This window comes from Condylostylus longicornis, unplaced genomic scaffold (genome assembly GCF_029603195.1).
Source record: "Condylostylus longicornis isolate FDR11 unplaced genomic scaffold, ASM2960319v2 ptg000009l, whole genome shotgun sequence".
Lineage (NCBI taxonomy): Eukaryota > Metazoa > Arthropoda > Insecta > Diptera > Dolichopodidae > Condylostylus > Condylostylus longicornis.
Window position 1 is genome coordinate 3,834,405 of NW_026577978.1, and position 243,793 is coordinate 4,078,197.

Sequence of the window (243,793 nt, forward strand, 5' to 3'; positions counted from 1 at the left end):
AAATAAAAATATGATTGGAGTGAAATATAAGCATAGCTAGTATAGCTAGTATATACGATTCTAATATTATATATGCTCTTTCAAAAATTTTAATGGATTTTGAATAAAAATGTATAATATAAAATTAAAATTAAAATTGCATTACTTTAATAAATAGAATGAATTACATTAGAATTTTATTTAATAAAATGCACTTGAGAATTTTTTATTTTAAAATATATATATTCATATACATATGTGTATAATCACATTATAATTAGTTAAAATTAAAATAAGCGTATATGCAAGTAAGCAATCAAACAATAATTCAATCAAACATGTTGCATATTGTTGCACATTTTTCCAATATTAAAGTACACTCTTTAAAATTAAAAAAATTATTGTTTTGAAGGCTACAAATAAAGACGTTGGAATCAAATATGAGAATCTATTTACTTAAAACCATTTTGTTGCTTAAAATTTTTTTTATAAAATCGGTGTATCATACTCATACAAAATATTTGTATGATATCAATTGAGTACTCTTGTAACATCTTGTTTGTTATGCTCAGTTTCTTTATAAGTAGCAGTGATAAATTATGCGACGATAATATTTTTAAGTTCTTGTATAACTCAAAAATTGAAAGTTGTTATTAATAAAGTTTATATTAAAAAGATTATTCTTTTAAGTTTTATAAGATGACAATAAATGAGGTTACAGATGAATACTAGACATGTTGTTAGACAAATATTATAACAAGATGTTTTGATGTTTTTAATGTTTAAACAGGTTTATCGTTTTATTTTTTCTATACGTAGTATTTTCTCTGTTTTTAAAATGCTCTCTTCTGACATCAAAAACAGAAACTAAACAAATAATAATTAACAAAAAAAAATTGAAAATTTAATGAATTCAAAATCGTAGATAAAAATATTTAAAAAATATTAAAGATTGTGTATTTTGCTTCTCTATAATCTTAATTGCACGTAATCATTAAATATTTAATTTTTAATCAGTTTCAGAAAAAAATAAAAATAAAAGAAAATATTTTACATGCGCTTGCATCTAAAATATTAGCAATATTAAAAATCGTTGAAGGTTAATCCTTGATTTTAAATTCTATAGAATATTTGGAAGAAGATAAGAAATCTAATTAAGTGTATATGTACATAATATGCATTATGCATTTTACCTTCGACATAAAACTCTATAAATACCTTTAAAAGTTCCAAAACATCATTATATTTTGGCAGTGATTTGTGAGTGCTATACATTTTTTAACAACAATGTTCTTTTGATTTTCTCTATTATTTGTACATTTATTTTGTATATTATTTTATAGTCTCTATGACTAATAACAAACTCAATTCTCTATATTATAAAATTGTATACAAATAATCTCAATTCTCAAATTAACAATTGCACTTTTTTTTTTCTTCTTGTTTTATATTCATTTTGTTATTGTTTTTATTATTTCTGTTATTGCCGACAGCATTGCATACAATAAGGAGGAAGGTCATGTTATAGTACCAAATTTCGGATGTTAAGTTTTCAATGGGATCGTACTATTCTAAGATAGGGAAACGACCACTATACTTGTTTTGTTGGTCTGTCTGCAGCTGTATGCACGAGTTTATCTAGAAGTTCGGCTAAAATAAACTCACATATGAAATTTTGATAAAATGAAATATCAGAATTGATCAACTTTTGGAATAAATCGGAAACTGGACTTGCATTATTACACATTCAAATAGAAATAATTAACCAATTTATTCTTTCTTTTCCAACTTTATATTTGAATTCGGGGAGTTTAAACAATAAACTTATAAATTGTTTTTGTATGATTAGGGCTCGAAACCTGAACTTGTGGCCGATAATTGATGAAATTTCTTGAGTTTTAATATTTTGATGTCTGGTTGTTACCGAATTTCACTGGTGAGCTTTTCATTGAATTCAGTTAGGCCAAAGCGAAACTCTACTAAGTGTCAAATCTTAACTATCTTCCTTAAAGTGGGAAAGAAAATTTTTAAAAGAAATTTTCATAACACTTTCTTCAACTCAAATCTTCTCTAACACTTTCCGCTAAACTACACATTGCAGTCAGTTATGTGCTGACCACATCATATTTTTCTGTTTTTGTTTTGTTTTCCTTTTATTATTGTTTCTGTTATTGTTATACTATTATCATTATTATATTCTTGTATTGTTGCATTATAATTCGCGTTATAATAATGAAAAAAAAAAATAAATATAAAAACAGTTATTAAAGTGCTTATTACAACAACATTTACCATTTTTCAGTCATGTTTGAATCACCAAAAAAAAAAAAGCAAAAACAAAAGAATAATCGCACGTAAATCTCATTTCATCTCATACATTCTTATGTATTTTACAATGCAACATGCATATTAGTATACATATATAATATAACATTATATAACAAGTAAAATTACCATTATGATCACAATTCTTAATGATTCTATTATAATCCGTTTACAGTTTTACCATTATCCTTTTTATGGTAAATATACACAATAAGAACATCTATACTTATACTTATAATATAATATACTCTCTCTATATATTCATGTATAATGATGTGCATCAGTCTGTAATACAAATGAGGTATTGGAATTGTCATCAACACTTTATACTATACTTGGCTTTATGTTTAGCTCTTGTCGTCGTCATTGTCCTCATTTTTTATTTTTATTTTATTGTTTTTACATTGTGGTTGATTATAGAACAAATAATATAATACAAATAAAGAAAATTTTATAAAAAAAATTTGAATTCATTTGAGTATACCTTCATTGCGTCAATGAAGCTCTGTACATTTTATAAATTTAAAAATTAAAGTATTGTATAACAGAAATACTGAAGAAGCGTACTGATATCTTTTTAAAAATAATATTGTAGAATAATATTGTAAAAATATATTTTTTTATTTTCTAAAATGGAATTTATTGCAAGTACACCTACTTACCTAACTATTATAATAATAATTGTTATGTATGTAAAATGTAAATTCTGAATGTAATCATCGCATTTTTCAATGAATGAAAAATTTTGCTTGTCATTTATTTTTTTTAGAATTTAATCGGATCTAGACTAAACACTTCAATTTAAATAAATTTTGTCAATTTAAGATTTCTAAATTGCTACGAGATCAGATTTTTTGTTTGAGATTATATTTTGAAAAATTATTTTTTGTCTTATTTTGTCTATCTTGATTTTAGGATTTATAAAATGTCTGTTGCGTGTACAGAAGCTTTTGGATTACGGAGATTTGAGATGTGTCCTTAAATATTGCATAATTTGGGGTTATTCACATTTAAGTATACATCGAACCAAAAAAAAAAAAATATGTCATTTATATTAAGACGAATCCTATTATAGCAAGAGCTTTGACGTAAATGGCGCAAATAATATTATATATTTGGAGTTTTCGGAGTCGAACAAGAATTGAATTTAAAAGCTAGGATCAACTTTATAAATAATGTAGTTAACCATTTCACGATTCTAAAGAGAACGGAAATTCACTATTTGTTTATCTGACTGGTTTTGTTTTGCCTGCTTTTGATTTGACTTACAAATACTAAACGAAAATTTGTTCTATAACAGTAGAAATTATTAAGTATTGGCTACTTCCTTTATTAGGTATCCTTCCTGATTTATGCATCCAGTACAGAATGAATATTTTGCACATAATCGCCCAAACTCGTACCGCATTCTATAAAATTACTACACATATTTTTATTTTTTTAATTAGAGGAATTTTGTTCCCTCTGCCTATCTTACATCGATTATACTTGTGTGTTCTAGCTTGTTTTACATGAGTGATGAACCTAATTTCTTGATCTCTAATGAAATTTAGTCTTGTATACAAAGTAATTTCCTTAATCTCTTTGTCTAAGACGAACTATCACCTCGCATTTAGATATAGCACTGCCACCTCGCTTTCCTATATCTATTAATCCGCCAATTCTAATGAAATGAATATTGAAGAGGTAATGTTCAATGAATATACACACCCCATATAATTAATTTACTCAAATATAGGTGAAGAATAATCGAATAAACTTTATTATAATAGTTTAAGCAGTATATAATTATAATAATTCCTTTGATATAACAATTGTTCAGAACTCTATTGCCTTTGAAGTATCAATTCAGTACAAATTATATAGTTTTAAATATGCCTTCAGCGACTTCATAATACAATTGTTCTTTGTAAATTTTCTTTTCTATAATAATGGTTACTGTGTATAAAGATTATTTTGTTAAAAAGAAATTTTTTAAAAAATTTACTTTTAATTTAAAATTTTCATATTATTATTTATCGACATTAAAAGTATAAAATAATAATGAGTACATATATGCATAAATTCCTACACACAATTATATACATATAGGTATGTTAATGCATTTGCAAGAATATAGCAATGGTATATATACAAGGTAGCGGTAGCTAATAATCATATCAGGAGCGCATTTAATTTTCTTTTTCTTGTTTGTTTGTTTTTTTTTTTTTGCATTTTCTTATAAGGAGTATTTTTACAACGTATGTGTATATGTATATTAAGATATTAGACTTTGATAAGAGAGGGTTGTATATATACTATATTGTATTTATAGAATATTTTTCTGACAAGGTAACAATTTGATAGAAAATTTATCGCGTGAAGAAAACAGATTATATTCGACTCCTATGCATATATACTTAGTCCTGTATGCACTCTTAAATACACACGTATATTGAACGTGTACATATACATTATTAAATGTTTCAAAGGAAAATTCTTATATACGTGGTTATACATATAAATTCATTCATTGAAGCGTTTATTATAGAAGCACACGTCTATATAATCATAATATAATAAAAAATATATATAATATTGTCTGGAAACTTAATCAAAGGTAAAGATATTATTATAATACAATAATAATAATAATGATAATAATAAAATAAGAGATGATAATGATGATGATGTGATGATAATGGGGAAAAATGGTATTTTAAGTTAAAAATACAAAAAAAAAAATCTTTAAGAAAATTCCAACAACATTTAAAAAATTTCAACTGTTCATCTTGTATGTTCTCCTATATGACATTGTTTCATTCTAACTATAGATCCATACTCTTGACGTCTTTCTTTGTTAGAATAGAAGACAAGAAAAACACAAGGAAAATATAAAATAATTTTGATGGAATGATAAATGAATTCGCCAACACCATATTCTCTTCGTTGATTGGACATAAAAAAAAAAACAAAAAAAGAAAGTGTAATGTAAACGCGCTTATTTAAATCCTGTGAGAAGATATATACGAGTACGTACATAATATATAATAAAAACAAAATAAAAATAATGAAAAAAAATATATGAAATCCTGATGAATTTTTTATGCCCACAAAATGTTCTTCACGTGCTCCAAAGAATGAATTATCTTTGTTAAAGTTTTGTTATTTTGATTTTTTTACTCTTAAAGCAGAAGGTTCCCTTCACCTTAAGGGGATTTGTTTTTTTTTTTTTTTATATTTATGGTATGAGTATATAATATGAATTACAATTATATGCACAATCTTAAATAATATAAATTAGAGAATGAAGATGTATAGATAAAGATGTAGAAATAAAAAGGTAAGAAGTAGAAAGAACAAATGAGTGTTGGTAGCTCATATGCAAGTCTACTATTCCATTGTAATGAAATAAAATGAATATGGGAGTAAGAAATTGAGTAGAAGAGTAGAATGAAGAGTAGAGAGTATTTATTTTTTTGTTTCTGTTAATGTTAAATGAATTGATAGTGATGATGACAGCACAATCTTTATATAAGAAAAATTATTTATTAGGATTTTAAAAAACAAGGAGAACCATATTAAAAATAAATCTAATCTAATCATATTAGAATTGATTCTATACAAAATTAATATGAATGGAATATAAAATATATCAGCAGTTTATTGGTTGGTTGGGATGGCCGATGCAACACGCTCACCGCGCCCCAATTAACACAAATGGGCTGTTTTTCTACCACTACCCCATGATCATCAGGCCGTCATTGGGCGTAGGATGATACGTACTGGACTTTCAGAGTCAGAAATTCACAAAGATATTTAAAAATAGTTTCCTTCTAGTACATTTCCCGATAGCTGCGACACGTCGTATTAAAGGAGAATCCCAGCCTAACCTTATGCTCCCCCCAATGGTGTTGTGTGTAGAATGCCGTTAGGCAGACAATAGTACCCGAAACATGGCTAGGAGTCCCTTCGGTTTCCTAACCTCGTGGCTACATTTTTCTTGCCGCCCCGTATGTAGATAAACCTGTGATCGGCGCATGATACATAACGCCTGTATATATATTCATTTTTAATGTGTTGATGGGAGTAAAAATCCGTTCCGGTCTGGAAATGTCCCTTATTGAGTCATACCTAACCAGTTCTTCGCTATATTATGGCGGCCCGGAAATCAAAGAAATGAGATACTATGTCGCAAACCTCCACCAACTCGTAAGAGGTGACGACCGTATGCATATTTTGTTACGGATTGCCGGAATAAATGATTCAACACTAGCGCTATTCAATCAACACTCACAATTGAATTACAAAACCGTTTTTGAAATGCCTCAGACTCTAGCAAGTTTCATATTCACCGTCTCATATTCATATAGTAAGCGAATTTCTATCCCATCTACTTTTACTTATAGAGAGAATTTGATAAACATTGTAGATTTCATTCATTTTTTTTTGGAAGTGAGTTAAGTGAAAATCAATTTTTTACATTTAATAACAAATTTAGATTAACGTCATAAGTTGTATCATTTCACTGCAATCCGTATAATATAAAAGACGACCTTGTAAAAATTTCCACACATTTTGTGGATTCCAAAAATTTTAGGTGGAATAGCAGCAAGATATGAAATTGAATAAATATTAAGCAAGTTAACCGTACGCAATTGGTTCCTTTTCGTTCTTGATTTTTCTTAATGTTATCAAATCCAAGTCTTCTCTTAATACAATCAATCAAAAGGAAAAAATTTAAGGAAACCATTTTTTTTTTCAAATTACTTTTTAAATTTTGTATACTTAAATGACATGACAAGTCAATTTGTGTTAGAAAAACTGATTAATGTAAGAATAAATGATGATTCCATGTTTCTTTTTATAAGAACACGAAAATAATTTCCGGTCAAACACAAAAAATTTAACAAACAAAAAGTAATTTTGCATATGCATTTTATTTAACCGAAAAAATTTTTTACGTCATTTCCGCATTAGGAGTGTTTGCAAAAACAAAAAAATTCATCAAAAATTTAAATTGCAAATAATGAGGAAATTTTCAAGTTCTGCTTAATGCAATTCAAGTATAAGAAACTTTAAAATCATAAAATAATATTTTGAACTTCTTAAGAAATTATGTTTTAATAAAATTTAATAAATTTAAGCATGTCACTGAACCTCATCGAATTTATAAATACTTGAGAGCACTATAATGCTCTCGCAATGTAAGAATTTTTCGGTAATTGAAGTGAAATTGTCTTGAATTAATTTAGTCAATTATTCTTGCATAAAAGGTTCACAAATTATTAAGTAAAATATAAGTGATATTTGAGATTTGAGAGATTCCTTCCCATGATTATTAGTTCCACCGGTGCTAGTAAGTAAATCCTCAAATTCAGAAATTAAAAGAATTACACTTCACTTAATACATACTAAACCATAAAATGACATATAAATTTTAAAATAATTCTCTTGGTCAAGGCTTACACATAGAGCAATCTGGAACTTGGTAATGGAAATGGAAATTATTCTTCATCAATTTATAATAAATTTGAAATTCTTATTACGAAAACAATTTTAGAAAATGTGCAACAGGTTATTTGTATGAGTTCCTTTTGCAAATATAGTAACAGTATTGGAATACTAAAAATAAATACTAAGACATTGTAGTATTTATTTAGTAACACAATAAAGAAATATCGTTACGCTCAATGAAACAGAATTGAACACCTTCAGAATTTTTCGGAATCAATTTCCACATAATCTTTTACTAAATTTATTAAGTTATCAAATTGCTATTATTGACAAAACTCATTGCAGCATGAATAATGTAATGTTAATGATCTGTAACAAAAAGATGCCTCCGAATATAAACTAGATGTTGCAGGAAAGTAACTTAAGTAACAGTATTATTCCAAGTTATTTCTTCCAAATACACTGAAATATATTGAATACCGTGATTGTCTTCTTCTTTCATTTTGTTCTTTAATTGTTTTTTGAGGACCCATTAACGTATCGCGCATCACTAGACATCATGTCAAGTTATTAATTGGAACAAATTTTCTAGATTGTCAGCTTACAAAGTAAAAGTAAAACAAAAAGGGTAAAATATACCATAATATTAAATTGAGCACCGTTGAAAGTGAGAGACGGAAAAAAATTAATATATGCGAAGAAAACAAAAGTTGAATTTCAAGTCAATAAATCGTGATTAGAAGTGAAAGGGGAAGAAAAAAAAAATATAAACATGTGTTTTTAGGCTTTGTCTTACAATCACAACTCTGGTTTATTGTTTTACAACTTTTTTTATTTTTCTTATTCCTACTCTTCCCGGTTCAAATGCTTAAAAATATCATGAAATCAATTTAATCGTAATTTGATACATTTTGTCTTTTTTTTTTAAATATGTTAAGAGTAAAATTATGTTAATAACTGAATTTGATATTTCGTCGGTCGATGACGTTTTTGTGTGCCATACAGTGCATGCGTAACGATTTTAACCGAAATGCAACCGAAATTATATTAGGACTCTTAAAGTTACCCAGAATTGTGGAAAGTTGAACGGATATTGCCTTAGTCCGTTTTGTAGGATTTTGTATTTAAAATGAAAGGCTAATTTTGCTCTTCTATTAAATATATAATTGGTTATTTTAATTAAAAATTTTTCGGAGTAAACATAAGGAAATAAGGGCATTTCCGAAAATTCCTTCTGACCTTTATTTGACCTTCTGACCTTTATTTGACAGTTCATTTAAAAATTATTATTACGGACACTTGACTTTAACAATAAATTAATTTCAGTTTGATAATAATGGTTATACTGAATAGTCATTCATTCTTATGCAATGCCCCTGCCTAAACTTTTTTTTCGCATCTGATTAGCTCTCAGCTTAATATAGTCAAATGCAATATAATTATTCTTTTTCAAAATTCGATATGAAACGTTCAAAGCTTAATATCGGACTCAAGCTGATTTTTCTGAATTCCTAAAAAGTTTTAGCAGAAAACATCAAGTATCTCGACCCCAAGCACTCCCATAATATTTTACAAGCTAAAATTTATTGATATAATCAAAATCTACGTTAAGTACTTAATTAATTTATTTGTTTTTGAAATCTTTGAATAATATTAAAATTTATAGAATAATAAATTCTAGTCATTGGTTATCAATGGGTTAATGAAATCCAATTAAAAAATTTTTCTTACAATATGAATTTTTTTTTTGTAAAAATTTGAAAATTTTTTATCAATGGAAATTAATAAATTTTACGCTTTTTTCTTATATTTTTCTGTTGTACTACAGTTGTAGTATACTCAAATCAATTTATAATTTTCTATTAAATTATATTATTCATTACTATGTATATATATACATAGGCATAAGTGCTCATGGATGTATTGGATGTAAATTATTTGTGTGGGAGGCAAACTATAAATCTTGTAATTATATTGAAATTTAATTGAAAATAATAGTAATAAGGAAAAATTTTCTTAAATAAAAATTGAAAAAAAATATTGAAATACAAAGAGGAACGTAAATTAATTTAAATTGGAAAAAATTTTTTATACATTGAGAATTTGTTTCATATAGAGTTTTTTAATTAGACATTATTAAAATTCAATTGGGCCGATCATTAGCTCAGATTTATTAATTGAAATTAGACTTTAGCAATTTATTGTTTTTAGATGAAAATGATCGAAATGACCAAAAAATATAGATGTGAATTCTCACTGGAGACTTGTTGTAGGCTATAGTAACATATCAAAAAGCCAAGATTATAGAGAAGTACGAAAAACTCTAGTATACCCTTCAATATAATGACTAGCACGATATGCCTCAAAACGAATCGTTATTTAAATGTTCACCCTTTCTTCACTCTATTCGGAGTTTTTGTCGATCAACTTTTAAAAATAGCCCTCACGGTGGCCGAAAAGAATTCTTCTTCTTCTTCGAACTTACTCCCTTATATTATTCACTTCACAGAAAAAAAAGAGTAGAACATTTAGCTAAAACAATAGTATAAATCACCTAATGAAATGCTTGATTTTCAGCCTCCTAAACTATTTAGCTACATTGCCTAATTTAAATTAGCTGAATTTACTTTTTAATAATTAGGAAAATTAACCAAATAAATTTGCTGATTTATCTACAATATTAGCTAAAATACCTAAAAATTTAGGTGGATTAGAACTAAGCAAATAGTCGGTTCACCTAATCATTTAGTTGATTTATTTTAAAACCTTTTTGAAATTTAACTAAAGAAATAGGAATTTCACCTAAATAAATAGTTAAAAAATATTCTCAACAATAGATAATATACCTAATTATTTAGTTAGAAAATAGAAAATATAACTATTTTTTAGTTAATTATAATAGGGTTTTTACCTATTATATTAGAAAAAGTATCTAAATAAATTAGGCTCGTTTCTAAATTTATTTAGGTTTAATCCTGAAAATAAAAAGGTACTATAAATTAAAAATTAAGTTTTGTTTCGTTTAATTTTATTTTATCCAATATTTTTTCAGTTAATGTCACATTATGTTAAATGTAAAAACACGAAAGTTAACAACAATGATGATGGGTTTTGTATTTTTAAAATTATTGACAAGTTAATATTCCTCCTTTATAACATTGAGTTGTAATTTGATGAACAATGTGTGCTTAAAATATTTTATAAATTTTAATATCGTTAATAAAAAAATAGAGTAAAAAAAAATTTAAAGTATTGTAATACCGTAAGGTGTAATGCAAAACATCTAAATTTGAAGGTTTCCATTGTTTTTTTCGCCACATGTAAGACTTTATGGTTTGTGGTTTCTGAAATTTATATTTTAATTATATAATTACGATTTATTCAGGATTAATATTATTTTTGAGCCAAATTACATTGCTTTAAGTTTCAGTCTCCTTTTTCTTAAACTGGGAATTAAAACTTGAAATTAATATTAAAGTTATAATAATTATTATAAAATTTATATAAAATTAAAATTACCTACAGGCTGCAAATGTAATGATTGACTTTTCAAAACTTCTACATCATACTAGAACTATATCTTCGAAAGTAAGAACCTGTTTTTATTACTCTTAACACGATTATCACTTTTTTTATTTAGTCCAATATGTAAATTTTTTGAATATTATTTTTAATTTTTTTTTTAAATAATAATAATTATTTTTAAGTTAATTTTAATCACGAAAAATTTATTTTACAATAATAAAACTAAGCTTATTTACTACGCCAATATTCAACATGTACTAATTTCTGTTCAAAAACTTCAAAAATTAGAATACAAAAAAAGTAGCGGTATTTTGAATTTTTTCTTGATAAAACAAGTGTTTTTTTCTAAATTTAGCTAATTTTTTCGATATTTCAACTAGTGTTTTAGTTAATTCTTTTTTGAGTGAAATAAAGTGGCTGAATTAACTAAGGTAATAGTTAAAATATCTAGAAAAGTAGTCATTGAAGAAAAAAGTAACGGTATTTATTTCTAAGTAAAATATTTGATCTTTTGATAACTCAACCAATGTTTTCAGTAGTTCAACTAATGTTTTAGTCAATTTTTGGCAATAAAATGAAATAGCTGAACCAACTAAAGTTGTAGTCAAAATATTTAAAAATGTAGTCATTGATAAGAATTTACATAAAAACTGTAAACTTATTTTTTTGTTTTCTTTTCTAAAATAACTAAATGTTTAGATGAAATATCTAATTAAATTAGTTGAACTTTTTCAACTATTTATTTTAGATAATACATCTAAATGAGTAGACAAATCACCTAATCTTTTAAATATTGCATTCAACTAATTCCAAATAGTTGAGCCAGCTAATAGTGAATTTTAAAACAGCTAAAGAAGTTGTCAATACTTCTAATTATTTATATAAAACACCTAATTTGAAACCAGCTAATTACGATTAGTTGAAAAATCTAATTCATTTTTTTCTGTGTTGGATATATAATTGCTTTCATAATTGACTTCATTCAAATACATACTAAGTAATAGACCGTAGTTGGATCAATGTTATTTAAAACACTTACAAACTATTCATTCTATTCTACAAAAAATTATTGTACACACTTACGTCTCATTGCATCTTTTCATCGTTTTAATTGTGGCTTACCGAAACAACAAACAAAAATGAAAAATTTTCTTTCAATTGAAATCTCAGAATCAACTTATACTGGTCGTAGTATCCGCAATTATAAGGAAAATTTCAAAAAAAATTTTTCAATTTGAAATGAAAATTTTCTCTTTGCAAAAGTATTTATGTAGCAAACAACAACAAAACGAATAAATTAAAAAAATAACATTACAGGATAAATAGAATCAGGTTGTATATGGTTTTCAATAAAGGATCATACCTTTATTTTTGATGTGTGATGGTCAGTAAAATATTTTATGAAACAGAAGCTGTTTGCTTCATTTAATATAGCAATAATAAAAGGACCGAAAGGAAGGATAAACAAATCTTGGAAAACTTGAAAATTTTTCATTCAAAAAAAAAAAAACTTTGAAATATTAAAGAATTCTTAAATTTCAATGAATTTCCTGTAATGTAAGAGATGAAATAAAATTCTTGTTAAATGAATCCAGAATAAGAATTTTATATTATAGCTAGAGATACATGTTTGCTACATATTTACTTAATTATCTTTTTGTAAAAATTTTATTAAGTGTTGGGCTTTGATGATTCACTTATTTACCTATAAATGTATGTGTGGTCGAGTTATCACTATAAGATATAGGACAGGTAATTAAAAAATTACCCCCAATGAATGATCTTTACCCATATGGTTTCGTTATTACCTAATCCTTAACACGCTTCGATAATAAATTGAAAAATATCTTGAATAATTAAAAGTGTACGTTGTTGTTACAGAAATCCACACAATTGCATTAAGAGCATAAACAGTTAATTAAATAATCGCGGATGTAGAACATTATTTTAGTTATAAATTTATAATCCAGTATAATCCTAAAGTATATTAAGACTAGATTCAGAAACTCTTTAGTTTTATTGGGAAGACTACGCTTTATGGAGAATTGAGAAAAGAATATGAGGGAAATTCGCCAGATTATTACAACAATGATCTTGATGAACGATCATGATTACATATGCCTTAAGAAAATTAGAAAATTATATACGAAAGAACATGATCAAAAAGCACAATGGTTCGAACAGCTCTGGACGGTGGGAATAGAGAACGGTGGATATTATAAATTCCGTGGGAAAGTAAAGACCTTAATACACTTTAATTGTTAAGCACATATTTTTTCTGTTTCTGAACGATTATGAAATTACTCGAGCGGCAGTGCCGTTTGTCAAATCGATCTCTGCCAGTTTCTTTACTTACTTTGCAATTTTTCTTAATTTTTCATTTGATGTCCATACATGATGTCCGCTGATTACTGTCTGAATTCAGTAAGAAGAAGTAGGAAGATGTTAACATAAACTTATATTTTAGCAATTTCCTTCTTTATATTTCCGTATTATTAATTAAATTATGCAAATTTTTCAATTAATGAAATGTGTTATAGATATTATAAACGTGCTTTGACAACCTTGTGTTCATTCAACATCGATACGTTTTAACTTTCAGTTTGACATACTGTGCGGAAAATATTTAATAAAATTTTTATTAACTTATACAATAATACTCACCTTAATACTTTATAACAGATAACATACATTTATGTAAATTATGAAAACCAATGAACCCACAACAGGAAAATACAGACATATAGACGTATTAGTGAAAAACTGCAAAATATAAAGAATCTTAAATTTCCAAATTGTAAAACCGCATTAAACCAAAAAATTTTGGAATTCTTAAAATTGCAACAAAAATAAGTGTTATACTACTTACTTCCTTTTACATCTGTTTTTAATGTTTTTCTATTATACAAAGTTGAATTTTGTGTGGAAATCATATTTCATTACCGCCTTATTAATGTTATATTTATGAATTTTATTTTTTTTTGTGTTTTGTTCTTGAATAACACAATTTTATTCTCGAATTTCTATTTACTTACATCTATGTATATATGTATATGTATAAGTGTACTTTCTAAATGTAAATGCCCGAATTTTAGAACAAAATTTATTAAGTAAATGAATAAATAAGGTAGTTGACCACATTTTCAAATTGAAAAATTGGAGGTGACCAGCTTCACATCCCAAAAAATAATTTTAATTTCAAAATTTATTTAATTATATAACTATAATATTGCAAATGAAATAGAGAAAATACACTCAAAATGAAAAATTTCAAGTGGTTAAAAACAAGTTGAATTTTCTATTTTTAAAAATTTTTCAAAATTTCATTTGATTTTATCATAATCCATTACGTAATATTTAAAATTCAAATTGCACAAAAAATTAATATCTTTGTTCTACATTATTCTAATCTACTAATTGTATAAACTAGAATGTATATACGCGTACGCACATGGAAGAGGATGCTATACAATAGCATTGGTGTAATTGTACGATAAGCTCAAGTGCATTCTTCAAATTTGTAACAAAAATGCAACAACAAAACGAAAAAGAAAAGAAACTATTACAATCGTAATGATTATGTAAATTTCAATTAAAATTTAAAATATTAGAAATAAGTACTTGAAAATTTAAAAAAAAAAAATAGAGTAGCACACGACTCTTATAAAGTTTCCAATTATAAAGATAGCATATACATATAAGTATTTATATTCTCTATTAGAGATTATAATCGGTGAGCTCTTTTAGAATAGTTCATGCCAGATTTTTAGAACTTTTTATTTTATTATTGCTTTGTTTTACTTACCATTAAGTTTTGTGTTAACGTGCGATGTTACGAAATTTTATTAAAATTCATAAATTATAAGCGGTGCAGAGAATATGGCAATTTAATTGATATTGTAAATTGAACTTTACATTTGTTATAAAAAATTTTCCATGAACTGCTGTTGAGAAATTCTAGTATTTAACCAAAGAAAATTCTCCATACAAAAGAAATGGCAGATGAGATGAATGACGTATACACCCAAAGTAACGATTTAAAGCAAAAGAACATTTTGATCCTCAAACTAAATTTGAATCAGTGAACTACCGTTTTCTACGCGAACGATTTACCATCTCAACTATAGAGGTAAAAACAAATTACCGTAAAATTGTTCTCCTTATTGTTTTCTATCGTAATTGTCATGATCACATGGAATATTTTTATGGAATATTAAGTTTAAAATTTCTAAATTATTTCGATTATATGAAGCTTAATGAATTGGATATTATAGCATCCTGTGAAATATTTCGCGTTCTTGAAAATTCACATTACAATATTCATGATTTGCGATTGTAACATTGCACAGAATTTTCTCTTTGACAAGAATTTTTGAATAAAATTTTGGAACTTCCATCCATTATTAGACTTATTATATCAAATTATTTTTACATATTCTTATATTGGAGAGAATAACAACACAACTCGTAAATTTAACTAGGGCTTCCGGAATTTAAAGTATTTATGGACGAATGTAAATTACTGTGGTAGGCTAAAAAATGTTGTTTTTTTATAATTATTAAAGTAAGCATTTGAGCCAAAGGTAGCATGAAATAATTTTGGTTACTAAGTAGAACCTTTTCTTCTATTTGCCTTTCTCATGCTCAAGTAAATAATTGCCTCCTCAAATGTTTGTTGAAATTCTACAGGCGTTCAAAATAAAGTAAAAAATTTTGTGTCGCTATTTTTAACTTATTTTACAATTCTAAAATTTATTTATTTAAACTATGATCCATATACCGATTCTCTTTGTATCTATATGTATAAATAATCTAGAAGGAAACCCTTCATACCTATAAAATTACTTAATTTATTTATATTAACAACTTTTTAATTTAAAATCTAAAAAAAAAAGTTTTATCAACTAATTTATTAATTATCTAATTTCTCTTATTTTTTTCTTTTATCTTTACAGGTAAGAATAACAATATCCTTTCTATTACATAATATGAAATAATAAAAAAATATCGTATTTCACTGTACATACAAGAAAAAAACCAAGAGGTGAGCTCTTAATGACTTTATATTAAAGAAATGTGTGTACTAAATGCACAAAAATAAAAAAAAAATGAGGAGATTGAGATCAAAAATAAAATCCCCGAGGATAAATTTACCAACTTTTAACTTTTTATTATTTTTAGATTTTGGATGTCTGTACACGAATATTCATATAAAAATAAAAGTATCAATAACATAAGTTATTAAATTAAATTAAAATCAGTTCAAAGTAATTTTTTTATCTTGATCTTTGGACACACAATTCCAAATATAACAATGTTAATCTTTAATTTTTACATTTAAATCAGTTGTTTGTTATATTACGGTAAAAGTATTTTAAAAACGAGAAAAAATAGAGTTGACAGTGTCAACTCTGTGATACCCGTACGAATTTGTTATCCTACGTGCCAACAAATATGCCATAACTGACTATGGGACAGACTAATGACTTTATGTTGCCGTATTACCATATTAATATATAAATTTCAATTCTATGCAAAAATTTCAATTCTATGTTTTCAATACTTTCTAAGATATGGCGAAACTACTATTGAAGTTGTGTGACAGCTACCACAAAGAGTCAAAAAATTTCAACAATATTTTTGTCAAATACATTGGCCCTACTAATAAATTTGCTTGAGCGAAATTTCAATATCACAGGTTTTATATTATTTTCTGAGATATAGCCAAATAACTTTTGAATCATTTGTAAAAAAATTGGTGAATTTAGCTCAGTTATAGTTATTAAGTTATCGTTGGGAAGGACGAACGGACGGGCTGACAAAGTTAAACCGAGTTAGAATTCGACGCTGATCAAAAACTTATACTTGAGTCTATATCTCAGATCATTATTTCTTAGCGTTACGAACGGTAAAGCAAATTTAGTATACCCTTCGAACATACGTTCGCACGTGTATTATTAATAAGGAGTGTATACAATTTCATTTAGGTATTCTATGAAGAAGGGTGATAATTATCGTTCTCTCCTATAGCATAATTATAATGATTTCGGGCCATTTCTTTGAAGACATTACCGATTTTGTATGGTTTCGAAGCAATCAAATTAATTAAATAGAAATTTGAAAAATTCGTGTAATTATCAACTATAGTGACTATACTTCCTAATTCGAAAACAATGATTAGACGAATATGAGTCATATGAGGCATATTTCATCAACTTCAACTTAATAGTTTTTGTATAGTACCCAAATCATTTGCAGGCTCCTATAATCACAAGTTAATGCAACATGCTAGCAACTACTCATCAGGTTATGCTGCATGTGATTATTTTGATTTAAACACCTTGTACTAACTAACTATCTATGTATATTAAATACAAGTACAATAATTAATTTTCTTGTGTATGGGAGATTTTTATTATATAAAATTATAGAAATTAAATTTACTGTCATTACCACTATTAAAGAAATATTTTATTTAAAAAAAAAAATGAAATATGACCATCAGCTATAATTTTGTACTCGAATATCCATCTGCATATTATCTAATTTTATTTATGTATATTTGTACCTACATGTTATTTTATTATATAAACAAATATTAAATTACAATATTTATTATTATATTATAATATAACACACAAAATCTATACAAATATAATAGAAATACATTAGATTCACAAATAAAATGTGAGATATTTAGAAGAGAAAAAACAAAACATATCCTGAAGTTATCATTAGATCTGATACACGAGTTTTAGTTGTTGGTAAAATTGTGTAGAATCGGGTTAAATATTACCTGAATAAACTAAAATTTAAATATCATAATTCGATAGTATTGTTGTATAAATGAATAACAACATTATTAAATTCTGTTAAAAAATATAACATTTCTTATATATAGAGAATAATATTTAAATAATAAGAAGGTTATCTCATATACCCAAAATTATAACTGAATTCTTTCCTGAATATGCCAACTCTGGGGTATTTTTACCCCTACCTGGTATATTTCGTTAAATAAAAATATTCAATGATTTGATTTCAGAAATTAATTGTTGAATATTAAATGATACCCTATTTGTATAGAATACATTTGAAAATTTAATTTGACCAGGAGGTTCCTTCGATAATTTAAGTTAATCGTGCACTAGAAAAAGATTATTTATCATTGTTAGCTAATTTTTATTCATATAGAATTAGCTTTTCGAAAAAACCTCTCAAAAAAGAATCCAATTGAGTTAGAACAATTCTAAAGCTGAAATACAATATTCGGAACGGGATTGTTACATTCCATGTAGTAAAGATTGAATTCACGTTTGCAGTTCTGATTGCGAGAGATCTTATTGATTAAAACTGCATTGCAGTAGAACTATACTAAAGCAACGCTACTAACAAAAATCTAATGTTATCTCAGTAATATTTCTCTACTCTTTTAATAATAAATTCTCTACTAATGGTGATTATGAATATAAAAACAGAAAAATAATTTTATGCTGCCGAATTGACCGAAGATCTATTGCAGTTCTAATAACAAAAAACGAAATGCTTTTTGCAGTAAACTACTACTATAATAAGGTACTGCCATTGAAAATATTTGTTAGAACTGCAAAATTGAATTCAATCAATGTTGAAAATTTTGATTTTCGTATGACAGCCTGAAACTTGCTTCTATCAACAACGTTATTAACGCAACAATAATTTAATAATGCCGTACAAAACAACAAAAAATATTTAAAACCAAAAAATTTTTAAACTATGAGTGTTTTGTATGTATGTATGTATGTATCTATTTATAAGGTACATTATGTATTTTGTTAATTGATTTTGTGATAGCTTAAAGCAATATTATTCCTCTAACTTTATTATCTGGTGTGCATGCGGTTGAGAGAATTAATTAAACTTCAATAACTACAATACAACAACAGAGATGCAGAGAAAAGAAGAGTGGAGAAGATGCCAAACGTATTGTATAGTATAGTACAGTAATTTTGTATGGTATGGTTCAATGTGATACTTATAGTTTTCTCTTAATATAATTGTTGCATATAAGAGCTACATGTATCATGATACACAGCTAATAATGTAATTAGAATAATGTGCATTAGAATTAAAAGAATTCTTTATAATGATTAGAAAATTAAATTTTACTTATTTTATAGTTTCTTGTTTTTAAGAAAACAATTCTTTCGAGTGAGAATTTTAACAATTTCTAAAACAAAGAAAAAATTATACGAGTATGGTAACACATAATAAAATTGGACCACACAATTTGAATACAAAATTAAATAAAAAATATTCTAAGAAAATATTTTATATTAAAAGATTTGGGAGCGAAACGTGCTATGAATTCAATTTTAATTTAAAATTTTATTACTTTCACCTTAGAAATCTCATTCATTGTACTTAAATTGGTATGAAATTCTTAATAATTCGAAATTTTTCAATACAATTAGTTTTAACCTATAACCAAACACCTTTAATGCTGCACAAAGGGAGTACTTATAAATGAATTTCACTTCTACAACACAACAATCGACCATATTATTATTATTAGAACTTATTGACCATGAAAATAATAATTTATTCTAATGAATTTTTTTTAATTTTTTTCTAATAAAATTCTCTTAGAACGTGTCTTTGAATTTTTTTTGGAATACCAAAATTATTATAACCATTATGACGATAATTATTATTAATGTCACTTCATTAATTTTAAAAGATTTCAATATATGGTTGTAACCTTAAAAATACTTTAATTATTTAAGAACAACCACCTGAGAATTTATTAACTAAATAGGTGTATATTGTACGGCTTGTAGGATTTTCTTTATTATAAATAAATTCAAAAAATTACGTTCCATTGTGTCTGGAATATTAAAGGAGTTCATTCGTTAGACACGTGATGTGTTTGAATTCATTTTTTTAAATAGTTTTTCAATATTGCCTCGTAAATCCAATTATAGAATTAATGTTCTAATTTTATTGTTTTTGAAATCATGATATTTACTTTCTAATAAAAATATTGTCAATAAAATAACTATACGTACTGGCAGCTATTATATTTTAATTATATTTATTAAAAATTAAATTATTCATAATTAACTGGGTAATTTTAAGTAAACGGTATAAAATTAACTAACATAGAACAGACAATACTCAAAACAAAAAAAAAAAAAAATTGGAAAAATGAAAAACTTTTTTTAATTCAATTTTTTATTTATATAAGGAATTTGTAAATTTTGTGTATAAAGTTTGGTAAAGTTCTAAAAAATAGGGTCAAGATTTTTGATTTTATATTTTAATATTATAGTTATTGAGGATATAAAATTAGATTGAGGTTATAATGGAATTTATTTTTGGGAAAATTCGATGTAGTTTTAAAATACCTCACTTATTTTTTTAGAAAAGAGTAGAACACATATCGAGTCTGCGGGGTTCTGCAGTGAACGAAATTGAGTAAAATAAAGTTGGATCAAACCAATGGTTTGTAATTTAACAATTTTCCCTCCAACAAGTGAAAATACTGCTTTTAAGAAGAATCAGCTATGTACTATATTATTAAAATTACTTTCATTCATATTCGAATGTATTTCAATAATTGCATAAGTTTAGGATAACAATGTTGAATACATTGCAATAAACCAAAAAAAAAATTAAAAAAGGCGATAAAATAATGCTTGAACTCAAGGGTTAATTGCGTGAGATAAAAAAAAATAATTATGTTTTTTAAAACCAAGGCATTTACAGTTAGCTTTTTGCATTTATAGAAATTCGGAAAAGCTTACGGTTTCGTAAATATAAGGTCCCGAAAATTCGAATTTTACATATTTCGAAAAGTGATAACTTGTGAAGAGATGGAGGTGAAAAAAAATTTTCTTCTATCGGAAGGAACAATTTATTAATATCTAAGAGTTGCTAATATTTCAGCTCCGTAAATTTTTTGGTCTAGTAAAAAAACGACATTAAAAATTTGCTAAAAACTGGTTTAAGGTAACGGCCATTTTGTTTTTTTTTTAAGTTTATGTATGGTATGGTATGGGGAAATTTGAAAAATGCTTATGGTTTCGCTGTAATAAATAGTTGAAAAATGGCATTTTTAGGGGTTCTACGGAAATAAGTTTTTAGTGAAGTTCTATGTACGTATAAAATTTCAACTTTCTATCTTCAAAGGTGTATAAAATTGAGTGATCGCTATTAGAATGATGTACTTTTTTACAAAATTTCTAATTTTTTATTATTTAATTCGGCATGAGACCTGCTGCTCTGAAAAAAAATTCAATTTAATTACTAGTTGCTTAAATTTGTGTAGAAATTGAAGTTAAGAAATTCTAAATTTAAGCCACCGTTTTCGATTTACAGTTGTTATAAACTCTTGGTGCAACAAGATCTGTTCGAAATCTAAATCTCGGCAACATAAATTCCGAATTTCGAATTTCCCCATTTATTCAAATTTAGTGCAAATATTTTTATTTTTCTTATTATTTTTCTTTTTTTTTTTAAACCAAATTATTATTTCTTCTTTGTCGCGTGAGTTGCTTTTTCCAGTTATTTATTTGGAAGCAGCCTAAAATTCAATTATTCGGAACTTTAAAATTTTAGTCTGCATTTTTATAATAAAAACAAAAAAGGAAAAAGATAAAAAATTTTATTTAGGGAAAGAGAGAGAGAATAAAGTTTGGTTAGAGAATACAAAACCAAAGATGAACTTTATTTTATGAAGAGTTGCGGGAGGAAATTTAAGAAAACGTTCTTTCGTACTTTTTCAAAAAAAAAAAAATAAATATAGAAGAACCGAAAATGGGAAGCAAATAAACTGTGAAAAAAAAGGAAAACAAAAATAACATTGAAAGAAATTCTTTTGTTTGCCACGATACGCTTTGAATTTTAAAAAAGTCAATGTTAACTTTTTACGTTTTTTATCGCACTCATCATTTGGCAGGCAGGCAGGCAAGCAGGCACAGATGATTTTTTATTTGTGTTTAATATTTTGGGTACGTAGCCCTAATAAAAACGAAAATTTAAAAGTTTTTCATTTTTCCAGTTTTCATTTTTTTTTTTTTTTGGTTCTGACACGTTAGGTGGTAAATTTACAGTTTGAATATAATTAGAGAGGATGAAAATAATTTTGAAACTTAATGTTCTCTTAAATCGAATTTGGTTTTTTCTCTTCGGTTTTCGTTTTTTATTCAACTCTATAAATATTGAAGAAAATAGGCGAGAGAAAAGTAAAGGAACCCTTCAATCATTATCTAGGATTAAAGGAATTTCCGTTTTTTTTTTTGTTTTTCTTCTTCTGTTTGTTTGGTTATCTTTTTGATAATTAAATTTAAAATTTCTTAACTTTTAGCTGTTGAAGTAAAAATAATTTAGAAAAGGGAATTTACCCTTTTTTTTTTTAAGATTTAAAATTAATTTTGAGGTGATTTTGTTAACTTAATTTTATTTTTCAATAATTTAAAAGTTTAATGTGTGGGTCTTCATAAAGTTTTGAGACAATATTTTAGGGTAAATATTCAGATTGGAAACTATTTTATTGTAGTATGAGCTTAATATTTTTATTTGTCATATCCATGGTATTAGAACTGTCAGACTTACCAGGAAATTTGAATTAAATACCTTAATTCTTAGTTTTAAGTTATCGTAGTTTGAATAAATTGTTCTGTTGTTGGAATTTTCTCTTTCAAACATCTGTTCATCAAGAAAATCATATAATGTCTACAGAAAATGCATTTTCTAAATTCTTCCGCCCATTTCCTCAATGAGAAATCAGGTTTTCTAAAAGAGAACTAAACAGTAAGGGTAATAATCCAAACAATTTTCTTTATCTTTCTCTAGTCCCCTAGGGAACATAGGGTTCCCACATATCCTCGCCACAATTCTCTCTATTTTGCATTATTCTTTTAACTTCGGACGACGTGTTGCCTTTTCGCTGTATTAATTTAATAACAGTTAACTTTTATCAAAAAATTTCTTCTCTAAGAACGAAAATAACATTGATTTATCCTACATTTTAAGAAATAACTTGGACCAAATTTTAATTAAACTAGTTCGAAATCTAAATCAAACTTGTTCGAAATGTGATTTAAACATGTTCGAACCGAATTATTTTTATAAAATTACCGTGTTATTGTTATCAAAAAATTTTTCTTGAGAATTTATTTCCCTTTTTTTTGTATTTGTTTGTAAAGTAAATAAATTAGCTGCAATGAATGGACGTCACCAATGTACAAGGAATAAAAGTTATTTTTTTTTTATCAAAAAGCCCTTCGCCTTTCATTTTCAAATAGCCATTTATTAATTTCTTTTAAAGTCTAATAAGTAATTTTTTTAAGTAATCAATAAAACTAAATAAAAAAGTTTAAGGAAGAAAATTGAAATGAAATGCAAAAATTAAAGCTTGAATCGCTTCCTCCATACACTCACGCACACATAAAATTGATTTCAAAATGAATATATTCAGAGCAGAAAAGAAGTGAGGGCGGAATCTCAATATAAACACCAAGTCTGATAAAATTTATGTAAATGTTAACATTACACTTAATTCTTTACACATATCTTTATTTATACAAATGTATAGGTATGTATGATAAACGCATTTTAAGAATATGGGTGGGTATATGACAAAATATTTTCTTGACAGTTTTATTAGCCATCAATTTTCAAAGAAACTTCACTTTTGTATAAAAGAATTTACTTGTTTTTTTTTTTTGTTTTTCTAATTTTGCAAGTATAACATAATATATTACAATATTTTGCCTTCCCATATTACCAGTATGTGGATGATATGGGTAAATTATGGTAAGACAAGTAAATGTAAAGAAAAAATTGCCTTCCTTATATATTTTTGCAAAAGTTTTTCGAAATAAAAATGAAAACAAATAAAAAAATAAATTTTAAACCAATGTAAGTTTAATATCCTTTTGTATAAGGATATGTCAACAGGATTCGATACAGTTTTTAAAATTAATGTATCCACAGATAATATAAAATATTGTATAAGGGGTTCCGTAATTCAAAAGAATTTTGTACTTAAAGAGGAAAATGAAAGAACCTTGAAGCTAGATATGAGATTTTATAAGAATATTTATTTTGGAGTAGGCGATTTGGAATATTAAAAAACCAAACGGCAATTAGTGTAGATGCGTGCTCCATACTGGATTTTTGGGCTACATACTGGTTTATGAAATCAAATTCAATTGTAAAATTTCGATTTATATCGCATTTTTCAAAAAAAAAAAAAATGCGCAAAATTCCTTTCAAACATGTTTGATCTCCATATCGAACTAGTTTGATAGTGACTCCGAACAAGTTTGATTGGATTTTCGATTAAATTCAGTTTTGAAATTTACACAATTTTCAATTGCAAACAAGAAATAAATTTACGAACAACTTAAGACGAAACATATTATACTTGTCATTCCCATTTCTCGTTCAAGCAGTAACAAATGGGCAATGAGGAATTACAAGAGTTTAGCTGGTATGTAAAACAAAAAAACACAATAAAAAAAACTAAATATAATAGTAAACTGTAAAATCGAAACCTCAATTTTTTTTTTTTTAATGTTTAGGGGTTAAAAGTGAAGGAGGGATTCTTTCTCTTCTCTTTTATTTTTTCCTGTTACTTTGTGACAAATTACATTATACGTTGTTGTTGCTTTATTTTATTGTTTTTGTTAGCTGTTGTTTCTTTCGTTTTGTTTTTTCTTCTTCAATATTTTTCTTACTGACATTTCATGTTCTTATAATCTTGTACTTTATTTTTTGTCTTCCACTATAGTATATTACTAAAAGTAATACGTAAAGCCAAGGATATGTACTTGTATATAGAGTTGTTATCCTACAAAAACTAATTTTAAAATTCAATTTGGTAGAAAAGTGTATTACATACATTATTATTATATTCCCTCACCTTAATTTTAAATAAGGTATTAAGGTGAGGATATTAGAAGGAGCCTTATTATTTTAAAAGAAAGAGAGAAGAGGGGATTTTGGTTTTACTCTTGTAACATGAATTTAAATATTTTATCAAAATTATGATAGAAATAAAGATAAAGATTTGAAAAAAGTTTTAAAGTAAAAAAAATTTGTAGAAATTGTACTGCAAAAAAAAAAGGATAATTTTAATAAATTTTGTGTTTTTGGTATTATTTTTGTTTTTTGTTGTTTTTTATGTGGTGTTTTCCTTTTATTTTTCTGTGTGTGTATCATCTGGTAATAATAACGACAATGAAGATGACGATGTTGATTGTTGGTGGTTATGATGATAATGACGATTATGTTAGTTCTATAATGTTTGCAATATTAAGGGGTAGATGAAAATGATTTGGATGATATGGGCATTGACCGCAAGGATTTATTTGTTTTTTGTTTATTTTTTTTCTATTCTGTTTTAATATTTATGGTTTTGGTTATGGGGTTTTGTTTTTTCTTATGGTTTCTAGAAAATTTTTTTGGTTTAGTGGCTGTTTCTTTAATTTTGTTTCACATTTTGTTCTTTATAAAATATTTTGTATTTTTTATAGTGTTTTTGCATAATATATTATGCTAATCTTATGTGATTTAATGGAGTTGGGTTAGACAGTTCAATACATTTATATAGTATTTCTTGATTATTTTAATTTTTTATTGAAGTTCGAAGCTATGATATAAGTAGAATAAAAAAAATAAACAGATAATATGCGTGGTGGGGTCTATATATACATATTGAAGAATGTGAGAAAAGTTAATTTTATGGTTTAGGTTTTTTCTAGAATTAATAACATATCTTTGGTTTCGTAGTATTATGAATGGTAAAATTTAATAAAAAATTTACTTTGGATATTATGAAAATTTTTTAACCGCAAAATTTAGTATGAAATAATTTAATTTAAATAAATTTTGTAAATTGTTTTTTAAAAAATTGGTAAGAAGGATAATAGGAGACCCACATTTTATTTAGGTTCCCTTTTTAATTTTCATAATTTTCTAGCTTTGATGCGGGGAATTTAAGAATATTAAGTTGTAATTGGTGAATATTGTATAAATAGATAGAATATTTTCTGTATAATTTAAATTAAGAACACAATGGTAATTTCGAGAGAATTTTGGATATACTTAATATTTTAGATACATTTTTGAAGTTTTACATGAATCGTTTAGAAAATTTTAGAAACGTTTTACGGCTAAACTAGAAGTGATAGAACGATTCTGAATATTTTATGAGATTATTGAATGTTTTATGGATTCAGATCGATTTTTCCAAAACCGGAAAAGCACCAATAACCGCCTGACACAGTTGAAAATTGATTTTGAAATTTCAACTTTTTTAAGAAAAATTAAATTTTAAAAAATAATTTTTTAAATCTTGTAGGTTCACAAAAGGGAGAATTACCTTGCTAATACTAAAAACTTTTCGTAGAAATTTATTGTTGAAATTATTTAATTAAAAAATTTTCCGTTTTTATATAGTTCACTTTACTATTTAATATAACTCTTATGTTAATATAATATTTGTATATTATGCAATTTCTAAACCGTTTGAACTTGTAAGCAGCGCTCATATTCATTATATTTATGAATATAGTATTTAAAACCAGAATAATATCATTAACAAACTTAACATTTAAAAAAAAATATTTCTTAATAAAAATTTTCGAAATCTTCAAATTCATTTCATAATTGTAGAGTAGTGGACTCAAATCTGTAACAATGACTTCAATTTCTTATTGATATTAGCATCATTGTTCCAATTTTTCAAGAAGAAGCTCCTTTATATAATCCACTCCTTTGTGCCTCTCTAATATATAATCCACTCCTTTGTGCTTCTCAACTACTATTTTTTTATTAAAATTATAATCTATAAGATTATAATTTTCATAAAAAAAATATTATATTTTTTTTATTATCTTAAATGTTTTCTATTAAAATGACACAGAAAACTTATTGACCGCACCTAGTCCCAATTCTCTATTATATATTTGATTTTTTTATTTATTTTAATTATGCAAATTATTTCAGTTTCCAGTTTTTGTACATATACTCTTAGAATTTATGTATAGTTCAGAAACAGTGTTTGTCACTTCAATGTGTTATACTACATTTATAGTTTTCTGTTCAGTTGTTTAATTTTTAAATGTCACAAAGAAATTGTATAACAATTTCTCATCAAAAAAAAAAAAAATACAAAATTGAAATTGAGAAAAAAAAAGAATATAAACTAAAAACACTTTAAAGATTAATTTTAATCAATAAAAGAATCGATAAAGTAAAAGAGTGAGTTAGTTGTAGAACATAAACTCGAATGTTTTAAGAATTTCGCAGAACAGATTCTCTTGACAATTTTTATATTTATGAGCAGTTGTGGTCTTATATATTGATATTTGGTGAAAATGAGTGCTAAACATTCCAGTTACTACAGTGAAAATTAATATAAAAGTATTCTATATAAAAGGCACGGAAGTGCTCTTTAGCTTTAGACTAAATCGAGAGGCCTTGATATTTACATGCTGTTCCAAACGTGTCGTATACTTCATGGCACAGTTCCTTATTTCCTCAGTTACTTGTTGGACACCCAGATCCCTATGAATTACCCACATACCAGGTTATCACGAACAATCTTGTTCAGGAAAATTTGTATTTGTTTGATGTGCGTTTGATGGGCTTAATCATTTAGTTTTACAAATATCAACACCTTATTGCTGGCAATCTGTATTTTTTTACAATAACTTGCAAGAGAACTTTTTCTCTTAATTTCTGAATTGTGCCGAAAAGAAGCTATCTTAATTATCCAACATCTTCCAAAGATTTTAACATCTTTTTAAAGAAAATTTTACAAAAATTGAGTAAAAAATTTAGAGAATTTTGTTTTTCGATATTTTCGCAGTATACTTTCGATCATTTGTACCATGACCCCACACATCCAATTTATAGTTTGATTTACTGCTAAATCGTGTATCAAAAAAATTTTGTACATATTGTATATTGTGGTGACTCTTTCATTTATATTTTTTTTTTTATAATTTATTATTGATGACTCTGTCAATCGAGACATCATACTTGTTTTTTTTTTCTCTTCCACAATAATAAAACTACTACCATCATCATCATCAACATCATTTTCATCATCGTCAATATTCATGAATCAATTATAAATTGTTTGGTCCACTTTTCATTCATTTATCACTGCGATGAAGTTTATGAGAAAAAAAAATTATTTTCCGATTTTATTTTTGCTTTTTTTTTTTCTAAAAATGAATTTAAATTAGGTCGAGTCGCCGGTAGTATTGGCATCGATAATTCTTATTATTATTGTTATTTTTTTTGTTATTTTTCATAATTTATTTCATAAAAATTGGCGCAAAGCCATTTTTAGAACGTGAGTATTTTAAAGTCTGTGGGTTTATTTGTTTTGAATTAAATAATTACTTTCTTTCAAATATTTTAATAATTATTGACAAGGCAAACGGGCTTGTTGATTTTCTATAGTATTCAATCAAAGGAATATTGCAAGTTTTTATGTGGGAAAGGAGGGAGTGGGGAGAAAAATTGCGAAATGAAAATTAAAAGTATTTTTTGTTTGTATACTTGTATTTGCGTATAACATAAATTTCTTTTGTATTAAGAGCATACAGACGTGATGTACACACATTTTTATTACTTGTTAGAAAATAGAAAAGATTTTCCCATCTGGATATAGAAAGTTGTTAATTAAATTAGAATTTTTTCTCATTAGCTTTTAAATGTTGTTTTTTTTTTTTTGTTTTTGTTTCAATTTAGTTTTGCAAATTGGTTTGCTGGAATTTTAATTAGAAAAAATTTAATTAGAGTTTCAATTGAATTTCCAATTAAAAAATATTAAATGTACTTATAGGTATATATGGAAAAAACATGGTCAATCTTATGATTTCGAAAGGCATTGTCCCAAAAATAAATTTTTTACTAGATTTTTAAGAATTTATTTAGCAGACTAGTGTACTTTCAGCTTGTAAATCAAAGCGGAAATATAATATAAAACACTTTCTGTTTTGAAGCATTTTGAGTTCGTGATAATTAATATATTTTGGCCAATTTATCCGAAATAAAAAATAATTAACGATTTTGGTAATTCGGCAAAAGAGTTTCATGAATCGAATAAATCTGATCAAATTTGTTTAGATATAATTATATATTGCAATTTTGTCGGAATCACTTTAAAACTGAAGTACAATATAATTATTGTTTGAAATAGAATTTAAAGTTTTTGCCCAAATTCGTTCCACATGTTATATAGCTCTTTAGGCACTATGTATTAACTCGAAATTCTATAATAATTGATAATTATTAAAAATGGTTTGGGTAGTGATAGGAGATATCAAATGCAATGTTTAATTATTCAACAATAAACACTGCTTTACTTTGGCTATATAGTACTTTACAAAATTTGAAAGATAGCAAGAAAATTTGATAATTATAGTAGACGAACTACTTCATTTTCAAATTGATCTACAATTCTATTGTTTTGTATACTCCTTTTGACTGCATCTACGTCAATAAGGAAAGCTAATTTACCCTAAAACCACTTTTTATTATAATTTTCCCAATCTTTATATTTTAATTTTCACACTTACAATTTTATTTACTTATGTTATATATGTCTGCATGTACGTTGTTTTTTCTAATTAAATTTGCAATTCAAAATTAAAGTCAACATTTTCATATTCTGTTTTAAATCATCATTAATGTATAGCATAAATTATTGCATACATACACCCAAACAAAAGTACTAAAAAATAAAAATTTATGCAAAACTACAAAATATGAACAAAAGAAAAAAACATTGTTATCACACTAACTTTTATTATGATAGATGTAGTCTGGTCACAATAATAAACAAAAAACAACTTTAAAGAGAGAGAGAGAGAGAGAGAGAGTGAGAGATAAAATGTACAAAATAATAGAGACAAAAAAAATGGAACTAAGTAAATAAAATGTCAGAGTTTAAAATAATAAAAAACATTTCTTATTTTTTTCATATTACACCTTGCACCTTACACCTTACCTAGTCTTTAATATTTTTTTTTGCATCTTCATCATTATTATAACCATCATATGGTTTCACATCTTAGGTCACCATGAATATTAAAGAAAAGAACCAAAAACTTAGAAATTAAGAAGAATTCAAAGAATGAAAATATAAGAGAAGGTAAAAAAATACCCTGGTGTATACTCTTTCGAAAAAAAAAAAAATTAAAAATCACTCCATTTCTTTCATGCATTTCTGCTCTTCTTGTGTCATGCCAGTGGTAACAACGTAGACAATATTTTCTTAGTAAAGTATTAAAAATAACATATAGGTACCTTAAAAAAACCACAGGAAATGCAACTTAAATAAAGAAGGCAAAAAAAAAGGAAAAAGTAAACATTAAATCAAGAACCTAAAAAGGATAACACAGCCATAAACAAAAAAAAAAAAACAACAAACGAGGGAAAGAGAAACTAAAAAAAAAATAAACAAAAGTTCCTGAAAAAAAATTACTTTTACAGTTTTTTTTTTTCTGATTGTGTTTAGTTCCTTTTTCCTTCTTTACATAGTTTTTGTTAGGTTGTCGCGCGTTAATAAAATCACCACAGTAAAATGCTCCCCAGGTGTGTTAAAAAATAACAACGTTTTTTCATTATCTTTTCGTCTCCCCTTTTCTCTTGTGTTTTGTTTTTCTCTCTACGCTTATTTTGTTTTCATTTTTCTATTCAATTCACCGTTAGTTTTATTATGCAAGTAGTTATACAATGTCGTCCATTTTCGTCATCGAATTTATGTAAAAGCATTACCAAGAATATTACCGTTTTAAATGAATTTAAGGTTAGTGGGAATCTTGTTTTATTATTTGGACTTTTTAAATATAGAAAAATTAAAGTGACCATATAATCTGTTTTTGAAATTTGAAATGAAAAATTGGATTAGAATTATATTGTGTTCAGAATCATAGTAAACATATTAAAGTTCATTTTCCAGGACAATGTAAATTGTCGGGTAAATTATGCTGGATGCAATATGAAACTGAACTGATTAATTTATTACACAATATTTTCCGAAAATTCCTTAAAAGAAAATTTAATGCTAACATTTTTCACTCAACTATTCTAAAATTCTGTTACTTAAGTTTTTTGTACTTGAATTGCGAACATATTGTAATTTTTGTGACATAATTGAAAATTATTTTTGAATTGGAATGGCAGCTTATATGACAACAGTCAAATATTACTGGAATAGTGGCATTATCATTCAACTATAAAATTTTGTGAACTATTAACTTTCTAATTTTCGAGATATGACCAAATTATTTATGAACTTGTATGGCAAGTACATATGCAAGCACAAACATATTTCGATGGAATACTCCATTCCTTTAAAAATCTTATAAAAAAATAAGTATATCGAAATTATTTTGAAGAATTGGTGTTACTCCTATTTGAACTTCTGCTTCGATTGAACACAAATTAAATAGGGTATTGTAGATTTTCTCCATGTAATTGGTGAAAATTTAGTTTGCCTAATTTAATGGGATTCCGAGTTAACGCTATGACTGCCAGACGGGCAATCATACTGACATGAACTCAGAATCAACTCAGAATTCGCTGACCAAAAACATAATATATTTGGATCTTACATACATTCCTTTATATAGGAAACTTGTCCCCCATTGAATAGCTGGATAACATGGTATCACTTATAAAATTTCGTATACCTAGCATTAAAATGGTTAAGGATATTTAGCAATAAAACAAAGTACAATTATTTTAAGTTATTTACATTTTTTTCTTTTGCTTTTGTTTTCTTTTCATTTTAGCTCCTTTACTATCTTTATATGCTTATGTGCATTTCTCTACTCACATCACTTTTTTTTTTTTAAAGATTTATTTGTGACCATGCAAGCATAATGTTTACTTTTAACCTCCTTCAAATTTTCCAAGTATAAACAAAGGTGTACACATACTTCCATAGAATAAAAACGAATATTTATTTTTTGCTGACTCTCTTTACTTACTGTTATAATAAAAAAAAATTTCAATATTGAAACGATAGCAAATATTCGGAAATTTCGATTCAAAACTTGTTTAATATTAAGGGAAGCATTCAGGATCAGGAAGGTAGGAGTAGGAACCAAAAATAATAAAGTAAAAATACGTTTCTGTTATTTTAAGTTCTAACAGCGTTCTATATACAGAAAGTAACTTAGATTAATCATTTGTTGACTTTAATACTTTTGTTTTTATTTCTAATATTTTCATGGTGATGGTGATGGTGGTGGTGATGTAGAATAAAATTTGCAACAGGAATAATGAATGATTATGCAATTTTTTCGTTAAAATTTTCTTGTTTACTTTTCCTTATATACATTTTATATATTTTTTGAATGAATGAAAGTGATTATTGGTATGCAAGTGCTTGATAGTAAATATTATTATTAAAGAAATTTTGTTATCAAGGTATGCAGAATATTGTCCATATACGAGTATATAGGATATATAGGAGAATTTCTAATATTTTAAGAACAATTAATAAATATTCTACTCTTATAAAACCAAATTATCGCAATTCTGACACGATCAGAATTAATGCTTAGGTAGGTACTATTTATTACCAGAATTATGGTATTTAAGTCTTTTGCCAGTAAAATTATTAATTATATTCGTAGGATGACGTTAATATATCTAGAGGAACAGTTTGAAATAAGGAGTATTAATATCATAAATTATTTTCGAATATATTGTATGCTATTGTGACCAACACCATTACAAGAATTCTAAATATCTATAAAAATTTCTTCTTACAATTGTAGTAGAATGCTGGCTTGCCAAAAGAATAATTGATTATATAAATACAAAATAGAGTAGATATTGTAGCCTTAAGGATAAAAAGACAACCATTTTTTTTGTAGATCTGGAATTTTATTTGAAAATGATTAATAATAAGAAGAAATATCGAAAAATTTCAATATTTTCAAAATTATAACAAAATTTCGACATTATTAAAAATAAATTTTCTGAATTAATTGCAATTATTTTATGAATTTTTTCACAATTTTCCTAAAATTATAAGTCCAATCTCATCATATCTTAAAAATTTTCAAATTTATTTAACAAATTCGGAAGAGGTTAAATCAAATTTCCTCTTAATAAAATTATTAAATTTTTATTTCATTCATAAAATCCACAGAAATTTTTAAATTAAATTATTGAACTACTCTTTTAAACTTTGCTTATTCATGGAGAGAGAAAATATTCTTTTTATAACTATTTAAAGTGTATAATATGTAGTGTCGTATAGTACATTAAGGCGCGATACCATCATTCATAGGAAATGAAGTTAAGTTTTCATTTTATTCTTTTTTTGTGATGAAAATGAAAATTTTATTTATGTTTTTCAGATTTATTCTAATTTCACAGTATTCATTCATTTTGTCATCATATCAGTTACAGTTGTACAGTCAAATTCAAATGGAATATGTATTCACTTACATACAATCACACCGCACCAATTCGTTACCGCTCATAGTTTAAGTAGTCACTGTGAAACAAAATAAAAAATCTGATGTGGTCAACATATAACCGGCTGTAATTCCGTCTAGTTTTTGATTACTTCCCATTATAAATGCAAAGATATAAATTCGGACCGCAATAGGGTAAAGTCCCAAGGCTGATATATCCCAAAAACGATCAAATCAAGCTATAGCAAAAAATTAATTAACATATGAAATTTCATCAAAATTGGTTTAGTCGAACTTGAAATATTCACAGGCACACACAGCCACTCAGAAATACAAACACACACACAGACAAGCAGTTCGACATCTTTTAATAAAATAGTTTATTTAAGCTTCCTTACTATGGAAAAGTGCGTTTCGAACGAGAACTCAATATTCAAAACTTGGCGCCATCACATAATTTCGTTTATTTTATGCAATCTGGTCAGTAAAAATAGTAGTGATTTTTTTATGAACAAATTTCAGTTCAGATTTTTTTCGAAATTTTTTATTTCATTTTGGATTTTTTTATTGCAATTTTTATGGCCTGCAACATCAACATTGGCGACAATCTTGGCGACTTATGATGAGTTAATTTTTATTTTTTGTTTTTTTTTTTTTGGTTTGCTTCAGAATTCAAAAAATCTGAAAATGAAACAGTGATGAAATTATGAATCGCATGTTTTATAGTCTGATTTTTTAATTTTGTTTTTTTGTTAGGTTTTAAAGTCACGATATAATCTTTCAATGGAAATGTGGGACCTAATCCAAACTAATGTGCATAATATGTACATTTATATTTAATATTTTAGTATACTCGTAGGGACTAAAAATGTGAGGATTTTTTTTCAATGATGAATTTATGTTTCATGGTTTTGTACACATACATAGTTCTTTAGTTCTTTAGGTATGATGATAGCATTTTAATTTACTCATGTGTGCAAACGTGCGACTCCGAATGTTAGGCATTAAGAGTTAAAATTTAATTTTATATTAAAACAAAATTATTATTTTGTGGTATATTTGCCTTGTGTAAGGAATAATTTTCATAGATTTTAGTATTAATTTATGAAATGAAAAATTTTAATTCAAAATTACTAAAAATTAATTTATTTAGTTGCGATAAATTGCTTTTCCTTAAGAATTAACCAATTTAGTATAAAGAAAAATTTTAAAATTCAAAGTGGAAACTCATTTTATAACTCATTCACATTATAACTTTCTCATAACTCATTGAATTATTTCATATAATCTGTGAGAGCAAAAAACTAAACGAGTATAATGCATTTTATGAGCGTGAAAGAAGCAAGAGAGAGTGACTGCACTGAAAATATTTTAAGGTAAAAATAAAGGTAATAAATTATAGGTCAGTCAGCAATTTTAGGTCATAGTTTACGAAATTCATTCACTTCTTTAAAAATAGTGACACTCTGATAGTATAACACTAATAATTTTATTATATTGAGCAATAATTAATAGTATTTATTTTATTAAATTGAGAAAATATGAGAGCATTTAAATTAATAAAGTGAGAACTCTGTGATTCGATATTTTTGCTCATTTTTTCTGTTCGCTGAGTAAAAAGTAAAATACAATAATTATGCGCTCTTAATTTTTGATATATTCAATTAAAATGGCTTAAATCACTGTTTTAAATATGGATTAGTAATGCGGACACTGTTAGAGTTAAGAATCTAGACATTAATCATCTCTTGTCGGGTTTATTGCTGTGTTAATATGCGTTTCTGTATAGAGCACAAGGCTCATAACTTGAAAATGTTCTAAGCTATAACATTAAAATGTTTACATTTTTACATACATAAGTAATTTTATGCTTTAATTTTATAAAAATTGTTATTTTTTTTTTAAATTGGTTTGTTTTTTAATACTTTTCTTTTGATGATTAAATTAATGGTTATATCACACGATGTTGTTAATTTTTATAAGTTGTAAGCCGATCTGATTAGGAATTTTAAGAATTCATAGTTACATAACATGTTTTACTGTACATATCTACATGTAGGTAAGAAAAACATTCAACAAATACGCGTATAGTATAGTTCCCGCGTGTAAAGCATATAAAAATAATCAGATTTATTTTTTTTTTGTTATTATTAAAAAGTTCTTAAAATTCTTTAGAAGATTTTTAATATGGGTACAATTTACTTACTCCACCTGATCATGTTATGGAATTTTTTTTCCTATATACTATATACATGGGTTTTGTTTTCTCTAAAGGTAAAATGTTAAAGGTGGTTTCCGGTTTATTAAGAAGTTTTACAAAAACAAAAAAATTCTTAAACTGTGAGTCGCAAAATTTAAAAAGAAAAATAACTTTTTTTTTGTGATGCTTTTCTTAATGTACTGACAGAAAATACTTTTTCGTAATTAGTATGATAAATGATTCATTCATAAATTTTATTTTTTTTTTGCTTAATTTTTAAAGAATTTTTTATTTTTTGTAAGTAGTTGAAAAAAAAATTAAATGTATATTTTGATTTTATGTAACTTAATGACTTATAAATTAGCGAGATTTAAAATTATTATATGAGTGGCGTGTGTAGCTTGGATATCTAGATTAAAAAAAATTACATTGAAGAATTTAATATTAATTTGATAATTTTAAGAATTGTTTTTAAGAAATTACGATAATACTAATAATTTTGGTATAAATTATAAATTTCGTCGGCTTGAAGTAGGTTTAAGAAATCAAAATATGAATTGTCATGAATCTGCTAATTCATATGATATAAATTTTCATTCAGTATACTTAAGGGATTTTAACTACACAGATTTTTAGTAAAATACTAGTACTAAGCCGGCTTCTCCAATTATTTAAGTAAAAATCTATAATTACTGAAAATCTATAATTAATTTCTCAAAAATTCAAAAATGTATTCATATTTTTATTATGGTTATTAGCAAAATTTTAATAGTATGGCAAATTTTAGAAAAAATTATGTTAGTTTAGAATGTAAAGTGAATTTGAGATCATAAACAGTAAGTATAAGAAATGTATATAAATTTTATATTTTTTAAAGAAATTTCTTATCAAATGGAGTTTTATTTAAATTTTTGTTTAATGTGACAGTCTGTTTTGAGGAATCTGCTTAAATAATTAGTATACTATACTATTTTGGGTATAATATGTGGAGTGGGTAGACGTCATCTATTCTGTTACTAACAAAATAATAATAAACTTGAATATTTTTAAATTAATAATGGCTACTGTTAGTATTGAATGCTTATCTAATTATTTTATTATTAAATATTATTAGAAACTATTGTGCAAACTAAAATACAACTTATATACAATATTTAATTTTTAGTTATATACTATATTTGCAACTCAAACAATATTCATGAATTTTAATTATTTTAAAAGAAAGTTGCTATCTAATTCTCATGAAACAAAATACGCATGAATAATGTTTTTGATGCCCTTAAATTACATATATCGTAAATTTGGAAAATATTAAAATGACGACCTAAACACCTATTAAATGTTGTATAATTCTATACATCTAATTATTTACTCTAGAATTATAGAATTTATTAACTATATTATTAAGCAATGATAGTATTCATTCTGTAGAAATTAAATATTTTAGTGCAGTAAGCCTTAGTCGATTTTTCTATAGGTGTTGGATTCTTATTAATTAGAATAATTTTAAAATATTGCTTCTATTTTCATTCAAATATAATTAATTCGATAAATTTTTAAAAGGTACAAATTTTATATTCATGCATTGTGTGGCAACACTCTTTTTTAATTTATTTTTAATTTATGCACAAATTTTGTCATTATTTTCCATATTTTTCAATATATAAATCATATATAGTACGTATGTATGAATAATAATACTATATAAGTATAAAATCGTCCCAGTTTTCTTAAATATGTTTTAGAAATCATAACCTTTCTTGGTATTCTATATATTTTTTTTTTTAATTTTGTTCTGATTTTTTTTGCATTATGCATAAATTTAAACTGTTATATTACTTATATATATAATGTTTAAGATTTGTTGTTGCAACAAACACAACAGCTATTAAAATTTATTGGTATGACACCGAAAAATTTGCGTATATTTGCAACAATATTTTCTTTTATTATACTATACAAATACTGTCATGAATAGAGAATTGTTAGTATGTATATACTATAACCTATTAGTATATACAAGAAGAGTGTGTTATAGAAAGAGAAAAACATATAAGCAAATAACAAAATTTTATTTACATTTAAATGCATTATTTGTGCAACAAATGCATTTCATAACTTTAAACTTACATGCTATTAAGTAAACAAAATTTTCCATATATTTAAATAGAAATTTTTTTTTTAGAAATTTTCTTATAATTCTTTTACAATATGGTAATAAAAAATAATGTAAGTAAGTGAATGAATTCTTCTAGATCACTAGTCTCATATTTGGTATCTTTTGCTCCTAATAACATTAGTTTTCAGCAAAACTTTAAGCCATAGATGTGCGTATAGAAGAAATTATTTTCCAATAGTTTTTTGAAATACATAAAAGAATGCTTGAGCCTATATAGAAAATTTTCTAATGTATATAGATTTGGAAGAAATAATTATTGTTAGATGAAATTTACAATAATATTCACAATATTGTATAGGCATATTTTTATATTATGTGTGTACTGGTATGTGTTTTTATTACTTTTAAAGAAAATCTTGTAAAACATAAAGTTATTATAGTAATTTTTGTTTTGGATAAATGATGCTGCAGAGCATAGAATTATACTTATAATATACGCTATAATAAAATTATAATCTTTAAACTATTTCGTAATCGACTTTGAATTTCTGAATATTTATAAAAGATGCTAGCAATATGAATTTCCAAATATAACAAATTCCTAATGGAAGAATCAAATTTTTTTTTAAATATTTTCCAGTGAGTTTCCAAAGAGTGAATTCCAAAATATTTCCAAAGAGTGAAAAAAATTATTAAATTAATTAATTTATTTGCCAATTAATTTATTTAACCGTGTGATCTTATGGGAAAGCCCAGCAAAGCATAAAAATATAATATATAAAAGCCGTTTATAAAAATAATAAGCATTTAGGGTTTAATCGCTCACTTTTCTGTTTTACTCGCCAAGTGAGAAGATAGTGAGATGACTGGAAAAAAAAATGCAAAAATCCAAATAGTGTAGTCTTGTCGAATAAATGAATTATCTAATAGAAGAAAGGCGAATTCTGATTTGAAAACGAATAAAATGTGAGATAAAAAAGTTTTATACACGATCAGGGTGTTAAATATATAGGAGAATGATGCATTGAAATCACAATATGCAAATGGAATCCATTATAATCAAAAGATTGGTTTTGTACTCATTTGCCTTACTGGAATGTTGCAATTTTTTTGCATATTACAGAATATTACAGAAAATAATTAAAATGGGCTTTTATTGAATATTTCATTAAGAATCTTAAAGCATGAGTACATTTTTCATGTTTTCGCATCGAAAATATAGGTCATTTATGAAATTGCATTATTACCCAAGACGACGTCATGCATGAATCGACGCTTTATCCATATTTGCTCTAATCCTATAATGTTAGACGGCTATTTTGTTTGTGATTTGAAAAAATTTTCTCGGAACAAAATTTTCAATCACTTTTATTAATAAAATTGTTCAGAACTCTCTGTGCTTATACTACACAGTATTGAACTAATAATAGGCTATATAGTGTAATACCCTAATAGAAGTGGAATACTCTTGAGTAATTCAGTAATTTTTACAAAAAAGAACAAAATAGCTATTCCAATAGAACACCATATAAAAATTCAAAATTCAATGCAACCTTCATAATATTTTTTTGCAATTATTGCATTTTCTATATTAATTATGTGAAAAACGTTCAACAATACTATTAAATTTGTTGCATATTTATAATAATAATTAGGAAAATTTTGATGAATCATATTCCAATTTATAATTAATTTGATTGTAAGTAGTACCTATATATCCATATTACTTCCTCCATATAATGATCTTTTATTAAAACTCAAAAAAAAATAAAATTAGCATTTTAAAATGCATTTAGAATTTCTTATTAACTTGTAAGAAATTTTGTAACCTTACTTTAATTAAAATCAAGGCAATTTTCTCATTTTACTTATATACTTAAAATATTTTTAATAAAAATATTTAAGTATGTACCCACATATGCATATTTGTATGTAAGGGAATAATAAACTCAAATTTCATATCACGTTTACTATATATGAATTTCAATACTTCAAAGCAAAACATACAAAAAAAAAAAAAACCAAAACAGTATAACAGAAAAAAAATCTCGGTTACACCCAACATTCAACACGAGAACAGAAAAAAAATTCAACATCAAAAATTTAATTTATTATTCATTTCTTTTGAAGTGTGTAAGTTCAGGTGAACAACAAGAAGTCAAGAACCTTTTTAAAATGAGAGAAGAATTTTTTTTTTCTTTTCAATGTTAAAAGAATGACAAGAAAAGAATCTAATTTCGTTTATATACATAGTTACATACATGTAAACTATAAGATTTTTGTTAAATATTTGCACATAATAAAATTTAAAAAAAGATTTCTTTAAATTAACAGTTAAGTATATTGTATTTGGAAATGGTGCTAGTATAACACATAATACACAGTAATATTTTATATTTTTAGAAAATTTTGTTTTATCAAAGGATTAATGTGCCGATGCTGCCATTATGATTCACTTATATTGAAATTTGTAATATCTTTTTTTTAAATCAACAGAAAATCTCTTGGTTCAACAACATTTTCCTTATTTTGTCGTAAATTAATTGTTAAGATTTTGTTTAAATGTTCGGAAGAATGCTTATTTGGAATAAATACGCGAGAATGGTCTTCTGATTTTATGATAGAATTGCCAGAATATTTTTGCAATAAATTAGAAACAAATTAAATTATCCTATTAATTTTCGGTGATTCCAGTAAACCCAACCAGTAAATCCTTGTATATTTCAATAATAAAGAATTGTTTCTTAATAAAATGCTATTATAAACTTATTTTCAACCTTATATTTTGCGTATATTTTTAAAAATTTTTCATAAATTTCATATATAATAAAATATTTATTAAGAAAAAAACAGAATAAGCATAAAAAATTCAATTCAAAAACTCTTCATTTCTTTCTAATTATCATAATTTCGAGGTCAAATAATCACTTTTCTTATTATAATGCTTTTCCAAGATAAGATTATGAATAAAGTATACGCTTGACACGCATTTTTCTCATAATATTTTATTCAGTATTTTTGCATACATACATACAAGTATAGTTAATGATATAAAGTACACACTTATTTTACTAATACAATACACGGTATATATAAATGCATGGTATGTATGAATGTAAAGTGTGAATAAAATTAAGAACGAAGCACTTGTGTATTATTTTGCAAATATATAAAAATTTTTTTATTTTGTGTACACATGAAATGTAGGTTTTACACATAGTTTTTATATTGCTTCATGCATGCTTCAACCATGTTTCTTCGCCTCCTATGGCCACTCATGTAATATTTACATACATTTTTGTAAGTATATATAATATATAGAATCTTTATTAGTAATCATATGTATATAGATTCGCTCATACGATACGGTATGCAAAGACAGTATTACGTTTATTTTGTAGAATTCTTTCAAAAACAATTATTGTTATTATTATGCCTATTAACATTATGCCATGTTTATTTTTAAGTGTATTTTGAAAAAACAAAAAAAAAAAAATTGGTAACGTAATGCAAATTCTGCTGTTGTTCTTTTTTTTTGTTTTGTAAAAAATTCAATAAACCCTTCATTAGCAAGTCTAAAGTCGTGATTTAAAATGAATGAATCTATAAAATTTTACAGTAAAAAGTGTTGCCGTTTTGTGATTCTATCAAATAATTAAGTGTTGCTGTTAAAATGGTTTGGGGAGCTCAATATAGTAAAATTTAGTTTCAGTATAATAAAAACTTTTGTAAACAGTGATGATCTTGACAACAAAAAATATTTCCTACCAATAACTTGTGGTTCAAATATTTTTCAATTTGATTTCGGAATATCAATGTTATCGTTAAATATTAAACAACTCTTTTACTTCGGTATGGGATCTACATTTTATTTACATAAAATTTTATTATATTTACAAACATTAATTATTTTCTATTTGCTAAACTTATCAATCCTCTTCCCTTTCAGAATTCTAAAAGTATATGAGTTAATAGTGACTTTTCATTGATTCACCCATTACAATGCGCTCATTGATGCACTCATTGTTTGAACATGCTGATATCTCGATTGAGCAAATAACGAAATTTTTATGGCAGCTCAGATTATTATAGTTCATATAGAATTTAATAAGATTTTTTCAGAATATTTTTACCAAAGTGCCATCTAACGTTGTGCAATTTAAAATTAAACCATATACTCGTATCCTTGATACAAACAGGCGCAAAACTCAAATTTCCTTGTAATATTGCTTTTCCATTCATAAAATCTGCTAAACAACTGAGATTGTTGAGAAATGAAATAGAATGTAAGTTTTACTCTCACAAATTCATGTAGTAAATTTACTCGTGCTTCGAATAACGATAACATTGAGCCCTATACTAAACATTTAATACCATTAATAAAAAAAAAAAAATTCTCGTTTCCCCACGCGCTATAGCCCTTTTTTTTCCTATTCTTATTATAATTATTTTTGCTTTAGCTAAAATATTCTTTTGTTATACTCGAAAATTATGCTCATTATTAACATAAGCGTACATATGTTTGTATGAGCATAATGATAGAATCAAAAATTATGAATAGAAATGTGATGTCATTTTTAAAATAGTTTCTTTCCATATTTTATCAGTGCACGTTAGGTTTCATTTATGTGAGTACTAATATACATACTAAGTAGAATTGAAAATGGTACTTAGTATGTGCAATAAACTTTGATTACTTTTTAACATTTTATCATTTTTTTATGAATGATAATGATTTTGATAATAATTGCAAATTCATAACCAACTATAAAATTGTGATTACGCGCAAAAACGTCCCATGCATAAAATTTTCGTATATGGAGACCAAAAAAAAAAAATTTAGATATCTCTAAGCATAATATTATAATAAGTGAAAAGTATGTAATAAGATAAAAAGGATATTCTTTACATACACAATACAATATTGAATAAATAGGAGAGGAAAAGGAGATATTTGCATGACTATCCATAAGTATGTTATGAGTATGAAAGCATAAAATTTTTAATTTTCTGCAAAAATTATTCCATGTATAAAATAAGTAAATAGTGGGTCATATTGAGAATTAGAAAATTTGGCGTATAGAACGAAAATTTTTTTTTAAACAATTAGTAAAATGAAAATTTTATACGTTTGTGTACAATTAGAGTGTATATTAAAGCACATTAAAATAAAATTAAATACTCACAAACAAGTATAGAGCATAAATTTTTAAAAGAGAGCAATAAGTTTAAAACGTAAGAGAAATAAGATAAAATTATGGTCAGTGTTGCCGATTATTACACAAATTTTGATTCTATACATTTGTGTAGGCAGCAACATACTTTTACAAAATATTTTTACTAACAAATTGCAATTTCTTTAAAGTTATTTGGTATTGATTCCAAAATTCGAAATCTTCTTGTTCTGCGTATCCACTACTGGATGTTTGCGACTACATTCCTGTATGTCTCCCTGTTTTGCGCAACATGTACCATCTCGTTTACTGTTCGTATGTCAGTCCATTGCCTGACGTTTCTGAGTCAAGATATCTGTTTTCTTCCCACACGCCTTCGTCGTTCAATTTTACCTTGTAAAAACAGCTATAGAATGAAATATATTTTTCGTTCCGCATCAAATGGCCGAAAAATGTTGTTTTTCGAAATGTTGTGATTAAAAACAAAGGAAATTTATTGAAAATTATAATGGATTTTTTTATACCTATTAATTTAGCAAAAAAAATTTCACAGCTTCTAATTATATTTTAGAGTAATACAATCAAGATTTCCATGCTTACAACTCACACTCTTAAAATTTCGAAAAATTAAGTAATACACATGTAAATAACATCACACAAAAGGAGCAGCATTTTGTTCCATATATCTTACATTTGCTAAATTATATGACGTTGGATAGACACTTACTTTAAATCGACACCAAGTAAGACAAAAAAACAAATTTTGTTTATAGTATTTTTTGTCTTATCATTTAGAAATCCGCTACTAAATTACGTTCTTAGAATATTATATAATATTATAAACATATTTGTAATTCTTAATAATTAAAACATAAATAATCGGATCATATTACGCTTGAATTTATTTTATTTAATAAAAAATTTAAAAATCAAGCCACCCACAATGCTATATGATTTTCTTTTACATTCTAACTTCGAATTCGTTCTGCATATTATTATTATTAGAATAAATAATAATATTTTTATTGTATTCAAGTTCAAAACTATCTATATATAGGTGATAGGTAAAACATAAAAAATGTTATCGAATTTGACATTGACATTTCGTAGCTCCATTAAAAATTTTATGCTATCGTAATCGAGTTTTACACAAAACATATTTAATTAATATTTTCTATAGCATAAAAATAAATACTACTTCAATATTATTTGCTATGCCAGCAATATTATGACATTATTGAACTTGACCTTCTATGTAACAAAATCAAGAATAAGATGAATGTATTTTATGTTATACGGGAAATAATATTATTTTTTATGCTTCATACAATCCAAGATATTACAAAGTACTTTAGTTCAGAAATATTTAAGTATGCATTTACGTATTATCATTATATAAGAACATAATAATGCAGAAAATGCAAAATTTCAATTCAACAGAATCTGTTATACTCTTTCTAATAGTTAATAGAGAAATTGATTGAATTGATATTTCTACAATATCAAGAATTCCATTTCCCAATTAAATAAAATTCACAATTTAAAGATAGAAAAAACTGGAAAATAATGTTAACAGAGCAATGATCGGAATTTACCCTCATAAAGTTAAAGAACCCATATGTACTAATTATTATACTTAAATTAATTTTAAAATGAATATTTATATGAAATTGGATTGCGTGCAAATCATGTGCTATTTCTCACAGCTAAATGACATTTCTCATCATAAAACATGTATATTTACGGCAAACTGTAATAATAATATAATATGTGTAATACGAGTATATGTAAGTGATGAAAATATTCACAATGATATGATGAATTTTTAATAGCGTGAAATAACAAAAAATTTTAATTATTTTAATTACACCATTAAATATCATAAATAAAACATTACAAGACTGTCAACAAAACGCGTACACCTATGAACTGTGTTGGAATTTGATGGAAAAATTGAAAAATCATGAAAATTATTTCATTAATTTAAGATTTTTTCATATGAAATCGTGTATATAACAAAAATGAAAATTTTCAAATTTTTACGAATTTTTAATAAAAATTACTTAATTTTTTAATTGTAAATGAAAATATTTTTGAATTAAAATGAAAAATAGAATAATTTTTGCAATAATTTCCAATTCATTGTCTATTTATTATTAAGTAGTTGTATGTGTACACCAAACTTCTATTGAAATTACCGAATAGAGGTCACATATAGCGTTCTTGCATCGCATGCAATATGATGTATGCATGATGCAGTCAGTATTTCATATTCTATTTTAGCAGAGAATATTCGAGATTTGCACTACTAGTATGATGTCATTTTTAACATAAATAATTTTTTTTTTCTGATCAATCATGAGCGTATGTTTTTATCGCAAAAATCAGTTAAGTATATCAATGCTGAACAAATTTAAATTGCAAAAGTACTAAATCTAGTAGTTTTTCTAAAATATTTATGACACAATTAGATCTCATTAATCATATGAAAACACTATTATGCCAGTATTTTGAGAGAAAAATTGTGTAAAACATTTCCATTGTTTCAATCATTTAATAAAGTAGTTATTAAATAAAGTAGTAATTATCAATAATCATCAGAAAATCTAGATCTTCTAACACCGATTAATATTTTTCGGTGTAATTCTATAGCAATCAAAAATTATTGTTATAGATTTTCTTTTCTTGTTATAATATGGCCATTTATAAATAGAAATTTAAATTTAAAAGTTTTACATGCTATACTGATTATAATAAGTGAATATGTTAAGAGTTTCTGAAACTGATAGATAGTAGTATACGGGGCTGATTCGAAAATTATGCAAAGCCAATATTGCTCCAACTCTTACAGTTTTTTTTTTAATCTAAAATTTGCAAATTGAATTTCTAACTCTGAAGAACTCTGAATAATCTTTAAAAGTAATTTTTATGAATTTTTATGATTTTAACAATTTGCTCCAGCCCAGCAGTTAAAGAACGTTGCTTGCAGTGGTTTCAAATATATGACGTCGATTTCTAAACTCTTTCTTCAAAATTTAATTAGGATTAAAGGAAATTTCTCTTAAATTGTTTCTGAAAATTTGCTTGTAGTTTTAGCTTTGGCTTATTGTTCGACATAATTGAGATGACCATCATGTGGAATTTTGGGAAATTTAATTTTAAAATCAATAATTTTTCATAATTCTCAAATACAATAAATTAGATTTTTCTTATAATCCAAGACATCTACAGCTAAATTTAGTCAAATTTCACAAATATTTTTTTTTTATTTTTTTTATCCTTTGTTCACTCCTAGTAGGAGCATAGGGCTAGTGCATGATTTCTCATGCAATAGTTTCATAGCGTAATAGAGTTTAACTAGGTAGGTGACTAGCCTGCCGTAGTTTTATTTATATAAATTATTTAAGGTTATTAATATTTACTGTTTATTTTTCTTAGTTTTTTTAATATCGAATATTATGAACATTTGAAAATTACTTGTATAATATTTATTAGTATTGTATATTAAGTTATAATAATATTGAATATAATTTTTATAGTGACCTGACCGGGGTTTGAACCCGAGACCCTTCGGTTAAAGGACCGGTGCCATAACCACTGCACCAATGGCCAGATAATTTCACAAATATAGGTAGTACAAATTTATTTCACAAAAATACATACACCATTGTTGGTTTATCTTCAAATTACTATACGACAGCTATACTTGTTTAACCAAATCATTGGTTTAAAATTTTACAACTTTAAAAATAAGATGAAAATTTCGTTTCATTTTAAATCCTTTTATTCAAAAACAAAAAATCTACCAAAATTTATTTTTCCTAAATTTTTGAATAAAATTATAGCAGATACAAAATATTGTGCTGTTAGACTTAATTAAAATAATTTCTAAAATTTTTTTCAACAATTTTTTTGCCACTGATTCACTAAAATGTATAAAATGGCTACGAGGATACTATACATTTTAATATTCTGGAAAGGTTTACCTTCGAGCTAAAAAATGGAAAAAAAATATATATGTATATAATTTTTAGAATGTTTTTATTTAATTAAAATTATATCCGAAAAACACACCAATTTCATCCAACCATAAGGATGGAAATTATATTATGAAATCAAGTAAATTATTCATAAATATTTAAAAAAATTATGTTTCAAATTTTTTTTTTTAAAAGAATGTTTAATTTTTTGTATACAAATTAAAAATTAAATATCCCAAAAAAAAAAAAAAATATGGTAACAAATAAAAAATGAATTCAAAACAAAATTATTGATCTGGAATAATGCTAAAAAAAAGGGAATACAGTTAGTCTTTCCAACTTTTAAATTATTAAACAAAATTGACCATTTATTTTCTACTCATTCTATTATTTCCCAAAAACCCATTTATTGTTGTTGTTTACAAAGAAACCGTGCTCAGTGCTCACTCAATTCTATAAAAACTCATAAAAAATGTGAACGAGAATTTATTGGGAATTTTCATATGATCATCAAAACACAGTGCTATTTTGAAATAAATTCACAAATCATACAAATATATCATGCGAAACTTTCAAATCAAACACGTTCGAAATACACGTATTGTATAACAACAATATATTGTTTTAGTACCTTGTTGAAGAAATGACAACTACAACAAAAACTAATTCTAAATCTTATATATTAATATTTTAGACACTGAATTTGTGATCAATATAAATTTCAAAAATATTCAAATGTCCAATTTCATTCAACTGGATATTTATCAAAAAACCAGTCAATAAACATTAATTTTATAATAAAAATATTTTGAAAATTACAACATATCAAAACTATTGTATACTATCATAATAAAATTCAACAGATTAGATGGACCGAGAAACCGAAAATATATTAGAGTGTAATAAATTATATTCAAAAAATTTTATTTCAACTAATCACTTATACTTAATTATTATTATATTGTAAAATGGTGCATAATTTTATGTCATTCAAATATTTTGAATTTTCATTAAAAAATCTGCATTTGTAATTTATTTTGGATTTATATATTTTTTGTGTGATTATTATGCCATGATAAAAATTTAATAAAGTCCAAATTCTATAAACAAATACAAGTGTATAGCATATAATTATAATATTATATAATTTTGTTAGTGTAACAATCATACAAATTGCGTGCTCGTATACATGTATAATATAAAAAAAATGAAAAAGTATTTTGAGGTAAAAAGCATACAGGTATTTAAAATTTTATTAAAATTTCATTATTAAATATTAATTATTGCAGGTAATCAGAACTAATAATAATAATGAAATTAAAAAACAAAATAATATAAAAAATATACTTATGTGACCAAAAAGTAACTAAATTTTGCGGTCAAATATTTTACAATGCGTTTACTCTATAAATACTTTTTAAATAAATAATTCTTATACAACATATATAGAACAAACTGAGCAAAGGGTGGGCCATTTATTTATTCCTTTTGTTTTTGAGTTATCCAAAATGATATTGACTTTATTTGTGGGACAAATATAATTACAACCATCTTATATTTTGTTTAATAGACTCAAAACTTTCATTCATTTTACGAGTAAACTTAGTTTGATCTCAAAGTTTGTTGCAGTTGTCAGACGGGCGTGCAATTTTTAGTTTTAAAATTACTGTTTGATTGCAGAATGGTTGCGCGCACATTTAAGCAGCTAAACCTTTACGTCAATTTAAATCGATTGGGTTAATTAAAAATTGCAATTAATTTGTATAAAATTACAAAATGTTTGATTGCTGAATTGTATGCGATCATACTTGCTTGAATATAAACTTATGGAATACAAATAAGCAATCAAACAGTTGCAAAACTAAAAGTTGTATGGCGTTCTGAGCTCTTACTAGGCAATTCAAACAAATGCAATTTCTAAAACATTACAATTGGCCGTTTCTTATTTTTCGTCGTGGTATGTAGATATTAATTTGACAAGTATATAGTAATAAAAATCATACAAGTTTGATTTATAGACGAAAATCTTGTTATAGCAACTTAGTATACAGAGTATTTTCGAGAATTTCGGAATGATATGAGTATTTCAAAACATCTTTTTCGAAAATTGATAGAAATCTTAAAAACAAGCTTAAAAATTTTTTAACAAGAGGTTCTTAGGTACGACAACTCGCAATATAAAATAATAATATGAAATAAATTTGGTACTGTACAAAGACTCAGTCAAGAATATTATGTCCATATCTTAACTAAATTTAAGGGCTTTTCTTAAGTATACGCTGAATATACAATGAACGTAGTATAAGCTTAATTTTTCTTTATGTTGTCAAAACCGTTTTTATGTGCCACCCAATATGTGTGTATTGTTGTACTCATGTTGTACTCATAATTTATTTATAAATTTATAATAATTATGAATGTATTTTTGTATAATATTATAATGATAATGAACTGTAAAATGTCTGTAAAGTAACTTTATAATTTTATATATAACAAATTTTAAAATCAATATTTAATTGACTTTTATTATATTTATTTATGGTAAATGATAATACCATTCGGTAATTCTTTATATTATAATAACTATCTACACCATACACACAAATACGATACAAATATATTTATACACAAAAGGACAATGTTCATTTATGCTCATTTTAAAGTAAATTTTAATTTAAATTTTATAAAATATTTATTATATAAGTCTGTATACATAATTATATCTATGTGTTTATTGTAAATATTTTTCCAAAAATTTCATAAAATATTTATTCATAAATGTAATTAAAAATTTGGTTTTCAATATTTTGGTTTATTTAAATTGGTAAGAGAAGTTATTAATTTTGTGTATAGCAAAACAAAAATAAAATGATTTGATATATTATGGGTCTGAGGTAAAATGAAAACGTGACATAGTTAAATTAAACTGGTTTTATGTATAGATATTTCTATATAGATGGAGTATAGTTTGGGTCATTTTCTATTTATTAACGGGATCATTCACCCACCGATACATTATAGTATAACAATGAAGTCCTTGTTAGAAAATTGCAGCATTATAAATTCCAATTACTATACAAACTCATAGGTCCCCGTTTCTAGAAAATTTGTTACCATAATTTAAGGGTATCTTTTTTTAGTAAGAGTTTAAAATAGAGTACTAAATTTAAGAAATAGGCAGTTTATGGGAACACAGAATTATGGGACGAAATAAATTTTTTGTTTTTTTCCAAAAACAAAGGCATTCAATCGTCATCGTTTCAAAAACGGGTTCAAATTGGGTTTCAATTGTAAGAAATTAGGAGTGAAAACTCAAAGTATGTAAGACGAGATGTATAAGTATTTTAATTCCGTTTAAGCGACAAACCTTGAACTAAGAAGAATAGAACCTTAAAATAAAAAATGTTTGTCAAACGTCGGTTTAGAATTAAAGCCATGGTGTATTGCTTAATTTTGTGACTTAAACCATTCTCTTGTAACATCACAAATGAAATGACAATAACATTAACGAAACAATTTAATTTTTGAAGCCATATTGACCTTATTAACTCATTAAACCTTAAAGTAGTTATTTATTAAAGAAGAAGAAATAATTACCCTAATACCCTAATGTTACAGAGTCCTATTAAATTCGATTAAGTATAATTTTTTTTTTTATTTTTAGTTTTCATATTTTTCTTATTTGCGTATCGATAATTATTTTCCAATTAAAATGTCAGAGAAAAGAACTCAAAAATTTATTGTATTTATTAAAGTGTTGCGAAGAGGGGAGAGGGGAGAGGGTAGTATAATATAAAAACCATAGCATATTTTTGTTATAAGACCAATAAAGGAAAATACAAAAAATTTTCTGTTTGAATAAATTGAAAATCAATAACTAGTTAATATTAGTTTATGATCTTTTAAATGATGTTAAACAGTTCAAAAGTTATTTATAAATTTTTTGTTACAGAAAATATAGAATAGAAAGCAAAAGAAACACTATACAATCCTTATGTGGAATATATGAAAATATTGTAATATATTGCATATATTGAGGCGTACATTATTTTCGCTTATAGTTGGGGGGGTATTGGAAATATTCTACAAGCATGGTAGTTACATTACAGTATTCTCTTTTATTTTTAAGTATATTAATAGGCAACAGTACCTAATTAGGATAATTACTTAATTTTATACGAGCACAGGACCTAAGAAAAAGCAAGTAAACAAAAATAAAGATAACTGATTTAGATTTCAGCTTGTGCATCATGTCGTATCTATTAAACATTTTTATATTGTTTAATAATTTCCATAATTTCATGATTTTATTTATTAAAAATTCAATATAATTTTTAAGCGCTTTTAATTATATATGACTAAATTATCATTTCCCTCTTGTTTTTTACACAGTACGATAACGTCAATTCGTGTTTGAGTGTATTACGTCAACATTCTGTTGGTGGACTTGATAATGTAACAACAAATGATATATGTTCTGGTCGATTAAAAGCAGTATTAGCATTATTTTTTGCTTTAAGTCGATTTAAACAACAATCAAAACAACAACAAAGAGCTTTAACTAGTTTAGCATTGACAACAACCAAACATTCGGATAATAATAAATCACAACAGAATTTAAGTTCACAACAACAATCATCAAATCAACAACAATCACAACAACAACAGCAAGTACAACAACCGATTGCGGCGAATTTAGAAAATGGAAATCCAGATGCAATGATTACAAACAGGTATGTTGATGAAATTTATTGTTGATTGATGAAATAATAATGTTTAAAATAATCTAATGGTGTATTATAAGAAAATAATTATAGTAATGGTTTGTGACTTTGGTTATTAAAATTTTGTAGCAATAATTAGGTTCAAAATTTAATTTTATTGAAATAATATGAAAAAATTTCCATTTTTTAAGTGTCTCAACTCTCGTGATATTATATTGTGAATCCAGAACTCATCTATTTCTATTATTAGTTAAGAACTATTATTACATCTGAATAATAAAGTAAAACACTACTCTAACTGTTCTGTACCTTTAAACACTTAGTCTTGTTGTTTATATAGAAAAACACAAGTATATGCAATTTAAATTTCATTAATATTTTCAAAAATTTTTCTTTAAGATTGCCTATATTAGTATTATATTGAATCACGGCACCTGTAATTACAATTTAATAATCAAAAGACTTCCTAAACCTCCCACATCTTATTAAATGCAAATTATAAAAATTCCCAATATCAGTTCTCAAGACAACGTACAAAATATAATTATGTTTACAAGCATTCTGTTTAAATCAAAAGCAGCCTCCCCTTCAACAAAAAAACCTGTAACAAAATGCAACATAGCTAAGTAATAAAACGACTAACGTACCTTATATTAGCAGGGAAAATAACAAGAAAAAACAATCAAGAGAAAAGCAAATTGATGCAGGAAACATCATGCTAATCGAGCTCGAAAAAATTTGATATTTATTCGACCTGTCATTTACAGACTGTTTCCGTCTATCATACTTGAAATTCAATTTTCCTTTTTATTATTTTTTCTTGTAACGTTACATTACAAGCTCCTTAATTATTGCCCATAAAACGCATATAACGCATATATATACCTAATAATGTTTTAATTCTTTCGCTCCGCCATGACCAGCTTTCCTTACAGTATGTACGTATATACGTTGCCAAAATAAAATGTTATTTTCCCTTTTAAAAAAAAATTCAGCATTTCAAATTTAATGTAAAATTTGTAAATTTTTGTTATTTGGTTGTTATTTTTTTTTTTGGGAAATAATAAAAAATTGTTGCCTTTTTGAAAAAAAAAATGAGAAATTAAATATCCTTTGACGCTTATACGGGGACAATTTTTTTGTATATAATAATTTTTCCTTATATAATTTTGTATTCTCATATTATTCGTAATGTATAAGAGATTTTGGGTGTTCGTTTATAACTCTCAATGAGTTAAACTGAAAAATATGTCTTATTTACCAAATTCAACCGCAGTAGACGCAAATTGGCACCAATTTTTAAATTACATAGTGCAATAGCTTTGTAAAAATTTGTTGTTGAATCAATCTTAATATCCTAGTTTCTCTTATGTTATACTCAGAACTAATGAGCTCCTTGTTACAAAAATATAACGAAACTCTCTTTTCTTCCAGTCCTTATAGCTCTTAGTATTCCCTATAACTTTATTTTCTTAAAACTATTGAATAAATGTTCCGCATACGCAAAATTTCTCCATTTCGAACTTATTCCAAAATCAATCGGATTATTTGAGTTACGGAAGTTCTACTTAATTCAACAATTGAAATTCTAAAAAAAAATTTAGTTTTTTGAAATGAAATTCTTTTATAATCTTATTTAAATTTGTCATTCATGTTGTCATTCCTGTTAGTGTTATTGATTAAAAATTATTATACTTTTTATCGTAGTAAGTGTAGTAACTCATGTTGTTCTCTCAACTACCTTCATAGCACTTAATTGCCAAAATAATTTTAAAAATTATTTAAAATAAGTGATGGGACTCAAATTAGAATGTCATTTGCAATAATATTATAGTTTTGAATTACAAGTAGGCAAAAATTACTCATTATCATAACGTAAACGCTCACCTGTTAACGTTATGGTACTTAAAAACCCCTCCGTCCAATAAAATTAAAGAATTTATTTGATTCTGGTACTTCTATAAGACTTTCTTAAGTTATATTCAAAACTACATGCACTAGCTGTTATGCTACGCTTGTGCCTTATAGTTTCTTTCAAAAAATACAACAAAATTTTAAAAAAATAAAATAATGGTCTTTATTTCCTTATGTAAACGAATATAACGATTGTTAAAGTTAAATCAGTTTTCAGTGTTGACTTTATTTTCACTTCTTGCCTTTTTTTTATTTTTTTTTTAACTTCTCACACTTTTTATATTCTTTAAATTGTAACTACTTTATATTCATTACTTTCTCATCATCATCATCGCCATAGTCACTATGAAATTTTCCGTTCTTTTGAATCGCCTTCATTTATATTCTACCACCCACTATTTAAAGTTGATAATATAGCAATATAATTAGCAGAAAATATCCTTAACAAAATATACAATATCGTATATATTATAGAGGTATATATAGAGCCCATGTATATATGTATGTGCAGTAAAATATCTCAGTTTATGTATAAATATCTGCCACTGATAAAAATTATATCCTAGTTTTTTTTTGTTGTTGGCGGACCCCCTCAATACAACATCCTTTAATGTTATAAAAATGAAAATTTCTCTGAATATCCTTTTTTCTCAATAAATTTTTTTGCGCTGCTAAAATTATTTTGCATATTAAAACGCAAATATAAAAACTAGAGAGTTGGCAAAAAAAGTTATATAGCGAAGAGAACGAAAATATTGCAAACAGATTTTTTAACTGTTCTATTCTTCTTGTTATTTTCTTGTACATATTTTTTTTACAATATTGTTATTGTATTGCATAAAATCAACATTATATACATATATAAATACGTATACACAAATATAATAATTTTTAATATGCATTAAAGAATTTTCATTAAAAAGGACTCATAAAAAGTATGAACGTATATAAGTACCTATATACTATATAATATTATACTCTTGTATCCTTTAGCAACTACACTGTAAATGTATACATGCATATTTGTATTCGTATAACAATGTATAATATATAAATTTTATATACGCAGTTACTAAATCATTATTATTTGTACATACAGTATGCTACCATTTTTGGTTAATGTAAGTTTTCCTCTTCCATCTCTTTTCTCTCCTATTCAACACTCTACTGTTATACTGTTATAAATTACATATTAATTCAATGTTACCCATACAATTTATGCATATATACACAATAATGTTATACACATGCACAATATTATAATAGTATAATAAAGGTAATATAATATTATTATATTTATATGCATATTTACATACACGTATACAAAACCTATGTCTAAATGGTTGTATATACATACATAAAACATGTAAAATATTTTTTCGTATTATTTTTCAATTTTTGTTGCTATTTTGTCTAGCATTGAGACAAAACGCAATCATAGAATATTTTGTCTCGCCAGCCATATAGACTCCTATTGTCGTTTTTAAACTAGAGATGTAACTAACAACATGGTGTAACAATGTTTGAAATAGTATTATAAAATGAAAAAAGAGAGAATAAAAATATAATGTAATAAGAAAATACAATAATATCATAAACATGTATCTCTAAATAATAATTATTAAACTGCAAGTGACGTAATAATAATAGATATGCGACATTATTTTTTTCTTTTCTGCTCTTCATTTTATTTTATTTTATTTTATTTTATAAGTTGTTCTTCTTATTACGTTGTTCTTCTGTGTAGTTTATTCCTGTTGCGTTTCTTTACAAAATTGTGTAGTATAATTTATGCAAAGAGACGAAACGAGAGTTCTTGTCGCATCGCATACTTAGCAGCGATATTTTGAAGTAAGAGAGAATTTAAAAATTGAGCGATTAGAGAATGAAACTACAATTAGGAATATTGTAAGTTGCTGCAATAATATTGAAAATTAAATTGAAATGTTGAGAAATAATTAGAATGAGGAAAATATTGCTAAACATTTGTTTCAAATATAAAGTATGTACTAGTAATTTTTAAAAAATTGTTTATATGTGTACGTATATATACTCGTAAGATTTAAGAAACACATTCTAAAGAAAAAATTTATTTAAAATTAGCTTACCACCATTGTATTATGGTGCTAGTCGGAAAAAAATTTTTAATTTCAAAATTTGAGTAGCATATGTGAATTACTCACGAAAAGGGTAAACTAGTTGGAATTTTTTTTTAAATCAATTTTAATTTAGAGATCGTAATTTACTCGAATCAAATATTTTCTACTTAGTAAAGTATTTCTCAATTTAAAACAATAATTTCTAATTATCTAATAATATTCTATAAGACAACATTTTAATCATATTTAAAAAATCAAAGTAATAATAGAAATAATTAATATAATAACGGTAATTTTTACTACAAGTCCTTTTATGTAGACTATTCTCTAGCGTTAATGTTTCTCAACGTTGTTCCTCTATATTGTTCCTGAATTCTACTGCTATGTATTTTTACAAAAATATTATTTTATTTTCCTTACTTCGAGAATTAATAATTGAATACCAAAATTTTTAATTATTATAACAGTAATTGTCATAATAGTAAATATTATTATCACCATTCTCTCATTCTCTCCAAAAATATTTACTGTCATGAAGTTAACGATTGATAGAAATGCATTCATCCTTGCATTTAGAAATGCACATAATCATATCGTAAATATTGTATTTCTTCTTTATACTAGTATGTATTTGTGAAAATTGAATTGAATTTGAAAAAAAATAAAAAAGAGAGAGAGAGTTTAATGACCATGCAATAATATAATAGTAAACACAACACTATCGGCATTGTTTTTGTTATTGTTTGTAATTTTTTCCGGTTATTTTAATTTCTTTTTTATTTTTCTGTTTTTCGTTTTTGTTTTTATTTTTATTTTGTTTTGATATTCAGTTTTCTTCTTGTTTTTTTAGTTTATTTTCTTTTGCTTCATTAGATTCATTATTTTATTTTATAAATAATATTGAAATGAAATCCGTTTGCTCTCAAAGTTGTTGCTCAGATAGTTTAGTTTATTTTGAGCAATCGGATGTCTCGTTTACGTGCAGAGTATGCGGCGGTTTGAAGTTGTTTTTTTTTTGGTTATTGATGTGGTTCATTGAATTTTTCGTAAACCAATATGAATAATATGCAGGAATATATGCGATTACTTATTGGAGAATTTTCTGTTTTATTTTTTCTTAATCGAGATTAATATACTTAGTGAGCTTCTGCTGACCTAAAAAGATTAATATAAGAGAAGAACAAAAAAAAATTATATAGCACAGTATTACGGTTTTCCTTTCATTTTGAAGGGAATGAGTACAAAAAAAAAAATTAAACGTAATAAAATGAATAAATAAAGAAAATGAAAAAAAAAAAATAAACTCGCGTGTTAAGAACGTGTTTAAGATTGATTTCGTGTATTAAACAAAAAAAAAAATAAAATACTAACGGTGTATTTTGATTTAATATAGTGAAAAAAGAGTAAGAAAAAATTCCGACAGGATATTATTACCAGCTGAGTCGTGCGCAATTTGATTTTCTGTCACGATATTGAATTGAAAAAAATATGTAACGATTACGAAAAATAATATTTTGATCCAGATTAACGGTAAAAGATTTATTAGTTTCCTAGTTCTAAATTTAATGATCAACTGCGAGAGAAACCATAATTTACGTATTCTCATATTTTAACAGTTATTGGATATAATATTGAATATTCGTTGTGTTCAATTCATTGAACTTAATATGCAATCGGCAGCCGTATGTTCTATGTATGTTCATGAGTGTATGCATATTTGTGTGTGTATATACAACGCCTGAGTATACAATAATTATTATGCAAAACAAATAATTTAGTGAATTTTATTTTTTTTCAAATAAATTTTAAATATTAATGTTCAAAAATTAATAAAAATCACGGAGAAAAAAAAATTGTTATAAATTGCAAAAAATTTTGTTATAAAACAAACAAACAAATAAATTTTAAAATATTTCAAAAGGATATTAATATTAAAGATGATTTAAGGATACTTGACAGTATATTGAACATCAAACGTAAATGAAAATTTTTCTCTTTCTTGTTCCTGCTGGTATTCTAGTATGCAATTATTTACTTAGGCGAGGGTTCGTTTTTTTTTTCCCCAGTGCATTTTTTATTCAAATCGCTAAAGGGTTTTGTAAATATCCGCTGATTGAAAAAAAAAATTCTAATTGAAATATTATAATGGTTTACTTAAATGTAGTGGCTTCTGAAAGAAAAAATATGGTAATATTTGAGTCCGTTCAATGACTGTTATATAACAAACTTGCATTAAATATGCCTATATTAAATTTTATGTAATATGAGAACTGTAGAAACGATTTATCTTTTACTTTACATTTTATTCCTAATTCAGCTTATAGAAGGTAACAAGAAACTCAAAATAGTTACGAAAATTTGGTTTAAGGTTAATGGTCGCTATTATAGCCGAAAATAGAGAAAATCCAATAAGAATCATATAACAGCAATTGACGTTACAATGTCAACATTGACAAAATATAAGCGTATACTTTTACTTCTTGAATTTATATAAAAAAATCGACTTAAGTAAATATATATGATCCTCATATATCACCTTGTAGACCCTTATCTTCGCCTTTATAGTGAAAGCGGGGATAAGAATGGCATATTTAATGTGGCTTTGAAGAAGAGAGCGTTTAATTAATTATGAAGAACATAATATACATTGCATTTCCAAACACAAATATCCAGGCGTAAATTATTTTAACTCTTAAATCTAGTCATCCTCTCTCCTTCTGCCATATACTCATTTACGTCAATAAATTAAATTCAATAAAACCAGTGCCGGATTGACCATATATGCAAACTAGGCATTTGAAATGGGCGCCGGAAATCAGAGGCGTCATTGAAAACTTACAAAATAAAAATTTTTTTAAAGTTTTTCCATTACGTGGGTTCTAAAAGATTTTTTTTTCTATTTATAGCGAAATTAATTTGATAACATTTTACAAACATACCCTATGCGCGAACATTGCAAAACAACAAGTTGAAATTTTAATTCCAGGCTTCAATTCTATGACTAATCTCGCTTTCAGCATAATAAAACTACAAAAAAAGATTTATTATGCGCAATGTTTGAATTGCATATTGTTAATTACTTTGAAAGAGAGGGGGGGAGCGTGGGGCGTATTCCTTGCAGATCGCGTAGGGCGCTCAAACAAGTTAGAACCATGCATGAATAAAGTAATAAATTTTTAAAAATATCAAGTTTGTCTTATATTTTACTTCATGCATCTGTAGCATAAATCTTATAGAAATAGATAATAAATATCTATAATGGTCTGCAATTTTTGTTATATTTTATTTACATTAGAGTAATTAAAAATTTAGTTGCATTTTAATAATCATTATGAAAATAATTATATATGTAAATTTGTATATTTTACAACTTTTCATATACAAGTACAATGCAAATAAAAGGAATTTAATCCAAAAAATTTTTACTTTTTTATTGATAAAAAATTTGTTTGCATATGTTTAAGTTCCCTATATTTTATTTGTCATATATCAGATGTTCTGTGTATGTATGTAAAAATGTGTTAGAGTAAATAAAATATTTACATATATGAATATAAGTATATGTATACTTATAATTCTTTGTTTGGATTGTAGTGATTCATTTTCGTTTTTTTTGAAAATTATTTCAATCAAAAATTTAGGGAGAGAAAATATTTCAAATTATTTTTTTGATTGCATGAAATTTTCTTATAATATTTTTTATTTTTTTTTTTTTTTTGTAAAATTAATATTGTGTACCCTAACTATGATAGATAAACAGTTATAGATAAGAATATTGGATTGGATAAATTCAAAATTATCCCTTTGTTCATGTTACATAAAAAATTTATGAACAAAAAGTTGTGAAAAATTTTAAAAGAATTTGTTCTCCTATAGCTCAATATTCATTAAAGTGACTGATACGTTAGCTATGAATAACATTACGAATGACTAAGCTCAAGAACTGACCCATGGGCAGAATAAATTTCTAAAATTAACTTAAAATTCAGAATAAGTTTTAGAATTTCAAACAAATTAATGAAATAATTTGATTTAAACACAGAAAATAACAAAACTTTGCACCAAATGCAAAACTTTGCAAATTTGAGTTATTAAAGTTATGCTCAATAATACTCAAGGACAATTGAGCCTTATTCCAAGAGGCGTATCGAATTCCGAGTGATAATGATATAGCAATCACAAATAATTTCACTGTTTTTTTTTTCAATTTATCACACTTTTGACAATTGCACAATTTTTAATATATATAAATTATTACTAAATCTCATCAACGTGGCAGTCTATTGTTACAGTCGGACTTCAGGAATAAAGTGACAGAAGTCATGACTTTCAATTGAGTTTTTTTAATCATATTTTAAGTGAATGTCAGAATAAACCCGAATAGGTCAAAATTATTAAAATATAAGACAGAATCCAGAGAGTCCTTATAATATCAAATTTTAATTAATTTTCTTCTTTCTCAAGACACTGCCGATGTTTTGATGGTGAGCGTCTTAAGAGAATATTCATCATTATATTATTATGCATTTCTTGAGTAGAATGTGTTCAATATCATCACACTTTTATAAAAGAACCACCAACTTAACTAAATTATTATATAGTTTAATTCAAATTTCCATATTCATTTTAAAATTATTCCCATAAAATTTTTCAATTCAAATTCTATATTATACTCATAATGGATTTGGCATATCTGCGACAAGTAATAAATTAAAAAAATTTTATATAATTTATATTTGATTTGGCAGAGGTTAATAATTGCACTCAAGCAATTAGTACCACATCATTTACCTTTATAAAATAATTTCATATGAATAAATTCATATCATATGTACAAACACACCTTACACTCTGTGCTATTTTCATTCCCATTATAATAATGCAATTTTCTTTAAATTTCACAACAAAATAAAATAAAGAAGAAAATCAAAGTCTTAGTGTCATTCTAAAATTAAAATGATCTCTTCCTTATTTTCTCCAGTTCATATATGAGTTCGTTTCAATCACAACATAAGAAAAAATATTGAAAATTGCAAATTAAAAGCAAAAAAAAAAAAAGGAAAAAAAAATTTTCCCTTATAGTTCAACGCCTTTCTTTCATGAAGAAGAAGAAAATGCAAATTTGAGCCTTTTATAACATGTTGCATATGCAATTTTATTATTCACATGTTGCAGTAGCTACATCATTCGTAATCATGTCTTTTAAAATATATATATGAGTGCATCTTGTGCTAAAACATATTTGGTATCAATATTATTTTCCATAATATTTTGCTTTTCATTTTATATTTTAATGTCTAGTTGAATGAATTTGGCATTTATACAATTAGATTTTCAAAGGGTATTCCTTCTATATTTTCCTTCTCTTCCATAATGTGTACTTACTTATGTATGTGCATATGAGTACAAATATTCATTCGTTTATTTATTTTGCTTTCATTTCTTTGCCAAAATTAAAATAAAAGCAAAAAAGTTAACGAAAATGAAAAGTAAGCGCTAAAATATTGAAAAGATTCTGGAGAATGATTTTTTTGCTTGCACTTTAATTTTTCATCTCTTTTTTTTTTTCGTGTAATAATCTTAGTGTCTATCATCAATATTTTTGTATACAAGTAGTAAAGGGAAAACAAAAAAAAAAATTACATTCAAAAAACAAAAAGTAAATTTCCATTAAAGTTAATAAACGAACGATAGAAGGAAATTATGCAATTGCCATATTGGCGTAATTTTCTCGGAATAAAATTCGGCATGTAACGTTTATTTCGTTGGAAAATTCAACTAATACACAATCCGTCAGTGTATACCATATCTTTATATCGGCTAACAAAAAGGACTTTTAGAGATTACTCAAAATGAAACAGTAAACTACACTTTTCTCTTTATTCAGCTCTCTTCAGATTTTGTTTGAACGAAAAAAAGGATGCCATCCAGCTCTTCTCAAGCAAAATCCATGAACAATACTTAGTGTCTAAAATCAGCTGTAATCAATTATTTGCAAATCAGTCTAAAATCGTAAATTGTATGTTTTAATTTTGTAAAACGCAGTTATAATATAGTCTAACATCGAAATTGTAATGATACCGTATCGATACATAATTCAGCAATTGGCATTTATAGGCTATATTCTGCCTTAATGCAGTATTAAATATCTGCAATGTTATATTTTCTAGATTTGCAAAACATTACTTGTCTTACAGGATTACAGCGATACTGTTTTGACACACAATAATAACACTTAATCTGAATTGCACTAATAATTATTTCGCAGCATAGTAATTATAGCTATAAATTTAATTAGGAAATTTCTTGAAGTTTTGGCTTTGTTAAACAAATTTCCATCTATTTTCGACTCAGAAGCTGTAAGCCATACTCATTCATTTTTATATGTAAGTCGGGAAATAAAAAAAAAAGAGTCAAATACAGTAGAATTTCTCATTTAAGTTTTACGTAAAATGCTTTTCTTCTAAAATCTCGGCAAGCTAAAAAGCAGAAAAAAAAAATAGGAGAAACACAAGCAAAAGAAGTGAGCAACCAAAACAAGAGAAAAATATTCAAATATAAAATTTCTTCAATTATGGATAATGTTAAAGCATTAACATAAATGACGCAACAGTAGAAGAAACTGTGTGATACGATGATAATGATTATGATGATGATGGTGATGGTGACTGTGATGCTCATGGTTCTCTTATGATTACGATGATGATATTATTTGTTGAATTATATCATACATTATTTGAATATTATTAACATAAACGTTATTGTAGTATCAACAGTGTTTTATATTATTTTTTCTCTTTCTGATTTTTTGATTATACAAATGTTAAAAAAAAACATAGAAAATGGAACTTTGTTTGCTTACTATAGCATATCAAAATCACAACGCATTTTTTTCTTTTTTTTTTGTAATAATATAGAAGATTTTTGTCATTTCATTTACTATTTTAGCTATTTTTAACGTTTATGTCGCATAAATATACTTACATACATACAATATTATTTTCTCTATTTAATAATATTATATACGTAGCTGTAGCTGTGTATCATTTTCAAAATATTCTTGTATAATATATTTAAGGAAGAGAAGATCACAGTTCCAATGTGACTCTTATATGCTTGTGTTCTCCCAAAGGTAATTAATTTTGTTAAATTATTATATGTGCTTAGAGATGATGAGCGCAAAGGTTTTTTTCTTTTTAAAATCACATTAATAATATTATACTAAATTTAAATTCAGTGTTACCGTTTTGAGATTTTAAGAGAAATTTGTAAAACGGTTAAGTGTTGTACATTCTTATAGAAAGAAATAATTCAAAATTATTAGAAAGATCATAATATATAGAATCTACGATCTTAATTCTCAGTGATTACTGAGTGGTACAGCAGCATTTCTCGTAAAAATCTGAAAATTTTTGCTACTTAACATGAATTTTACGATAAAAAATTTACGATAAAAATTTACGATAAAAAATTTGAGATCGTAATTTAATTGAAAAATGATTATACTACTTATAAATGTTCGCATTATAAATCTAAAATCAAGAAATCATTGTACCATTTAAAATTGCATATTTTCAGGCGTTCGAATTAATTTTTTACCAAACCTTATAATTTTGTGTAATACTATGAACGATAACACTTAAAATTTTAAATTATAAATAACTTTTTGGTATCAGAATGTTCTGAGTTAAAACTATATTTACAACAACTCATTAAATGATGTTAAATAAAGTCTAGCATATTGTTTAATTAAGATGGAATACAAAAAACCAAAAAAAAAAAAAAATAATGGAATGAATTACAAAGTTCTGAAATTTACTTTTGCTTTGTTATAACACAAGATAAAAACTTGTTATACTTTGATTAAATTCATAATAAGAAAATATTGTGACAAAAAAAAAAGAAAAACTAAAATTTCATACAAAAACTCAAATAATAACAAAAAAAGTTCCTTTATTTTTTTGCATAACATTCAAAAGCAGTTAATCAAAGTTTGAATTGAAAACATGGAATATAAAATTTAATAAAATTTTTATTTTTATGTATAAAAAATAAAAGGAAACAAAAGATGAGCTATAAAAATCCTTTCAATACAAAACAAATAAAAATATCGAAAAAAAAAGTCATAATATAATTTTTTTTTTTATTTTATTATTTTATATTTTAAAAATCAGAATTTTATTATTTTAAAATATTTTATTAAATATAATAAAATTATAATGTTTTTTTATGAAATTTTGAATATGTTAAGGATGTATATGTATAACAGAATATTTCATACGTAAAACACTTCATACAATACATAACCAAAATGTTCGAAACAACCATTTTATACGCATTGAAATATTATCAAAGATCAAAATAAAAAAAATAAATTTTTTCTAAATTTAATTTAAAAATTTATTTATTTAAGATTTTTTACTTTAAAAGATTAAAGTAATATTACAAATAAAATTTTATGCTTATTGTTTCAAACAGAGTTTTCATAAAAAAATCAAACACATGCAAGTATTATCATACAAAGGTATGTATGATAATAATAATATTCCTGATTTATTGTCAATGTGTTTTAAATATACCAAATTGTGTTATGAATTTTAAAAATTTTGGAATAGTATTAATTTTCTTAAAATATATCAAATTTCAATACAACAACAAACTATTAAAATTTAGTTGAATTAATATCATTTCAAACAACAAATTTTGTATGATGATAAAAGTAAGAACATGTATGATGATGTATGATTATATTGTATTTCAACCATTAAGTTGTTTAACTACGTAAGACCATTTTAGTAATATAAATTATTAACAAAAAAATCATTAGAGTGACCTATTAAAATTGTTTTGTTGGAATCAAACACTTATAAATAGCCTGTTGGAAATTTTGTTATTCACTGAATACTATTAACATTTAAAATTAAATAGTTGAAATAGTTGACACTAATTTAATTAAAACTAATAATTTATCAATATATTCGAGTTATTTCAAAAATTTATTAAAAAATCCAAATAATATTTTGTAAACCATTTAAGTAGAGCTATTTAAGTACTGTTATTTTCAATTGATTTTTCATTAGAGTAACTATTGTAAGTAAATTTCAATTTTGAATTCTGTAAATTTGCAAAAAGTTTTTCAAATTTGTGTACCGGAATCATAATTTTACTAATGTGTTTCATAAACGATAAAGGAGTAAGTATTTTCTTGTGATTAACTCTTCTGACAAGAAAAAAAGTTCTTCCCTGAATTAAGTACCAAAAAAAAAAGAACTCTGGTTCCATATTAAAATTAATAAACTACTATAAAAATTTTTTATTCAATTATATAGTTGTTTCTATTTTTTTTTAATATATCCCATCCTTGAGCTAAAAGTGGCGAAGAACCTTAAAAAAATTGCAATATCCCAGATTTCAGGAAAGTTAAGAATAACTTTAAATATAATTACTAAATAGCTTCCAAAAGCGTGTTAAAATATGTTGAAAATTTGTTCATTTTACAAAGAATATTGATTTAGATTTTCCATTATGCTTTACATTTTGTTATTTGATAAAGGCTTTCTAATGTTTCCAAGAATTACCCTTTTTCGAGTTGAATAATATGGTTATACATTTTTTGTCACTTGAGTATGAGGTATAATATTTTGTATGAATTGAAATTGGTCTATAAAATCTTTTCACTTGAAATAATTTCTAATCATATTATTTATGAAAAATTAAAAGTTCTATAGTCATACAAGTTCTTCTATGGACATTTTCAATTTAACACTATGATTTTTTTAATAAAATTTATTATTTTATTTTTAATGTGGTCAAATACTTTATTCTTTGTTGTATAACAAACACTTTACTTTATTTATAATTCAAGTGTATGAAATATAATTTTCAAATTAAGAATTTTTTTTTTTTTTTTTTGTGGAAAAATTTAATTTTCATAATTTTTTTTTTCAAATATCTCAAAAATTTTTATAAAGTTTAGAGACATTTTTCAATTTATTTATTTTATAATCCTCATAAATATTTAATTAAAATATTTTTATAATTTTTATAATTTTTATTCATATATACTATAGACTAGACTATAAGAGCCAGAGCCATTTGAATATACCCAAAAGGACCCTTCAACTCTATATGATACGAAAAGGAGAAGAGTTTTTAAAACTTTGTTTGGTTTTTATATTTCCATATCCTTTGAAATTAAAGTGCTCAGAAAAAGAAAAGGATTTTATTTTTTTTTTTTATTAAAAAATTAAAAAATTGAGAAACAAAAATATTCTTAAAAGTCAACTTAATAATAAATCGATTACTAATTCAAGTGTATATGCAGAAGTTTTAAAGAGCTCTAATGATGACCGATTATAGAAAAAATATATTTTATATTGTAAATTGTTTAAGTGTATACAGTGCTTAGAGTATCCACTATAACGAAATACTTTGTATTGTATTTCTGAAGTTTACAAAAATAAAAAAGTTTCAATAATAAAAATATTTTTGAGGAAGCAGGATACTTAAAAAAAAAAATATAATTAAAAAACTGTCAATTACAGAGAGTGTAATTGAGAATATGGAGAAAATATAATATTCAGTTATTCTCTTGTATAATAATGAAAATACCTGAACAAATTTTGACATATGAAATGAGATCAATGTATACTCAAAAGTTTTCAATTTCTATTGGAATGTTGAAGAAAAAACGTTAACTCTTACTCTTCTTATTGAAAAAAAATTTTATATGAGTTAGAGAAAGAGATAAAAATTTGGATTGAAAGTTTTATTCTCTTAAATGAAAATTAAACGTAATGACTAATATTTTAGTTTCCTAATTCAGTAATATTTTTATGATATTTTGGTAATTGCAAATTAGAAAAAATTTCTTCGGAATTTTAAGGTTTCATAATATGCAAGTCAATCGTAAATAAATCGTATTAATAATATTAACTCTTATAATAATATTAAATGGAATGGCATTTTGCTAGGGGGGCATTTTAAAAATTGCAAACAATATGAGGCGCTGTAGAATTAAAAAAGTTTTGAAAGGAAATGCTTTTAATAATTAGTTTTTACAATGTTCACAAAAGCTGTAATGTGTTAAATGAAGCTCTCGATTTATTAAAGTATATTATTGGAAATTTTGTATTAAAAATTTTGAACTCCCTATATATTAATAAGTAGTTATGTAGTAGTTATAAATAATTCTTAAATTCGTTATGTTTTTTTTTTAATTTGTTCACTAATGTTTTTCGAATTAAAGATGGTCACCCTTATTGTCAAATATTAGTTGTTGCATTGAAATTTTGAGAAATTACGAATTTCATATTGTGAATTCGGAAGTATTAGAATTGTATTCCGAAATTCGTAATAGAGTAATTATAAATCACACTCGTAATGAATGTGATGTCAAAATTGTACTAAATGAAATTAACAAACATAAAAATCCAGTATTCAAGAGTGTTCTGGTAAATTTTTTTAAGTTCGGGTTTAATATTGTTCTAAAGTCACTACAGTAAAGGAAAATGAATTCAATTTAATTAAACTTTTTTTGATTGTCTATTATTTTTTGAAATTTCTATTATTTTTTTAAATGTCTACTATGAAATTCGAAAAATTGAAATCTTGGCACTTGATAACTGTCAGAAAATATCGATTTTGACACTCTAAAAAATAATGTTGCCATTATTCATATCTGTACGAATAAGATTTATAATTACTCAAAAGTATACTTAATTTCTACGTTAAGACCTGCGCGCGTAATTTGTAGAATTCTACATGTGAGATTCACAATAAGGGTGAGTATAGTTTTATACAACTTTTCTAACAATTAAGACAATTGGAAGTGCAATGCTTCATAAAAATTATTGCTTACATTTCACTGTTTCTCAAGTTGTTCAAATTGCTCAGACTCACAAAATTTCTTTAATTTCTCAAATTTTTTATAAATATTGTATTGAACTGAACACTCTATACATAATATGCAATATTACAATATACTCTGGAATTGCACATACTATGGAACCCAAAGAAATTATAAAAATTATGATATACACACATATTTATATATACATACAAATACATCTCTTGAAATTGAAATTAAAATACAAATTGAACATTTTTAAGAGTTCAATAATTAAAAATAGAAAAAAAGGATATTTTTTAACAAAAAAAAAACACAAAAAAGGGACGAAAATCATTACTAAAAATTATTTTTTTTTATATTTTATTAAAACTTTTTTAATTGATTTTAAATACTTTGCATATACATAGAAATTTTCAATGATAATTTCGAGTATATTTTAAAATTTGATTTAAAAATCTTATTGCAGAGAAAATAATTGAAAAATAAATTATACAAAATAAGGACTTTTATGTACTAGAATTAATTTTGTCTGTTTTCTAAATTTTATCTCAGAATAAATGCATTAAAATAAAATTTATTTTGGTCATATATTACTCTTTTATAAAATACATATATGAAATTTAATATCAATTGGGAGTAAAAATATATTTGAGAATTAAGGATAAATTTAAGGATAAATTTTGTTATATTAAATTGAATAAAAATTTTATTGTATTTCAAAATAATTAATATAGTATCTATATGAAATATAAGAGCTCTTAATTGTTATCCTTTTGAATTTTTTTAGAAATTAGATCGAATTTTAAAATAAAATAATTTGTATAAGAGAAAATTATAAAAATTTTGAGTTGTAAAATTTTGTAATTGAATTTAATTTGTTATTTGACCTTTCCAGAGTACAAAGCACTTTAAATTCATGATTTTACTTCAGCAGTTTAAAGAACAGAACAATTTTTAGCAAGATTAGCTTTCAAAAATGTTTTAAAATCTTATGGCTTCTTAATGAAATAAGTAAATAATTTCCCAAATATTATTAATATCGTAAACTTTGCGGGAATAAAGTGTAAAGAACAAGACAACAATTTGCATAGTAAAAAAATTACAAGTAACAATTAAATTATTTTTAATATTTTAAATACACATTCCATTAGTAATTAAATATGGGCCGCATTATTACTTATAAAATTGCTAATTCTTGCGGTTTCAAACGTTTTTTGAATTATTTAATACAAATAATATTATGTTAAGATAGTTATGAAATATTCATTTACTGTCCTAAGAGTAAAATTCACTTTTATAATATAAACAAAATTATTATTTTAGAATTGGGAGCACGAGCTATCAAGATCTTATTACATACACGCATTCTTAAAGTGGATAAATGCAAAATAAAGCAAATGATTTGAATTTAATTAGCATTTTTTTTAAATAATTCCATAATAATTACTGTCACTATTTGTTTTTGAACTAGTTCGAAATTCAAATATTATACTTGATTAGTTCGTGAAAATAATATTAAAGAAATAATCAATTCGAAGTAAGTGTTTAAATAATTAATTAATTAAAGCTTATACGTAGAAAATAATTATGTAAATTTCATTTGTGTATGCAAAGTATTTGATTAAATATAATTTCCTTTTATATATTTATAATAATTCTTTGTATACGAGGGTCACTATTTATATTTCGGGTCCTGGCAATACTAGTGCTGCCAGGTGCAATCTGACACTTCCATTGGAAAGTTTGACATTTTTTAGGACAACTTCACTCAGAACGTTTTGTCATTCGAGCGCGAATTGTTTTGTTTACAGTGACTTGAAAAATTCATCTCGGTCAAAAAATGGAATTGTCCCGTGAAAATTGTCGTGCGATGATTTTTTACGATTTTCGGCGCGGATTATCGAGACAAGAGTGTCTCGATCAACTTGTTTCGACTTTTGGTGATGAAGCACCATCAAAAACCACTGTAAATCGCTGGTACCAAGAGTTTGGTTTCGGACGCCGTTCGCTCCAGGATGAATTTCGTGAAGGTCGGCCAATTTCGGTCGTTTTGCCGGAAACCATCGATGCTGTGCGCGAAATGATAATGATGGACCGGCATGTGACATACTGTGAGATTGAGGCATCCTTGGGCATTAGTTCCACCAGCGTACATAAGATATTGCATGAACATCTTGCCGTGAAAAAGGTGTGTTGTCGATGGATCCCAAAAAATTTGACGATTGCACAAAAGAAGGCTCGTGTCGATTGGAGCAAAGAAATGTTGAAAAAATTCAATCGCGGTGCGTCAAAAGACGTTTATAAGATAGTCACAGGTGATGAATCATGGATCTATGCATATGAGCCCGAAACGAAACAGCAATCGACCGTATGGGTGTTCCAAGACGAGCCAAATCCAACAAAAGTTGTTCGTGGAAGAAGCACATCGAAGCAAATGATCGCGTTTTTTTTTGGTATAACCGGTCATGTGGCCACAGTACCTTTAGTGGAACGTAGGAATAAAATATTTAACGTAACAGAATAAAATATTTTCATTTTTAATTTAATTCCATAACAATATTTGGAAAACCATAGCTTTTCTTGGGTTTTGTCTATCACTCTCTGTAAGTGTCTTAAGTAATAATTGCAATTTTTTGTAGTAAATCACCGATAATTACTCAGACTTACCATTGTCTCCTGTTACTACCTGATTCCTGAAAGAAATATTAAATTTTAATATAATTTTTATTTTCAATCAACTATTTTCAATCATGGTTCCCCATATTACTTATTTGGGATTAAGATATTTTATAAACCTAGAATATTTTCAGTATTCTATGTTATATTACACTCTACGTAAAATAGTCGCTAATATTATTATTTTATATACTTTATTGTTATAATTATCTATTAATTATTAAATTTGTACGTTTCTTGCATCTTTTCCCATACTTTTTCTTTAATAAACATTAGCATAATACAACAGAGTTGAAAATTTACTAATAATAAATTTTTGCATTAACCCTTTATGTCCTACATTCATTGATTGTGCAGATGCTCTTTTGAAATATTAAGAATTTCAGTTGGGTTAAACAAGAATATTTAAATTTTTCTGTTCCTCTCAAAAAGAACTACTGTAATTTAAAATTTGAAGAGTCTTCAAATGAAGCAGACTTCAAAATTTTCTCGATCCAATAAATTTTGTCTTGAATATCAAATTTTATTTTCTCTTTAAATTCGACATTTACAAGTTCAATTTTAATTTATACCCGGAATTCAATTAATTTATGAACAAATTTTAAATTATCCGGACACAGAGTGGTTAAAATTTATAAGATTCCACAAATAACATTCTCTAATATTATAATTATTTCATCTTAAGTCATAAATTATTCTTATATATATACATAATAAAACAAAAATATGTATTATGTAAACAAAATATTCATAAATTCCCAAAACATTAATTTAATATAAAAACCATATAAAATATTTAATAAGCATAGATAGATAGATCAACTGAATTCTATATTCATTTACATTTGTGCATAATATTTTATCTCAATCCAATTCAATTTGCCAAATAATAAATTTATAAATTTATATAATAAATATTTTTTTTGGAATTGTATAAAAAAGCAAATAAATAAACAAAAATATAAAAATTATTTATTATTGCTTATGTGCATTGGATTCTTTAGTCCTTTTGTGCTTAACTTACTATATTTTCCCATATGTTTGAGAACAATTAACTTTATTCTACTTGTGTATAATACATATGTGTGTGTATTATTATTGTAATAAATCTTTTTATTAAAACCGCTATCAAGATAAGAATATATCATACGAAAATTTTGTATAATAAGGATTATATTAAGGATATATGTATGTAAATATAATTTTTACCAATTGGGTGAATATTTTGAAAATGCAGTGCATAAATAAGTCGGTATATTCCAATATATATAAACAATAATTTTATTAACATTATATTATATTGGACTTATTCTATATATAAATTTAATTTTCCCTATGAACATACCTTGAATGTTGCGCGTAAAATATAGCCAGAGCTGTATTTCAAACAGGCCTTAGGCTGATATTAAGCGAAAATATTTGCTGGGTAGCAATTCCAAGTATTTGGTTGCAAAATTTTTGAATCCAGTCAAAAAGTGCCATTTAAAAGTGGCAGTTTCACTATTCAGAGAGCACTCTTCATTTATGAATTTTAAATCAAATTTATCATTAATAATTAGGTAAACAAATAATGTTCTAAATTAATTGAAAGCCTCCATTGCGCGTATAAATTCAAATAGCGCAACGCCAATTCCAAATTTTAATTTGATTTTAAGCCGATTTGTGCGATATTCTCAAGTAGCTTCCGGATATTTTGTAAGAAAGATCGATTATTGAACTGAATTATATAATGACGGGTTGCCGGTCAATTGAAAGGAAGGAAAGGACACCATTTCTTGGAATTGAAAAAAAAAACTGTTTACTCAATGGGTTACTCAATAGCCTGTGATAACAATATTTTCCAAAATTTTTTAATAATTTTCAAAAAATATTTAATTTTATTATGAAGAAAATTTCGAATTATTTCGACATTTAATTTTTGTGGCGTCTTGATAAACGGGGAGCTGAGGTTAAACCGGCTCTGGAATTTTGAGTATTTTTCTCTATAAATAAATTATTTTTGTGCATCGGAATTTTATTACTCACCTCTATCTAAATAATAATTCAACTTCTAAAAATTTCTCATTTATACTTAAACTTCAATCCCTTATTGTCCTCACTATTCCTCCATAGTTTATGACTAATAGCTATACATTTTATATACATATATATGAAAATTGATATTTAATAGATAATATTGTATAAAAGGTAGATTAAGATTGCATGACTGCATGATTGCATGAAAATTTCCTTGTCCTTTTCTTTTTATCTTATACTTATATAAATTTTCTTGTTTTTTTGGTTTTGGTTTAAGGTTTCAATAATAACGTAGTGAAATACTTAATTGGGGGCAAACAACATCCTTATTGTACCATAATATAATTTAGTTAATAACAATGATCTTATTGCCCCCTTCTATTATCTAAAATACTTAAGTATAGAATATAAATTTCGTGAAGAAATCCTTTGAAAATTGTTTAAAGATAATTTTATTGCAAAATTAGCTCATAATAAAATTTAATAAACCATAAAATATATATATATATTTTTTTTTTGAAATAATCAAAATTTTCTTCCTATGAATGTACAAAATTCTTTCCCCCTTTCTTTGAAAATTATAAAATAATTGTATATTTTGTTACCTTTGAGACAACAATTTGTATAATTATATTTGGAATTTCAATCGGCTAAGTAGTTAAATCGTGTGGATAAATTTTCTAAAATTTTGAAGTTTAAGAAAACTATGGTGTAAATTTATGTTGTATATTTATCCTGTATTATAGTGTTATGTATAAGGTATTTAATGTTAATTATATAATTTATGTGTATATGTACAATGTCATTCAATTGAAGCACAATAACTACTCAGGATTCAAATTCCAAATATAATCCTTTGGTTTTATATTGCAATAAATGAAATTAACCTAATTAGGATAAAACGAACAACAAAAATTAGAAATCGGAGACAAGTACGAAAATTTCTGAAAATTTTATTGCAATAATATTGAACCGAAATTATTTTACACAGTCTTCTCTACATGTGTACTCATAAATCGTTTTAAATCCTTCTTTTACTCGTATGTTACGAAATTTTTGCCTATAATAACCTGGGTTGGTGCAAAGGAATTGCTAGATATTCTTAAGGTGAATTTCGTTTATTCCGAGAGAACTTGTTCAACGAAAATATTGTAGGAATTTATTATTAAATCAGCTCTAAGTATTGCATTTTTTATGTCTGTTGCTTGTTGTATTGCATTGGAACCACAAAGTGCAAGTGGAAAACTCATCTAAGGTATAAAATTGATGTACATGGCTTACTCAATAGTCTTATGTAATAATGGCCCTTATTATGAAAAAAATATATCGTACGATACACGATATTTCTAATAACAATACTATCAAAAATATCGTGTATCGTACGATATAATTTTTTCATAATAAGGGCCAATATCTTCCAAATTTTTTTAATAATTTTCGAAAAATCGAACTCCAATCATATAGTTTATAGTGAATAACCCTCTTATGTTAAAAATATTTTATATTACAATTTATTGCATTCAAAATTTCAATTGCAATTGTATATATGAGATGAGGGTGTACAAAATTGAATAATGTACTGTAATAATATTTTAAATACTTCCAATACATCTTTTAAGATCACATTTCCCCCATGTTTATATATATAGTGCTCTTATTCTATATAATATACCTTTTCTTGTTTCTGACAATTTACCACTTAAAAATGACAAAGTTGTGCATGTTCTTTCTAATACTTTAACTTATATAACTTATCTTTATATTTTTTTTTTTGTTGCATAATTTAAATATATTATAGTTATTTCTTATTACTTTACTTATTACTATTATTGTTATTACCATTGTTATTAATTTGAAAACTGGTATACATTTACATGATATACCATTATTTTACTTTGATGGTCATAAATTCATCTATATTGCAGCTGCTTCTATATTTTGTACTATAATAATATGTATACAAATTTTGATTGATGTTTCTTAAGAGACAATAGTCACGTGTCTGATAAATTTTCTCGGTAATTTTATTGTTAAAGATTGAATTGTTTATAATATATGGAATGAGATTTCTGCATCTTTTAAATACAATGGGGTTGTAAAAAAAATTTAAGTGGAGCTGATAGGAAATAACACATAGTTAGAGTGAAAAGAAGAATAATTGTGAAGAATGAGTGGGGGATGGGGGGAGGGATAGGTAGTTTTTATTGTAAAATAGATTTTTTTGTATTTATATAGGTAATGTGGTATTTTTATGGTATACAAAATTGAAAAAAAAATTCTTCTCATTCCAACAATAAAAATTGTTTTTCAATTTTGTACGTATTTTAACAAGGATTCATCTATTTTTGTGTTGCTTATTTTTTTTTTCGTTTATATTTTTTTGATGTTTACACAAAAATTGCAAAAACATTAAAAGAAAATTGAAGAAAACCAAAAAAGATTAAAAAAGGGAGCAAATCAAAAGAAATAGCAGAGAAAAGAAAAGAAAAAAAAAACAAAATAAATAATAAAAGAAAACAGAAATAAGGATAACAAAACAAGCATCCTGAATTATTCAATATATCAAAAATTTAACTTGCGTACTTACGTTTTTTCGGGATTTTTTTTTTTTTTAGAATTTCCTTATTTATTTACTTTGATTGCGTTGAATATGACTAAAGCTGCACTACAAGATGATTCATATAGGCTTCTAAATCAAATTTTTATTGATTAATTGTCAGTATTTGTGGCACGTGCAACTTTAATATTTTCATTCAAACAGAATTTGAGTTTAAAATTGCAGTAATACGATATTAATACAATTCAGCTTATAAGTTATGATTGCTGAATTGTTCAGGAACACAGTATTACTGCAATTTTGAAGTCAGCAAGGGTCTGCTGTACAGAATTTTCCAAATTTTCTTTGTTGTAAGAATTTATCGTTATCAAATTTGATAAAACAATTGAATCTTACAAAAGTGTAATGTGTTTAATTTATTGCGCCTAGTAGTATGCAACGGTAAATTATATTATGCTATACTTTATAAATAACATTATATCAGACGTGTATATATCACATATATGTGTACATAAATCGAATTTTTCAATTTTAATTTGAAAGATTTACTCACGATCATTGATTTGAGATGATAAATAACACAATCTCGGACGCCAAATTTTATTGCCTTCAAAGGTAGGATGTTTAAAAGCTGTAACTTTTATATTACTTATCCAATCTCATTGCAGCTAATTTTGGATAAAATCTGCATGAAACATGTTGTACGCTATAAAATTTATGTTACACTATTTTGATATATGAAATATTGTTCTGTATTTATTCTGTTCTGTTTTACGCTTTTTTATATAAGATGGTAAGAAATGAGGCATAAAAAATAAAACAAAAAATTTTTTTTTTCTTTATAACGAAAAATAATTTTTTTTTTTTTCGTTACGTTTTCTGAAGAATTTTTTTCAATCTTGAAAGGTATCATTCAATATATATACGTTCTTTGAAGGCTTATGTAGGGAAAACAAGTTTTTCTCTAATATTTATATGTACAGAAATTTAAGGTGCCTTGAAATAATTCCATATTATGTAGGTTATGTAAAATAATTTCAATATTTTCATTATTTTATATATGTTATATGGGGGTTCGTTTCTTTATAAAATTGTGTGACTTGAAGAATTAATTTTGATTTCATTTGAAATCAAATATTTATTAAATATTTTTAATCCGGGATCCGAGGAGTAACATGCTTATGTAGAATTATTAAAAATTACATTGCAAATTCAGTAAATTTTATTAGATACAAAATTTTATAATTTTTAAATAATTAATAATAACTTTAGTTAGTCTTTTTTGTTAATGATTCAAAAGAGCTTATTATAAATATAAGCTTATGAATATTCCATCAAACTAAATCGGATCTTCTGAACAAAATATTAATTAATTTTATTGCAAAAATAAAGAGAGTATATAGTATACCAGATATTAAGTCTTGGACAATCAAAACTTATTCCCTAACTATTCGTCCCTCATAATTTGTTTGCCACTTCAGATATTGCATGTGTGATACAATATAGGAACTAAACATGTTCTTCATCATGTTCTCTTATATACACAGTTCATTGAATTCTATTTTCCTGATATTTATGTTGTGTATTTATCAATATTGAATCAATTTGTCAAAAATGATGAAAAAAAAAAATTGAAAAATTTCCTTTGTATTTTGTTTTTCTCTTGAAAGATTTCATTTCTTCTTGTAGCGTTTTATGACAAAACATAGGTTAAAATTTTTAAATTTTAAGGTAAGAAAAACATAAGACGGCAACAAAAATCTAAAGTAAATTTGAAAATTCAATATAGAAAAAACAAAGAACGAGAAACATTTTTTTTTTCATATAAAATTTATGCCAAAGCTTAAAGGAAATTTTCTTTCATTTCAGTTCTGTTTTTTAACACAATAAGGTTCATTTACAAAATATTAAGAGAAATTGGAAAAAAAAGGAGATGATTTTTCCTTTATGTTTTTTTTTCTCATTCATATTATTGAGTTAATATTTAATTTTATAAAAAAAAAATATTTTCACACACTTATATATTTCTGGTTTTTTAAAAAAAAATTCTCATTTTCGATGAAAAGAGAAAGGATATTGAGGTTGGTGAAAAAAAGGAAATTATATTTTTCTTTTTTTTTTCAAAAATAAAATTTTTTTTTCCACAAAATTAGCTGAAAATTGAAAATATTATGAAGATCGAACACATATGATTCAGGTTGTGTTACCATATAAAATCATTAAAAAATGGCGCTATTAACTATTACGAAAATTGTTTAAAATTTGGCGTTCTTGCACTAAATTAAATGTACTCACTTTGCGGTTAGTATTTAAGGCTTGTATACGATTTTCTTTCATTCTAGGATAGATCTATTAGCATAGAGTATCAAAAATTTCGAATAATTCCGCCTCTAATCATAAAGGACATAAATTCGAACTAAATGAAAATACAAAATGTAAAATATATGTAGTTTAAAATCAAATTATGTGGTTGATTTAGATATCAGCAACAATAACTCTTACTCTCGAGAGTCTTCAGTTGAGCAACAATCTATTTCTGTATGGTGGGCGAAGAGAGTACCTTAAGAATTTTTTTTGAAATGCTTTCAATCTATTAATATGATCACGTTATTAAGGAGACCAAATCTGATTACAATACTCAAGATGTGGCCGAACCAAAACAAGATGTTGCAACAAACAAGATATTTATGACATAGAGATCATTAAAAAACTCTTTTGTAAAACGCTTAATGAAATTCAAAACAGAATTAGCTTTACTATTTATGGCATCTTAATATGGAATTAAAATTAAGAATTTAAAGTAGAATTAGAATTTAAAGTCCTAGATTTATACGAAATTTATTTAAAATCAAGCTTTACTTTAAAAAATTGGGAATGGTTTCGTTTTTACTTTTAGTAATTAGAATATGTCTGTAGAATGTATTGAGTCTACCGGCTTGTGAACTCAATGTACTCATTTATACGAGTAAGACCGTTGAGGAGATGAATTTAGCAATATTTTTCAAATTCAACTACCTCTTTTTATCTATAAAGTTGGACAAATTTTTTTTTGGTTGATTTTTACCTTTACAATTTATTATGAAATTTAATTAGTCCTCATGGAATATTGTTGGTCTACAAATTTTTTACATTAAACTAAAAAAATTCGTGTAAAATTAATTTAAATTAAAAATTTTGGGATTTGTTTTAAAGGATGAGGTATTTGAAATCTCTTATTCTCGTAATTTATATTGTTGAATTAAAATAATAGCTAACAATTTCCAATAATATTTATTATCAGAGAATGCACCAAATTTATTTTCAACTCAATAAATAAACGATAATCTAAAATAATAAATTAATTTATATATAAAATTTTAATCTAATAAAAATTAAATTTTTAAATAAAAATAATTAAAAAAATTTTAAATTTTATCATTCATCAAAATGATTACATTCGGTTGAGCTTAGGTTCCAGTGATGTATAACAGATCAAAGCATTTATTTTATACAAAAAAGTATGACAACATCATTAATAAATTTTCACTGAAAATCAATTTTTCTCTTATGTATATTTGTTAAGCCGCCCTAAATTATGCTAACAAATTATTTGCTTATTTTATTATACATTTTATTCAATTTATTACTAAATTTATTATTTTTTTTTCGTAAATGACTAATTTTTCATGAAAAATCTCATAAAGATTATCACAATTTAATGGTATATGCATGATTGCTTGAGTGTTCTCCTATATATTACATACCGTAAGGCGTAAATATAACAAGTGAATGCTATACTCTATATGCCAAATCAAAATTAATTTTTAAGGGATTTTATTCATTACTATGTTGGATGTCGTTTGATATTTTGCGTTATTTTATGTATTTACTTTTTTAGCCCATTTTATATTGAAATAGCATGCAATAATTTTGAAAAGTTTGTGCGTTCAAATGAATTTACTATGAGAATATTGTTATTTAGATATTAAAATGTATTAATGCATGTAGGTGCCTATTCCTAAATATATATTATTGTCCAAAATTAAAATGAAATTAAGCAACGTCATTATTATGAAAGAAGTATTATTCTCAGTTTGATATATCATTCACATTATGACAAATGCTATATTCTTAATTTTGTGTAATGACACTTCCAATTCATGTCAGCTGTTATAATAATTGCTGAATTTTGTAATGATGTTGACAATTCATATTCTTCAACTGTTATATTAATTGCTGAGCTGTTGAATAACGCTTAGAATTTTTATCCTACAAACATAATTCAATTTATATGTGCAATTTACTGAATTGTGTCATGATACAATATTATTGCAATTCAATGATTGTAAAATATATCAGCGTTATAAACTATGAGTTTGATATGTTTGATATTGAATGATTTCTAAATACTATAATCAGATTGAATATAAATATAGCATACAAGCATAAATTTCTAAATTAAATTTAATAACTTTAAAAAATATTGTAAAATTTCATAATGTTAAAATTATTCTTTTATACAAGTTCGAATTTGTAATTAAAATTTCTGATTCATTCAATATTAAAAATTATAAAATCCGAAATAAAATCAAAAAATTACTAATTATTAATGAGCAAGAAATTAATAACGTTAAACCTATGGGGGTCTTTCCCATTCCCATATTTCCTTGTTCCGTATAAATGTATATTAGCTGCAATTTCTTAAACTATATTGGCACGTATACTGCGGCAACATATCGTTTTGGATATTGAATAAGCAATTATTAAATTATAAATTGAGAAATGAAATAAACAATTATTTAGAAAATATTATCAAGCTTAATTAAAACCGGACAATACAAATAAAATCAAACTGAAACAATAAAGAAGTTGTGTTGAGTATAAAGCATTAAGGTCTTATTAATTTTTGCATTCACACTTTATTTAAATCAAATTACGAATTAAGATCTTAAAATCATGTTGCTTGAGCAACATATGACACAATTTCAAACTTTTCAACAGTACCCTGTGCAAAACTTCTCATTATAAAAGTCTGATTTACTTATTCATACCTCAAAGTTAGTAGGATCAATTTTGAAATATTTTCTTTTCTTGTTTTTATAATTAAATTTTATTAGGACAATGAAAATTTCAAAAAAAAAAAAAAAAATTAATTAAATTTTAAATAAAATAAATTTGATCGTTGAGTGTAAACTCACTTTGCACCATGCGCAGTCTTTGTTATATTGCTGTGTTGTATGGTGCACAGCTACATGGATTTGTAATTATTTTTAGACTCTGAATTTTTTTTTTAAAAAAATTGCTACTTTGTTGCATTTAAAATCTAAGACTATTTCTTATAACGTTTTTGACCGAAAATTTATTGCATTTACAAAAACAAAACAAAAAATTAAATTTTATTTTTTTTTAAATAATTTTTTTTTTATTTAATTTTATTGTGAAATTTTTCCATTTTAATTTTTTTATTTATTTTTATTTCTTTTCTTTTTTTTCATAGATTAATTTTCAACGACATCATTTTAATTTATTGCATATTCGTGTATTATGTTACACAGTATGCCGTGCTAAACGCACTTTATGTATTTGAATGTCTATAACAAAAAAACAAGAAGCGAAATGATGGGTGACCCAGGCCCCTTTACAATTCCCTTAAAATGAAAATCATTTCACTTTTATGAAAATTTTTGCTTTTGTTTTACTCGTTTTTTTTTTTTTTTGTATTTAATTCTTTAGGGCTTTTAATTTTATGATCATTTATATTTGCGCTATCAACACCACCTACATAATTAAAAAATTTTCGTCAAAAATTTATTTTATTATAAGCATGTTAAAAAAAATAAATCTGATGTGTTCGGCACATAACCCAATGATGTATTGTCTAATTTAGCGAATATTTTTTAATAAGATTATTGAAATAAATTCAAATATTTCTTTCGAATTTTAAGGAGCCTATATAGTAAGTTTTTATTTAGCATCTCTAGAAAATCATCTCCAATAAAAACACAGATATAAATTTGGTGAAAATCCAGCCAAATTTGGTGAAAATCGGTCCATCCGAACTTGAGATAGTGATCTGCACAGACAGATTGCCAGACAAATGGACACACAGACAGATTGACAGACAAACAGACAGATGGACAGACAAACATTCAGACAGATTGACAAACAGGCAGACATCTTTATTAAAAATAGTTTAATTACGCTTCCCTAGAATTCATGGAAAAGAACACATTATGGAAAAGACCGTATTCCCGCCGAAAACTCGACATGTGAAATTTGATGCCATCACATCACCTCTATTATAGTATGCAATGCGGTCACTTAGAAAAAAAAAATTGAAAGTTTTGGTTGCATTCTTCTTTTACCATTAGTGCGATGTGATGCGGTACGGTGCGGTACGGTACGGTGCGAAGACTATGATAAAAAATGAACAATATAATTTGATTCTTATTTTGTTTTTCTTTTTGAGGAATTTTAAAATTAAAAAGAAAAATAATAATAAATAAATGACGGTGTTAAGGAAATGGCCTTGTTTCTTTTTCTTCTTAATTTTGTTTATTAATTCTCTTTTGTAATTTTGTAATTTAAAACTTTTATGGTATGTGTCAGTTTAATAAAATAAGAGTGAATAAAATTTTACTCTAATAATAAAAAAGTTAAAAATTTTGTAATTAAAAAAATTTTGGAAATTTTTTTTTTTTTTAAATAATAAAAATTTTTTTAATGTGAAAATTAAGAATAAGTTCAATGATGCTGTTTTTCTGCCTGTCTGAAATTTTAAAATGTCTGAAATTTTGCAATGATTTTCAGCTGTTATAAATAGTATCTCCGTGAATTTGTGAAAATTACTAATAACGTAGCTCCCACGACTTACGAAATGTAGAGTATATTTCCAAAATTTCCAAAATTAAATAATTATATTCTAATTATTAACATTATTTTTGGGGAAGAGAGGTTTAATTTGGATTCCAAAATGTTACTTTAGAAAATAATTTAAGACTGAAGCTGATCTAGACTTTTTTTTTCAAAAATCAAGCAAAATTATGAAATAATTCAAGGACAAAGAAGCACTGGTTAGAGCTAATAAGTATTTATTAATTGAATTCGCTAAATATTGATGCCGAAACAAATCTTTGGATCAGCAAATTCTTAGGCCAATAAAATTCAAATACGCTTACATTATATTGAGAAACACTAATAAATTGTAATTCTAAATTTTGTATACTTTGAATTAAATACTCATTTTTTTTAAATCAAAAAATTTTATTGTTAAATCAAAATAATTTTGATAAAATTTGAAAAACTGCGTGAAAATTATTAATGAATATTATTCAGATTTAAATTTCTAATTTAAATTTTCAAAAATTGTTTGTTTCCTCTTCCTATATAAAAACATTCTCAATAACAATTTCTCATTCTCCGTATATAACTTTATCAAGGCTCTAGTTATATACTCGTATAATCCAATTGTGAATATGAACTACATATATAGAGACTCATATAAGGTCACAATAAATAATTTTAAATGAATTTATTATAGCATAAACTAATAAACATAATAAATATTTCATGTGTCTCTAATTTGATTAAAAATAACAACAACAATATTTGTATACTTATGATATACACAAATTATGTATATACCTACTATGTATATTAGAGTTAATTTGCATATCATTATAAATTTTCTATTATTCTTGAATATATTTTAAATTTTTTCCCATACTAAAAAAAAAACTGAAATTGCTTGAGGACTAAAACCGCATTATTAGATAGATAGGTAGGTAGATAGGTCGGTAGGTTCCTATATATACTAAAATACGTTTAAGATGCAAGTTCATTGATCTTTTTTTTTTTTTCAAATTTAATTCCACCCACAAAAATCTATTATCTTATATAATGAATAACAATTTTTCTTAAACTATATTAGAAAAAAATAATTGTGTTTAATTTCTTTTAATTTCACATTAAAAAAAAAATAAATTCTCCTTTAACGTTTGTACCGACCGCATTGCATACAAAATAAGGAAGGTTATGTGATGGCAGCGAATTTCGGATGGCGAGTTTTCGGTGGGAACGCACTTCTTCGTTGTTCCTCTGTCGGTCTATGTGTGCATGCTTTTATCTCAACTTCTGAAGTGATTTTAATGAAATTTTATATGTGGGTTTTATTTCGGCTATGGCATGGATTGACTGACTTTTGGGATATATCCGACATAGACGTCCTTTGAAAATTTACAGACCTTTTTGCAGGTCGATTTCTGCAATTTAATATTAAATTTCCTCGAAATCTAATATTTAAATTCGTGGTGCTAAAATAATGAATCTATTCATTTTTGGGAAATATTAATGCTCGAAAACCGAACGGGGGACCGATTTGATATTTCCTACCATATCTAAGGAACGGATTGATTGAATCTACTCAAAATTAATATTTGAGTTCTAGTTCTTACCGAAACTAACTGATGAACTGGAATTCAAGTGGCCCAAAGCGAAATTATACTAAAAGCCCAATTTACATTTTTTTAGAAATGTTAACTGGAATCTTACTCACTTTCTTAAGATTGAAATTAAGTGTTGAAAAGTCATTTTCATTATTTTTTGCAATACTTTCACTAAGATAAGACGTACACATTACGGTCGGTTATGTGCTGATCACATCAAATTTTTTATTTTATATAGAAGAATGCAGAAAAAAAGTCTAAGCGTCTTAGTTGAATGAAAAAAAAATCTTTATATTTTTCTCAATATTTTTTATTTTATTATAGATTTTGCTTTATCTCTGTACTTAAATATGTACATATTATATTAAAAATTGTCTCTGTATACAAAGATAACTATAATATACAAGAAAATTAACTTAAAGGCTTAACTTTAACTCCAAATTTTAATTGGATTCCCATTAATGATAATAAAAATGAAGAAAACAAAATTTTTTTTATTGCAAAATAAATAAATTTTCTCTCTTTTATTAAGTTCACATTCAACTTATTTATATTATTATCTTTATATATATATATATTATTTATGTACTTGCTTCTGTATAGACGAACACAATATCTCTAGATATACATGAGCGCATTAATGAAGTACAGTATTCATTCGTTTCGAAGGAATAAAATTAAAAAATAAACAAACAATAACAATCGCAATACAATAATTAAGGAGATAAAATTTTCTTTATTATTAAAAGATGCACATTTTATTGGATAACAATATTATATATTATTAAATAAATACATGTTAGGGTCTTGTTAGAATGTGTGTTGTGTACAAAAGTAAGTGATCAGGTTGAGTTTATTAATATGGTTACTTTAATAAATTCATGAAAGCAAGCTTTCGGCTGAACATATTACGACTCCGTTAATGTCAATTTGGTGGCCTCGATTTAGCTCTTCATTATATGAGCTTATCTACATGAAACTTATTATTAAAATCAATAAACAAATCTGATCATAGAAGTGTTACATTTCATGACAATTGCCCTATATGCTCAAAATAGCTCCATACTCATCGACTCTGGAATCCGACCCTGGAATAATGTGACTCTTTTTGTAAAATTATTAAATAAATTAATGAAAATGGTATTGAAACATTGACTGGAGATTATAGAAAATTTGTTTTATCGCATCATTACTCTGGAATAATATATCTTAATTATAGCACCTACCCAATCGTAATCTTCTCATATTATAATGTAATATTTCTAACTATACAACAGAGTCGCGTAGTGATATCTTGTAATTACTCAATGAGCGCTAAAAATTTTTTTAGCCAAAATTATCTAGCTATAATGGTAAACTGTGTTTAAAAAATAATTGCCTATAGTTAATTACAAGGAAATTTCAAAGAAGTTCTATTGAAATTGTATTAGAGTGATTAATTTTTCAACGGATTTAATTTGTGACACAAATATCGCAGTAAAATATTAAATATTTCCAAAGTCAACTCCATTTATCTACACACAATATAATTTCGATCACAAATATTAGTTCAACATTATATGCCAAATTGAAGTGTATACACCATATGGAATCACCTACTTAATAAAATATTAAATTTTATAAGAAATTAGAAGACAATAAATAAACATTTCTTATACAATTTCTGTATTTTTTTTTTGTATTCATTTGTAATGATAACAATAATATAAAAATTATTAAATAAATTTACTATGAAAGAGTACATACACACACACACTATACAAACTTAAATTATTCCATTATCCATATATGTTTTATACATAAAACAAAATTTTCATACTGCTGCTGCTGCTGCTGCTACAACTCCTTTATCTTTTATTAACTATACGGGATATTTTTAATGATTATGAATTAATAGAATATCATCCCACGTTATATTGTTATTAATTTTAAATATATAGAAAAAAATGATATTGATATTGATGAATGCGAGTTGATGTCGAAGAAAAACAAATGATAATTTTGATGAAGAAGATGACTGTAAACATAGATAGTCCTATAACATAATGAAATATCTATATGGAATAAAATTTCTTCTTCCCAGGAAACAGTTGTTCTTTTGTGGTATTGTTCACATCCGTAAAATATATTATTATGTATATTTGATTAGTTAAAACTGAAAACTGTTCAAATGAATAATGGTGCTAAGACAAGAGTCCATATAATATGAAAATTATTATAATTGTAATTGCCATTTTTATAATTTTGGTTAAATTATTTTGATTAGGAGTTTTGTTGGCTTGATAATGACTTCTTATCGTATTTGTATTATAACAAAAGTTCTATATTTTATTGAAGTATGATAATGTTTTGAGAAATAGAGTATCTCTTCTGCGTAAATAGAAGTTAAAAAATGGGGAAATGCCGAACGATCTCTGTCATTAACAATTTTTATGGCTCAAATTGAAAAATCTTTATTAAAATCTTTTTCAAGCACTCTGCGAACTGATTCCTTAAAAAAAATTTGATTCTTTATTGGGAGTGTTGGTCTCCTCCTTCGCGAGCAGCTCAGCCTTCATGTTATGTTTCAGTCTAAATTTCCTTACCATCCAATATTACATAATTGACCACTCAGAATATTTGATTTTAAATGAGATTTTTGAATCAACGGCTTGGATTTTATGGTATGTGAATCCCATCACATATATTAGGGACACAATTCTTCAATGAATTCTAACATATAGCTGATCTTGATGAAATTTTTATTGAAACTGTATTATATTACTCTTTATTTTGTAGTATCTCACAAGGCGAAGGAGGAGGAGTCCCGCTGAAAATTTATTTCGGTTTCTATCTGTTAATTACCTAGATGGATTAAAATTCTAGCATGATTAAGTTAAGTAATTCTAAAATTAGATTTTTAACGGGGCGACGCAAAATTAAAGAAATTCATTGGGGAATACATTTATACATTATATTTGAAAAAAAATAGTTACGTAATGCATATTGGGTTACATAATGTTTGGTTTTGTGTCCGTAGTCCTTAAGAATATTTGTTTAATTTTTAGTTCTGTCTTTAACGTAGATATTTTCGGTATTTCCTTTTTTACGTTTTGTTATTTTTTGTTATTTATTTTGATGAAAAAACTCTTAAACAAACTTATTTGTAATATCTGTTTTCTTTTTTTGTTTTCTTGTTTTTCATTGGGGAAGACTCTCCCTATATGATTGAATAATATTATAACAAAACTAACGTTCTTATGTTTATGTCATGTTCAACTACTTGACGTACATAAACGACCGAACAAAAACTTGTCATTTTATTTTTACTTCGGATGATTTGTTGTTTTCAACTCCAACCAGATGAAATTCTCGAAAATATTCTGTATCTTCTTCTTCTCGCTGCCTCTCTTTCCATGCACATTTTATGTACATATAATATTACTACATCCTTGATTGTTTGTATGTATGGACTAAAGTTGTCATCAATATAATTGAATTGGAATTTGGAAACAATAATAATGATGATGATAATAGTGTTATTCCTGTTGATGATAATGATTGTGATGATTATATATGACGGTGATATTGACGGTGATATTAAAAATTCCACTTTATATTTTTGTCGTATAAAATTAAGTGTTGATTTTTGTTCACGAATCAAATTACAAGAGCAAACAAAAAAATTTTTATTTTTTTATCAAGTAGCTCTTACATTTTTATATTTTTATTTTATTGATATTTAACTGCAATTAATAAAAATCAATGAATTTTATAAAAAAAATCTTGGACCCATACAAGGTTTATTAAAGAAATATAAGATTTTACTGTATTGAGATTAATTTAAAATTAATATTTAAATTTTTAATTAATTAACGATCTTACACTACTGTATGAGGTTTAATAAAATTATTTAATGGGTTATTAAAACGCCATAAGAATGTTGCTGGCAAAATTGCACAGTTTTTTTTATTTTTTTTTTTAAATTTTTATTTTATTTTAGTAACACAAAATGGGTTAGAGAAAATTAAAATTAATATTAAATATTTTGGACTCTCATAGTGCTCATACATAACTTGTAATTTAAGTAATAAAAGGGTTCTTGCATTTTGCTTATGTGTAGTCTAATAAAATTTATTAATTAAGCATTCTACCACTTTTTCATATTCCTTGCATTTTGCGGTTCTTTTATTTAAATTTTTAAAAGTTTCTTTAAAAACGCTTTCTACCTCGATAAATTTCAAGAGTTTTTTGAAAAATTTTTCAAATGATCACAAGAACATTCAGAATTGCTCTTTTAGTTTAGTCAGAAAACAAATTTAAAGATTTTTAATAATTTACTTGATATATCTAGTTGGACTTTCCTTATGTCAGACCTTATAATTTGTATTAAATTCAGAAAAAAATCAAGAGTCTTCTGTATTTTATGCTGGGGAGGATATTAAGGGTATTTAATGAAGCGTAAAGAGTCTTTTTCGAGTAAAATTTGTACCAGGCCCTGCCAAATAATTTATTAAAATGTCATAGTTTCTTAAGAAAATTAATTTCTTTTAAAAACTCAGAAATATTGTTGTGACATATTTTCGCTTTCACTCTTAAAGTCTTGAATATTGTAAATTTGGCTCACTTGCTTCCCTTAATTTCACATTCTGCTGTTATTATTAAATGTTTGCTATTTTGTATACTCAATGATTCTTCGTTCCCGGAATTTTTAATTGCCTTGTTTATTAATTATCCATAATCTGTGTTAACAAAAGAGTAAGTCATATCTGTTGGTTCTTCAATTGATTTTTTTTGCTAAATCATCCAATTCCTCATTTTCATACGCATATTCTATAATTGGGTGATTTGTACAATACTTTTTTAATTCCTTGAATTGCACTAAGAGAATCAGTTTAATATGCACTGAGAATATTATTTTTCTTATTGTTTTTAATAGCATATTCAACAGTTTTTATATATTGCATATAATTCGGCTGAATACATATTATGCTTAAATAATTTGCAGTGTGGAATTTTTCGATTGAAGTGTTTATATTTAAAAGCAGAACTAGTTTGTACGCCTACGTTTGTTGGTAATGTTATTTTTTTTTTTGCCAAATAAAATAACAAATAGTATCAAATTCAATATTTTTGTTCACTGCCAGTTTTTAGAAAATAAATCAAGTATCCTTAAACATAATCATTAAAATTATAGAAATTAATTTGAAATATTTTATTATTTTCTGTTCATTGAATATTAAAAATTGCTAATTATCAACACAAGATCTAGTTGTTTACAATTTTTTTTTTTGTGTATTTCAAATAGAAGAAATTTCTTCATACCATTGTAGCTCAGTTGGTAGAGCGTCCGCCTAGAAAACGGTAGATTGCTAATTCGAGTCCAGTTGGCCGAGAAAAAGTTTTTAATAAATTTTTCTGCCTTGACGTTATCCATCTGTTCTGCAGCTGTATGAAGAAATTTTCATAAGTTTTTCTTGTAAGAATATTACAAATTTTTTAATATATTAAATCAAAATATTTAGTTAAAAAATCTAGTGCCATAAATACTTAACCAAGTTAAGATTTGAGTAAATATTGTACTAAATTACTAAAAATATTATTGTCATATTATTTTGCATAAATGTGGAAGTGAAAATTTAACAAAAGAAAATTAAAATGTTTAAATAAAGTGCTAAAAATAATAGTGAATTTTATATAATTAAAATTCAATATCACTATAACATTAAAATTACTATGTAATTTTGTACGAAAATTTTTAACAATATGGGTAATTCATCTTCTTCAAATAATGGCGGAAATAAAAATAATCGAAAATGTCGAAGTTTACCAAATTCACCAGATGTAAAAAGGTAATAAAATTTATGCACATATTATAAAATTTTAATGTAAAAATATTTTGAACGGTAATGAAAATTAAATTTTTGTTAACTAAATACAGGAATACCAATCAAGTTTATTTTAATGAAGACTTAGGAAAAGAACAGTTTAAAAAGATTATGTTCTAAAAATTTTTTCGAACTGGTGCGAAATTAATAAGCGAGCCTGCTTTTCTTCCTCCATTATGAGTTATTGAGAATGGGCTTCTTATGTTATTATGCCTTCTTTATCCTTTCCGTACTACATATGGTTTGCAATTAATGTCGCATGTTTCTGTTTTAAGTCTTAATTTAAAACTTCATCAACAAGTACTTCACAAGACAGTTGAATTTATTATTGTTTACATTTCAAAAATAAATCAGTACCGAGTAATTATAAAAGTCTTATCAGTATAAGAAAAAAATATAAAAGCCTCAAAGTGAATATTTTCATTAAATAAAATGTGGGAACAAAACAACCAACACAAAAAATATTTCGAACTTTGTACTCATTACAAAATAATTTTCTCTGTTTTGTTCTCAATTTAATTTATGACACTGATTGACTTGTAGTAAATCAAGTACTTATCAACAATATTCAAAGTTTCATAATATTTCTTAGAAAGTCTAGAGTATACCTATATACATACCCCAACATATTATTATGAAAGATCATATTTTTGTTTTCAATTTCAATATCTTTTAAAAATCCTTATCAGAGAATTAAAAAAGAAATTTAATCATTATTATACAATATTCAACAGAAGAATGTGAAATTTTGGGAGGCAAGAGACAAAATCAATAATGTCTACTACAATTTTTGATATACATAATTATGTTTTCTCTCTTATGTACGAATTAAATATGTATAACAATAAAATTTAAAATATTTTTTTTTTTAATAACTTCATTTTAATCATAAATTTAAAAATCTATACAATCAATCATATTTTTTTTAAATTATTTATTATTGAAATACAATTACTTTATTATTATGCTCATTTTTCGACAAATACTTTCGATTTATATTATAGATATTATGTACACATTATATACGAAAGTATTATGATGGTATACCAATATAGCCTTCATTTAATTTACGGTCATTGAATTTATTAATACATTGAACTTTATAATAATAATTTCACTTGGAATCTATATAAAGAATATATTATATAAGAATACAAAATTGTTACTGTATAAAATAAAATTAAAAATCTAAGAGTATAGTGAATTTGTGTTATTGTAGGGTACTGCATATCAAATAAACAATATAATTTTAGAGTACCCCTACAATGTAACACACACCTACAATGAAAATATTTCAAAGAATAATTATTCTCAATATAATTGAAGTAATATTGTTGAAAATAGCCGTGGTCGAAAATTTTTCTGTAAATTCGAGCCGTACTTCAAATTGTTATTTTCATATTATTACGCTTTTTGCCGAACATTGTGTAACATAAACGTGTATAAAAAAAATTGATACCAGCATTTATAAAACTTTTAAAGACAATGTAAAAATATTGCATATGGACCAAATTTTTTCGAGATAAATTAGGCGAAAAATTTGACAAATCAATTTATTCATTAATATTATTGACTGTATCGGGATCACTTTTAGAATTTAGTTCCGAAGAAATAGTGTACCTGTTGCCAAAATGTGGAGAAGATAGTGAGAATTTTTTAAATTTAGTATGACACAATTTTCGAATTATTTTTAATGCCTCTGTTATTCCCATTATTAAAATATTATTCCTAGCAGGCTAGAATCATGATTTTCTAGAAATTATATTTTAGTAATGCAATAACTAGGCGTTTAGTAATGCAATAACTTTCCCTGGTCGTATACAACAACAACACGAATTGGATCAGCAGATAAATGAATTCAAATAAGGTGTAAATTTAAGAAATTAGACCTACTGTATACCGCGTTTCCTCTTCAGAATTCAAATATCCAAAAAATATTGCAAACGGTCGATGATTTTCATGATATTTCACATAATTTTCAATGAGAAAACCGAGGCAATAATATTTTTAGCTTCTTTAACAAAAACAACAAACGAAAAAACGAAAAAAAATTCATTTTCCAATAAAATATTGAGAAGAGCGTAACACTGCCCTATTATGGTAAAGGGAAATTTTTTTTTTATTCCTCTTTTTTTTTTTCAATTTTTGTTATGTTTGTCAAAGATATGTCAAAGTCAAATATAAAAAAAAAAATGTGTTTTATTTTTGGAAATTTTTACTAACAACATACAAAATGTAACATAAAAAAAAAAACAAAACGAAAATAAAAAAAAAAAAATCAATTGTAAAAATAAAAATTGAAAAACCTTGGAAATAAAAAACACAAAAACGTTTTTGACCAAAATTGTCACCATGATTAACCGAAGCCAGAAAAAAAATTATACAAAATCAGAAAATGAAAATGACAAACTTTGAATCTTAATGGTGTTTCTTTTTAGTATAAAAGATCGAGGACAAGAAATTTTTGAACAACAACAACAACAGCAGCAAATTCAAATTGAATTCATAAAAAAAAAATTGGGTATATAATTTAAGGTTTGACTTACGGTCTCTTCTAAAATCATTCCAGCATGGAACATTAAATCAGAAAATTGAAATCTAGAAAAATTTATACAACAACCTAAAAGAAACTGAAAAAGAAAAATCCAAAAATATCGGCACAATAAATCATAAAAAAAAAAAAAATTGTCCTAGATTTGAAAAGTTGTTTGAAACAAGATTCCATATTTTGTTACCCCCGATTTCTTTTTCTTATTCTTTTACAATTACAATTTTGTTTACTCTGTTTTTCTTTATTTCAATTAGAGAAGTTCAAAAACATGTTCGATGACAATATGAAATAATACACTCAAATTATCGTAATTATTTTATTATGTTGCTTGTCAGTGTAAGAAGAGTTTGAGAAGTTAAGAAAGCCTATAATAAATAAATAAAACACATGTATTTTTATTACGCGAATTGATAATAAATTGTGACATACTTCAAGGGTGGTCCAAAAGGAATGCCGTTTTAATTGCAAATTACTTGCATATATAAACAAAGTTAAAAATAATTTTACACTTACCAATTGAATGTGCTGCATTCAATTGTTGATAATATTTGCGATTAGAAGATGATGATTTATGAGAAACAATAATTACTTAAGGTTCTAACACGAAGAACATGTTGCGTTGATGGGGAAAACTCGCTTATTATAAAAACATAACCAAAGCGGTGAATGGTTAACTTAGAACAATAGCGAAACAGCAAAATCAATTGCACTGTATTTTGTACATAATGTCACACACTCGTGGAAATAAATAATGCCAAAAAAGAACGTCAATGGGATTTACGCTATCTTACCGTAGATGATTATGAATTCGCAGTAAGTTCGCTTGATTCTGGGAAATCCTCTTAAAATACACGAGTTCTGAGATTTCGAGATTCTGTGGAAAATTGCTCTTGTTCTATTTTCTTATATCAAGTAGAAATGGAAGACAGTCGATTATTTACTAAAAGTGCAATTGAAAATTTAGTGTATTTGATTTAAAATCACAATGGTCGATTTATTGAAAATAGTTTACCAGTCTTTTTGCGTTCAGAAGGGTTAGGAATTGTGTTGTTACGCCGATTTTCTTCTTATTTTTATGTACGTAAATAACTAATTTACCATTTAGGGGAACATGTAACACTCTAAAGTAGTTTAAAGGTATGTTTTCGTACATTTATTCTGTGAGATGGAATAACTCCAAGTTTTGGATGTTCTTGTGAAAGGAGCATGGATTTAAACAGTAATTAACATTGATTTTTGCAATAAATATGTCAAAAATTATCATATTAAATATTTTCGCCCCCTTCAATTTACAACACACTTGTACCCCTCACAATTAATATGATTTAGTCATATTTTTTAATATTTTTAGATATTGCTAAAAATTAAAATTACTAAACTAAAATTATTGAGACCGGCGCACATTATACACTTTTTTCTATTCCAAAAACTTTACATTGTTTACAATTATTTGTAGACTTCTTTGTACTAATAATGTTCTAAAACTCCTCACCATACTTAAATTCATTCCAAGCTTATAATAACTATTCTTAAATGCCGGTAAATTATTGAAACATCATCGCAATTTATTATTTTTATTTCATTAATAGCAAAATATTAAAAATTTTTACACAAGTTACTGATAAAAAAATAACCAATTTTTATAAATTTATTAGCACACCGCACGCAGCTTAGCAATTAATATAATAAATATTAATATAATCAGGATAGCAGCTACCTTACTTTATTCACCATATTACTCATTATAATTTCATAAATTTCAAAATGAATGAAACAGAATTATATGAAAAAAGGAAATTTACTCTTAAATGGAAATGACAAAAAAAAGAACGAACCGGTTTCTTGAACTTATCTAAACGATATTTTCTGTAATAAAATGTAAAATGTTGAATAACGGTGTTTAATTAATATGAACTGCTCTCTAAATTAAATTATCATTAATACTCATAACAAGGTAAGAAGAAAAAATGTTTCAGTTAATATTTAACGACTAAGAACTTATGCCCTACACGCATTTCATATAGTTAAGTACCAGCAGTCTACTGTGAATACTTTCTGCGAAAATTAGCTAATCTAGTCGCAGAAGCTTTTTTCCGGTCCTTTCCCTTATTTTAAAAAGTTGCATATTATTTAGTAGCATCTTTTGCATAAATTAAAGGAATCTTAATCAGCAGATTGAAGTTGAAACAATACTAACTTCTGGAAATAGTTTCTGTGGAACGCAAGGTAGTGAACATTTCAGTCGTTAATAACTTTTATCGTTACTCCGAAATTTAATTGGTATTTTTAAGAGGGAGCGCCTAGAAAACGTTATATTCTTAGGTTTGAAGGCAGTTTGAACAGAAAGTTTTTTTAAATTTTTCTTTATTGATTCGTTTCACCGACTCATCTATTCTGCAATTGTATGAAGTAATGTTCCTTGTTCACTTCTGGAAGAGACAAGAAGTTATCAAATAAACGATAGTGTTTTTTAAAGGGATTATTTTGAACCGAATCATAATTAAGAGTGAACTGTATAAATTAGTGGAACTATGCATTTAATTTAAAAGCAATCAAAATTGTAACTTGGGTATGTAGGGTATAAAATGTATCTAGACTTCTTTTTGTTGCAATATTATAAGAAAAATCAGGTTGTCCATTATGCAAAAATTTTTAAGATTTTTAAAAGATGTCAGCATTTTAAAAATAAAAAAAAAATTATCATATTATGAGGTTATTATTTCCCCGTTAATTTGCAACTTAAACCTACTTTATATGCCATACACAGATGCATATACCATGTGTACACACACACGTATATGTATGTATGTATGTACTTATTAGTGGACATGAGAGACATTTTCTCTTATTCGTATTTATTTTATAAATTTGCATGGTTGTTTTCCTGTTTTTCTTATTTCTTTATGCTGAACTTGATCGTGGCCCTATTTTTCTTTGGCGTTATCCATCAAATCAATTTCAATTAAAAGTAATTTTTTTTTCTTCTTTTTTGCTTGTTTTTATATTCTTTTTTTGGTTTTTCTATCTCTTTTTATTATATATATATATATATATGTTTGCATTTACGCACTTACCACCATATTTTATTATTTAAACTTGTCACAATCTTTTAAAAATTTACGATATAAGTATACGATTCTTTTGAGAGTTTTTTTACACAGCAACAAGGCGATTTAATTTGAATTGTGTTGACATTTTTATAAAGGGCGTCTCCTTAAAATTAATAAAACATTTTCATTATTTCTAATAATTATGTTAAAATTTATAAAAAATTAAATAAAATTCTGAATAAATTTACGGTATGAATTAATTTGGCAAATATATAATTGCAGTTTTAATGGGAAATCGCTGAATTAAACGAGAATGAATTCTTACACCAATATCGCTCTTTCGTACACTATTTTACAAAATACATATATCACAGTTTAGTTTAGAATATTACGCCTTTCATATTTGAATTTTTGTATTTTTCCTGAATATTTGTTGAACTCTCTGTGATATTTAATTACAAATAAATAGAACGAACCTATTTAATCATTTGAAAACCATTTATGGAAGGTTGTCTTTTAAAAATAATTTTCATTTCTCGAACGAGAAATTTTATTTCTTATTAATTTATTGGGTTATTTTTAGAGTCCAAGATTGCAAATTGTTTGCTCTTTTTAATTTTATTGCAATATTTAAATGTTATGAGGTTAAAGACATTCATTCACATCATTATTATTGGAGGGAAATAAAACATAAAAGAATAAAATGCAAAATTATATTGAAACTTGATAATCAATACATTGAAAAAATGCATTGATGAAAGTCAAAGTCACAACAGTAATAATATAGCAGGAGCAGCAGAAAAAAGATACTACAAGAATAGTAATAATTGTATTGATAATGATAATTGGTTTGTTGTCAAAATAAAAGAGAGGAAATGGACAAAATAAAAAGAAATAAAAGAGAAGAAAATTGGATTGTGATTTGAATTAAATTTTTTTTTTTTTTTGAAGATTTTATAAAAAAAATGCTTTTGTATAAACAACACAAATGATTTGATAACCGGAAAGACATTGCAATTAAATAAAACGAAAGCTTTAAGGCATTTTAATAAAATTATTGAATCACGGTATATACAAATTTTGTGCATTTATAATTGGAGCAGAAGATTCACTTTGCATTCATGTTTTAAATGAACAGGTTATTTAATTTTCACCTTGTTATTATTGAGCTGACAGTATTTGAAGATGAGCCGACTTCAGCCGAACAATATCTGAAGAATGAAGTAATTAGGATAATTCATTGGATTCAATATTTAAATCTCAATTTTTGACTGATTTTGCAGGCACTATGATGGGATAAAATTTTTTAAGTTCGACATTTCAAACGTAAGTTTTATCCGGCTTTAATTTTTGTCGTATTTCTTATTTGTATTCTAGCCTGTAGTTGAAATGAACGAGGTTTTCTTTGTAGTACGAATCAATTGATTTGGTTTTAAACTCAGTTTGGCTATTCAGTTTGGCTAGAGTGTTCCGAATCGATTCTACTAACATTAACGTGTTTTACAATATTTGAATTCAAAATCACTCTTATTGAAATTAATTTGTCCCGGAACTTTCTTGAATTTCTTCTTTCTTATTAATTGGCCTTAACATCATTTTTCATCACTAAATTTAAAAGGACTACAGAATTTTTCTCCACGTTCTCTAAGTTGAATTAAATTTGTTATGGCAATGTTTCCAATTCTTTTTACATTGTTTTAAAAATTATCATTTTATAATTCAAAATTCTATTAAATTTACAATGTGCTAAAAGATCATATTTGTGAAAATTCATAAAAAAAATCAATTTATATTTCAATTATTTTAACATTTTCTATATACGCTATAAAACGCATTAATTAACGTATAATTTTAGTATATACGTGCAATAAACACGCAGAATTGTTGAAATACCACCCAAGTATCAAACACATCAAAAACTCTAACGATCCAATATTCTTATAGCATAATTGTACTAAAAATTATTTATTTTTAATATTTATTTTTTAATTTCATATCCAAATTTGGTTTGTTTTTCCTTGAAATAAAAATCAAAGTAAAGATTTTGTCTTCAATTTAATGTCGACAAAATAATGGTATAGTGTAGAAATGAAATTTAAAAGCAAAATCAAATTGTATAACAATAAAATGTACATAAAAAAAAATCTATTATAGGTCACGTCCTTAGACATGATATTATAATTGGTAATATAAACCAATGGTAATGTGGTTCTCGGTTACAATAAAATTAAAACTCAAAAAATAATAAAAAAACGATAATAACAAAAATTGAAAATAAATTTAAAAATGTTTAATTTTTTTTTATAAATTTTTTATTACTCATGTAATATGAATGTAGAAACTAATAGTACAATAATAACGATTAAAAAATATAAAAGAATAGATCAAAAGATCATTCAAATGTTGGCCTTTTAACTCAGATTAAAGAAATGAAAGAATCTTGTATAACGTAGAATCGGTGATACGGTTCTATATTTTCCGACTATGATCAATATAAATTAAAGATTTTGAGGAAAGATTTTAAGGAAAATTTTATTGAGTTCCATTGCGATTATTAAGAAACATTGGAAAATTTAATATTTCCAAAGCTGTTCAAAATTTCATCCTTAATTCTCTTGGAACAGTAGGAATCTTCTTCAAATCACTTTAACATTACAATAATGCCACATTCACTACAGATAAAGCCAAGGCTCTTATGTCTTCAATTTAAACCATTTTACCAGATTTTTACAGATTTTGCTACTGTACATTTACATTCTGTAAATTTTTTTTTCTGTACATTTTTCTGTACATTTTCTGTTTACATTTAGACAATGTAATCTAACATAATGGGCTAAAGTTCCTATACTTGAATTAATAAAATTAGAGTAGTGTAATCAAAATTAAATACCTTAGAATTACAGGCACATTATAGAGTCAATGTTTTGATCAAATTTTCAAATAAATTAGATTAAGAGTTTGTGCTGATTTTTTTCTGCATTATGATACGTTTCATTTTCATCCATCTGTTATGTGTCATCCATTTATCTTAGGCTATCCATTTGTTCTACGATTTTATAAAGAAATTTTCAGTAGTATTCAAGGAAATTGGAAGAATATTTTGCATCTACTCTTTATTTCCAGAAATATTCCGTTCTGCATTTAATACTATTCACTATAAAGAAAATATGAATGAGTCACAAAATGAATGACTCTTTACATTACAAATTTATTTTCAATCCTTTTTTAGAATTTTAAATTTTTTAACAATAATTTTTACTACTATTCCTTTCTAATTGAATATAAAGAAAATTCTTATCGCAGTTTTTTTATTTTTTTTTTTTTTTTGAACATTTGAACTTCTATATAGTAATCTCGAAACCTTCATAAATAAATTGCTACTTATTTGACTCATTTATTTAATTCTTTTATATTTACTCACAATATCCGCACCTTTTTCAATATAGAGTCACTTTTATTTTTTTCTGGATTTTCTTTATATATTTTATTTGTAAGCTTCCAATTCGCGAATAAATATAAGGTGTATGTACGTATGGAAGTTTATCTAGGTGTAGAGGTACATATGAGCATTATTATGAAAATTTAATTGTTTTCCGCCTTAAGAACCGTGATATTTTGTAACTATTAATTTTTTTTTATTTTCATTTTAACTGCAGCTCAACTCTTTCTGTCTGAAATATGAACAAAAAGAATAAAACGTTTTATCACAATTGTTCATTTTCAATATTACTGAAGAGAAAAAATCATTTTGTTATTCTGAACACGAATATAGGAAAGAAAAGGTAAAATATGGGGTAAGAAGGAATAAGAATTAATATTGAAAATGAATTCTTGTATATAACAATAACGATGCAATTTAAAATGTTTATTGATTGAATAATATTTGTATAAAAGTTAATTTATTGAATTTGAGAACTTTAAGTGTTACTTATCAGTTACTCTGTATCGATCTTTTTTGATTTATGATCATTTTATTTACCTAGATTTATTTATTTTGTTGGGGTTTCTTTTTTATGCTGCTTGCTTGCTTTCTCTTCTGTTTCTTTTATACACACAGTGTTCGTACAGTTTAATATTCTTAAACGTTTTCTTTTTCTAAATTGTAAGTATTTAAATTATTTTTAATTTTAACTGCGTTTCTTGTACTTTGTACCATGAAATTGTGAAAAATTTACTTAAGTAATTTATTTGATATGATCCAATAGAGTTACCAGATGATGAAGATTATAAGATGATAGATTTCTGTGAAGTGCTTAAAGGCGGTTGTGTTGCGGTCCATTAAAAAGTACATTTAAACCATGTTTTTTGAAAGAGAGTTGATAAAAATTGAAGGTGTGTTATTAATTAGAATTCAGATGAAAAATTTAAAGGACGTTGAGCAATTTGCGACACTTCTTTCTTACCTGATGACAAATAAGAAATATGAGCAGCACCCATTCCTATTGAATCAAGTTACCAAATCCTTAAAATACCCACCTTTTTCACAATCAAGGAATAGATTCGTCCAAGTATCTTCAGTCATATAGAAATTCTTTTCTGCTTTATTGTTCACATATAATTTCTAAAATATTTCTTGTATTTAATCGGACCCTTAGTTAGATTCAAGAAGTACAGGTTCTAATTTTATTTTGTAAAAGTGAGAGTTTTATTTATTAACTGACACGTGCTCCGGTAAATAATATTCTCATAGGTTCATAATAAAATAAGTTCAAGTTCACTAAAGTTATTCCAGATATATTTTTGAAAATTATCACTACAGTTATAAATATGAGTTACAAAAGTTGTGTGAACAGCAATGGCAAATAAAAATCACTTACCACAACAAATTTGTACACAAAATAGTAGAACATAAAAATTCCTTCCAAAAAAAAAAATGTACATTTGGTATCCTTAAAAATTAATTAACACGGATATATTGAGTACATTCAAACACATTTTGAAAAAATAACCATAGTGTGTGAAAATGAAGAAAAGGATTAATTCACATATCAACTCTAAAACCATAGGGTAAATTCATCCAAATTACTAAAATAAACTGAACTTAAAGCATAAAACATAAAATTCTAAAGCAAGTCTATGATATTTTTCAACATTAAAATATTATTCAAGGTCGGTCATTTTAATGCACAATTGCATAGTTCACCAATTATTATTGCTTTTTCCATAAAATTTTAAAATAATTTCTGGCGAAGCAAAATTGAGGACACAGTGAGGTCTCACAGCCATAACTTTTATAATAAAATATAATGAAAATATTAAAGTTCCTCAAAAATTTTGGAGTATCGGAGAGACAGAAAAAAAAAATAACAATTTCTTGTACACCTACGCACCAAAAATAACAATCACAATCGCACACATCACTATATTATAATAAGATCACATTAAAAACAATAAAACCAGCCACACAACTCTACTTAATAAAATTTTATAACTATAGGTACAGATTCTTTATCGGTGTTTCTTGAATTCATTTAAATATCACACATAAATCCAGGTACAAAAATTGTGCATTCGCGTTTCTATAATAAGATCATTTATTTAAATTAGAATTTTTTTTTTTTTTTTGTGGTGTTTAAATTACTTCATTTCCATTCAAACATGTTGCAACCTAAAAATTAACAATGTTATGTCAATATTAACCTCAGTCAAATCACAATAATGCATACGCAAAATTTAAATCATTTTCTTATTATGTTGTGATCGTGATCTTAATGAGGGGGAATAGCTGATGAAGAAAAATTGAAAAGTAAACCAGAAAATTTTTTTTTTTTATAAAACCAGGCCCTATACATTATAAAAAATCCCCGTCGAGTTCATCTATTTCAATGGAGGTATTTAAATGTCGAAAAAATTATTTATCACCTTTCACGAAATTTTTTTTCCGAAATTTTGAAAAAACAAAAACAACAATAATCCCTTTCAGTGTAGCGATCGTTTAAAAAAGAACCATCGCCTTCATATAGTAGGCATATTATACGTTTCCAATGTGCTTAATGTTGGTGCTTATGGTATTGCAACACATTTCATGCAATATACATATATATACCTACCATTAATGGCATAAAGAATTGAATAAGCAAGAATTTATTTGGTATTTTGTTTTTTTATTCACTATTAATTTGTTTTTATTTGATTGTTGTTGTTATTGTAGTATAATTCATTGGTTTTTGTGAATAGAGTATGCGCTTCAAGCGTTTTAATGCTTTTTCATAAAATTTTCGGTATTTTCAAATTGTTTATGCAATATTGTAAGTTTTTGAACTTTAAGTGCATATTATTTTATGTCAAATGTAAAAAATTTTAAAAGTTGCAAAAATTTTCTAATATTGAACAGGTAAGCCTCGCAAATACCAAGGTAGTTGCTTTTCTTTAAACATTAGACGGTTAACATGTTTTTAACATTGAAGTTGAATTGGCAATTCCAAGATTCCAACTGATTTTCTATAAGGAAATGTAAATTTTTTAAAACATTATTACATATTAAAATTTTTATAAATAAGGTCGATTCGAGATTCTTTTTCGGCCAATCGAGTTCAGGACTCCGAAACATTTAAAATATTGTTATACATATATGAGAATGAAACTAAATTTTTCGAAATAAGTTTGCTAGGTGTAGAAACTCATACTTTATAAACTAAAATATTGTATATATATAAGCTATACAAACCTTATTTAGAATGAATAAAAATTTCGAATACTTTTAAGCAAATGTAAGTTGTACAAAACATATTAATATATGGTTTGATACGGGACGTGTACGAAAGTATTGCGTATTTTATCGTAAGAAATATTTATATTGATGTCCCAGAATTATTAATTCACACTAGTTTCTTTAATTTCAATCATATTTTTAATAATGGCAGAAAACATTTATTGAATACCACCATACGATTAATGCATTCCATCATACGCCTAAATATATGCAATTTTATTTCAATGTTATTGTATATAACTTAATTTTTACAAAAAACTAAAAGCATATGAATTGGTAACTCAATTATTGTAAAACAAATGTTTTACTACTTGTAATGAAATGTTCCAATAAAAAAAAACTGTCGGGAAAATCGGATAATAATTATTCTCTACAATAAAATTTTTTTGTGCTCCAATGCAATTCAATTCAAAAATATTTGTTTCTATTTCTATCATAATATTTTGTTAATATATGTATATATATATATATGGTTGTACCGTACATATGTGTATATATATATATATAATTATGTATTTATAATTTAATAACTTAAATATTTCGGTTCATCGATCGTTCATTTAACTAAAATAAATGGGAACGTTTCAATTTGAAAATGCAAGAAGATTTTTATTTGTAAATACCTGCAGTGTATATGACGATCATATACGTATAGTAATTATATATATATATATATATATTAAACAGTTAGTGGGTTATAAAATATATTTTTTTAAACGAGTTAAACATTTGGCATGTCACTCAATTCTTCTTCAACTTCTTCTTTTCCATAATAATTTCATTTTTTCATTTAAACTTAATATGGTGCAGTAATAGCTTACATACGTTATATACAAAATGATACATTAAAATTATTTAATAGAAATAAGAAAACATACGGCTCTGAAGCACACTCTATTCAGTTGAATTCATATTATTCCTTTTTTGTATATTGAATCAATTTTGGTATGGTTGGTGTGATGACGTTGTATATATATGCAAACATTATGAAATCTAAAAGGTGAGATGCTTAAGACTTAAAATATTTTAAAGATATATGAGAGAAAAGATTATTATTTTTATATATATACATATACATATAGATATAGGTATATCTATGTATACCTAATAAGTATAATGGATTGTGATGGGAAACGATCATCTGTGCAGCTAATAAAATGTTTATATATTTTTTTTTCCTTCTCTATAAAGATTTACATAGGTGGTTTTGTTTATGGTGCTTTATTGAATGCTATACTTATACGTTAATATTATTTGCGGTTTAATAATATTGAATTTTTTTAAGTTTTGTGATGTTTAGTCAAACATTTATGATACATCTATAAGTATTTGTTTTTCTAGCATTTAGACTATTTAGGGAAAAAGAGTTCACCTATTTTATTCGTCTTTTGAAAAATGATATTTTAAATTATAAAGCCAGTGCATACTTACATATTTGGTAAAAATAATTAAAATTTATTAGTGTCATATGAATTGGAAATATAGAATGAGTTCATTATTTTGAAGATGTTATTATGATATGTGCCTATAAAGAAATATCTAATAGACAACATTATGAATATGGAGTCAAGGATAAAAATACTTGTATATATGGGAATTCTGAGAAAATTTTTGCATTATCTTTGTAATTATTAAATAATTATTAACACATTAAGATTATTAAGAATTGAAAATAGTGTAGAGTTTGTAGTGAAACAATATGATTTTACCACAATAAATTCATCATCTATTTTTTGTTATAATTAAAATAGCTTTCAAAATTTCAATTAGCCCTGAAGATGAATTAATATTTATAAAATAAATTGTTCCGAAATGAAAGTTAATATAGACTCTAACATAGAAGTTAATTATTTGTGTTAAGTGCAACACATCAGTCTACAAAATATAGAGTCTGGATATTTTTGAATCAATAAATCTTTTTTTAAGTACAAGCTATACAGCATTGAGTGTTCTTATCAATAAACAATTTATTATAATAATATTTTCTCTACAATAAATTTTTATTTATAATTTCAATTAAAAACTTAAGTAATTAATTTATTCAATCAACTTTTAATCAAGGTTAAATTATTTCTGCAAAATCATATACGTATATATGCTATGCACATTCTATGCTATTTTACGATATTTATCTTTATTACTCGTATTAAGCAATAATATAGCAAATTTTTGTAATTGAACTGAACGTGGCTTGTCACTTGGGATCATGTTGCTTATATATAAATGAGTTTATTATTAGAAAATTCTTATATATTTGAATTTTAACTAATATTTTAAATTATTCAAATGTTAATATTATATTCTGTATATGTAATTAATCCTATAGGACATATAGAAATGTTATAGAACAATTATAACATCTGAATAAGCGTAAGGCTAGGTATTGGATTTTTTTATCGGAAAATAAATTATAATTACACTCAAAATGTTATATGCTTGCATTTAATTATTTTATCGTACTAATTTAATTTATTATAATAATAAAAGTAATTTGAAATTTTAATTATGTTATAGATACAACATACAACATTAATCTTGTCATACACTAATATTTCGAATATAATAACTAGATCTCTTAAAATTTTTCGAATTTGAAATTAAAAGAGAGAATTCGATTTGAAGTTGAAAGAGTAATTATTTCTAATATTTTATGTCGTTGCTCGTCACCATCGTGTATTAATAAATTTTTAAAGTAGGACAAATTTTGACATATAACTTGTATTTTTTTTGCTCATTAAGCCTTATATAAATTAGAGCAGTGTCTTGTATTAACTACGGCTGTGTTTTATGTTTTAATTTTTTTCTCATATTCTGGAAAGAGTCAAATTAATAGGAGATTAATTATCCTAAAAATACCAGATAATAATTTCATTATTAATACAGGCGATGAATATAGAAAATATAAATATAGCTGAGCGGTCTCAGAATTTGTTACCTTAAAGTTTTTTTGTTAGCTGTAATAGTTTGCAAAACAATTATGAAATATCTTCTTTAATATAACAATGAAGAGGATTTCTCGGAGAGTAACTCAATCTTTTATTGCATGCGATGTTTGGATTCAATGCTTCGATTAATTTGTCGTCAACAAAAGTATAAGCAATTAAAATGAAATGAATTAGCTGCAAATAAAATACATTGAGCCGCAATTGAAACATAGTGAGCTGCAAATGAAATACATTGAGCTGCAATTGAAACATAGTGAGCTGCAAATGAAATACATTGAGCTTCAAATGAAATACATTGAGCTGCAAATGAAATATAGGAGCCGTAAATTAAATACATTGAGCTGGAAATGAAATATAGTGAGCTGCAAATGAAATACATTGAGCTTCAAATGAAATACATTGAGCTACAAATGAAATATAGGACCCGTAAATTAAATACATTGAGCTGGAAATGAAATATAGTGAGCTGCAAATGAAATACGTTGAGCTGCAAATGAAATAATGTGAGCTGCATAAAAAATCATAATATTCTGAGATGTGTCATAAGTGATATTTTTATGTTTCTTTGTCTACAAGAGTACTTAAAGAAGTACTAGAGTACAATTTAACATTACATTCGTATGTATATTATGCATATTATACATATGTATCTTATGGTATGTACCTATGTATATCTATATAATAATATATTTTTAATACACAAAACCTACGTACTCATGAAATCCGTATAAATATAGTATAATTCACAGATTTATCTGTATCAATATCTTTTCTATATTAACTTTCGATTTTTATTATAAACTTATTATCTCTATCATCTTCAATATATTTTTTTCTATCTCCCGTCGATTATTTTTTTTTTTTTTGATAAATGCTTAAAATGTTGTAAGTGGTTGCATTACCGAAAATATTATACATACATACATGCATATAAACTGTTGTAAGTTGCATATTTTGCCTACAGCAAAATAATATTCATCTATTTATATAAATTTTCTCTATTTGAATTTACGCAAAATAAAAAAAAAAAAATCTGATGTGGTCAGCACATAACCGACCGCATTGTGTATTGTCTAGTTAAATGAAAGTGTTACAGAATATTATAAAAATGTCTGTTAAATACTTCTTTCCAATTTTTAGGACATTGATAAGCTTATAGTTAACATACTTAGAAAAATGTAAATTTGGCTCTTAGTAGAGTTTCGCTTTGTGCTACTCGAATTCCCTGAAATGCTCTCCATTTAGTTTCGGTAACAACCAGAACTCAAATATCAAATTTCAAGAAATTCCATCAATTTGTTCTGTGGATATGGTGAAAAATTTAAATCGGCCCGCAAATCAGTTCTCGAGCCCTGATCTTTCCAAAAAAGTTATATGTTCATTGCTTTAATATGAGGAATTTATATATTAAATTTCAATGAAATCGGTTGATTTTTTCTCTTTATATACACAAAAGTGTATGTTTGGCCCGTAGTAAACGTCTAGTTGCCGATGCCTGATCTTTCCAAAAAATTTACATGTTCATTGTTTTAATACGGGGAATTCATATATTAAATTTCAATGAAATCGGTTGATTATTTATCTTTATATACACAAAAATGTATATTTGGCCCGTAGTAAACGTCTAGTTGCTGATGCCTGATTTCTTCCAAAACATACGAATTTTTGCGGACGGTCGAGCTGAGCTTATATATAAAATTTCAAGTAAATCGGTTGAATATTTTCTTCAAAATGTTCAAAAATGTAAAACAGGCCCGCTAAAAAGTGGAGTTCCCGAGCCCTGATATATACCAAAAGTTGATCGATCCGTGCCATGGTGGAAACAAACTTACATATAAAATTTCATCAAAATCGGTTCAGACGAACTTGAGATACACGCGTGCACACACAGACCGACAGACCGACAAACCGACAGACCGACAGACCGACAGGTTGCTAAAAATAGTTTATTTACACTTCCCTACTATGGAGAAGTGCATTCCCACCGAAAACTCGATATGCAAAATTTGTTGCCATCACATAACCTACCTATTGTTTACACAATACGGTCGGTAATAACTATTAATAAAATGATTCATTGTGATATTGTGATTTTCTCTCTCTCTCAATACACCAAATTATTATACCATCTATGAAAATTAAAAAAAAAAAATTATGGTACAAAAAAAAATTAAATGAATGAAAAACAAATTTTTTCTGTACTCTAAATCTAGTATTTTTGTGTATAACATAAATAACATCAATTTATCATTCTTTGTTGCACGTCATTTACTTCTACTCCAACTATACATAATATTATCTACATCAGTGATCCGCTATATACTCTCTAAGTGTACATACATTATACTCTCTAAGTGTACAAATATTGTGTTTGTGTATACATGGTACTGCTGTAACATTGAAGTGTAAAATGTTTAATAAATTGCAAGAGTTTTTTTTTTTTTCTTATTTTCAATCAATTCTTCTATGTTTTTCTTATTCATTTACAGCTAGTTTTTAGCTGTTGTTGAGCTATATTTTAAAATTGCTTTCCCTCTTATATAAACACATTACTATATTCGTATATACTTATATCCCTATACCGGCTCACAATATATATATACGTACATAACATACAAGTGTTGAGATGCATATTGTGTCAGTTCATATGTATGAATATATGTAGTTGTACACGCTTATAAAAATGTAGAAGAAACAAAAATGAAATTCATCGTATTTATACGCCTACATTAATCTCTATACATATAATCAACATCAATTATTATCAATAATATTGCCATATATCAATATCAATATATAATTTTGATCAAAATAGGCATCATTGCCATCGTATAATTTTTGTTCTTGAAAACGCAAGGCAGCATAAGATTCTAAATTTAATGTAAATATTTTTTTTTCAAATATAAATCTTAACGCAAGAATTTAATGCGGTTCTCTTGTTTGTCTTGTCATAATCAATGTCTAAATCATAATCAGTGACTGCATAGATTTAAAAGGTGGCAGAACGTTAATCCTAGTTTCATGGTCATATATTTTTATATTGAAATTTTTTTTTTGTTAATGTCACTAAACTCATTACTCATTATTAATCAAAAATGTCATAAAAATTATGTATTGATTGTCAAAAGAACAATCAAATTTTTATAATATTTACGTGATTTTGTAAATAAATGAAAATCAAATTGAAAATTGAATAAAATTGGATACAAAAATTAACACCTTCTAAGGTTTATTAGAATTGTGTTAATATTTTTTCCCAGACTAGATTTGTAATAATCTTTGATAATCACACTATAGTTATTGTTAATGTAGTTCAATGCTAATGAAATGATACTGGTTTTGGGGACAGTGACCTAATACTAGAATGGGTCGAAATTTTGTAGTCTCTTTTTTCAAAAAATTTAAAGCATATAAGTAATACAAAGTGCCGTTTCTCGATTTGGAATTATTCTTTATAGAATTCCCGATTAGTTTACGATCGAATAGTGAAAGTCTCTTGTCATAATAAAAAAGAAGTAGAACATTTGTGTACACAAGACTTGTTCATTACTATACAATAAAAATTTTCAAACGAATTTCATTTTGGGCAACTATATCATATAGCCAAGAGTGTAATTTGGCCAGATATTAAACCGCCCAAATGTACGTTTATTTAGATTTCTGCCAATTTTAGATTTAGTCCAATTTATAATTGGTCGATATTATAATTAAGAAAAATAAAATAGTCCTATTTCCTTAAACTCAAACACTATAGTACTTGACAAAATAAACAAAATTATAAAGAAAATGCTTGAATGATCATTTAATTTCTCTAATTCTGAAAATTTTGACATTAGCCTAGGTGTAATTACTAAATTCCGTTCGGCAAATATCTGAATGACCTAAATTTGATAACAAATCCTGCTCTATTCTTTTCCTATTTCCATATTTCGTTGGATTTTTCGAGAACTTGTTGTTGTCAATCAAAGTTTTATTTTAAGACAACCGTCATACCAACACCTTACCAATCACAGAAATGAAATTTTTTTCCTATTTTTTTTTGTCACTTATGAACGCTTTAAATTTTTATTCACATACGAGTACATACGTAGGTATATATGTATAGGATCAGTTTGTTCATGCAAAATTTGAAGAATGACTATAATGTCACCATTAACATGCAATTTCACATTTGCACTGTATAATGATTCTATATAAACTGGTAATGGTAATCTTGTAGTTTATTTTTTTTTCTTCTTCTTCCAATTTTTTTTATTCTTCTTAAAGTGTAAAACCAGCTAAAGAACAAATCATTATAGAAAATTGCAATTTTTTTTTCTTTTGCTTTATTCTTCAAACTGAGAATTATTCACATATGCATATACAAACACATACGGTGACGTATACAAAATGTGCCATGAAATTAAACCGCTACTTTTTGCTCGCGGTATAACTATAAATTGTCAAGCGTTTAAATATAATATTTGAATTATAAGAATATTTTGCATAAACAGCTGGAATGAAATAAGATGAAAAAAAAATATTATAATTTGATGGCATATACAGAATTACACATATGTACGTACATACATACATATGTATATAGTAACAAACGCGTGTTACATTATTGATGGCGCCTTAATGGAGCATGCCAATATCTTTTTTTCTAGGATTCAATATTTTGAATAAAACACAACAGAAAAAAAAAACTCGACATGGAAATTTTTGTCACTGATTAAGAATTTGCATTTTTTTTTCTTGCATTACTGTAATTTTAAATATTATTACAATTTTTACATTATAAAATTTATTTATGCAAAATTTAAATTGACTGATGACATTTTAGTGCTACAATCAGCAAAAAATATTCACGCTTACTTAAGAATAAAAGAATGATTTCATCTATGAAATTTATTTCAAGGATTCCTGATTATGTTTTTGTTTTCTTGCCTTGTATTTTAATTTTAAATTAAAAAGGTACTTGTAGTTTATTATTTTAATTGATTGTTGCATAATTTACCCTCCCTTTTCTTAAGTATATTGACACAATTAATACTTTAAAATGACAATGATTAACTGAAGTTAATTAAAATTAAACATTTTTTTATTTTAAAATGTACAAAATTTTGTAGGATAGGTAGTTCTGGGAATGACTCATTGTAGATAATTGCATTATGTATATGCACACATAAATGGGGGGGGGGTTGTACTTTAATTACACAACATTGTTATTTTATTGTGCAAAAATTATTTTCGATTGCAAGTTTTTCTGTTTGTAAGAAAAAAAAAACTATTCTGGATCACTCAATCGCTCAATTTTCGATAAAATTTACGAAATGGTTATATGTCAAAACGAAATGGTTAAAAGCTGTCAAACTGTCAGCATTTGTTTAGTAGTTTTTGACATTTATGGTTAATTCTTAGAATTTTCCTACAATATTATTACCAAATCATCCAGTTTAAAGTTATTGAATTTTGTTTTATCAGAAAATTGCGTTCAATAATGAAATTAATTTTGACCATCTGTAAAACTGTGGTCTGTGAAAACAGATCCGAAACGTTGACCGGCAACGGTAAACGATTTCTGTTGTTATTCTAGAATAAGAGCGAGGCGGAAAAATAAGCTGAACGATATTTTCTAAATAATGTCACATACACAATGATGGCAGTGAAATTTATGGCGATAATTTCGCTTGATTCTATAGGCAGTTCTATTGAAATATGTGTTTTCTATATATGAATTCTGACATTTCGCCGCAGAAAATCGTGAAAATTTGTTTTGTTTACAACTTAAATTTTAATGAGAAAAATGTCAATGTATAGATTGATTATCAACTTATGACCGACCGTATAAATTCCATGTTAAATATTGAAAAATTCCATTTTTCATAATTTCATTAATTTGTAATACGAATTGAAGTTTAACATCGTTACTGAAACCAGATCAATGCTTTCCTGCTTTTTATTGTGGACATTAATCTGGATGAAATGTGGTTTTGAATGAATGATACTACTTGTAAGGAGGTACACGAAATCATTGACTTGTAGGAAAGCTTAGTCTTTTAGGGTTAATATTAGAAGTATGTTAACAGAAAGTCACTGATTTTTGCTGACGAACCAGCAATACTTTGCATCTAGTTTATAATACATATTTTTTGGGCAAGAATATGAAGAAGTAATCGAAACATGAGTATCCGAAGTTCAACGTTTACCATGTGCTATAGAATTTAATGTAATAAATTAATTTTTTTATATTATTTTTAACAATTATTATTTGAAAAAAGACCGAACGTATTATATAATTTAATTCGTAGCGCCTCATAATAAGATCATATTACAAGTATATAGGACCTCCAACTACTTTGATAATAACAGATTCTCAAATTAACTGGAACTAATACAGTGTTTAATGGAAAAACATGTTTTTGAGATTAAAGCTGAATTGAACAGGGCAAAGCCCAAAATGATATGAAAAATTTTGAAAATTTTTATAATTTAACTGTCCACAATATTGTTCATAAACCTTAGATAACTTTTAAAATTTCATAAAACATTAATGAAATTACAATCTTATATAATGTTTTTCTATATTTAATGTAAAACCATTTAATCATTTTATAATTCTAAATAAATTCTTTCTATACATTAAATTGAAATTAATCTAAATGACATAACATGCATGTTACTAAAATCCTTTCAAATCAAATAATTTTTAAAATTGAATTTAATTGAAAACTAATAATCCGAATCCGAAAATTTCAAAAAAATAAAAGCATTTAATTAAATTGAAACCTTAACAAATTCTTTGTCATAAAATTGTAAAAAAAATTTTGAATAACAAGAACACAATTTAGATTTTAATATTTTCTCTTATATTTTCTTGTCAAACTACTTAAGTTAAAAGTAAATTCTTATTATTTGCATTTGGTATATGTTCCTTCATATATATATACATATATATATATATAATATTACCTGTATGTTTATAGTCTTCAGTCAGACAGAACAGTAATTTATAATATATGTATACAATATTCTTATAATAATTTATAAACTTTGTTTTTCTATAAAATCTAAAATTAAATGTAAGACGTCTATAAGAACAAGGTCATAATAATATTGTATATTGAAAAAGACTGCTTACTTACAAGGTAAAAAGAGGGTGTGTCAGAAACAATAACATCATCACATTTTTATAATAAAAATGATTTTAAAGATCAGACATCATTTACATATAACATCATTTACACACACACACAAATACATACATGCATTCATATATAAATTTTTTTATTATTTCTTTTAAAAATTCTTTTGCATTTTTCTTCTGATTTTGTTCTTATTTTTTTTTTTGATTTATTATCATGTTATCGTAATCCTTTTTTCCTTTTATGTGTGTATGTATATGTTTTTATAATTTTAGCTTTACATATTATTATTTTATATGTTTGATTTTTAAAAATGAATAAAAGGATTTGTTTCATCTTTCAATTTTCAATTTTTCTCTTGAAAATGTTAAAAAAAAGAAAGGAAACAAAAAAAAAATATAAAAGATTTTATTTGAAAAGCTCTATAGCTACTTTTTTGATTAGCTCTATTTTAGTATTACGAGTATTTTTTTTGTGTTACAATACAAGGACGAAAACTAATTGTATTAGTTTATAATTTGAAGAACAGTTCCGGACAGGCTCAAAATATTTGAAATACTACAAAAATAATTAAGCATTTGCTGTTGTTTGTCGTTGAGGAATTTAATTATAAAATTACTTGGAGTACTTGAATTATCTATAGGATTACTTGAAAAATTAATATCTGGTAGGTCTATATGAAAGAAAAATAACATTAAATTATGATTCGAATAAATTAAATTTAGTGAAAAATATGAGCCTAATACCGACAACAAGTCTTTAAAATTTAAAGAAATTGGCGAGTTAGCAAAAATTTTTCGATTTAAAGTTTGAAAAAATATGAAAACAATATTCGAGAATGAAATTTTATTTTAACAATTTTAAATATTTCTCATTTGTATTAATATTAATAATCAATCAAAATTTAAATAATACAGAATTCCGAAAATAAATCCAAGCGTTTTTTCGAGTAAAAAAACCTCTTTCCTGGAGCAATTCCAAATTCCAAAAAGTCAATTATTTGCAAACCTATAAAATAATTTATTACTTGTTCAGAATGGAATTCTAAGACAATTACATATTCGCTCATCTCCTCGTTCCTCTGTTTGTCTACATTTACAAATAACCTGGGGCGCTTGCTTATTTTTAATTTATGCAGCTAGATCGTCATTACAAGTGAGTAATACGACTTATTAAGATCGTTATTTTCCCTTGAGCATGTTAAAAAGCTCTGTAGTGTTCTAAAGATTATTTGAAAGACATTGAAAAGCTCAAATAAATTTTGTTGATTGACATGTTCAAAAATTGGTCCTATAACATTTTAAGTTACGGAAATTATTTAGGATTTCTTAAGCAATTATTCTAATCTATAATATGCGACTTTTTTAAATATCAAGATTTCAAAAATCTTAAATTGATGTCAAAATTTACTTCCATGTCATTTAAGTTAAATTGAATTTACTTTCATGCTAATAACTGTTCTTTTGCTATAAAAGAATCAATCATTTCAAATATTTTTTAATTAATCTTAATTTTTATGAAAATTTCGAACATTTACTCAACAATATTAAATCAGGAGAGAACAAAACATTTTGAATTTTTTTTTTTCATTCTCTTATAATTTAAACGTTGTTGTATAGTGACGCGTCGCCATTTTTTCTTTCTATTCTTATTCTTTTACTATTTTTGAAGAACAACTTTATCCGTCAAAATTAAAATCCAATTCAATTCACTTTCAACTGTTCAATGATATTTTTATAAATGATTCAAATAATTCAAATGAAAATTTCTATAAAAAAGGATTCAAGGATTCTAAATTCGTAAGGATTCAAGGATTTTTTTTTTAAAAAATCATTATGGATATTGTATATTTGCATATATAAATCATTTATATAATGTAGGTACTTTACACTTTATACATATTATACAAAGATAAAATAACTTGTTGTACTCTTCGTGAGTACAAGAACAGTGAGTAGCGATTTAATGTTAAAGTAATAAGTAAAGTGTAAGCAAAAAGAAATTTTTAATGGTAAGAATTTTCTAAAGAAATTAGAGAAAAAAATGTGTTTTTTTTTTCTTATTAATATTCGCTTTTTGCTCTTATACTTTCAAATTGTCGAATGATTTATAAGAAGATTTTACAACAAAAATATGAGTACTTTTAAAGTGATTTGAACAGCTTTCTGTATTCTGCAGTTTATTTATCGTTGATAGAAGTACATAGGTGTTTAGTATTATGCAAAAGACTTTAATAAAAATGGAAGAAAACCGGAATAAAACATATCAAAAAAAAAATCCATTTCCTCTAGAGATTTGTCTATAAAATGCACAAGCAGAGAAAAAAAAAAAAGGAAATAAGGGAATAATTTTTTTTTATGGTTTTCCTATATTAAAGTGTATAGGAAGTTCTTCGAGGAACTTATATAAAAAAGGATATTTTAAAAATTTCATTACAATAGATTTTTTTTGTACACATTTATGTATATAAGAATGAATTTTGATTTCATCATGTTTTATAATCATTAGGAATCCATTGTTAAAATTAATTTTTAAAAAATGTGTGAGGTTTTTTGGAAATTCAATAAAGGAAAATTGTATTTTTTTTTTTAAATATTTCTCTTTTGAATATTTAAATTGTGGATGAAATTGTAAATGAAAATTTTAAAAATTCATTTTAATTTAATTATGACCGTATAACGTACAATAATTATGTGTAATAGAATTTGTGCACTCAACGTTTCATTCTTTTTATCGTCAGAATTGCATGAAAATTGAATTACAATCGTTAAAAAATTTAAAAAAATTTCAATCGGGGTACGGTAAAAATTTTGACTTTTAACAAGGAGAACTGTCAACATTTTTGTTTTTTTTTTCTGACAAGGGGGGCTACGGCTAAAATTTTTTAAAAATTTTTAATTTGTTGATAAGAGTGTACGTTCAAAATTTTTAAAAATTAATAATTTTAGGACAAGAAAAAGGGAACGTACCCCTATCAAAACAAAATTTTTTTTTAAATTCTCGCGTTTCCTTCCCACCTTATCAAAAACTAAAAAATTCCACCCTCCTCTAACAACCCCTTTGACCAAAATAAATTTTTTTTTTCCAATTTTGACACTTTTCTACCCCCTTGTCAAATAATAAAAATTTTTTGAAAATTTTGACAATACCTTGTCAAAAAAAAAAAATTTTTGAAAATTTTGACAATACCCCTCTCCTTGTCAAAAAATAAAAAATTTTTGAAAATTTTGACAATACCCCCCCCTTGTCAAAAAATAAAAAATTTTTGAAAATTTTGACAATACCCCCCCCTTGTCAAAAAATAAAAAAATTTTTGAAAATTTTGACAATACCCCCCCCTTGTCAAAAAATAAAAATTTTTAAAAATTTTGACAATACCCCCTCCCCCCCCCCTTGACAAAAAATAAAAAATTTTTGAAAATTTGACAATACCCCCCCCCTTGTCAAAAAATAAAAAATTTTTGAAAATTTGACAATACCCCCCCCCTTGTCAAAAAATAAAAAATTTTTGAAAATTTTGACAATACCCCCCCCCTTGTCAAAAAATAAAAAATTTTTGAAAATTTGACAATACCCCCCCCCCCTTGTCAAAAAATAAAAAATTTTTGAAAATTTTGACAATACCCCCCCCCTTGTCAAAAAATAAAAAATTTTTAAAAATTTTGACAATCCCCCCCCCACCCCCCCCCCTTGACAAAAAATAAAAATTTTTTGAAAATTTTGACAATACCCCCCCCCTTGTCAAAAAATTAAAAATTTTTAAAAATTTTGACAATACCCCCCCCCCCCCCCCCCCTTGTCAAAAAATAAAAATTTTTGAAAATTTTGACAATACCCCCCCCCTTGTCAAAAAATAAGAAATTTTTGAAAATTTTGACAATACCCCCCCCCTTGTCAAAAAATAAAAAATTTTTGAAAATTTTGACAATACCCCCCCCTTGTCAAAAAATAAAAAATTTTTTGAAAATTTGACAATACCCCCCCCCTTGTCAAAAAATAAAAAATTTTTAAAAATTTTGACAATCCCCCCCCCCACCCCCCCCCCTTGTCAAAAAATAAAAAATTTTTGAAAATTTTGACAATACCCCCCCCCCCCCTCCCCCCCTTGTCAAAAAATAAAAATTTTTGAAAATTTTGACAATACCCCCCCCCTTGTCAAAAAATAAGAAATTTTTGAAAATTTTGACAATACCCCCCCCCTTGTCAAAAAATAAAAAATTTTTGAAAATTTGACAATACCCCCCCCCTTGTCAAAAAATAAAAAATTTTTGAAAATTTGACAATACTTGTCAAAAAATAAAAAATTTTTGAAAATTTTGACAATACCCCCCCCCTTGTCAAAAAATAAAAAATTTTTGAAAATTTGACAATACCCCCCCCTTGTCAAAAAATAAAAAATTTTTGAAAATTTTGACAATACCCCCCCCCTTGTCAAAAAATAAAAAATTTTTAAAAATTTTGACAATCCCCCCCCCACCCCCCCCCCCCTTGTCAAAAAATAAAAAATTTTTTAAAATTTTGACAATACCCCCCCCTTGTCAAAAAATAAAAAATTTTTGAAAATTTGACAATACCCCCCCCTTGTCAAAAAATAAAAAATTTTTGAAAATTTTGACAATACCCCCCCCTTGTCAAAAAATAAGAAATTTTTGAAAATTTTGACAATACCCCCCCCCTTGTCAAAAAATAAAAAAATTTTTGAAAATTTGACAATACCCCCCCCTTGTCAAAAAATAAAAAATTTTTGAAAATTTGACAATACTTGTCAAAAAATAAAAAATTTTTGAAAATTTTGACAATACCCCCCCCTTGTCAAAAAAATAAAAAATTTTTGAAAATTTGACAATTCCCCCCCCCCTTGTTTTTGAAAATTTTGACAATACCCCCCCCTTGTCAAAAAATAAAAAATTTTTGAAAATTTGACAATCCCCCCCCCACCCGCCCCCCCCCCCCCTTGTCAAAAAATAAGAAATTTTTGAAAATTTTGACAATACCCCCCCCCTTGTCAAAAAATAAAAAATTTTTGAAAATTTGACAATACCCCCCCCCTTGTCAAAAAATAAAAAATTTTTAAAAATTTTGACAATACCCCCCCCTTGTCAAAAAATAAAAAATTTTTGAAAATTTTGACAATACCCCCCCCCCCCCCCTTGTCAAAAAATAAAAAATTTTTTAAAATTTTGACAATACCCCCCCCCTTGTCAAAAAATAAAAAATTTCCACTCACGTTCACTCACCTCCCTGGCAAAAAATTACATTAAAATTTTGACCGGAAACCTTCCCCTTCCCCTCCCTTACAAATAAGAATAAGCGGCTACATTGAATAGATATCAAAATGGAATTTGCTAATGTAACGGCATTTAATAAGTACTGGTACGAAGCATTCATTCAGCTTTTTAGATAATCAAATTACTTTTCTTGATGTGATTGAATCAAAATGATGAATTCGCAGATTCTCTTCGGTTCTTTAGAACGGCTTGAACTGTTTTTTTTTCCAAAACCTCAACATAAAATTTATTAAATCTTTTTTAATCATAAAACGTTTCAATTGAAAAGTTTAATAACGAATGTTAATTTTTAAAGTTCATTGTTAAAAGTTCAAAAAACCTAGTATGACCATAATATTTTACTATTTCAGATTATTACAATTTTTTCCTTTTATTTTTATTAACATTTTTAAATTTTTATTTGAAACTGTAAAATTTTAAATCCTATTCCATGACTCTCAATCTATTATTATTAACTATAAAAAAAAATTTTTTTGTTTATTTATGATTTACAGCCGTTTTGGCGTTTTTTTTTCTATCCCGTCTACAAATATTATGTTTCAAGTTCAAATAAAAATTAATTTTCTTGTGTTTTTATAGATAAAAATAATGTTAATGTATTTTTTTATATTACACACTCATATTATGTGAAACCATGAAATAAATTCACTTTCAGATAATTTTACGTGTACCTATGTATATTACTTACAATATTAATTTTTATTATTTCTTTTTTACAGACAAATACCTGTACCGTACTCAAAAACAAATGGTGGGACAGCAATACCATTACCAGCAACGGTATTAGTACAACGTAGATGTCCGCCAGATAAAATAAGACCATTACCGCCTACACCAAATCATGTGCCATGTAAGTATACGAAAAATTAAAAATTGGATAAAAAACAAAACAAAAACAGAAAAAAAAGTATAAATTTTTCACTTCAATTACTCACTTAAAGGAGTTAAAAAAATATATATAAAAAAAAACGAGATTTAATTTTTTCACTGAACGCATTGCATACCATAAGGGAGGTATTGTGATGCAATCAAATTTTACATGTCAAGTCTTCAACGGAAATGTATTTCGACTGGATGGACAATAATATTGACTTTTAACTTCTGATGGAGAATAAATGTGGAGCCCTGATGGAGAATAAACTTCTTCCTGCGTGCCCATCATTGTGACTGAGTGTAAACTGATTTATCTCAAATTTAAGTTAATTTTCAGTTGCTGTTAGCTGAATTCAATGATAATGTAAAATCTTGTCAACTGTCCTTTATCACAATTTAAGTCTACATTTTTCAATATTTTTCAAGAATAAGCTGCGTCTAACAATACCATAAGTCACACAGTTTTTCTAAGATTTACATTTTCATCCATATAAAGAAAAATGATAGTCATATTATTATTTCTTTCAAATTTTGTAATTCAACTCCAGTTGTCAAAACCCTAAATTTCTTTTGGCAATATCATAGTTTAGAAATTGAATTTTCACTAGAGGGGTTTTTTTTACAATATATCTTAGGGAATATTAAACGGAATTTTTTGAAATGTCACATTAAATTTTTTTTTGCAAAAAATGCCACATGCTGCGGAGGCATTGTGACCGGGCGCGGACAAAATACTCCAGTCGTACGGACGTACAAGTTCTTCCAAGCTCTAAAAATAGCGTTCATGTAGATTATAGGCTTCAAATTGTAAAAGATCCCACGGCTCGATGCGAGAAGAGTCGAAGGGCCCCCCTAATTATTTAATTTTTCTAGCTATACTCGTATTTAGTTTTTTTTTAAACCCTAACTAGTGATGTGCACTGTGGTTATCGATTATGTGATGACCACATCAGATTTTTTTTTTTTACTATGGTTATGAGTTGATGTTAAAAAATTGAAAGCGTGTTATCGAAATAAAAGAAAAATAATAACAACAACTGAAAACAAAAAAAAAACAACAAAATAATTTTGTTGCAACAAATTTCGAAGGTATAAAAGAAATTGTAAATTAATTTTTATTGCAAACAATGTTAATTTTTCGATTATGCAGATTCAAAGGTATTATTGCAAACAATATTTTAAAAGTGATATTTGATGGAACAGCATAAACTCAGAAATTTACAATCTTTCAACTACAATAATTTTTAATTGTAAAAAGTCTGGACACGAAAATTGATTACAAAATTACAATGTAGAAAATGTGGAACATTGTGAAAGTAGGTCTTCCATACAATTTGAATATGGCAGTTTAAGAACATTTTATTTCAGTTTTTCTTATATACTTTCGTCTCGTTAATAAATTTTAATTCTGAGTATAAAATTGCATAAACAATTTAATTATATATTTTAAAATTAATGGTATATGAATGGCCTGAAAAAATTTTTAGAATACAAGGCCTATTACAAATTGCTTTTGAATTTAAACAAAATTGTAGTCCTTTTTGTATTAAATAATTTAATTACATTTGGTTTAAGCAAAAAATTGTTCTGATTTCAACTGCAACTATATATTTTCTTTAAATATGAAAAATTATGGAAATCCTGCAACTTTCAACTTCATATTAACTATTGTGCTGTGGTTTTCTTTTCATTTAAAAATGCACTTAAAATATTTAAATAATTTCTTGTTTTCCCTGATTACATCATTAATTAACATTTTAAGAATTTTAGTGTAATAAAAGCACACACACACACACACAAAATAATAAAATTTATTTTAAGTTTTTCACAAGTCCCCAAATTAATTAAATATTCATTTGGTTTGAAATGAACAAGAAAGAAAAAAGCAAAAACAAAAAAAAATTTAAATAAATTTTTGATTAACAAAATAAAGTTTAAATTTGTTTCCTTTTTAGTTTTGAATTTGTTTTTTTTGTTCCCCTATTTAAAATTCATTTCCTTTTATATCCTTTTAGAAAAAATAAATGTGGTTGTATGGTATAGAGGATACTCCGTGTATATTTAAAACATATGTTATACATATATTGTATGTATTCTGTTATACAAGAGTGTGGTCATAACCTAGAGCAATAAAAACTTTTCCCATTTTCACTTTGAAATACCTATATTTATACATTATTTTATGGTTGCATTGTTTTTTTACCTAAGGACATCCCTAAGTTATTTTGTGGTTTTATAAAACATTATTTTGCATAATATTATTATGTCCTTATAAATACCTACATGTATGATATCCTGTCAAATAAAATTACGTTTCTCCACAAATACAAAATAAATACAAAAAAAAAAAACAATCTGTTTTAAATCTTCAATTCTCTTTTTACTCATTCCAAAAAAAAAAAAAAATTTCATATTGAAATTATACCATTTTCCTTCGATGACATTTAAATTTCATTAAAGAATATTAAACAAAAATATTTTAGTGCTTTTTTTTTTCCTATAGGAACATCGTCGGTATGATTTTTGTAAATTCGGTTTTAATTTTTCTATGTAGACGCTTTTAAAATTGAACCTACGATGAAATATTATATTACACACTATATGTACAGGTTTTACAAAACTCGGTGACATTGCCGAAGAATTGATCGGTATCAGAGCAACATTATTTATTCGTGATCAAGTTTCAAACTCCAGCAAAATGGTTCCATAATTGCATCTTTGTTAATCTACCGTTCCGTTTGATAGGTAACGTAAATATATATAATTGATAAATAGAAATACATAATTGGAAAATATATTTTTGTGCCGCCTAGAATTTGGAGTCAAATCAGCTGCATGCTTATGTCTGTCTCAGTAATAATTCAGAAACTAATATAGTAAAATTCACCTGATTTTCAGTAATAGTTTCTTTTGTTAAATACAAGAATTCTGTAGTCATTTGTGACAATGCGATTATGACAGCGATTTTAGTATTTCTCGTACATGCAGAGTTACCATGTTTCAACTTCCAAAGTTATTTAGTTGTAATTTAGAAATTTCTTAAACTATAGCAGAATTGTCATGACCACCTCCGTCATATTGCCATTTCACATGAAGGTAACACGTGAAATTCTCAAAAAACCATGGGAACAGTAAAGCAAAAACTGTTGGATTTTTTATCTTATAATAACCTAAATATTTTCATCTGTTTGAAATTGATTCACCAAATATATTATACATTTGCTAAGTCAGAGAAGGAAATTATAAAAAGAATTAATTTTTACTGCTCATAACTCGAGAAAAAGGACAACAAAGGCGGAATTCTGCTTTATATATTTTGTTCGTCCAACGTCATATAGGAAAAATTGTTAAAAAATCCGGCTGCGACTTTTTGTTTCTCGAGAATCAGAATATGCTATCAATCTGTTTTCGGAAATTCCTATATCAGTCTACTTCCAGAAAACCACCGAGTTCCGTATATATCGTGTTTCCAAAGTTTATCATATGCATAAAAATATTACACTTTATTCTACAATATACCAAATATAAAGTGCTGAAAAGGATATAATTTTTGTTTAATTTTAATTAGACCTTGCACTAATGCATAATGTTTACAATACTCAATACGCTTCATTTCCCATAATCCATATACACACACACATATTACCATACATAATATTTTAATTTATAAATACAATATGTACATAATTTATATAAAATATGAATATAGAAGAGAAAGTCTGCATATTTTATATCTACATGTATTTAATTTATAACATATTTGTATTCACATATATGTGTGTATATATGGCAATATATACTTAAGGGCAAGTAATAAAGTTAAAAATTGAATTGTTAATATTTAATGATACAGACTCCATTTAATTTTCTCCATATTATTTAATATTAAATACTTTTTATAATTATAAAATTTCCAGGATATTTTCAAAATATAGAAAATGGTTAGAGAACTTTGAATTCGTGTATACTTTGCTATAATATTTTAAATGAGTTTAATAATAATATTCAACATTATAGTGCATGAAATTCTATATATACGTACTTGAATATTGCATATATATAGGCTTTAAAATAATGTTAAATATTAAAGTGTTCCCGTCTAATTAAATTTAAATCTCAAGATAAAATATTAAATTTGAATATTATTGGTTTTTCCAAAAAATTTACTTACATAGTAGGTTTTTCAATATTAAAATTAAATGTCATAAATTATTAAAAAAAAATTTTCATAAATTTAAAAATTTCGTTCGATGTTGTTCATAAAATTATTAAAAATTTTTTTTTTTTTGGTTTAGGTACCGGAAAAAATGTTCCAAATGGTGGCGAATCCATTAATATTTCTCCATCAAATAATATTTCACCAAATCAGAAATCTTCAAATAGTAATGGGTAAGATTATTTAATTTTTATATTTAATGTAATTTTTTCAAAAAATTCAATTTAAAAAATTTTTAGATTACGTCAGCCACAATGTAAAATACCATCTAGTCCATATGCTATACCATCTCAAACGACATCTACAACAATAACAGCAACAACAACGAACTCGTCGAATTCCGTCCAAAATTCTTCGAATCAACAGCAAAATGTACCACCACCATTACCAGCATCAAATCCTACAACACAATCACAAACAACAACAGCAACGAAACATTCAATGCTTGAAAAATTAAAACTTTTCAAATCTGATAAATCATCATCGAATTCAACTAGTTCATCAACAAAATCTCAAGTATCGAAACGTACTAGTTCAAGTAGTGGTTTCTCATCAGCACGTAGTGAACGTAGTGATTCTAGTTTAAGTTTAAATGATAGTAATAATCATGGTACTTTATTACAAAATCAACAACAACAGCAACTACCTCCACCGACCCATTTAAAACCACCTAATATTATTGCAACAACAATACCAACAACAGTAAGTCCACAAAATGCAACAGCATCATCAACTGCAACAAGTTCATCTCGTACAAAAGATTCATCAACAAAGAAACAATCCAAATTATTTTCATCTTCCAATGGCGGCGGTAACAGTAGTAGTAGTAGTAGTGGACAAAAAAATAAAGATTTACTATCGGCTGGATCATCAACAAAACAAAAGGACAATAATAAACAAAAAGAGAAAAGTCCCGCCCGACATAATTCTACAAAAGATGATATAAGCGACTCTAAATTAATTTCGTCTTCAAGTGGTAATAGTAAAAGTCAAAAACTTTCTTCGAAATTAAATATTACCGAACAACAAAAATTAAAATCGTCTTCCAAATTATCATTGAATAGTACTAAATCATCTGATTCGAAAACAAGCAATACAAATGTCCAACAACAACAGCAACAAAATTTAAAATTGCAACAACAAAGTGGTCTTATGACAATAACAAATCCTAATGGTACCGGTATACCGAAACCGATGGCTGCTGTTAAAGGTACAAGTAAAACTGTCCAAATTACAATTGAAAAATCATCACATCATCAACAACAACAACAACAACAGCAGCAGCTTCAACAGCAGCAACAACAACAGCATCATCATCTGCAATTACAGCAATTACATTCAAAACCAAATTTAGATTTGGAACATGTTAAATCCGAAAAACAAGACATATCACTGCTACGTAACGCATATAATGATCCTAGCATATCAGTTGCAGCAACAAATCATTTAGATAATACAAAAACAAATATTGTAAATCCATTAAATATTGAAAATAATTTAATAATAGGATCAGCAACGACAACAACAACATCAGCAAATGTAGCTGGAATTTCATTAACCAATGGTCCAATTTTATATAATAAAATTTTACAACAGCAACAAATCAATAACATATCAATGAGTGATAGTTTAAATTCAACATCAACAACAAATTCAGGTGGCTTACATTCAAATTCAAGTGAATCAAGTGTTATTTATAGACCTGGTTCTGAATCAGAAACATCCGAATATTTAACTAATAATAATAGTAACAATAGTAGTAGTTGTCGTAATGGTACAACATCAGGAACATCAGGATCAAATATTAATAATATGACAACAAAACAGCAAATGAATTTTTCAAATAAAAAATTTGATCAATTTTTACAATTACAACAGCAACAGCAACAAAATTCAATAATATCACGAAAATCAAATCAACAATTACAATTTCAAAATCGTTTACAAACTCAACAACATCAAAAATTTAATACAGTACCAAGTAAAATGGGACCAAATAGTATTATTGGTAATTGTGGTATTATAACAACAACAAGAGATGTTATAGCTAGTAATATTGTTGGTAATAACGGAATTACTGGTAATAATAGCCAATTAATTGCTGGTACAATTTATGAAGAAGATAAACATAATTTAAGTATAATACCAATGAGACCATTATTAAGAGGTTATAATAGTCATGTAACATTACCAACACGTGGTACTAGAAGTGGACAACATTTTATTAATGAATTTTATGATTCGGATATTGGTGGTACCGGTTATATGAGTGATGGTGATTCATTAAGACGTCATCATCATAATCAACAAACGCATTCAAATCAATCAGCATCATCATCAAGAACAGGAACAACAACAATACGATATTCTGATATTGATAATGGTTATTTATCAGAAGGTAGTATCGGTATTGTACATAATCAAAATCATCATAATCATCAACATCATAATCAACATCATCATCATCAACATCAAAGTCATAGTAGTAAACATTTTTTAAATATTATGCGTGGACGTCAATTACCAACAACAATTGAAGAAAGGTGAGTCAAAAATTTTACATTTTTGTAATTTTTAACAAAAATTTCATATTTCCTTACTATATCTTATATTTTTTTTACCTGCTTAATATTTTTATTGTTGTATACATAATGAAATGAATCAGTTGTACCTGAAATCTAAATTTCTATGTATTTTGCTATAACGGAAACTTCCTTTCTAAAATAGAACAGATACCGATAACAAATGGAGGCAATAAAAAAAACGAACAAACAAATTGCTTACCCCCTAAATATAAATTGAACTAATAAACTAAATTGGAGGGAAACTTTTTGTTTGTTGTGTTGTACTTGCACACATAAAATAGTTCTAACATAAAAAGGATCCATGATTCATTCGAAAGAAATTCTTTCTTCTGCTTTTTTTTTTGCTTTATAAATTTTGTAATTTACTTTTTGTATAAGTTTCTCGGTAATTTTTGTTTGCCTATTTTTTTTTTTTGCAATTCCAAAGAATTTTTATTAGGTGATTCATTTTGTTCTTTGTTTTTAACATTCCTGTATCGCTCTTTATACTACATTTTTGGAATACGTTTTAGAATTTGATAAACGAGAAAAAAGTTCAAAATGGAATAAAATCAAATGGAAATAGTAATTTCAGGAGATACATAGTCGATTTTACCGACTTTATCGAATCAATGTAAAAAATTCGATTATCATGACGTGTAGTAGAAAACGATCTACGAACATAGTGTGTATACCTGTTTATTCTTCTAATATAGAAGAATTTTCAGTGGAAAGTGTTCAAATAATTTGAACCATTTAACCGCGGCGTATGCTTGAAAAATGTTAAATGTGCCGCTAATACCATCAACAAGAGCGCCAATACTTTGAGATTTGAAGTTTTCATTAAAGAAATTAGAGATTTCGAGTACTTTGCCATTTATTAGGTTTTCCTTAGTAAGGCTTATGATATACCGAATTCGACTGATATTTTTAGTCCAATAAAGAAAAGTTCCTCCAAAATAAGGTATCCTATTAATTTTATTTCTATTAACGGTCTTTCACGGAAAATAATTAAGAGTTTGGAAATTTATTACAAAATTGGAAAATTTAAAATTTAATGTGTTCAATGTAATTTACGAACAGGGTCGGATTTTTTTCGTTATTGAATTGATTTTTGAATATTTCTCTAGTTTTTACTCTCATTGCAGTTTTTTAATAATCAGGACAAATAAAGCAATTTGCTATTATTATAAAGTTGGTTGGCCGAATTGTCTTTTAATTTCGGTAGGAGATTTTCTATTCGGACTTTCGAAAAAGAAAAAAATCATTTTCTGGTATATCTCTGGTATACAGTAAAATTTCAATTTAAAAACTAATTTTTTAAGTATGCATCTACAATTCTAAGCAACACCACACTTTCAATATTAATTTATCCTATTTAATTGTGTATAAAATTATTCCATTCCTATAATAGAACAGTATCGGACTAATAATTTTTTTCCAGAAACAGATGAAAAATATTCATGTCTATTACTAATAAAACCGCATATATGTAAATGTCATGCAAGTATATAAGAAAAATAACATCACTCAATATTCCACAACATACACCATTTTTAAATATCGTATAGAAGAGTAAAGAACCTTTTCTCTTTTTTAATAACAAATTGCATGAATTGACATGGATTCCATTTAAACTATAGAAGTGTTAATTAAAAGTACCATAAAAACCAAGACAAAAAGAAAAAAGATTCAATATGGAAGTGTTAAAATTGCCAAGAAGTGGCACAAATTTTAGTTTTATTTTTTGTCTTTATTTCATTTTTTTATTTTTTTGTTATTCACAGTTTAATTAATTTTCTATACACTTATACTATATGTACAAACCTATAATATGGGTATATCATATAGTATAGGAAAATTGCATTGCAATTAAAATAAATTCTTTTCTTAATCAAGTTTCTATTTTACCTTTATTAAAAATGTAGAGAAAAATATTTTTATTTTACAAAGTAATTTAGCAAAAAAAAAAAAAATTTTTTTAAAGTTGAAAAACCAAAGTGATTGTATGTTCTTTAAATTTAAATATTCAAAGAAGTTTTGAATAAAATTTTACGATATTGAAGATGGGATTGGTTTGTTTCCATGAAAATTTAAAGTATTTTTGTGAAAATTCACATTTTCGTCTTAAATTGTTTTAGATTTTTAATATTATTTTGCAATTATGTTCATAAAATTCTTATAGGCCCACCCTTAAATCGTAAATATGTTAAATAAAGTGCAATTTATTAATTTTCATTAATTATTTTATAAAAAAATTTAATATTTTTAAGAATTCCCTACATTTTTGTGTCGACATTTCTATTATTAAACAAATAATACGTTTAATTTAAAATTGTTGACTGTTTCCATTAATATTTCAATTGATAATGTTACAATACCTACAGAAATTTGAAAAATTTAAACAAATTTTTCCTTAAACAATCGTTCAAAAATTACGGACTAGTTTTGCAAATTACTTTTTTACAGAATATCAATTAAGTAGGCGTTTTAAGTTAAGCTAAAAATTATCTGTACACAATATTCAATGTTAGTCTGTATGCAATATCCCCTGGGTCTTTTCGAGTTTTCGCCATATTTTTTGAGTTTGGAATTGAATTATTCTGAAATGATTCACTCTAGCAGCTAAGAATGCACATGCCTAAACATGGTAACAAGATAATATAAAGTAACGTTATTGTACTAGACGCGTCACATTTGTGATTATCACATATTTTTTGTGACAATTACAAATGTGACGTATTCTACTAGACGCGAAATGTGATGTTACAGAAGAACTGAGACTTAAAAATTTTTAACGGAAAGCTAGAAAATAATTGTTTTTAAATAAACTGGTAACAGCAAAAAGTATAAATAACAAATTGTAAATTAGAGAAATAAACATGATTTCGAACTATTTTTGATATTTTTGAAAATATTAAGAAAATGAATTTTTCATTAACTCTATTAAAATTTGAAATTGCTGCCGATTAGTTAATTTTACACTGGAATTATTCTTACATCTTCTCCAATTTCTTTAAATTTTATTTTTCAGAAAATTTTTACATTTCTGCTGACAACAAAATATACGCGGTTAAATTTGACAAAAAAATTTGACAATTATCGAAAATAGCTTCTAGTAGAATAGTAAATTTGTCATCTCATACATTTTTATATGCGAACGCTTCTAGTAGAATAAAACTGAAGATTTTTGAAAAAGAACTATTAAAATAAGATTTTTGAAAAAGAAGCATATTATCAAGGTCTATACATGAACTTACACACTTCAACAATATATTTTAAGAATAAAAACTTATCAATTTTAAATTTAGTATCTTTTCATTACACCGCCCCCCCCATTAATAAAAAGATCGTAATGTATTAATATAATAGTTAAAAGAGATTTTTAATAAAAAATTAATTTTTTTATAACTATACATGAACTATAAGAAAAAAATAGTCATTTGTAATCTAATTCTAAAATCAATGTTCTATAATTAACATTTATTATAGTAATAACAATAAATTTTCAATTATCCTTTTTTTAAAATCATTCCATCTTAACAGTCTGCATTGTAGTATGTATAAATATAACAATTTAAATATACAATATTATTATACAATATTATTACAGTTCAGTTACTAAAGACACCATAATTCTAAAGATTGTATGTCTTTTTTTTTTGTGTCTCTTCTCTTTGAACATACTCTCTTGTTTTCATGACACTTTGATAAAAATCTTAACATAGAAAATATTTAAAGAGACAGTAACCAAGTTACATTATTTAATAATGCATGATAGTAGCATAATAGCTATCGTTACAACTATAATTATTATTATAGTATTGCTGCGCTTTGTGGTATACAAAGAGATTTTTTTTTATTTTAAAATAAAACAAGAAAAAAAAAAATATATTTTTCTCTCATTGTAATAATATATTGGATTACTATTATCCTTGTTACTATTATATAAACGATATAAACTATAATAATAAAATGAAAAATGAAAAACAAAATGAAAAACGTTAACTAGCTTTCACTTAAACTTGATTTATAAAATAGGGAAAAAAAAAACACAAACGAACATGAAGTAAAAACTGAAGGAAAAGCTTTAATATTTTTTGTCTCTTTCTATTTGTAGCAATATTTTTGGTATAATTTTCTTTAAAATAGTAAACGCGACTCAAAAACAAAAATCAGTTTATCTCTCAGTTATCTTTAACTTTAAAACAAAATTTCAAATACAATTTGTAGTGTTTGCGTGTGTGTGTCTGTGTTTGTGTGATCTATTTTGTGCTAAAAACATATTTTTATCGACAACATTTTTTATTTGCTCGTTCTGTTTTGTGAATTTTTGAAAAAAATAATTTTGTTTTAAAAATTCACTTTTGTTCCGAAGAAATAACAAAATAAACATGATAAAAATCTATCTAAAAATATTTAATAGTAATCCATGACAATATTAAGGTATTATTTTAAATGAATGCAATATAGATAACAGAATTCAATAGAGACAAAGTTTCAGCTTTCTGGAAATTTTGTAATCATTTTAATGAATTTGTCTAATGGAAAAGAAAACTGCTATCAGCTTTAACAATCCATTTTAAAAATTTTTCCTATTCCTTCATTCAGCGAAGTTGTGAAGCATATGCCGACCCACTATTAATACTCGTAATGATCAATATTGATATATGCCGATTGAGTTATATTGATAATTTTATATGATTCATTTTACACCACCTTTTCTATAAATTTTTAAACACAGAGAGAGAGAGAGAGAAGAATTTTACGAAAAGAAAAATTAATGTCATGTTTATCGAAATGTGATTTACCGGTGACTCATATTTTGAACTGTGTAAATAATCCATGTTATGAACGATATTGTATATTGTAAGTCATAACATGGAAACAGACTTTTGGTTTAACTCTTAATTTTGTGTACGTTCGTTTTGCTTAGATTGTATTGATTCTCTCAGTTCTTAAAAAAGAGAGGAAATCAAGCAAATTTGATGAGATAAAGATAGAAAGAGAGTTAGAGAAAGACTATGACGTATATTCACCGAATGTGTCATCTTCTTTAAATGTCATTGTATTGAATTGATGCTTTGAGCTGCGTAAATTAGTTACCCAAGTAATTAGCGATAAATTTTTGCAATTTAGAATCCACGTTTATACTTATTTTTCAAAACCATTAAAATATCAATACTTATAGTTGCTTACTTTTGATTGTTACAAACGGAAACTAAATTCATTAAAGTGATACAATACTAGTATAGCACTTAAATAAAAAAAAACACAAAAACAAAAATTTTATCACTCATTTCTCTTGTCTTTTCCACAATATTTTCTCTTGTTTTTTTGTTTCTTTTTTTTTATTTGTGTTGTGCTTCATTTTGTTTCATACAATATGTTGTTGCTGTTGAGCCTTTTCTTACAATAATCCAATGTAATATAAAACCCTATAGTTAATGTAATTTATTTATTGTATTGTTAGATGTCGCTTTTGTATATTTTAGCTGTTAACAATATATATTTTTTTTTATAAAAGAACAAAAGAGTTTAAGGGCAAACCTATCTCTATAAATGTCTGCATACTTTTTATATTCCTATATTATATTGTATGAGCTACCAATATGTATGTATAAACCCACATTCAAACTCGTTTTAAAATTATAGATATTAGACTATGCATAAAGTATGCAAAAATAATGGTTATTTTTTTGCAAGTTTCAAAAAAAAAAACAAGAAATCTTGATAATATTTTGTCTGCCATACTAGCTTACCATAAGAGAAGAAAAAAAACAAAAGAGAGAAGACAAAAATATCCTGGATACTTTATTTGTATTGTCCTTTTATTTTTTTCGGTAAACATAAAATATTTCAGTTTTGTTTAGTTGAACTATTAATGTTCTTAGTGACTGAGGCCCACTATTAACTTTAAACTCTTCTAAAGTTCAGTTTTTTTTTTCTGTTCTTTTATATGATATTTTTGTTCAATAGTGTTGTTTATGGAAGCGAAGAGTGTAATTTTGTAATGTGTATAAAATATTATGCGGATGAAATTTAATAGTTACCTGTGGTGGATTTATTGCGCAGACATTTAACTACCGTGTGTAGAATATTATTTTGTAAAAGTGACGAAAAAAAAAAATGGAAGAGAAAAAACAAATGTGCCTTTATCAGATCATTTTTTCTTTGAATTTTAAGGTTTTTGTTTTTTCAATATCTATACCAATTTTTTAAATTAATCACAATTTTACAAGTAAAATATGTATATTGAAGGTATATAATATGAGATATTGGGTATCTTAGCCGAGTATTTTATGAAATTATAATAGTGTGGGTTTTTAAAATTCCTTTGAATTTTGTGTATGCGTTTTGTTAAATTTTTAATGCCGACAAATTCGTATATAATATTTAGACTGAAATTTCTTTGAAGATATTACGAATTCAAAAAAAAAAAACCCCTCCGAATTTTTGAATTTCGTTATTGTAAATACAATCTTAATATCTGAAAGGAGTTGATATTTAATTGTAAATTAAAATTTTTATTTGAATTCAATTAATATTTTATTAAATTTGAACGCAATCCACATAGTTGCTGCATAATGAATCCGTAGTAATATGCTTATAGTTTATATGCTTCTCTATATGTTATGTAAATTTTGTAATTACTAGGCTCTATAGCCTGGTACTTGAATTATTAAATATTATGTAGTTTTTTCTTAATAGTTCGAGTTTAAATTGTTTGGTCTCAAATAGACTTGAGCCGTCTTCTTATACGGATTCATTTAATATATCGTAAAATTTTTTATTACCTTTTAAATTTTTTCAATTCGATGTTTAATTTGGTATTTAATTATAAAATTGACGCCTCGGATTTCAATAGAAATATTCGGATTACCAAATTATGGATGAAGATTTTTCATTAAATTCAAAGTTTGCTTGATTAATCTACATGGGAACCTTTAGATTTACGAGTAGTTCAAATTATTTAGAAAGACATAACTATATATAAATAGAATTTTTTCATATTATTCTACTGAATTGCAAAATTCCTTCTGAATATTTAATATTTTCTATACTATTTCTAATGTGAATATTAAAAAAATTTTTTCTTTTATACTCTGAAAATTAATTCTATGAAAAAATCTTTGTTCTTCCATGAAAAAATAGTTTCTTTTTTTAATCCATATTATTGTCCTTTTTTTAATTCTTAATAATACCCTAATGTATAATAAAAATTCAGGCGTGATTCTTTAGTAAAAATTGCATGGATTTTTATGCATTTTTTCTATCATAAAGAAGAATCTTTAGGGTAAATTAAAATATTTTTTTCTTTGTTGCTTTAAGTAATTCAAAATCACTTTTCTCTGAATAACGAATGAAAGACATAAGAATGGAAAAAAAAAATATAAAAAGGATATATTTTCCTATTAAAATTTAGTTTTATTTCAAATTTACATTCCATACCCACTCCTTCTCTCCCACCTCCCGCAACCCGTATTTCATTTTTTCTTTAGAGAAGAAATTCCTTTAAAAAGTTTTAATAAATTCATATAGAAAATCCTGTGTACATACTGTAATATTGTTATGATATGAAGTTAATCTAGTCTAACAAACAGGGACTTAGAATGGAGCAAACATACATAAGAACATATACAAAAATTGTGATTTGTCTTTGCTCAAACCTAACCATATATACGTAGACTAATAGTATGCCCAAGGAAAGGCAAAAATATGATGGGTATAGGAGAATGGGGAGGGCTTTAAGGAGATGCTGGAAAATGAAAAATAAGAATATTATATATTTTTTCTTAAAATATTTATTAAACAAAATAACAAAAGCATTTCATTTTTCTTTCTTTTATTTTTGCTCTTGTTATTGTTGTTGCTGTTGTGATGAATATCATAAAAACTTGATTCGGGCTATCACAAGGATAATATAAATTCGTAATAATAATTCATACATGTATAATTGTTGTATGTTTAAAAAAATTTAATAAAAAAAAAATTAATGAATACAATGAAATTGTTCTTGAACTTTAATAAAAAATATACAAAAAAAAAAAGAGGGACGAAAAATTTTATCTTGTATAATTGAACAAAAATTTTTGATGATTGTCGGTCTTGCAATGAAACTGTTCAGATACTGCAACTTGACTACTGCTTTGTTTCGTGGTTGTATTTAAGAAAAACTTCAGCTGAAATATTTCCAAGTTGAATTGAGTTCCTAAAACTTTTGTTAAGCGCTTAGCTTGTAATGACAAAAAGTACCAGCTATCTCACAGATAATCTATTTTGTAACGTATATAGAAGTAAGTAAAATAAAATTACTAGTACAGAAATTTCCCGTACTTTTTCTTGTTGAAACATTTAAAATTTGAAATATTGTACAATCCATTCTTTCAATCACACAAAATTTTCAATCCAATTCGTATAATTCAATCACTATCCAAAAAATGTCTTTGCAAATTATAGGAAGAGCAGATTAATTAGAAATACAGAAAATGATGCAAGTAACAGTGCAGACTCAAACCATTTCATCATATCCACAAACCCTGAGCTTGTGGCTGTGCTTATTTTATGACAAATAATTAAATTTACCTTCTCGAAATCATTAAATAACAAAGATTATTAAAAACTAGAATAAAAATCTCTCGTAATTAGCAACCCTCTCAAACCTGAAAACCATAATCGATTATCTTTAACTTTAAGAAAATTATTTGAATAGAAAAAATGTGTTGTTCCTTTAAAAACTCATTTTATTTTTCATGCGAGAATAATAGGGTTCAGAAACAAAACAAAAAACTTTTGAAGAAAAAGGATAATGGATGCATAATAGTCATACACACACTCTTATACATGGTACATACAAATACCCATAGATTGCCATCAAAATATACTTGACATTCAATGTTTTATTGGCTACTCATTTTAAGGAATGTATAGATGAGTCTTTTAAACTCTTGAAAAATAAAAAAACAAAATCAAAAAACACGAAGACAAAAAACAAAAAAAACTGAAATTAAACTTGAATTATTTTTATGTTTTGTTTTTTTTTTTTTAATGTATGTTCAGTTATGTTTTTAATCATCACGTTGATCTTTAAAATTAATTCAGGATGGTGTTTCGGAAATATAAAGGAACATTAAAAAAAAACAACAAAAATGCAAAAATTTCATATCATCCTTTTTTTTTGATTTTCTGTGCTTTGATGTCATTGTTTTTTTTTTCTTCTACATTTTTATTTTATGAGTTTGTTGAATTTAAATATATGTGTACATTGAATGCACATTGAAAAAAATTTTTATAACGGGGAATGGAAAGTCTATATAGGAAAAGCTGAAGAAAGCAAAAAAAAAAAAAAGTGAAAGGAAAATCCTGCAAACACCATAAAAATGCATTCTGAATAATAAAATAATAAAACAGTTTTATATGAAATTCTTGCAAAAATTTCGTCCTTTTTATTATTATTAATCTTTAAATAAATTATTTTAATAAAATTTATATAGACGCAGGATTGGGTGAGCTGAGAATGTAAAACTTAGTCGAGAAGGGTGAGAATTGAGTGAATGAACTGACATAAAATTTAAAATTAAATTATTCTATTAGGGTTGACAAAAAATGTCCTTTAATAATAAAGTTAATGGAGTTATTAATGAAGAATATAATTTAAAAAAAAAATATTAAAAGAGAATTTTCGATTTATTTACTTGAGAACTTTACATCTGGCGGGGACATTATATTTTGTATGTGTATTCTTATTTTAAATTTTAATCACGAACTATTACTCATCTTAGAGGAGATAACGAATAAACTAACATTATCCTAAAATAATAATAATAATCACTTATAAATTAACTTTTTTTTGAAAGTACTCGTATAGTAGAAAAATTTATTTGAAAATATTGTGCATTCCGCAAGGAATAAATAATTTTTACTAGAGTAGCATTGGGAATGAGGCTATATTAACGATTTAGTTATTGAATTGTCATGACAGTAAAATATATATATGTACACCAATTGCTTTATGAATAATGTAAAAACGGTATTCGTTATATTCGGTGTAATTCGGTATAATTCGGTATATGTATACATATATAAGGATTAATTTCTAATGCAAGAGAATTATTAAAAATTCCAAAATAACTTTGTAGTTAATTATGTTTGAAAATAGTTTAATATCTGAAATAGTGAAAAAAAATTTGAGAATTTTAATAAATTGAGGGCTGGGACTGTATATTAAAATTATAAGGTTTTTTTTTTTTCTTAAATTATTGAAATAAATATTGAGAGACTGAGAATATTTAAGAAGATTCTAATAAAATTACATGATATTGGAGTCTATCGGTATAATAGAGGTTACAGATTAATTAGCGGTGTTTCAGAAAGTGCTAATGGAATTCCACATACGAGTATTAAATTTACTGACTTTATACTTAAATGATTGATACTTACATGAATTTGCTTTGCATTTTTTAGCTATAAATTTTCTGGTGCTGTAGAGCCGCGCTTCGCACCAGGTGGGGGCACAATAGATCCTTTACGTGGTCGCAGTGCATTATTCCTCCACGTTTACAATCTATTTTAAAATAAATTTTTTTTCTAATAATTTATACAATATTGTTATAATTGATCTAATTTAGCATTCTAATTTTATAATTGTAGGTAATATTATTAATAATATCTAAAAAAAACACCTTACAATTTAAGGACATTTTCTCATCCCATCTAAAATATTATCTCTCACAGTGCTCCATCTGATACATTCTCTGATTTCTCCATAAAATTCTCAACACATTTTCAATTCAATAAATTAATTTACTCTTATTATTTATTTTTTAAATAATAATCAAATGCTATCATCCTAAATTTATGCAATTTAATTTAAAATTTCTTCTTTTGTTTTTTTTTGAAAATTTAATAATAATTTAAATTGATTGTTCATATATTATGATAAGGAGTATATGAGCATAGGGTACATGTAAAATATATAGGAATTTTTTGTGAAAATTTAACACTTTGTATAATAGAATAAGGGAAAGTTTACTATAATACGAGATAGGGAAAAGAAACAGAGAAAAACCAACAACAGTAACAAAAATGTCATTTTAATTTGATTATACAATAATTCATTCTAATATCTCAACATACATACATATATTTACATAATATCATTTATATTAGAATACAAAAAAATGTATAACAATATTTATAATCATATTATATAATATAATATGCAGTTACACGCGTTCTTACTACATTATATAACATTAAAATCATTCATGCTTAAATTCAAGAGTTTTAAATTCAACTTTTATATACTTTACATTTTATTGAATAAAAGGGATCCATTACAGGGGATATACTTATATGTATGTATATGATATATATATATATATATAACAGATCCAAGTATAACAGCTAAAATATTATATTTTCGGTTACCCAAACCAAACCGTTTTTTACCCATTTTTTTATGATTTTTATGAACTTTTTGTTTTGTTTTCGGAAAATTTACTTTGATTTTAACTTCATATATTGAAAAATACAAAATAAAAAAAAAAAAAAAAACTCACTGTGTAGAAAATATTCGAGTATATAATTTTGACATTATAATACACTCACACCCCCATATATTTATATATTTTTTGTTGTTATATTTATTTTTAATACACATTATATGAACCGTTATCTAGTAAAAAAAAAAAATGAAACAAAAGAAGAAAATCATTTTATTTTTATAGTAATTTTTTTTCTGTATGTTTTTTTTACTAATAATATTTCTAGCTCACTTCTAGCCCCATATACACACTTTTATGTGTACAATAAACACAGCTAGTACGTAAACTTGTTATACAAATATTATAGAAAAAAATAAGCGAAATAAAAATTTGTAGCGCAGAAAAATCAACTTTAAACAAAAAGAAAAAAGAAAAGTTTTTCTCTTCATCTCACTTGATCTTCTCATTCTATCGAATCTTCTCATTTTTTGCCTATATATTCAAAATTCCTGATCCACTCTTTTCATTTTCCCTTACCATCTTCTCCTCCTCGAAAAGTAACTTTTTTATTATCATCATTGTTTTTACTCCACTTATATGCATGTGTATTTGCTACTTTTTATCTTCCTTTTTTTTTTTTGGTTTTTATTAATAGTCCTTGTTGCAAAAATCAATATCCTTTTTATCCATACTTAACTATATATACAATATATATTAAAAATAATCAAAATAATCAACCAAAAAATAAGTTTAACTTCATATATGCACAAAAAATTTATACCATGCTAGTTTGTATGTGTATATTTACATGTAGAAGATGTAGGGTAAATAGATATCGCTTCAAATATACAAAATACTCTTAAAATGAGATGAAATAAATGTTTCATCAATATTATCAAGCCTTTAGGGTAATAAAATATCCTCTAGCTTCATTTTGGTAAATATATATATATATATATATATGCATATTCGAGTATATAAAAGAAAAAAGAACAACAACATTGGAATGTACACTGGAAGGTATGGGTATTAAAACAAACGAAAGAGAACGGAAAACTTTTCGCAAAAGTTAAAGCGAAAATATCCTGTTTTTTTTTTCGTGTTTGTTTTTTTTAACATTAATATTAGGATATTGAGAGAACATTATCTACTATTCCTAAGTTTTGATATTCATGTGAATACAATATCAATGAATAAATATAATTAAAAAAAAAATTGGTAACAGTTAATGTGATAACAGTATAGTGATCTGGGATTAAATATAACAGTATTTCTTAATGGTCGCCTAAAATAATACAAGATCCTTTATTGAGGGTCCAATATATAATTATATATAGATAATTTGTCATAGAGAAAATTGATTAAAAAAAGAAAAAAATGTCGCCTAAAAATATGCAATTTTCATTATTATACTATATTGTGTAATAATTATTTGTTTTTAATATAATTTCAAAAATTTTAAAACTTTTAAAATTTATTTTAATTTTGTGTTTTAGATTTTGTCTAGTTAGTGAATGTAAATAGTCATAAAATGGGGTAGATCTCACGCAGAATATACTGCAGTAATTTCTAAGAATGTACAGCAAGATTTATTAAATTAGTTTTGCTATGACAACATATAACATCTTAATTATTGTGAGTACTGCCAGAATAGTTGAGATATTTAAAATATTTACAGAATTTGAGTATTCACAATAGCTTCTTAAGAACATAATTATAGGGCATACAAATATTTTCTATATATATATATATTGCGTAAAAAAAAATTACTCTACGCTCCAAAATAGGCCATTTTTTTCATTATAACGCCATTTTATAATTTATAGTTTTTAGAAAAATCTAAAATTAAAAATATGTCCTTCATATATATGGCACTATGTTAATAACCATATTAATACCCGTGTTATATTAATAGTAAAAGAAAAATCAATGTCAGTATAGTAGAAGCTTTGAATTTTAAATATTGTTTAAAAATAAATTATAATTTAATTATTCCATTTAAAATCCTTTATGATATACAAAGGATAAAAATAGTAAGAAATTGCGTTATAAAATTTTCCATATAATTTGTATAAAATAAATTGATCCTATAATTTTGTTCTGGAATTTATAGTTGTTTGAAAACAAAATATAATGGGAACAGGGTTTTAATCCTTATGGTCTCAATTTTTAATTGTAATAATATAAGTAGCATACGTAAGCAGTTCTATTTTTCCGAATTGATAATTGAAATGGAAATATTAAAGCAGATTTTAAATTCGGAACAAGAGTACTTAGTACCTTTTAATCACCTGATCTCTCTCAAGATTTCTCTTATTAGGAGGGTTGTTATGTACCTTTAAAACCCATTAAATAGCATTGGATTTCCAACAAGTCTTTAATATACTCACATCGCCAACTCATATATCCTTTTAAATACACCAACTAAATACTTAATAAATTCCACTTAAAATAATCTAACAGAGCGAAAAATAAGTTTTTCAACAGAAAATTGATGAAAATACCAGTACTAAACCAGAAGAGAAAATTTTATTTTTTCATTACTATTTTTAAAAGAAGAGGCAAAAAAAAATCTAGTTCCTGGCTATAGAAAACATGTATAAGGAAAGTAAAATACAATATTAAAGGAAAGAAAAGTTGCAAACACTAAAAAAATAGACAAAAAAAGGAAGAAAATCAATTTTTTATTGAAAATTGGTTATCCTTAAGCAAAATCTTTTGGCTTACATGTCATCCTTCTATCTTTCTATATACCATGTATATTGGTGTATGTGTGTGTGTGTAAATTTGAAGAAACATTAAAATTTGATTGAATCCTTGTCAGGCTCGGCTCGTATAAATAATAAATTATTTGTTTTCTTCCATTTTTCCTCCTCGTTATATTTTACTCTTTAGTTTTGTTGATTTTTTCATCTGTTTGGCGATTTTATAATGTATAGATCTTTAAAACAATAGAGAGAAAAAAACGAAAATATCTAAAAGCTAATGGCGGTGGAAACATTTTTTTTTTGTTTTATAATTTCTGGTGGTTAAAAACTTTGAGAAGGAAAAACTGGAAGAAATGAACTCCAATTTTTATTACTCGCTTTTGTTTTTCATTATTTGTTCAGTGAATTTATCAGTTTCTTGTGGTCAAATTTTGTTACGAATTTTTGATGTGAATTAGTTTAAATTGAAATTATTCTACGGCAGTTAATTTTTTCTATATTCTAAAAGATAAGAATGTATTAAAGCAATTTTTGATAATTTTATAAAAATTAAGAAAATCATAAAGTTTGTAATGAATTCAGAATTTGTTCTAGTACACAATTTAAGTTATTAAATTTGTGCATCCAAATGAAATTTACGGTTAAAACATTAAGTACAATAATTTTACTCCAATTAAATTTTATTTTAACATGTTTAATGTGTGTCCAGATTTTTTATTTTTCTATATAAATATTGGGTTCATAAAGGTGCAGAAAATTACCTCGTAAGAATAGGCTGATATTTTTTCTTGAAAATTCAGTTTCTTCCAATCCCCTTCTGAAGTGTATTGAGTCTTCAATATCCTCATATGAAAATGAACTTCTTTGAACTCAATACTAATTAATGACATTAAAAATTCTTTAATTAGGGCAGGAAATAAAATATTATGCAATACTCAAAACCCAAAAATCACATTTATATAATAGGATTAAAAAATTTCTTCCACTACTTGACAAATCGGAAGAAATTCTACTTTTACAAATTATCAAGTATAATCGAAAAACCCACATAATATTATCTAATTTAAATTTAATTTCAATTGAATTATTAGTATACATATATAAATAACTTCATCCACTGAAAATATCTTGTATGGTGAAATGTTAAAAATTTTCTATACTTAATATTAAAATGTAAAAGGTTCATTCACTCCTACATTAATAGTACTATGGTTTGAAGCCTAATTTTACGCACGATGAGTATTTCGTAGAAAATAATTTTTTTTTTTTTTAATTCATAATCATATTTATTTTTTATTGTATACTTTATTGTTATTTATATTAGTAGATCATTATAGGCCTCATAAATAATTGTACAACAATTGTGCACAGCAGTAAAATCAAACTTGGTTAAGTCAATCAAATGACTTATTGAGTTTTTAAAATAATTGAATTCTCTGTACTCATATCTGTATAATACAGAAGAGTTCGCCTCAATTCGGACTACATTAATCGAATTTTGCACTATAGTTCTCTAATCGAATTTCTAAATATTTTATTAATAGATGATTTAATATTGAAAATTATGCCCATTAACCATTTAAAATGTGTCAAAATTAAATTACATACGTATACAAAAATTATTAATTAAAAATTCTAAAACTTTACAGCCATATCATGAATTCGCCTCGTAGAATTACGAAATATTACGAACTTAGCTATAACATAGACTTTTAAATGATTACGATTTCTTTTTGTAGGGATTATGAATCAGCAATGGCAACATAATTTTTCGGAGTGTCAAAATCAGTATTTTTTTTTCAAAACAATTATTTCTTTCGTAGAGAGTTATTTTTACTTCGAACGTAATTTATTGTAACTCTATTACGAATATTCGTAGTAGAATTTTAGTAATTTGGAATTGAGAATATGAAATTCGTAATTTTCCGAATTTCGGAACTGGGAATTAAATTCATGATGTTAGAATCTACCAATTTATACTTACAAAGACTGCCTTATCGTATTATTCTAAAATTTATAATCAAAAAATTGCATTGAATTATGAAATTTATAAAGCCCACATTGAATATGTCACAAAAAAATTACACCATTAAGTGTATAATACAATATCGCACCTACTCAAATTTAATTCCAGAAAAAAAAAAAATACACATTTCATCTTCCGATTCCTAATACCCACCTATATACCTTTCTAGTTTTCCATTATATCATTTGTAATTTCAAGGAACTCAAATCAAATGGAAAAAAAAAATTTCTAAACACAAAATCTATTTAAAAACCATTCCCAGCCTTAAATTATGTAGAAAATTATTATTGAAAGTAGGTTCCTATCCTACATACCGAGATTTTTATAAAATTCCAAGGTTCAAAAATTTATTTTACAAAATATGAACTTCGAAATATAAAAAAATGGAAGAAAAATATTAAAAATTTTATGGAAATTTTATTTCAATAAAAAGAGAAAATTTTTTGGACTTTTGCTTTTCTTGCAAAAATTTAAAAAGAAAATCTCCTTTATACTTAAAATATTTTGTAAGTCCTTGACATTTTTCCTTTTTTTTTTTTTTTTTTTTGTTTCCTTTAATGTCAAATTTAATTAGCATAACATTGTCATGAATTTTACCTTAGCTAAGCACATAGAATTGTTTTTGTTTTTTAAGGATATTTTTTTTTTTCATATTGAAATTTCCTTTTTGTTTTTTTTGTTGAGCTCAAAATATTATTAGGCTAAAATAGGGCATTTTGTATCCTTTCTTTCAATTTTTTTTTTTTATTTTAAAGTTGTCTAAGTGTTCATGTCCTTTTTGTTCTTTCATAAATACACTTAAATATTTTTATCCTTTTCATACGTCTCTTATACCCTTCGATATTTTATAAAAAATATTTTTATATAAATATTAATTTAAAATTCTCTTAAAGGTTCAATAACCTTTTTCTTTTGATTCAAATATTTTGTTTTTTTTTGTTAATAATAAAGTTTTGCTATACTTTTTTTTGCACAGAACAAAAATCTGTTTTTTGTTGTGTTTGCAAAAAAACAAACAAGAAAGTCAGCATGGTAAAAGGATAACAATATTTAAAAATGAATTTAAAAAAAAAAAAACAATACAGAACAAGAACAAGGACAACAACAATCGCATATATTAAATCGTTTTAAATATGAAGAGCTAGCTCTCTTTTACTATACTATAGCCAAGTATTTCCTTCTTTTATTCTTAAATTCAAAAATTTCTTAAAGATTTTCATAAAAGAAGTGTTTACTTTAAGCATACAAACACGAACTAATACTCATAATAAGAATGTGTCCTTTTGTTTTGCGTGTATTTAGAGGAAGAATAAGAAGACGAAGAACAAGACGAAGACGAAGAAAAATAGGTAACATCTGTGACTTTACCGATATTATTGAAAATAATGAAGCTGAAACATTAGGCCTACATCCTTTCTATGCTTGTTTTTTTTTTTTTTGCATTTCTCCTTTTTTTTATTATATTTAAAGTGATATGGTGAAGAAGAAACGTTAAGAATGTAAAATTTTAATATGTTTTTTTTTTTCTGTTTAAAACAACAACACAAAAAATTGTGTATAGGGACGATATTACGTAACATTCTCGATAATGTTTTCGATTTTTGATAAAATAGCAAAGAGACATCTGTTGTTTTGTAGAATTTTTAAACGGATTTGTAATTTATGGCAATGGAATAAATTTGAAATGAAAAAAATTATACTCAAACAAGCATATATTTCAGCTAGATATTTTAAAGTTTTTAACTATAATATTTGTTAAATCAAGCCCTAATTATACGATCGTATCTCATATCTCATTTGATAACAGTAGAATTCCCATATAACGAACTATATACAAATCCAAAGATTTTGTTTGCAATATATTGAGATATATTGCGAAAGATACAGGCAAAAACACGTAATAATGTTGAAATTTCGCCAAATTTTCTTAAAATCCCTGTAGCTCGGAAGCGGGTCCGATTTATACACTATGTTTCCAATAAAAATTTTAATCATCTACCCACTGCATTTAGAAATTTAGGATTCCATTTAGGAATCGTATCAAAATTGTCAGTGAATCACTCATGACTACGGCATAAATTTCGAATTCGATCGCAAATACTACGAAAATCTTCAATTTGATTATTGATATACAGTAAAACTTATCTATAGTGAACAACCTTAACAAATTATTTCTTTATTTATCACACAACTATCGTAGTGCTATAAAAATTTACTATTTAATTTAATTATCTAATACAAACTTATAATATTTTACTCATCTTCGATCCTCTACCAGGTTGTATACGGCTCCTAACTTATTGGTGAATCACCCTGTATAGTTGTTAAGATATCTTCGCAGAAACTCGAAAGGAGAACTGTTATACAGTCTTAGTTTGAAATAAATTTCTTACTTCCATAATTTGATTCTTTATTTTCGTGTTATTCAACAGCTTTTCTTCGGCGATATAAAAAAAAATCATTTTTCCAGAAATAGCCACAAATATTCACTATTTTAAAATTGTGGATCAATTCCCAGGCATTAGTTGATTAGAACATTTTTTATATAGAACTAGTTAAGCAATATTGTACTAGAATATCTTAAAAAATTTTAACGAGGACGATGTTTTTAATAGTATATCCTTGATAATTTGAGTATTGAATCAGAAATATCATATTTAGTTCCATAATAAATTCATGGCCGGGAAATTAATCTACCACCTCCACTATACACAAACCATTTTTATCTTTCTTGTCAGGCTCAGTTATATGTTGTCAATACAATAACAATAGTTAGTCGACTATCTTAAAAAATATAGAAATCTTAAAAAAAAAGGAAAAAAAATGAAGAAGAAAAATAAAGGACATTTATATATTATTTTCATCTTCCTTGTTTGTTATTTATTCCTTTTGTTTTTTTTTTTTTTTTAATAATGTCAAAAGAATGTTTGTAAAATATAATGTTAATGTAATAAATAACACAAGATTACAAGAATTTTTTTCTTACTCTTTTCAACTTTCTTATACGATTAAATCAACCATAACAAAATAATCAAACGATTCGATTGCAATTTCTTGTATAACAAAAAGTGTTATACTTCCCTCCTTCCCTTTATATTCATCTTTAATCTAAAAATATATAGATAAGCCTACTTTTGAAAAATTTTTAATATTATGCATATTTTTACAAACATAATGTTTGCGAGATTTTTGTAATTGCCCTTTGATCTGAAAGCGAATCACTAATAGAATGGAAAAAGTAGAAGAAAAAAATGTGTCAAAAACATGACGTAGTAAAAAATTATAAAGAAAGAAGGTAAAAATTCATTCCTGCGAATAGAGTAGATTTTCAACGATCGCGAAAAATGAACATATTTGTGCTATGCAATGCAACACACCATATTTTATCCTTGTTTAAAAATCCTTCATAAATTTTAAAATTGCAAATATACCGCAACCAACGTAACCGTATGAATGTGCCTATATACACCAACATATAATTTTGGGATACACAAGAATTCTACCATATACCGTCAATAAATTAAATTAACGTTAAAAATGATTTTGGTAATTTATAAATTTTTTTTTTGTTACGTTCTTATTATTTATTCTTGTGAATTTAACAAAGATTAATGATTGGAATAATTTAATCCTTAAAACTCCTACATTATTTTTGATATATATATATATGTAATGGATAGTTGGCGATTTTCCAACAATATTTGTTTTAAAATCAGTTGAAACTATAGCAAAAAAAAATTTAAAGTATAGTAGTATTTTCTTATGAATGATGTCGCTCTATACAAATGAGAGTGGGATTAGCGGGAGTTCTATTAAAAACTAATGCAAATCTTTATGCACAAAAAAAAAATGTCTACGAAATTTTTAGTAGGAACCAGTTACCAGAAAATGGGGGGAAATATAATTTTTTGAGAAGTAAAATAAGAACAAACTAGCATTTCTATCAAGCTTCTTACAGGCCCAGAAAGTTGCATTATTACTAAATTGGAACCTAAAGATATCTTCATGCTCATATTATGGCACTTCTCCCGATTATTTTGTAAAGTTAAAAGTAATGAAATTGTATGTAGGTGTGAAATATAATCAAGTCTGGAATTATAACATAAAATTTCAAATTCATCAGAACTTTTCAAAAATTATCAGTACTCATTTTGATTTAACGTGAATGACTATGCAAGTAATATTGAAACCATAGTTTCCGAAACCGTGTAAAATAATATGCAGATACACAACTTGTGATAATATCATGGTATGTACGATACGTTCATTTCGGTAGAACTACATGTTTAAATATCAATATATACACCATGATTTTCAAAATATACAAACGCCATCTTACAAGTTTTAATTGAATTTACAATATAAATTTTGTGGTTTATGTCTTAACTAAATATTATTTAACGAATTTTCATAATTTGATATTTATTTTTCAACAGAAAACAAATGGTGAGGTAAAATTACAAAATGTTGAAAATATAAAAATTCACCATGTTGAAATTATAAAAATGTTGAAAATATAAAAATTCACCATGTTGAAATTATAAAACTGTTGAATATTTTCTTATATATTACAGCTTTAATAAAATAAATGTTGAATTTCTAAGAAGTAAGATATTTCTAAGCCTGTAACATAAAGCCTGTAATGTTATTTTATTAATGTGAATATAGGAACTATTTTAACATTATTTTGCATTGAAACAACTAAATTATCAAAAATTTTGCGATTTCAAATAAAATATTAAAGTAGTTTAAAAATTTTATTGCTTTACGGTATAATATTTAAAAAAAATTCAAATTTAATGTTTATAGGTGCTCGTAAATTTTTTTAAAAAAATGATTAACAGTAACAATAAAGTATAATAAAAACTAAAGGGTAATTATGATTTTTTTTTATTACCAATTTCACGACAAGTAAATTAAGAACTTTCTATATCTTTATGGTTTCACAGATTTATTACAGTCATAAATATTTTTTTAAAGGTTGAACATTTTAAAATGTTATGTTATTTGGTTTAAGATCTACCACATTTGAAGTATTCTGAAAAGACAATAGCTATTTGAGTCTAACATAAAATGATCCTGCAAATTGTCAGCTATTGAACTTAGAATTTCAAAATTTTTAATTATAGATTCTTTCTTAAAATGAAATAAAGCTATTGCGTGCTCTTCTTATATCATAGATTAGAAAAAAGAAATGACCTATCTTACATTTGAAGATATAACCAACTTTTCAATAATGCAGGGTTATATACGTAACAGAGTTCCATGTAAATAAGATTTCAATTTATATTAGCTTCCCCAAGAAAATGATTTCGCTAAAAACCATAGATACGATAAGGTATAGGTTATTTTATTTATTAACTCTGAAAATCTTCTATTCCGTTGTTCGAAAAAAGTTTTTCCGTTAACGGCTTTTTGACCTTCTCTAAGTTAAGAAAATTATTTTGTTCTCCCAGAGTTAGCCCTGAACAACTTGGTGATAACAACTACAACCACAACATGGTGATTGTAGAAATTTTTAAACGGAAAGGAGAGAAATGGATGAACTTCGAATGTTGCCTCCGAATATGGCTGCATAGCTTAATTTTGGATGTTCTTTCTTTTCACAATATAGACCAAGTATTCTAATAATTTTTTATCGTTATTCAAATAAATTGTTAAAATTACTTAATTCGTTATCATTTTCCACCACATTTTTGGGATAAAGTTTGTCTTGTACTGAATTACTGCCATTAACATTAACTATCATACCTACTACTTTCTTTCACGTTTTTTATTTAATGGTTGTTGTCTTCTCTAAATGAAATTTTCTGAAATTCACCATGACAAATTTTCACTTTGTATGAATTTAATTACATAGAGCCTTTTATCACAATTTGCTAGCCAAATTCAATAGACAAGATGGAAGATGTTGAATTAATTCCTGTTCAAAATTAAAATTTAATTTTATAAATTTTGTGGTGAAGAACATGAAATCATTGAATTTTTTAATTTTAATTGAACTCTTTATTATAAAACCAACAATCTGAATAGAATTTCAAATTTATAAATTTTTTTTTTTTTTCATATTCCTGCAATTTTTTGTATCCAATCTCTTACATAAGAAACTTTAGAATAAACACTATATGCATACGATTTACCACTTATTTCACGCCATGAAGCAATACCAACAATTTTATTATTTAATGTTATCGGACCACCCGAATCACTTTGACAAAATTCAGCAAAATTTATTTTATAACCAGCACAAAACATACGTTCCGTTATCATTTCCTCATAATTATTTTTACAATCTTTTTCATTAACTTTTGGTATTTTAATAGCATGTAATAAATTACGATCTTCTGATGGGCATATTGTTATACCCCAACCGGTAACACGTAACATTATACCATCTGGAATTATTTCATTTTGTTTTGGTAATTTTGCATAACCAATTGTTAAATTCGTATAATTATAATTAGCAATTCTTAATAATGAGAAATCATAATCAAATGTTAAACTATCATAGAGTGAATGTTCATAGAAACCGATAACATCAACATTAATACCACCATTTAAATTATTTGATGAACCTATATAAACTGAATGTGGACATTCACAATGTGCTGCTGTTAATATCCAATTTTTATCAATTAATGTTCCACTACAACGATGAACACCAAAATAACGTAAAGAGACATGATATGGTACATCCTTAATATCGATTACAGAACCGCTAATACTAAGTTTTTTTGATGGAGCCGAATCTGAAAAAGAGCGATTTGCAATAATAGCAGCCACTTTTAAAAGCGTTATTATTACAAATATATTCAATACTGATCGGTTCAACATTATAATATTGCGGATTTACTAAAATATTGTGTGGAAAAGCTGAAACTTTTATACTATAGTTCTAGGTGGTGTTGGTACGTCAGCATTTCAATTTTAATAATTTAGAAATATTTTCAAAGTCTTTATCAGTAAAGAAATAAATCAAATTGTAAAGAAAAAAATATTTTTATTTTCTATAATTAAAAAAATGAATTATTAGTTAAAACTTAAAAATTACACCTCATAAGTTATGAATATTTTGCCACCCGTGAAACGATTTCCTCTCATATATTCTTACAATTCTGTTATTTCTTTTATCCAATTTATTACATGTGATACTTTAGAATAAACACCATAATTATTCGGTTGTCCACATTCATTACCCCATGATACAATACCAACAACTTTATTTTTATATAATGCAGGACCACCAGAATCACCTTCACATGAATCTGGTCCACCATCTACATAACCAGCACAAAACATACTATCATCTATTCTTGATTTAAAAATCTTTCGACATTTTCTTTCACTAACTTTTGGTACCATAACTGATTTTAATATACTTAAATTATCACATATACATGATGTTTTACCCCATCCAGCTACATGTAACATAGTGTTATCAGGAATTTCTTCATTATGTTCAGGTAAAATTGCATAATCAATAATTAATTCATCATTATCATCATCATAATCTTCTAATTTCAATAAAGAATAATCATGTGAAAGTAAAGTTAAATCAAAAAATGGATGTGAATAATATTCAATTACATTAATTTCAATTCCATTCTCAAGATTATTTGATGAACCAATATAAACTGTATTTGGTTGTTCACAATGAGCTGCACTTAATATCCAATTTTTAGCAATTAATGTTCCACCACACCTATGATCCCCAGAATATCTTAAAGATACTATATATGGTATTTCTTCAATATCAATAGGATTACCATATATAATTTTTGACTTATTTATTAATTTATTATTGTCTAAGTAAAATGATAATGTCGGTGATCCTCTACTAGCGAGTAAAATAGTTATCCAAAGAAATTGATTTACTATTGAATATGTGAACATTTTATTTGTTATACTAAAGTCAAATATGAAAATTTATAGCTCTTTTATAGTTCGGATAATATAGAAGAAAACATAATTAATTATTTTGAAAAGCACGACTAAACATGACAATAAACTTATGTTATCAAATGTGATTATGTAATTTCGAATGGAAGCACTTTGCTGGTTTTACAAAATATTTTAATGAGAAATTTTTACTAAGTAATTTAAGTTGCAAGTGTTTTCGGTTTCAAAGCGTTTTTCAAAAAAAAAAAAAAAGAAATAATTTATATTGAAAATTTTTAAAGTAATCATAGGTCTTATTTAGAAAATATGTGGCCAAAATATCACAACCTCATAAAATTTGTTAAACTCAAAATGTAATCAACCTATCGGCAGATGTACAATACCAAAAACCTGAAATGTGTCCGTTAATTTCCAGTGATAGATGAAAATATCAGCATTTAATTAATCCAAATCTGTAGTGTCACCGTACCGGTTCACTGCTATGTTTTCCTCAACTAAATTGCAATTGCAAGACGAAAGAACGGCGAGTATAATTATTTATTGGATATCCTCCAACACGAACTCAATTTTTGCTCTCTTGATATCTCATGTGAATATTCCAATTCAAACAGTGAATATCAAATGTCATTTATTGATTATTGAGCTCTCTAGATTCTTTTAGTTATACCTTAATAACAAGAGTGGGCTGTACACGTTTGAAAGTCTTAAAATACTTGTTACAAATACAAAAATATACGATGATGATGTTGACAGTAACATTTAATAAAAAATTACATATAATAAAACAAATATTTAAATTTGTATTTAAGGGTTAATAATGTAAAATTTAACCCTTTACTACTTTCATATTTATTTGGTTTTTAACACATTCTGTTGTAAAGTTTTCTGTTAAGAGAAATCTTTACCAATATGATTTTGTATTTCATAAAATTTCAGAATTCTTATGACCATTTCTTCGATCCCTGTAACTATACGTAAATATGTTAAAAAATAATGTAAAAATATATACGTATATAATGTTAGTAATTTAACCCTTTTCATAGTTATATTGCATACTTTGCGATAGTAGTGTAATACAGTTAAAATTTTACGCCTTTCCGAAATATATAGTTAACCACATAAACCATTTGTTGCGTTTATCGATGAAAAATATAGAAAAAAAAGAAGAACCCAAATATCTACATTTGGTTTGTAACAAGCAAATCCTTTTTAATGTTATCACATTATATTTGTTTGTAGTTGTGTAAAATTACCTAAAATTTATAAAATCAATTCGAATTCATTTTAAATTTTTGTCCTTATATGTACCTTATTCGTTTAGAGATAAAGTTATCGTTTTTAACAGCATGGCAACTGTTATTATTCAACAACATGGTTAATTGTATAATTTTACTAACATTTTAAAAAATTTATAGTTCCTCTCACTCATACTTTTGTAAACTAATATTAAAAAAAAAAAACAAAAAAAGGAAATAATTTTTGACTTGCGCAGTCAAACGGAAATTCTATTTTTTTTTTTTTTTTTTTGCCTTGTTTAGTTTATTATTAATTGTCCTGTTAACGTACATATGCTTCATATGTTTATTGTTTATATTTACTAGTGTCTACAAAAGAAAATTGCTAAAGAAATAAAGTTTACACGTTACCAAATTTTTATCAAAAAATACTAAAAATTATATGGTATGCCTTAACAGATGCGATGATGACTCACATGCAAATTGTGTATAAAGAAAATTCTCAGAGAGAACACAAGCAATACTATATCGTAAAATTTGTAAAAATATAATTTTCACAACCAACTCCTGACCTCATTTCAATGTTATACTTTAATTAAATTAACAAGTACCATTATACTCGTATATAGCATATGGGGGAGTTCCCAAATATTACATGGGAATGTACCATTTTAAACGCAAAAATTTGGAGTTCTTTGGATATATTAAATATTTACCAATATTCTTACAATATATTAAGGTCTTGAGATTGAACTACAGGCATTTGCTTTGAAATTCATCAATGAAAATTGTCGATATTTCTTAAACCAAAGTTATATTAGCTGCTTCCTATATTAAAACTATATTATTATTCATTACTCATATACTAGCCCAAAAATAATTTTGTTAAACAAGTCAGTGCATAATCACAAAAGATCCTATGGGTCAACATGAGAAGGGCTTAAGGGGCCTCGGTTCACGAGAAGAAGTCCTTGCATAAAATTAGTTCACCTCACATTTAAACAATTATCTCGTTTGCAAATTTCAAGAAATTGCTGTAAATTACGGCTAATATCAATTAAAACATAAAATTTTTTTCATATAACACATTTTGTTTAATTTCGAACCGGTATATCGAAAAAAATATTTTTCGATTTATATGCAAAATTATTTAAATTAGATTTTTAAATAGTTTTAAAATTGTCACTAAAATGCCGATCATTTCTTTCCGTGTATTTTATTATTTACATCTGTTAAAAACCATACCCACATTTATACATAATAAAATTTTAACATTTCATTATGTTAACAAAAAATTACACTACACCGAAATGGAAAAATAATAAAAAAGAAAAAAAAAAATTTTTTGATTTCGTCGTCAAAATTTTTGTATCAGCTGTTCGATATTCTCACATTTAACGCGAATTTACATTATTATTATGTTATACTCAAAAATTAAAAATATTTTCTATACGAATGTACATGTATAATTAAATATACCTAGCAAATAATAAAATTTTTATAGCCGTGTTGAATTTAACAAGAAAAAAAAAACAAAAAAAATTTCGATTGAAAGGGAAAATATTTATTCTACTCGAATGCGGTCTTTCTTATCTTTGAATGCAACATGCAATATGGTGTTCTATATGATTTACACATTTTATACACAATCACTTTGATTTTTATAATATGGTTGCTTTCATTATAAATATGTGGCACATAACATGATTTCCGTTTCCAAAAACTGAGAAAAGAAAAATATTGAACAAAATTAATATGCTCTGTTACGTTATTGCCTTATAGAAAAAAATTACGTTATTCACCTTTTAAAAAATTAAATGTTAAAATAACATTACATTTTCATTAACAGTATTAGTATATAGATTTAATTTACAACCCTACCTTATAGTTAATTGAGGTAAATTTAACACAAATCATTCGAATATAGATTAAAATTTAAAAAAAATTGGATTTACTCTTAGAATTCAAAACTATGTCAGCTTAGACAGATGTTGCTTATTATACTTAACATTTGTATTACATTATGAGATTCAGTAAAATAATTAATACTATATTATAGATTTTTAATTAAAGTTTTCAAAATTCGATAGAACAAAATTCGATAAGGACAAAAGTATGCTATCTGAATTCTGAATCATGTTTTATTCCAAATGCCTCGACTTCTTGTAGTCTAGTTGCTATAATTTGAATCCCAATTTCTATAATATTGTTGTATTTATTTTGGTTCAATTGTACGTCGAGCAAATTTTTCGTTTATCTAATAATAACAGCTTAGACACTCTTTTCGTAATATAGCACTTGTAACATTGCATTCTGTTATGGATTCTATACACAACGTTTTTCTTTAATAATTATTTCTTACGTACAGAAGAGAATTTAAAATAAAATAAAATCATTTAGCATTTTGCTATAAAAAAAATATTTCTCCTATATATGGTAAACATGCAATATTAAAAATTAAAATTCACCATACTAAAAATTAATACTTCTCTGTTAATTTTACATATTGGTATAATTTAATAAAACACAACTAAAATTTCTCCAATTTTTCTTTTCTTAAAATTTGAACTCAACTTAGAGATAATTTTTCATATAGAATGACCAGTGAGAATAAAAGAGAGAATTTTTGTCCTACATGCTGTATATACAAAGGAAGAGATTATATAGAGACTAAAGACTATGTTATATTACATAGTGTTGAATATTAAGCAATTATAAAACAAAAAATATTAGTAAATGTTTTTGCGGCAGCCGATAACAGAAATTTTATTTTTAGTAGAAATTTTCCTTTCCTAGGGGATAGTGTTACGGTTTAATTTCATTATTATTAAAAAATCATAGAATTTTTTTTTTTAAATTTTAATTTTTATCATAATCTCTTTATATCGTATAAATATTTAAATTTATATTTGTTTTAATAATTTTAAATATTTTAATTAAATTAGTGTGGTAAAATAAAAATTTAATATTGGCAGTGTAAATTTAAGTTCATTTTTAAGTAAAAAAAATTTACCGTTTAAAACCAAAAAAAAAATTTAATATGAAGTTTGTATACCCAAGAGAATATACTTATATATATATATATATATATATATAAAATGTATGTGTGTGTATATGTGTTCTATAATAATATGCATAATAATATTAAATGTCACAAAATTGTCATTATTCATGTCATACATGTTTTCACTTGTAGCAAAAGAAATATTATAACAAATTTAATAAAGCAAAAAAAAAAAAAAAATAAGGAACACGTAAAATTTTACGAGATTTTCCCGTTCTATACAGCAACACAAACAGTAGTAACAACACAGCAACAACACTATCCTCTACTATTTTTTATTTATTTATTTTATATTTCTGTTTTTTTTTTTTCATTTTTAGTATTATTGCTTTTAAGTAGATAAATAAGATAGAGAGAATCAAAAATGAATAAGAAAATATAAAAATACAAAAACTGCAAAAGGAACAGAAAAGAGCACAAAATAAATAAATAAATAAAAAAAAGGATACAAATAAACATACATTAGGAATTTTTAATATTACACTCATACATACAGGGGTTGCATACTCATATGTACATGCATACACACTATATAATAAATAGTTATTTAAGTAACAATATGTAGGGTGACCAGTTAAAGTTAGTAAATTTGAGGAAGGATGTTTAGTAGGAAAAAAATTATATATGGGAAAATAGCACGTTATCGACTGGATTTATGACCGACCTAAATAATATAAGTTCCAACCAAAGCAGAAATATTGTACAAAATTATGAAAATATCTAATAAAAGCCTATTTCGAATTCTATGAAAGTTAATTTAGTTAATATGCCTAGAAAAATTGTAAATTTGGTTTTTATAATCTCTTATACTGTCTATTTATATTCTTAGTTTTAATCGTTTTATGAAAATTCTGTGGTATTAAGAACAAACTACCTAAATCATATTTATCATAATTCCTTATTTCCTTATTTAATCATAATAATTAGCAATAAAAATAATGAATAATCAAAATATAAAATTAGCAGTTGTCAACTTTAAATCAAGTCACTGTGCACTACTCCAGGTTTATTATAACAAATAGTACAAAACACTGTATAATTTTAAGATATTTTTTGACCTTCATAACAATTTTATACAATATTCTGTATTATTATATTAGGGTGGCCAACTATTTTAAAAATATACAGGGAAAAACAAATGTATATAACATCCATTTTGTTATATACTAATTTTAATTTTTCAAAAATAATCATTAGTAACAGAAGATTTTGCTTAATGAATTGAAATTTTTAATATTAAATTCATTCTATACATAATATGATATACATATTATACAAATCTACCATAATATTACGATTATAACACTTTATACAATCATAATATTATATATGCACGTATTCATTCAACATTATAGTTATTATAATGTTTTTTTTTTCCTTGTACATTTTCTATTCTATATACACTATATATACGCAATAATATAACAGATACATAAGTAATATAATAACAGTAATAGTCTAACAGTAATAATATTATATTATGTATAATAGAATAGCAATACACATTTCAAATAAAATATCCTAAAAAAAAAAAAAATAAAAATAAAATCTATAAAAAGCGAAAAAGGACTAACAATTTATTTATTTTCTTATTTCTATTATTTTTATTTATTTATTTATTTATATATATTTTTATTTCTCTCTCTTCTCCACTCCTATATAATAATAGATAATAGTACTCTTATATATAGAATAGGAATTTGTGCCGCTATTATACTATATAGAATTTTATTTGAAATTTATATGCTTATCTTGTGTTTGACATATTAAATGTCCTTTTTTTTTCATTTAATATTACATATAGTTTTATTATATACGAACATACACATTCTATACTATGTATATTATAACAGATACAATATATTATATACAAACATATATTTTATAAAAACTGTAATATTATGTGAGATTATATTAAATAATATTAATTTTCTATTATAGAAATTCTTTTAATAAAAATTTATAAAAAAAAAAAATGCGTAATATATTATTTAGATAAAGATGAGATTTTATTTTCATAGTTTTAATAAAAAATTGGGATTATTATAAAATAGAATATGTGTATTTTATTAAAAATTTAAAAAATTTAAAATAATCAATAATAACCATCAAATTTTAAAATAGAAAATTATTGAAAAAAAATTTTTAATTTTATTCTTGAGAAAATAATAGTAAATTTGAAAAATGTATAATAATTTAATTTCTATAAATTTAAATTCTTCAAAATGAAAGTGAATGCTCAAAAAATATAAAATATATTTTAAAATTTTAAAAAATAAATTGTGATATTTCAGAATATAAGCTTAAGTATCTCAGCTAAAGAGTTTCATTTTATGCCTATATAATAATAATTAAATTATGTATTTCTGCTTTACAAAGTGAATTTCTATTATACTATATCAAATATTATTAAATAATATAACAGTTTAATATAATATATTAATAATATAACAGTTTTTAATATAACAATCAAAAAATTTTTACTTGGAACACAACTATAATTAAAAATTTTCATTAAATTTTTAAATTTACAAAATTTATTATTAAAAAAATTTCATTAAATTGTATTGCAAATATCACAATCTCAAAAATTTAATGAAAAATATTTTAAATATAAAAATAATTAAATAAAATTGAAAAAAATATAATAGAAATAAAGAAACAAATGCTCAAATTTTTTATACACTCTAAACTATATACTTAAGATTTTAATATTTAGCATGGACAATATTTAGAACAACGCTTTAGAAGACTCAAATTTTATAAAAAAAAAGCTAAGATTTAAAAAAAAAATGCTTAATAAATAAATTTCAACTTTCATACTTTTAATTCATAATTAATTTTATATAAAATTGATTAAATAATTTTTGCTTAATAATTGTAATTTTTGTAAAACAAATTTATTAATAAATTTTCGTAATAAACAATTTTTCTGTGATACAAAACTATTGTTTTTTAAATCTTTACATTTAAAATTTTAATGGCATAAAATTTCTATTCTACAAAATCTAAATAAATTTCTATACAAAAATTTCTTAAAATTAATAACAAAAAATGTTTATATATTTTTTTTAATTTTTTAAATAAAATTATTTTTATATGTATTGTAAACTTTGTTATTTTTGGACATTGCCCAATTAATTTGCGATAAAAATACGCGGCATATTTATTGAGAATTTTGAAAATTCTCTTTTAAATTTAATTGAAATTAAGAATTTAATTAAATAATTATAATAATAGCAATATTTTATAAAATAAATATACTTTAAGAAATTATAATAATAAACAACATAAATAAATATTATAATCGTTTTAAAGAAAATATTGAAATTATAAATTAATTCCGGATTTACATAAACATTTTAATTTTTATATGAAATTAGGATACTGAATCCTTAAAAGGAATAAACAAATTATTAAATATTATAAGCAAATATACATATTAATATATATATGTATATTATATTAATACCTAATATATATATATATATATATATATACATAAAACAATGAGGAAGGATACCTAATATGATTATATCAAAAATTTATGATAGTAAGTAAAAATTTAATATTTAAATTAATATTATTATTAAACAGGGTGTATCGCATAAGATAGCAAATAATTTCAGGGATGATTATTTGATCAATTTCAAGCAAAAAATTGTATTCTAGTAGGGGAGGCTCAAATATGGTTTTCGAGCTACAGCATGTTGGAAAAATAAGCTACTAGATTTTTTCTTAATATAAATAAATGCTTATAACTTCATAACCATCCAATACAGAGCAATCATCGGGGACTTTTTTTTACAGGAAATTGATTGCACTTTATTTTTAATCCTACAATCAATTTGATCTGTGTTAGATTTTTCCAGATAAAGCTCGTCAAAATCAGAATTTTTTTTTTGTGAAATATTTTTTACAAAACTCGAAATTTTCCGAAAATATGTGTTATAAATTTTTTTTGTCTTTTGTTCGATACACCACAACGAGATCTAGAAGTTATCCTTTATAACATTTTCCTCTATCTCTCATAGTTTTACCTTATGCGAAACATCCTGTATATATATTTAAATCCTGTCTACATATTTAATATAGCACATATATATATATACACCGAATTAATTAGGAAAAATATAAGATAGTTATAATATTGATGTTTATATATAAATATAAGGAATGTTTTCTAATTACGGATAATATTAAAATTTTTGAATTTTAATCCTTAATATAATAATAATTTTAAATTTATGATAAGTAAAATCCTATTAATTTTATGAAAATATCTTAATATATGTAATATATTAAATAGGAAAATGGAAAATTCTTTGATTTAATATACTTATATAATAATATTGTTAAGGGATTAAGAAAATAATTTGTAAAATTAATATGTTATAATTTTGTAATTAAGAAGTTATATAGAAATTTCAGGTTTGATCTAAAAATAATTTTTGGGTGTAGTGTGATGCGGCCTCTAGCAGCTAATTATAGGTATACATTTTTAAAATATAAGTATATTTAATTAATTAGCTGACTTTAATAGAGTGTGTGTTAAAATTAATCAGCTGAATTTATTACAGATTTTATTTGAGTCTTGATCTAATAGAGTGCGCTTCGTTTTTCTCTCTCTGACATGCAATTTCTCCAGAACAATGCAACTCTCTTTATAATGCAATTTCTCCAGAGTTTATTTTCTATTTTTTATAAATGTTAGCAATAATTGTAAAATTTTCTGTTTTTAACTCATTTAAATTTATGAAAATATTTTGCCAATTTTTGTATTTTATATAGGACACTTAACACTTTGTATATAATTTGTATAACACTTTGTATATATTGAAAAAAATTTTTGTTTTGTATTACAATTATATTAAATTCGGCACACACAATTTTTATAATCACATAATTATGATGAAATTTTGTCGTTAGCCATAGAATGCTGTCATATAATTTATACGTGCCCATGGTACTCTAAAGTTAAAATCATATACATGAGTTAATTCACGCTTTTTTAAATGTATAACATAAAATTTCATATTTTTATGAGCTACTCATGCATATTTCAATCTTATACATGCGTTTTATTTTTCACTCATATATATACGCTTTGTAACGTGAGAGTATCATGTATAATGAGCAATTTTTTTTTTTCTTTTTTAATATAAAACACACGTCCTCGTGTAAGTTTTTGCTGAAGCGTAAATTTTAAATTTCTATTTAATTATAAGGACATGTTTTTTTTATTTATCATAATATTCAAGTATATTTGCTCTTATTATTCCGATTCGACTGTATTGAAAATAAATAAATATTAATTAATATTTAAAATTAAAAAAAAAACTGAATTTAATAAAAAATAATTAATAATTTTTAGAAAAAAAATCCAAAATTTTTAATTGAATGTCAAAAAAATTTTAATTAATTTCTGTTTATTTTTTGGGAGGCCTTACTATTATGTATCTCAATTTTCGTATTCAGAAAAATGGTAACGTAGTACTAAACAATTTGTATAGTGTACTACCTTTCCATTTCTGTAAATACGAAAATCGAATTACATAGTAAGTAACGTATAATGCCCCTAATTTCGCTGTTCTTGCATAACTTCTGATATGAGCTTTATATTAATTGTCGAGTGCATTATTATTACAAGTATAGAAATTTCCAAACTTAAGTATATATTTAATTTTTATTGCCCATGCTACACAATCGTATATATATACATTTTAATTATTTCATACTGCTAAATTTATTGCAAACATCTTAATCTTACAATACATATTTCTTAATTCTTAAATATTAATAAATTAATTCCAAATAATATTGTTCATATTCCAACTTATACGAGTATATAAAATTAATTAATTTTGTAAATATTAATTATAAATGATTCAATGTCATATACTTAATGATTTATTAATTTTTCCGGAAAATTCTTCTTCTTTCTTTGTAAAGTTTTCAAAATTAAAACATATTCGAAGTTATGCTTTTTCTTTTAAGAAAGTTCATACAGTGTAGATATAATTGTATATATAGCTACATATAAATGAATCTATTATATTAAATGAAAAATATTAGTATTAACAATTTTATCGCATTGCGTTACGAACCTTCAAAAATTTTCAATATGAATTTTTATTTGCGTCCTTCTTTGCCAAACAACATCATATTTATTAAACATTAAGATCAAATATTCTAATTGAGATAGGCACGTACATTTATATATATATATATATATATATATATATAAATTTTGTGTTAAATAGAAACAAGAACTTTAACACTTCTTGTTAAATACGCGTTAATTTAATCATTACTCCTGAAAACCTTATATACGTAATATTTATTCGAAAAATTATTAAAATTTTGACCTAAATTCAAGTCTCATGTTGTGTACTAAGCTATATATACTAATATATGCTTATTATGTAAAATTATCTTAAATAATACATGAGCTCTAATATTGAAAATCTCATTCTAATTCTATTTCTACAATATATGTATATTATATGAATTCTTATATCCAAAATATTTAATCCTTATTTAATCTTATATCATTTTTATATTTATAATCAAATCTATAATAATCTAATTTAAGATGGTATATATATGGTGATGTTTAAATCATATATGAATAAAAATCAATGTGAAAATAAGAATTTTAGTTGTGTATTTAAACCAAATATATTTAACCTCATCATAACTTTGGCATATTCTCATGTATTTATAGTTGTATAAATAAAACTGTTATACACACATATATAATATGTATTTTGAGTACAGATGTTACGCATATAAAAAAATAGTAAATTCTATCAATCAAAAAACAAAAATAAGGCAATATGAAAAAACTTTGAGAAAAAATATTTCCACACCCTCATAACATTATTCATTTATTCTTTCACAAACACCACATAAATTTTTTCTAGTAAATTATGTTTTTCGCATATCCTTATCGCATATTCCATAATTTAATTTTTGTTCGACGCAAAACCAAAAAAAAAAAAATTTATTAAATGTTATACACTTATAGAAATTCTAAATAAGTATCTACATACATATATAAATGTATTTTAACATTGTAAAGGAGGTTAGGGAATTATTTTTAATATGTTGAACTCTTAACTCATCCCCCTATAACACTCTTCTCTGTCTATATTCAAAAATAAAAAATATTCCAATTAAATTTATGTAATTTAATCTATTAAATATTTATCCTTACTTATATCCTTATTATATAAAAATTCATTTGACACATACATACCTACTTTTATATTTATTTTATTTGTTATATATGACGTTTATTCCGCATACACAATAAACAAACTGCAATAATATAAGTCGCATATTATAAAATATTAAGCGAAAAAAGTCATCACTTCAAGGTAAATGGATATCTAAAAAAGAAAAAAGGAAAAAGAATTTCAAATAAATATTTGAAAATATAAAAGAATTGAAAAAAATATTAACAAAAAAAAAATGAAAATGGAGAAATAAAAAAAAGAAAAGAAAACAATTTCAAGGATAATGCAAACATAATATAAAAATTCAAATGAGTCGTATGTCTTTAGCGCGTTAAATAAAATAAAATTGGGAAAAAAAATCACCTACAAATACAGTTATACTCATTTTTATTACGCATTCCAAATTAATATTACATGTTTTGTATAAGTTAGAATATAAATGAAGTATGATAGGTAATCATACATGTATGATTATATTATACATATATGTTCTTCTTCATTCCAGTTAAACACTACTAGTCGTCTTCATATTATATATTCTGACTCGTAAATGTTTGATATGAATAGGAATAGCGGTTCTATGTAAATCATTCATGTTTGTTTCATACTCATACATGTATTTTGTTATTCTTATCGTATTTTTTTTTTTCTGATAAAGGCTATAATTATTATACATTGAGAGCAAAGTAAAAATTTTAATGAATTAATACATGTACGATTGTTCATACTTGTTCCTAACGCTCTTTAATTTGAAACCTTTAAATATTGTGCAAAAATGTTTGAAGATGAAATTGCATAATATATTTTGGGCAAAAATGTTTGATCATTTATTTTATACTGCTTTTTGTTCACAATATTTCTAACAAAATAATTGATTATTATTATACAATTATTGTAGTTTATCTCGCTATTTTCAATTTATTATGTGAATTTAATCAAAAATTTTTAAAAGTGTATGCGTATATGACTAAGGTATTACAGTATACGTTATTGTTTTTTATACGGGTATTAAATATGAAATAATTTAGAGCTTTTCTGTTCTTTTGTTTTGAGATTCTTTAATTTTAATTCTCTTTAAATCTAAATTCTTTACACAATTTTCCCGCAAAATACAAAACGCATGTATTATGTAGGTATCAAAAGGCATGTATTCTCAAGTGAGGAACAGTGAATTTTTTGTATTGATCCTCTCTGTTTGTTTAATCATCCTTCTATCCCTGACTACAATCTTTTGTTGAAAAACATTTTTTATTTTTCATTTATATTTTTGTATTTTTTCTTTTATTTTGTTGGACAACAAAATACACTTCTATATAATGGGTCTACCCATTATTGGTACATATTGGTATATATTTATCTTGTGGTTCTTTTCCTCAATTTGTCTTCTTCTATACGATATTGGTCTTTTATTTTTTAAAATTTTTGCTATTTTATTCTCTTAAATTAATTCTCATTCTCATAACAGATTATTTTTTTATACTAAATTATGCTCGACAACAACACAAATCCATTTAAAAGAATACTAGGAAAAAAATTTAATAAGAAAAATATAAAAAATTAAACTAAAGCCACCATATCGAGGAAAAAAAAAATCGATTATCTATAATTTTTTTTTTCCTATTTTAATTTCATTTCATCTCGAAAAGAATTACAAAGATCCGGTATTTAAAAAGAAACAACGAAAAAAAGTTCAAGGACTATAAAAAACAACAATGGAGGGAAAATGAAAACTTTTTAAAATGAATCCTTAACCGTTATCTTCCCTTTTAATGATTCAGGTCTCTAGATATCTTGGAAACCAAATATATAATAGGAGAGAAGCTAATAACACCTCGCATGTTGTTTCCTATATTATTTTCTTTCTGTTATGGTTTCTCTTTTCTGAAAAGTTCTGAAGAGTCGTAAAAAATATTAGGCAGCAACCACATATTATTTGTGCCTTTTTTGTTCTTGTCCTTTTAGGATTTCTTTTTCTTTTTTCAATTTTCTATATTAAAGGACAAAAATTCATTTGAATGGAATAATTCTGTATATATAGCTACCAACCATTACAAAAACGGAAGATATTAAAGCCTCTTTTCATTATTTGGATTCTCCATAAAGAAACCAATACAATAGCAATTCTATCTACACATTATAAAAAATTTAGAAGAGGAATATGGTTCGGTTTTTTAAATTGGACAGTAAAAAAAAAATTTACTTAAGAATTTTTCTTAATTACCTTTCAGTATTACAAAAGAATAAAATAAGGATTAAATGAATGGAAAAAAAAAAATTTGAACCTTATTTAAAAATTAGAAAAAAATATAAGATTAAAAAATAACAAAAAAATATTAATGTTCTCGGAGGATATTAAAATTTTTGCGTCCTTGAAAATTTTTTAATGTTATTTTATTTTTCTTATTTTCTCCTATACTTAGACTCTTGTTTAAATTTTTGACTTTAATTTAGAGAATTTAATTTAATTTAATATTTTGGATTTTAAAATTTAACGATTTAAGCCCTGTACATTGAGGGGCTGATGAATGGCTGTTTTTTTATTAAACAAAATTTTTAAATATTTTTTAACACATTTATGATTCGAATTGTTTAAAGCTAACCAGTGAATTAGTAAGAGCGGTGATTTAGTATGAAATTCAACTAAAAGTAATTGCTCAAAAATTAGGTGATGTCGTAATTTTTCTCTCATAACATATTGGAAACAGTTACTAATTATTTTATTCCATTAACTCTTTCTAGGTTGTTTGCTCTTTTCTTTGCTTTAATATAGAGCAGATATGCTTAGAGAGATTATCTATTAAGAAGAGACATTCGTTGATTATATGAAAATATTGTTTGAGCAAAATTTTTTTTTGTAATTGTCGTAACTTTTATTGTACGCAGTACGCACACTTGATTAGAGTATTTACAAAAAACGTCCTTTAATCGTACTAAATATTGGAGTTTTCGAAGTTCCAATGTAAGTGTATAACAATTTTTACCTAATATACGAAATCTTTGAATGGAAAAATTTAATAAGAGAAAAATTTAATAAGCTAAAATGTATTGAGTCTAATTAAATCTTAAGTATTGAGTCTATATTAAAAATTTCTTTGCAATTTTATGTCGAGGAACATTCAATCTCTGTATACACTTTAATTAAATTAGTATAAGTGCATATGCATACATTACAGTAAAATCAATTCTCTGACATTGTCCGCCACTAAATTTTTGAAAAATTCTCTTTCCACAGTTTGTAATACTCAACATTTTATATCAAATTTCAATTTTATTTACTAAAGATATTTTAAAGTCATTGACTTTATTTTGCAAATATTTTTATTGTAAATGAAGTGAACGACAAAAATATACTGAAAAAAATTGTTCCCCCACCACTATATTCTCAATTAAAATCAAACCGATAAATCAAATCAAATTTTTCATACTTAAATTTTCGGACCTAAAATACAACATCGAAAAAAAATCAACCTCTTTTATATGTTAAAATTACAAAGGATTCAAAACTTAAAAAATAATTCTTAGGAAACTTTCAAAAAGTGAAAAAAGAGAAAATAATAATTACGTTAAAAGTGCAATTTAAAATCATAATAAAAGACAAAAAACAAGAAAAAACAAAAAATATTCACACACCCTACTTTTACGTAAATTTAAAGCAGATTGAATACCAAAAGGAAATACGGCAACCAAAAAAAAAAAAAACAGAAGAACAAGAAGGCAAAAAAAAATCATTTCCGCCATTGGCAAGGCAACTTCCCCCTCTCCTTTCATATTTTCTACATCAGGTTTTGTTTTGATTTCATACCTAATTTAATCATCACTCACTTTTTCAACAATTTTTTTTTTTTTTTTACCTTCCTCTTCCTCCTCCTCCTGCCAACACTTTAGAAAATTTCATTTTTAGGGGAGACTTAAGAGGTAATCAGTCGATGAGTTTAATGGCTTGTAGAAAATGAAGAAGGTTTCCGACGATTCTTTTTAATAATTTTCAATTCTATTTTTGAAAAAGAGAAAAACAAAAAGTAAAAAAGTTGGTACATTTTTCTGTTTTTTTTTTTTTTGTTTTTTCATTAGCACTGATGTTTAGTATTTCAAGGAGAGTCCATTAAAATTGTATACTATTATGGTTCACATATATACATATGTAATATGAATGGGCACGTGTATAAATATAAAAAATAATTTATTTTTTTAAAGGCATCAGAAAATTTTTTTTCGATTTTACTGATGTAAGCGTGAATTCGATGATTACTTTCAGCAGCTTTTACAATTCGCTTCTTACCCGATTGTTTTTTTTTTGAGATCAAATGATTTTTCGAGACATGAAACATTCTCGTGACACTGGATAAGAAAAAAAACATGCACATGCCTCCAAATATTGGCCTTAAGAGATCTAGAATCTTTTCCTAGGAAGAACATAGGCGTTTTAACAGGGATTCTCACGAGACATTGTCTGATTGGAGAAAGAAAGCCGTTCCATTAAAGAATTTTACTGAGGGCACTGTGAATATGACGAGGTGTAAACAATGCCCACTACCTATGTCCGATACTAGCCAACTACAGACAATATTTTTGTTCGGTCCAATTTCTTCCTGCTGTTTACGAACTTAGCGACTGTAAAAGCAAAGTCGATTTTTGAGGATGTCAGACTTGCATGATTGAATGAGTGAAAGTGGGAAGGCGGGGTTACTGCAACGAGAACCAGTAGCCAAGCCGTACTTTCCGGGAAACCGCATAAACTTTATCTAACCTAATTCAATATTTTCTGATGTTAATATCAAAAAGTCTACAAAGTATTACGCCAGATTTTTTTTGAAAAATTCTTTAAACCCCTAAAGTTTTTTGAGTTATGCATATGTCTTCTCTAAATATCTTGACCATTAACTATTTATTCCTACTTAAATTCGATTTAGAAATCTATATGTTTAAGCTGAATTCAGCAATTCATATGCAAGCTGAATACAGAGAATCAAAAATGAGAATCAGAAATGAAAACAAAATAGTTGAGGTTTTCACATTTAACTTGTATCAGTGTTGAAATCACAAAAACAACAATAATTTGCAAAATTTACACTGAACATAAAAATAGAAAATTTTTTAAATTGAAATAATTTTTTTTTTTTGGACAAATAGCACACTCTCTTTTAATTCAAGTAAGCTAAATTAGAAAAACAAAAAAAAAAAAAATTAAAATAAAATCACGTGAAATTTTTTAGAATTTTTAGAAATTACGAAAAGAAAAGTAAACGAGTGTAAAAATACCCAATATTTTTTTTTGTATACGGAATGTAGGGTAAACACTTCTAAATTAAACCCTTTTTTTTATTTACTTGAATATTTTATTTTCACATATTTTTGTTTTCCACTTAAGTTTATTGTATTCTTAAACAAATTTCATTAATGGACTGTGGGCAAAGGGGTAAAGGATTTTTTTTTTTGGTTTTTGTTGAACTCTCGGTATATTTAAAAAAATAATTTCTTTATTTTTATTTTTAGATTCATATTGAGTTCTTACTCTTTTTCACAATATTATAAGCAGCCAATACACACAATTTACAGGATCAAAAAAAAAATTTTTTTTTGTTGTTGTTTCTTTGTACTTTTTATTTGAAAAAAAAATTCTATTAACTGATGGGATCTACTTGAAATTATTATTATTTTTTTTTTCATTTTTATATTTTTTCAAATACTTAATATGATGAATTTTGTGTTTTTAAAACCGACCGCTTGTCATACATACCCAAACACATATAATATAGAAGAAAAATAATAAGACAAAAAAAAATCCTTATATTCAAAGCTGCATTGCTGATTTTGATTGCGGTAATAATCGTGATAAATTCAAGGATAACATTTTTTTTTTGTTTGTTATTTTTTTCTTTCTTTTGCTATGCTTATTTTGTCGAACATGAAAAAAAAATAAAAAAAAAAAAACAAATTTGGGTGTATTATCCTTTTTGTTTTTAAGAATTTTTGCAAAACTTTTTAGTAAACACACACGAGTGTATGCGGAAAATTGTTGAAAAGTTGAATGCTTTATTGTTGAAAAAAAAAATAAAATTTATACTTTATAAAATGTTTAACTGTTTTACCCCTATTTTTCTATTTTTGGTTGATTTATTGAATGAAAATTTATTAGAAAGGTGTGATAAAAATTATGCCATATTTTTAAGGTAAATTCACGTATAAAAGAAAAAAATTCGGGCCATTTTGTTATGCGGTGACAATTCTTTTTTGTTAATTCAAAAGAATTGTAAAAATTTTTTTACAATATTTTAAATTTTTGGCGTAATATTCATTCAATGCATAAGTATAGGAGAGTTTGGGTTTTTTTTTTCCTAAAAGATGTGAAAATATTTAGGAAAATATTCGACAATAAATTGTAATACTAAAAAATAATTTTTTTTTGGCAATAAAAATAAGAAATTTGTGTGAGGATGAAGGAAAGAGGATGAATGATTGTCATTTACTTGATTACAATGATTAGAAACTATTATTCTCTTTAAAACGATTCTTTCCTATCAAGTATTTAAATAAAGAATTTCCATGATCTTATCAAGTACTCTACATACAAATACAATATTATTTATTTTTCCAAGTGACTTTTGCAATTTGAATTCGGGACATTGTTGTCAACTCTTTTTTACTCAATCAATCACACTTGGTTAAAAAATTCCCATTTATTTCCCTTTCAAATCTAGATTTTTTCAAATATAATTCCCTTTTAAGAAATTTTTTTTAGTTATACACATTCATCTAGCATTGTACTTAAGTAAAGAAACGTATTTATTCATTTAACAAAACAAAAATATTGCATTTATTCAATTAGCATAGATTAATTAATAATTTTTACTTAAAATGGTACTTTCAAATGTATTTAATACTATATTAATTTAAGAGCTTCAAAATAAATAGCAGAACATTTTATATTTGATCAGGTGTCACTAATAAAAAATTAAATTAAAATAAGTAAATTGGAGAGAGTATAATTTCAATGGAATTTCACAAAAGTTTTTTACAAAACAAACTTTCCTTTCAAGGCTTCAAAATTCCTTCAAAATAGGAAATTTCAAACAATTTGTCAACACTGATTCATGATGATAATATCTATATAATGCGATATAATACATTTATTTCAGTTAACTAAAGACTACTCGATTAGAATACTTTCACTACACATGAGGTCAACACTTTAACTGCACATGAAAAGCTTGTAGGGACCGGTTGTTTTTTTATGTGCTTTTATATCAGCACATTTAATGATTATGCCCAAATAATCTACAGAACGTGCTATTGCATAATTAATATTTAAAATGTGTTGTCCATATAGTTGGACCTGACACATTGTCGGTTTTAGTAATTCAAATTTTTTCATTGTGAATTATTTCATTATGACTTACGCACAAATGAAAATATTTAATATTCTCTTTATCGAAAACATATTCTTTAATTGAAATGTTTTGTTTAAAATATTGAGTTGTTAATTAGAGGCTCAGCAGATAGTGAGGCTCAGAGCAATTACTCCTCTTGTCCTCCCCTCTGATAGAGCCTAGTTACACCCGCATACTTATTGATCCCAACATATTCAATGTGAAGTGAAATTCCTATTCTGTTATTTTGCGATGTTTGCCTAATTCCAAATTTTGTTCTATTATTTTAAATTATTATTAAATATTAAAGCAATATATTATTATAATCATGAGTTATATGTTCAAATATCTCTTAAAAAATTAATAATTAATTGAACGACAATGTTATTATGATATTACATAATATGTTTAGTATATATATTATCCGCAAGAGTATGTATTCAAGTGGCTTGCTATATATACCCCAACATAGCCAATTATTTAAATTTTTCCATCATTCAAATTCATCTTAAATATAATCATACTATTTCCTTAATACATAAAACTTCATCTAATCAAAATAAATCATTTAAAATTTAAATATTTTATAAAGAGCAAAAAGAGCTGCAAGTATATACCCACTTTAAATTCAAATTTTATGAAAATAATCTTTGAAAAGAGCAAAAATATGAAGAACTAATTCTCATATATCTCAACTCAATTCAAACTCATAGATCATATTCAAATATATAATCACAATCAATTACATTAATATTTCATGACATTTTGCTTCCTTATCGATGATTTCATATTCAATAAATTCTCAAGAATCATTCATCCTTAAATTTTTTATTGTGAAAAATGAAGAATAAGAAAAAAAATATATTTTTTTTTCATTGCATATAATCGAAATTATTTAAATTAATCGTTATCAAATCATTATCAATCTTTAATTCTCTTTTTTATACAATAATTTTCTTTATGAATAATAATTTTCTTTAATAATATTCTTATTATGTACAAGATATAGAAAAATTAAACACAATGGCCTGAAGTGATGTTTTACAACTTGTATACATACTCGAATATTTTTGTATCGCACAAAATTTATTCGGTTGAATTCAACAGCTACACGTCGTCTTCCTTTATTATTAATTATGCCATATAGTATAACCGCACAAAAGTCAAGTGAAATCTGTGTTTTTCACTTGAAATTTTGATTCATTTTACACTCTTCTCTATATAGCTCTATCGTCTTTAAAATATCTTTAGAAATTTATCTTTAATGACTTGTCATAAAATTATTAACTTTGTGTTAGCGAAAAATCATGAAATGAACATATTTTCATTTTTATGTAGACAGACAAGTACATTAAACTTAAGATTAATGATAAATACATAGTCAAGATATGCGGATTGGATAGAATAGACATAAAAAATGCGAAGTGAAGGAGCGATATTTTTGATACCAATTGAAATTTTAAACCGTAAAGAATGTTTTAATACATTTTTCTTATTAATGCTCTTGTATTAATAAACAAAATGAGTAGAATAAAGAGCCTGTTCTCTATAGTGGTTGTTAAACTGGCATGCTTAGCAATAATTACACCTCTATGGTAGCCAGTTTACGAAGGAGAGGTACAAAAGTTTTTAAACTGGTGATTGTAGCCTATAACTTTGGCTGTGTTAGGTGTTTTTATACATGCGTTAGGAGGGTGATACAATAGTGTTAGGTAGTTACTTTTGGACATGCGTTAGAAAGGTGGGACAATAGTGTTGACAAGCATACAATGAATGTCATGGGGTTTTTAGTTAAGATACCAAAACTATTTGGAAAATTAATTTTTGAAAGTTTTTGTTTTTTAAGTAACGGTATTTTTTTTAGTCGCGTAATATGACAGTCATCCAAAATTTTTTTAATTTCAGCAACTTTGATTTGAGATTTTTAATTTTTGTGAAAGGAGCTCTTGCCATAACTGTTACGATTTGTGAAATAAATGAGAATATATCCTTGAAGAACAAATTGAATCAACAAGAGAATTTTTTTTTCATAACTTGCCTTTAAAAGCTGCTACGTCTTAAAACGGTTGTAATTTATAATATAGAGGCCGATTACGGAACAATTTCTTTTTTCTTACTAAAAAAGGTCTACAAGCTAGTATATGTCAACGCACTATTATAGAGAACGCTCTGAACATATAGAAAATACCCGGTTGCAATAGGATCTAATTGTAGAACAATTTATTTTTTCCTTACTAAGTAACGAAGATCTTTGCGCTGGTATATATACCAATGTGCTGTATGGAACACCCTGTGTATAGACAATAATAACATGTACTATCGTACATAAGTAAAAGAAGATTTGAAGGATGAAATTAAAAAAACAAAAAAAGTAAATGAAGTTTATTAATTTATCTGTGATTAAAGATAAAGAATTTCATATACTTACTTGCATCATAAGAGCTTTAAGAATTTTAAAAGATGAACAAGAGAACAGGAATTCCCAGTGATGCGATGTAAGTAAAAGACAATTTTCTTATCTAATCATCCACTTTTTTCTTTTGTAATAATCTTTTATGTAAATTTCCCAGATTTATTATAAAGAATAAAGATTTGAACATTATTGTGATATTTATAAAAATATTATCGATAAATTATCTTTATCTATCACACATCAAAGATATTTAATATTGAATTTGAAAGGAAAATATTCCCATCATCCCTTATTTAATTTCATTTCAAAGTTTATTTGTAAAATAGAAAACAGAAACCATATTGGAGCAATATTAATAGAAAAATAAATTCTACGAAGGATATTTAGAAAAAGATACTCGTTTTCCATATACATTAATAAAAGAAACCACAAATTTTCCTTCAAAATGTGTAACTGAGAACCTTGTATATAGAGTAGAAAATTATATCATAAATATTATGATAGATAACTGAGATTTTTATGTAATACGAGTACATATATATATAATATAAAGAAAATAATATTTATCAGGGGGAAATTTTAAGTAAATCGTTCAATACTAATTTTCTATTGCAATTTATACACATATAAACAAGTTAAAATCTCCCATATATTATGTATATAAAATTCGGGTATATAAACTAATAAATCTTCCTGTTATTTCAATAAAAAAAAATTTATAAAGAATTTTTGATTAAAATAACGTAGATAGAGAGATTCATCTGGTATGTATGCATTGAATAGCATTGGGGAATATATATACATATATATAAAATAATATAGGAGGACTATACTAATGAATAACGCAAGAAAATACTAAAAAACAGAATTAAAAATATTTAAAGAGCCAAAAATTTCATATACTATAGAAAAGAGCGAGTAATGTAGATTTTAATTGTGAGAAAAATCACTGACATCATATCGTAAACAATATGTTTTAACTGTACAGCTTTTGTGGTATTACAGAAACTATCTCCATTATTTAAGAATGGCGTTACATACATTAAGTAAATTTTCTCAGTTTTATATATTGATAATGCAACAAATTTTTCTTCTAATTTAGAACGATTCATGAATTAGTAAACGAACAAAAAATGGATTTTCGGAATCCATTCCGCCTTTAAAATTAAACTTTTAAGCTTTTTTATATTAAATTGCCCATATAATGCATTTTTCATTCATGATTTGTTCTTTTAAAATTTACAAAATGTCAGAATTAGATAAACGTTTCGAAAATTAATTTTTAGTAATATTTTTTGTTAAAATTATTTATAATTAAACGATTTTTGGAAAACAGAATTTGGCCTAATAATCCAGTATATATAACTAAAATTTAGCACAGTCTATTAAATATTTAACAAACATAAAGATTTTACTAAATTTTACATTTAATGGCAGCAGTGCTTAAACAAAATTTATATAGGAACATCGAGAAATTTTTCGAGCGGTTCTCTGATATTTTCTGCGTATTCAAAACGATTTCCAAATAATTTGAAACTAGCTACATCGACGAAAGGTTTTTAAATACAATATAGAACATGAAACATTGCAGAGGAAATGTTTTTTGTTTTTACAATACGGAAGAGAGGGATTATTAACAACTAATAATTATAAAAACAACTTATTTTGATTTAAGTGTGTATTGTGCTATTCATATTATAATTAAATTCAAATTACATGTTCAAATTCCATTCTTTATGACGAATATTATTTAATTTTTTTAATTGCAATTAAAATTGTAAATTTATTATTAATATAACTATTATATAGGCAACATGTTATTCATTTCACTTCTTTTATATTATTCCGTATATTTAACAGCCCTTTGATTAACAGCTACGTATAGTATATTGCGATTAATCTTCTGTGTAAACATACTAAATCCATTAGAATAGAATTGTTTAATTTGAATTTATTTTATTTTCTCATGCGAATTCACGATTATTACAAAATTTTTCTTAACATAAAATTATATGAAATATTAGAATAATTTTAAAAAAAAAATTTTGCAGCCAAAATAATTTGCGTTACTGACCTTAATTTGTTTAAATGATAATTAATTAGGGGAAGTTAAACAATTTTTCTACAATCAATAGCTTTGTAGCTATCAAAAAAATTTTATGATTGTATATATTTCAAGTTTATTTAAGAGATTAATTAAAATGGTTTCTTATATTTTTATTAAAGAAATTCATAAAAAGTTTTAAAATTGTTTAGGGAAACAAAAATAATTGAAAAAAATAATTGAACAATGAAAACCTTCTTAATTAAACAAAAACCTCTTTTTTTTTCCAAATATTTTGTGCGGCCATTTATTGAAATGACAATCTAATTTCCATTCTTGTTTTTTACTTGTGTTGTTTTTGATATCAATTAAAATTTTCCATTAAAATAGAACATAAATTGCTATTAAAAATAAATAGAAAAAACAAAATTTTTTTAATTTTAACACACAGTGTGCAAAACACAGAAAGAAAATCAATTTCAACTATGAATTAAAAAATAAAAATCAAAAATAACTTTTAAAATAGCAAAAAAAATGAGTAAATTAGAAAACAATGTTGAATCACAAAAACCCACCTCTTATGCACATTGCATTTTTGTTTTTTACTTTATTTAGATTTAATAAATAAGTTGAAAACATTCAAAACATTATATTGAACCTGTAGTTTCAAATATAGTTAGAAACCAAATATGTTCATAACAACTACACAAAATGAAAAATTAAAAACAAAAACATGCTAAAACCTCCGAATTGAATTCCATTTTACCACCTTTTTAAAACATTTTACAAAAAAATACAAGTTAGTTTCAATAATTTTTTCCACAATATTTTTCTCGCACTTTAACAGGAAAACAGAAATATTGCAAAATTTTATATATGTACATATGCCTACCAGCGATTCCATAATATCACATTTGAACTCATAAAAGAAAAGAACAAAATAATACTATAGTAATCAACTGTAACTATAATAATCGTAAGTAGTACACGTTAGTTACCGCATACTAACTTTGAAATTCATTCATAAAAATTGCATTCTATACCATGTAATAATATAGAATAGGTGTGTATGTATGTTAGGTGCTGCCATGCAAGGTGATATCAATACAAAGTGAATTTAATTCTGTTTGCTAAAACCCAATTGATTTTATTTTCAATAGTTATGAATACGCGATAAAAATGCGCTATACGAAACACGAACATTTTTTCAACTCGTTATTCTCTTCTCGTCCCCTCCCCTCTTCCGCGCCTTTACTTTATCGTACTTTATTTTTTTTTTGTGTGTGTGTTTAAAAAAATATTGATTTTTAATTTAAATGTGGGTGACTTGACTATAATATTTTTTCTGTCAGTGGCCGCAAAATTTGTTTTATTTTTGTTGTTCTTTCAAAATAAATAAATAAATAAAAAAACGGAAAAAAAAAAACAAATTTTTTTTCAACTTTATTTTAGATATCTTCATTTAAAACGACAAAATTGAACTGAGCAATAAATAAATTGCAATAAATTCGATAGTTAAAAAATAAAAAAAAAAGTTATTGAGAAAACTTGTATTGCATGTGCATTGCAGCATAGAAAAAATAAAAAATAATTTAGAAATGCCTACGTTTTAAATATTGAAATTGCCTACGTCCAAAAATATAAACAATTTTTATTTTTTTTTTGTATGTAATTAAATACAAAAAATATAAAAATTTGTACTCTTTGATTTGAGACTGTGTTTAAAAAATTGATTTTTGCATATGAGTGTTATGTACACACATACATACATATACATATGTATGTGTCTATTGAAATCAATAACTAAAATTTCGCTTATAGGAAGGTATGCCAAACTTGTCTGGTGTTATAACGTCATATCGCATGCAATACGGCATAATTCGAAATTGTTAAATAATGTTCAGGAGGCAATAAAAACTTTTTAATTATGTCATATGGAGATAATGATTGTATTTTTGGGGGTATGGATTTAAGGAACAAATATTCAATCGTTTTAAGAAGTTTGGTAATGCAGATATATTTCGGTTGAATTAAAAGGTGAATTTTGAAAATTATGTTATAGCTGTGCAGTATAGCACATAGAATACGACTCAAGAATCATATATAATAGTTATACCGGTAGACGAACGTATATTCGAAATGTGTTATGAATTTGCCTTAGTTTCGTATTTAACGAAAAGAAATAATAGTCTGAGATAAAGATATAAATGTATGTTTTTCTTATTATTAATTCTAGCTTCCAGTCAACATGTATAGAGGAAGCCAATATAAATAAGAAATGATAATGTGCTGGATAAATTTATCATTAGGAATTTACATTACTTAATTTTCTAATATATAAGATTTAAATTTTTAATTAAAAATTTATTTTACCCTTGTTATTCCCTCGTTAATTAGTTATATTAAAATTTTTAACTATGTTGACCTCAATTTCTAAATTTGAATTATTTATTATTTTAATTTATTATTTTAATTAATTTGTATTAATTACGGAATATATATTTATCCAGAATAAATGATTATAATTAAATAATTATCTCTTGAAATAAAATTTTTAGTATATAAATTCTTTTTTTTACATTTTGAAAGTTTAGAATCGTCTAAAATTGTTGTTAAACAAAGTGCCTTATCACAAAATTCTATACTAACTTCCAATATCACAACTTTTTAAAGAAATAACCATTCAGTTCATTCACGATAACCATTCCAGTTGGATAAAATTTTGAGTACTCACTGTATATTTAATTATATTGCATACTATAGAGTATAGAAAAAATGAGTACAGATCAGAAATAAAGTAAAATAATATTAAATTTGATTAATTATCGTATTTGCATTGTTTTTTTTAATTAAAATTGATATTTTAAATGAAAAGAGAAGTAAGAAAAATTTTTGATAATTAAAAAACAAGTAGAATGAAAAATTTTGTATAAGTTGTTTGTTTTTTGCGAAATATTTCATTATTCTAGAATATTCTGGGAGATATTAAAAAAATTTTCAATTTAAAGTTGTCGTTTTGGAATTGGTATGCATCTTGAAAGCAGCATACCCCATTCCAAAGCCTCTTGCAAAATCCATACCCCTTTGGGTTTTTTTTTGAAAATAATATTGCCAAATTAAATGCTTATACAACACATCTAAAATAAACTAGTCTAAAATAGTCAAATAATAAGAATAAGTACTTACACCGTAAAAAAATCTTCTCTAATAAATTTACCCTTCTAGATAGTAGATTGTAGAATGGGCGATGATGCACCGCAACCTAAAAAATCTATTGTGCCCCCCCCCCTCCCCACGAGCGACCAGTGTCCCGCCTAGAGGATCCCCTCAAAATCTATACATTTGAGAAATATGTGCAACTTTTTCATAGGGATGTCCCATAGCTGGATACCCTACAAGGCAGAACCTGCCCAAGCTAGCCGCCCTCTTGTCGACCAACGCTTTACACTCTCTGAGTATACATATTTACCCTTAGTATACATATTTATAGTAGTAGAAAATATTTAACTAACAATTAATTAATAATTATGCTACTGACGTATAAAACTAGCCACTAAAGTGATGAGATATCGGGGAATTTTTTCAAATTTTTCAAAATAAGTTCAATGAATATTTTTTAACTTTTTTTTTAATTTTATTTTTCAATTGTTGATAATTCAATCTATATATGAAGCACGGCCTTTTTTCAGGCTATTGTAGTGTTGCCTAAAATCATTCAAATAATTTTAAATAGCTTGAATTTTAATGATGCTACTTTATAAATTTCATTTAACAATAATTATATTAAAAACTTACTAAAACTGCAGAAAACTCAAATTTCTTATTATGTTGCACTACCTTTAACTTAATTAATTCCATTCTTAATTTATTACCATTTCTTATTCCATCCTGCCATAAATATTTTAATTAAAAATTGAAATTTTTTTTTTAAGTATACTTAAAATATGTAAAAAGTCTGTAACTAATTATATTAATTCGATAGCCCCAAAAATTTCCTATTGAATCAGAAACATATTGTATTTGTATAATGTGCTATAAATGTGCACTATACATACATATAATATACATATAATGTGTATATATAATATGTAAAATCTACTACAGCCTCCTAGATTATTGTAACATTATCAAATATTTTTTTGCTTCTGTATATCAATATTATTGAATAAAACGTTTTGATCTCCTGCTGACGCAATAAAATTTTAATCAATTTTTTTTTTTTATTATTTCATTTGTCTTTTTCTCAATATATTTTTATTTTTTTCGCCTTTATTCTATATATAAAATACCATTTTAATTAAAATGATCCCCAGAATAATATTGATGAATTTTATCAAATTCCAAATTTTTTTCATTATTTTTATTCTTCGATTAGTGAATTGCTTTTTTGAAACGCAAAAACAAAAAAATATCAAATTGCGTTTATGACCCATCACTCTTCCAGTTCCAATATATGTGGAAATTTTTTATTGTATAAATAGGAAAATGATATTACATTTTTAATGTAATAGACTATGTAAAGCCTATAGGAGTAATTAATTTATATTTTTTTAAAATCTCTATAAAATCTTAATTAAATTTTTTGCAAAAACTTAATTTTGCTCTTTGTTTTAAAATAAAAAAATTCTATGAATTTGTTCTTGATTTTTCGCTATTCTCATATTTTTCACTTCAATAACAAGAATCAAGAGCATATACACACTCAATTTAAGATTATAAATTAAAGAATATTTAATGCAATTAATGAACATACTCTTCCTGTACGTTCGGCTTAAAACAAAAATTTTTCATTGAAACACCCGAGAAGTGGCGAGAGAAGTGATGCATTAAGAGTTCAAATTAAATAAGGGAAAAATTATACAGATTCTCTCAATTGATATTAATTACAATTATAAAGTGGAAGCACATTATGTTATTCAACATTGTGATATTTTAAGACACTTATATTTACACCATATCATTGTAGATGACTTTGAAATCACCAACAAATTGAAGGTCACATCTTTAAATTTTAATTGGTTTAATTAAAATAATTCTTTCTCTATCATTAAGTATAATTGTTCCCTCTTAAAATTCTTTAAGCCCTTGAAGTCTTCGCTAAAATCCATATTAGAAATCGTGAATTAAAATCATAGTACTATTGTACTTTGTATTTTATATTCTCTTTTATTTTTTTAATTTCCCTTAATTTCTCTTCTTAAATTAACGTTTAAAGAGACCAAAACAAAAAAAAAAACTGTTTTTTCAATTTTCTAGATTTAATTCCTTTAATATTCTGGTTGTCCCTTTTTAGTTTTTGTTTTTTCATTAAATCGATTTAAATTGATTTCAATTAAAATGAGTTGAACCCCATGTCAATTGATGTCTTTAACAAGAAAATAAAAAAAATTTTTTTTTTTAATGTCAATATAAAAATTTTAATACAATGACAAGATATATAAGTGTGTGTGTGCATGTATAACAAATAATATGTATATGAATATTGACATATGTATATATGTGTTGGAATTATATTAAGAATTTGGAAGTACAAGGTATTTAGCAATGTGATTATTATTAAATAGTCTTAAATTTCTAATTCGTCAAACTGTCTTATTTATGTTAATTGTTTTATTGCTGACAGCATTCTGTCGCAGTTAGTTCATCCAATTTTCTGTTCCAAAACTTTGCCTTTAATTTTTTTAATATATAATTTCCCTTTAATTTTGTTAGTAAAAGTAGGAATTTAAAAGCAGGTATTTTTTGAAAAATATTAGATGCTACATTCACTTAATTAAATTTCACCTTATCCCCCCTGCTCTTTAGTACAATAACCTATTCCATATTTAAAAAATTTATTGTAAATATATCAAAACCATGAATAACTATAAGGTCTAGCTTTTAATCAGAAAATAAAACTAATTAATTTTAACGAACTCCTAAAAGTATGCAATAACCAAATATTTTATATTATCAGTAGAGTAAACAGAACATTGAAAAACCGTTTCCATTTGTTTAAAATAAATGTATTTTGCAATTAAGCCTTAATTGACTTGAGCCGAACTTCCTTTGTAATTAAGCTTAAATTGGCTCGAGACGAACTTCTTAATCGTCGGTTATACCCGTTTAATATCAATTATACTTACACCCTGTAAAAAATTTCTTATATGTAAATACATCACTATACATCTATATAATAATATTTTATAAAATTAGTATGTACATTATAATGTTTACACATTATATTTGTACTTTTATTGTTTGTCTAAGTAAATAACATGGGAGACATCAATTAAAAAAAAAAAGAAAAAAGTCCATTGCCTTAAAATTCTAAATTTTATACTTTTATTATATATACCAACTGTAAAATATTACAAAATTAAATTTATATACTAAACTTGTCGAATATAATAATAAAAGACAAGTATACATATAACAAATTGGGGATTATGTTGAATTACTATTTTACAAAATATCAACAAAATGCATATATATGTATGTATGTATATTTGGGTAGGCATGTGTATATATATTGTCCATTACATATAACATTTAAGACTGTAGAATTTGCATGTATATATATCAGTAAAATATATTAATATATATATATAATTAAAATACCTAGTAAAAATGTAATTAGAAAATTTATTTTTAAGGCGTCATAACTATAATCCGAATTAAAATATAAAGTGTTAAAATACAATAAATTAAAAGAGACGAATTTACAAGATTAGAAAGAGTTCAAAGGGCTTATTTTATACATGTAATAATGTAAGTAAGCACAAAAAATAAAGTTGGGTCAAACCAATGGTTTGTATTGTAGCACTTTTCCCTTCAACAAGGGAAAATTCTGTTTTCAAATACAGTCTATGTATCACACTATTTTCATTCACATACAAAACTATTTCTAGGATTGCATATATTTAGGATGGCCAATTTATGCAGTATTTGAAATAGAGCAAAAATTAATATAAAGAGGGGTTAACATAATGCTCGATTTTAAGGTTTAATTGTGTGAGTTAAGAAAAAAAATTATATCTTTTAATGTCATGGAATTTACCGTTAGCTTTTTGCGTTTATAGAAATTTGAAAAAGCTAGCGGTTTCAGAAACATAAGGTGTCAAAAATTCAAATTTTACATACTTCAAGAGGCGATAACTTGAGAGGGGGTGGAGATGGAAAAAAATGTTCTTCTAACGAAATGAACTATTTGTTAATGTCTAAAAGCCCCTTAAATTTCAAGCTTCTGCAGGCTGGATTATAGGACAAAAACTACATCAAAAATTTGGAAAAAAAGGACTTTAGATAACGGTAAATTTGAACGGCCATTTTGTTTTTCTAAAGTTTAACTATAGTATACCGCGCTAGGGGAAGCAAGCCACTGCCTTTCTGCGTTTGCAAAACTTCAAAAATGCATTCAATGGTTTCATTGCAACAAATATTTAAAAAAGGCCATTTTTAGGGTTTTGGGGGGGTATAACTTCTAGAGGGGGGGGGGGGGAGAAAAGTAAAACTTTTGTTCTACGGAAATAAGTTTCTAGTAAAGATCTATTTACGTACAAAATTTCAGCTTTCTATCTTCAAGGGTGTAGAAGTTTTGTAAACAGACACACGGACAGACGGACGGACGGACGGACAGAGTGAAACTAATAAGTACTTTTTTTCAAAAATTTTTTGGAAAAGTGCTAAAAAGAAAGTTTCATTTAATCCACATAAATAGTGTTATTTTATATAAAAATATAAGATATATGTATATGTGTGTTGGTTTATTTATATAAAATAGAGGAATAAAGGGACTCGATAATTGATTAAAAGTTTAACATAGAAAGTTAATTGCAATGTTAAAAAAAATAAGAAGATTATACTATATATAAGTTAAAAATCAATTAAAAAGATAAAATTTTAATCGTATTTAACACAGCTTGAAATATAATAAACATGAATAAGGAAGAAGGAGATTAATATGGAGGGAAATTATATTAGGGTTGCCTTTTGTGAATAGTTTTCTCTATATTGTTACAATAATGGCACATGCATTAAATTTTTCAATTAAAATTAATAAAACTGTATTAGATTTTCGAAAAATAGTTAGGTATTAAGAGTTCTGCGATTATAAGGTGTTAAATCTTTCCTCTGAAGAAAAATATGGGACGAAATTTTTGAATTGAACTGTGAAATAATACTAATCTCTATATTGATTCAAATTACTTCATTAAGTTCTTTCAGAATCGTAATTTCATTAGCCAAAATAATATAATACTAAATGTACAAGAGGTTCAATGGTCTTATTCCCAAAAACAAACTCCAAACAGATCCCATCTAAAATATCTCACATAATAATTTTGATTTTTTTTTTCCCAATTGAGAATTGAGAATTTAAATTTGAATATTTAAATTCGATAAAAAGTTTAACACTAACTAGAAGCGGTTTTTAAGGTTAAACAATAAAAAAACTTTATTATAGACCCAAACCATTTGTATTAACTGGTTTGTATTCGCAATAATATTATCTAATTTCTTTTGATAACTACTATTAATCGATGCCTTTCTTTAAATAAGTTCCAAAAACTGATTTCAAAAGTATATTAAAAATTATTTACTGCAATTGTTCCCTTACCTCGACTAACCTTTAAGTAACCTTTAAGTAACCAATTTCTCTATCAACTATATCCTAAATTATGCAAAACTACTATTAAAATTTATAATTTCCAACTTAAAATTCCAATTTTATATAATTATTTTAAAATTATATTTGAATACCGGAATTTTTTCACATATTTTCAAGTATAACTATAATAAGGTTATAGAAAATCCAATTTGTATATTATGATAATGCATTTTAATTTAATCTAAAGAATTTTAGTAATGTTCAATGATTTGACTCGTTCATTTTTTCATACATTATGGTTATGATGATTGATCTTATATAATATTTTTTTCTATTATATATTGCTCATCACTCTTGTACATATTGCAGAGTACTGTTTTCAAAAATTTCTATATCTCAATCAAGTAAATTATAATATGTATGTGCGACTATATATATAGTCATGTATTATGTATTCAGTTATGTATATTAGTTGTGTGTTTATAGTGAAGATTTTGAAGTAAACTTTAAATAAAGAATTCGTTTGTTGTCGATTTTACTATAAGCAAATATATGTATGTATGCATATGTGTAAACTTTGAATGTATCAGAATTGAATGTATCAGACTGGTGTCTGCATCATAAATTTTATTTTTTTTTTTCTTTATTCTTCCCGTATAATAGTAAGATCTCCTCTATTACAATATTATTATATTGTCATAATGTAAATATAATATACACAACATTTGTAAAATATCACATAATACATATACCGTCAACTTACTAAATCTAAAGTGTTCTATGTTATTATTTAAAAATTTTACGAGAGAGCTATGATAACTATGTAAAATACATTTTTTATGCGCAAATGCAGAACAGATTTATGACGGTAGCCCCAAAGTGAGATGGCGAGTCAAGGCATAGAATTAAAAAAAAAATTCCCTTCAACTTATAACTCGAATTTGTGACCTTCCGCTTTCTAGGCGGACTCTACACCAACTGATCTACAGAGGCATGATGAAATTATCAGCAAATTAGTCTCAGAATTTCTTTGTTCTACACATGTATTCTTAATGAGAATATTTATTAAATAGGATATTGGCTTCAACAATAATATTTGCTTATATATAATTAATAATACTATGTCACAAAACATTTGGGACTTAGGATAGTTCTGATTTAGATGACAAGATATACTTATTATCTCGTTATGTGCACAAGTTCATATGTACTTAAATAAATTTTCCGATATAAAAAGAAGTAGATTACTATTTTCTATTATAATTTTAAATAATATAACGGTATTTTTACATAGATATATATTAATACATATACATATATACACTTGTATTTTTTATTTTGTAAAAATAAAATTTCAAATTTCATGCGGTGTCCGTTCAATTCACTTCACTTTCTGAATAGAAGAAAAAAAAAAGAGATGATTCATCTTATTTTTCCCTTTAAAATTATTGTATATACTATTGATAAATATATCAAAATATATTTTAATTTATATAGTATATTATGTTCATATATCCGAGTATAATATGTATATATATATTACATAATATTATGTACATCGATTTTGAATGGAAAAAGCAATTTTAACAAGGATATCTCTTATTTTACTATCAAATTTCAATGTAATAATTTTTATTGAAGTAGAAATTTTTATCGTAAATATAATAGTAAGCCCAAGCTGTTCTATATAACATTCATAAATGGTGGATTATTGGACGAGTTCATATTTTATATGAATTAGAATTTGCAGAAAAGATCAATATTTTAATGAAAATTTTAATCAAGAAATTGCAGTTCTAAATTTACTAAGTCATAGAATATGTAGTCACAGAATATTTAGTAAGTGAATCGAGCTTAGAATTGGAATATTCATTTAGATAAAGTTTGTGGCTTGCTATTTGAAAATTAATTGGTAATGCATATACACGATAGCATATTAAATTTTACTTGATTGGAGAGTAATTTTGCAGTTTACTCGATTAGCAAGTAAATTTACGACAAAATCGAGCGTATAGAGACTTTTAAGTGAAACCACGCATTAACATTGTCATTTTTACATTAAAACGAAAAATATGGCTTGGTAATTAGAACATATCTAAATTTAGCCATTACAACGCCAATTAGACAGAAAAATATACTTAATATTGAGGGCACAACTAGCTCTAAAACGTAATCCTGAATTACAATTATCAGATTTTGCCAATAAAAACAACATCTTGTGCAAAATACTTATAATATGCTCTTTTCTTACTATAAAGCACATTTGATAAAAAAAAGATCTCCTGAAAGTATGCAATATTTTTGAATTTTATCTTTACATTGAATTGTTTAAGAAAAATACATGAAATTAATAAAATAAGAGAATTATTTAATCCGTGAATTCACACACTTAGAGTAATTAATATCTGTGTAATCAAATGAGAAACTTATGAAGGCCATACAGCCTTCTTTAACCAAAATAGTCTATAATTGTGATGCTAATACATTTAGTTCTCAAAAATTTTATCTTAAAACGAGAAAATAAAATAAGAAAATTCGGAAAAGAAATACGATTTTGAATAATTGAAAAAAAAAAACTTAAAAAGAAAAAGAACCAGCAAATTCTGAATAAGATATTATAGTAGTCTGGCCCTGAAGAATTGAGTTGAGTTTAAAATTTAAAATCAGAATAACAAAAAACAAAAATTAAAATTATTTTTCCTCTTCAATTTCTGTAATTCCACTTTTATTACGAAGCTAAAATCGCATAAAAAAAAATATTATTATTCTTTTTTAGTTTCTAAAGAAAATTTGAATGGCGCCAAGTATTATTATGTAAGAATCGATTCTTTATTCTTTATATAATATATCACATGTTAAACAACATATTTTTAGTTTTTTTTTGTTTTTTGGAAAATTCAGTTCCTTAAGAGCACAAAAAAAGAACTTTATGGCTATGTAGAAATTTTAAAAAAATTTTTAAAAAAATCCTTGAACTGAGCAATGAATTTTAAAGTAAGTACAGATTAGAATATTAAGATTTGAAAAAATTTGGAGTTTTATTTCGAAAATTTTTCGAAATGGCCTTTTTTTTTCCGAAAAACTCTTCAATGACCACTAAGTAATCGAGAATTTCATTCTCATGTAATAAGCAGAACAGTTTATTTCCGAACAACTTTCCTTATAAAACAATTTGAACCATTTTTAATGAAAAACTCAGATAATGTAATTAATACTTACTTATGAAATTTAAATTTTGTAATGAAATATGCCAAAAATTTGGAAAATCTCGGACTAATTACCGAATATTGAAAATAATGTTTACATTGGAATGAAAATTGACTTATTTTAAAACAAACGCATGTGATGGTCTGCTTTAGATATTTCTAGAGTAGAGTCGATTCAATAACAGTGTGTTCGTGTTGCATTGTGATATCTAGATTGATTTTGGATTACGAGATTGTATTGTAATGAGAAATTTGTTATTGGTACCAAATAGTTTCTGTCTATTATATAGAACTTCGTTAATTTTTGTTGAATCTTTACCATTGCTAGTTTGTTCTAGCTGCAAAAAATTTGGTTGTAATCGAACTTTTTCATATTCATCATAACAATAAGGGCTATGCTGACTGATTTGTATGTTGTGCAATTATAATCCTTATTCCAAATATGGTTCTTATTATTCCATTACTGTTTACAATATTAAGAATTTGAGCTCTAAATTAGAGAGGCGAACTTATCTCGCAAAAGAAATGCTGTTTTTATTTAAAATGCTGTTTATTTCAACTCCATTTAGTTTTTATAAAAATTTTTTGAATTCACCTTGTAAAATTTTAATCAATATCTAAAATAACAATAAAAAGAAAAAAAATAATGTTGAAGTTCAAGGAAAATGAAAATGATTTTTGATTTTCCTTTATTTTTAATTTTATTTTTCTATAATATCATTCATACAACTGTACAAAAGAAAATGAAAAAGCTCAAACTATTGAAAAGACGCTGTTATTGCAAAAAAACAGAAAAAAAAAAACTTACATAAGTATTTTGTCAAATTTTATTCGAAAAATTTCCGAAATTACAATTTTAACAATAATATTTTATTATATATAGAACTAGCCATTTATATATGTACATATAAGTGTTTGTATGTATATATTGTACATGTGTGTAAATAAATAATATGTATGTCATAATAACATAATAAATAGTCGAAAGTATATGAGTATTTTTCGATTATATAATAAGATGAGCTCACTAGGAGATTCCATTCAGTATACATTTAAAATAAATTATGTGCCCTTTACAAATTTTCGAAGCTATATTATTTTGGGTATGACGTACATATTGTTGGAATATAGTACAAGAGGAGAGGAATATATGTATGCTAACATTAAGAGACTACTATATTATATGGGGATTTTTATTTGAAGTAAAATTTTATTTTAAAAATGAATGAACAAAAATATTGTCTAAAGTTCTTTTTGAATAATTTACAATTTACCATTACAAGTGTACGAAATAAATTGAAATTTCGGTTTTAGTTTTCAAGTAGGAATATTTTTTCAAGTATGTTTTTAAATAGAGTCGGAAGAATGTGCGAATATTACGAAATTTCGGTGTATTTTTCAATGATTTTAGGACACATTCATGGTATGAAGTCTAAAATTTATTTCAATTATAATTCTATTCTAGTCAAATAAACTCAGCTATTATTTTATTACTATTTTAATTCCGGTCAATTAGAATAATATCATAATTGTAGTCAAAGGTATAAGATATTATTACTTACGTTTTTTTTTGAGGAGCCATAACCTTAGTAGACTTTTTTTTGGACACAAACCTGTACAGTTGTATATAATTTTCCGATGACTGTAATTTAATTACACCTTAAAATCATGATTTAACCTGCAATTACTCTTAAAAATTTTCCATAGCTTCATAAGTAACTTAATTTTTTTATTAATTGTATTTTGAAATTATTAATTTGGCGATGACTAAAATTTGCATATTTTTAGGGGGTTTTACTTTCAAAAGCTACTTAATATAGTTGAACTTTTACAGCATTCTATTCTCTAATTTTTTTTACTCACACGATAGTAAATACCATAATGGTTAATCTTGAATATTCCGCAAAATTATGAAAAATATGCATAATTTTTAGAAAAAATAAGGAATAGAAAAATTTTTCAGTATTTGCACCATTCTGAAAAAAAAAATATGCGAGCAAAGAAGAGTGTCAAACCACGTACATTTTTAAAAATCCTATATGTAAATAAGTTGTTTAAAAATTTCTTGTTATAAAGGAAGAAAAAATATTGGTATTTCTAAAAAATGTTACCATAACCTTGTCCTCCTCCACCCTTCCCCCCTCTTTGAAGAATCTTTATAAACTACATTTTTTCTATGTTTGTATATTTACCCTAAATGTTTGTAATGTAAAAACATACATACACATCATTATGCAAATATTCTAAAAGCGAAAAAAAATTTCTTCTTTTACCCACAAAGTACCAGAGAGTAAAAAATTATTTTTTTAACGTAAAATACTTTTTATTTTATTACCTAATTTTGATGGTAAATATTAAACTTAAGAAATTTTTTTTTCTCCTATTTATGTAAAATTTTTAGTTGAAATCCTTATATAAGGAAAAACACAAAATTTTTTTCTATTTTTTGGTTTTTAGTGGAAAACTTTTTAAAATAAAAGCAAATATGCTTTTTCGTTTTCTCTACATGTTTTTATATTTCGAAAATTTTCAATAACTTTTAAAGCTAGAAGCAAATTTACTTGCATACATTGAATATTTTGTTGAATATTGTAGGACTAAAAAGAAAATTTATAATTATTTTTCTTTGAATGGTAATTGCTTACTTTATATACTATGAAGTATAGAAAGTTTTTTTAAAGAAAATCATTTTTCTTTAATATTTTTAAAAAATTAGAATTTGTTTTTTGAAAAACATGAAAATTAGAAAAATATTGATTAAATTGTGAATAGCTTTTGGGTGGTGATTTTTCGAAAATTTCATTCTAGAACTGGAATATTTTTATTCTCATTTAAATGTAAGCATAGTTTTTAGAAATTGAACAATTATTGTTAAGAGCCTTTGAAAATTAATTATTTTATTAATTAATTGATTATTTAATTAATTTATTATTAAATTTCAACATTGATTTTTCCTTTCCTTTTTGTAAATTCAAGTAATTGAAAAATTGATATTAGGTGCTTAATGGTTTTACTGTCAAAATTTTCGGAATTGATTTTAGGCGATTCTGTTTTAAAAACGCTGTGATCTCGGCTTGCAATAAATTAAATTTTATGCTGAGCATAACACATGCCGCTTTTAGCTCTATAGCAACATATTCAATTTAAACATAATTTTCAAAATAAAACTCATAATCAGGGCTGTGATATATGTTTGTTTAAAAAAAAACTATTAGAAAAAGGACTTCATATAAGGTTCTGCGTGCACTCTAAAATCTTCAAAATTCTAAGTTCTAATAAAAGACTACTATACTACCACCTGGGAATTACGAACAATAAGCAAATATTATACTAATTTTACTTTCATTGTTGTTATTTTTTTTTTCTGAAAAAAAGAAACACAAAACAAAAATAAAAAAATAAAGTTGGGTCAAACCAATGGTTTTATAATAAAGCACTTTTCCCTTCAACAAGTGAAAATTTGTACTGCTTCCAAAATCGATTTAGCTGTGTTCTGCAATACTCTGAAACTACATTATTAAAATTACTTTCATTCATATACAAAATATAATATTACCAGATTGCATACACTTAGGATGAACAATATATGCAATCTTTAAAATAAAAAAATTGAAAGAGGTTTATTCACCTTTAATCGAATACTTAAGCTACTTATTACCCTTAAAGTTGCGTGAGTTAAAAAAAATTATTGTATTTTTTAATGGCATGGCGTTACCATAAAATTTTTATATTTTTACCCAATGATGGGTGGACAGACACACAGAATGAAATTAATAAGCAATTTTTTTAAACAATTTTTGAAAAAGTGCTAAAAACTAATGTCCTTATGCTTTGAAATCTTTGAAAAAAACATGAGATTTAATTTCCTTTTTACATTTAAATTTATTAAAAGAAAAAAATTGGAAAGTCGAGACAGACTTATTTTGTTTTTGTGATGTGATCATTGTGGTGAGGTAGACGATATGAAAATTACGAAAAAATATAATTATTATAGATAGTGCATAGAAATATTAGAAAAAGGATCATGAAATTATTATCAAGTTTATTAAAATAAAGAAGCTAATGAAAATTATAGAAAAGTCCTTCTCATTTTTTTTTTAATTTTCAATTTTCCAATTCCAATTCAATTTAATTTCATTTTAGATTTCTAAATTGAGATTTTATAAAAAAAAATTTTTTTTTACTTAATGGTTACGGAAAATTTAGTAGAAATTGTCGTGGATTTACAGAAAAAAATTTCTGGTAAAATTTTCCTATTCTTGTTAGTTTGCGTTCGTATGGTTGTATTGAATTTGTGTTTTATTTGTGTAAGTATCCTTTTTTTTTCCTCTGCCCGTACAATTTATTATAAAATTTTTATTTCCTTTTTTCCGATATTGTTTTTCTTTTATTAAATTTTCCGTTCTCTCATTTTTTTTTTTTATTCTTTTTATTACAGTTTTCATTAATTTTTTCTGGCTAATTTATTTGTTAAAGTCTTGAGATGATCAAGAATCCTTTTTATATATTTTATTATTATTTTCTTTTGCTTTAATGCTTTTAATTTTGCTTATATTTTCCATTTCTTATGTAGATAATGATGATAAAATCACTTTTCAAATGTACAAAAAATTTCTCCTGTTTTGTATTATATTTGCAAAGAGAGAAAATGAAGAAAATAAGAAAAGCATTAAATCTGAATAAAAGACGATTTTCTATAAAAAAAAAGAGATCCTTTTTTAGTAGAGAAATAAAATTAAAATTCTCTTTAAATAAAAATAGAGAACAGACTGTATTCTTCTTATAAATTTTTACCAGTCAGTTGGTACATCGTAACTTTAAATGAAAGATATGATGAAAACTTGACTGAAAATGTCTTAAATTTAAGCTGTACGGCCAACTGACTAGTTTAGTCGGATTTTGTGTTCTAAAATAAGAAGGGTTTAGTCGAAATATATCTTTACATATTATTAAAAATATAGCTCAAATGAGTCATGAATCCGATATTGCCAAACGATAATTGTAAACGCAGTTTTATACCATATTTAAATTTAGCTCGAAAATTTGCATTTGAGCTAAATTTAGTGAATTACGTCTCATATTCATAGATTAATTTACTGATTTCATTCTGTAATCTCAAATTAAAATTCTCATTTTCGATTGAATTCCTTAATTGGATTTCTTAATTTTTTTCAATTGCAAATTATACTCATACGAACAGATGATACTCAAGTACACTTATACTCTTCTAATCCGATAAACGAAAAGTGTGATATAGAATAAGACTCTTGAATTCTAAATCATTGAATACAGATCGTTAAATTTTATAGCTTAAATATTTTTTAATTACAATATCAATACCAATGTGCTCCAATTATAGTTAATTTTATAGATTTTGCTATAAAATTTACTATTTTGCTAAGATGAAACGTCTAGGCATATTCTTTGTTTTTGTGAGGCTTTGGTTATAAAGTGATTTGTTCACTTGGGGGGTTATGCGATGACACTCTCGGATTTATAATTGCTTGTGGATTAGGACTGGGACTAGCTGATGCTTTATAAAGCAAGGTGGGATGTTACAATAAGCTTTTATGGCTACAGTGACCTGATCTAAGGTCAACCCTTGCCAATCTACAAGTCTATTTATCTAAAAAATTATAGTTAGATTATTTAAGTTAAAGAAGTTTTCTTAATTTTTACGTCAATTTCAAAAAGTCTGTAAGAACATATGAAAAATTTTTTTTGAAAAAACAAGCTGCTAATCAAATTATAAAATCATTTTCCAAATTAAAGCAAATTACGGTACCATATTATTACAGGAACATAGTCAGTATAGCTTCTACTTATATAAACTTTCCTACTTAATTTTGTTTTAAAAAACTTTTTTTAAAATAAATTTATTGAAATATAAATAAAGGCAAAAAATAAAAAAAGGAGACATGAATAATATCATTTCGGTGAAAAGGACATTTCAAAAGAAATTAAATAATTTTTACACCTTAATTTCAAAACCATTAGCTAGATATAATAAAAATGAAAATTTTCATACTCCTTCAAGTAATAGCATTAAAGCAGAAGTAATGTTTAAAAGAAGCTGTAAAAAAATTAATTTATGAGGATAAAAGATTTAATTTTATAAGAATAATAAGAAAAAAAAATTTCCTTGTAAGAAGTGAACAGTTTTCATACACCAAATCCATCCTTGAAATTCTAAAATGATTAAAATTATTGTAAAACATGAAATTTTCAAACCAGAACCACACTACTAGCAAAATAACAAAATTTTAAGGTGCTATATAAAAGTGTGGTGGTACTTACAGTATAACTTCCATAACTTGAATTGTTTATCAACATTATCAATTGGGACTTGGTTGGAACCATTCGAACAAGGCATATTTCAGAGGAAAAGTGTTTGGTACATTGGATTTTTGAAAATATTTTAATGCATCTTAAATTCGAAGAAAAATTTTGATAATTGAGATCGGTGAAATCAGTTTGAAACACAAATCTAAATATTTGAGAATTTTTCAAAACATTTCAGAATTTTTCTAAATATTTGAGAATTTTTCTAAAAATTGGAATAAATAAGTAAAAGCATAGCGGAAATTGAAATTCGGGTTAAGTAGAGGATTCGAATAAAAAGTGCTTAACTGTATTTGTAAGTAATTAACTGAAAACCTTAAGGATATTTAAAAATTTAATGAAATATAAGAAAATGAAAGCAAAAAATTATAATAATAAAAAAATTGTAATATTATTATCAAATTTCCATAAAAGATTAAAATCTAAATTTAATTTCGAAAAATATTTTCAAAACTATTTAAGGAATAAAAGCAAGATTATTTTAATTTTATTCTTTTAATTTCATTTTGTCTTTACTTTTTTCAATAATAAATTTAATGATCCTTATTTAATTATGCGAACATAATAGTATGTTGCCCGACGTTCTTATCCCATATTTAAATTGAACTTTTGTAAAATGTACAATAAATTCTGTCTTCAAGCTTATTTGACCAATAAATTCCTCAGAAAATTTAGGGCACCAAAATTTCCAACTTGTATATTAAGATTAGCTACACGCGTATAAGAGCATTTCTATCGATAGCCACCGCTATTTATGCACAAACAGCGTTAAAGAGTTTGCAGTATCATTGAAGCAATGAAATTAAAATTAATAAGAAAAATTCTCGCACACTGTTCTACTTACAATTTCTTAAAATTTTTTAAAAAATTTCTGACGACAATATGAGACCTTTAATTTACAATAAATGAAAGCCATGTTGCATAATATGTAAATAATTTCATATAAGATATGTGACACATTTCAAGTAACCATTTAATATTACACTTTTTAATTTAATGCTTCAATATCATTTAAATATTTTTTTCATCTTATTATGCTAAAGATCTCATATAAGGAAAATATGAGCTTTAAAACTATAAAAATATAAAATATTATAAAGTTAAGCGAAAATTCCTGGAATTCCATTCATTTTACTTTATTATAAAAATTTCTTATATTATTTCGAGGATAATAAATTTTGCACTTGATAATGCTCTCTTTGTCATTTCAGTTTTATTATCTTAGAATATCCATTTGATTATAATAAAGAAAGTATTGTACTCGGTCATAGAATTTATTAATATTTTATTTTAACGCTTTTATTTGGAAATGCGTTAATCTGTTGACATTACTTGGATATTGTAAAGAATGAAAAGATTTTCAATCACGTAATTACTTTAAAGTGAATCACATAAAAATTGTAATGTGAAATGACATAGGTAGATGCATTAAAGTAACAGCTTATACCACGAAGGATGAGAATAAAAAAATTCTCTTACAAAAAGATCGAGGTGTGATAGAATTTTTTTCTTGATTTCAATGAATCTTATTAAGAATAGTTTCAAAAATTATAGGACGAATTAGAATAATTGCAATTCTATTTGATAATATTGAATCCACTATTGCGAACCCAAAATGATCCCTAAATCGAACCCGGACAAGATCCGGTTAAATATTTTTTCTTCAATTCGTCATCGAACCTAAATATACAATTTTCAGTTCAGGTTCAATATTTAACTGTATTTACTTTGAAAACTTTTCCGGCGTCAAAGGATTGTTGAAAATTAGCTTTAAGCAACAAGTCTTGCCTAAATAATTGCAAATTTCGCGATACTCTCCAACGATGAACTTCTCTAATAACAAATTCTAAAAGATATTTACAAAATATATTATAGCCTCATATCTAAAGTCAAAACTCTCTGCTACTTCAACAATTTTGATAATTTTCTTATAAAATTTCTTTTAATTGAAAGGACCTGCTGCACAGTTCTTCTACTCTTATCATTCTACGATTTTCCAATTTTCCGTTCCTTTCCATGAAAATTCTATAAATAGACAAAAAAAATATAAAATTCAAGAGAGATAAAGGCATTCATAATAAAAATGTTATATTAAAAGTAAAAAAAAAAAAAGAGAAAAAATAAAACAAAACTTTGTGTGTAGGTGTGCGGAAAAAAAAGAACGTGCTAAAAACGTGAAGTATTTATTTTATGAAAAACTCATACATAATCAGATAAACATTATATTATGTACACTCTGTTATTGTATATAAATAAAAACGCGTACATTCTCATAAAAATTTTGCAATCTACTGATATATATATAGGAAATCCAATTTTAATCAGCCATCTTGATCTTACAGAATTTTAATATATTTTCACATAATATGAAATTTATATTATATATTTAACTAGAAAAGTAATAATAAAATTCCTTATTCGTTTATGATTATGACTCTTAAATATTGTAACCAAACCAATATACCACAACTAAGTGAGACTATACCAAAATAATTTAGACTATTAATTCGGAAATGGCGAATCTGGAATAAATTTTGAAGTTGTAATTGTTGCTATTCACAAAGTTTCCACCTTAGCAATAGATTATAATATAAAAAAATTTTCGTCAAAGACTATTATACAAAACTATTAATAATTAATTGGCCCAAAAACTTATTTAGCTATAGTAAATTAAATACAGAATTTAAATTAATCAAAATTAAAAGAGAGTTTAAGAAAAAATTTCTTAAATCACTGGATTAAATTTACTCCTATACATATGCAATCCCTAAAAGGGCCTGTTTTAGCTAATTATAAGGTGCCTCAAGATAGCCTTTTTTAAAAATTTTTTATAATTTTAATATTTTAAAAGTGTTATATCAGTCAAATCAAAGTCTGTATATCCTTTAAAGACAACCTTAGGCATATTTTTTCAACTTTGTATTGCAAATTATCCTCCAGATATGGCGATCAAATTAAAAATATTATCGTTTTATTTTTTTTTTTTTTTTGTACTTGTTTTCCTTCTTTTATTAAATTTCAACTAATAAATTTAATTTATTTTCTTCTTGAAGAATTGTTGATGTTAAAGAAAGCAAAAAAAGAAAAAATAAAAGAAAGTGAGCAAAAAAATTTTATTTTTATAAAATAGCATTAAATAATAAGGATTTATTTAGTCCTTGTTGTTGTTTTAGTCCCGTCTCTTACCTCTCTTCCTCCAACCCATCCTCCGAATTCTTTTTATTTAAAAAATTCTATATTTTGATTACGATGACAACAACGATATTTGTAATAATGTTGAAAGCAATGATGTTAATGTTGATAGCAATGATATTGATAATGATTCTGATGATGATAATGATGATTATGATTAAGAATAATGCTAATTAAATTTATTCCTTTTTTTTCATTTTAATGTTTGTAGGTGTTATGCATAAAAATTTTTAAGATATTTTTTTTCGTTTTACACTTTATTTAGTAGTTTATACACGAATTTTTCTTGTTGTTCTTCTTCTTCTTCTTGTTTTAATATAATTTGTTTTTAAATAAAATATAATTATATTAAATATTATATAAATAATATTGAAAAGAAAAATTAAAGAATGAAAAATGAAATAATTTAATTAAGATTTATTTAAAATAAAAGAAAATATTGGAGTAGGGGAGGGGGGTGGTGGTGTTGAAAATGATAGTAAAGAAAATTTTTCTGTTTTGTTACAAAATAAAGGTGTTACAAAGATGATAAAGATTTTTTAAGAATAATTGTTGTGAAAGAAGTTCATTAAGAAAAAGAAAAGATGAATATATTCAGTATTATTGTTTAGTCATGAGAAAGGATTCACGCATTTTCTTATACCGAACATTTAATAATTAAGAAAAAATTGTTGTTTTTCTTGGAAAATCATTAAAATTTTCAAAATTTTCCATTTGGTATAATTTAATTTCTCATAATCACTTGAATTTTGTGGTAATTTAAAAAAAAAAATTTAATTTAAATTTGTTTATTCAATTTCAAATGCGTAATCAGTTTAATTACAAATTTTTTTTAATTAATTGCATACTTCTGGGCCAATCACTTTTATTCTTATTGCTTTTTCTATTTAAAATGTAAATAACATTTCATTTAATATGAATCTAATTAAAAATGAAAAGAGTGATTTTTAATGAAGAAGAACGTATTTCTGAACTGTTGCTAATCAGCCTCTTGTTGGTGAATTATCATCATTTGTAAATGTTCCGTAATGAGAGTTACGATTGAATAGTGCATTTATATTGCTTCTATTAGTACTGCTACTATCACAAAGTAGTGTATTTAAAAAAAAAATTTAAGGTAAAGTAAGGTAATTTCGTCATGTTAAGGGACTTTTTCGGTTTTTTAACGATGTATTTCGAAGAGTTAATGTGTGTGCAACAAAAGTATCATTTTTTGTTAGTTTGGAATGTTGACAAAATTATTTTTAACTTTTTCAGACAGTTACTTTGTGAATTATTATATTTTTTTAAATTTTAAAATATCTCCAAAAGTCATGTAATTTCGTCAGCAAAAACTTTGAGTTTTTAATTTCGTCATGTGGAGTTGCTTATTTCGTCATGGCAAAAAAAAACTAGGTTTTAATACAGTTCATTGGACTAAAATAAAAAATAATGCAAACTTAAACTGTGTATATCATAATTAATAACTATCCGGCAACAATTTTGAAAAAAAGCATGACAAAATTTGAACAATTCAAAAACTATGTAAAATTTTAATTTCGTCAGCACCCTATTTAAGTATTACATTCCGCCGCCTCACAAAATATGATTGTAAATAAAATTTTAGTAAAAATTAGTTTTAAATTTAATAGTTTTTTTAGATATTGTACAGAACTGTTATATTTGTCAAATTTAACATTTCAATTTCTGTTTTTCTCGTGTTTTTATCATTATTTGTAGAAAAACTTTGGCAATCTACATTTTTCGTTACTATTAAAATAGATTGTACCGGTAATACTTGAATAAAATATAACTGACGAAATTTTATATTTTGGCTAGAAACACTGTAAATAAAAGTTCTGCATTCAATTTTTTTTAATATTTTAAGTTTCAAAAGTAAATATTCATATTTTAAAATGTTTTAATAAACCACTCAATTTCGTCATTCTGACGAAATAATCTCCAACTCCAAAAAATTTGGTTGGTAATTTCGTCACTTAACTTTTACTTTTTAATATTTCACTTTTTCAAATTTTTTCTTATTAATAATGTTTTTTTAAGTTTAATTTGTCAAAATATAAGCAAATATGTAAGAAATTACACATATTTCAACAGATATACCCTTAAGAAACTTTCTACTTTTCTTAACGAAAACACTAAGAAAAAGCAAAAATTTGCCCCGGTATTTTTTTCAGTAATTAAGAATGTCTTTTAAAATTAATTTATTCTAATTTTTTAAAATTTAAAAACGGATCTTCTCACTTCAAGTATATTTAAAAACAAAAATGTTTAAAGTTTATTGAAAATAGATGGGGTTTCCTAATATTTGACAAATATGTGAAGGAAGTGCGACCTATGACGAAATTAAATGCACTGACGAAATTACCTTACTTTACCTTATTACAAATTTTGTCATTCTTCAATATTTTGCCTTCATATATAAATTTAAAACTTAAATCTTTTAAGTCCAATACTAAATTATTAAAACTAAATTTATTATTGATTGTTCTTTTATATAAAGGTGTTTTAAATACGACAAATAGGAATAGAGTATTATTTTTGAGCCTTATCTTTAATCTAGTCTGCAATTCTAGTTAATCTGACTTTCTATGTATTTAATGTGGCTCCGGTAATCCCACATATTTTCGCCAATTTAATTTTTTTTTTCTCTTTGGAAGGAATCGTTTAATTCGAGTGTTGCCGCTTGATGTTGAATGGAAAACCATAATTAATTTTTTCGTTGACTAAGGCTAAGACCAAAATCTATTCTTCAAATTTTATGAATTAATATTATCTTCTTTCAGCAGGAACTAGAATATCATCAATGTTAAGGAATTTATCTTGTAAGGAAATCATTTTTTAGATAAATTTTTACACTGATTTCATATATTACATTTATAGAGTAAAAGAGCAAAGCAAATAATTTAACTGTAATACGTACACATAAAAATAAATAAGAAATTTTTGAATTTTATCCCTAAATTTTAGGCATTATCGGAAGAAGCCTTAATTTTTGAATGCATAAGTTCAAGAGCACTCTTCTTCCTATATGCGATTATTATAATATTATATTGTTGTACTTTTTAACGTTATTCTATTTTGTTATATAATAATATGTACAAACATATTATATAACAAGATTTCATAAGAAAATCTCTTTAAAAGTGTTAATATTGTGCTTTATACGAATGTGCAAAATGTTAATAAAATATAAACAATTATAACACATTCACAAACACAATTGTATTTTATATATTACTCTACACACACACACATATTCTTTAAATAAATTTTTTTTTTTCTTTTTTTTTTTTTTGTTATAATATTTATTTTATTTCAGTAATGTATTTACTTTGTAATTTGAATTGATTTTTTAGCTTAAAAGCTTTTCATATAACTAGTGAATACACTTACACAAACATTAAATATTTGATATACATAAGTAGCTATATAAATATAAAATAGTAAGTATGTATATAAAGTACTATGAAAGTAAATAGTTAGTAAAAGGATATAAAAAGGATATATATGTAGAGTCAATAATCACATTACACGGAATAAAATTAAAAGGATTTTTTCTCTTTCCATAATATTTTAATAGATTCAAATATACACAAATATATTTACATTTCATATATACACTTATACTTTTATATATATATATATATATATATATACAATTATAACAATAATAATAAGAGCGTATATGAAATTTGAAATACAAAAAACCACTTGTAGAATTGAATTAAGTAACTTTTGACTTTAAAAGCCGATTCTTACCAAAAAAAAAAAAATTCAAGTACAATATTCATACATATTAAGGCAAAAAGAAAAAAAAAAAAGAAAAATAATGAAACAAAACCAAAATACAAACACCCGTTAGGAAAAACAAGAAAATGAAAACATGAAAAAGAGCAAAGTTTTAAGGGTGAAAAAAAAAAATCAAACTTTGTTTATTTTGACAAAATATATTTACAAAATAAAATATTTATATATGTATTGTGTTTAGACCCACAATATATATTCACTCACATATCCGTTCACATATAAGCATGCACAAATTTTAACTCACATTTCGATATCCTTTTTATATTCTCTTAAATATTTTGCTGACCCTTTTTTTTGTATTATTTGGCTTTTTAAACTATTCTTTTTTTGCACTGATTATCACCTACCCCCCTTCCCACCATCCTGTCTTCTTCTTTCCTGCTGCTTCCTCTCTCTTTCCATACCCTTAATTCCGCTCCTTATACACAAATTTACGTGATCTTATTATATTATATAACGATAATAATACAAATAGTGTCGCTAAATATAAATACACCTGAGGTAATAATACAAGAGAATGAAACATTTAAGATATATATACAATATTTAAGGTATACACAGGATTTAATTCCAGGATTTTTTTTTTAAGAGAAGAAGTGTTAACAAAAATGAATAAACTATTGCTTTTCTTTTGCTTTTGAGGTTTGTAGTCAAATATTTTAACCACAATTTTAAATATAATCGTAGGAAGGAAGAAGAATCGTAGAATTAATAAACATAGTTAAAGTAATTTTGAAGAATTCATAGAAATTTTTAAATTTCAATTTTCATATTTTTATTAAAACCAAATAGAGAATTGGCTATACTTATATGAATTAATCGATTTGGTAGGATTTGCAATTTGGAATAAATTTGGAATAATTGAATTAGAATGGTGATTTTAGTTTTATGTCCAAATGTACTAAAGTATTTTCATATATTTTTACAACATCAAGTGGAAACTTGTTTCTATGTATAGCTGAAATACCTTTTTTAGTTTGAGTTCTATTTCAAGATTGATTTATTTCATTGTCACCATTATTCAATACATATTTTTATAATCAATAATATGATGTGTCAAATGTGTTGTTCAGCGAATGTGACGAAGAATTTAATGAACAAAAAATAAGTCATAAATTTCAAATGAGAACAGCTACTTTTAGTTTCGAAGAAAATTTCCGCGAAAAATTAACTGATACTTGCATTAGATTAGTCGAAAATTGATTAAGCTTTAGAAGAAAATATTGTATAACAATTTTCATCACACTTTGTAAATTTTATAGGATAAAAACGACCAACAGAAGAAGGATAATAATTACCTATATAGAAACAATTGAGAAAACAATTCTTATATTTTCAGTATTTCAGTATTTCACTAGACAATTTTTTTACGCTTACCGCAATTTTACATATTCTATGTAAAAATTCGATTCCATTCCTATATCCAAATTATAAGAAAACCATAAGGGGGCAAATATTACTGTTCCCAATAAAATTTGAAACCATTTCTGAATGCAATAAATTAAAAAAATTTAAAATTTTCAATTTTTTGACAAGGTAGGGGGTCGTGCAAAATTTTAAAAAATTTTCTATTTTTTGACAAGGTAGGGGGTCGTGCAAAATTTTGAAAAATTTTCAATTTTTTGACAAGGTAGGGGGTCATGCAAAATTTTAAAAAATTTTCAATTTTTTGACAAGGTAGGGGGTCGTGCAAAATTTTGAAAATTTTCAATTTTTTGACAAGGTAGGGGGTCGTGCAAAATTTTAAAAATTTTCTATTTTTTGACAAGGTTGGGGGTCGTGCAAAATTTTAAAAATTTTCAATTTTTTGACAAGGTAGGGGGTCGTGCAAAATTTTGAAAAATTTTCAATTTTTTGACAAGGTAGGGGGTCATGCAAAATTTTAAAAAATTTTCAATTTTTGACAAGGTAGGGGGTCGTGCAAAATTTTGAAAATTTTCAATTTTTTGACAAGGTAGGGGGTCGTGCAAAATTTTAAAAAATTTTCGATTTTTTGACAAGGTAGGGGGTCGTGCAAAATTTTAAAAAATTTTCTATTTTTTGACATGGTAGGGGGTCGTGCAAAATTTTAAAAAATTTTCAATTTTTTGACAAGGTAGGGGGTTGTGCAAAATTTTAAAAAATTTTCTATTTTTTGACAAGGTTGGGGGTCGTGCAAAATTTTAAAAATTTTCAATTTTTTGACAAGGTAGGGGGTCGTGCAAAATTTTGAAAAATTTTCAATTTTTTGACAAGGTAGGGGGTCATGCAAAATTTTAAAAAATTTTCAATTTTTGACAAGGTAGGGGGTCGTGCAAAATTTTAAAAATTTTCAATTTTTTGACAAGGTAGGGGGTCGTGCAAAATTTTGAAAATTTTCAATTTTTTGACAAGGTAGGGGGTCTTGCAAAATTTTAAAAATTTTCAATTTTTTGACAAGGTAGGGGGTCGTGCAAAATTTTAAAAAATTTTCTATTTTTTGACATGGTAGGGGGTCGTGCAAAATTTTAAAAAATTTTCAATTTTTTGACAAGGTAGGGGGTCATGCAAAATTTTAAAAAATTTTCAATTTTTGACAAGGTAGGGGGTCGTGCAAAATTTTGAAAATTTTCAATTTTTTGACAAGGTAGGGGGTCGTGCAAAATTTTAAAAAATTTTCAATTTATTGACAAGGTAGGGGGTCGTGCAAAATTTTAAAAAATTTTCAATTTTTTGACAAGGTAGGGGGTCATGCAAAATTTTAAAAAATTTTCAATTTTTTGACAAGGTAGGGGGTCGTGCAAAATTTTAAAAATTTTCAATTTTTTGACAAGGTAGGGGGTTGTGCAAAATTTTAAAAAATTTTCAATTTTTGACAAGGTTGGGGGTCGTGCAAAATTTTAAAAAATTTTCTATTTTTTGACAAGGTTGGGGGTCGTGCAAAATTTTAAAAATTTTCAATTTTTTGACAAGGTAGGGGGTCGTGCAAAATTTTGAAAAATTTTCAATTTTTTGACAAGGTAGGGGGTCATGCAAAATTTTAAAAAATTTTCAATTTTTGACAAGGTAGGGGGTCGTGCAAAATTTTGAAAATTTTCAATTTTTTGACAAGGTAGGGGGTCGTGCAAAATTTTAAAAAATTTTCAATTTATTGACAAGGTAGGGGGTCGTGCAAAATTTTAAAAAATTTTCAATTTTTTGACAAGGTAGGGGGTCATGCAAAATTTTAAAAAATTTTCAATTTTTTGACAAGGTAGGGGGTCGTGCAAAATTTTGAAAATTTTCAATTTTTTGACAAGGTAGGGGGTCTTGCAAAATTTTAAAAATTTTCAATTTTTTGACAAGGTAGGGGGTCGTGCAAAATTTTAAAAAATTTTCTATTTTTTGACATGGTAGGGGGTCGTGCAAAATTTTAAAAAATTTTCAATTTTTTGACAAGGTAGGGGGTCGTGCAAAATTTTAAAAAATTTTCAATTTTTTGACAAGGTAGGGGGTCGTGCAAAATTTTAAAAATTTTCAATTTTTTGACAAGGTAGGGGGTTGTGCAAAATTTTAAAAAATTTTCTATTTTTTGACAAGGTTGGGGGTCGTGCAAAATTTTAAAAATTTTCAATTTTTTGACAAGGTAGGGGGTCGTGCAAAATTTTGAAAAATTTTCAATTTTTTGACAAGGTAGGGGGTCATGCAAAATTTTAAAAAATTTTCAATTTTTGACAAGGTAGGGGGTCGTGCAAAATTTTGAAAATTTTCAATTTTTTGACAAGGTAGGGGGTCGTGCAAAATTTTAAAAAATTTTCAATTTATTGACAAGGTAGGGGGTCGTGCAAAATTTTAAAAAATTTTCAATTTTTTGACAAGGTAGGGGGTCATGCAAAATTTTAAAAAATTTTCAATTTTTTGACAAGGTAGGGGGTCGTGCAAAATTTTAAAAATTTTCAATTTTTTGACAAGGTAGGGGGTTGTGCAAAATTTTAAAAAATTTTCAATTTTTGACAAGGTTGGGGGTCGTGCAAAATTTTAAAAAATTTTCTATTTTTTGACAAGGTTGGGGGTCGTGCAAAATTTTAAAAATTTTCAATTTTTTGACAAGGTAGGGGGTCGTGCAAAATTTTGAAAAATTTTCAATTTTTTGACAAGGTAGGGGGTCATGCAAAATTTTAAAAAATTTTCAATTTTTGACAAGGTAGGGGGTCGTGCAAAATTTTGAAAATTTTCAATTTTTTGACAAGGTAGGGGGTCGTGCAAAATTTTAAAAAATTTTCAATTTATTGACAAGGTAGGGGGTCGTGCAAAATTTTAAAAAATTTTCAATTTTTTGACAAGGTAGGGGGTCATGCAAAATTTTAAAAAATTTTCAATTTTTTGACAAGGTAGGGGGTCGTGCAAAATTTTGAAAATTTTCAATTTTTTGACAAGGTAGGGGGTCTTGCAAAATTTTAAAAATTTTCAATTTTTTGACAAGGTAGGGGGTCGTGCAAAATTTTAAAAAATTTTCTATTTTTTGACATGGTAGGGGGTCGTGCAAAATTTTAAAAAATTTTCAATTTTTTGACAAGGTAGGGGGTCGTGCAAAATTTTAAAAAATTTTCAATTTTTTGACAAGGTAGGGGGTCGTGCAAAATTTTAAAAATTTTCAATTTTTTGACAAGGTAGGGGGTTGTGCAAAATTTTAAAAAATTTTCTATTTTTTGACAAGGTTGGGGGTCGTGCAAAATTTTAAAAATTTTCAATTTTTTGACAAGGTAGGGGGTCGTGCAAAATTTTGAAAAATTTTCAATTTTTTGACAAGGTAGGGGGTCATGCAAAATTTTAAAAAATTTTCAATTTTTGACAAGGTAGGGGGTCGTGCAAAATTTTGAAAATTTTCAATTTTTTGACAAGGTAGGGGGTCGTGCAAAATTTTAAAAAATTTTCGATTTTTTGACAAGGTAGGGGGTCGTGCAAAATTTTAAAAAATTTTCAATTTTTTGACAAGGTAGGGGGTCGTGCAAAATTTTAAAAATTTTCAATTTTTTGACAAGGTAGGGGGTCGTGCAAAATTTTGAAAAATTTTCAATTTTTTGACAAGGTAGGGGGTCATGCAAAATTTTAAAAAATTTTCAATTTTTGACAAGGTAGGGGGTCGAGCAAAATTTTAAAAAATTTTCAATTTTTTGACAAGGTAGGGGGTCGTGCAAAATTTTGAAAATTTTCAATTTTTTGACAAGGTAGGGGGTCGTGCAAAATTTTAAAAATATTCAATTTTTTGACAAGGTAGGGGGTCGTGCAAAATTTTAAAAAATTTTCTATTTTTTGACAAGGTAGGGGGTCGTGCAAAATTTTGAAAAATTTTCAATTTTTTGACAAGGTAGGGGGTCATGCAAAATTTTAAAAAATTTTCAATTTTTTGACAAGGTAGGGGGTCGTGCAAAATTTTGAAAATTTTCAATTTTTTGACAAGGTAGGGGGTCGTGCAAAATTTTAAAAAATTTTCAATTTTTTGACAAGGTAGGGGGTCGTGCAAAATTTTAAAAATTTTCAATTTTTTGACAAGGTAGGGGGTTGTGCAAAATTTTACAAAATTTTCTATTTTTTGACAAGGTAGGGGGTCGTGCAAAATTTTGAAAAATTTTCAATTTTTTGACAAGGTAGGGGGTCATGCAAAATTTTAAAAAATTTTCAATTTTTGACAAGGTAGGGGGTCGTGCAAAATTTTGAAAATTTTCAATTTTTTGACAAGGTAGGGGGTCGTGCAAAATTTTAAAAAATTTTCGATTTTTTGACAAGGTAGGGGGTCGTGCAAAATTTTAAAAAATTTTCAATTTTTTGACAAGGTTGGGGGTCGTGCAAAATTTTAAAAATTTTCAATTTTTTGACAAGGTAGGGGGTCGTGCAAAATTTTGAAAAATTTTCAATTTTTTGACAAGGTAGGGGGTCATGCAAAATTTTAAAAAATTTTCAATTTTTGACAAGGTAGGGGGTCGAGCAAAATTTTAAAAAATTTTCGATTTTTTGACAAGGTAGGGGGTCGTGCAAAATTTTGAAAATTTTCAATTTTTTGACAAGGTAGGGGGTCGTGCAAAATTTTAAAAATATTCAATTTTTTGACAAGGTAGGGGGTCGTGCAAAATTTTAAAAAATTTTCTATTTTTTGACAAGGTAGGGGGTCGTGCAAAATTTTGAAAAATTTTCAATTTTTTGACAAGGTAGGGGGTCATGCAAAATTTTAAAAAATTTTCAATTTTTTGACAAGGTAGGGGGTCGTGCAAAATTTTGAAAATTTTCAATTTTTTGACAAGGTAGGGGGTCGTGCAAAATTTTAAAAATTTTCAATTTTTTGACAAGGTTGGGGGTCGTGCAAAATTTTAAAAATTTTCAATTTTTTGACAAGGTAGGGGGTCGTGCAAAATTTTGAAAATTTTCAATTTTTAAGGGGTCGTGCAAAATTTTGAAAATTTTCAATTTTTTGACAAGGTAGGGGGTCGTGCAAAATTTTAAAAATATTCAATTTTTTGACAAGGTAGGGGGTCGTGCAAAATTTTAAAAAATTTGAAATTTTTTGACAAGGTAGGGGGTCGTGCAAAATTTTAGAAAAATTTCAATTTTTTGATAAGGTAGAGGGGGTCGTACAAAATTTTGAAAATTTTCAATTTTTTGACAAGGTAGGGTAGGGTGCGTGCAAAATTTTAAAAAAATTTCAATTTTTTGATAAGGTAGAGGGGGTCGTACAAAATTTTAAAAAATTTTCGATTTTTTGACAAGGTAGGGGGTCGTGCAAAATTTTAAAAAATTTTCAATTTTTTGACAAGGTAGGGGGTCGTGAAAAATTTTAAAAATTTTCAATTTTTTGACAAGGTGAGGGGTCGTGCAAAATTTTAATTGGTAGGCAAAATCTGTGAATTTGAATTGCAAAGTAGATTAAACTCTACATTGAAGTAAAGCTACATTGCAATAAAAATTGGTGAAAGAGATTTTATAAATTGCATAAATTTTGCAAAATATTTGTGGCCATACTCATGTAGTATACCATCTATGACACGAATCCTCAGTCCGAAAGCGTGCATATTATGATATAAATAGAAATTGTATTACAGTTAACAATTAATTTTTTACACAAAAAGAGATTCCATTCTGTAAAACAGTAGCGTGTGTTCTGTAACAATTCAATTATACAAATTTTAAGAATTCAAACTTTTACTGCACACAAACGTATTAAATCACATGGAAATTGCATTAAAATAGTGAGATACACCACAAAATCTAATGTTTTCTTAATAAATGAGTTTTCCACGTATATTATATTGCCGATTTTATTAAAATTAACAAAGTTTTTACGCTTCCGTACTTCAATTACAAAACATGTAAAGACTCTAAATTACTTACAGTTTGTTATACATTCCTCACACGAAGAATTTCCCCCATTTTATTCGGATATTATTTTCTAAAAGAACAGAAAACACTGCACTGCACTAAAATCCTTAAATGTTTTCATCCATTCCATTTACGGGTGGCTATATATACACTATACAGGACGTGTCGTATAAGGTGTCAAATAATTTCAAGGATGATTCTTTGATAAATTTCCAGTAAAACATGTTAAATGTGTTAAATATGAGAAATATAAATTTTTTCAAAATCAAAAATTCTGATTTTGACGAGCTTTATATCGAAAACTATGGTTCAAATCAAATTGGTTGAAAAACCGAAAATAAAGAGCAATAAATAGATTGTAAAACGAACTCCCAATTGTTACCCCATGTTACATGGTTTTGAAGTTATAAGGATTTATTTATATGCAGGAAAAATTTGGTACCATACCCAATTTGTACCATATACAATTTTTTGCTGGAAATTGATCAAAGAATCATTCCTGAAATTATTTGCTACCTTATGCGAAACACTTTGTACAATACTTATGGATACAGTTAAACAAAGAACGGAAATAGTTAATATATACATGCACATTATATACAAGCACATATTATATAAAAAAAGAAATTCATAAACTAAGGAAAGTAAATAAAATAAATAAAACACCATGAAGTAATTAAAATGTTTCCTTAGGACAATAAAATATAACATATATATGGACATATTCACACATGCACTTGTACAATAACTGGAAACTAGATTTTATACGTATATTAAGGATATTTCTTAAGTTGAAAATTAAATTGCGTATATATTTTGTTTTGTTTTTTCCTCCCAATGTTTAATTAACTGTGATTTGTTGGCTAATGAATGTAAAAAAAAAATTGTTTTCTAAAATTGTATCTTTTGTATTAGATATACAACTATTATATGCATTAATCTACATATATTAGATTATTTTAATTTCCCGAAATAAAAGCATTTTGTAGAATCAAATAGAGAATATTATAGAAAAGGATATTCTTTGTATTATTATTTACCATTTACTACTCGTATTAAACTACTTATTATGTAAATAACTATGTTTATTGTTATTTTTAAAGAGAAAAAAAATTGAACAAGTAAAATTAGATTAATTTGCCACAATGAAATTTTTATAGAAAAATAATGAACAATATACGCCCTATAATACCCTATATTACCCTATATTTTGCAAATTATTTACCTATGGCCTACATATCGGTGGTATTTGGTTTTTAGAAATTGGTTTTAATTCATAATTAAATGTAATTTTATTAAACAGAACTGTAGAGAAAGTAGAGTAAATCTTAAACAATATTCTAGAATTCCGAGTTTAATTTTCTAAATTTAAATCTGTAATACATATCTGCAGTCCTTTAAAAAATCCTTTAAATTATAAACAATCCCAATTTAATTCCAAATAATTTAAACAGTTTATAAATAAACTAATTGACTTGTGGCTCAAATTCTTAAATAAATTTTTCAAAACGATATTCAAAATCGCTTGTGATTTATTCATCTTGTATTAGAATCACTACAATTGTTTCAAACAATTTGAATATGTCTAGATGAATATGTCTAGATTTGAATATGTCTAAAATTTAAAAATATTTTGGGTTTTTTGAATTAAAAATATTAAAATTGTGATAAAAATTTCCAAAACTTTATTGTATTTATATGGCGCATACTCTATTGTACATAGTTTAAGCTCAAAACTATAAAGAAAAATTAATAGAATATAATTGAGATTTTCCACATTTCGAATGTAAATAAAATGTGATAAACGGTGTAGGGTTTCAGTTTAACTATAATATTTTTCAAACTTTTAATAAGGATTTTATATTTTGTTGCAAATTATATTTATTATATACGATGGACTTTAAAACTGAAACCTATAAAAAGCTCAGAAAATATTTTACTCTAAATTCTATGAAAAATTTTCTAAAACACGATATCTCTAAAAATCCAATTTTTTTTTGTTCTAGTTATGCATTCCTCAATTTCATAAAATTTTTAAATAAAATCCATATTATATCTTTAATTTTAACTCTAACGCATATAATTAATTTTCATTACTTTCTGTTAGTGACAGAAAATTTAAATAATATAAGAATAGATTTTTTTCCGAAAGGTCAAAGTCAAAAATTTAATCTCATTATCATATAAAAATAAAATTAATAAGACAATATAATTTATTAACTACATCAGGTATGTGCCGCATTTCGATTACGTTCCCTCCCTCACTCAACTATTTATAACGAATCGAATGACAAATTTAATATTTACACACATACAAATTCCATGTACTCTTATTATCATATATGATTATGATATCCTTGAGAATTTTATATTTTACATTCTTGAACACATTATCTTCCAAAAATTTATATATAATTAATTTTTATTGAATGAAATTTTTGTTGTTCGTTTAACAAGGAGAGCACACACAAATTTAACTATACAATAATAATATATTCCAAAATATATTTTAGATGTTAAAACAAAATCCCTAACAAAATATACGAAACCAATTTGAAAAACCTAATATCTATAAAATTTTATTTTATTAATCGAATTTTTTCCATATACTTTAGTTATTAATAAAATGCTAGATAGATAAATATATATACACAGGCCCGGATCTGACTCGTGCGGTGCCATGTGCGCGATTTCCAAAAAGTGCGCTCAAATTTTTGAAAACACAATTGACAAAAAATTTTTATTTTTTGAAATTTTATTTTTTTTTTTTATTAAATTTTCAATGGCGCCCCGACCATATTTTTCGGCGCCCATTGCATATGCTTATTTTGTATATATGGTAGATCCGGAGCTGTATAAACATATGATATGTCACCAAATGTTATGAAAACATTTATGATATATAGGAGGTAATGAAGCAAAGAGTGAAATAACTTTGTCTTTTCTCATGAAAATGTTAAAGGCGACATAAATATTAAATGTGGGTGTTCTATAATACTTAAATTGATTCTCATTATAATTGTTTATTATATTGGATTTTACGACATTGCTTCTAAAAAGTCAATATTCTACATAATATATAGGAAGACAGTTTGTTATTAATGTGTTATCGTATGTGTTTTTAGATATAAAATATTTTCCTTATTATCCTTTTCTTTTAATTTTTGATTGTATAATATAATTTTTAATATAATTTCTATCCTGTTTAAAAAAAAAAAACTTTTTCATCTTATACTCGTAACAAGAATTTTATTATTTTGAATATTGTTCAATAAGGATCAAAAATTTTTTTTTTAATTATTGTTATATAATATATTACATAGCTGTATATTATGCTATACAGTTGTTTTAGCTGGTCGCCCATTTCAATATTTTATAGATGTGTGAAATTGAAACAGGATTTAAGTTTCTTATTTAGAGCCAACGTATAACAGTTAAACAAGAACAGTTTAATAAAGAGTATATGTATAATACTCAAAACAATACTGTAAAATTTTAAATTTTTCGATAAAATTTAATATACGATATAAATTTTTATAGACGAAATCATCTGGCGACCCCAAAAAATAATACAAGTACATTTCTCTTATAAAATATATTAACAAATTGTATATTAAAAATAAATATTGTGTTTCCTTTATATAGCAGGTATGTACATATGTACATACATAATAAAATATCAGATTGTCATAAATTTAACACACATTTTATTTAACATCATATTGTTGTTGTTGTTTTTGTACACAACTATTATAATTATTAAAATAATTTCATTGTTTCAGTTTAATAAACATGAATATAAAATCATAATTTATAAATATTTGTACTACTTAAATACAAATATGAGTAGATGAACAATTATAATATTCCCTGCCACTTTTACATACATGCATACATACATTCTGCCACTCTATATGCTCTATACACCATTTGTATAACAAAATGATAAGTGTCATGCAATACTAGTAATATACAATATCAAACACCATTAAAAATAATAGTAAAAACGCAAAGGAACAGTAAAAACATTAATAAAAAAATAAGAAGTTTAACAGTGAACAAAAAATCTTGACAAAACTCTTAACTTTTAGTTGCTTTATTAATAAGTTTGGTATTTTTATTACCATAATATTTAAAAAAAAAAAACTGAAGGATCAAAAGAAAGTAAAAAAAAAAACTCTAATATTTTTAATATCCTTTTTTAGATCATTTATATTATAAAAGTTTTTCCACCATATAGGTACACAATATTGTTAATAATAAAACATTTTGTAAATGTATAACTGTTATCATGATAACTATATGTGATATTATAAATAAAATTTTGTTATAACTCATCAGGGGGTTGTCACATTACAAACTTATGGTTTCATATAACATAGTAATATATGAGGTAAAAATATGTTCCTTATATACGATATCAATTTCACTATAAGAATTAAGAGAGGGCAATGGAAAGAGATATTAAAATGAAAGTGATATATTACCAGTATAAACTATTATACTTTACCTATTAAAGAATTTAAATATGTATAACTATTAGAATTTACTCAAAATAAAATATTTTATGATAATCTTAGTTAATATATAAAGTGGTATACTGGGGTATTACTGTATATATAAACTGTTATACTGTGAATTTTAAATCTTTCGTGCTTTTAAATTGCACATACTTTTACTATCTAAGATGAGTTTATATCTTTTACTATCTTGTATTTGACTATTTATATTATAATGAAAGCCCAATGTTGTATGCTCTGTATGTCACACTCTTTGAATGGCTCTAATCTGATAATGGCTGAAAGTAAACAGCTTAGAGATCTAACGCAACTGTTTGTAAAACGACGTCATGGATTACAATCAATTTTGTTTACATGGAGAGGGAAAAGGAGGATGTTGTGGCACTGTTACAATTGAACACCGGTCGTCTGTAAAGAAATAATGCTATTTCCATTATTGAAAACTTCCCGTTAATTATAATACTTAAAGCACATTATTTCATATAATTGTAATTAATCTTAAATTACTACAAAATTTTTAAAATTGTTTGTTAATATCTACAATAATAATGGCAGTAACGGCATGTTTAAATGCCTGAAAGACCCAATATAATAGTATGAAGTAACCTCAAATACTGTTATACAATTAAATTCTAACTCAATTACAGAGTGAATCTATGTAATATATACTATGTAGAATCGATTTGTTTAAATTTTAGGCGTACATTATATATAAAATAATAATAAAATCCCAGCTACACATAATTGAATACAATTTTATGCCTATATACCTATATCATAACCCACCACATGAAGTCAAGTTCATTAATAAATTTTGCAAATCGTTTTTTATGAGAAATAAACTTTGAAATTTCATATACACGTGTACATTTTTCATCTAGAATTAGTATGCAATTTTGTTAATATATATTTGTCTTTTCTCTTTTAAATTTAGAATTAAATTTTATTTCTGCTTACTCGCATAGGTCTATATAATTCTTTTGTACTCCGTCTCTATCAAAACCAAATCAATCATTATAAAATTCAATTTTTTTCAGAAACGAATTCAATGTTTTCTACCATCTCTCTCTGCCGCTTTGTATTTATACAAATTTTATATCTAGACCTATACTAGTCTTCCTATGAGGATTATAAAAATATAAAAATTTTTAAAGTAAACATTTACTTTTCTTCTTTCTTTGACAATTTTTCTAGATATCTTCCATTTTGTTTTTTTTGATTGATTCCATTCCATTCCTTTCTAGCAGCAAACGATAAATTTTTTTTGATAAAGGAATCAATCGATTTGAAATTATATTTTTCAAAATATTCAACAAAATATACTTAGATAAATTTCATTCAAAAGATTGAACTCAAAAAGGAAGAGAGAGAGGAAAAAAAAAAGGATTCTTTGAGTCGAATATTTGAGTTAAAAAACAAAAAGAATAATTTTTCCCATAGTCATTCAATCAATCAACAACTTTGATCGAATTTTATTAAACAAAAAAAAATTTCATGTTTAAATATAACTAACGTCAAAGGATAACAAGTATATATATGTAGGTATACACAGAGAAAAATTTTAGAGTAAAAAAAACGTATAATTCCAAATATCCTTAATAGTTTTCTAATTATCCTTCGTACATATTTAAAATTAAAAAAAGAAATTTCTTTTTTTTTTTTGAAATTCCAAGTTTGAATCTCTTTGTATTCCTGATTATTTTTTATCATAAATGTGCATGTATGTAGTTTAACATTAAATATCCTTAAGGACAATTTATACACTCACACATAATTTACTTCTTTGTGGTTTTTAATTATGCTTTAAAATATTTTAAGAAGAGAAAAAATTCATATTGAAAATTCACGTTCTTTGTTTTTTCTCATTTTTGCAAATATCCTTAAAGGAAGACAATTTTTTTTTCCAAAGTCATTAAAATTTTACTCTATATTTTCTTTTCTATGTTTTCTTGTTCATTTTGATAATTTTTATATTCACCGATAACTATTATATAATAGCAAAAGCAACGAACGATAATTAAGTTAATAGTGGATTAAATATATATTGAGAAGTGGTTACAAGGATCCTTCCTTTACAGTGTTATGGATCTTTAGATTTATGTGGTATAGGATTAATTGTGATACCACCCAATATTTTATTTATTTACTAGTTATATAATATGTCTGAACAATATAATTTCAAAAACTATGTGTTCTTCCAATGATTTTGCTAAAAAATTTTTTAATGAAATTTCAGTTCGTCATCATCCAAATTCAATTTGTTTTGCAATTTTATTTAATTGATTTCAATCATTAATCATTATGTTTAATATAAATAGTTAATCATGTGCAAATAAGAATTTCATTATAATAATTAATTAATTAAATTAAATTTTCTTAATTAAAAAAGGTTTTGGAAGTATTCTACAACAGCAAATTCCATCTGTCCACTCAAGATCTTTTAAAAATACACATACAGTTAAAATTTTTAAAACTTAGAAATGTGAAAACTTGTTTCCTTTACAGTGAAGTTAGTATACAGGCAATCATAACTATAGGACAAGATTGCTGCTCAAATCAACTTTTACTTATTCGTTTAAGCGAAATGTCTTCTTATCTTCCAAGCTGTTCCATATCCAAATTAAGAAAATTTGAAATTTATTTGGCAATTCAATATTGTTTGAAATTATGTAAGCTTAACTGAGTCAATCAAATATCAATATTCAATATACAAATTATAAATTTTTCTTTGAATATTTTATCTACCCCCAAAAGTATGCAATTAGTTATTTTTATATTATTAAGACAGTAATATTAATGTTTAACCAGAGCTTATTGTTAAATGAGTAAAAACTATAATAGACTTGTTTAAAGCATCTTATATTGAAGCGTCCATATGAGTCTTGTATATTTTATAGAACTTCTCTTATTCACGATATTTCTGTAGAAATTTACAAATTTTGATTATTCCCTTCCAAAAATTTTTCATTCCATTTACTAGATACCTTCCGGCTTCTAGCTATAAATACTATAATATAATTTACCTTAAAAATATTAAACCAATATTTTTTAAGAAACACATGCGATTAACATTAAATATTTAAAAGATTTTACTAATTATGTTTCGTTTATCTTACCTTAACAACTAATAAACTATATTCAAGCATATATAATGCACAAGCATAAATCTAATTCTATTTGAACTTCAAAGATCTACAAACATACAATATTATTATGTAGGTACATCACATACACACACGCTTATGTCATTATGTAAATTTTTAACAATAAATTTTTTTGTTTTTTCTTTTTTTTACCACTATCACTAACACATCACATGGTTTATTTATAGTTTCGTGGGTTTTAAGATCGGAAAACTTTTTATGTTCTATAATGGTTTAATGTGGTTTAACGAGAAATTTTGTGTTAACAACATTAACATTTTGTCTCAAACAGCTCGTTTCACATTCAAGTAAATTAATTACTTACATATAAGTAGATTGATTTTTTTTTTCTATTTTTTGGAAATATATCCTATTTATCAGCAATTCTATACTGTATATTTGTAGATATGTATATTATAAGACAAGGGTGGCCAAACTTTTTGATAATCCGAGCCATTTATTTTGGAATAGTAATGCAAATTGCTCCCTTTAGAGCTCAATATCACAAGTACATTGTAATAAAAATTTACAAATATCGAGTTGAACGAATAAGGATGATTAGGCTATTGTTTATCTTAATTCGCGCAATTTTCGCCGAGTCACATCATTCTTAACTTGAATGGAAATGAATCATTCTTTCATAATTATTTGAGTAATTTAAAGGACAGTTTGAAGCAGCTATGGAACGATCATAATTTTATAATACATAATAACACAAAAATTAAAAGAGAACCTGGGTACATTCATCGCGAACCACAAAGTAATTTTTCACAGAACTGCAGCTGGCTCGACGCTGTTATACATATAGTGGAAAAGAAAATTATTTTGTATAATTAGCAAATCTTATAACCTCATACAAATATAATACCATGTATTCGAGTATATCTATATGTAAATTTATTAGAGCATATTTATAAAATGCTCGTGTATATTCCCAAATAAATATTTACTTAATTTTTCCTTAAGGAAAATTTTTTAAAAAAACCGCAATACAATTAATAATATATCCTTGCAACAACATACACAACAAACAATGGTAGATGCTTTGCTAAACTATAATCTACTCTTATACTCATAGATAAATTTACTACGTATATTTGTATATATATGAGTATTGAGTACCTATATATTACTTAAAAATTTCGATATTATGTATGGATAAAGAGTAAGAGAGGAAAGAGAAAAAATAATAAAGTAAAGGAAATTAATATATGAAAGAAAAATTACGTGGTAATTGTTAAGAAAATTACGGTATGCTATGCATGACACTCACTATTTCGTACCCAAGTTTCGCTATACGAATAAAATAACACAAAATAATATATAATATGTAGAAGAGTAAAAATAAATTAATGAATCGTGAAGAGAAAAGAGATAGGGAGAAGCAACATAGATATCTCAAAGAAAATGGAACCAAAAAAAAAATACTTTTATTTCTCGTTGTGTTATTGAGTTCATCGTTTCGTTTCGTTACTAAGGAATGTAAAAGAAGACTCCTTTAATGAGTTAAAGATGTACGAAAGGAATATATGCAAATTTTATTACTTAAAATATGCGGTATGATCACAATTCACATAATATAAGATATATGTGTATGTAATATGAGTGTGAGAAATAAGGAAAAAGAAAAATAATTTTAAATAAGATGAAAATATTCATAAGCTTTGCTAACATTATCATTAAGATTAATTAAATATCATAAATAAAAATATTAAGAGACATTATAATCAAGAGTGCGGGATAGGAGGGTGTATATAGTATATGCGTCATACGTACCTGTTCATGTTTCTAAGACCCTTTCACCTTATCATAATACCTTAATATATTTTATGCGTAAAATATTAATGAAAAAAATTGTATAATTATTATAGAAAATTCTATAATGTAACAAAAGGATTTTGTTTTATTCAAAATTAAGTAGGTATATTCAGTGAATTTTATTTTTTGAGGAATTTTAGGATTAACAAATGATAATTTTTTGTATATATACAAGATTTTTTTTTAAAGAATGATATGACAATTAAATTTTTTGATATATTAATTTAATTAATTGTTATATTATATAGTATACTCGAAGGGATGTAAGTATAGAGTATGAGAGAATGCCCTAAAACAGAACATTTATCAAATGACATCGACTTGTAGTCTAAAATAATTGAAATGTTTAAAAAGCCCATGAATATAATGTGAGCTTTCTAAGTTATGTTATATGCAAGGTTTATGCGTAAAATATTAATGAAAAAAATTATAAATAATAAACTTAGTATACTTAGTATACTTAGTATACAAGCAGATAATTTGGTTAAGTTTTTAAATTTTCTGAATTTATTAAAGATTTAATTGAGAATATTTAAATCAATTAATTTTATTCTAAATTTTATGTTGCATGGGTACAATCAGGGCCATTTCTGCTTATTGAGTCTTTTTATACGGTTTCCAAAATGTACGCCCTTCATTTTTCGGCCTCTTTGCAAATGCTTGTTTTACATATATGATAGATCCGGCACTGGATACACTGCATATAGTGACTTTAATTAAATGTACTGAATAAATTAAAGAAGCATTTAGGGAGAATTTCTATTTTTAGGATTACACGAAATTCTTAAATTTTTAAAATGCATATATAATTACATACAGGGTACAGGTGTACTTCAGGTTTGTTAATTTCTTAGCTGTTTTGCTTAGCTTTCCCGACCGCCATGCTGGCTGCATTTTCATTATAAATTTATAAAAATCATGTAAGTATCCTACTTCAGTATTAGTTTTAAAGCAAGCCATTTCAGTTTGAAGTTGGCAGCAGGTACACCTTGTACCTTGGTACCAAAATGATATTTTATTTTCCGTATACAAATGACGGTAGCAATTTTATTTCCAAAAAATTCTTTGAGTAATTTAATCTATTTGGTGTATGAACAAGTTTCTTGAGCAAAACCCTTTAATTATTTTCTATTAAATTTTTTCATCAAATTTATTCACTTTTTAGTTTTCTAATTAATTTCATTAATATGAAAAGTAAAACTGAAACAAACTATAACTGCTTAATTTAATATTAAAATAAAACCCAAAACTTTTTGTATAAACAAAAAAATTAAATTTCCGCGAAAAATTAAATTATTAGTCTCCTTCTTTTTTCTATACTTCCTCAACGTATTCTAGATTCCAAAAAAAAATCCTTCTTGTTAAAAAATAAAATTGTTAAAACTCTTTAATTAAATTTTTTTTATTCTTTTCTTATATTTTTTGAACTTCATTCACCATAAAAGCGGAAGGAAATGGAAACAAAATTATTTAATTTTTTTTTTGTATGAATTGAAAATTGTTGACTTGTAATTGAGTCGAAATATATGAAAAATAAAACATGAAAATTCTTTGAACAATATAATTATATAAATACCCTACAATTCAAGAGCTTATTATTATGGTTGGAAAGAAAAACTCCTTGAATACATTACTAATGGCAATTACCATATATTTCAGTAATTCTTGCGGGTTATGAAAGACCCATTTGTCCAAAGTAATGAGATGCAAAATAGTTGTTACAAGTACAATAACTGTTTTCAATAAAAATATTCAACAAAGTATTAAAATATTCGAACAAATTGTGAATCTCTTTCAATCCATTTCAAGCATCTTATTGTGAGTCTCTTATGCTACATGCACGTACGTATAATTTGTTATAGTGCAGTAAATGCGTCTTTTAAGCAAAAAAATTTTTTTTTCCTTATTCATGATTCTGAAAGGCAGGTATTTAATGATTGTCGATCGACATTAAAATTCTGTTCATCAATATGCCTAACCGGTTTCTTGTTTTTTTTGTCAGCAAGTACATATATTCTGCCTTTTGATTTCAAAAAAAAAAACAATATCTGATATCTGATGTGGTCAGCTCATAAACGAATACGAATTATATTTTCTGGATTAGCAAAAGTGTTTCACAATAGATTATATGAAAATATCTTTTAAACAGGCACTTGAAATTTAAAGAAACTGGTTATATTGAATATAACTCAAGAAAAATTGAAATCTTCTTAGTAGAAACTCAATTTCTGAGATTTGAGTAAGTTTTATTAGAGAGCAGAATTAAAATATTAAATTTTAGTAAATTTCATTAACTAGTTCCGTAGATATGGTAAAAAATTTAGAATCAGTCCCTATTTTATCGATACATTAAATTTCAATGCATAGCTCCTGCTGTTCACAAAAGTTAATTAATTCGTGACATGACTATACAAGGTATCTGCCATTTCGGTTCAATTGAAATCAAAACGCACCGGGTGTACACACATACAGAAAGCCATCTAATAAAATTAGTCAGTTTACGTTTCTCAATTACGGAGAAATTTATTTCAGTTTGAAAGTTCGACATCAGAAATTTGGTGCTATTACAATACCTTCCTTATTTTAAGAAATGTTAGTGCTAATGTGAGTATAATGCGGTAATGTAGATTAATAATAAAATTTTTAGAAAAATTCTTAGTTATTAAACAACCTTACAACGATGAAGTACGCTTCAAAACTTGTGAAAATATTCTTGTATTTTGTAAGTGACCTTTTTCTCCTCAAAATAATAATAATAATTGGTTAACATTGCAAATTTTAGTTTTTCACAATTCTTTTGATTTCACTAGCAACTGGAATAAATTCAGTTACTACGTAAGTATAACAGTTATTTGAATTTTTGAATTAAAATCAAACTTACAAACTTTTGCGCACATTATAATTTTCAGTGAAAATTCATCACTTACAGAATTTTCAAAAGATGATATTACTACAACTTATATACCACCAACTGATGATTACGAATGCGATAATGATACATCAGAAGAATATTTTTTGCCTCCTCGTGTTATTGAAACTATTCTTGGATAATAATTTATAATAAACTTGTATAACATTTATGCTATTCTAATGCCAATAAAAGAATGTTTTTCAATATATTGGACTATACTATTAGTTAGAATACTCTTAATTCGGAGTTGTAGCAAGAAACTAACTTGTTATAAATACAATTATTGTATAGTATTGCCACAATTTTTTAATTAATTGCACAGTAAATGATCTGTAAGCAGTATTCTGTTGAAAAGAATTGGAATTTTATTGAAATCAAAGATTTAAACTTATAGATGAGAGATGAATTTTAATGAAGTCTTAGACAATAAAATATTGTATAACAGCAGTAGTCATATTTCATTAAAATTTCAAAAGCGAGTGTTAATATTAAAATGACAACTATAATTTAATTATTCGGCTATCTTATGTAGGGTATAACTACAACACCCCAAATTGAAAGAAAAGAAAATTAAAGGGAAAGTAAAAGTGAAAAGGATATGTGCAATAGCAGCCAGAAAACTTTAAATTTTTATTTATATTTTAAAAGAAGGTTTTCCGCATTATTTTGTGTTGCTTTTGATATTTCCAAATAAAAAAAAAATCCGTAAAAGAAAATTCTTTTTAACATTATTAATATTAATTCGCGTTTTATTTTCTTTCTTTGTTATTTGACATAATTAATTGAAATAATTTTAAGGATATTAAAAAATATAAATCCTTTAAATTCTTAAGAAATTTTCTTTCAAGTGAATTTCATTAATTTTTCTTCATACAACATGAGTTTTTTTCCTAAGAATTTTTTGAATATCAAAGGAAGTTATTATTTTTTTTTTTGGTAGCTAATTTAAAAGAGTTAAAAAATAATTTTGCACGGAATCAAAAAAGTAGGTATAAAGAAGATAAAGAAGTCGGTACTTAAAATTTCCGCGAATTAATACGATTTTTAAATGCAATTCAGAAATTTATATTAAATATATGAGTTAGGCAATCTAAATCGGAATCCAAACTGAATCAACGACTTACGAATATTTGTACAGGAATGTGCATTTCAAAGTCACTTATTACACTATTCACCTCTTTCTGTAATCTTGAATAACATTTGGTTAATGGCTATAACCACATTTAGCTAATCACATCTAACACTCTTGCACTCTTGCACTCGAATCCCAGTTGTAAGAGATGTAAATTCTAGTTGAAACCGCGCTAGATCCTAGTTATGCCACAATATTTCAAGTAGTGAATTGAATACAAATATTTTGTATTGTGAGAGACAAGAAAATACACAAATAAAATAATTTAATTTTAACTCCTTTGACCTAAATATAACCATATACTTGAGCATGGCATATAAGCATAAATAAATGTATATGTGTGTGTTTGCACATTTCATTTTTATAATGAATTTTTATGATATTTCTTGTTTCCTTGTTTTTACATCCTGCTTAAATTTTTCATTTTTCTTTTAAATTTTTAATGTATAATACAAAAATATAATGAATTCAAAATAAATTTAAAAAAGGTTTCATGTCTTCTTGTCGTTCTATATTTTTCAGTATTTTATAATTTACACACACACAATCACAAATAAAAAATTAAAATTTAATAACTATAAGGTAAATAGTTGTACAGGTGAATTATAAGATATCCGCATGAATTTTGAAACTTAAGAATAGTAACTGAAAACTGAAACAATTTTTAAGGGAGAATTGAGCAAATTATACTCTAAACACTGATCAAATTTTAGAAAATATGGTAATTCTAATGAGCAGTTAAAATTTAAATTACCATAACCTCATATTCTTGAATCATTATGTATATAGCAGTTGTATAATATGTAAGTAGTAAGGGCATTTTGCAATAATATTGCTTTCGATAGATTTTTTCAAATCGAAATACTACTCCAATCGCCATCCAACAAAACCAAACCCATGTTGCGATTAACCTCAATTAAACCGATGCATTTCTTATAATAATTTGTGTTAGTTACCGCCAACATATTCAACAGGCAGATTATACAAAATTCATTCGGAATTTGACGCCCTAAACTAAAAAGTCCTATACGCTTTCACACCACATTCAAATATTTTTCAAGTACCAATCTTAAACGAAACCACATACTTATAACATCTTTCCAAGAATAATTGAAAAAATACAAAATTAAAATGGAAAACACCGAAATTTTTTTTTTATCACTCTAACCTCAAAATTAAAGAATTATAACTTTATACACCAAACCACCGTGCCCGATTGTTACCCTATTATTAAATAAAAAAGTTTTGTAAAACTCTATAAAAATTTACTTTTCTTCTCGTTTTAAGAAAAATTGTTGAGAAAAATTAAAAACAAAAAGTGTCTTGTTTTTTCTTTCCTCTCTTTTTTTTTGTAAAAATTTAAGAATAGAAGAGAAAGTTATTAAAAATGGTTGTTCTCTTGGTGATTTTATAAAAGTTCTAGTAGATAGCTAGCTACTATCATTGTTGATGATAAAAACATAAAAATAAAAATTCACGAAGATTTTGAATTTTGAGGTCTCACTTCACTTTTTTGTCTTTAAATATAGAAAAATTTATTTCAAAATAAAATAAAGAATACCTGTACAGAGAAAACTTTATGAATTTTAAATTTCATCAACTGTAAAAATTTTATTAGGAACCTGAGCTTACTTTTGAATTGTTTAATTTTTATCTGTACTTTGCAGATGAAAACTCCTACTAAATAAAAATAAATGAAAACTGAAGGCAATTTAAAATTTACGAGTTTATTTATGTGCTGCATTGGTTTAATTAAATGATCTATAAGAATTTTGAAATTACAAGGGTAATCAATACCGAAAGTATCATATTTTGTCTTTGGGTGGGTTTATTTAAGCGTTTTTCTAAAATTGTGACTAATTATGGTATTCATCTATTCTCAAAATTTAATTGGACTCTGTATACAATCGAAGAATTTCCTAGAAAAATATTTTGATCATTCTTTAATTCCGCCAAATAATCATCTTCAACAATTTAATGTTCTTTGAACTGTGCAAGAAAAAAAGGACAAGTAATTTCATAAAGAAACGAATATATGCCCTTAATGAACGGACAATACTCTATGATACATTTATTTAATTAAAAATTACAGCCAGATTCTCTTAGAACTCTTAGCTTTTTTCCCGTCTTGCATAAATATCCCTTTTTAGCACATTATTAATATTCCAGTAAGAAAAATAAAACCTTGATTATTCACTATTTTTCAAGTATTTTATGAGTTTCTTGAATTACCTAAAACACTTGCAAAAACATTGTAGTACTAAAACAAAATTTAAACAAAGAATCTAAAGAGAGAGAAAAAAAAATAAGGAACAAAAGAGAAAGAAAATACGATTAAAACAAGAAAAAAATATTTAAAATTTATGATAACGGTATAAATTCACCTGACTATTTTCTTCATAAAAAGTAATTTTCTTTCTAAGTTTCCTTTATTTTTAGCCGCTCTCCCTAAACTCCTCTTATTATTCATTTTCTCTTTGTTTACCTTTTATTATTTGCTGTTGCTGTTATTTTAATTTATATTCTCTGGTATTCTATAAAAAACAAAAAACATAATATAATAATAACAAAATAAAATATAGAAGAGAAAGGAAAAAAGTGAGAGAGGGAAAGTGTACTATAAGAATACACTCTCACTCAAGTACTAGATGGCGAATTGCAATGCAATGACGATATTTTAAATAATAAAAGTTATACGTGACGTACTTTTCACCAACATGAATATAAAATATACCATCAAACTTAACAACAACTAAAATAATGGAATATCAACGGTAACACAATGTTGTGGCAAAAAAAAAAACAAAAAAAACAATAGAAAAAACTCAAAGATAGTGAATAAAAGTGAGAGAAAACAAAAGCCGGTTTGAAAAAAACAAAAAAAAATGGCTTTTTTTAGAAGTGTAAAAAAAAAGTAGAAGAAAAAAAAATATTTTTTTTTTCAAATTTTTTTGTTTTTGTCTGAAAACTTATAAACTATAACAACAATAATATCACAAATAAGTAAGGATGCTAAAATATTCTTAAGTTAAAATGAGAAAAAAAAGCAGTCCTTATTATAGGCGTATAAGTCTATAGAGATGTAGAATGAGTAAACAAAAATGTTTTTAGTATTCCGCGATGAAAGCGGAAGTGTGATAAAATGATAAAAAATGAATAATATTTTATTAAAAAAGACAAAAGCGTTACCACGAAACCTTATTAGTTTAAGAAAATTCTTTGGAAAATATTGTTGAAAAGACACGATTCGGTTGACAAGTTGTAAGCAAAAATGTTGTAAAATATCAAATAGACTAGCCTTTGGGAATTTATAAAGAACCTGAAGTCGAAATATCAAAGAGGGAATTAATGTGAGGCCCAGTAAATTAGAGATATATTAACATCTTTTGGCTGCAGATGACCTATTAATATTAACATATGTGTTACATCGGTTGAATTTTGTACAACAAAATATTTTTTGAACTGAAACTCGAATAAATGGCTTAATATTAAGGCTCAGCTTACACTCTAAACAGCAAATTATTAATTTAATTTAAAAATTAGATAATTGTGGAATTCTCAGTGAACGGGAAATTTGCTTTATATTGGTATTTAAGAGTAAAAGTCGAAAGCTCGACTCTTTTATCATGAAATTCTAAATTGAATTTAAAAATCATTTTACTACATTAATATGGATCTCAATGTTTCTCATATTCATTCTTCATATGACAGTGGTAAAAGTATATTAAACTAAAACGGCAATTCAAAATTTTCTCTTATAATTTTAGTAACCCCACAAAACGAAAAGACTATTTTGAAATATTGAGGATATGAATTCGACCATTTAACTCCCACCCATTTTTATTATCGCATTAGTTAATTAGCAGTCTTTACCTGTGTTCTCACTAATATTTTATTTTATATAGACATTTAAGAAACAAAATATTCGATTCAATAAATTTTACCAATGAGATAAAAATTCATAATTTACTCCTTCCATTTTTCTTTGCCGCCATCACATTTTTACAATCGTATTTCAAAAATTATAACATAAAAATTTAAAATTTACGGTTATTATGTATTCATTTTCCTTTTTTTTTTCATTTTTTTTTAAGATTTCTCTCTATTTTACATGAACAGAATGAGAATTGACGTAATATATATAAGAGTAAGATAGCCATAAACGGAGAATTGAAGAGAGGCGGGAGTGAAATAAAAAAAAAAATAAAAAGTTTTACATAAAAAAAAAATTGTGTAAACAAAAACTTCCGGTCTGTAAGGAGATCTGACTGAGATTTCTTATGTATTTTTTTTTTTACAAAAAAAAAAAGGCTGAAACGTGAAAATATTTTTAAATTTAAATTTTATTTTGTTGGAAAATTTTCGAATCCATGTGAATTTAAATGAATTCAAGTGAAATGAAAATTGTATAATAAAATGCTTTAAATGAATTTTTTTTTTCTTATTTTTTGTTGTAAAATCAAAATCACAGGAATTTTTCCTAATCGTGTAACTTTATGTGGATATGCAAAGTTATGCAATGAAGTATAAGTGTAATTCAACAAGTAAATGTACTTTGATAATGATTTAGAGAACGATTAGGGGTTTTAAGATTGAGTTCTAAATGTGTCGAATTTTTTTTTCGCAATGGGATTTAATTGATTCAGTGCATGAAAATGCAAGGCTAGGAATGAAATAAATGTCTCGTTATAATTGGGACTAGTTAACTTAAAATTGATTATGCGCTCTTTAAGAATTATTTACGAAAAGTTGACAGTCTTAAAAATTACTAATTTCCAATTAAATATGAAATGTTTTTTGGTTAATCATTATCCTGGCTGGTTGTTTGGTTGACGTGGTAGATGCAGCAGGTCCAGCACATCACAATTAGCACGAATGTGTCGTTTTGTTATCCCTACCTCGTGATCACCAGGCCATCATTTAACATACGATTACAGGACAATTTTATTTTGTTGGAAAATTTTCGAATCCATGTGAATTTAAATGAATTCAAGTGAAATGAAAATTGTATAATAAAATGCTTTAAATGAATTTTTTTTTTCTTATTTTTTGTTGTAAAATCAAAATCACAGGAATTTTTCCTAATCGTGTAACTTTATGTGGATATGCAAAGTTATGCAATGAAGTATAAGTGTAATTCAACAAGTAAATGTACTTTGATAATGATTTAGAGAACGATTAGGGGTTTTAAGATTGAGTTCTAAATGTGTCGAATTTTTTTTTCGCAATGGGATTTAATTGATTCAGTGCATGAAAATGCAAGGCTAGGAATGAAATAAATGTCTCGTTATAATTGGGACTAGTTAACTTAAAATTGATTATGCGCTCTTTAAGAATTATTTACGAAAAGTTGACAGTCTTAAAAATTACTAATTTCCAATTAAATATGAAATGTTTTTTGGTTAATCATTATCCTGGCTGGTTGTTTGGTTGACGTGGTAGATGCAGCAGGTCCAGCACATCACAATTAGCACGAATGTGTCGTTTTGTTATCCCTACCTCGTGATCACCAGGCCATCATTTAACATACGATTACAGGTGGCCTATCTCTGCCACCCGGTTCTGTTGAGAAATCTACTAAATCATTATCTTAGTATTAGTTCCAATAATATAAAATGAGAAAAACTCAAAATTCATAAAAATTTCCTCTATTTTCTATTTCTACTCTATATTTTACATAAAATCATGAAAAAATACGATTAAAAATGATTTTATTTCTCTTTTTATTATTTCAGAGTTCGTGGTAGTCGTGGCAGTTTAGAAAGTATTATAACGGCACCAGCATCAATTAATTTAACAACATCCTTAAATGCACAACAGCAACAACAACAACCAAATAATTTAAATTGTAATTTGAGCGGCAACTCCAGTAATATAAACTTAAAAAATAATACTAACGATAATTGTAGTAATAATACTGATAATAACAGTATAATTAAAATGGATATTAATGGTGTTACTGTTAATAATAGTGGAAATTATATTGGTAGCACTGCTGGTACTGATAATAATTGCCAACAACAACAACAATTACATGAAAATTCTATTAGTAATCGTTCTTCATCTCGTACAACACAAATAAATAGTAATCAACAAAATGGACGTGATAATTGGCATAAAATGCCAGAACCAAATCCAACAAATACAACAACAAATGTAATACAACAACAATTATTACATCAACAAGGATTAAATGCAACTGTTACATCAAGTCCAAATCCAAATCGTAAAGATAAATCATCACCAAATAGACGTGGTTTATCATCATCATCATCATCTTCATCTTCAAAACAATCATCATCGGGTAGAACAAAAGGTGTACCGCAAAGTTTTGGTTATGTTAAACGTACAAATGGTTCAGCAACGGGTACTATAACATCAACTGATCAACAAGGTATGTTATTATTGCAACAACAACAGCAACAACATCAACAACAACAACAGCAGCAGCAACATCATTCGAGTAGAACAGCACATGTATCTGCTGTACCAAGATCTGGTAAAATTAAAGTATCCGGTGGTACACAAACATGCCAAAATGATTTACAAACAAGTAGGTTATTTTAAAATTGTAAAACTCACTTAATTAAATTGATGAAACCATTGTTATTTTATTATTAGAAATACCACCAAATGTACAACATAGAAGTTTCTCATTAACTGGACCCGGTGCTACACAATTAAGTCAATCGATACGTGAACGTTTAAGTAATGGATCACATAGTTTACCGAAACCTGGTTCAGATATGCATATGTTTCAACATAGGTACGTATTTTTTGCATTTATATAATTGTATTTTATAAAATGACCTTTAAATGACCTCACTCTTTGGTTATATTTTAAACAAAAACAAGAATATTTTTCTAATATTTTCTCATTTTCTATATCTTATACTTTTAGGATTGCAAATAGAAATTCTAATAAAATTCTTGATGGTAGTTTATCAGATACACAAACATATGCTGAAGTTAAACCAGAATATAGTACATATGCAATGTGGTTAAAACATAGTAATACGACAGCAAGTCGTTTATCAGAAGGAGATTCAATTGAAAGTTTACAACATATTATGGGTTCACCTGGAATGCAAAGGCATAGTGCACATAAATTAATGCAACGTACTTTAACTAATACCAGTGGTAATAGTAGTAGTAATGGTGGCAGTGGTAGTAATGTTAACTGTAATAATACTCCAAATACTATTAATTCAAATACAATTTCAAGTAATGGCGGTACAACCATAGAGAGCACTTATGTTCAAAGCCCTAGAATGAATCGGAGTAATAGTATTAGGTGAGTTTTTTTTATTTTAGTTGAATAAATTTTTTGAATTTCGTTAAAATGGAATTTTCTTTAAATTTTTTTTTTTTTTTTAAAAATTCTGTGAAAAATCTTTTAAAAAATAAAAAAGTTTAAACTTTTCTTTTTACAATGTTTGCAAAAAAAAAAAAATAATATTTTTGTCTCTCTTTCTTTCTTTCTTTTTCGCTCTATATTTAATTAACTTCCGATGTTATTTTTTGTCTCTTTCGAATGAATTTGAAAATTTTTTTTGAAAAGTTATTTGAAAGAACGAACATATCCAAGGTAATTCTTTATTCTTTCAAAAATTTTCGAAAAGTTTGAAAAAAGTTTACAATTTTCCTCAATTTTTTATTTTCTTAAGCTTTATAGTTGCTTATTCGTTCACATGTTCAATGTTTCTTATATTTAATAGTGCTTTCCTTTTCATTTTAATGCTTAAAAATGCTTTAAGAAAATATTCTAAAATTTAATATTTTTCTAAAGAAACTGAAAATTATATTATTCTATAATTGGCCATTTTGTTTTCATTTTTATTTGCTTTAGCAGCCATTTTTATTTTCGTGATTTTCATATTATTTGTATAGAAAAAATTACCATGTATAAAGTAATTTTTTTGAATTATTTTAATTATAAAATAATTAAGTGATTAATTCAAATATTTCTAGTTTTCATGCAAAATTTCGTAGGGTGTTTCAAGAACTATCAAACAAGTCTTGTTTAATAGAAATTTATAATTAAAGAAAATATTTAAAATATTTGTATTTCTAGACGGAAATTGGGGCTCAATTTAATTAAATACGTACAATCTGTTGCAAAGTGCCGCCAATGAAGCATCTAAAACATTATACTAAAAGAATTGTTCATAGAAATTTATTTGCTATTTAAGCTATCAAAATTTCTAAATTTGAGTGACATATAATCGTATTATGTCATTAGTTTAGAATGTTGCCTTTCCTTAGTTTGTTTCTTAGACTGTTAATTAAAGTCGATAAAAGTATCGAACAAATCATTAAACTTTTGACCAAATATTTAACAAATTTCAATTAATAATCATGATTTTACAATTCCATGAGGAGTCATGAGTCGAAAAAGCTCAATAGATAAAAAGCTTAAAACGAGGTAATTTTCAAAACCTTTAAATGACATAGAGAAATTATTTGAGAAGATGTCATTTTCCTAGCAAATATGCCTAATAGTATTTTAATAGAATGTACATTGGCAACAAAACTTTACGAAAATATTAATTAAAGTATTTTTGGAACATCCTATACGAGAACACAAAATACATATTTATTTTCTCTTTAATCTTCTCCTGAAATCTATAAATTTTCAATTAAAGAAACTAATATTTAATATATTCTTTTCATTTCCCAAATATTTTTTTTACAAAAAAAAAAAATTTAGATCAACTAAATCGGAAAAAATGTATCCATCAATGTTAAGTCGTGGTTCAGATGTTGAAATTGAACCATATTATTGTTTACCGGTTGGTAGTATACATGGACAAAATGGTATGCCACCTGGTACTGGTCCTGGTGGTAGTGTTGTTGGTATTATACCATGGAGTCAACCGACATCACCAACACCTCCACATAATAGAAATGCTTTAATTACTAGTGCGGGTACATTATCACCAACACAAACACATAGTAGTACAGGATTACAATCAAATAGTAATGGAAGTAGTAGTATTGGTGGCCATAATAATCTATCATCATGTCATAGATTAACATATCCAAAAAAAAATGATGAGGGTAAGTGATTTTTTTTTTATTTTTTATAATCAGGAATCATTTTATCGAACTACAAAATTTTGACTCTTTGCAGTTCATGGTAGCTCTGCATCATTATTATCTGGTGGTAGTTCATTATATGGATCAGCAGAAGAAAGGCAAGCAAATGAAGTAAGACGTTTAAAACGTGAATTAACTGAAGCTAGGGAGCAAGTTATGAGCTTATCAAGTCAATTGTCAACAAATGTAAGTATTTTATTTTTATATTTTGTGAAAAATCTCTAAAAACATATTATGAATTTTTTAAAAATTCCAATCATAATCTTTTCATATTTCCGTAATGCGCCCTATTCGGGTCACCTTATTTATCGTAACTCTGTGACTCTAGTCGGCAGTGTTATATGTTACTATTTACCGTGTTAAATTAAATCTGATCTGATCTCCTTATCGACATACTTTTTCAGACACCCAAAGCTAATACATGTTTATCATTCATGTAATGGTTTTTTGGTTCAATTTTTAATAAAGACGACCTATTAAACCTTTCCTATTCTTTTCATTATAAATTTATCATTGTACAGGTCAGTTTCCAAAGTAGATTTTCTGGATATATCTACCTATATAAGAGTATTTTTCATTATTATAAAATCATCCATTCCATATATTCCTTACTCTCAACTAATATGCTCTTAACACAGCATTAAATTAAAAAAATATTAAATATTTTAAACAATTTCAAGTTGTTGAGTATTAAAGTTATCATACACTTGTTTTACAGAATAACATTACTCCCTCTCTATCTACTGTCATTTTATGAATGTTAGTCAAGGTTTTAACAAAATGTCTATAGAAAAAATATAGAATTGGGACACATTAAATCATTTTTTAACATAAACATTAAAACTAACATGTTATTCATATTCAATTTTTGTTGAAAAGTGAAAAATAAAAAAAAATAAAACCTCTAAACCTTATATTCAACCTACTCTATAATAATTTTTGCTTTCATTTTTTCATTTAAAAACTTGTATAGCATAATTACTTTTCATATTTTATTAAAAAATGAGAATACTTGGACAAGTGTCTATGTGTTTTCAGGACGACAGAACATGTATAGAAATTTTGAAAAAAAAACAAACAAGAAAATATGGAAAAGTAAATCAGAATCCTCATCATAAGAGCTTAAAATTGGATAAGAGTTTTAATATAAAAAATCGAAAGGAACAAAATAAAAAAAAAATACAATCTTTTATGCCTAAACAAAAAGACATCATCTTTCCTTTTTTAGTATTAAAAATTTTTTTTGTATAAAAATTTTAAGTTAGAACAAAAATTAAGTGCTATAAAAAAGGGAATTTTATTTATTCGGATGGAAATATGGAATTTTGTGTTTTCAAAAATTACAACAGCTATGTGGAGTTAGTGAGCAAAAATCTCTTCCAAAAATTGGTTCACTATTTCGGCTTGAAATTTCAAAGCTTTTTCATAATTAAAATTGAAATACAGTTCAATTCTGAAACGATTTGGAGAAAATTCGGTAAATATTTGGATTCGATTCTATAAAAATCGATACTATAAAAACATGGTTCGCGTCTATGATAAATTTTAGTAAATTTATACAGTTAAATTTTAACATGTTAACATTGTGATTTGTTTTACGATTTATGAATAAATTTATTCAAAAGAAAACTTCCTAACGACATTACTCCCTTATGGCGCATATAAATCATACTATGTTTTTTGGGGCGACGAAATAAATTGCAAAAGCGTACATCATTAAATGAGAAGTGTCACTTAAAAATAGCTTTGTTTGCAACTTTGTTCTAAAATTAATCAAAATTTTATCTTCGACACTAAGAACTTGATCCTGCTTTATAATATGAGCAGGTATTTCAAAATGTTTTTTAATAGCAAAGCCATAAACCATATGAGAATTTTGTATTTTCAAACAAACCATAAAATCGTAATTAAAGCCTCATAGGCGCCATAATATAGAGCAACAGAGTCAAAATATTTAAAATGAAATCAAATTCTTTTATTACTTTTAATTTTTTCTTTTTTTTTTCTAAAATAAACTTATATAAACTACTATTATGTATTCATTTTTGTAATGAAAACAAAAAATACCATAAAAAGAAAAGAAACCCTTGTGGCATTTAAATAATTAAAGTCCTGGGAAAATGGGTATAGTAAGAGAGCACAAAAAAATAAATAGAGAAAAAAAAAGGATGTCGAGTAGATTTTATTTTAATAATTCTTATCCTTTATTATATTTTTGTTATTGTTTTTTTGTTTTAAGCAACATTATGATAAAATTTAAAAAAAATATTTAAAAAAATTCGCCTATATAAAGTTCTTCATTAAATAATTTGTTAAATGAATCATTCATAGACTTTGATGATTTTTAATTAGTGTAAACTTATATAAGAATAATAAACAGAACAATAAACTGTATATATATATATATATACACATACATATACAAAAATTATAAAAAAAAGAAATTCTAAAAGCAGGACATTCAAGTTTATTGCCCTTTTTTTTCGTACATTATTTAAGTACAGCCTTTAAAACTAGATTAAAATCATTAATTATATTATCCTTTTTATTATGTCCTTTTTACATTCAATGTTTTTGTTTTTTTATTGTATTTGAAAATTTTTATTTTTATTATAGTGTAGGTGTATATAAAGCGAAAAATTTAAGTTGCTAATAATATTTTCTACTTTAGTTTGCTTTTTCTATTTTCTAATTACTTTATAGGATTCACCAGACCGTGCATCAGAAAATTGGCATGAAAATGTTGACAAAAGAAAGAAAAAAGTGAAAGAAAGTGAATAAATAATATTGTAAAAACATTTCCAAATTTCAAATTTTAAAAAATATTTTTGTGGCAAAGAAAGTAGTGCAAATATTCTTCAGAAAATTATTCTTGCATCTCATAATATGCAGAATTAGGATATGGGGAAGTGTTACCTAAAAATTTATTCTTTATAAGAATTTCTTTGCTTTACATTCTATACATAGGTTTGGTTTTAATAAAACTTTATTTTAAATTAAAGGAAAATTTTTATGTTTTTATAAAATCAAAAATTTTCGTATAAAAAAAAATTAGGGATCGTATTCCCTTTCCTATAGTTAAATTCGATTTTGCGACTTTTAATAATTGCCCAATAAAGAACTTCCAAATCGACGAGCGTATTCCGGGTTCCAACACCAGTTCTGGAAAGATAATTAACAAATTGCTCTGACAACAGCACCTAATGCTATAAACATTAAGTGAAAGAAAATTATTTAAATTTTAATTCGCTTTATTCTGCAAATGAAATGTTTAAATTTGCGTTCAAAATACTGCCAGAGCGAAACGAAATTTACTTATTGCACTTATTTCTACTTGCAAAATCGATATCAAAATTAAGAATAAGAAAAATCAATTAGGTCCCGTTGCATTTTATTATAAATAATCAATAACCTCACGCGAAAATATGTATAGTGCTGTAAGTAACAAGTAAAATAACTCGTAGTTTCATTCTTAAAACTTTTCTAAGGTAAACCAGCAAAAATTTTCAATTTCACACAGTTTTTTATGTACAAAAAAAATTTCATTTTATTCAAAATTTAATTTATTCCCCTAAATATATGCAATAATATTATAACAGAGATAATGAAGATTCAGTCATCCTAAATTTATGCAAGCATTTTAGATGTTATTAAAATTTCATTAATTTACACTACAGTTAGGCGTAATAAAATGTTCATTGGTTAACATTTTCTTTTCAAATACATTTTGGCACAACAACCTACTCATTATTTGCTTCCTTAATATTAATTTTACTTTAATTTTAAAATAAAGTCATCTATCAATATATAAAACTCAGGATAACAAGCCCGGTAGTTCTCTACTTGTTTTAATAAAAAAATTTGCGAAAATTTTCAATTTCCTCTTTGTTTTTCATAAATAAGACGAGAAAAATGGGGATACAAAAGATAAGAAAATAAGAGGATTACCTTCCATACACATAGGAACAGAAAACTTTATTGATTCAAAGTCTTTTTGTATTTCAAATTGAAAAGGACATTTCTGATACTTAACATTTAAACTGAAGAAAAAAAAATGTATTTAAAGTTTGGAATTGATTTTCAATTTAATTTGTTTGAAAAGTCAAATTGTGATTGATTGTAATCAAAAAATTCATTATTCCACTTTTCACTAGGCATGTGTTAATTTTCTTTTAATAAAAAAAAAGTAATTAATTAAAATGGAAAAATAAAATCAAGTAGAATTGCGATTTTAAACTTTGTAAAAGTAAATTTGTAAATGAAAGTTACTTTTACCCATTAATTGATTATTTTTACATTATTGTTATTATTTATTGAATATTTTAATTTTATTGAATATTTTTAATTATTTATTTTAAAGCGAGAAGAAATTATTGAATTCTTTTTGCCCAATTTAATAAATATTGTCGCTTGAATAAATCTGTATTGAATATTACCAAATTTCTGCAATTACTAGTTATTCAACCTTAAAGATTTAAAAATTTTATTGTACGAAAACTCTGCAACAGGATTTAATTTAAGCTCTGAGAATGAACAGCAAGTAATTTTAAGCAATTTCATTGAGAACTTGTAGGGCTACTTTATTAAATTTTTATAAATATTAAATTATTTTCAAATATAATTGCCATATACAAAATCTAGCACACTGATTTCAATAAATGATTATATATGTAAGTCAAATGCTGAATACAATACACATCAGTAGATAATATACTGCTTACTTAATTTGATTTAAAATTGGCGAATCTCGAGAATGGGCGAACAAAGAACATTCAAAATTAATTTAAAATTATTCTTAAACTTTAAATACAAAGAATTTCAAATAAGTATATATACAATATTAAATATATTATGTAGACATATACATATAAGATAAATACATAACCTAAGACAAGATGCCTCACATAAACAAATTAACAAATTAACTACTCGGTGTTTCATTGTAATGTTTAACAATTTTTTTAACTTGAGCACTCTAGTTCATGCGAAATAATTACGAAATTAGTTTAGCAGTCCCTATGGTATTACTACTTCATGTTCAAGATTAAAATGAATTCATTAAATGTTCCAGAAATTCTTGAAATAATCCCAATTATTGGAAATTATCTAACAACCGAAAACATTTATAAATAAATTCAAGAATTTTTTTATTATTTAGCAAAAATAATTAAAACTTTTAATTTACTCAAAAATTCTTCCGATCACCTACTATTCTGCCACAACTATATATTCAATAGTGTTCTTCATATAATTCAACAACCCTATGAAGTCATACATATTTGATATAATAAGAAAATTCAGTTTTGTAAAAAATACAGTAACATTTGAGAAAAAAATATATTCATAAGTTTAATTAAGATGATTAGCATAAGTATAGTACATAGTAAAACTTGCCATTCAAAGTACGGTCTCAAATATATTAAAATTGCAAAAGAACAATGCAGATTACATTAAACCACAAAATTTGTCAAAACAGCAACCAAAATTTCTTCTCAATTACATTTTTCTTTTAAAATAACTGAGTGAATTTTATTATTTAATTGAGGACCATACATACGAGTATATGCGCGATCAGCAAGCTAAAATCAAATCCGAAAAATATTATAAAATTTTTTTTGATCGAAAAAAAAAAGGGAAAACCACAAGCGACATATAAGAATTTATAAGCGATTTTTGTAATGAATATTCCGTGTAATTTACTTTTAATACAATTTTTAGCCATTGTTAAAATTTTTACCTTGAGGCTTAAGCCAAAAACACTTTGAAAAAAAAATTCAATTTAAAATTTTTACCTTTACATATTGTAAAAAAATGAAAAAAATGAGAAAAATCAAAAGTACTTTGGTATAGTACACAAAATAAAAGTAAAAATCACATTTGGTGTATAATTACACCTTGATTAAGAAGAGAAAAAAAAACAAGAAAAAAAACAAAATCATAAGGTAAAAAAACCAACACGGTGGCGACTTGGATCTTGAAATTTTCCATTTTTTCTTTAATTTTCTTCTTATTTTTTCATTCTCAATTTTTGTTTCTTTTGTTTCCTTTCTTCCTTATATTTATACCTTTAACGTCATATAAATTGAAAACAACGCGATCTGGGGGGCCCTTTTTTTTCTTCTTCCTATACTTATATACTAGATTTTTATTCTGTCCGTTTTGCTTTTTTATTCTATTTGGTTTTCTTTTTTTATATTGTGACAGTATTTTGAATGGGATCATCAAATCGATCATACAAAAACAGATATTTCAAAGTTGTTGTCGCATATTAAAGAAGGGCCGGGGAGGGGGGGAGCGAAATGATATTGCCAATGATTTAATATAAAATTGAAGTTTAAGAAGTATAAAAAATGAAATCAATATTAAATGAGGCGGAAAATATTTTAGATCTCTTGCATACATATAGAGGCATAATATTATAAATGTGAACTCATTGAAAAAGACAAAGATTTGTTATAGTATGAGAAAAACAACAACAACAGCAACAACAAAATACTTGAACCTGATTATAATTTTTAATAAAATAAAAAAATTTTTTTTTTTTGTTTATTAATTTCAAAAGATTTATTAAGAGTGAAATTGTGATAAAATTTTTAATATACGAAGATTTTTATTCATAATTTTTATGATTGAAGAAATTAAAAATGAAAAATTCGAAGGTGGAATGGGCGCTTTTTTTGTTTTTTTTTTTTAATTCTTTCCTACGAATTTATTTCAGGGTCTATTTAAGTAGGAGTATATTTGTGAATATATTAAATTTTTATCAATTAGATTGAGATTAGAATTTGTTAACAATTTAATATTTTAGGTTATTTTTAGATTTGTTGTTTTCATGACGAAGATGAGCTTATGTTTTTGAGCCTACCACATTGAATTTGGTTTTATTAAAATTTTATTAAGTAATTCTAAATAAGATTTTACCTATTGATAATAGAAAAATTTTCGTTATCAACAATTTAAAGTTAAAGAAGAAAAGATCCAAAATTTTAAGAATTTTTATAAAAAAATTTTTAATTTTCAGTTGTATGATGATTTTATACTCCCAAATGGTTTCTGTTCAAATCAAATTCGTGGTTACTTAAAGAAAACTTTTACTTTTTTGAGGGCTATAAAAATCAGTGCGGTAGATTTTCTTGTTTTAAATCTTATATCAAAAATAGTCTGGCTTCCGCTACTAACTGCTTGATTAGCAAATAATTTATAGTTAAAAATTCAATGTAAATATTGAAAGTCACGGTATAGTTGGGCACTAAAAGTAAAAGAAAATTTATTGAAAATTTAATATGAAAAAATCCAAAATTTTACAGAGAAGCAGTTCGAAAATTCTGCGTCAATTTGAAAGTTTAGCTAAATGAGAAAAATTTTGATTTTAAAATTCTACAGAGAACTATTCTACAGAGAACATCTTATGCAATCTCATAATTTTTAGTATATACAGGGTGTTACTGCTATATACCTCATGTATAAGCCCTCATGAGTTAACAAAACTTTTGTATATGAAGACGATGTTCACAGCTCAACCGGTTCGAAATTACAATGGCTTAAAGTCAATTTTGACTATATTTTTCACTTTTTGAAATTTTAAGTATAACTTAATACGAGTACCTGTGTTGGGCAGGTGCATTATTAAATATGATTTAGAAATTTCAGAACAAGAGCATTCTCATGAATATTTACATTAATTATAATCTGTTCAGATTTTGGAATCACACGACTTTTTCAAATCCGAATAATTTGACATTTTTATTGATTTTCATTTTTGAAAAATGTTAATTTTCTAGGTGACGTAACATTAGAGGTTTTTAAAATTTTAACATTAATAGCAACCTCGTCTACTGACCTTTGATTCGGTATATGGTTCATCTTCGTACCTGTTCTGGTTTAGAAGTTATTGAGAAAAATAGAGTACTGCAAATGTTATTTTATACCAAATTTTTTTTCTTTGGTGAATTAGAAAAGTTCCCTAACATTTGCAAAAATTAATGGTTCGGAGCTGTATCAATGAGAAACGCGACATGGTCACTGTATCATATGGCGTTTCTCATTGATACAGCTCTCTAAGCCAGTTTTGGTTTCAAGTTAGAATTAAGTTGTAACTATTCAGGCATTTTGATAAAAACGTATAATACAGATTTTGAAAAATTCATCATAGAAGCGATTGTTAGCAATAAAATAATATAATTCGTGTAGGAAACAGAATCAATTAAATATAACATTCATAAAATACCAATTACCTTTTCTAATATGTATAAAGTTATTTTAAAATATTTCTGTACATAAGAATACACATACGAACACTCACTACAAAATCGTAATACATTTAATATCACAGTTTTATAATATTAATTCGGCCACTACAATTTAAATATATTTTATTAGATCAACCTTTCAACTTTATATTTATTTAAATTTTATTTTACTATTTGATAAGAATAATTTTCATTTTATTCGAAAAAAAATCATCAATTTAAATCAGTTCTTTGAAAACAATCCATAAATACACAAAAAAAATTTAGAAGTATACACTTAAAGTTAATCAAGAGACGATTAATAAATCAATTTCATTCAATTTAATTCATTGAACTTAAAATATGCTTATAAATCTTTAACTATAATAATATTTAAAAAAAAAAAAAAACCCATAATATAATTTTAATATTTTGCCAGTATATGCACATAAATAAGTTTTCAATATGCATAAATTATGCTATAAATATGATAAAAAAAAACAAAGATAATCAACCTAAATTCCCACCTACAAATTATTGTTCATTTTTCACTAAAATCAACAAAAATTGTGTCTTGCAAGCACAATATACGTCCTCTTATATGAGCACGTACATAAATTTATTTCTGATCTAAAGAAGAAAAAAAAAAACCGAATTTTAAATTTGTACCTTTATACATATAATTAATTATCTTCACACCTGTATAACTATCATGACATTAATCGACATCGATTGTTATTTTGGTTGTTAAAAAATAAAATTAAAATTTATAAAAAAAAAAATATGAAGATTTTTATCTCATCTCACCAATTAATCAAATCATAAAGTTCCATAAACCAATGAGTAAAAACCATAATGCTTATATTATCACGCCACCTAAAATACACCTCATTTAATAGTGTATAAGCTCACCACCTTTAGTATAGCAAAAAGTATATTGAACATTAAAAGAAAAAAAAAAAGACAAATAAAATCTGCATCTTATAAAATTAATGAAAAATAAAAAAATAAAATAAATATGCAATTAATAACGTATTTTTAATGAAATATACAGGTGATACGAGGTGTGTTTGAAAAAAATTTAAATTAATATAAACAATTGTTCAACAAGAGTACAGAGAAACGACAACGGGGTAATTTAAATCATAATAAACTCGGTCAATTCAATAATATTGTATTTGTTACTTATAGCCTCTCTGCTCTCATTGTTATTATACGTAATTACTGTTACTGAATTCAAATGAAAGAAAGAGAGAAAAGAGAGGGAGACAAATAATTGCTTCTACTATAAATTCCCATACGAATTTCAAAATTATCTTCATTTATTGCTATTTAAAGTGCATCGTGCGAATAGGCTAGTCATTTAGCAAGATTTAAAAAAAAAATTAACTTACATATATGTACAGTTTTACATGACTCCTGAAAACTCTCTCTGTTCTCTTGTAAAATTATAATCACTTTCAAATTGTATAGCGAAAAATTTAATTTATGATTGCAAACTTGATTTGTTTTGCTTCAGTATTTCATATATACTAAGAGCTTTACAGTTATTATGCCCACTATGAGAGAGTTGTCAAATAGAATTTGAAATTCATAATTAAATTTTTAAAAATATTTCTTTTTCTCTCAATTTGTTATGAATTTATTTTCACCTTATCTCATTAGTAAGCTTAAATTTTGAAAGAAAGTTAAGTATGAATTAAATTTTATGATAACTTTTCTCCAATTCAAGGTGTTTCGGATGAAATCTCTGTCTTCAAAAGCGGCTTCACCTATTTAACCTCATTAGAGATCAAATAAATCAGATGATCAGTCCTCGTAGACCGTATTTTTTTTTAATTCGTTGAAAGCATTTTGATTTTAAATTATCATGCACATTACTTGAACAAACAATATAATTTCAGTAGATGAAAAGCTCGTTTCAAGTCATTAAAAACAGGGTTTCTGCTAAAGAGCAAAATCAAAAATCAACAAAAAAAGGCAAAATTATTTAATAAAAAATAAAATTTAAAATTTATATTTTATTAAAAATGATGTTGGTACTTCTTGGAACACGGTGTTTTTAAATGGCTTTTTCTTCCACATAGTGCATTTTTGCGTTTCTTTCGTTTATAGGCGCACACCGCATGAAATGCATTCATTATTAATACAATTAAAATAAAATTTATTAGCTTAATAATTATGCAAATTTATACTGTCGTTAAAGGTCTTTTTAAAACTTTTATATTTTGAAATCCATTGTACACAATCTACAAAACATATGAAAAGAGTTATTTTGAGTTATGTTTTAACTAGATGAACATTTCATGTTTCTCGATGTGTAACGATAATTTTACAATATTTTTTTTAGATTTATAAGTGATTTGAAGGAATTTTTGGTTGAAATATTACCAACATATTAATGAATTTTGAAGATTAATGAGATAATAAACATTAAATTGATTTTAAAGTGTATAGGAAGTGAATTAAAATTCATAACGAGAACACAAATTTGTATTTAATACACACATACATTTATACAAAATTTAAATACAATAAACTATAAATTATAAGAGATTTTTAAGAAGAGCATAAGAAGAGAATTTCAAAAATCTTAAAATTTTAAATAGATTTCTAAAAGAACACATTCAAATAAGAATAAAATAATTGTATTACTTTTATTTATTATTATATTAGTCTTGCTATATTTATTGGTCAGTTGGGTATATATAGATCTCTGCAGGAGTTGGGATGTGACGAGGAGGAGGAGGGGATGGTAGGTCATCTCCTTTCCTTATGTCCAGCTTTGACAAGAAGGGGGCAAAGATTTCTTCATCTTTTTTTTACGGACTACTGATCTAGCGATTGTAAATGCCAGGGAACTTAACCGGTTTCTAAAAAGGTCAGGCTGGTTTTCATGAGGAAGGGGGATTTTGTGATTCTGGCGGTATCACAACGGTTGAACGCCTGAGCGACTGAAAAGTTCGTACTGGTTCTCGTGAGAGCGGTGGGTTTTATGGAATATATAACGGAATATATAAATAGCTTCTTTACGAGTAGCTAAATTGAAAGTACGAGTAATTTTTGGGCTTCGTAAAGGAGTAGAAAGGAAACCGAAAAATTTTTCCAAATTATATTGAAGTTAAATTGTAGTCAATTAGCCCAATAACAACCCAATAATATTAAAAAATTCATTTCAATAGAAGTGAACATAGGTTTACTTTTCTGTATTTGTCTTGTTCAACAAGTTACAGCTAAAATGTAAATAATTTATTTTTATATACGTGTATGCAATATACTAGATTTTTAGAATAGCTTACTAATATTTCAGATTAATTTCACATTAAATGCAATTATAAACAAACCAGTATTGTCTAATTGTAAAAAAAAGAGGAAAGATAGCTCGTGCCTTACAATATTTCTAATTTTCTAAATTTTTAATTCAATTTTCTATCTGCATTTTTCCATTTGTATGGGCAACAATATCGCATACAAACTAAAATTTTTTTCTATTGTAAACCATACACACTCTTTTTCTTTCAACATTTTGCAATGTACCGCACTATATGGAACATAATGGCACGCAATTCTTTATTTTACGCAATAGAATTTTTTTATTTTAAAATGAATTCAAAATTGAACAATTGCGCTTTATAAAATTGAAAATTTTCTTAAAACACTTTAATTTTTGATTCTATGTGCCTATACAAGTGCCTACTTATAATATTATGCAAAAAATTTCTTAGTGATTTTGAAGCTCTAAAAGACTTTCTACTTACCAGAATAACAAATATATGAATATTTTTTCATTATTAGTTCAGTCGACTCGGTGGATAGGTACGTTAATTTTTCACTATAAGAAGAGAATATTTCGACACGGATGCACAATTTTTCTTCTCCTTAAAGAAAAATTATTTTCACAATAGAAAAAAAAAATTAAAAGCGAATACAATTGCGAAAAGAAAAAAAAAATTTTGAAAAGAATTTAAAATAATAGAAAACTAGAATTTTATATATTAGATTGTATAGAGCGAGTGTCTATCACTCATGATAGAAAAAAGAGAGCGTCGGTTGGTTGTTTTTTCTAAATTGAAAATTTTTCAAATGAAAAAATTTATAAAATGCTTTAAAATAACAAAGAATAACGTCTATTTTCTATGATTATTTTGTTTATATTATGCACTAGGGAATTTTAATCGTTCGTTTTGTTCAAATTAGAATAGAAGAATTTTTATAAAATCAAAGTTTAAGATTGTGAATGAATGTGCGAGTATATTGATTATATGCCACCTGTGTTCAGTTTTTGATACAAATTCTCTCTAATTCATTAATATTCGAAAGCATATGTCAAAACTTTATAAATTTCGAAATATAATTTTTCGAAATCATATGTCAAAATATGTTATTCAAAATCTTATATACCAAAATTGAATTTGAAATGGTTTGTAAAAATATTAATCGAAAACATTTATTTATAATTCAGTTTCGAAATAGAAACAATTATATCAAAGTGGTATTCGAATTTATATGTAAAAGAAATTCGAAGATATTATTCGAAATTTTTTATTTTGTATACATACAATGTATATTCATCATCATCATTTTGCGCTACAGCCGCAGAATAGCTCAGATATTCGTCATAATGCCCCTCCATGTTGATCTATCTTGAGCCAATGTTCTCCAATTCGGAACTTTCATAATTTGTGCGTCATTTTCAACATTATCTAACCATCTTGTTCTGGGTCTTCCTCTCACCCGAGTAAGGTAAGGACGATTTCTAAAAATTTTACCTTGTGTATATCCTAAGCACATGACCAGCCTATCTTAATCTTTGTCATTTGCGATTTAATGAATCTGACTATATCTTTGCCCCCTATCAACTACTTAGGTTCACTGTTGCTTCGTCTTTTATATTCACCACTTGCAAGGTTCTTCGCATTAAAAATCTTTCGAAGTATATTTTTCTCAAAAATTCGTAAAGCATCCATATCAACTATTGTCATAGACCATGTTTCACAATTATGTCAAATTTATTACGTTAAATTATATCAAAATTTCTTTCGAAATTTCATGTCAAACAAAGTTTATAAGAAACAAATATTTTTAAATTTTGGATTTTGAAACTTTTTACAAAATGATCCTTCAAAAAAAAACAATTTTTGATCAGAACTTTGAATTTCTCAATTGCCTACTTTTAAAGAAAATATCGTGAATTTCGAAGGAAGAAGAAAATTCCAAATAACATAAGAGATTTTGAGCGTCGGGAAGGCGGTATTTCTGTACTAGTAATTCCCACATACAATGTTAAATTCTCCAGTGTTGCTTCTGTTTTAACTGACTGACATGTCGAAATATTTTAACAATTAAACAAGATTATTAGCCAGACAGAAAAGAAATATAATTTGTGTATTTTTTAGGAGAGATAAGAGGTAAGGATTCCAAATACTTACGGCACCCTTACAGAGCAAATATGTGCATAATTATTATTGCATTCTACATTTTAAACTAGAAATTAATATTTTCCATTGAAAATAATAGTAAATTCTAAGCGTCGTCCACTCAAAGAAAAAATAATTTTTTTTTATAAAAATGTAGACAAAACCACATTTCTACATGTGGTTTCGCTTTTATTTAATTTTTTTTCATGTTTTTCTTGTATTATTTCTAAAGCTAACAACATGTTATATAAAAGAACAAAGTCAGAACTTCTTTATAGCAATAAAACAGCAAGAGTAGCACCAAATGTTCATAGTTATGCTTATATACACTTTGTTAAATTGTGCTATAAGTGCTTATTGCAAAATTTTAAATTTTCAAACACTGTAGGCATTCTGTGTTTTTTTTTTCATATGGGTATAATATCCTTAAGTCAGGTTAAGGTAATATTACCTAAGAAAATTGTTCTCTTGTAAAAAAAAGTATATAAAATAAATCTGGTATTCAATAGAAAATGTTATAAGAATTTTATGATTATGGACTCACTAACAAGTGTGAATAGTTAAAAATAAAAAAAAAAGAGGAAAACCACAAATGGCAACAAACAAAGTTCTTACAAAACAATCAAACAACAGCATTCATTCTACAAGGAGACAATAAAAGAACTAGCTTTAACTATGAAGACAAAAAAGCGAAAATCCGCTTATGGATAACTTTTCCTTCATTTTTTTTTTACATATTTTCCGCATTGTACGACTAGAATCATTTTGAAGACGAGCTTTGAATACTTTAAAAAAGTGCTAATGTGAAAAGAATTTTCCATAGAGTAAACAGTGTTATTTTTTCTATTCGAATTTTCTTGTAAGTTGTTTTTGTAAAACTTGTTTTTACCATTAATAAAATCGCTATTTTAAATAAAAAGTTTGCTCTTTTTTTTTGAATAAGTTCAGCGACACTAAAAAAATTGAATTGTTTAAAGTATACACGTGGTCAAAATCGGTATAATAAATCAGCAGTAAAAACAATATGGGTATTTAACGGCCAAAATGCTTTAGAAACGCAGAAATTTTATTTGAACCGGAGGGCGGTTTAAAACAAATTGTAACTTAAGTTGTATTATACTTCGTAGTTTGAAGGTGCTTCTAGAGTTATAAAATTACATATATGTATATAGTTATAGAAATCGCTAACATGTTACATATTAGAATTCGAAATATCCAGAGCTCCTCATTGCTAATATAATTTTGACCACAATATTCGGCATATGAAGCTGTTGATAAAGACTTGTAGTCTACTTGCTGACTATTGAGTTCCAGACCCCTGGTACTGGTTTTATTTATTCTTATCACCTTAGTCTTTTCTATGTTTCATATACATTTACATATTTTGAATTCATACAAATTTTGTTTACTTGTTAATAAGTTCGATAAAATACAATAGTTACAACTCATTAAAACTAATATGTCATTGCAATGGTCGAAAAATTTTAGAAATTCTATTGAAAAGATCTGAAATGGAAATTTTTAAACAGCATTCATTTTCATTTTTATGATAATATTCCTGAAAACTTTCAAAGAAATCTTTAAACTCTTAATTAATGTCATCAAAATTTGCAGAAATAAGGTGTCCATCTAGAGACAAATCGAAATGTCATCTGTCAAATTAAATTTTCATAAAATTATTTTCTTATTTTATGCAATTAAAATTCTTAAAATTGAAAATTTTTATTCATATTAATCGTGTTAAATCTTAAATTTTTTATAAAATTAATTTTTTCAATTAAACTTTCAAAAAAAGAAAAATAATTTTTTTTAAATTGAAAACGAAAAAAAAAAAAAACAAAGGAAATTTGCCACAACCACAAAACCACATTTAACGACTTTAACCTTAAATTTTATGTTGCACTTGACCTCTTAACTTTAACATTAAAATGTCACAACAATATATATCTACCATACTATTTAATTGGACTCTCAAAAAATCATTAGGCGAAACAGAAACTCATTTGCAAAAAAACCAAAATTAAAAAAAAAAAAAACAGAAAATCTATGAAATCATTTGGCAGAGTAAATTTTCATACTTATCTGTTTTCCATCTCTTTCTAAATAATTGTTTTACTTTCTTTTCATATATGCATTTCTACTATCTATAGAATATACTGATGTACAACTAAAATATTTTTCACTGGCATGCCCATATATTCACCTTTATTATACTTATATGAATTTTTACCTCTTCTATTTTTCTTTACTCTTATCTCTATACACACATATACTCTCTTTTCTTTTCTTTCTTGTCTTTTCCTTTTTTATTTTTTAATTACTATTCCACCTTGTTGTTTTAAAAGAGAATCTAATGAATTTCATCAAAACTAACATTAACTTACGAAGCTGTCCAAAAAAGTTAAAAAACAAAAAAAAAATGCCAGTAATTATCACAATAATGTTTGAGATCTGAGACTTTTTATGTTATATTCGTATGTATGTGCATACACAAAAGAGAAAACTAATATAATGGAAATTTTTATATTCAATTCAAAATAACCTTCAATAGAAATGCCTTGAATATTTTTATTTATAAAGTAGATTTTATTGCTATATCATTTTGTCCTCATATTATAATATAGAAAAAATTCACTTGTTGTAATAATTGCAATTTTTGATATATATGAGACTGACTGTATCTAGTATATAGGTATATTCTTGAATGTGAAGTTAATTGATATTACATGTTCAACAAGAATTTCATTTTTATAATAATTTTAATAGTATTTTAGTATAAGGAATTTTATATTTATTATTACTGTTATATTATTTTGATCCGAGTAATTTTTTTAATGAATTTCAAATTAATTGCTTATGTTATACTTGTACAGAAATTGTAAGTTGAGTATATTTTGAATTTATGTAAATATTAAAATGGCATTATAACATTTAAAATTTAGCTAAATTACCAGGACATATTAT

The 243,793-nt window shown here is 25.2% G+C and overlaps 2 protein-coding genes across 3 annotated transcripts; one reads left to right on the top strand and one right to left on the bottom strand.

The window, feature by feature from the left end:
• The first annotated feature begins 89,074 nt into the window (after nucleotides 1-89,074).
• On the top strand, nucleotides 89,075-227,474 carry LOC129618632 (protein sickie-like). 2 transcript variants are annotated; one of them, XM_055533490.1, is made up of 10 exons: nucleotides 89,075-89,274; nucleotides 117,703-117,833; nucleotides 122,152-122,245; nucleotides 122,312-124,615; nucleotides 223,821-224,638; nucleotides 224,707-224,851; nucleotides 224,987-225,379; nucleotides 225,647-225,673; nucleotides 226,796-227,145; nucleotides 227,219-227,474. In XM_055533490.1, the coding sequence occupies exons 1-10, from the start codon at nucleotides 89,189-89,191 to the stop codon at nucleotides 227,407-227,409; spliced, it is 4,539 nt and encodes a 1,512-aa protein (XP_055389465.1). In that variant the 5' UTR covers nucleotides 89,075-89,188; the 3' UTR covers nucleotides 227,410-227,474. The 2 variants fall into 2 exon arrangements, with proteins under 2 accessions (XP_055389465.1, XP_055389466.1); XM_055533491.1 differs by lacking the exon at nucleotides 225,647-225,673.
• Nucleotides 147,832-148,550, bottom strand: LOC129618633 (trypsin-7-like). The gene is made up of 2 exons (XM_055533492.1): nucleotides 148,444-148,550; nucleotides 147,832-148,370 (listed from the first exon to the last, which is right to left on the bottom strand). Exon 2 carries the CDS (start codon nucleotides 148,285-148,287, stop codon nucleotides 147,964-147,966), a length of 324 nt encoding a protein of 107 aa, XP_055389467.1. The 5' UTR covers nucleotides 148,288-148,370; nucleotides 148,444-148,550; the 3' UTR covers nucleotides 147,832-147,963.
• Nucleotides 227,475-243,793: the final 16,319 nt, after the last annotated feature.

Coding starts and splice junctions, on each gene's coding strand:
- LOC129618632 (XM_055533490.1), top strand. CDS start 89,189: ATGGGTAATTCATCTTCTTCAAATAATGGCGGAAATAAAAATAATCGA. Junction 117,834..122,151: donor TACACCAAATCATGTGCCAT/GTAAGTATACGA, acceptor TTTTTGGTTTAG/GTACCGGAAAAAATGTTCCA. Junction 224,852..224,986: donor ATGCATATGTTTCAACATAG/GTACGTATTTTT, acceptor TTATACTTTTAG/GATTGCAAATAGAAATTCTA.
- LOC129618633 (XM_055533492.1), bottom strand. CDS start 148,287: ATGTTACATGTAGCTGGATGGGGTAAAACATCATGTATATGTGATAAT.